The sequence below is a fragment of the Pleurodeles waltl genome, chromosome 1_1 (genome assembly GCF_031143425.1).
Source record: "Pleurodeles waltl isolate 20211129_DDA chromosome 1_1, aPleWal1.hap1.20221129, whole genome shotgun sequence".
Classification (NCBI taxonomy): domain Eukaryota; kingdom Metazoa; phylum Chordata; class Amphibia; order Caudata; family Salamandridae; genus Pleurodeles; species Pleurodeles waltl.
The window spans coordinates 877,726,613-878,014,970 of record NC_090436.1 but is presented as its reverse complement, the minus strand read 5'-3'; positions in this window follow the sequence as shown (position 1 = coordinate 878,014,970).

The following is a 288,358-nucleotide window of genomic DNA, read 5'->3' as shown; positions in this document are numbered from 1 at the left end:
AGCCTGTCCCAGCTGCCAGGAAGACCAAGGAGCCTGCACCAACAGGCTAGAAGGGAATGTTGCCCCCTCCAGAACCAGTGGTCTTGTAACATCAGCTGGCTGAGGTGCCCCCTGACCTCCGTCCCCTGAGGTGCCTGCCTATTTACCAACTGATGCCCCTGCGGTGTTCTCTCAGTGTTGAAGAAGGTGACATGTGTGGCATTGGACTTTGGCCTGTGGCCTTGTGGCCTACAAATGTTTTGGACTGGGCTGTGTCCCTTTATCTGTACATATATATATCTATTATCTTGCCTAACTTATTTTTCATACTGTGTTAATCTCATTACATTCACTTTTTCAAAATCGTTTTGTCCTTGCATTATTCAGCTGAGTGACGGCGTCAAATAGTTTTTATAATGCATCTGGTTGTGTGTGTGTGCGGGGTGTGTGTGATGCCTGTGTGTGTCACTCTCCTTTTCCTCCCCCCTCCCTTGTGTGTTAGGCAGATATACTCACCGTCGTCGTCTTCGCTGGTGTTGGTGTTCGTGGTGGACCAGAACGTAGAAGATCATCGGGAAGAAATGCAGTTCAGATTACATGGCGTTGTGGTTGTTCCCTGTGTCTCCAGTGGTGAGTCCTTTCCCTTCTGAGCTCTGTTTCCGCCAGGCTTTTGATGTTGTTGGTAACGCCCCGGAAAAGGTGGCAGATTGTGATCTTGTAATATGGTGTGCAGAACATTGACTTCCGCCTGGCTGTAGGTGGCTACCGCCGTGGTGGCTGTTGTTTCCGCCCTGGCGGTCGGTGTTGTACATTGGCTGTCTTTCAGAGATCTTTCCGCCATGACCCTAATTTGGCAGTAGTTACAGCCAACCTGTATTCGGTATTACCGCAACTTTATCTCCGACCACCAGGGCCGTAATGAGGGCCTATGTTGTTCTACGTTTTCAGAGAACTGTTGGTTGATGGCTCTCCCTAGGACTTTGGCGGAGAAAGGTAGCAATGGGATTGGGTGGTGCAGTCTGACACTCTACTTTGCAACACCACACTCTCCGCCACTGAATTCTATGCCACTCTCCATTGCACTACTCCACTCTATGCTACTCCACTCTATGCTACTGCACTGTACAGCATTATACTCTACTCTGCACCACTCTATGCTACTACACTGTATGCCACTCAACTCTACTCTGCACATTACTCCACTTCATTTTATGGCACTCTGCCCTACTCTGCACCACTGCCCTCTGCATCACTCAGCTCTATGCCACTCTACTCTGCACCACTCTATGCTGCTCTATTCTATGCCATTACTCTCTTTGCCACTGCACCCTCTGCCACTCTACTCTAATCTGCACCACTCTACTCTGCACCATTCTACTATGTGTCGGTCTACTCTGTGCCACTCAACTCTGCACCACTCCACTCTGTGCCACTCCACTCTGCACCACTGAACTTTGTACTACTGCACTCTACTATACACTACTCTAAGTCTACTCCGATAATGCATTGTACACCACTGAGTTCAATGCCACTGCACTCAATGTCACTGCACTCTGCACCACTATACTCTGAAATACTCTGGGCCAATGCACTCTACTTTATGGCTTTCCATTATATGTGTCTCTAAGTGACTCCACACCATGGCACTCCAATATACAATACTTTCTGCCACTCCACTCTATAACACTCTACTCCACTCTTCGCCATTCCACTATTCGACACTCCATGCCACTCTACTCTAGGCCACTAACATTTAACCATGCTGAAAAGCAGCCATGCTGGTGTATAACATCACTAAAGCACAGTGGTAAAGCCATTAGCTCTTGCATAGGAGAGACCTATTGGTTTTGCCAATGCTTGTTAATCAAGAGTCTCTGTTTTTGCAGTGGAAGTTCATAAGATATGTCCCTCCATGTCATTGCAGATCTTCTTCCACCACTGCATGATGATTCAGAAAGTTTGATGCACCAGGATGACAACTACCATATCCTTTCGGGCAGCAAAAACATGGATCAATATGCCTTTCTACATAAGATCTCAGTTTAACAAACTCAGGTTTAACAAAATCACAAACAAATTGGCTTATCACTGGTATCTCAGAGCGATACTCTAGATTCCTGAGGCCCTATGCAAGTTACCAGCCACTTCTTGGGCCTAGCTGTACTCATCTTTGCAACTTCCTATTGCTTTGAGGAGGAAAACACTGATAGCGCTGTATCATTGAATGGCATGCATATCAATGGACTGTCGAGCAAGGCATCATATTTGTCAAGATTCATTTACAAGTGGCCTGTGCTGCTGGTGCACCACTTCTTTTTGACGCCTGGGCGGTGCAGGCTGCAAGGCCATATCTATAGGGCTACGCAAAGCCACTTTGCATGGCTTTACATGGCCTTGGAGATACGTCCCCCTTTCAACACATTACTGTGTATGAAAGGGACTTTCCATGGGTGTCGCTGTGGGTGTCTCCACGCAACACCCATGGAATCCAACACATTCACAGATTTACATGTTTTTGTGATTCTGGGAATGCGTCAGTTTCCTATGCCACCCCAGGGGTGGCGTGAGGGTGGTGCAACACGGATAAATAACATATTTCTCCTTTTTTTTTTCTTTTTCTTTGTGTGCTGCATTTTGCAGCACATATAGAAGGAGGAAAATACCTATTGTGATTGTTTTTGTACATAATCATCCCCCCAATTCAAGCATCCTTGCACCATGGTGCAAGGTTGCCTGTGTTGGCGAATGGAAATAATTTGTGCACCAGCGCAGGGGACAAGGACAGGAATGCGTGATATCTTGTAGATACAGAGCATTCCTTCACTTTTGTTTGGACACAGGGCAGTGCAGCAAAAAGGATTGCGACGCTGCCATGTGCCAAACTTTGTAAATGATGCCCTCAGTTTCATATTTGATCATTTTGAAGGATGCTAAATGATTCACGGTTGTCTGCAATGTCACATTTCAGTGATGCCAATGCTATTGAACAATTGCAATTAAAAGTCATAGAAAGAAAGATACTAATTTCAAATGAACCGCATTATTAATTGCATTGATAAAACAATAAACATTGAAACAAATTCCTTTTTGAGATAGTTAGTTACAGATTTACTCTGTAGAAGCAAATTCAGAATCCTACCAGTGATAGCAGAGGAACAGGGAAATAATCATAAAACTGATTTCTGACTATCAGTCAACCACTCAAATAATAATTCTGCTTTTGCTTACACTTTCTAGCATCCTGAATCTTTTAGCATGGCACACCCACCAGGGAGATTTCTCCAGAACTGTTAAGCTGTTTATGGTAGCTCTAGTTAATGGTGTAAGATGCTACGTTCTGTGTAATGTAAATGACACAACAACAAATTAACCATGCAATACCAATACCACGCATGCACTTGGACAGTTTACCTTAAAGAAAAAAATGTATAAAGGTACAAGCAGAGAAAAGCGATGCACTGTTTATAAGTAGTTGTTGACAAATGTCAGATAGAAATCCACTTACATAGGATTATGCCTTGTTAAGATATTTTACAGTTCACAAAGCATGTGTACGTGGATCAAATTCTATCTCCTGCCCATCACCAAAACACATCAGATTCACATTCAGAATAATCTTTATTTGGTTAAAAATCATGATTGAGATCACATTTTACTAATACATTAGTGGCATAGAAGTTAGAATATGGTGACTTACAAACCTTCATTTAAAAGCTTAACAGAGAAATTATTGTGGAAATGTAAGTTGTGCATGTTTGAATTATGGTGGACAATGTGGCCTCTATTCGTATTTGTCATCACGTCTGAAGATGAAAGTTATTGTGCATTTATATTCAAGTAAGCTAATGACATCAATTAATGTTAAAAGTATTTTTATTAGATGAGTATTAGAATTGAAGTATTAAATGAACATGAATTAACTGTACTTATACTGATTAAAATGAATGTATAAACTTGAGTGACGTGTGCAGAAAAAAATGCACGTTTAAACTGTTTCTAATATGTCATAGATAATGTTTGCAATTAAATAATGTGCTTTGCTTATTTGAATTAAATTTTAAGGTGCGCAATAGGTTCTGTAAGTGTATTAATTGTATTAATGTGCATCTGGGCTTTCTTGGCTAGGTTATGTCTGAAGATTCATTTTTGCAGCAGTAGAGGAAAACTACTTGTTTATTCTGTTCCTTCTGACCAGAACTATTTTCTAGGTTACTGATGTGATGTTGAATGCCCTATTGTATTAAAGACTGAGAACATGGTTCGATATTGACAAAGTAGTAATATTTGATATAGCTGTCGAACAAGACAGAAAACTTTATTCATCTTCATTTGAGAATTGTTCAGCTCTTCTTGTGTACCGTGATAAAGGATCACAAAGTAACAATAAATTATAAAATGTAATATTTTGTCCGAACTGTGTGAATTCCTTGAGATGATTATGTATTTTATCTGAGAAAATCTACAACAGGAGCAAACCTGATGGTGTCGCAGGCCACCATTGGATGCTGATTCTTATGCACAAGATTAGCCCACCTGGAGGACCAATCAGAAAGGCTTGGATATTTCTAGTCGGTGAAGAGACTTTTGAAAATTTTAGTCAATGTGCCATAGTCTACTATTGTCTACCAGAGTCTGTTCATGTCTGGCGAAGGCTGCTGCTGTCATCTTCACCTCCTATCCCTCTCTAAAGCTTCTGCCATATTTGATTTTATGTTATCAGTGTCCTTAGTTCTATTTGTCCCACTTGCTTATGCTGTTCAGTACTAATGTGCTAAAATCATTTCAGAAATGCTGACTTGCCCTATGTGCAGCCCATTTCTGCACTGTCCAGATGCTGCTGTCTACTGATGTCACAAGAAGGTGAACACTCTACTCAATGAAACTGTACTTTCTGCTGTTCCATGAGGAGAGGTATGAACTAAATGTGGTTTCTTGTTTCCTTTTTCAGCTTAGATAATTACATCAATATATTCTTCTGGAAAGTAACCCTAGTTAGAGGATTTTTCCAAAGTATTTTTATCTTTCTTTTATTTTTGTGTTAGCCCCTTCCCACACATGCAAGTCCACACATGCAAGTTCAAAGTTATGTTAGTGCTAAGTATGGCCCAGCTCTGAAATCTGAATATTAGTTGATTTTTGATGATCTACTCACCATCATATGCTTTGAAACCTAAAATAAATGTGCAAATTGTAGTTTTGCTCATTTATGTTATTCTTTTGAAGTGTAAAATGGCATAAGTAGATAATCTTTTTAGATGTTTTGGTTAGTCTGTGGTTTTCATGTATGTTTATAACATAGTTTTGCGTACCATATACATTACATTGAGTTTGGGATTGTAATAAAGCTTTGAAACTTAATTCGATTTGGAGTCTGTTTAAGGTCAAATTGGTCATGGTGTTCGAAATGTTTATGCATTTCATGCTGTTGGTGTAAATTGAATGAATTCAGTTATCACACTCACTAGGTCCCAAGATTCAGTCGACTTTTAGTGGTGACAATAGTGATGGTGTCTCACCAGAGTGCTTATGGTTTCTGAACCCGAGGCAGGAAGAAAACCTCCATGGACACTCCAGCAGTTTTGGTAGCAGAGGAAGATTTTGGCCTATGAGGAGGGGATTTGGATTTTGCCTACATATTGAGTTGTTTTTGTTGAAGTGTAGGAGTTGTTGAAATTCCAGCATTTTGTTACAAATGTCCAGTATGAGTTTTTGAATAGGGTTTGAACTTGCAATGCTTTTGGCTAAATTGTGGTACTATGTAGTGTATGAAGTAGTAGGAGGTTTGTATACTCCAGTGTTGGAAATGGCCCTTCCCCAGACTTTTTGCCTTCTTCCTTCTCTTTTTCTGACCTATTTTTTGCTGGTTTTTAGACTATGTGCACTTTACCACTGCTAACCAGTGCTAAGGTGCATATGCTCTCTCCCTTTAAACATGGTAACATTGGATCATACCCAATTGGACTATTTGATTTACTTATAAGTCCCTAGTAGAATGCCCTATATGTGCTCAGGGCCTGTAGATTAAATGCTACTAGTAGGCCTGCAGCACTGGTTGTGCCACCCACTTTAGTAGCCCCTTTACCTGGTCTCAGGCCTGCCATTGCAAGGCCTGAGTGTGCGGTTTCACTGCCACTTCGACTTGGCATTTAAAAGTACTTGCCAAGCCTAAAACTCCCCTTTTTCTACATATAAGTCACCTCTAATGTGTGCCCTAGGTAACCCCTAGAGCAGGGTGCTGTGTGGGTAAAAGGCAGGACATGTACCTGTGTAGTTTACATGTCCTGGTAGTGTAAAACTCCTAAATTCGTTTTTACACTACTGTGAGGCCTGCTCCCTTCATAGGCTAACATTGGGGCTGCCCTCATACATTGTTGAAGTGGCAGCTGCTGATCTGAAAGGATTAGAAAGGTCATATTTAGTATGGCCAGAATGGTAATACAAAATCCTGCTGACTGGTGAAGTTGGATTTAATATTACTATTTTAGAAATGCCACCTTTAGAAAGGGAGCATTTCTCTGCACTTAAATCTGTCTGTGCCTTACAATCTACGTCTGGCTGGGTTTAGTTGATAGCTCCTTGTGCATTCACTCAGACACACCCGAAACACAGGGTACTCAGCCTCACTTGCATACATCTGCATTTTGAATGGGTCTTCCTGGGCTGGGAGGGTGGAGGGCCTGCCCTCACACAAAGGACTACCAAACCCCCTACTGGGACCCTGGCAGACAGGATTAAACTGAAAGGGGGCCTGGTGCACTTCTAAGCCACTCTTTGAAGTCTCCCCCACTTCAAAGGCACATTTGGGCATCAAACAGGGCCTCTGCCCTACCACCTCAGACACTTCCTGGAGAAGAAACCTGAACCAGAACCTGCACTCTGACAAGAAGAACTGCCTGGCTGCCTAAAGGACTCACCTGACTGCTTTCTACAGAGGACTGCTGCCTTGCTGTTTCCCTGCTGTCTTGCTGCTCTCTTGCTTTGCTGCAGAAGTGCTCTCCAAGGGCTTGGATAGAGCTTGCCTCCTGTTCCCTGAAGTCTCAGGACCAAAAAGACTTCTCTCTTGCAACTGGTCTCCTTGTGCGGTGAAAAATTTGACGCACAGCTTGTTCCGCAGTGAAAAATTAACCGTACGCCGAAACGACTTTGCGAGGAAAAGATCGACGCAGCGCCTGTGGTGCAACCGGAACTTCGACGCACGGCCCGCCTGGACAATGCCGCCCGACTTCCAGAGGGGAAATCGACGCAGCGCCTGCCGTGAGGAAGAATATTCCACGCATCGCTCACCGGAGCGACGCACAACCGGTCAACAAGCCCAGGATTCCATGCACAGACCCCGGGTCGTCTGAAAACCCCGCAACTCGAAGAGGAGACCCGTCCACGCGCCGGAAATCCACGCAACGTCTTCTCCGCGTGGAAAATAGCAGCGCAAGTCCGTGTGTGAAGGGGCAAAACCGACGCACACACCATTTGTCCACGCATCTCCTCCTCTGCGGCCCTTTGCGGAGATTTTTCACTCTATACAGGTACTTTGTGCTTGAAAGAGACTTTGTTTGCTTTTTAAAGACTTAAGACACTTTATATCACTTCCCAGTGATATCTTTACAATTTCTTATGGCATCTTTTATCGTTTTGACCTGCAAATATCCAGATAAATATTATATGTTTTTCTAAACACTGTGTGGTGTATTTTTGTGTTGCTATATTGTGTTATTGTATGGTTTATTGCACAAATACTTTACACATTGCCTTCTAAGTTAAGCCTGACTGCTCAGTGCCAAGCTACCAGAGGGTGGGCACAGGATCATTTGGATTGTGTGTGACTTACCCTGACTAGAGTGAGGGTCCTTGCTTGGACAGGGGGTAACCTGACTGCCAACCAAAGACCCCATTTCTAACATCCAGGTAATTCAATTGGGAGTTTGCATACTCCAAGTAAGAGAGTGGGGAGTTGGCGTACTCCAAGTGAACGCTGTGCTTTGTGCTAAAAATTGCCCATGTGGTTGCTGTTGTTTACAGGTTGTAGAAGGCTGGCCCTCTATGTCGTCTACAAAACTAGGTACACTGTGTAGGGGGTCCAGGCAACCACATGTTGGTTTGGCTATTTTTCTTCCATCCAAGATGGAGGAAAATGTCATAGAGGGTCCACCTCGCAGGCAGCACTTTATGGGTGGTGCATGGCAGGTGAGGCCGTTTCCCCTACCCTCTGTGTGGTTTCTGCCTTTATTCCTGGCAAAAGGGGGAGGCCATCCACTGCTAGTAGCAGACCTGGGGGTCAGGTTTCAAGGGTGGTAGCCCTTTGAAGCTCACAGCCAGGCCAGAGCACATTCCTGAGGGAGAGGGAGTTAGCTCCGCCACCCAGGAAGGGCATTGTTTTACAAACCAGAGGGTTCTCCCCAAGGTTTGTATATTGGCAGTCTGGAGGTGGCAGGCTGGCTGAAACCAGTCAGAAACCATGCCAGGTTAGTTATGTTTAGCAGGGGGCACCTCTAAGGTGACCCCTGAGTACATTTTATATTAAATCCAGTAGTGGTACCAGTTTGGATTTCTCATTCTGAATTGTTTGATACCAAACAACCCAGGGTTCAGAGTAGCTATCATTTACCTGGGAAACCCATGTTGACCAGTGTCCAGCACATATATTTAAATGGCTGCTCTGTTCACTCACTAGGTCCCAGGTTTTACAAGGACACCGTGGGGGCATATTGCTCATGCAGCTATGTCCTCACATAAAACATAGTGCACCCTGCCTTAGGTCTGAAGGGTCTGCCAGAGGGCTGACTTACCTATGTGGTATGCAGTGTATAGTTGACAGGGCACACAGGCAGTGTGCCATGTCGAGTTTGTATTTCAGGTTTACATCAGGACACTCAGCCTGCTATGGGAGTGCTGGGTGCATCTGGATGCATGGCCCTAGTGGGTGGCACAATTTGTGCTGCTGCCCTCAGGGGTCTACCTTAGTACCCCATTCCCTGGGTACCTAATTACCATTTACTAGAGACTTATAGTGGTAGTTAAAGGTGTTTCAAAATACCTTTGCAATTTTAAGGAAAGAACACTGGCACTGGGAGTCTGGTTAGCAGGATCCCAGTGCACTCCAGTCCAAGTTGCATTCAGAAACCAGGCAAAAAGTGTGGGAGGTACTGCAAAAAGGTGCCAGTTTCCCACAGGGGTCCTGTGAGGCCTAAGCCTCCGGAGTACCGCAGAAGTGCATTGAGACACTTGGTTAATTTATTGTCTGCAGCAAGGTATTGGTCCATTGAGAGCTATCGACAATACCAGTAGATTCCTTGAGAATGTGAGTTGTTGGTTGGTATTATGTGAATTCTGAGTTCACAAGAAGAATCTGTATTAACCGGAGTGAGATTTGCAGGTCAAATCTTGCTTGAGTTTGTGAGAAAGCCATAGTCGGAAGAGTAGCTGTTAATGCAAAAGGCCACAGTCAAAAGTTCTGAATAGCTTTCAAACCGTTTGAGTCCTGCCCGTAGTGAGCAGACAGGTTTGGTTTTTGCACTCACAATATTTGGATTTAGAGTGTAAGTGTGAGAGGTGTGAGATAGGTCTGAAATAACTTGCAGCTGCAGAGTGAAGAGAGTGTGATGTCATTTGGTCATGATGGGATAGGTCGGTTGGTGAGAAAAGCCACGCACAGATTGGTGAACAAGACTACGCTTTTATAGGTTGACAACAGTTTGTGAAGAGGATTGTGGGATTTAAATTACTTCTGGGTTTCATAGAAGTTGTGCTTGTGAATTAAATTTGTGTAAAAATTTAGTTTTTCAAACCTTTAAGGAGCGTGCTGAGAGGTGATGTTTTTATTCCAATTAGGGAGGGTGAGCCTACTTCACCTGAGGGTTCACCAGCATTTGACGTAATGGAGGAAAAAGGAATTTCGTCATGTCCTTCGGCAAATCAATGGTGTAAAATAACTGAGAAGGAAGGTAACTTAGCTTTTCTCTGTTACAGAACTTTTAATTTAAGAGTATTAGAGAACTTGAGGAGGGTGTTTTATGAATCAAAACCTCTTACTAGACATCCACAATTTGAAGCCCTTACATTATGGGAATTAGTCGCAAGGGAGAAAGATGCTCAGAAATTTGAAAGGAGAATGAGGAAAGCAGAAAATATGTTGGCAGAAGCTAGATGGGATGAGGAGCATAGAATGTGGAGAGCAGATACATTGCATGAAGTGAAGCTATTCCCAGCAATAACACAGGAAGGTGATGGAGGTGTTAAACCTAAATCCAAAAATAAATTTAAGGAAATCCAGAACAGAAGATGTTGGGTGAAAACAAAAGGGTAGCAGACAACAAAAGTGATTCAGAGGGTGAATTTATAATCCAGTTGTTACAGAATCATCCCTCACTGTATAATGCAGTTGAATCAGTAAATCAGAATATAGTCCTAAATATTGCCACAGCCCCAGTTGCACAAAGCCTGCTTCCGATAACTCCAAATGCACCTACAGCTAATGTTACAGAGGTGCCAGCGGTTTATCCAACAGTTCAGAATGTAATGGTTCCAGTTATGCCACAGCCAATTCAAAATTCAGGAATGACTCAGTTTTAGTCAACACCTAATATACATAAACCTGCACGGGATGTGAACCAGAGGATGATAATGCCTATGTATTCCCCAATAACAACACCACAGAATGTTGCCGCAAATCAGTCAAATCAGGCTCTTGGTACAGGATTAACTGGTCAGGGTAAAGGATTGATGTTGCCTCCAAGTCAAACTAATTTGTCAGGACCAGATGCATTGACAGCTCCTATGACAATAGACCCAGTTGTTCTGTGGTATGCTCAGGATGATAAAGAGAGTATTCCACAATTTCAAATCCTGTATCAGCAATTAATTCTCCTTTTGGAACTAATGCAGAAATGGAGAGATTGAGTACTACGGTGCCAGCCATAACCCCTATGAAATCTTTTGGTTTGAACCAGACACATGATAGAGTAGGTCTGTTGATTGAAATAACGTGTCCCCCATACTCAACTTGATCATCTGTGATGGCTCAAGAGCAAGCTATAAGAGCTCCACGTAATATTCCACAGGTTACACCCTGAGATAATAGTAATAATATTAGTCTACAAGGCTTGGCAGCTCAACAACTAACTGAATGGTTAGATAATCTAAGTGGAGCATCAATTTCAGGAAACACACATGAGGGAGAGAAGACATTGAACATGGCTAGACTATAGTTGGAACTAAATAAAATGATTGGGGGAATACTTGAATTGGACAGATTGGATTCTTACAAAGAAAAATAATTGTGCTTCATGGGCAAGGATGTTACCATTTGTGCAGGACAGATTTATGAGAAATGATCTAATGTAGCCATGAAATATGAAATTGAGATGGATACATCCAAACAGTGAAAGAAAAGTTACAGGTTAGAGTTCCATTTCGAGAGACCTTACGAACATGAGATCACCTGGAGTGAAAATTCATATTAAAGAATTGATTCAGACCATGAAAACATGGGGAGCATTAGATAAACAGGAAGGCAGATGGGCAAAGAAAAGAGAACAGAAGAAAAAGTAAACTGCATTTTCAAATGATGTACAGCAGACTGAGGGAGCTGTAAAAATGAGCCCAATGAGAGAAATTCCGGGAGGGAATTTTGTCCATGTTCCATGGAGCAAAAGTGACATACTGTTGTTTACAAATGATTAACCAAAGTTGAGGGAGAAGCCATTAGAATGGTACCAGCAAACAGAGAGGTTTGTTAATCTTGTGAAGTGTTTGTGAGAAGATATGAACACTTTATTTGAGAATGTAGTTTCAGCAGGCTTGTGGATTGAGTTTAAGTGGAACAGTACACATGCAAGTTCACCAACAACAATTACAATTTCCCCAACAGCAAATTCAAGTCCAACAGCAAATGAAGAATCCCCAACCACCTATGGCACAGCAACAGGTAATGGTTCCTCAGCAGGACGGGAACCAAAGAGCAAATGCAAATTTAAATCAGGTAATCACACAATTCCCATTGATATATTTCAGTAATGATAAAATGGGTGAAGAATATATGAGTGACGGTTCAGAAGAGGAAGAATGTGTGTTTGCTGCCTTATTGGAGGTAGATCATTGTGGTCCTTATGTGAATGCAACTGTCATGGGTCAAGATGTTTTATTTCTGGTTGACACAGGAGAAACTCGTTCCACTGTCAGATCTGCTGAAGACCCTAATGTGCCCCTTTTTGCAAGGACAGTTCAGGTTGTAGGAGTAGCAAACCAGTATTTGGTAAACTCCACTACAGAGTTAATTCCAGGTTAAAATAGGAACATTTGAGGACTTGCACCAATTTGTAGGCTATGATTCCAGTCCTGTGAGTCTGTTAGGAGGAGATTTACTATGCAAATTAAAATGCTCCATCACTTGTACTAATGAAGGAATAGCAATACAAACAAATAGTGATGATGAAACTTCCAGTCAGATTGATGAGATGTATTCTCTCATTTAATTGTTTCCTGCCATGACAGAGACTTGCCTGATAAATACACAGTGACGTTAAGATTTTGGGATCTCTCTGGAAAGGACATGGGACTCATAGGAAGTGCTAAGCCAGTCAAAGTAACCATAAAGTGAAATGCAATCTTTTCCAGAATGCCACAGTATAGCATGACTTCAGAAGTGATTGAGGGAATTACTCCAGGAATTGCAGACTTTGTTGAGCAGGGAGTTTTAAAAGAAGTGTTGGGTAGCCCGTGTAATTCTCCAATTATGGGATTGTGAAAACTGAGTGAGAAATACAGGATAGTTCAGGATTTGAGAAAGGTGAATGAAATTGTGGTATCTTGCTATCCTCTGGTACCGAACCGAGCAGTAATCTTATTTCATATACTGTGTGAAGCAGAATGGTTTTCTGTTATTGACTTGTCACAGGCATTCTTCTTGGTGCCTTTACACAAGGATAGTCAGTTCCTTTTCTCATTCAGATTCGGCAATGATGTGTATTCATGGTGCCATCCTCCACAGGAGTTTTCAGAATCACTTTTAATCAGATCTTGAAAAATAATTTAGAGTCCTTAAACATGCCATTTCAGTCTGTTTTAGAGCAAGAAACTGATGCTTTGATGGCTGCTTCTAATACACATGAAGCTTGCAGACAAGCTAAATAGAAAAGATGCAGCAGGCCCAGAGACAACGCATCAATCCCTATGAGTGCCCAATAGATCACAGTATAAAAAATGGTAGTAGTTAGTATTTGTGGTGTGCAACTCCACCAAGGCCCCTGACGCAAAAAGGAGCCTGAAGGGCAAATGAGTCCCCAACAGACAAGCTACTACAGTGTTGTTGAATCATTTGGGTGGAAAGAGACATAGGGTTTCCCCTACCAAATTACAGTATTGCCAGAGGAAGTATGTGGGTCACCAAATTGGGAAAGGTGCAAGGAAAGTATCATGAGAGAGAGTTGTGGCTATTATGCAGTCCCCCAGTTACACAGAGAGATGCCAGAATGTTTTTTGGCATGGTAAGCTACTGTCTCCAATAGATCCCAATTTTCAGTGGTTTCCAAACCACTGTAGAAGCTAATGCATAAAGCAGTTACAGATCCAGTACCCTTTGATGAGGAATGAATTAAAGCTTTCACTGAGTTGAGAGAGAGTTTGTGTAGAGGTCCAGCCTTGGGAATACCTGATGACATGAAACGTTTTTCACTGTTTTGTCATGAACATGATGGTTGTGCTCTATTTCTTTTGACACAGTTGCACGGAGGAACTAACAGACTTGTGGCATTATTTTTTTACCACAATGGATCCTCGTTACTGCTTTGCCCAGTCATTTAAAAGCTGTGGCTATGACTGGTGTAAGCATAGGTCAATGTGAAGTCATTGTGATGAAACATCATTTAACTGTTTATGTCCCACATTCAGCTGAAGTTCTTTTAACAAGAACTAAAGCCCAATATTTGACAAGTTCCCGTCTCACCTGTTATGAGTTATTGATCCTTAGTTCTGCAAATGTGACGATCAAGAGGTGTTCTTTGCTAAACCCAGCTACATTGTTACTTGTTAATGTTAATGATTCAAATGATTTCAATGAAATGGAGCATAACTGCCGAAACGGGTCCCAGGATGCTTGTTGTCCGTCACTTGTTGTTTTTGCATTTTTCGCCCTAAGTGGGAAGGGTATGCCCAGACGTGGGTCCCGTGCTTCCCATGCCACTGGATTCAAGCTAGCCTGGCTGATGAGGGGTGAAACCCCGAAACCGGTCCCAGGATGCTTGTTTCCAGTCCAGGGAAGACCTGGCCTAGCAGTTCGGGCTGGACTGTTCCCATGGGGAACAGGGTCAAGACTGATTTGCATATGGCTGGGTCCAAACTGGAATGGCATGGGCAGCAAAAAAACGATGGATTAAACCCAGATCTGTGACTGGGGGTGAATGTTTGACAATGTTCAGCATTCCGTCCGTCACTTGTTGTTTTTGCATAACTGCCTTGATGTCACTGAACTGTGCACCAAACCAAGACCTTTTATTCAGGATACTCCTTTAGATGAGAATGATCAAGTTGTATTTGTTAATGGCTCCTGTTTAAGAGCCAATGAAGTACTCTGAGAGATGGTTATGCAGATTGTACCCTCTCAGAAGTAGTCAAAGCTTCATGGCTTCAAGCAGCTGTTTTTTGCCCAAGTAGCTGAGTTGGTGGCTCCTACAAGGGCATGCTGGGTATCTGAGCAGGTCAAAGTGACAATATTGACAATCAATATGGATTGACTTTGGGTAGTTATGGCACCAGCAAGGTTTTATGACATCTTCAAGATCACCCATTCAGAATGGTGAAATGATTCATAATTTACTGAATGTATTGCAGTTACCTGAAAAGATTGCAGTTGTGAAGTGCACAGCCCATCAGAGATCAAATGAATATGGGGCTTATTTACAAGCCGCTTGGGCTGCTGGTGCATCACTTTTTATATGGGAAAAAGTGATGCCTGACAGGGCAAGGGGCTTGTAAACAAGACCCTATGTATCAGTGGGCAATGCATATGCTGACCCAATTGCCAGATATTGTGCACTCCATTGCGCCACTTTCAATGAAGAGTGGGGTGGTGGAAGTGACACCGGTGAGACAAATCAAAGTTTCCTAATGTCAGTGGTTTATACTCGGGATGACATTTAGTGATTGCAGGACGAGGCAACAGAGAAAGAACACAGAGGTTGGAGTCAAGTAGGTTGTGTTTGAAGAGAGGAAGATGATGTCTGGATTTCAAATGGAGGGAAAGCTATGCTGCCGGGTTGTTTGTTGACCTCTATGGCTAGATATTACAATGGCCACGTTCATCTCAGCAAAGATTTGCACATTCAAACAGACATGGTACAACCCCAGATTTAGTTTAATTGCAGAAGTGGTTTGTCACGGATCTGTTACATGTCAACAATTGAATGTATGGAAACGCACAGTGGTTAATATGAGCCAAATAGGCAGATCGGGAGGTCCATTTAACAGAATACATCTTGATTTTATTGAGATGCGCTTGAAGTAAAGACAGTCTTAGTGTAACTAAGCTGATGCTCAGGGTACTAATACCAATATTTGGCTTCCCAACTTCTTTGGAATCAGATTGAGGAACTCATTTTAATAATGAGATCATAAACTTGTGCGCTTGTAAACATTGAGCAAAAATTGCACTGTAGTGACAGACCAGAGTATCTGGATTGGTGGAACAAATGAATGGAACACTAAAAGCTTGATTGGCAAAGGTTTATGCCTCTACCACATTGAAATGGCCGGATGCATTATCACCTGAGCATGCGTAGTGCCCCTGCCGGAAAGACAGGACTGTCTCCACATGAAATCCTTATGGTGCGTGCAATGAGGTTACCAGTAGTAGCTGCAAATGTACTTGTGAACATAACAGATGACTTAGTGGTGGATTATTGCAAAGGTCTGGCTGTCATGCAACTCCAAATTTGTGTTAGTGCTAAGGATGGCCCAGCTCTGAAACCTGATGTTATTAATTGAGTTTTGATGATTTACTGATGCCACCATCATATGCTTTGAAACCTGAAATAAATGTGCATATTGTAGTTTTGCTAATTTATGTAATACCTTTGAAGTGTTTAACAGTATTGATGTTTAGTAGACTTAGGCCCTCATTATGACTTTGGCGTACTTTTTCTTAGACCGCCGAAGTCATAACCACAAGTGTTGGCGATCTTCAGACTGCCATATTATGGCTGCTGGCTGCTCTCTGCCACTACTTGGCAGGGAAGTTGCCAGCAGCCATACTGGCGGTCGGCGGTCTAGTGGAGCTTGCTCATTTGCCACTGCCACGTCACCACAACACCGCCAGTCGTATTACTACATTGTAGATGGTGTGGCAGTGTAATGTTGGCAGGGCACTGGTGGCGGAGCAAGCTCCATGGACCCTGTTCCCTTCCGGACGACCACCGCGACCACCAGGTAAGGTGATCCACCAACAGGGGAAGGGGGTGTTGAGTAATGTGTGCGTGAATGGGGGTGGGCATGTGTGAATGGTGGGGGCAGGGGGCGTTGTGTGTGTTTGTAGTCATGTATGTGCAAGTGTCTGTGTGCCTGAGTGACTGCGGGTATGCAGGGTTGGGGGGATTGTCATGGCCATGTGTGCATGTGTGTGTGAATGGCTGTGCATGTATGTATGTGTGGTTTGTGTGTGCATGTATACAAGTGTGGTGTGTGCGTGCGTGAATTGGGCAGAGGGTACAGAACAGGGATCGGGGTGGGACTTCTGATGGGGTCAGGGGTGTGGGGGAGCACCTTCATGGAAGGGGGGTTGTGAAGTCCTGTAGTGGTGACAGGAATAAGTATTCCTGTTGCCAGTATCCTTACCCAGGGATTTTGTGGTGGGGCTGCCTCCATGGAATCCCTGGCCGTAAGGATGCTCAAAACACCACGGGAAGTGTTAGGTGGACCGCTGGGTCGGAGGTGGTCAACCTTCGGCCAGGCAGTCCAAACCCCTGGCGGTATAGGTGGTGAACTAGCTGCAATGCAGCCAGTTCACGACCGTTGTCATAATTTGGTGGTCCTGCACAGCCATGCTATCAGAGGTCTGGCTACTACTGCGGTCTTGCACTGCCAGGCTCATAATGATGCCCATATCTTTTTAGACGTTTGGTCAGCCTATGGGTTTCATGTATGTTTATGACTTCGTTTTGCTCGCCATATATGTTACATTGATTTTGGGATTGTAATGAAGCTTTGAAACTTAATTCAGTTTGGAGTCTGTTTATGGTTAATTTGGTCATGGTGTATGAAATGTTTATGCATTTCATCTTGTTGGTGTAAATTGAATGAATCCAGTTACCACACTCCTCACTAGGTTCCAAGATCCAGTCGACTTCTAGTGGTGAGAATAATGATGGTGTCTCACCAGAGTGTTTCTGGTTTCTGAACCCGAGGCAGGAAGAAGACCTCCATGGGTGCTCCAGCAACCATAAAAGAGCTAAACATAAAATCATCATTACAATACACCACAGTAATTAATCTTTCTAAAAATAACATGTCCATATAGTATTTTAATCATAAAAACACCATATTTAATAAATAGGATCTAAAATACCCAGCGCATGCGAAAACAATGGGACTTCAAGTAGGCTCACCATTTCCTTTAGCTCGACTACCCCAACTCAATAATCAGACCACAAAAGTGTGTTGTGGAAATGTAATTCGTAGCATGATAGAAATGCTCGTATTCGTCACAATCTTAACCAAGCCATCCCATCACTATGATTAAAGTCACAAAATGCAAAATACAAATGCAAATATTTAGGGCCTCATTTACAAGGCCCTAATTGCACACTGCACTCCCGGACCGTCATTTTTTTTGACGCACTGGTGGTGAAGTGTGCCAGTCCATATTTACAAGGCCATGCAATGCCACCTTGCGTGGCATTTCATGGCCTTGTAAATATGGACCCCTTTCATGAATGACATTGCTTAAAGGGCATTGCATGGGTGTTACTGTGGATGTTCCCCCATAATACCCATGGAACCCAAAGGAATCTGATGCATTCACAGATTTACAAGTCTAGAAATGCGTCAGATTCCTATGCAGCATCAGGAGTGTCGTAAGAATGACACAATGGGGAGAAATATTTTTATTTCTGCCTGTGTTTTCCTCTTACAGTGTGTGCTGAATTCTGCTGCACACATAGAAAGAGGAAAATACCTCTTATGACTGTTTTTGTGCAGGAAGGTGTTCCTTCCTGCACAAAAACAATCATTCCATAATGCTGCACCTGTGTACCATAGTGCAAGGATGCCTGCATTGGTACTAGGCAGCAATTTGTGCACCAGTGCAGGGTTAGAGGACAGAAATGCTGTGTTTCCTGTCGATCTGGTGCATTTCTGCCCTTTCCTGGTGGTGCAGGGTGGCGCGGCAAGGCATTTGCTGTGCCGCCCTGTGCCACGGGCCTATAAATGAGGCCCTTAATCTAATAGATTTGCACACCAGGGTGTATCAGCATAGAAAGCTTGTTTTGCCACTAGGCTTCTCATTCTCACAGCTGCAGAACTAAATTTATAAATCATCATACAGGTATAGTCGGGTTGTAAAAGCGGTAGGGGCAAAAATCAATCATAGCAGGAGGGAAATCTCACCAGTGATAGGATGCAGATGGATATGGTAAAAAGGAAAAATTATTCATGCATACATTGCCCACAAAAATGGAAGAGAGATCCCAGTGTATGAGAGCATGTGAATTACAAACAGCAATTTAGAAAAAAAACATTTTATGAATTGTTTTTACCAAATGGTAAATTACATTTATTGTAAACATTTTGATCAAACACTTTGTATATTATGGGTTCCTGGAATTTACATTTAACCAATTTATCTATCTAGTAGTCCGTAACTGATATTCTGTGGTAGTCTGCAATCATGGTCCATGCTAGCCCAAAAGGCTTTTCAGTAAGCACATCTGAGTAGTTAAATTTTCAGGAATTTCCTGAAATACATGTGATAGGCTTAGATCTCAAAGATTCCAACTAATTGGAATTGGGGATGTAAGAGTTTGTTGAAGACTTTGGTAGGAAAGGAAGAAGTGAGATAAGCCAGTAGTTTGCTAATATAAATGTGTTGTGCTGAGGGCTTCTTCAAAAGAGGGAGAACATCGGTGCAGGGGCAGGTTAATCAAGGCAGCCAAGAGGGTGCAGAAAAGATGAGTATTGGAGGAGAAGATGAAATGGGGGCAAGAGTAATCAAAGGACCCTGTTTGAAAAGACTACATAGCTTTACTGATCTTTGTAGGATTTAAGACAGCAAATTTAGCCAAAATGCAGAGCTTGTTTGTAGTGGGCTTCTCATTAATGAATTTGTGGGGAGCAAGGGACAGGGAGAGAGGATTTCTTGATCATTTAAAACATTTCACATGATGAATGTTTATTTTCTTTTATGCATGTAATCAGATGTTTGTTTTGAGTTTGATGTATGTTTCTGTGGCAGATATGTGTGCCAATTCATAGGTGGATTCTAGTTCAGAGTGTCGCCATATGCGTTCTAAGTACTTGCATTTGCTCAGTTCAGGAGTGTACAATATAGCAGAGGCCATTCTCCTAACATTATTGTGTTGTTTTACAGGGGCAATTTTGTCTAATGTCTCTGTAATCATTTCATTAAAATGTCTGACAGCCTTTCTAATATCACTTGACTGTCCAGGTGGCAGCAGCTGGAGAGTATCAGACAGCTTTTCATTGTTAATTAATTTCCAGGATCTAGACTTGGTGCTGGAAGGTATCGAGGGGACTACAGAAGATCTGAAGCCAATGATAGTTGAAATTTGACTAAGCGGTCCGTCCAAGTCAATGGAAGTGGAGGAACTATTGAGATATTGTTTTTGCTAGTGAAAGTTAAGTCCAAGGTGTGTCTAGCTGGATGAGCAGAACTGGTGACCTTATGGAAGAATCCAAAGGCTTCAAGGTCATCTCAGAAAGTAGTGGTATCGACGTCTTTTACATCATAAAAATTAAAGTTGAATGGAAGTTAGCAAACTTGCCAGGGGCAATACAACTGTTAGCATGGAGTTGAAATATTTCTCTGATCTTGAGGTCTTTGCACTAATGCTCTACCAGTGTGGGCCAGCGTGCTGGAGGTTATCCATTAGAAAGATATTTCATGGCTATTAGTGATGATAGAATCAAGGATGTAGTTTTGAAGTTTTTGGTTAAAGGTAATGGAATTCCCCCTTCCATCTTGTAAGAGTAATCTGGTCTGATGACACCGAAGCTCTGGGGATGGCAATAGCTACATCAGGATTAATAATGAAACATACATCAGTTAAGAACCTCTGCATTAAATCCCATATTTCTATGATATGTTTTGGAAGGGATCTGGCATTAATAATGCAGCAATGGAGCTTCTGTTGAGTGGGGGATTCTGCTCCCTTCTTGGGAGTGGATTTGCCCATGAGGATAATGCTCAGTGTCCATAAGGTCAAATTTTTTCTATAGGGAGGGTATTGGTGAGAACACAAGATATCCTTCAGGAAAAAGGTCCTTTGGTGAAGGAGGTAGTGCATTTGCAACAGCTGGCTCACTGTTAGTGCCTGAGTTGAGGGAAAGGAGTTTCATTTGAGAGTAGATGATTCTCCCCTGCTTGTCATTTGGGAAAGCTTTAGTGGTTTTGTAGTCTGGCATTATCCAGGTGTGGATGAGCACAGACAGGCTTGCTTAGATGTGCCGTCAGTGCTGGTGGTGCCATTTTATTTCAGAAAGCAGGCTGGAAGTAGTCAGGAAGCAGAATTTGACCAAAGCCCAGGCCAGCTACTTATGGAGGGGGTCAGGTTCAAGAAAAGCAGCAAATCAAACAAACTGCCAACGTAAAAGAATCAACACAATAAAATAAGTTAAAATCATACAAAATGAGTCCAGACAACCCCAAGGGTTACAAGGAAAAGATGTAGTAAAAACACAAAACAATAAAATTCAAATAATAGCAACGGTCAAAAAGGGCCAGGTAACCCTTATCTGGAGGAATAGGTATGAGGAAATAAAATTGGCCAGTGACAGCAGCAATATCTACAAAAGCCTGGAAGTCTACAATACCAATAAATCTGTAGGGCATAGCTTATGAAAAAGCAACCACTGCCTAGCCTTAGCCAACCATCAAGTATTATTTACAGGACCAGGAAGTCCAATGAACAGGTTGGGGGGAGAGTGCGGCCCACTTACAATTTAGCAGTGCTTACACAACAGCCACCCCTAGGTGTGATATCTGGTGATGGTGGAAATATATTGCAGTACAATAGTTATGTGATTGGGGAGAAGATAGTTTGGGACTCAATTAATGGCTGGTGAATGGGGAAGTAGATTTAAGAAAAAGTTAAGGGAGGGAATATACAACATTCAGTCACTCTCATAGGTATAGAACATCTGTTGAGGAACGAAGAAGAGAGTTATGTTGGCACAATTCAGATAGTCCTTCACAACCCATTTAATGCCAAAGTAGTTACATGTTACAAAACAAAATCGAAGAGGAGTTCACAGAAAAAAGGAATCACAGTGATTGAGGATGATACTGCATAAAAATCGTGCAACTGCTTTCTGACACGGTGTGTCTTGAGAGCAGGCCCAAACCACAGAGCAGGAACTCCATGGAGTCTCACTGCTTATGAATAGGCCTATTGAAGGAGAAAAGAAGAACACAATATTTGAGAGTTGAGGTAAATGTGGTGTGTGAGGTCTGATTCAGAAGCATAAACTGCCACGGTAATTTTACCTATATGCCAATGTAGTGCCACTCCCAGACAAATAACTGATCATCTAACCAATAAAAAAGCAAAAAGGCAACTTTAGCCATGACCATGATGTGTGCCACATTAATTTCTTGGCATGTGCCACTCCAGTAACTAGCCTCAAAAGAACAAATATATGCTCCTGTGCAGTTAACTAAAGACTAATCAAGTAACACTCCCAGAGATACATCAAGCATACAACTAGATTGATCACCCAAGCATTCAAAATGCCAAGTTTCCCTAAGCCTCTCTCATCAGTCGCATTAATCATTTGGGGTTCATTAATTAATTCAAGCCATATGTCTCCAAACCAGTATGGTGTTAATTTATGTATGTCCTTTTCTTTTTTCAAGGAAACCACTCATCATCAGTGCTGCCCTGTCAATCTCCAGTAGTAGCCGAGAAGCAGCATGAAATTTTAGGAATGGAAGATACCTTGTTTGAAAAGGAAGATGAAGTGTACACTACAGAAATATATTCTGGCAGAGGGGGTTGATCTATCACAAATGTGACAGATATCCCATCCACATATTACAATCCCATTAAATCCTATGAGGATCACAATACAACAGACAGGATATTTGTCACATTTGTGACACAGTATTCCCTCTGCCAGGATCTAAATCAGCCCCAAAGCCTTTTGGTTGACCCTTAAGTTTAATTTATTGTTTTGTCACCACTTAGACAGCAACAGGACAAAATATCTGTGCCTTGCACACTTGTTCATTTTAGTTTATTTACATTTCTTGGCTTGTCAAATATAAAAATAGGAATTCGTTTTTTGTATTTGTTTTTACATCAGACTTTATGTTGTGTTATATATAAGGTTTAATTTGTAATCCAGAAGATAGCTAATCTTCAAATTGAGGAATGTTCTCTGGAGGGGGAACATTCACCACAACTGAGATGTCTGAGAAGTTACCATCATCGCAGTTGTGTTTTGTGGGGGCTGATGATTTTTGACATGACATGTTAATTCATTTGTTCATCATGATTCTCTCCACATTTTAAGTACAGACACTGGTCAGAAGGACAATTGCTCTAACTGCAATGAAACCCTGCTTAACAGATACACTGCATACAGAACATACCAAAGATTTATTGTCAACCTATTGAGTTCTGGTCACTGTTATGTTTTCCTATGCCTTTAGGTCAATGGGCCTTCATGTTCTGGAAAGTTGATTCTAGTACTCCATTGACATCCTCACTATTATGATAGTTACTGCTCATCAGTTTCCTTTGTCTGTGTGGTTGATATAAGTCTGGAAACTGTCAAGAACCAACTCAGTGAGGAGGATGGCTCTAGTTATGCTGCCTGCTGAGGTTGATTTAATAGCATAAAGTGTGACTTCTGACGATTGTGGTAGACCCTGCTGTAACAAGCAACATGGGCCTGTAACAAGTACAACACGGGGATAGCCGGGCTCATGATTCAATCTTTCTTGGTGACTTCAAGCATTAAAATCTCAAAGGGGGTGAGCATTTTGGTCAGAAACTTATCAAGTTGCCCTAACCTTGCCATCAAGATCCAAAAGGAGTAATGTGTGCTTCCACATTTCTCCGAAACACTGCCAACTGTATACTAATAAGGTTAGAAAGTTAGAAGTAGACCTTGGAAAAGGCAAATGACACAATAGTATAAAACAGACACAGAGAAGAGAGAGAATCCGAGCCACTGTATATCATCTCACTGCCTAGCTGCACAGCTTGCCCTGATCTGCACTGCAGAAGCATTGATATTTAAAGATAAGAGAAGACTTTTAGTATTCCTTTAGTTTTGGCTTTGGCACCGAACGTTCAATATTGCACATGGTATAACTGCTGTAAATTTCTATATTCCCATTTCTCTATAGTGGAATGAAACGCAACATTTTCCCACAGGTGAAATACACTTAGAGTTGATAATAATTGTGCACAACACAGTTAGTATACCTTGTCTGTTAAAACAAACAACCTCCAAGATTATGTGATAACATTCTACCGATCTCATTATGTTCAATACCATACATATGCTAATAAGTATATAAAGTCTGTTCAAGATGAAATTCCTATTACTCCCTTGGTAGATAAAATATAATATAAAATATACATAGTTTGTAATCCTAGTGGATGGCAGTTTGTGTAAATAAACAAGTGCGAAATAGAGTTAATAATTCTAATGAATGACTTATTGTGAAAAATAATGAAGTGCAAATAAGTGTAAGGGAGATCACAAGTCGTAATTAAAAAGTCTCCAATACTCAAGTGCAATGATTTTTAGTTTTATACTGTATAACTGCTGCATTTGGATGCTTCTCTGAATCCATTTATGTTTTTCATTTACTTCAAAGGAAGTCAGATTGTGAGCATTACAAACGTCTGAACAAGTTTTGGCTGCAACAATTATTTACCATGTGTGTCTTGCAGGGGTGATATGGAAAACCAGAAACGTATACTCTAAGCGGAAATGATGGCAGCCACCACTGACAACTATTGCAGATGTCCGGTGGCTCTATAGGGCATGTATTACTCCATGTCTTAATTCAGATGTTCACTGTAGCACATACATCTGAGACACAAAGCCTCTTTTTATAACCACTTTATTTTGTATTCCAAGGTACGCAGTCAAACATTTACATTCACATACATAAATCAAATAATAGTACATAAGAGATTTAACTTATCAAAATGTTCACTCACAATATTGAAAACAAAACTACTCAGCCAATGAGCAAATCAATTTCCTCATCCAAAGAGCTGCACATTACTTCAAGCGTCTGAGGCTGATATTTAGGATATCTGACCCATTCCAACCTTTGGAGGGTGTTGGGCATTCCTGTCAATTGTTCTCTAGATCATGTATCTCTCTTCATTTATATTATAGAGGGTGATCATAGTCTTTTAAATTTATACAAGTAATTGTGAATAAGTGCTGTCAATTTTTCATTTGCATAGTTAAAATGTTTGATCACCACACAGAGAGTTGGTGCAGTCTTTGTTTCCAAAAATGTGCCAACAATAATCTGCCCACTAATAGTGAATATGTGAGAGATTTGTCTAAAGGTGTTTTAAAGGGATGAACAGAATTCTCACCTGGAGTGCACAACACCAGTATCATCGGATCTAGGGGAAGGTGGGCCTCGTGATGTCTTGTATTTTTGTCGGAATCTCTTGTCAGAAATCATGTATCCTAGGACCAGACCACTACATGTGCATTATTCTATCTCATCCCCCACAGCCCTAAAGGTGCAGATCAGAACATCCATAAGTAGATCTATGGGAACAGGGATACAGTATCATCATAATAACATTTTATACACATTTTCTCTGTGTTAGATGTATATGCATGGCTTGGCTGCTCTTGTCCAAATTTTTGACTACGTTTCTGTGGGAACAATATATGTTTGTAGTTTATCTGTGTGAAGATGATTAATAAATGTGCATACTAGGGATGACCATTTTTGGTACTTTATTATCACAAAACAGCAACTGAAGAGGAAACTGTTCTCTGTTAGCTGTGGCCTGAACCTGGCATTTGCCCAAGAGGGTAACAACTGTGTCAATATAAAGTGTGAACCTCTTTCCAGGTGGCACCTATACTCTGTGCTCACTGCCATCCTCTTCTGCTCCTCAAGGCATGTATTTTCAGGAGATTTGGAGTAGCGCTTCTCCACTCAGAACCGACAGGTAAAGGTAAGCATGTCCTTTACATCTTGCTGATGTCTCTGTGGCTGGGCTCCTGGTTTATCATGATGATTGTTGTAGACTTCTCTTAGCAGAAGAAGCGGATTAGTATTGAAGGGCATTTCCAAAGATTGCTGCTCAAGGCTACTCCTGTCCAATTCATTAAGTACTGACATTGTCACATAACAATTTGTGCACTAGAAATCTCATGTCCTTTTTCAGTACTTGCCTAACTTGGAGCGATATTTTAAGCAAGACAAATTAAATTCTTGCAGCATATGCTTTCAAAAGGACACATGACACATGGGATGAATATTCATGGACTGAGGCAATTTTACGTATGTAGTAACAACATGATCAATCATAAATGAGCCAATAATGTTACGTTTTAACTTAGAAACTCTCTTCAAATGTAAATTCTTAGTGAGTAACCAGACCTTTTTACCCACTGTACATTTTAGGCACTGGAAATATTTTTCTATCGTCATATGGCTGTCATCTAGGCTTGGGCTTTTCTAATGATTCTGTGCTGACATTTGAATTTCAAAGAGTTTAGGTAAATGTTCTTGTAATGAGGGTACTGATACAGAAAAAGATAAATCCAGTGGCAATATGTTTGAACATACAAAGGACTCATGTGTCCCTCCAGGTTACATTTATTTGAAGGAGATTTGAGAAGGATGGAGTAGTGTGTTTTCCTTTTTTCTTTTCCTCTGAGAAAGAGATAGTAAAGACAATGACAATCAATTCAAATAGTTAATACTTAGTCAGACACTTATATCAGTTTAACAAAATGGTCAACAAGTACATGTATTGGCAAGGCAGAAAGCATGTAGAAGAAAGACAAAATGGCTGCCTCAAGGAACACACTGGGTTCACAAAATGATGGATGAGCAAATAGCTAGCGTGTCAGAAGCCATAGCAAGGAAAGAGGGGGCATGGAGGACAAAGAGAACATGGCGGCTAGCCCTTGCTGGAGTCCCTTTTTCCCACCCACAAACACATGCATCATGGAAGGGAAAGGTTGTACAAATATCCTGAGGCTCCGCACAGGCACACACACCTTCAGTAAAGATGCAAGAGGGATGTTAAAAACGGTTACAATAAAAATAATTAACAGTACAGCCAATTGGAAACTGACACAAACAATAGAAATACACTTTTAAAATGTCCCACAAACAACAACAGACATCCCTAGCCCAACCAAATTATTTTAAAAGTTGCAGAAAACACACTTAAATCATCTACCAAACACACACAAAATGGTGGACAAACCCATGGAGGAGAAAGTGGCTGAGAACAAAGGAAAATGACTGGCTTCATGGGCCTGGAGCCACTCTCAACAGGCACATGCACACAAGAAATTACTTAAATTTAGGTCCATATTTATACTTTTTTAGCGCCGCATTTGCGCCGCTTTTTAACGCAAAAACGGCGCAAACTTAAAAACTACAATTGTATTTTAGAAGTTTGCGCCGTTTTTGCGTAAAAAAGTGGCGCAAATGTGGCGCTAAAAAAGTATAAATATGGGCCATATGAATTCAAGGCCATCCAGAGGCTGGTAAAATATCTCCAGCAGCAGCAGTGAGAATGTGAGAAATTCATTAAAATGGGTGAAAACACATCTATAGCCTACAACAGACCGAGGCACAAAGAGTCAAACTCTACAGTAGAAACACGAGCTGGATAACAAAACAAGGAAAAGGATTAACTGCATCCCCAGACGTTCATCACCCCAAAATGCCCATTGCCCTTACACTCTTGTCGTTTAATTTCCATATGTGCCAGCTCTGCATCTTCAAGCCTAAACTCCCACCCGTACCGCAAAAATAAACAAAATCAAAACAATTTAAAAAAGGGAATAAGATGGCAGTGCCAGCTCTCCCTCAAACACCATTTACAATGCAAAAATTCCAAGGATGCATGATGCAACGTAGATTGAAGATAAGGGATGAGTGATGCTTTCCCTCCAAATTCCAAATCAAAAATGACTAGAATAGTTACTCTCACTACAAAATATCCACTGTAAAAAACGAAATAAATAAATCAAAAATGTTTCCTGCACAGTTAGCTCTTGTAAAATAATCAATTATAGGTTGATTATCAGTTCACATGTTAAAAATAACAGACACTAGCATTCAGTAAAGCTTTACTGTGTGTTTTTTTATTCTAGCAAAATCTAATTTATGAGACAAGACGTAATAGTTTAATATAGGGGAAAATATGTCACTTCCGTAACATGAAATACCAGAAATTATGCGAGGTTACACCAGCGCAAAATGAAAATTAAACAGGGTTTAACATCTACTCTTGAAACCAAAATTAAAACTTTTCACAAGGTGCTTGTTACTCATCCCAGTGTTGTATCACCTTTTAGTATTTGTTCTTTGTTTTATTCCAATGTAGTCGTTTCTGGGTCCACTTTCCTCCTATATGTTTCGTTTACTTAACCTTATTAGTCACACCATATTCAACCCAGTCATGAGCGTTGTCCTCTGTAACTTTAACGGCTGGAGTGATTTCCACCAATTGTTCCCAAGCCTCTTACCAGTGTAGAATTTACTAGGTTCCTGCAGCTGTTGACCTCTGCCACACACACTGCAGGTCACAATCTGGACCCATATTTTACCCTCTAAGATCGTAATATTTTGCAACATTCCTTTTTCATAGCTAGACTACTGGTTCCTTCATTTTTGGATCTCATTCCCTATTGACCCATGGCCACATCGGACACTTACTTCTTCAGCCATGCTTGGAGCAACTTGGACATCTCTACTCATATTTCTCCAAGATGCCTCCAAGCAACCAACTCCCAGTCGCTAAGAGACATTTGTTCATTGGTTCATAATATTTAGGACTAGAATTGCAATGATTTAGTATTGGGGTTGTGTCACTTTTGCAGCATTGCGCGACTAATATTTACTAAGCCATACAAAGCCACTTAGCATGATTACGTGGTTTAATAAATAAAAAGTAACACAAAGCAGCACATAGTGCTGTTTTCCATTACATAGCATCAAATGAGCATTACATAAGTGGAGCATGGGCGATTTACAAAGTCGTATAAACCTGGCTTTATGCCAAAGTGGTGCCCAACCCAACAGAGAAGTAATGAAGAGAAATATCTTTATTTCACCTTGTTACTTCCTCTTTCGATGTATGCTACATTCTGCAGCATATGAAAATAGGAATATATCTATTTGGATTGTTTTTGTATGGGAAGGTGTCCTTTCCTGCACAAAAACAATCATGCCCAAAACATAGGCACCTTACACTATGGTGCCAGGGTGCCTGTGTTGGAGCTTGGCAGCACACAGTGCACCATCACAAGGAAAGTACAGTAATGCTTCCTATTTGTGTAAATATGGAGCATTTCTACTCTCTCCCTTCCCTGCAATGTAGCACAGTAAGTTACCTTGCTGCATTGCATTGCGTGAACAAATATTGAATATGCCCCTTTGTATCTGTTAAAGGCCATATGCAATCACATCATTCTGATGAGGACAAAGAATACTTCTGCCCAAAAAATTGAATTCCTTTTTGTTCAAACGCCTCCTAGAAGAAAAGCTTAAAGCAGAGTAAAGTGAAGAAAATCAATGGTTTTGCTCCAATTGTTTAGAGGTTACCATGGCCTAGAATGTTCATTTCAATATTCAAAACAAGTCTTCATTTGGAAGACTAAGTAAATCCTGACATCTTAAACTGAACAGCCTTTAACTCCTCTCACAATCTACTTAAAATTAAGAACGTTTTCACACCTATTACCTTTACTTGTGCTCTATTTCCTTTTCAGGCCCTCTTTGACATTCTTAAAGCTGCTCAAATTGATAAAATCTCTTATATCCTGGCTAAATTTTCAAATCAGATTCCTTCATGCTGAATTCCCTGGAATTTACCATATTACCTAAAATAGGAGCGTAGGTGTGCTACAACCTGTGTTTTGGTACACCTTATTCCAAACAGTAGGTGCACAGCTGACCCCATGCCCTTCTTTGGAAACCCTCAATATCATGCAACACCTAATATAAGCGCAAGCATGATGTGACATATGTGCCTGTGGGATAATTGATGATTCAGATGCGTATGGTGACTCTTAGGGGGTTATTACAACTTTGGAGGAGGTGTTAATCCGTCCCAAAAGTGACGGTAAAGTGACGGATATACCACCAGCCGTATTACGAGTCTATTATATCCTATGGAACTCGTAATACGGCTGGTGGTATATCCGTCACATTTGGGACGGATTAACATCTCCTCCAAAGTTGTAATAACCCCCTTAGTATTTTATGTGTTGTACACTCTGAGGATTCATACGCCTTACTATTGCATGTTCTGATGCCATTATATATGTTGTTTTGGTGCCTGCACCGACTGGACAATGATACTATTTATGTCATTGCACAATATGAACAGTACTTATGACTTATGACGCTCTAAGGTTCTATGATATACAGATAATATAGAAATATTTTTATATAATCACTGGTGAAGTTGCATTGTAGTGCATAATTAATGTTTACATTGCCCCTGGAACCAAGGAAAAAAGGGGTAGGTTGTTGCGATTGATGCAGATTGTAGCCAATCTAGTTGGGGTTTACCCATGTGCTAGTTATCTTATAACCGGTGATTTTAACACAAACCTGTTTCAGGATACAATGGAGGCTCTTGAGGGTCCAGACTGTGTTAACCGCCAGTTAATTCCTGAACAATTAAGGCCCCAAGGTTGTCTGCACAGCCCTTTGGGAGAGTACTTAGTCATGCATCTTAATAGTATGGGCTTTAAAGTTTTCAATGGTCGCTTATGTGATGATGCCCCCCACGGTGGACAAGGTCCGATGGTCGAACTTGCTCCTATTTAGATTATACCATCTGTAATATTGAGCTGTTTCCTCTCATTGAAAAGTTTCAGATTTCCCCTCGGAGTGAGAGCGACCATTGTCCACAAATTGTATTTATTAAACCATGCTGGTTGTGGGTGGTGGCGTTTGTTCTAATCACTAAAGCGCATAAAATGGAATGCTTCTATTGGAGGCACCATATTGACTGAATGCATCAATTTTTTTTAACTCTGAGAGTTTGGGTTGTGTGTTCCTTATTGAGTCATGGGTTAAACTTTCTTGCCTCCTATTGTTAAAGTTTCACCAACCCATGCGCAATTGTGCTCCACCCCAGTCCTTTGTTGTCTCCAGGGAAACTAAGAATTTAAAGAGAGCATGGAATAGGCTAGCAAGGGCAATCAGGAAAAGTCCCAATTCGGAGTGTTTATTCATGGAATATAATCAATTAAGGAAAGATTATAGGAAGGCTGTTTATGAAGACCATCAGACCTATCTCTGTCAGTTTTGGGCTAAACTTCTAAGCGCAAGCAAAGATTCAAACTCGACGAAATTTTGGTCCCTTATTAACAATCTAACCAGTAATCAAAGGGGCACGGGCGTTGTTGACATTTCAGAAGGAGCATGGGCGTCTTATTTGACCAACCATTTTTCTGATAGTGGGCAGGATGGGGAACCATTGGATGAGGGGGTCCACAGATCTACTCCTGCTTTGTTTAAAACATGTTCTTCATCTATACGGTCTCTAATTACCATGCAGGGAGTAAGGAAGTCCTTCCAATCATGCCTTCCCCACATCATCTCGAGGGCTAAGCAATTTGGAGCCCCCGGACCCAGTGGTCTTCCACAGGCATTATTTAAACAGGATCCTCTCTTTTAGGCTAATCATTTCGCACATTTGTTTTAACACTGTTTCCTAACCTCAACAAAACCTGAGTCCTGGCGTGGTGCCATCCTCCACCCTTTATATAAAAACGGTTCAAGGTCTGATCCTGCTAATTTTATGATGATAGCCCTGCTGGACAATGAAGCTAAGTTTTATTCCAGCCCTTTGTTGCAGGATCTTCAAGCTTGGGCTGAATCAAAGTCCTTAATTCGCATAGTTCAAACGGGGTTCTCAACTGGCTCAGTTACCTCAACCAATTTATTAGCCCTTTCTATTTTGATTGATGGGGCAGTTTCATCAGGCTTGACGCTGAATTGCTGTTTTGTGGACTTCAAGGCAGCATTCGATCGGATCCCCCGGAGTGCTCTATGGGCCAAATTACAAAGCTGGAGCATCCCTCCAGTACTTTTGGGTGCTATTATAGAACTCCACACTAACACCTGGGTCCGTATTAAGCTTGGCGATGAGTGCTCCCTTTCTAGGAAAATTTTGACCACTCGTGGTGTCAAACAGGGCTGTGTACTCGCTCCTCTTCTTTTCAATTTGTTTATTGCTGATATGTCAACATCTCATGACGCCGTCAATTCTCATCCCCCTAAGATCGGTGGCCTTAGGCTTAGTCACTTGCTTTATGCGGACGATCTTGCTTTGTTCAGTTGTACTAAGATCGGCCTTCAACGGTTGCTTACTCAACTTGCAACGTATACTTCCGCTAACCTATTAGAAGTTAACTTGTGTAAAACAAAAGTGGTTCCCTTTGGGAGGAAAAAACATTTGGGCTTTAGCTGGTACTATAAGAACCGCAAACTTGTTTCCGACCAGTCCTACAAATATTTAGGGGTACATTTTGATTCGAGGGGCAGCTTTGTTAATCACAAGAAGGCAATTGAACTTAAAGCTGTGGCTTTGCAGGTGGCCTTTTTCCAAATTAGCAAAAGTGTTAAAGGGGCCGACCCTCATTCCTTTAATGAAAGTCATGAAAGCAAAGATCGCCCCCACGATGGTCTATGGTCAAGAAATTCTGTTGGGCAAAGGCTCCTGCCTATTAAATAGGTTGTTTAATAAAATCTATAAAATAGTTTTTCATGTTCCGCACCTGGCTTCACCGGCGCAGGTACGGTTGGAGTTTGGGCGTCCGGATCTGGTGGCAGTTGATGCTGGTGCTTTCCTGAAGTTGTGTGATAAACTGCGTCAGACCTCAGTTGCCCATCTGGAGGCAGTCCTGTGGCAAGAAATTAGTGAGCTGAAATCGAAGTGCACTTACTCCCAATTTTTGGTTGACAGTAAACGGCGATTGGATGCCAGCGATCTCTGGGAAAGGAATCCCCCCTATTCCTTGTTTATATCAGAGATTAAAAGGCTTATTCAATTGTACTCTTATCACTCAGACTGTTCTCTTCTTGGCCATCGGAAGCATGCCTGGGCAGTAATTGGCTGTTTTAAACCAGGTATGTCCTCACGTTTCTTCTCCAGCTCATATGGGTTCTGGTTGAAAAAGGCCTTTTTGGCCCTAAGGATGGGTGATTGGTTTTTTAAAAAACATTTGCCTCAATGGCAGCTATCCCCTGGGGACAGTGTGATATGCAGAGGCTGTAGCGATGCAGAGGAAACCATTGATCATGTGGTCTGCCTATGTCCAGCCTTTTCAAAGGAGCATAGACTTTTGCTCCGGAGTAAATGGAATGAATTAGGAATCCGCTGTTGCCGACAAGCAATTATTCAGTCTTTGGACCCAGGCAATCCAATGTTAAATGTGTTACTGACCAAATTTATTAAATTTGCACAATCTAAATTTAATGGCACTGCAAGCAATGAGCACGCCTAGTTGATATTTTTCCATGCTCTTGCCATTTTGTCAGCTATTGGTCAGGACGAGGAATTTTATCGGTATTTGATGATGTTCAGTGAAATTATTATTTTATGCACCATGCACTTTAGGGCTGTGCCTATGTGTATTAGCCTGTGTCTATTGGGGCTTTGGGTCAGGTGTCCGGTATTGTCATGTATTGTTTCATAATGTTTTTAATATGTTGCATGCGCAATTTCTGATGTGCTTTTAGTTTGAACTCAGTTCTTGAGGGCATTTGTTTTTGATTGCTTGTTTGATTTTTGTTTTTTGTTGTTTTGTTTTTTCCTTTTGTCTCGATTATTTGTATTGGATTTTATTATCTGTACAATAAATTATTACTTACTTAGTGCATTTATTGTGTCAGTGGTGTGAGTGTGTTGTGCAAGCGCTTTACACATTGAGGCCCTTATTAAGCAGCGGTCTGGCCTCCAAATTATGACTATGGCAGAGCTGCCACGGTCTGACTGCCTACACCGCCAGGTTGCCGGTGGTCGACAGCCTTGCGGTGCCAGCGGTTTTAATTCATGGGGAGTACGAGTCCCCTCTATGCAGGATTTTACACGGCAGTTCCACCGCCATGCAAAGGCTGGCAAAGGTGGGGTGACGGGGGCCCGGTGGGGGCCTCTGCACTGCCGTGCACTTGATATGGCCAGTTCAGGGGCCCCTATGGACAGCCTGTCACATTTTTCACTGCCTGTCAGTCAGTGAAAAGCGCATCGGGTGCCATCACCACAATAACACAACAATGCAGCTGGCTCTATTATGAGCTGGTGTCAATGTTGTGGACTGTTTCCTGCTGGGCCAGTGGGTGGAAACGCTGTTTTTGCCTGCTGGTCCAGTGGGAACCTCATAATAGGGCCAGCAGGCAAAAAAACGGAGTGGCATCTTCCACTGCCCGCCAAACTCATAATGCGGGCCTGAGTCTGGGGATAAGCCTGACTGCTCTGTGCCAAGCTACCATGGGATGAGCACAGGTTTTCTTTGGTGCGTAACTTACTTACCCTGACTGTTTGATGGGTTCTGTCTGGGTTAGGTGCAAACCCTTGCCAACCAGAAACCCCATTTCAGTGAATTCCTAAATGTGGCTGAGCGTGGGCCCCCTGCGAGGTCTCACCCCTCAAGGCTACAGCCCAGGAGCCAAGACCCCAAAGTACAGCTCACAGGGTGGGGGACATGGTCACACTTCCGGGGTTAAGCAAGGAGAACTCAGTGGATCCCCTGTGTCCAGAATCAACAAGAGCAGGGTTTGGTGCCACCGCCTGTGCTGTTCCTGAAACGCGATGCAGCTGCTGGTTGGATCTACCGCCTGCACCCTTCCTATAACGTGGTGTGGCTGGTGGTTGGGGCCACCACCTGTGCTCTTCCTTCATGTGGTGTGGCTGCCACTTGGACAGTACCTCTCTGGTGACAGAGTTAGCCACACAGTAGTCTTCCTTCCTCTCCTCAGCAGCTGTGGCACTGGGAACCAGCTGAGTCCTTTGGCATGAAGCAAGGATTCCTTATAGCAGCAGGGGTGGGTGCTCAGGGTTGCAAGACAATGGGGTCCTGACTCTGGGCTTCTCTCTGCACCACAGCATTTCCTTGTAGAGGGTGTCACGGGGGGAGAATCACAAAGCTCATGAACAGGGGTGTTGTTGGACCAGTGACAGAACTCTACACAAGCTGTTAAAACTCATATGAAGCATTCAACATATGCTGGGGGAAACTAAAGTGCTCACTATATGCTAGTGATAACATGAGGTGAAACTACAAAGTACTCACCATGCGCAAGGTGCAGAAGTAGGAAAATGAAACACTCTCCACGCACAGGTGGCTGAGAAGAAGCAAATTAAGCACTCTCCATGTGCTAGGTTGAAGAACCCAAGAAGCAGGAAACAGCGCTCCCCATGCACTGGGTTCCTTGGGAGACACATGAGCAGCTCAAAGGGGCAGACAGGCCAGCACAATATAGCACAACAAAGCAATAGGCTACATGGCGATTCCTACTGGCAGCCTAGAAGTGCCTAGTGAAGCCAAAGTCAGAGAGCAGCAGGCAACAAGCACCTTAAAGCCAACTAGCAAGTAGGAGGCAGCAGGACAGCAGCAGAAGAGCAGTTCAGATGAGTCCTTTAAGCAGCACAGCAGTCCTTCAGGATCAGTCCCAGTTCCAAAAGTGATCCTTCAAACATGGGGTCAGAGCCCCTGTACTTATACTCAGAAATGTATTTGACGTGAGGGGTGACTTCAAAGAAACCTTTTCACGTTGAACCCAAACCCCTTTTTAACCCAGCCCTGGCTCCAGACATCATTAGGAGGTACATCAGCCCCTTATTTGAGGGCAGGGCACAACCTATTGACATCAAAGGTATGAACTATCCCTCACTCTCCAAGCCCCCGAAGACTATCAATATGCAGATGAATGCAGATGTATCTCCTGTCACACCCAGCCCTTCCTGCGTTGTGGCTGTCTAGAAAGTATGCACAAAGTGAAGCTGTCACTCTGCCCTAGATGTGGATTGGAGTCAGGTTGCAAAGCACATAGAGTTGAAAGCACAGAGAAATGTCCTCTTTCTAAAAGTGGCAATTCTAACATAGTGATGCAAAATCTAACTACAACAGTAAACATATCTTCCACTTACCATTCCAAACATGCCAAACATGGCAACGCCACTCCTCTCACATCAGAAATTACTACTTAAAGGTGTTGTAGTTTGACTTTTGCTCTAGGCAAGACTGCTGGTTTAAGGATGACAATACTTTTGTTTGTAGGTGACTATGCCTGTCCTACAACAAATCGCAACTATTGTCCCAACCCTCTCGGATCACAAGAAGCACCTCACCAAAAACCCAAACAGTAAAAGGTGATTTGTGGCAGCCTTTACGCATGGCCTCAAGAGTATGACAACTCAGGGAGTGTCGTGGTTAAACGGAGATTACCCCTTTCTTACACGAACAATGTCTCAATCAAACATAGGCAATGAAAGAGATGCAGTAAAGTTTTCATTAGGTTTTATTTAACAAAACTGCAATCTACGATACGTTGCATGGGCTGCAATGATTAGGATAATGAACAGTGCAAGAAACAGAATGGTAAAGATGAGAGTCATTAATACAAAGACTCCATCTTGCAATGACATGAAGTGACATGAGATATAAAATATGTCCTAATACCCTAATAATGTGAAACTAATCTCTAACCTAGAAGAGAGCTAGGTGTGTTAAACCTAATCTGCCAATGCCATGTCCATGAGAAGAGACCCCCAACTCTTGTTACTTTGGAATGAGGTCTCTAGCTCAGACTTCGTAGGGACATGAAGACCTGGTCAGCGTCAAGGCGACGTGCAGCATCAATAGCAACAATGGCATCTGGTCTGAATCCCTCTGACTATCTGTCTAAGTGAGGTGCATTTAAACAGATCTGCTCGTCGGACCCCTGACATAGGTCTGTTCCCAAACAATAGATAACAAGACATGCTTGGGACGACAATTTATGTAACAAATTCCCTCGAAGGCATGACGAGGGAAAGTACCTAATGTGAACACCTACAGTTTGTTTATTTTTGTTGCTTGATAATGATGCCTTAGCCCGGTGACACTGATAACGTGAAACTAAAACAGTGGCCTAAGTAGAACAAGGCAGCCATTTTAAAAGATTTAATTAAATAAATGAGTAAAACAGAGCAAACTAAGTAGGGTAAAAGTCACTGGGTGACGGGGCATGAGTCTGCAAGCCAAAGGCTAAGCTAACTCCTGTGTCCCATTAAAACAAGATAGAATTCTCTACAAAGGTATATAAGGGATTTTCCAATGCCAACCTATGAGAGGAGCAGTCCCCACAGTTGTGAACATTTCACTTCCAGAACATGCAAAATAAAAGAATACATGTCCTACCTTTTACTGACACAGCACCCTGCCCATATGGCTACCAAGGGCCTACCTTAGGGGTGACTTAGATGTCATAAAAAGGGATGTTTAGGCCTTGACAAGTAGTTTGGAATGCAAAGTCAAGGTGGCAGCAAACTGTGCATGCAGGCACTCCAGTGGCAAGCCTGAGAGAGGTTTGAAAGGCTACCTCTGTGAGTGGCACAATCAGTGCTACAGGCCCACTAGTAGCATTTAATTGAAAGGCCCTGGGTATGTGGCATACCATTTTATAAGGGACTTACAGGTAAATTAAATAAGCCAAACAGGTGTAGGCCAGTCATATACTGTTTTAGGGAAGAGAGAGCACATGCACTTTAGCACTGATTAGCAGTGGTAAACTGCCAAGAGTCCCAAAGCCAAAAAAAAGATCAGAAAAATAGGAGGATGAAGGCAAAAGGTTTGGCGATAACCCTGCAGAAAGGGCCATTCCCAAAACTTTGCAATCACCATTTCTACTCTCATGAAAATGCAGAGCTCACCCTTCTCTTTGAACCAAATTGAACCCCTCAACTATAGGCTGCTACATTTATATGCTGATATAACCTATCTATGCACTGGTCAAAATTATGGAAAAAAATAGATTCTAATTCACTTAGGTCGTTTTATTAGTCCAGTTTCTTCAATCCTCAAGAACTAAATTTATCCCTCAGCCAGGAACTTAGGTAGATGCAGTTGCATAATTTGACGTTGTACCAAGTCCAGGACACTTACAAGGGGGCACAAAGCAAACACTTGCCTTTCTCACAATGGACAGACACTGATGCCTAAACTCAGCTAATGGACTGCAACAAGAGATGTAGATGGAGTACTAGGGTATGATCGCCAGGGAGTAGATCCCTATGTAGGGATGATGGCCTCAGTTACTTGTCAATTCAAAAAATTGTCAAATACCAACAGGAAGTAGTAAGACATCATTGCTATGCAAGATGGTGACCTAGAGGAGCACTTTCCCGGGAGAAAGTAGAAGGTACAAGATGTTGGAGCACAACATAACATATTGTTGACAGCTAAAGATGTACTGCCAACATATTGCCACAAAGAAACATTCATCCAAAAACACACACTGGCAACACCAGACTATGGATGCCTTGTCTAGTGCTTGAGCCAAAACAAGGAAGTATATAGTTTTGTACTCTTGCACTCCATGGTCTCTTTAGTACTTCTCTTAGGATCTAACACCATGTTTTATGTCTTGTGCAGCAGGATCTATACATTTGCAAGAGGGTTTTTGCAAATTCTGAAGTTTCAAAGTGAAGGAGAGCTTTACCATAGGCTCTCACTGTGGGTCTCAATTTCTCTTAAATTAACAATGTCTCAGGTATTGCTGTTTTGACCACAGTTTATAAGCTCAGTAAGTTCAATGAACAGGAAAAGTCCTACTTTAGACTTACAACAATACTCCACTACAACAATACTCCACTACACTGCCTTGTGAAAGCAAGTAAGAGTTCACTGCCTCTGGAGACCAACCTGCAAGTTTGGAAAACACCTTCTGAAATCTTCTGTTATGTAGCGAGGGTGTGACCTGGAAGCAGTCATTTTATTAGGCTGCTGCTAAGTTGTATGTCACATTCTTGTGAGACTGCTGAAATTGTGCTTGCTCTCAGAAAAAAACTTTGAACCATAGGTCTGTGAATATGGGACCTTGTGTCCTTGAATCCACAACTGATCCCAAACAGAAGAGCCCTCAGCCCAAATATTTTGTGCCAGGGTATTAAGAGTAAGGTCTTCGTCAAACATGAGCCTTAATGGTATAGGAGACTTTGGGGTATTTTCCCACAGTGGGTTTAAGGAAATTTGCCAATGGAATTGGTAGAATGCTCAAATTTCAGTGCCAAATGACCATCATCTTTGTATGAGAAGATCTTTAAACTACATTGAATGATGCTAGGGAAAGCACAAATCCAAGGCACACACCACAATTGAACTGTATGACTACACATCTGAATGGGGCAGTGCCACCAGGTGGGTTTGATTGTACAGAATGGCAACCACTACAGGGCTGGCCCAGTCAGTCCCACCATGACTCAACGGACAATCAGTATTACATGACTGACAATAACATACATATAACTTACATGGAATTCTATTCTTGGTATGTGTGCCACCAATAGAGGAATCTTTTGGAACACGTCATTGACTAAAGCACAAACAGCTTCACAGGTCAGACAGTTCTTTTTCATCAGAGAAGGAAATCATCAAGCACCACAATTTTAAGATCTGAACCATTAGTACATTTAAAAGTATACTGAAAATCCTACCACAACTTTCAGACTCATTTTGAGAAGTTAATTCTCATCAACGAGATCAGTCATCAAGTGCTAGGTGGCAATTGTATGTTATGGTAACACTGCTGCATCTCTCAATACTTTGTGTCTTCTTGGTAACAAATGTATTTTTCAATGGAAGTGGCAGAGAAGAGGTGACCTATGTCAGTTCGCTCACATACATGTTGATCACTAATACAGCCATCTTGCATTTAATTACCTTGTCTCCGTGTTTAGGGGAAGTAGCCATGAGTGATGCAAAACACTGAATATAAAGTAAGCAAGCAACTTGTTAGCATTGCCTGGAGAACTTCAGTAAGAAACATTAAAATAAAAAGATGGAGAAGTAAAGACAGAAGAAAGCCTAGCCAACCGGCACAGTGTGGGTGTACAAAGTTGATCAGAAAGTGCCATAATTCACAGAGCAACAGAGCCAATGACTGATGTGGATAGACACCTTACCACAGGAAGTACGCTGTGATGGATGGAAGCAGAGGGTAAATGACACTCAGACAGACCAGTGGTAAAACAGACTTGACCGAAATGACCTCTATGTATCTATATGAATTACTATTACAAGATCCTGAGAGCCAGCTAGGAGTTTCTAGCAAGACTTATTACAGTGCAAGATCATTCCTTTCAATGGTAGTCTGTGACATTTCATGTATCAAAATACCTATCTCTAGGATTTATTACAGAGAAATAGTCCACTCTGAAGTTCACTTTAACATATGCTTTTCAAAAGCAATATTCAAATCCCATAATGCTTATCATAATTTTTCAAAATAAACAGATCAGACCTAGGGCATTGGAAAAATTGTTTCTTAGTGAACCAAGCAGGCCTCTGGCTGTTATCATTGGCCTGCCACCATAACAAAATGAGGCATCCTGTACTGAGTATCATACACAGCAACCATCATACATACAGACATAAAATTACATAGTATACAAATTTACGGTTGGCAAAGCAAAATACTATTTCTCCTAATAGGACCTAACAGGAATTTTACCAGTGGAATTCGTCTGTACATACGGATTGTTGGAAGTGGTACCAAAACCAAAATACTTTAAAAGTAGTCTGTGATGTTCTATGCAACAAAACACCTATTTAATTGAAAGTTAATAAAATCATCCTTAAATGCCTATTGACATTAACATTTACTTTCACAATCAGTATGTCAAGCCTATTGATTTTACAGTAACTTTTCATAATAAGCATTCAGGCCTCTAGCACTTATCATTGGCTTTTCACCACAACTAACTCATGCCTACTATACTGAGCCTACGTTTTCTACAAGACAACGATCCGACATACATTCAAACAAGTAAAAGTTTACACAAATTACAGTTAGCAAAGCAAACTACTATCTCTCCTAAGAAAGCCTAACAAAGATTGTTGCAGTACATAAGGTTTGTTCAGGTGGACCACCAATACCAAAAGCGTTGTCTACTATTGAAAACTGTGAAATACCAAGCAGCCAAATACCTGTCTACAATCTTTAGCACAGAGTAATAACAATCCATCCTTAACAGCCTATTGTCTTTAACACATATTTTTCACACTAACAAGTTCAGCCTACAGGTTTTGCCATAATGTTTCAAAATAAGCAATCAAGTCTCTGAAATCTGGCATGACATTTCCCAATGAAGCAATGAAGCCTTTACACCTTCCCCAATACCGGCCTTCTCAATTGCACACAGACAGACAACCATCATGTATACAGTTATAAAATTACAAATATGTAGAAAGATGCAGCTTTCAAAACAATACCCAACTCCTCTCAATAAGTCCTAACAAGAATCATCATACATTTCTTCAGCTTGCAACATAAAATGATGATAACTGCTAAAGAATTAGGGCCTGATTTAGACATCAGCGGATGGTTACTCCATCACAAAGGTGACGGATAACCCGTTCACCAAAAATATCTGTCACTGTTGTGACAATTAACCTGCCCACCAATACCTAACTCAGGCCAATACTGTCTATTATAAATAATTTTGACAAGTAATTAGCTTTACCAACTGCCTGTCATGACCTGTGCATTATGCGCACTGTGTACACCCCATTCGTCACTTCATTCAATGTCAGAGTGTTCTTGCTGCCTGGCGACCACTCCTTCCAATGTGACATGCTGTACCCCCTGGACACTTCCCCTCTGCTCCCATTAAACTTAGATTGGATAGTAACTTGATCCCATAAATCACCAAAAAAGATTAAGACACCGGTGGTTTGGTTTGCTAAAAGGCCCCAAGGATGCTCAAATTGTACCCAGTAATAGGTCCCAACAATCCCATAGATCTATTTTACTCACGATCCCTCTCATTTGTCCTCTTGTCAACACCATTTTCACACATGAAAAGCAGGACTCAAGATCTTGTGAGATCTTGAGACTTCGCTGGTTTTGGAGTCCATTTTTGGGCGTCTTCTATAAATACTGCACCCTAAGTCTTAGGCCTTGCTTGGCTTTGTTGCTTACATGGGAGAAGGATTTCACATTGTTGTCTCTTGACTCAAGGCCTCCTTGGTGGCCAAAGAGAGTATTGCAGCATCTTCCCAGGGTCTTCTTTCCAGGGCATCATCCTCCTGAAACTGGACCTAGAAAGACAAAGAAAGAACTTAGAAAAAAAAACAACTGAGTGGTCTCCACAAACGTGCCCCGATAAGGTCAGTACACTGAAACCTTGACTTTAAACTAGTTTACCAAAATACAACCAAAGAGGCTTTGCTTGAAAGAGATGTAGGACTATGAACTGTTCATTCTATGCACAAAAGGAGGTGGCAAAGATCCTAATCCACCAGGGCAGCGCTGAAAGCACAGGGATTACAATGTTGTTCTCCACCAGCCTTTTCATGGCGGTAATATTGCCATGAAAAGGCTGGCGGAGAACAGGTGCAGGGGGCCTCAGCGGGGCCCCTGCACAGCCCATGTGCCCAGCACCATTGCAATGTTCACTGTCTGCTTTGAAGACTGCGATGGTGCTGGTGCACCCTTTGGACAATAGCATTGCCGCCAGCTTGATTACGAGCTGGTGACAATACCGTAGCCTGTTTCCTGCCAGGCTGGCGGGTGGAAACCTCGGATTTCAGCCACTAGTCTCCCAGGAAACTCAAAATGGGTCTGGCAAGGAGGTGGCCTGTGTGGTGGCAACCTCTCAGTCGAAAGTTCAGCAGACAGTGAAAACCATTGGCCGAACACGTAATGACCCCCACAATGTGAATTGCAAATGTCCCAAATATTATTCTAATGTACGCAATAGGAGGGCTACTGCAAATGATGATGCTGTAATTTATGTAAGAGAACACACCACCCCCAAATGTGAGAGAAATAGAAGTGAGGGAGGTATTGCAGAATATAACAGAGGCAGTCATTAGCTTCCAAGAACCCATACCCAAAATTCTAAAAGATATGGGGCCAGATGTATCAAAGAATTTTGCATTTGCAAACGGTGCCAATTGCAAAATTCGGCCATTTGCGAATGAAAAATCACCTTTCTGAATGTAAGAAAGGCATTCGCAGTGCAATTTTAAGGACTCGCTAAAATAGTGATTCCTTAAAATTGCGACCCCATTTAGAGAATCGCAATTTGCGATTCTCTAAATAAGAAATCACAAATAAGGAATCCTTTTTTGCGATTTCTTAAGCACATGTATGAAGCAATTTCTTAATGCGAATTGGGCATTAAGGAATCGCTATTACCACCAAGTTGAACTTGGGGGTAACCATGTGCAAATTTTAAAAATGCATTAAAATGCATTTTTAAAATTGAGATGTAAAGCACACATGCCCTTTTGGCATGTGTGCACCTTACATGTCTTCTAAAATTGTTTTGGGGTGCAGCAGAGGGGGCCTTAGGCCCCCAGCAACCTGGAGTTTGCATTTCCCAAATTGCGAATTCCAGTTAAGATTTCGCAATTTGGGAAATGCTAAAAATTCGCAAATATGGTCCGACAGGCCCATAGGTGCGAATGGGGGCTGTATCGCAATTTGCGATTCGGTAATAGCATTTGTGATTTTTAAGAAATCGCTATTACCGAATCACAAACAGGATACATAGCATTTTGCGACTCAGAAATAGCGATTTCTTAAAAATAGCTATTTCCGAATCGCAAAAGGCTTTTTTCATACATCTGGCCCATACTGCCTAAAGTCCCTAAGCACACCACAGGCCAACTAACATCTATACCCAATTTGAAACATCTAATTGCACAAACTAAAAAGCCACCGGGCATACTCCTCCTGCCTCTAGAAGATACCAAGGCATAGAAATACCTAAACAATTAACAATGACACATAATGAGAAACCATAGCTTTTATATGAGAACCTAAACAATGAGAAATTAACCCAAATGTTCTCTAAAGCAAAGAAATTACTAAAACTGAACCATTGTTGAACCTAGATGATGGATGGGACCTTCAAAATGTTTTCCAAACCATTCACTCAGATATACACCATGCATGGGTAATATCAAAACACAAATATCGCTTTTATATATGCCCTATTACCAAATTAACAAAGCAGCACTCATTATGAACTTTTAAACCACATTAAACATAAAACACACAACTACTATTCACAAAAAATAATCATAGACTTTGAACAAGCTAATATCGCTTTTATATATGCCCTATTACCAAATAAACAAAGCAGCACTTATTACGAACTTTTAAACCACATTAAACATAAAACACACAACTACTATTCACAAAAAATATTCATAGACTTTGAACAAGCTATGATTCAAACCATAAACAAATACCCCACACAGCCATACAAGACGTTTATGATAATTTCAATCAAAGCATATGGAGACACCTTCAACAATCTGCACTAAGGGGGTCATTACAACCCTGGCGGACGGTGTTAAATGTGCGGTAATACCGCAAACAGGCCGGCGGACAAAAAAAGGGAATCATGACCCTGGCGGAAACCGCCAACAAAGACAGCCACTTTAACACTCCGCCCGCCACGGTTGTACAGACAAGCAGCGCGGCGGTCACCGCCAACAGGCGGAAAACAATGTACCGCCCATAGTATCACAACCCGCCAATCCGCCACCTTTTCCGGGGCGGATTCACTGTGGATAAAAACACGGCGGAAACAGTACCAGCAATGGGAAAACGCTCACCTTAACACATCCCACGAGGAAGGAGGACAACATGAAGCCGGAATTACAAATCCTACCTGCCCTTGTATTCCTACTCATCTACGAAGACCAGCGCCGGCGAAGACAACGGTGAGTACTGCACCTACGACATAGGGGAGGGGAGAGGCAAAAGTTAGGGGGAAACACACGAAACACCGCCACCCCCACCCTCGCATATTACAACACACACACCAATGCATTTACAAACATCACAGTAACAACCCACAACCCCCCCCCGGAAGAATGCAAAGACAAAACGAAATCAGTTCAAACATTGTAATGTATCAATATACATGTGTTAAATATATACAGATATATATAAACTCATACAAAGGTATATACATTACGAGAAGCAGTGCAGATATGCACATCTCAATGTCCATGCACCACAAGTCCAAAAATGCATGGGCGAGGCCCACACAAGATACCTGTCCACAAACGGAGAGAACACTGCCGGGGCATCAGAGAGAAAAACAACAGGCACCTCAGGGGGAAGGGAAGGGTGGGCCACTCAGCCGGATTACAGCACCACGCCACATCCACGACGGGGCTCCATGCCCATTGATGTATCCTGGGGAGTGCAAAGCCACAGTCTCACAAGTCTTTACAGTGGGTGGTTGCCCACTGACCAATCCTGGGGAGTGCAAAGCCACAGTCTCACAAGTCTTTACAGTGGGTGGTTGCCCACTGACCAATCCTGGGGAGTGCAAAGCCACAGTCTCACAAGTCTTTACAGTGGGTGGGTTGCCCACTGACCAATCCTGGGGAGTGCAAAGCCACAGTCTCACAAGTCTTTACAGTGGGTGGGTTGCCCACTGACCAATCCTGGGGAGTGCAAAGCCACAGTCTCACAAGTAGATAACAGCCTCCACTGGTTCTGGAGGGGGACTGGTGCCCAGAGTGCTTCATCCTGTGAAGGACAGACGGAGTGGATGGATCTCTCCACTGGTTCTGGAGGAGGAATGGTGCCCAGACTGGATTAGTCTCCCCGTGACAGTTCCTGTCCCGTCACTGTCCCAGCTGCACATGGGATAACGATGCTTGATGTTGCGGTCTTTTCCTTCTTCAGCAGTGCTTGCCCTGTTCAGCGGTGCATGCCTTGTTCAGCGGTGCTTTGCCATTGCGGTTCCTGGACTGCTCAGCGCTGCTTTGCCATGGCGGTCTCTGGACTGTTCAGCAGTGCTTTGCCATGGCGGTCTCTGAACTGGGCATTGGTGTGTGGCATGACGGTCTCTGGACTGTTCACCGGTGCTTTGCCATGGCCGTCTCTGGACTGTTCAGCTGTGCTTTGCCATGGCGGTCTCTGGACTGGGCATTGGTGTGTGGCATGACGGTCTCTGGACTGTTCAGCGGTGCTTTGCCATGGAGGTCTCTGGACTGTTCAGCGGTGCTTTGCCATGGCAGTCTCTGGACTGTTCAGCGGTGCTTTGCCATGGCGGATCCTGGACTGTTCAGCGGTGCTTTGCCATGGCGGTCTCTGGACTGTTCAGCGGTGCTGTGCCATGGCGGTCTCTGGACTGGGTATTAGTGTGTGGCATGACGGTCCCTCATTGCCCAGCGGGGCTGTGGCTGCCGGGGCCCTCCTGGCCAATGCCAATGTCGGTGGTCTCCTGACCAGTGACAATACTTGTGCCCTCCTGGGCAATGACTCTGGCGGTGGTCTTCTGACCAGTGACGATACTTGTGCCCTCCTGGGCAATGTCAATGGCGGTGGTCTCCTGACCAGTGACGATACTTGGGCCCTCCTGGGCAATGACTCTGGCGGTGGTCTCCTGACCAGTGACGATACTTGGGCCCTCCTGGGCAATGACTCCGGCGGTGGTCTCCTGACCAGTGACGATACTTGGGCCCTCCTGGGCAATGACTTCGGCGGTGGTCTCCTGACCAGTGACGATACTTGGGCCCTCCTGGGCAATGACTCCGGCGGTGGTCTCCTGACCAGTGACGATACTTTGGCCCTCCTGGGCAATGACTCCGGCGGTGGTCTCCTGACCAGTGATGATACTTGGGCCCCCTGGGCAATGACTCCGGACGATACTTGGGCCCTCCTGGGCAATGACTCCGGCGGTGGTCTCCTGACCAGTGATGATACTTGGGCCCTCCTGGGCAATGACTCCGGCGGTGGTCTCCTGACCAGTGACGATACTTGGGCCCTCCTGGGCAATGCCAATGGCGGTGGTCTCCTGACCAGTGACGATACTTTGGCCCTCCTGGGCTGTGACTCCTGCAGTGGTCTCCTGACCAGTGACAATACTTGTGCCCTCATGGGCAACGCCAATGGCGGTGGTCTCCTGACCAGTGACGATACTTGGGCCCTCCTGGGCAACGACAATGGCGGTGGTCTCCTGACCAGTGACGATACTTGGGCCCTCCGGGGCAACGACAATGGCGGTGGTCTCCTGACCAGTGACGATACTTGGGGCCTCCTGGGCAATGACAATGGCGGTGGTCTCCTGACCAGGGACGACGGTGCTGGCGGTGGCGTCCCGGGCGCCGGGAAGGATGCCACCCTTCTCCGCCGTGATGCTAACACCAGGCTGTGCAGACTTCTTCTGGCCCTTCCCCACCTTTGGAGGAGTCACAGCTGACTCTGCAATCCCCCTGGGACCCCTGTGAGTTGTTTTGCCTCCAGGAGTCTTCAGCCAGTCCCGTCGGCCACTTTCCAACTTCAGAGCCTTTACAGGGGGTGGACTGCCAGTGCCTTGGCTCCGTGTCACACTGCCTGCCCTGGTGGCCGGTGCACTCCACACACCTTGAACATGCACCACTGGTACTGGAGGCTTTTTGGCTGAGGCGCTACGACAGGACTGATGAATTGGAGGGGTGGGGGCAAAATGGTCAACTTTGCAGAGGGTCAGTTTCTGACGGACACTGGGATGGGTAGCTGGAGGGGGTCTTGGAGTGGAGGAAGAGGAGGTGGTTGTAGGAGGTGTCACTTTAGGTGTTTTGGGTGCAGGTACAGGTACTGGAGGCTGTCGTGAGGTGGATGGATGTTGGGTGAGTGGGTGCCCGTGTTTGTGTACTTTGGGAGGGGGCATCACAGACACACTGGGAGAGGACACAGGGGATGTGTAAATGGGAGTGGAGGTGGTGAGTGCAGGTGAGCGGGGTGTGGTGCTGGGTGTTCTGGTGCGAGTCCTGGTGCCTGTAGATGTAGTGCATGCAGGTGAGAGTGTAGACGAGACTGGGAGGGAGGAGGGAGACGACGACGAGGGGGACACAGTGGAGGCAGTGGATGTTGCTGTGTCTGCATGTGGGTGATGCTTGTGTGTGTGCCTGTGGGTTGTGTGGTGCCTATGTTTGCCTGAGCTACTTTTGGGTGTTGAGGTGTATGCATGCTTGTCTGATGGTGTGCTTGAGACAGGCTGGGGAACAGGGGATTGGGTCTGGGTGAAGGAAGTTGGAGGGGGAGGCTAGAGACAGGGATAATGGCTGCCATCAGTGCTGAGGCCAGAGATTTCAGGGTTCGATGATGGGCAGCCTGACCAGAATGAATGCCCTCCAGGAATGCATTAGTGTGTTGCAACTGCCTTTCTACACCCTGGATGGCATTCACAATGGTAGACTGCCCAACAGTGAGTGACCTGAGGAGGTCAATGGCCTCCTCACTGAGGGCAGCAGGGGTGACTGGGGCAGGGCCTGAGGTGCCTGGGGCGAAGTTGATGCCCACCCTCCTGGGTGAGCGGGCACGGGGCGAACGCTGAGGGGCTGCTGGGAGGGAGGTGCTGGTAGGGGTGGTGGCGGCTGTACCTGTAGAAGTGGGGGGCACAGATGGTGCCGCCACCACAAGGGAGCTCCCATCGGCGGACGAGTCTGTGTCGCTGGTTGGTGATCCGGTGACCGACGTGTAGCTCCCCTCGCCCTCCGTCCCACTGGTGCATTCTGAGTCCGTGGTGTGGCCCTCCATGGCCATGTGGGATGCAGCTCCCTCGTGCCCCGGTGCCACTGTACCTCCGCCTGAAGATGCTGATGCACATAAGAACAGGGAGAGTAGAAAAAGGGTGTGGGGACGACAGAAGAAAGACAGGTTGAGTGCATGGCTTACCGCTACCGTTGGCGGACAATACAGACATAGCAGCCCCCTGCACTACGCCGTGCTTTTGGCCTCTACAGAAGCAAATCCTGCGATCTGCCCTACATGCCTATGGTGGACATCTGCACACATGGATGCCACAGGGGCATCTATACCTGTACTTGGGCCACTACTGAGGTGGGGTGGAGTGCCACATGCCCTACATTACGGTGGGGCCTAGCCTACGTATTTCTGCCTGGCCTAGGTACACCCACAGCCCTCCTCCCTCAGCCAGCCCCTCAACTGCATGCCAAGTACCCAGAAAGAGGCTGTACTCAACCCCTTGTGTCTACTGTGATGCCCTCAAGCCCCCATCCAACTCAGGGTAGGCCACCGCCAGGATCCGGAACATCAGGGGGGGTCATGGTGCGACGGGCACCCCTCCCACGTTGGGAGGCCATCCCCAGCTGAGCCTCCGCCGTCTTCTTGCTACAGCGGCGAATGTCCTCCCATCTCTTCCGGCAGTGGGTGCCCTGTCTCTGGTGGGCCCCCAGGGTCCGGACTTCCTTGGCTATGGCACACCAAATGTCCTTCTTCTGGTGGGCGCTGACCTACATGACATGCACAAGGAAAGAAGAGAAGTCATTACCAACTGCACCGTCGATGTAAGTGTCCCCCCTCCCTACCCTTGCCATGTGGCACATGCATTCACATGCATTCATGTTACCTGAACTCAGCCCCCTTCCCTCTTACAACCAGCCCTCTCCACCCAGGCCTAGCCCATACAACGTGCTCCCTGTGTACTTACCTGTTGGTCTGGAGGACCGTAGAGTAGCTTGTACTGGGGGAGGACCCCGTCTACTAGTTTCTCCAACTCCTGAGCAGTGAAGGCAGGGGCCCTTTCCCCAGACGCAGCAGTCATCGTCGCTTCCAGACCGAGGTCACAGCAGCTCTTGCAGTGTAGGTCCTCTCCTGTCGAAGATCAGGTATCAAGTGATTGAACAGATAGAAAATGGCGGTGACGTCCACGGCGGTGACGTCCGCGGCGGTGCGTATCATCACCGCCGGCGCACCTGTTCATTGGCTCCTGGGACCCATAGGGTCCAATGTTAACCAATGCAACATTGCGCCGCGGTCTACGACCGCCTACCGCGATGGTGTGCAACGCCAGCGCAGTTACCTCCCAATCCCATTGTCCCACTTTAGAGGTCAGGCATCTGCCATTTCAGGGGACCACATGGCTTCTTTTACTACTGCGCCTACACTCAACACACATATAGGAATGGTTCTGTGTTTGGTGTCGTGTTCTGTGTATCTGTGGGTACATACAAGGAACTGTGTTGACTCTGTGGTCGTTGTTGTCCTTCCTAGGCACCGTCAGCTGGGACAATTGGGAAGATGGCGGAATCCTCCGGTGTACCGACCGCTGGTGGACCTGTTGACAATGGAGGAGCGACATTTACTCGTCACCTACAGGTTTGACCGTGCCACAATCCAGGAACTATGTACCCAGTTGGAGCCAGACCAGATGTCACCAATCGGCCATCCCACTGGAATCCCCCCTGACGTGCAGGTGCTGTCAGTGCTCCATTTCCTTGCAAGTCGGTCTTTTCAGACGACAGTAGCCATGGCATCTGGGATGTCCCAGTCTATGTTTTCCAACGTGTTGTCCAGAGTGTTGGCTGCCCTGCTGAATCACGTAAGGAGATACATCATTTTCCCTGAGGTGGAGGATTTGGCTACAGTCAAAGGTGACTTCTATGCCCTTGGACATATCCCCAACATCATAGGTGCTATTGATGGGACCCATGTAGCTCTGGTCCCCCCACAGGAGTGAACAAGTGTACAGGAACTGGAAGAGTTATCATTCCATGAATGTACAGATGGTATGTTTGGCAGACCAGTACATCTCCCAGGTAAATGCTATGTTCCCTGGCTCAGTGCATGACGCCTACATCCTGCGGAATAGCAGCATCCCTTATATGAGGGGTCAACTACAGAGGCACCGGGTGTGGCTATTGGGGGACTCTGGTTACCCCAACCTGTCCTGGCTACTGACCCCAGTGAGGAATCCCAGGACCAGGGCAGAGGAACGCTACAATGAGGCCCATGGGCGGACTAGGAGGGTGATCGAACGCACTTTCGGCCTCCTGAAGGCCAGGTTCAGGTGCCTCCATATGACAGGTGCTACCCTATTCTACTCACCGAAGAAGGTGTGCCAGATCATCATCGCCTGCTCGATGCTTCACAATCTTGCTTTGCGATGACAGGTGCCATTTCTGCAGGAGGATGGTCCAGATGACGGTGTTGTGGTAGCTGTGGAGCCTGTGGGCAGTGATGAGGAGGAAGCTGAGGAAGAAGACAACGACAACAGGGAGTCAGTCATACAGCAATATTTCCAGTGACACACAGGTGAGAACATTTTCATTTTTACCATTACATTCACTGTCACACGTCTTCCTCTATCCTATGTGTAATTTCATAGCATTATTTGGTAACTGAGTTGTACCTTTCTATTACGGTTTCACAGGTGTGGTTACCAACGTGTGTTATCTGCTTGCATCCATCAAGGACTTGTGATGTGTGACATAGGTATGTTGGCTTTACAACTAGAAACGCATTTTGACACTGTCATTGATAATACATTTTACCAAATCACAGACTGACTCCAGATTTTTTTGTGGTTCAAGGGTGTTTATTGAAGTGCTCAAAAATGGAGGGGGGTTGTACTATGGTGATGGGGGACGGTGGAGGAATGTCCATGGCAGAGTCCAGTCCATTGGTCACACAGGTGCACTGCCCATATGGGCATAGGAAGTGGAGCTGGGGCAGTTAAAGTATGGACAGGGTAACAAAGTGGGACAGTGGGAGGACAATCAGAGTGGTCTCATTTCCTGGCGGGGGTCTTGCCATCTTGCTCTGTCCTGTTCCTGGATCTCAGGGACCGCTTGCATGGTGGTTGTCCGTCTGCAGGGGGTGGGGTGCTGGTGTGGTGGTCCTGTGGCGGGGCGTCCTGTCCTCTAGCGCCGGCGGAGGTGGTAGGCAGTTCATCGTCCATGCTAGTGTCAGGGGCCCCTTGGAGTGCCACGGTGTCCCTCAAGGTCTGCTGTATGTCCTTCAGCACCCCTACGATGGTGCCCAGGGCAGAGCTGATGGTCCTGAGCTCCTCCCTGAACCCCAAATACTGCTCGTCCTGCAGGCGCTGGGTCTCCTGAAACTTGGCCAGGACCGTTGCCATTGTCTCCTGGGAGTGGTGGTATGCTCCCATGATGGAGGATAGGGCCTCATGGAGAGTGGGTTCCCTTGGCCTGTATGCCCCCTGTCGCACAGCAGCCCTCCCAGTTCCCCTGTGTTCCTGTGCCTCAGTCCCCTGGACCGTGTGCCCACTACCACTGCCCCCAGGTCCCTATTGTTGTTGGGGTGGTGGGTTATCCTGGGTTCCCTGTAGTGGTGGACACACCGCTGATTGACGTGTCCTGGGTACGGAGGTATGGGCCCGCTGGGTGGGTGCTGTGCTGGTGTTACCAGAGGGGGGAAGGTCAGTGTTGGGCTGTGCCTGTGCAAGGGGAACCGACTGTCCCGAGGCCCACGATGGTCCGGGCTGGTCATCAGGATCCAGTAGGGCAGAGCTGCTATTGTCACTGTGGGCCTCTTCTGTGGGTGGAGTGGAGTTGTCTGGACCCTCCGGTGTGGTGACGGTCCTTCGTGATCCTGCAGGGGCATAAGTGCATGATTATTGCATGTGTGTGTGTCATGGTGTGCAATGGGTGGCTCACAGTGTACACCAGTGCAAGCATTCCTGCGTGTGTTGATGGTTGGGGGGTGTTCTGGGTATGTGCAGGGAGCATGCTTTGGTGAGGGGTGACCATGCTTAGTTGTGTCATTGAGGGCTTGGTGTTGGGATGTGTGGTTTGTGTTATTAGTACATTAGTGAGGAGTTGTACTGATAGGGGAGGGTATGAGGGTGGGGGGGGTGATAGCATGAAGGTAGGGTGGGGGATATGATAGTTAAGATTTGACTTACCAGTGTCCATTCCTCCACCGACTCCTCCGAGGCCCTCTGGATGCATGATGGTCAAGACTTGCTCCTCCCATGTTGTTAGTTGTGGGGGAGGAGGTGGGGGTCCGCCGCCAGTCCGCTGAACCGCGATTTTGTGCCTGGAGACCGATGAACGCACCTTCCCCCGTAGGTCGTTCCACCTCTTCCTGATGTCCTCCCTATTTCTTGGATGCTGTCCCACAGCGTTGACCCTGTCCACTATTCTGCGCCATAGCTCCATCTTCCTGGCTATGGATGTGTGCTGCACCTGTGAGCCAAATAGCTGTGGCTCTACCCGTAGGATTTCCTCCACCATAACCCTGAGCTCCTCCTCGGAAGACCGGGGGTGTCTTTGGCGTGACATGGGGTGGTGTAGGTGATGTGTGGGGTGGTGTATGTGTTGATGAGTGTGGTGATGTGTAGTGGTGTGTGGTGTTTTGTGCGTGGATGTTGTGTGGGTGATGGTGTTGTGTGCCTCTGTGTGGTGGGGTTGTCTATTCTGTGCTCTCTCTCTAGCCTTCGTCTCTAATTTTTGGTCGTAGGGGTTTGTGGGTGATGTGGGTGTGTGTTTTATATTGTGTTGGGTGTGTGGGAGTGGTGTTTGTATGTGTATCAGGTGTGTGAATTTGGAATTGTCCAATGTGGCGGTGTTTTGGAGATGTGTGTGTATTTTGAGCGCAGCGGTGTGTACCGCCAATGGAATACCGCGGTTGAAAGACCGCCGCGTGGATTCGTGGGTCGTAATAGCATGGGCGTGTTTCTGTTGGCGTGGAGGTGGAGGTTTTGTTTTCGCCAGTTTAACACTGACCTTTGTTGTGGCGGACTTGTGTGGGTGTCTGAATTTCAGCGGATTCCGAGATGTGGGTCATAATAGCTGTGGCGGGATTCGGTGGTCGCGGCGGTGTATTGGCGGTCTTCTGCACGGCGGTAAGCGCCTTTTACCGCCAATGTTGTAATGACCCCCTAAGTGTGTTACAAACAGCCAATTTGCCTTTGAAATAAAAATGATAGCACTAGTCTATATCCAATGACAGAGGTAGCTAACCGCTACAATTTACTAATAGAAACTCATTTCTAGCAACAAAGCAAAGACAATCTAAGCCACTTAATGGATTATTTTGAAGACACTTATGTTGGAAGACTGCATTGCTCCTCCAGACACAGACACCACCCAAAATTCCAAAAACCATGGTGAAATGTCTTTTACATCACCTTGGCACAGGAAGCCAAAACAAACAGAGCAGTGGAAGGATGGCACAATCTTCTCTAATCCACATAGGTTGTTGGGAGATGGTCTTTCATTGGTTGCTGGCTCCAGGGCTGGGGTTATGAACGGTGGATAGGGCTGGGAATCTGATTGGCTGTTGGTTCTAGGGCTATGCTTGGTGGATAGGGCTGAGATTATGATTGGCTGTTGGTTCTAGGGCTGTGATTGGTGGATAGGGCTGAGAATCTGATTGGTTGCTGTTTTTTTGGCTGGGGCTGTGATTGGTGGTCAGGAATAGGGCTATGATTGTTGATTAGGGCTGGGTCTCCCATTAGTTGGTTGAATCAGGGCTTGAAATTGGATTGGCTAGGGTTAGGACCAACTTCTTATTGGCCAGTAGGGCTATTAAAGGCTAGGACTCAGGGCGTCTCAGCCCGGGCGTCGAGGCAAAGGGTGGAGAGGACAAGGGCAGCTGCCTGTTTGGGCCTGTTCAGGACAGGTAGGTACTAGGGCCAGAAATGCTGCCCAATTCTCAGTGGACAAAGAATGGTTCCAGCCCCTACACATCCATCAACATGCAAACACATGTTCTACAAAGGCATCCAACTCATGCATCACAAACTGACCACAGACAGACAGATTGTATTGCCCCATCACCCAACACAATACCCTTTATACAACACATATACACATATCCCCCACAACTACTACAGTCAAACACCTGCCTTCTCGCAGCAAACACTACTCTGTCCACTCCCACTAACACAACCTGCCATCACCCACACAACGCAAAACTACAGTATACATGTCTCCCAGTCTCAGCCTTCCAGATACACACTCTCTGCTCATACTAACCAACAACACTATTCGCTGTTTGCTCCACACAGACCACCTGTCATCATGACAATGCCCAAACCCTGCCTTTAAACACACCATCTACAAACACTCTTCCCCTCTCTTCACCAATTACACACAACCATACAATCCCCACATTTCACTCCACCACACATATTACCTCTTCCAGTCATCGCAACTAACACTAACTCCCCTGACAAACATCCATCACCTCTTACACACCTCATACATTCATCTCTAAAACACATCAACACCCCATCTAACACTCAAATTCCACTCACCAGCACTAACTCACGTTAAAATCCCACACCAAAAACAACTACACCAATATCCCCTCTCACTAATCCACAAAAACAATACCGACCACAAACATCAGCACATCAAAGCAACACAAACTTACATTTCACTTATCGTCATACCCACTCCCACCCTCAGGACTACACAAAGAATACAAATTCCATCCTATCTCCACCCCTACTTTCTCACTCTTCACAAACACCTACCACAAGCACCCCAACCCAGCAACTTTCATTCACTCGCCTCTCCTCCATTGCACAATTTAGAGCCTTACATCATGATCCACATGCTCCTCCACCACCCCTAACCCATACTCCATCCACACTAAACAAACGCAAACAAAATAAAAAACATGCCACTCATAGCAACCTCGCATCCCCTTGTCAATTACATAATAAAACTACCCTACAAAAAACAGTACACTCCTCATGGCTCTCTCAGCCACCAAGTCCACCACCCACACACACAGACCCAACAAAATGCGTCCTTAACCTGCTGGAAGAGGAACACTATATTGAAAAGCAAGACTATTGTGAGCCTCAAACAGTTATCACAACTAGCAACACTCCTGCTTCAAGCTCACATTATACTACTTAACCTTCTCCTAAAAAAAAAACACTACCATTAACACACCTTTTCTAAACTGCCAGCTCATAAATGCTCGATCACTCTAAAAAAACAAGCACCACATCTACGACCTGCTCACAGATACACACCCTGACTTACTATTCATAACTGAATCCTGGTTGGGAGATGACATGGCCCCAGTGTTGCACAAAGCCGTTCCTCCAGGTTATCAAACCATCACACAACACCGTATAGGCAAGAGAGGAGGTGGACTAGCTATTATATTCAAACAGGCATTGAACCTCAGTAAAACAGACAACATCTCCATACAAGGTTGTGAAGCCCTCCTTACCAGATGCCACTCTGTTCCAACTTCCTCCTGTAACTTTCTCCTCCTTTACAGACCACCCAATAACTCCACATTCCCAGATGCATTTCTAGACACAGTATCTAACCTTATTACACTATACTCCAACCTATGCATTCTTGGGGATCTAAACATTTGGTTTGACAAACCCAATATGCCCCATCCAAAAGCTATCACCACTGGCCTAGTCGCATTGAACCGACATCAGATTGTACACAATCCCACACACATCGCTGGTCACATCCTAGATGACATTTCTTCTAAACATGAACTAGTTACTATTCATAGCATCACGCCAATCACTTGGTCAGACCACCATTTGATAACTTTCCGACATATAACTCCACAAATCAACATACCCCACAACTACTTACATACATACACCTATCGACCATGGAGCAAACTGAATTTGGATGACTTAGAAACACAACTAACAGCCAACACAGATCTAGATACAATTAATTATGTGCCAAAACTTTATGAGTGGCTCCAGGAAGCTTTTGATATCCTAATACCACTCAGAAAAACTAAACACAACAAAAGAAAACCAACACCTTGGAGAAACACAGAACTTAAAAAGATAAAGCAACAAATCAGAAAGTTGCAGCGGACCTGGTTCAAAACAAACAACAGTCAAGACAAACTGCAGCTACACAAACTTAACAGGATATACAAATCATCAATCAAAAAAGCTAAAAAAAAGGTACTACTCAGACAGAATTCAAAATGCTCAATCTATAACCAAGGAATTTTATAAAATTCTCAATGAATTTCAAAAACCTACATGCATGGAAGGAAGTCATCCCACTACTCAAGATTTCACAAACAAATTGGCAACTCACTACACAACCAAGGCAGACACATTGGACTCCTATTTAAAACAGAAGAAAAACATCAGCACCAACCCCTTTCCTAAAATACCCTCTAAGAATAAACCAACCCAACCTCTACAGTCCTTCAAACAAATATCCCAGGATGAATTTATGGATTTGGTCAAAGCAAGCAGACCTTCTGGTTTCCCTTCTGACCCTTGCCCACCACAAATCTTCAAGAACATTCTTCTATCTACTTCTGCTGCCACACCTGTAAGAAGAATCATCAACAACTCTTTAACTTCAGGAACTTTTCCTGTAGACCTGAAAAAGGCATACATACGACCTTTATTAAAGAAAACAAACCTTGACCCGCAAGACCCCAACAACTACAGACCAATCACAAATGGACCTTTCCTGTGCAAATTGATAGAAAGAGCATCATTCGCCCAGATGTCACAATTCATTGAAGACAATTCTATACTTTCAGACTTCCAAACTGGATTCCGCCCGGGAAGAAGCACTGAATTGGCACTCTAAGCAATCTGGGATGATCTTAAAAACACAGTCGACCGAAATGGAGTTGCTGCACTACTTCTCTTGGACCTCTCAGCTGCCTTTGATACGGTTGACCATGACACCCTAATTCAAAGACTCCACGAAGCCGGCATACAAGGGATTGCTCTTGACTAGATTACTTCCTATCTTCAAAAAAAGATTGAATACCATCCACTCGCCCCCCTTCTCTTCCGAACCTTACCTCACAAAAGCAGGGGTCCCCCAAGGGTCAATCATCTCACCTTTGCTTTTCAACATCTACATGATATCTTTACCAGAACTGATCTATGATTTCCATCTCACATGCTACAACTATGCAGATGACACACAAATACTACTTAAATTAGAATGCCCCAAAAACATTGAAAACTCACAAATTTTCAGTTGCCTCAGAGCCGTTGATCATTGGATGACCTGGAGCCATCTCTAACTAAATACCTCCAAAACAGAAATACTCATATGTGGTGACTGGAAAATTTATGACCCTCTGTGCGTCTGGCCTGACGATCTCGGACCACCTCCTCAATTATCCAAGGAAGTTAAAAACCTAGGAATCACCATGGATTCCAAGTTAACTATGAATGCCCAAGTGGACAAATTAGCACAAACAAGCTTCATCACCTTGAAGACTTTACGACGCATCTTCCCCCCCTCGGATTTCCACACAAGGTCCAAGCTACTATCTCACTTGTACTATCCAAACTAGATTATGCCAATGGCCTCTACCATGGATCATCTCTATCTGTTATGAAAAAAATTCAACGTATCCAGAATTCCGCAGCCAGGCTACTATTACATGTAAAGCCACAAGCCCATATCTCCCCTGCCTTGAGAGCACTATACTGGTTACCCGTTGCCAGAAGATGCACTTTCAAGCTGCTTTGTATCACCCACAAAGCTATACATGGAACAGGACTGCTTTTTATCAGAAACAAAATAACCAAATACATCAAACAAAGAAACCTCCACTCAAGATTGGCACCCCGCCTTAGAACACCACCATACAAGAAAAAGACTATAGGTGGTACATCCTTCTCCGTTCAAGCAGCCAAACTATGGAATTCATTACCCCCAACTATAAGAGCCACAGATAACTTTCTTGTCTTCAGAAAACTACTCAAGAGTTGGCTCTTTCCTTCATAACCACCATATTCAAACAACTATGAACTGCATATGCCTATGTTGATAAATATTTTTTTCAGATTATGTGTATATTTCTAGTTATGTATAGTTTCTTTAGAAAATATGTATTGCTACTATGTCATAACAATAAAATACAAACACACTCTTTAAACCTGTTTGACTAAGTATATTTTACCCATGGTTCTAATTATGTATTGTATCTGCATATGTGTGTGTATTCATGCGTGTGTGTATGTATGTATATATATATATATATATATATATATATATATATATATATATATATATATGTATGTGTATATGTTGTTTCTGTGCTTGGCATGCTCGTGGGTCATTGCATGGCTCCTGGGTGGGTTGTTATACTAGACATCTATGAATTCCTGCACTCATCTTATCACACTTATCTACCCATCATCATATGTCATGTCTCTATCAAACTATCCTCCATTCTCAAGCTGACTCATCCCAAATCCTTTCTACTACTTTCATCTCCTAAATAACTCTGCCTAAGCTCTTCCCTCCGCTTCCACATCTAACTCACCAAACCTCACTCTACTACTGTGACCTCCCACACAACCCTACTCAATTCTCCTGCATTTATCTCACCCTGCTACTATGCTCTCCCTAACCCTTCCACATACTCTTCCCTCCTCCATCCCCTCTACTCATCCCAAGCCTTTGGGTTGAGTAAATTAAGGATATACTCCCAATTAACACTTCTGGATTTCTTTCCTCCTCCACCCCTCCATTACTCCAGTCAATCTAACTAACAAACTCTCATATCCGCAGCTCAAATTAACTCATATTAATACTAAAACTGTACTAATTCTTGTTGGGTTCCAGAGTAGCGTGCTACTCACCGAAAAGCACTTTGACGCCTCATCAGGGGTAGTAAGCGCTATATAAATACGATTGCAATACAATACAATACACTAGACAGAACCCAACATACATTCTATAAGTTTATATAGCATTACAAAATTAAAAAAAGAGCAAAGTTATCAACAACTAGGAATGGAACAATCTGTTAGCCAAGTTGCACCTAAGCTTGGCAAATGAGCCAAAATAATTTACAACAATGCTCCAATATAAATCCAAATCTTCATAAACAACAAAGGGAAAGATTACTTAACAAAATAACTAAAATCTTATTATATACAACAGTAACCAACAAGAGTCCCCAAAAAAGTCACAAAATGTAAGCCAACATGACAAATATTTTTTATATGAATAATAAGCACAATATGTTATCACATCAGTCTAAACATTCAATAAAACTCCAATGGTAAATAAGAATGATATAATAAAGATATATATATATATATTTGCAAGACAAATGCAAAACCTCACCAAACAAAAAGCTCAAAAAACAAACTGAATCTATCACATAAAATAAAAACAATGCATAAACCATACATTTTCAAAGAACAATCATATAACATTTACACAAACAATAAAATATAACATTTACCACCCAAAAGAACTATAATAAATTCAATCTACTGTTCATTAGCTACAGATCTTCTTCATCTATGTAGGCACCTATAATGAGGCACAAAAAATGGGGAAAATATTTTCCAAAAAGCTAAAAAAATGAAAAAATGGAACATAACCAAAGGACATCCCTTGAAGCATCCCAAAGTTTCTAGGAATCACTAATAACCCAAAGAAGTGTTTTAAAAAAAAGACGTCAAGAAACCCGAAAAGAGAAAATCAAAGTAAAAACATATTGGTTCATGATAAACCAAAAGTGATTTTCTAAAAAAAAATCTACTTTTCAATGCCCATACGACACATTTGTTGACAAAAACCTGTAAAATAAACAAGAAAACCCATCCGCCAAATACATTACAATCCCCAAAAATAATCATCATAAAATATGCAACATAATATAATGTAACATAACATGATGATACAGTATTAAATCAGTGTATGAAAACCCCTAACTACACACTAGTAAAGAAACAATACTATTGATACAACTAAATGTACTAAAACCCCAACAAGCAGCATGTATAACTTGGATGTCATTGGCTCTGCAGTGTTTCACTTGACTCATGGCTGTGCTCAATGTTCTGTGACAACATTGAAACACTGAGGAGGCAGTGAAAGGAGAGCTGTTGTTCAAGGTGGAAGCTGTGCTAGTTTGCAGAGGAAATAAAGTTACTAAGGATCGTATTGGCTCCTGAACTGATCTTAACATTTGATAATGAGATTGCCTGGGAGGGGCAAACTTATCTACCAACTCTACTTAAGAATCCTGCTGAACATGGTGTGTTACCTCATTGGAAACACCATCTGGAAGTGGTTATTTTTTGTGTTTGAATCTTGGTGAATGGGAGCAGGTGGCTAGCTTCAATATAGTGGGACTTTGACATCACGTGTATTTGAAGAATCTCACATTGATAACTTTAATTTGTTGGGGCCTACCATTCAACGGTCTCTGTTGCGCTCTTTCCTAGTTGCGCTTCTCATTATTATTGAAGCGCGCTTCCTTGTGTTTGTTGGATTGCTCCATGAAGCTAGGAGACAGCCGTGTACTCAAGACCCTCAAGTTATTCACCAGCGGCATTCATGTTGTGCTAATTCTCTTCAGCGCAACCAGCCGCATTCCAGACCACATCAGAGTGACGCACGGCTGCACAGTGTTTGACTACTTCACCACTGACTCATTTCCTTGGATGTCTGCAGAGAGTTTTTCCATCCGACGGGTTTCCTTGAGAACAGCCCACAAAGGAAAAAAAAGAGAGAGTGATAAACTTGCTCAATTTTGTCTACTGGGGATTCACAGCACAGTTTCCTCTTTACAATGCTTATGCAGTTGAGGGGATTCAAGAGATTGTTATTATTTTAATATGTTGTGTTAATTTATTAATTTTGAGTTATTGTTCTAGTTTGTTTTATTGATCAATTTCTTTAGCTTGTTGTTTAGCATTGCTTTTATAGATATTTGGAAGAATGGCACATACCAGTATGTTGCAACCGCCGCAACTTGTTTGTTTGTTTGATTCTTACCTCATAGCCTTTGGTGGAGCGAAGTTTTCAGAGACAAGAAAACAAGGAATCCTGCTCCACAATTTGTCAATAAAGTGGTGAAATGTGTATGGAAGTTTGGGTGGGATAACCATTGGGGATGGTGAGGGAGAACCAAGAGACTTATGTGAAATGTCTGATTTGATGACGGAGAAGCATTTTGGCCCTTGTATGAACATTGTTATGGAGAGGCATACCGTTTTCATAACGACTCAAGCTAAGAGTGAAAAGGTTGGAAATTACACAGCCTTGTTAAAATTAAAAAAAAGTGGCCAACACTTGTAAATTTGGTGACCTAACTGATTCTCTCATAAGGGATCAATTAGTTTGATGCACCTATGACCCAATGGTGCAAGGACATCTTCTGGGGAAAAAATCATACTTCAAAGGAAGCAGTGGTATTGTCGAGAGCATGGAAAACACTTCTTGGTGGGTCAAGGAGATGTAGTCTCGGGTTCTACACACTGTGAAAAGAGTTTTCAATCCTACTGCAGGGTAGGATACATCAGAAAGTGGTCAAATTGTTAAGCAGAAAACTACTTATGAAGGGAACACCTAAGATTCATAATCAAGAGAGGGATCGTAAATCCAAATGTTTTAGATGTGGCAGTTCTGCTTATTTCTTGAATAAATCAAACTGCTATGCTCGAAGTTCTGTTTGACAGAGTTGTTGACAAAAGGAGCATTTTGCCCACATGTGCTTAAATGAAATTATGTATTCGGTGACAGAGTTATCTTAAATCTGCAAGAAAGCAGTACTGCAAGTAGTGCCTACCTCTGAGTGTGTTAAACAAGTAAATGGTGAGGTTGATGTGGGTCAGGTTCGTATGCCTGGATGTGAAATGTTGATTGGTGGCAAAGATATTATTGTTTTAGCAGATTCAGGTTCTCCATTTATACTGGTGTATGAGAATAAATTGGAGAAAATATTTGGAAGTGAAAACATCAAGTTACTGCCCCCAGACACACACACAGAAAGTTATGGAGGCATGATGATTGACGTAATTGTATACACAGTTATGAACATTAAGTTCAAAGGAAGAAAGACTGGGGGTGATATATATTTGGCGAAAAGGGGCAACTTTCTGCTTGGATGACATAATCAAAGGGATTTAGGTATTATTCTTGACCCTAATTCACCAGAGTAAATTCTTTTGGTTACCATTGTAGGTGCTAATCTGGATGTGGTACATGAATTTCAGTAAATGTTTAAGGAGGAACTTGGGGCCTGATTTATGAAAAGTTTGCGTCGCCTTAACGTCATTTTTTGACATAAAAGAGGTGCACATTTATAAAATATAATTGTATTTTGTAAATTTGTGCCTCTTTCACATCAAAAAATGATGTTAAAGCGGCACAAACTTATCATAAATCAGGCCCTTGGTATTTTAAAGGATTTTACACACAAGATAATATTAAAGAAAAATGCCAAACCTATGGTGCATAAACTTAGGAGGGTACCCAATCTGATGTTGAAGCCTTTAGAGGAAGAATTGGACACGTTTTTGAGGATGGGAGTGATCAAAGCGATAGGATCCTCGGAATGGTGGGGTCTCATAGTCTTGGTTCCTAAAGATAACGGTAACAAATTAAGAATTTGCATAAATATAAGGGATCTCAATCAATGTGGGTAGATGGCCAACCTTTGTCAAACATTTCTGAGGCTTATTTATTCTGAAAGGCCTGTCTGTTTTCAATGTGATGGACTTGTCCGCTGCATGTCATCAGGTGAAATTACATGAGGACTCGAAGGCACTCACATAATTAATCACACCACTGGGAGTGTTCAGATTTTTGCGACTACCCTTTGGGTTGGCCTGAGCAGCGTATTGTTTCCAGCAGCTTATGAAGGCTCTCCTTAAGGAAGTTGAGTCTGTCCTGTTTTTCCAATGTGACATTTTAGTATATAGTAAAGACAAATTAAGCAATGATATCACTCTAAGGCAAGTGTTAGTGAGACTCAGGGATAAAGTATTACCTGTAATAAAGAAGTACAAGTTTGGGTTGACTTCTGTTACTCATTTGGGACACACAATATCCGGCTATGGGGTGAGCCCCATGTGGGGTTTGTCCAACTCCATCATGGCAGCACCATATCCCAACAACAAAGGATAGATTAGGGGCCAGATGTATAAAGCTCCCGGTTTGCATTTCTTAAATAGCGAATTATAAGAAATCGCTATTTTAGAAATGCAAAATGGGATGTATCAAAATTGCGAGTCGGTAATAGCAATTTCTTAAAATTCGCAAATGCAATTTGCGAGTTGCACATATCGAATCCCAAAACAAATTCGCAAATCAGTATTTGAAAGTCGCAAATTGCGAAAATGGCAAACCGGAACAGGCTGATGACATCACAACCAGCAAGCTAGTGTACAGCCACAGCAACACAGAGGAACCACACAATCAACTCACAGTGAGACGATGTTAGTGCACAGTCACTAACATAATTTATTACATGCTGCACATTGTCGTTGTAGATGTCCCGGGCCCTGACGCAGCAGAAGGTGGAAATGTGGGGGATGGTGAAACACAGCCAGAGTCTGACTCAACCACTAGTGAGTCCTTCAGTATTGCACCAACTAGACGCAGGGCAAGGGTGTTACCTCTCCCAGATTATAACCAGGACTCAGATGAAATGCTGGAGGAAGTACTCACACTACCCCCAGAGGCTAGATTCACAGGAAGACATCAGTCCCTGCCCAGCATCAGTCAACTCCTCTCAGGAGGTGTCACGATTCAGGCAGACAGTGCACAGATGAAGGAGAGGGCCCATCAATCTTTGGCGGCCTTGAAGCTTCCAAGCTGAAAGGGCAGCGCCTGCAATGCATACACATGAGGTCAATGCCCAGGCAGTTGGTGTCTCACAATGACAATATGGGAGTACTGCACAAGCAGTTGGATACACTCAATGAAAACATGGGATCAATGCACAAGCAGTTGGGGTCTCTGAATAAGGGACTGCAAAAAGCAGCAGAAAACACAAAGGAGTTGACAAACACCATTAGGGAACTCAGCACTGTCATTCAGCAGGAGCGGGTCAGTCACCGTAGGCGCCATCACCAAATTATGGGAAGGTTTGATGGGTTCTGCAGATCGGTCAATCAGCTCTCTAGCTCAACTGCCTTGATGACACAATGTGCTGTGGGAATACAGGTGGAGATGGCACATTGCAGTCGGGACGTTGCACATGGATTGCTGCAGATAACCAATGTTCTTGATGCAATGCAGACAGTACGCAGTGCTACAAATAGCAAACTTCGTGGTGGGGATAGTGAGGAACTCTCTAGCCTCAGCAGCCTTACAGCCCCTGTGATGAATCATAGGCATCGCAGTACCAGACACAGTACTGTCTTGGAACCCGCTACAGGAGGTGCCATCGAGGCCACTGAACACTCAAGTGGGGTGCGTGGATATAGGAAGTAATGTTGAGGGCTACAGGGGACTACCTTATCATGTAACAATACAGTTATACTATGATGCTAATAGTGTGACACAGTTACTCGCACATGTTTGCCTATAGTGCATAGCTATTTCCTATTGACAGATATGTTACTTGAAGTCAAGGTAATAAAGGTACTAACTACAGAAATACATAAAATTGAAGTGGTGTTGTCATTACTTACATCAGAAATGGTTGCACATGATGTCAGCACGTCTTAGCCTGCCCTCTGCTGCACTACTCCTGTCTACTGGGTGAAGGGGTGGTAAGGGATCACCATCCTCATCTGAGTCCTGTTCCGTGGGTTCCACAGACATCCCCCTTGTCGTTGCATTGTTGTGCAACATAGCACATGTAGCCACAATTCTGCAAGTCGTCTCTGGGCTGCACTGTAGTGCACCTCCACTCTTATGGATGCACCTGAAGCAGCTCTTCAGCAGTCCAAAGGTCCTCTCCACCACAATGCAGGTTGTCCTGTGTGCAGAATTGTACCTCCTTTCGGCTGGTATTGCAGGGCTCAGGTAGGGCGTCAGTATATAGGTCGGCACTGCATAGGCACTGTCTCCTGTTATGAAAAGAGAGTAAAACGAGTACTTGTGCTAACTGACGTCACATTTACATCAATGCAACATTGTCAACTATCAAATTGCCTAGTAGATATCCTTCGCCATACTCCCCAGCTAGTAGTCTTGTGTGAATTCCATTGTGGCGAAAATGTACGAGTCATGTGTGCTACCTCGGTATCTGGCCACGAGATCGGTTATGATGTTGGAGGCTTTGCTGATCACATGTATGTTCATGGAATTATAGTTCTTACTCGATGGCCGATGGTGGACAGATAGCTACATGTGTCCCATCATTGGCACCTATGACATGTGGGCATTGGGCAATCTGGTAGAAATCAAATTTTGTCTGTAGTAATTCCTGTGGGGTGTTGGGAAATCTTATGTGCTGTTGAATTTTGTTCAGCATGGCATTGAGAAATGCATTGAAAAATCATGAGAGGGCACTCTGTGAGACCCCTCTTGCTGCTGCTATGACCCCTTGATAGCTCCCTGAGGCTAATAAGTGCAGTGAGCATCAGACCTGTACATGGGTGGGTATACTATTGGTCCTGTGTGTGGTGCACTGCAGTATGGGTTGTAGATCAGCAATCAGGTCAAGTATCATGGCTGAGCTTAACCTGTACTTCCCATATTACTCCTCCTCTGTCTGGTCAAAAAGGGTTATGCACACTCGGAAAATGCACTCCAGTCTCCTCCTCCCTCTTCTCAAACCTGCCAGGATCCTCATTCTCCTTGCCATCACATAGAGTACAGCCATTGTGGAAAAGAGGCTGAGACATTCAGGGCCTCTTCATATAGGTTGCACCTGGTTACCACCTGATTTCAATTTGTGGTAAATTGCATGTGCAAAAGGCCATTCTGCGAATATTCGCTATTTGCGAATTTTTGATGCATCGCATTGCGAAATGGAATTTGTGTGTCGCAATCTGTGTATCACAAATAGCGTCATGATTTTGCGAACCACTATCTGCGATTCGCAAATCTAGGTCCCAATTTGCATAACGCAGATAGCAATTTGCTAACTCATGTCGCTATTTGCGACACGCAGATTGCGACACGCAAAATCATGTCGCAGTTACAAAGAATCACTATTTTAGAGATTCCTTATTTTCGCACTGCGAATGTCTTTCATACATCATATTTGCCTTTTTTGCATTCGCCAACGGACGATTTTTGTGATTCCCACCGTTTGCAAATGTAAAAAAGTTTGATACATGTGGCCCTAGGTCTTTCCTGGAGCTGGCAGAGTTTTGCACCAAGGTTATATTCAACTTTGTCAGTGTGGTCCAACCTCAAGAAGAGTGTGTGTTTCAATTGGTCGAAGGAGTGTGAAGAGGCTTTTAGAATTTCTAAAGAAAGTATTGCCAAGCTGCATACCCAAGGACATTTTGATGTTTCCAGGATAACCATTCTTACCACTGATGCAAGTTTGAAAGGGTTAGGAGCATTTGTGTCCAAAATTATGGATTGTGAGGAGAAGGTAGTGGCCTTTCCAATGGCATTTGCCTCAAGCTCTCTTCATGTAGCTGAAGAGAGGTATTATGTTGCTGAACATGAAGCTTTGGCTTGCATGCGAGTGATACATCACTTCAAACTTTTCTTGTGGGATCTACTTTTGTGCCTAGGACAGACCACAAGCGTTTTGTCAGATTGCTTGGTTGCAGGAATATTGAGAATACCACATCATGCATCAAGAGATAGGTGGAGGGTTTCGACAAATATAATTATTGAGTGGAGTACCTGCCCAGTGTGAGAAATGCACCTGCAGACTGTTTGTCCCGAAAGCCTGTGGAAGAATCTTCCTGGTTCATGGATGATCATCACGTTATGTGGTTCAGAGTACCTACAATGCTTCAATCAGAATGGGAATCAGAAGATGGCAAAGATTAAGCCAGGAAACTGTTAATGGACTATATAGTGACTGATTGGCCTGATCTTTGTTGATTAGATGAAGGTGTCAAAGGTTTTTGGAACACTAGAGAGGAACTGAGCATTGTGAATGGTGAACTGTACTGTGGGAATAGAGTAGTTCCACCATATTATTGTTGAAAAAGATCATTAATCTTGCACATGATGGTCACTTGGGCAGAAATGTGACCAAGGCAAGAGTATGTGTATGCTATTTGTGGTCTGGTGTGGACAGGCAGGTTGAAGGTGTATTTAAGGATTATCGTCAGTGGGCAAGTAATTACAAGTCTAGATCTGTGAGGATGGTTCCCTGGTCTCCAGTTGAAATTCCAGAGGAGCCATGAAGCATGTTGGGCTTGGACATTGTTGGTCTTTTTGATTTATTATCACCTGAGAAGAGATTTGTGCTGGTTTTAGTGGCTTACAAATCCAAATGGGTTGCTGCCTATTGCATAAACTCTGTGACCACTCATTGTGCGTTGTAGTTTTTATGTGATGTATTTTCATGCAATTTGTTTCCAGTGAGATGATCATGCCATCCCACATCTCCGTACTGCACTGTATTCTTCGCAAGCCAATGGTCTTGTGCAAAGCATGAATCGCTTGGTGAGGGCAGGTGCCCAGACAGCAGTAGAGAGTAATGTACCTTTCAAAACAGTTCTCTGGGAAATACTCTGGCTACAAAATAATACCCCTAATTTTGTAACAAAGATTTTCCCTTTTCTGTGATTGAAAGGAAAATTGGCTGGCACCAAACTCAATCCGGCACTGTTACATTATAAGAAAAGTGCTAAATGCATGGCTTTTTGTGCAATCCAAGATTATCAAAGAAGATATAAGAAACAATTTGATGACAAGCATGGTGTCTGTCAACAGAAGTGGAATGTGGGGGACATGATGTTTGTGAAGAAACTAGTGTGGTCACGTAAGGAAAGGTCCAAATATGTAGGTCCAAAACATATCATTCAAGTGAAAAGGAATGTGGTTTTGTTGAGCTATGGTGATGTGTGGAGTATGTCATGGTTGACAAAGTGTGATGATATTTTTGAAATTTTACCCTCATGTTTGTTTAACCCATCACAGGATCTCGATGGTGATACCAAATGTGTGGGGATTGTTTCTGAGTCGAGCCATAAGATAATTTGTGTGGTAGTTCCAAATACAGGAGGAAGCCATCTTATCTGGATGCCTATGGATTAAAATGAGGGAACATTTTACCCCTGATAATTTTGAGCTTACCTGCAAAAATATCCTTATTGTTCCATTGTTTAAATTATAATTTCTTTGTATTCAATAATTATTTGTGTGTGGCTAATAATAAATATATGTACATACTCTTCTGACTATGATATAAAAACATGTTGTACGAAATAATTGAAAATTAAAAACTATAAATTAAATATTAGTATAAAATATGTACAAATATTTAATATAAACATAAAAACTTCTGTTAGAATGATGTTGAAAATATATCTATTAAAATTTTAAGAAAAGTTAAACAAAAGTAAATAATGTGCACATATACAACATGCAATACGATTTAATATGATTTACATTTTTATATAATAATAAAATGGATCAAACATATTTTTATTTATCTATGTTTAAAAGTGTATTTTTATTTTGAACTATTTATGCTTAAAAATGTTAAAAAATATACATTAAATAAACATAAATAAAACTAGAAAAATGTGTTAGCCATCTTTATTCTATTTAAATATGTAATTAATACTTTTATTTATTACAAACTTACAACTAACTAAGCTTGGATAGCAAAGCATGAACTGCAATAACCAGAACTACACAACACAGTAATATTAAAATAGTGGCGATGAGAGTGAAGCACAAGAATGAGGCTATCATAGTGCCGTTAGTATCAATGGATTATTCCCTCTCTAAATTATATTTCGAGCACAGCATGTTAAGCTCTTATCCTGCCTTTCAGGTTCCCCCGGGAGGACATCAACCCTCATACTTGAGCAAAGGCCTGTAATCTGCGTCAGCATCTGCAACGGGGCATTCAGCATACAGTTGTGGTTCCCTGGCTGGAATCTCCCTCTTGACGTGTACTAGGACTAGAAAGTGTTTTTATAACTAACACAGCAAATGTTCTAAGAAAATGTCCCTACGTAAGGATGTGTATTTTCTACGAATGTTGGAGACTAAGGCCCGTATTTATACTCCGTTTGCGCCGAATTTGCGTCGTTTTTTTCGACGCAAATTCGGCGCAAAACTAACGCCATATTTATACTTTGGCGTTAGACGCGTCTAGCGCCAAAGTATGAAGAAAGAGCGTCATTTTTTTGCGTGAACGCCTTCCTTGCGTTAATGAGATGCAAGGAAGGCGTTCCCGTCTAAAAAAATGACGGCGACGCAAATGCGTCGTATTTATACTCCCGGGCAAAAATCACGCCCGGGAGGTGGCGGGTCAAAAAAACCCGCATTTGCGCCTGAATTTAACGCCTGGGTCAGGGTAGGCGTTAAGGGACCTGTGGGCTCAGAATGAGCCCACAGGTGCCCTCCCCTGCCCCCAGGGACCCCCCCTGCCACCCCTGCCCACCCCAGGAGGACACCCAAGGATGGAGGGACCCATCCCAGTGAAGTACAGGTAAGTTCAGGTAAGTATAATTTTTTTTTTTTTTGTATTTTTTTTGTGGCATAGGGGGGCCTTATTTGTGCCCCCCTACATGCCACTATGCCCAATGACCATGCCCAGGGGACACAAGTCCCCTGGGCATGGCCAATGGGCAAAGGGGCATGACTCCTGTCTTTACTAAGACAGGAGTCATGAAATGGCGTCTGGGCGTCGAAAAAATGGCGCAAATCGGGTTAAGACGATTTTTTAGCGTCAACCTGACTTGCGCCATTTTAAGACGCCCTAACGTCATTTTTTCCCCACGCCGGCGCTGCCTGGTCTACGTGGTTTTTTTCCACGCACACCAGGCAGCGCCGGTCTGATTGCGCCGTCTAACGCCATTCCATAAATACGGCGCCCGCATGGCGCTTCAGAATGGCGTTAGACGGCGCTAAATTTTTTGACGCTAAACTGCGTTAGCGCAGTTTAGCGTCAAAAAGTATAAATATGGGCCTAAACTTCTACCACGTTCACCGGCAATGTACCAGACTGTGGCCTTGACTGAAGCACAGGGCAATCAAGAATGCATTGTTTGAGAACACAGTGCTGAACGAAGCTAAACAGTGTGATAGAAGAAATTAAAACAAGACCGTAAAAACTGGTTATTGAAAAATAACAGTACGAAGCTGAATAAAATATATCTAGGGCAAAGTGCACAGCGGCCTAGTATGTTAAACTAACCTGCATGGAGCTATACTTAAAATGGCTACACAACACCCTCCCCTTGTCGGTAGAAAGTGGTTCAAGCCAAAGCTAAAATACCCTAACCTAAAATATATATAGAACCCTACTTAATTTTGACAAGTTAAGAGTTCACAAAAGCATGTTTCCTGACAATTTATAAGTGAGCATGCTGCTTAGAGCTGAATTCTTAAGAAAAAATGTAAATTTAGAACTGTTCCGAATTAATCACAAGTCATGGAAAGCAAGAGATCTTCCACTTTGGCAGATGACAAAACCAGTGAATCCGCACTAAAAACGATTAAGGAGCAGGTGTGTTCCATAGCTCCAGTATCAACCAAGGTGGCATCCCGTGCAGTGCCCATGAACAAGTTGATGGTAACTTCCTCATGGAAGGGTAGCTTGTAATCAGCTTGTCTTAGCAAACGCATCCGTAGTGCACATGTCTGGTAATTAACCCTCAACGATAACATCAACAGATCAGCATCAATCACTGAGGGGCGTTGCTGTGAAAGACAAACTTCCAGCGCATGTTCAAAAGAGCACCAACGGCATTGAAACACGGGCTGCACACAATCCAAAACCGGTCTGAATGACAAAGACCAGTCACACCCCAAATGTTCCAGGAGTGTTGCTCCAAATTGCTGCATCATGCGTTCACGACACTCTGATCTCGTGCAGAGGTCTGATTGGCTGAAAACACTTCAGCAACAGAAGGTGTTGAAGTGTTTTCAGCCATCTTTGGACTCAGCTGAAACTGAGTCCTAAAAACAAAGTTAACAAAAAGGCAAAGGGGCCAGGGTAAGAACACCCTGACCCCTTAGCTCAGGTGGTGGGTCGCCAAAGGGACCTCCGCAGTGCTAAAAAGCATTTTTTTTATAATACAAGCAGAGATGCGGTGGATCCACGACTCAGCTGTAATATTTTAAAAATCGATGCGTGGCCTCCCATGCTTCGTTACTCTAAATCCCCTGGGTGGATCCCTGGGGACCACCACCTCCCCAGGATTGTGTTAATATGTGGACTGGGCCGCAAGGCCCCATCTACTGACCTGGGGACCACCACTTCCCTGGGGCATTTAGGTGATAATAAGCAAGGGGGCCTGTGGCCCACCCACAGCCCTGGGACCTCCACCACCCAGGGCAAAGTGCAATTTATTTGTGGGGGCCACGCCACTCCACGCTGCTTTGGGGACCACCACCTCCAGAGCTGCACTGTATTCAAGGAGCAGGGGCCGCACCACCCTCTGGGGCAAATCTTTAAAAAAAAAAAAAGGTTTCCTAATGGGACCACAACCCTGGGCTAATTAAATGTTGGAGGGGAGACATGCGGCCCTCCTCAAGGAGCCACTGATGGCCCTGGGCACCGCCTCCCCCCAGGGCCCACTCCTGCTATGTCCCTGGGTGCCAAACCCTGAGACAAAGCTGTTTTAGTGGCTTGGCTGCAGCTCTGTAGCTGCACCCACGCCACATCAAACACTTCAGGTTTTAACAGAGGGACCTTTAAAGCAGGCCCGCTGTCAAAATCTGAAGTTTCACACCCATTGACACCCTCATGCACCCACTCACAGACCTGCACACACACCCACTAAAGCACTTATGTATGCACTCTCACATCCAGACAGACAATCTGACAGCTACTCTAACCCCCAGATACACCCTTTCACACCTATTCTCATACCCAGAGAAGCTGCAACCCACTCCTGCTGGGCGCAGCCAAACAGCTGTGCACATCAAGAGTTTGGGTGGTTAGAGGGTGTTAGCCGCAGGGTCTGGCTGCAGGCCAGGTCTTGCGGGCAATTTCCCCTGCACACGGGTGAAGGACGTGCATGATGCAAGGTTGGTTGCTTATAGGGGGTTGACCTCAGGCCCTGAGGCCAACTGTTGATGTGCATGGGAAAAGGCCATGCGCAGCGGTGGTTGGATTAAAGTATTATAATTGAAATGACTATGGGGGTCATTATGACCCTGGCGGAAGGCAGAGAACCGGCGGTAAGACCGCCAACAGGCTGGCGGTCTTACTTTGTGGAATTATGACCATGGCGGTTACCACCATGGTCATCCGCCGGTTCTCCGTTCCGCCCGCTGGGCTGGAGACCAGGGTCTCCAGCCCGGCAGCCGTCACTAGTCCGCTGGCGGTATTTTGACCCGGCTTACTGCCGTGGATTTCCAGCGGTTTGAACCGCCATGAAATCCATGGCGGTAAGCACTATCAGTGCCAGGGAATTCCTACCCTGGCACTGATAGGGGTCTCAAGCCACCCTCCACCCCCACCCCGACTCCCTCCCCTACACCCCCCACCACCCCTGCCGCCCCCCAAAGGTGGCAGGACCCCCCTCCCCACCCCAAACCCCAACATCACAGCACTCACTCACACACGACACGCACGCAGGCACCACCTACACACTTACACGCACACACGCCAACATACATGCCTACATCCACACACACAGTCAGACACGCACACCCACATTCAAACATACACGCACACATCCATACAGACATACCCACAGACATAAATGCACTCATTCCCATACACACAACACCCCCGCAAGCATACACGCACTCACACACCCCCTCTACATACACACACGCATACCCCCATGCACGCACACAACACACAATACCCCCCTCCCCTCACGAACGATCGACTTACCTGGTCCGACGATCCTCCAGGAGGGGACGGGAGCCATGGGGGCAGCTCCGCCGACACCACACCGCCAACAGAACACCACCACGGCGAATCACAGGTCGTGATTCACTGGGTGGTGTTCTGTTGGCGTGGTGGTGGAGGTGGAGCAACCTCCACTTCCCTGCCTCCCGCCAGTATGGCTGTTGGCAGCTCTCCATCCGTAAAAGGACGGAGAGCTGCCAACGGTCATAATAGGCCGAGCAGCAAACCGCCACCACTGGTGGTCTTCCGCACGGCGGTCCCTCGGCGGTCTTTAAAAAAGACCGCCGAGGTCAAAATGACCCCCTATATGTTAAAAAAACATAGAAATTCACTGAAAAAAACAAAGGTTACAGAAACATTATAGTTAGGAAATATATATTTTTTTTAAACCCATAGAAACTCATTTCAGAAACCAAAGGTTACAGGGACGTTGTAGTTAGGCTCACATTTTTAACATACCAAACCATAGAAATACGCCAGTTATAAGTAAAGTTACATCAAGTAACCATAACTCGTCGGGCAGAATTGCTCTCCTTAAAATGATAGTGCTGCCTAGATTGCTATACTATTTTTCAACTATCCCACTCATAATCCCAAAATCAACATTCAAAGAAATAGAGACCATGTCAACAAACTTCATATGGGGCCAGAGCAGACATAGAATAGCAATACGAACTCTCCAAAGACCTACAGCCGAGGGAGGCTTAGCAGCCCCGGACATGGAAATCTACTACTGGGCAGGCCAACTACAATGGATTGCAAAACTACTATGCAACCCCCCAAATACTACCGAACTGCGCCTCGCCCTAAACTGCCCTATAGACAAAATAACGGGAATTCTATTGAACCCCTGGAAATCCAAAGATAGTCTTCCGATGAAATGGGAGTCATCCAGATATTGCTGGTCCCAATACCTAAAACACTCACACATCAAAACTCCATATACACCGGAAGTCCCGCTGTCCTGCCTGACTAATATTTCAGGGAAACAAGCCATCCCAGGTCTCAACAAACTGATATCTTATTACATTACTAAATTGGGAGACCTATACAATAGAGGGAAAATGTTCACCTACGCTGAACTACAAAACCAATACAACCTCCCCCCCGGTTTATTTATCACCCACAATCATCAAAATCGCCCACAAAGCTTGGAGAACAGGGACCCTCGAACCCCCCACCCATAACAGTTGCAAAATCATTTGCTCAATAGGGGACCAAAAAGGAGTATTATCAGGAATATATAAAACACTACAAGCTAGCACACGCCTGCCATTAGTAAAACTTAAATCCAAGTGGCAAACAGAACTAGGCACCACCTGGGATGAAACACAATGGGACCAGATCATATCACGTATTTATCCAGTATCCAGAAATGCCAGGTTCAAATTAATAAATCTGTGCATCTTCCACAGAGCTTATCTAACCCCACAAATGATCTTTAAAATCTATGGTACAAATAACGCAAAATGCCCTAGATGCGCAGAACCTACAGCAGGCTTTCTACACATGCTCTGGAACTACCCTCACCTCAACGCATTCTGGGAGGGGATCTTTGCAAAAATATCAGCCAGCACTGAAAGATCACTGAATAACTCTCCAACAGCGGCCCTGTTGGGGGATTTCCCAAGACCGTCAGCCCTTAAAATATCCAACAAGTTCATAGACCTAGCCCTAATCCTGGCATGACGTGAAATCACCTCAAACTGGAAGTCCCCAGCAGGCCCACAATTGACCAGATGGCAAAACACAGTCGAGAAATGGGCGGACACAGAAGGATCAGTTATAATGCGCGAAGCACTTCGAGAGCAAAGACCCAGAGACGACGACGCGCAGTGGGACTCAATTCTGGAAAAACTAAAATCCCCAAAAACATCTACCATAGAAGCAAATGTAACTACCTCGGACACTGACACAGACTCAAACACGACACTTGAACAATAAAGCTCTGCGAAAGAAGGAAAAAAAACACAATAGCTAAACCTATTGAGACTCACCAACAGAGAACTATGGGGGTCATTCTGACCCTGGCGGTAATTACCGCCATGGCGGAGGTCGGCGGTAGCACCGCCAACAGGCTGGCGGTGCACCGCTGGGCATTCTGACCACGGCGGTTCAGCCTCGGCCAGAAACGGAAAGTCGGCGATGTACCGCCGACTTCCCGCTGCACTTGAGAATCCTCCATGGCGGCAGAGCGCGCTCCGCCGCCATGGGGATTCTGACACCCCCTACCGCCATCCTGTTCCTGGCGGGTCTCCCGCCAGGAACAGGATGGCGGTAGGGGGTGCCACGGGCCCCTGGGGGCCCCTGCAGTGCCCATGCCAATGGCATGGGCACTGCAGGGGCCCCCGTAAGAGGGCCCCACGAAGAATTTCAGTGTCTGCTTTGCAGACACTGAAATTCGCGACGGGTGCAACTGCACCCGTCGCACCTTCCCACTCCGCCGGCTCCATTCTGAGCCGGCATCCTCGTGGGAAGGGTGTTTCCCGCTGGGCTGGCAGGCGGACTTTCGGCGGTCGCCCGCCAGCCCAGTGGGAAACCCAGAATGACCGCCGCGGTCTTTTGACCGCGGTACGGTCTTCTGGCGGTTCCCGCTTGGCGGGCGGCTACCGCCGCCCGCCAAGCTTAGAATCACCCCCTATATCACATAATCAGAGTTGCATGAGGGGAGGGAGGGGGGTTCAGTTATATAAGTAGAGTAATTACTATATCAACGTTATTGTTATGTTACAAAACTTCAATAAACTCTTATTTAAAAAAAAAAAAAGTAACCATAACTCGTACCCTAAGGTAACTATAACTCACGCACTCGCCATGCACAGTAAATATTACATTGACATATCAACGATGTTATGAAAGGTGGCATGATTGCCCTAATTTGTGGGGTAATTATCAGTGCATTGTGAATCCCAGAAAAAAGTAAAAACAAACCAAAAAGAGACACCCTGACCCCTTAGCATGGCTACATTTCTTTTTGCTGCAAAATCATGATATTCGCAAATTTGCAGCAGAAAAATTAAAAAAACAAGCATAGGCTCTTGCATTGTCTTTTTTATAGGCCCCCGGGTGGGCCAGGTCCCAGGGTCATTAAAAATGTTTGGCTGTGGGTGGGCCTCCTGGCCCCCCACTGCGGTAGGGACCTCCACCTCCTGAGGGCTTTCATTATTATGTATGCGGGGGCCGGTGGTCCCCCTGCTGCCCTGGGAACTGCCATAATTATTAAATAAATAAATCACTTGAGTGCTCTCTCGCGGTCCCAGACAGTCCATAAAGAGGTAAAAAAATCACCATAGCTCAGTGTGAAGGTCACAGACCTTTACACTGAGCTTTGGGGGTTTGAGTCCAGCTAGACTCATTTCAATAATTTATTTTTAATAAAAAATATATTATATTTAAAAGAAAAATGCACTTTCTTTTTTAAATTGGAGACAAATAACTCATTCTAAGTATATCAGACATCAAAGCCTAAAGAACTCTCTCTCCCTCTCGCTTTCCTTCGCTCTCGCTGTCTCTATTTCAATCAATCCTCCCACTCACACACCCACCCAGACACTTATGCACCCACTCACAGACCCACCCACTCACAGACCCACTCAAACACTCATACACCCACTCACAGACTCACTCTGACCCTCATGCCCTCATGCGCCAAACCAAATGTTATGTGGGGGGGAATGCTCCCAAATCAACCCGGGGACCGCCACCTTCCAGGGTTCTAATAAAATGTAATGTGGGGGGGTCCCCTGGCTCCCGTGCTGCCCTGGGAACAACCACCTCCCCAGGGCTTGAATAAAATGTAATGTGGGGGGCCACGTGGCCCCCCCATAGCCCTGGGGACCAGCACCTCCTCGGAGGTTTAATCAAATAGAGGGTTGGGCGCTGACCAGTCCCTCCCCACCCTCGAGGACTGCCACTTCCCCAGTGCTTTAATCAAATCTACTGTGGGGCCACACTGCCCTTGCAAAGGTGGGGACCACCACCTCTGTTGGGCTAAATTTAAAGTATGAAGGTGGTCGTTTGTGGACCCCCAACCCCGGGGACCACCACTTCCCCAGATCTATTTTATGTTGGAGGGGGGCCACACAGTTTGGTACAAATGTTATTGTTTTGTTTGGATGCAGAGCACAACATAGCTACTTCTGACTTAACGTCAAGGTGTTGTGTTGTCACTCAGAAGGCTGAAGGTTCAAATCCTAATGAAGGAGCTTTTGGCACTCCACGCTTGGAGCATGGAGTTTGGTCAAAAGCTCTGTTAGCCCTGGAGCAGAGCTGACCGCACTAATTGTTATGGGCCACAAAGCGCAAGTGCAGATTGACTGCGATTATGATGTGTAGCCCATAACTAGTCTGCAGCCCAGTTATGGGCCACACTGCGCAAGCTAGGACAATCGTCTCTTGTGCTATGTGACTCGTAACTGCGCTGCATGTCTATATTCTACCGATCAACATGGAGCTGCTACTGAGGGGCTGCACCAGCTCCGTTCCAGACCTCCCTCCTTTCACTGTCCTCAGCAGCTGGGAGGGATGGGAGGGAGTATTCTGTCGGTCAGGGTGGAGCTGCTGCTGAAGGGCTGCACCGGCACCAGCTCTGGATCCAGGCCTCCCTCCTTTCTCTGCCCTCAGCAGCCCAGAGCCATAGGGAGGAAGAGAGCCAGGCCACTGGCATTGGGGCCCCTGCCTGGACCCAGCAGGTAAAACCCTTGTTTCACTTCCTCTTCTATGTGCACATGGGGTCCAGCACTGGGCATGGCAAGATTTGAACATAGGAGGGTCTGTGCTTGGAAAAAAGGAAACATGCTGTCAGAGTTCCCCTTGACGAGAACCTATCTCCCAAGCATCCCTGGGAAAGGAAGTGGTGTTATCTGGTACGGTGCTGGGGCCAGTGAGGGGAGCATCAGCTGCTGAGTAGTAGTACGGCAGCCCCCGCCAGAAAGAGATGTGTGTGGCATGAAAGAGTGCCTTAGAGCGCAGTGGCAGGCAAGGCTAGGTGCTTTGTGAAAATACCAGGCTGCTAGTGGTGAGCTGGTTTGCTGCTGCTAGTCCTGGGCCCTAAAGAAAGGGTGATCTGAGGCTGTGTGTAAGTGCAGAGGAAGTGATTGCAAGGATGGTGCAAGGCAGGGGGGGTGCTTGTCCCTTGGTAGCAAGTTTGTAAAGGAGGGCAGTTGGTTAAAGGAAGTGTGAAGACTTACACCAATCTCGGAAGCGCTAAGCAGGGTTGGGCTGCCCGACCCTGCTTAGCGCTTAGATCGGGCACATAAGCCAGAGTGGTAGCTAGCTAGCCTCTACATTGCGACACTCCACCGCACTCAGAACTCAGAGAAATTCCACTGAGTTTTTAACCAACTCTGTGGAATTCTGAGGAGTAGAACTCCGTGTGCTCGGCCTGGGCCTAATAAATATTTAAGTTACATACTGAAAGGTGATCTCACTCTTTTAAGTTGACAAAACCATTTTTCTTTTCAATTTGTCCAGAAATGTCTCATTCTAAGTACATCATTCATCAAAGCCTTAATCGCCCTCAATCTCTCACTTTCTCTCTCTCTCTGTCTCATTACTGGATGGTTATGGGGGGTTGGCACCAGGAACTGGCCGCAAGCCAGGTCCTGTGGCCAAATCCACAGCACATGGCCATAGGCCATGTGTGGAGCAAGGTCGGATGGTTATAGGGGGCTGGCCACAGGGCCAGACCACAGGCGGTTGTTGGATTAATGAATAGTAATGAAAATTACTTGTTGTTAAAAAAAACAAATAAATTCACTGAAAACAACAAATGTTACACGAGTGGTATAGTTAAGAAATAGAATTGAAAATACATAGAAAATCACATAAAAACTGAAGGGTTACAGGGACCTTATATTTAGGTTCGTGCCCTAAGGTAACTATAACTTGTGCACTCGCCATGTACTGTAATTTACCCCAGATATCACAGTACTTATGACATCTTTTATAACATTGATAATATAGCTGTAACTATAACTTGTAATAACTATAGCTATAGTTTGTGAATTTATATGGTTTCGTGCGAGTAAATTCAGAACCTAACTATCACTTGTGACTTGCCTATAACTTTGGCACCATTTGACGAACCTGCATGAAATTTTTCAAAAGAAGTGTAACTGAGACTCGCGTTTTGAATTGGACGTTTTGGGGTGATCCGTCAAGCAGGGGCTGGGGAAAAAGGGGGGGTCAAAAAAGTGCTTTTCAAATTATAATTCCCATAGGGATTTTGAATAAAAATACAGCCCGGGCTGCTTTACGGAATTACTCCAAATATGGCATAAAGGTAGCTTTTAGCCCAGAAAAGCATCTTTTTGTTATTTGGATTAAATCTTTATATCTGGAGAGCAAAGGCTTTGTGAATACTCCCAATCTCATGCAGAGATCTGATTGGCTGCCAAAACTCAACCAGTAAGTGTTGGCAGCCATTTTGAGACTCGGCTTCAGCAGAGTCTCAGAAAAAAAGGAAAACAACAACAGAAAACGATGCTGTTATCCTACCCACCTCACATTGGTGCAGGGACCTCCCCCAAGGCTTAAAATTATTTTCTTTAAATTACAACACAAATTGCAGCAAATCCATGAATTTGCGGTGATTTAAAAAAAAGCAAGCCCGCTCTCCTGCACCTGCTTTGAATATTGCCCCGGGGGGCCCGGTCCTGGGATCATTGTGGAAAAAGAGGAGGGGGTGCATGGGGCCCCCCTCTTAGGACAAATCCCTAAGACCACCACCTCCCTAGGCTACTGCATATTATCTATTCAGGGGTGCAAGTGCAGCACCCCTGTGCCCCGGGGACTGCCACCTCCTAGAGCCACCGCAAATTATTATTGCGAGTGGGCTGGCAGGGCCCACCCACACCCGAGACCCCCACCTCCCTGGGGCAAAAGTTGTGAAATTGATGTGGTGGCCAGCACGGCCTACTGCAACCCCACAGACCACAACCTCCACAGGGCACTGCATATAACTTATGTGGGTAGGCCAGCTGGGTGCACCTGTACCCCTGGGGACTATCACCTCCCTGGGGCACTGGAACTAATTAATGCTGGAGGGCCTGCTGGGCCCCCCACTGCCCCAGGGTCTGCCACCACCCCATGCAAATCACTTGAATACATAGGGGGGTGCAGGGAGGTAGCAATCCCTGGGGCAAATCAAACAATTTATGGTGGGGGCCACATGGCCCCACCAGGGACCACCCCCCCCCCCAGGGCTTAAACAAAAAAGATGAAGGGATGCTGTGGAAACCCAGCCCAGGGGACCACCACCTCCATAGGTCTAAATTCTAAAGGGGCCACACAGCACCCCTCGTGGAATCATGGATGGCCCTGGGGACCGCCACCCCCAGGCTGGCTCCTGCTCCTTCCTGAGGTGCCCACCATTGGCAGGTAGCTGTGTGCTTTTGCTTGGTGGGAGCTGACAGCTACCACCAATCAAAAGGAAACATAACTCTGCTTTCTGCAAGCGGAAGCTGTCAACCAGCTTGCTTGCAGAAAGCAGAGTTTTCATCTATTTCCCTGCATGCAATTATGTGTTCAGGTAAACAGACAAAAACATTTCTCCCATGAGCAGGGAGCTGCTATTTGAATCAGCTCCCTGCTTGCAGGAGCAATGCCGGCTCTAGCAGGACCAGAGAGCTGGCTAGGACCACAGGGGCCAAAGGCCCCTGTGGTCCTCTCCTTGTACCCAGCATCTTCATTGTGTACTGTTTTGAAGTCATTCTATGGAGAAAGCATTGCAATGACAATAACCTCTCCATAGAATGACTTCAGAGGAGCAAACAAGTAAGATCTTTGGTTCAAAATGTATAGTTAGGTATTGATGGATAGCAGACCAGACTCACATCTGGCCTACTGGTCTGTCACTCAGTAGGTTGAAGGGTCAAATTCTGATATCTCATGGCAGTGTGTCCCTTTATTTACTAATGTTTTGACTGTTAAACATTCCTAGTGATGGAACATTTACATTTTTTTGCCATCAGAATCTTTGGGTTGAACATCATATCCATGTCTGGGAAGTGCATAGCAAAGAGTCACCTGTGGCCTAGAGGTTAAAGTCTCAGGCCCTCACCTTGAAGGCTGAGGGTTCCAGTCTAGGTGTGTCAGTAGTCACATTCCTCCTTTAATTACTTTTCACATTGAAATATTTAAGGTTTATACCGAAATGCAATTGCACTCTTTTCACTTGACAAACAATTATTTCTTTTCTTTTCTTTTCAATGTGCGCTAAAATATCTAATTCTAAGTATATAAGTCAACAATGAAGGCCGAAGGCTATGTGTGGCACGGGGTTAGGTGGTTATACAAGGTTGGCTGCAGGGCCTGGCCACAGGCAAGGCCCTGAGGCCATACCCGACCAAGCATGGCCAATGGTCGTGAGTGGTGATGGGTTGGGTAATTATAGGGGGTTGGCTGCAGGGCCTGGTCGCAGGCCAGGCCCTGCAGCCAGCCTCGACTGCACACAGCCAAAGGCCATGTGTGGCGTGGGGTTGGATGGTTATGGGGGGTTGGCTGCAGCTGAAGGTCGTGCATGGGGTTGGTTGAATTAACATATAGTAATCCCATCCTGCCAGCGATGGCCCATGCATTCACACCTAAGCTTCCCATTGTGCATAGCAGCCTAAGAGGAATACTCAAATCCTAACTGTCAACTATGTACAGTCATGTGACCCAGAGACAGGCTGCAGGCACCAAATAGCTAAGGAAAGAGAATGCCAACTTTCTAAAAGTGTCATTTTCAAAAGTGTAATTTAAAATCCAACTTCATCATGAGCTAGGAGCGTTCATTACAATTCCAGAGACACCAAACATGAACTGATTACCTGTTCCCATTTAGAAATTACACTTCATTAAATATAATAAGTTAACTCCGATATTATCCTATGTGAAACTATTTTCACTACCAGGATATATAAAACTTAAAACTACATGTCCTACGTTTTAACTATGTTGCACCCACCCCTTAGAGTTTTCCATGGTCTACCCTAAGGGTGACTTGTATGTAATAAAAAGAAAGTTTGGGCTTGGCGAAAGGTTGACTTTGCCTGGTCAAAATGGCAATTTAAACTGCACACACACAGGCTGCAGTGGCAGGCCTGAGATATGTTTGTATGGCTACTTAAGTGGGTGGCACAATTAGTGCTTAGGGCCCACTAATAGTATTTAATTTACAGGCCCTGGGCACATCCAGTGCCACTTTCATAGGGGCTTACAAGTAAATTAAATATCCCAATTGGGTATACACCAATCTTACTACGTGTTCAGAAGAGATCACAAGCACATTAGCACTGGTTAGCAGTAGAGTCCGAACTCCAGCAAAAATGTAGTCAGCAAAGCAGTAGGTCTAAAGGCAAAAAGTTAGGAGAAAACCACACAAAGGATGCCAGGTCTAACATTAGGTTTTGTGGACCATACCAAAACTGAACATTGTTCTTAAATCATGCCCATTACATACCACCTCTCTTGTGTTTGCTTCTTATTTGATGGCTTTCCTTTCTTCTTGTGTTTGTCTCACTCCTGGAGCATATCTTCCTTATAATACTTTTGAATGGAACACGTCCATTGCTCACATTCACTACTTTTGTATATTCCTTTAAGCACTCAAGGTGAGTACATGTGATTTCTTGCTGTCTCCGTAGTATGTTGCTTCCCCCTTCAAATATTCACCTCTCACCTGTTCTGTGTTGCTTCCTCCTCCTCTCATCTATAGTTTGTCAGTTATTTCCCCCAACCAGGCTTTTTCCCCCCTCTTAATCCCACTCAAATGAAGCTTCTCTCCAAACCACTTTCATTTACTCCCAACCCCTATTGTTCTCCCACTGTTAATCCCCCCATCATCTTCTCCATTGCTTCTCCATTGCTTCTCCAACATGCCTGTCCCAGTGCATGTTTTCAAGTTTTTTTTCTCTTACATTTTTGGGGGGCTAGCAGTTGCCATTTAATGCCAGGTTACTCTGTTTTCTAAAAAAAAAGTGTTTTCACACAAGTAAAATGTAATGGTTTGATTTATCGCATCAAGTGCTATCCATCATCTTGGAACGGTAAAGGAAACACTGAGTAAAAAAGCCTGTACACCAATCCATGAATGGCTCATATGCACACATATAGAATGACACAAATGCTAGAAGCGGCATGACAGATATTCATGTGTGCACATGTAGGTGTAATCATTTTTTTTTACTGAGACTGCACCACAGAATCCCATTGAAACATAATTGCCAAACACTGAGGGGTTTATTTATTTATGGGGAATTGGCATAGGGCAGCACCACAAGTGTTCTTACTGCGCTGCCCTATGCCAATGTGAAAGTGCAGGAATGCACTGCATATAAACAATATGGTGCATTCCTTTCCTTTCCCCCTGTGCTGACTCACAATTGGCTGCCTAGCGCCAATGCAGGCATCCTTGCACAATGGTACAAAGGTGCCTGTATTGCATTAGTATTGTTTTTGTGCAGGAAGGGGCACCTTCCTATACAGAATCAATCCAGAGAGGAATTTTCCTTTTTTTACTTGTGCTGCAAAATCAGCACAGATGGAAAGAGGGAAAAACAAGGAGAAATAAAAATATTTCTCCTTGTTACGTCTCACCTCGGGATATGTAAGGTTTTGGCACTTCCCTGGGTTTACGTGACTAAGTAAATCTGGGGCTGCATCAAATTCCCAAAATCCATGGGTGTTGTGGGGGGAAAACCCACTGCAATGACCATGGAATGCTTCGCTAGTGCAGTGTGAGGCAATGCAGCGACTTGTGCTGCATTGCCTTCTCTTCATGTATCAGGCCATTCAAAGCTACACAAAGTGGCTCTGCGGGCCTCATAGATATGGTTGGGTGGTATGCGCCACCGGAGCAGCACAAAAAGTGATGCTCTGGCAACGCAAGCCTCTCATAAATAAGCCCCAGAGTTTATAGACTAGCAGAGCCTGTGTGATCTCATAGAGGAAGCTATCCTAGCAGATGTTGCCAGGTATGCACTCTTTGCCCAAGTTGAATTGAGACTATTCTCTGCGAGATGAGCGAGCACACCAATGGAAGTGAAGATTAAAATCAAGCAAGAAGAGACCTAGAACAGAACTTCGCATTTAATTTGATCTTCACACATCAAAAGTCTACCTCTGATAAAAAAAAAACGTATTGTATAAACTCGACCATCCATCAATAAAATAAAAACCATGCGCTCCACAATTAAAAAGGAAAACGGCAGAAAAATGTGTGAAGAAAAGTATGAACATGCAAACGCCAGGAGAAGGGAGGGAGATCAATAAAAAAGGTTCATGCAATTTGTGACACAAATTATCATACACCACGACAATGCCATTCACGACTGCTTAAAGAGATTTAGATTCACCAGAGACTAAGCCTCATCAAATCACCCGGAAAAATGCGGACTGTCTGCCTTTGGTTAAAAATCGTACATCAGCCTCACACAAGGCTGTTTGATCTGTGGGAAGATAAGTATTTCATATTTATTGGGGTTGGGCATCTTGTCAGATGACACCTGTCTGGTTCTCCTGGCCTATATGTGTGCATTCACCTGGTGATTTATGCTTGTTGAACCGGTGTTATTCATGATGTCGACTACCTGTCGCATTCTTGAGGCCGATCTACCAAGTATTCGTGAGATTGCAAATCCTTTAGAGCCAGTGGGTATTGTTGTGGTTGTCTTTTACAGCTACCAGCTGAATGGATCATTGTTGGAACAGGACCGTAGTGGTTTCTAAAGGCATTTGTCCTACAAAGAGTAACTTTGACAAGTGTCCAGACCACATGATATAATACCACCGTGGCTTCCTGGTATGCTGTATTTGGAAGTAGCTCTAAGTGCCCTTCCTGGTGGCATGATCCCCATGCAGACTTCCATCCCTACATTTTCAGTCTGCTCTCTCCCTGTCACGCAACACAGCAATTTTTCCCGCTGCGTTAAGTTGTGTGACTTGTTAGTAAATCTGCCCCTGAGTATCTGGACAAATTTATTTTGAAAGGGAGAAAGGGAGAAGCTCTGCACATATCAGCAGAGGTGCTCACTATTCATGGGGATATGTAGGCATTTGTCATAAGCAAACAAGCACAAGAATAGAGGCTTCCAATTCAAGCGCCGACAAACAGCAATGTAGAGTACACCTTGGTCTGCACCGTAACACTACTCACTACAAAATGTGTCAATAACGCCAAGAAGGCACAAGGGTAAGAGGAAAGCAAACCAAAAGAGCCATTCTAAAAATCAACTTCTATGCTAGAAGTTGACAAGACGAAAAAAACACTTTCAACTGGTCTATAAAAAAAGTTGTCTCACATCTCTGATCTGGCCAAACAGAAGTGTAATCATGATGCATTCACAAACAAAGTGGTCCATGGTTCAGTACAAACCAAACATGAGCAGACACATTCTTAAACCCATCCGTCATGGTGCTAACAAAGTCTGTTGATCCGTTGTACAAATATATGTTGAAAGATTAGAGGGGAGTCGACTGCCATTCAGTGAGATAAATGGAAAGCAGGCTCATTTTCTGCCTGACTTATTGCTAAAGGAATTATACCAAGGGAAACAGCAATTGGTTACACAGATCTTCAGAATGAGATTACCTTTACACGGACCTCACACAGAGAATGCTACCAGTTTTGCCATCGGTGATCAAATGCATTCTCATACATTTCTCTGTAATTGTAAATCGAATAAAAGTTAGTTTTCTACCATGAAATTATCACATGGCACAGAGAGACGAACACTGCCTTTGGCTGGTGATAAATAAAATGTATAGACAAGAAAAACTAGGAGACCTTATTTTAAAAGTAGGAAGTCAGAAAATGAAACGATAAAAACCTGTAATTGTAACAATAGGGGCAGCTGATGTTTTCTCATACACAGATTGAGAAATCAGACAAGTCTACAAGCAATCATTAACCGGGACCACTTTGAACAGGTCATCCCCAAACAAACACAAAGATTAGCACTGCCCAAACCCCGATCCAAATGGGTTACAAGAACGTACATAAGTATATCACAGGACTCATAAAGTTCAAAAACAAATGAAGCGCCGAGAAGTCATAAAATTTACTATTACACTATTGATACCACTAACAGAACAAGCATTGGTAAATTCAATAGACCTGTTTTTACCCATTCTCTCAGGTATATTTGTGTGCACTGAAGAACAGTGAATGGGTGCGTGAATCCGAATTTCCTCTCATATCATTTGTATATTGGGGATATCAGCTTTTCAAGTAACCAGGCTCTCAATTACAACAGGTCTGGAACAAACACTATCGTTCAAGCTTTCCTAGTGGACCTCACATGCACATCGATAACGGAGGAAGCACGTATTTAGAAAAATGTGGACAGCAGGCCATGTAAATAATGCTACTGGGTATTTATAAAAGTGTTTAATGAAGCAAGCAAAACTTTACAAAGCATCATGTGCATGTGTGTGTGTGTATGTATAAATCTGTGTATATATATATATATACATATATATATATATATATATATATATATATATATATATATATATATATATATAGGGTGAGAGAGCGAGAGAGAGAAAGAGAGGGATATATATATATATATATATATATATATATATATATATATATATATATATATATATATATATAAATATATATATATATATATATATATATATATATTACCTGCTAGAGGTCACCAGTAGGTAGTTATAGTTAGGACCATGTTTCCATTAAAAAAAAACTTTTTTGTCTTGCCCATTCACTTGATTTTCCCCAAAAAATTGTTCCAGAGAATCTTGTACATGGGAAGTTTCGGGGTGATCCGTCAGGATGGGGGCTGAGAAAAAGAGGGGGTAAAAAAAGTTGCATTTCCCATGTTGATTCGCAGAGGGATTTTGAACACAGTTACAGCCCAAACTGTTGAACAGAATTACAACAAATTTGGCAGAAAATTAGCTTTTGGTCCAGAAAGAAGCCTTTTTCTTGTTTGGTGTAAATCAGCTGATTAGCTTTTGAGATATTGAAAAAAAGAAATATAGATATCTAGAGGTAAGACAAGGGGCCAGGGTAGGGATACCCCACACTCTTAGCTCTGGTGTGGGATTCCCCCAGGGAAATAAAACACTTTTTGAAAAACATTTTTGCAGCGAATTCTCAAGGTCTCCCCTGCTTGTTAATCCCCTGGGTGGGCAACTCCTGGGGGCATTGCCATTTTTAATGGTGGGGGGAGACATTCACCCATTTCCTGCCCTCCTAGCAGCCACCAGAACCACCACCTCCCTGGGGCTGTATACAAAATAGATGAGGGGGACCACCTAGCCCCCTGTAATCCCAAGGACCACCACCTCCCCAGAGCCAAAATCTAATGAAAATGCAGGGGCCAAGCAACTCCCCCCCCACCACGCAGCCCTAGGGGCCACCTCCTCCCAGGGCACAACTTAAACTAATGCTGGGTTATAATTACCTCAGGGATAACTATAACAGGTGAATTTTTATGGTTTTGTACTTTTACAAAGTGAGCCTAACTATAACATCCCAGTAACCTTTGGTTTCTTAATTGAATATATGTGTGTGTGTGTGTGTGTGTGTGTATAGTATAAATATTTATATTTTGCTATAAAAAATCCCTTTGGTTCTTCCTGTCCCTCCTACCTCTGACTCATCCCAAAACTTTCTGACTACTATGAACTCCCAAACATCCTTTTCAAACTTTCACCCTTCGTTTTAAGTCATGTCATACAAGCAAGCACACATGACCACAACTCACAAACACAACTTATTACTTCTCCTTTTCAAATTCATTCCTATCATTCTATCCCTACTATAAACCTTCCATTTTATATGCGTTCTTAGCTTTCTAGTCCTACTCCAAACTCTTCTAAACACAAAAGAAATAAAGGTACAATCCGAACACAACTAATGCACAAGAAAAATAAATAGTAGTAACATACCTAGCATGCTAGTTACCGAAAAGCACTTCAATGTCCCTATATAAATACTTTTACATTTACAATCACAAACACTGGTAATAACTGGGAAGTAGAAGTACAGCTGGTCCAAGTATGCAATGCAGCATTCAGAATGTTTTCATCAATGCAGACATGAGAAAGCAGTGAAGAACGCAATGACAAAGCCTTTAAATGGTGAGTGTCAAAATCATGATTTTCAAATGCATGTGGGCATTGGCAATCCTGCCCCCATTTTTTTTGACATTTTCTACATATCATTCTAGCATGGATGTCAGTCACGTTCGTAAAATAAACAAAATGCCAAAATAGCTACTTGTACTTCATGATTCAGGCACACACAAAGCAGAGATCTTACAGTGTTTTTTTTTGTGAAAAGGCATTCCAAGTTGGCTGCTTTGTGTGCACATGCTGCTATAAAGAACAATAGCCCTATTGGTACAAGACAGTTGATTAGTATGTTTGGGGGATAAATCCTGAAAGAACATTTATAGAGATACATATGAAGCAGCTTTACAGCAAGAACACACAAGGGCTGGATAAGTTATATTTTTTCTTCTATTTAGAACTTTTTTTTTCAAAGCAAAAGATATTAAATGAAACATAAAAGGGTTCTCTAAAAGTACAAAATGCGGGCGCAGTGTGTTAAATGAATACGGTGTGTCTTAAAAAACAATATTCATATTCAGCACAAAAATGTTCTCTAAAATCCTGTGGTGTTCCTGTGTTTTATCGAATACAAACAAAGAAGGGCTAATGTGTCGGGAGTGTTTAGAGAAAAGTTGGTCCTGTGTACGGTACTCCCATCATAATACCAAAAAAAAAAAAAATGCAGTTCCAGCCAATAGACTAGTACAAATGTATATAGTAGGTAACAGAGTCTATGAGTCTGCTCTTATTAGAACAAGAGCCCTCACTCACCAAAGGTTGACATGCTTCATCATCGGGCTTTTGCTCCTCCTCAGGCCAGCACTGCAATGCCTGACGGGCCCCTCGTGGGGGCTCTTTGCCAGAGATCTTTTGAGTGTAAAGAATGCCGGTAGCTGAGTGCTAGTATGTGGGATTGGTATTGGGAATGTGAAAATAAAAATGGCTAGAGGTCTGGAAATATCATATTTAATCAACCCGGACCCCTGTCATGATTAAAAACAGAGTGTGGGTAAGGATTAGAAGTAATGTCTAGTCCACCCTCAGAAACAAAAAAACTGTCAGTCCCTGAATTGGGGGAATGTGGAGAGTTAGAGTACAGAACTAACTATTCTTCTATCATCGGGGTCAACATGTTTCTCGAAAAAAATGTCTGTTAGGATCAGTGCAATTCATCAGGACCAAAAAACGTACCTAATCCACATGTTATAACCCAATACGGGATTTCTTCGTACCACAAAAACCCTCCTTGTATTAAATGATGGGCCCCATCGGGATAGCTATAAGCATCAGTGGTCCAGGCTTGTATAGTCAACCCGCTCGTGTGGCCACCGGGTGGATAACCTACCCCTGCTCCGCGTCCCAGAATTGGGTTACAACATGTGGATTAGGTACGTTTTTAGGTCCAGAGGAATGTCCATCATACAGCCGGCAGGGTTCTGGCGGAGCTGGCGGTCTATTGAAAGACCGCCAGCATGAACACAGCAGTTTAAACTGCCATTTTCATAATGAGGGCCAAAGTCTGGTCAGGACTATGGATCCAGAAAACATGTACACTGCCATCACTGCTCTGCATGCTAAATCCGCAACCAGGATAGTAGCCTACTGTCATTAAAATTAGGGCACTGTTGGTGCTAGAACTGGTTTGGGATCTCTCTTATGTCAAAGGACAGGCCTAGGCCTTTACACACACACTAGATAAGTGTGTGGATAGCGCCAAAACATAAAAGAATACAGTTAAGCACAGTTGGGCACTTAGGGAAGGGAAACGTATCTGTACACAATGCAGGGGAAATTCCCATCCCAACAGCGAGGTATAGCACAGGAACCTGCTCTGTAAGTTTGGCTACTCATAAAACAGGCACATGTCAGGAGAGACAATGACTCTTTTTCTGAATCAGAAACTGCTTTGCCTGTAAAATAGCCCTGTGAAGTTCTTCTTTGATTTGGCACTGTAGCATGGCTGAAAGGTTTTAAAAAGTGCTCATACATGGCCCCTGCTGGCCACATCTAAGTACTTTTTTATTGCTGGTGGATGGTCTGAGAGGGAGGCATCTATACCCTCCTTGTTGCATGCCCTCTCCACCTTTGAGATGCTCTCCCACCAGTAATTTTATACAAGTGCTATAACACAGCTAGCACTGTCATGTCAAATTGCTTTTTTTTTAAACGTTCAGCCATGCTGCTGCAAAACATGGCTGAAACAACGACAAAGGCAAAAGCTCACACAGGTAAGACCTATTGACTTTGCCAATGTTTCTATTGCTATTGGTCAGGTCTTGAGTCTTCCACAAAGCATCATACTGTGTAAAAACATGATTCTCAAGCTCTTTGTCAATTAAAGGAGCCAACTCCTCCCTTGTGACTTGTAGAGCACACCAATTCAATGTTTAATCTGTTTTAGTTTATATTTATTCTGGGGCATATGGCAGTCAACCAGGGGCTAATTTAAAAGTGGCTTGTGCTGCCGGTGCACCACTTTTTGTGATACACCGGCGGTGCAGGCTTTACTTGGCCTTGTAGATATGGAGTAAGGCAACGCAGTGCAACTTGCAGAGTTTCCTTACTTTGCATCAGGGAGGTGTTTTATGGGTGTTGCAGTGGATGTTCCCATGCAATACCCATGGATTTTGATGCAGTTCCAGATTTACAAGGTTTTCTAAATCTGAGAATGTGTCAAAAGCATGCGCCTCCCCAGGGGTGGCATAAGGATGGCGCAACAGGGAAAAATAACACTATTTTTCCCCATTTTTCCTCCTTCTATGTGTGCTTCATTTTGCAGCACCCATAAAAGGAAGACAACCTCTCTCTTGATTGTTTTTGTGCAGGAAAGTGTTCTTTCCTGCACAAAAACAATCATCCCTGCAAAGCAGGCATCCTTGCACCATGGACAAGGACAGGAATGTGCCATATCTTGTAGATGCAGCACATTCCTGCCCTTTTCATTTGACGCAAGGCAGCACAGCAAAGAAGGCTTGCGGTGCTGCTCTGAGCCAAAAGCTTGTAATTGAGGGCCTCAGTGCCAACAATGTATAATGCTAATTTCACATCTATTAATAGCAATGGGAGGTGACAATGCATTCTATGGGCACCCTTTTGGTTTTCAAAAGAATTGCATCCTGGGCTATTTTTTGTACAAAATCTATGCCACTCAACTGACTGTCCTAAGGTACAAAAGAGTACGCTTAGAGCTGGAAGCTGTCACTGCTCCCAAAAACTTTACTTATGCAAAGGTGATGAAAGCTCTAAAGAGATCACAGCTGTGCCACTGATCTCAGCACAATGTGCAGTTGTAACAACTGGACTTTTTGAGCTCTCACTGCCCTTCTCCCCTTTCATATATGTGACTGTAATAGGGCACTGTAACAGCTCATACCTCTTTTTTTTGCTGTTGATTGCTGTTTGATTGCTTTTGTATAAATTGTGGTGTTGCAGTGCAGAAGTTGTGAGGGCCCGTGCAGAACTTGCAGAGTTTTGCTTGATGGAATTATGCAGACTTACAAAATAACTCATAGAGATTCAGCGAAACCCCGCTAACAAGCGGGAAAATACTCATCTGGTTTTTTGTGCTATTTATTTCACACCGGTAGTGCATTTCACACTGACAATCAGTGCAAACAGCACCATGTGGTGTGATTGGGCTTGTCTTCATGGTGCTGGGCCTCTTTTTCTATCCCTCCCAATCCTCCCCCATCTGATCATTAAGACAACCACACACCCCTCATTTACTTCTTCTTTATCACTGTATTTATTTTTGTGTGTGTAGTTTACATTTCCGTCTGTCATTTTTTTAAATGTTTATGTGACTTTTTGAACTTGTGTTCCCCCCTTTCCTTGTGTGACAGTCCTTCTCCTGTCCCACTTCCTTTCTTTGTGCTTGTATCTAATTCTTCCCTAATCCCCAATGGCAGAAACAGGTAGCAGCGGTTGCAGCAGTGGCACCCGTGCCATGTGCTCACCCTGTGGGTGCCAGCATCATTCAGAGGTGCAGCCCCACCCCATCAATCCGAGGCAGAGGTGAAAACAGTGTTTTTTTGGGGCTCAGCACCACCTTTCCTCTATGCTGGCTTGAGAAAGTGTACACCCTGTTGGAGTGTTGGCAACTGTGAGGGAGAGTGTGTCAGTACGTGCAACGCAACACAGAGGTGCAGTGCATCACAAAGGAGCTGACACACCGCTGGGTGGATATTCTTGACCAGGGAAAGGACGTCTTCAACCTGCTAGGAGCCAAGGTTGCAGAGCTCAGTGATTGATAATTATATTTTGTTTCCTAAAGCTTATAATTTTCTTTCAAATAGTATGCTGCTTACATTCAGAGGTAAGTAAAGTTTCTATTACAAAAGTGCCCCAGCTTGAACTAGCCAAATGCTTGGCACTCGCCTGGGCTGATTATTTAAGAAGTGATGCTGAATCCTTTGTCCTGTCACTCTTAAGCTATTAAAAATTGAGTTAATATATCCTGGTGTTAGCTTTCCCTGTACCTTTCTTTATGTAGTTCAGACAGTCCCAATCTCGCTGATGTGTAGTATGCTCTAGAAAGGGAGACTAGTGATTTGGCCATTCAAGGGGGGCAGAGAAGCAAAGGTAATTTGTTGCAATGCATTAGTAGTTCAAAATATAGTTTAAGAAATTAGCAATAAGTCAATAGGCTATCTGATTTACAAAGTACAATGCTACTGCGTGTGCCTGTCAAAATATTTTTTTAGAGCGTGACTGTATCACTAATCTTTTTTTAATTCTTCTTTATCTCTTTCAAGAGCACCAAAGGGTAAAAGGGCATCAGAGAAGGGCGAGGGCGAAGGAACTGCCACCACCAATGCCGAGGTGCGTGGAACCAACAGTGCTGCAGCCACGGCAGATGGTTTTTCTGGGCCAGTAAGTCCTGTTTATTGCTGTTTCACTACCTTTTATCTCTTCCCAATAGTGAAATAATTTGACATTGTGCTTTTTTTTACTGTCCACTTTTTTTAACTCCTCTATTTAATGTTTGATATCCCTGCATTTTCCCTTTTTCTATATTTCCTGTTTCTGTAGCTGACTTTCTCTTGTCTGTAGCTTTCTTCTACTTTTAACAATCTTTCCATCTCCAATCTCTTATATGTCTTGTGGCGTCTTAAGACGAAGAGAACGGATTTTGTTACTGTGAAGAAGATTGCAGGCCCAACTAAGCTATAAGTACCCGACCATGTTTGTTGAGAAAGGTTCTTGCTCAAACAGTCAAAAAGAGAGAGTAGCCAGGGTCATCGATGGACCCCCCCAATTTTGTATGATCACTTGTACAGTGTATGAACAGCTTCCATGACAGTGCAGTGTGGCAGGAAAGAAATGAAATCACATTGCATTTGTCAACCAAGACCACATGTCCTTCATTGAATATTCTACCCCTTCATTGCGCTTCAATCTCATCATTGCTCTGTCCCTCCATTAGGTGAAAAATGATTTTGGTTGACTTGACTACCTCGCTTTTCTAACATGTTGTCAACCAACAAACCTCCCAAAGTGATAGTTTTGATAGAAGTTACCTCTGACCGAACTGTAGTGAGCTAAGTACTTGGGGAGAGAATCTGGTATCTAAAATGGGTATTTTATTTCCAGCCAGCCATACAGGCCACCAGTGCTGGAGCCAGTATCAGCCACGAGGCAGCAGGGAAAGTGACGGAGGAGGTCCATGTGGTTGGAGGGGGAGGAGTCCAAGTGGTGGTAAAGATGAGTGGTAAGTCACATTGCCTACTTTAGGCATACTGTATTTGTTAAGTAAGGCAGATATTCCACCCATCATCATCACCTTGCCTCCCTGCCCATGGCATTTCACGGCCTTTGTGACCTAACTGCACCATGGTTCAATTCCACAGTGCAGTGTTGGTTGTGTAATGTGCATCTGCTTCAGCTAATGTGGGATTACAAAGCTTACAATACATTACATATCAAAAACAATTTGTGTTTCTTAGTGCCCACCAAGTCACTGTACTAGTATTTCACTCCATCATTCTGTCCTTCTGTCCCAACCTACCAAAAATTTGAAAATTCCATTCTTTACATGGGCCACATTTTTCTGCGCAAGTGACTTATATGGCTTCCATGAAGGATTTACGCATGTTTAAAGTTTTCCCTTTCGGCATTCGTCAACTACAGTGACTGACTAACCAAAAGTATAGCACTTGATGATCAGTGACACCCCACTATTCCATAGCTAAACCTCTAACTAGCCTAATCCATCAAACTTACCTTGCAGTAGAGTAACATTTCCTACTGCCAGGTGAAGGTACTTGTCAAAAATAAGTTGTGGTGGAGGGTGAGGCTAGGGTGTAAAGTGGGACTTAGTAACTGATTTAGAGTTTGGTGGATGGGAAACCCTGTGACGAACATGCCAAATAAAATATATCCCGTTCCCTTCCCTATACTGCTGGGCATCATAATTTCCATTGTTTACTTACAGCAGACAGGATATCCATTTTAAGTAACGTGTGTGACATATTGTGATTATTATTATTATTATTCATCTGCATCTTCTAAGTTTGCACTTGCACAGCGTCAGAGTAGAATGGAAAAGGCAGCCAGAGAACAGGAGGGCCATTGAAACTAAATTAAGCTAATAAATTATCCATTAGCTGTCCCAAAACCATGCTGTAGACTGAAGAGAGCAGCAGACCCCATGCTAGCATGCTTCCAATAATGTTGCAGATCAGGCACACTACTATTAATTGTGCTGCATATACACCTTACTGATTAATGAGAAGTAATTTTTACACACAAAGGGGGTCATTATGACCCCGGTGGTGAGTGTTAATGTGGCAACAGTACCGCCAATAGGCTGGCGATACATACGGTCACATTATAAGAATGGCAGGTTGGCTGCACTTCTCCATTCATACCGCCATGGCGGTATCAGCTGCCGGGCCAGAGATGTCAATCTCCAGCCCGGCGGCCGGCACAGTACGCAGGCATTATGAGCCTGACTGCCACCATGGTTTTCGTGGTGTTAGCAATGCCATGAAAACCATGGTGGTAGGCCCTAGCGATGACAGGGAATTCCTTTCCTGTCACTGGTAGGAGGATCCCCCACTCCCCAACACACAGCTGACTCCCACCACCTTCCCTTCATACAAAGCCCCCCACCCCATACACACACTAACCCCCACCCCCTGACATTCAAATGCACCCCATGCCCTGATCCAAACACACACACCCCTACCCCCTCATCCAAACACACACACACCCCACCCCCTGATCCAAACACACATATCCCCACGCCCTCCAATCCTCTCACTTGCTCCCCACCACCATACACGCAGACACCCACAGACATGTACCACGCATACACCCAATCCCTCACACTGGCATACACGCATACTTCCGGTCATGCTTGCACATATTCTTACACACAATCACACTGACATGCAGGCACGCTCTCACTATATCATTTTACATGCATACACTCACACGCATACAACCACGCAGACTCATTCACATACACACTCAGACATTCATGCACACACTCAAACACAACACCCCCCACCCTCCCACCCCCTCCCCTGTTGGAAGCCCGACTTACCTTTGTCAAGGAGTTCTTCTGGCAGGGAGCAGGAATGGGCACTGCTACTGCCAGCAGCCCCCCACCAGCAGAACACTGCCAGGCTGTATTACCAGTCATAATATGGCTGGTGCCCTTCTACTGGTGTGGTGGTGCTGGTGGTAGCATCGCCAGCTTACCACCGTCCGCCAGTATGATCACTGCCAGAATTCTGCCCTTATTGTGGCGAATGTCTGGCTGTGCTCATAATATGGTGGATGGATGGTATCCGCAGTGGCATTATTTTGGTGGCTGTCACCGTGACGGTGGGCGGTTTTTACCACCAATATCAAAATGACCACCAAAGTGTCTGCTTAGTTTTACTAAAAAAAAATTTATACAAAATAATATTTTTTATTCTGGTGGTATTCTGGCTTCATGTGATGCAAATCTTGTCCCTGTGGCTAATCACATCAAATATTCCAATGGTCCTAGTGGACCAGCAATGTTCTGCCACTTTGTAACTATAAACAAGGTTTGGACTAAACATTACAATTTGTGTTTTTCATTTATTTGCTTTCTTGATATAGCTACTGCTGCTGCTGTAGCTCTACCAGCCCTGAAGGAGCTAGCCACCCAGCTGTGGCACCACAGGTTGTGATGACAGCAGCCAGAATCCACCACCGCTGCCACCCAGCGTCACATCAATCACATCAATCTCCCTCCTCAACATCAACAGATCGCCTTCTGCATTGCACCCTTCCTGAGCTTACACTGATTTGCATGGTCCAGCAGAACCTGGTATAAGAGGTGGCAGGCCTTTGCCTAGATGCCCTATGAAGCCCTTTTTTTATAGACATTTTTGGTAGGAGGGCATTTTATTGTAAATAAAAAGGGTGGGAAATGGGAAAGGCAGCTGTGGAAAGGTTTTAGACTTACTTTGGACATTGATAGGACATTGGGGTGATTTCTTTGTTTGGGGAGAGGGCTGGGCTTGTTGTGGGTGGAGAAGGTATGTTTTCTTTGTAAAAATAAATAAATGGATAGTTTATTTCTTCCTTCATATTACTTGCAATCTGCCTTTTGTCTTTGCACTGTCACTTTTGCAGCACCTTTCTGCTTACCAAAATATATGCCACTTACTTATGCCATTCTCCTACTACTCTCTGTAATTATATTGACCACTAAGTGGGTATGCCTATGCCTATTACATACAACATACATAAAATATCTTACTCTTGAGTCAAAGTTATTAACTAAACTAGTTCAATTCATGTCTTAGTTCTCCTACCTTAATAGATGAAGTGATGGCTGCTACCTTTCTCAATCATTTAAAACCTTATTGCAGGTTTTCCTTAAGTGCCTTCTCAATGGTGTGGTAGTAGTAATGGGCTAGCACACTACCAGTGGAAACATCACAAATGAGGTTCCACTCCCACCTAGGTGAACTCCAGCTGTAGGATTATTTGGAAGGATTATCCATCGCAGCCAACTAGATTGCAAGAAAACACAAAGTTTGTCAGTTATTTATTATCAATTTATTTATTATCATAACCTATCAAAGACTGATACCTGACCACCACCATGACACAAAGACCTGATATTAAAAAAAACTAGCAGTAGTAAATTCTGACCAATGGGAAGAAAGTATGTAATTTATTAAAACAATTAAAACTAAACTTATGAAGTCTTTGAGTCAGCAGTGGACTCAGGAGAAGGTTAAGCGTTTAAGCAATGCAAGGCCTAAATAGTGATGTTGGTGCATGATGAATGATGTTATTTCTATCCCTTGGGTTGGTAAGGGGACTGGCATGTTCTATTGCTCATGTAAGAAGATCCCACAGTGAGTTGCTGTCACTTTCACAACATCCACCCCACAAAGTGTGTGATCCATTTATGGTGTAAATTTATGTCACACCTTAAAATATCACACAGCCTTAGGGAAGAGGGTCAGAGGTTTGATGAATGAATGGGAACAGGGAGTTGAGGAAAGATGTAACAAAGACAAAAATACAAACACTGCACAACAACAATATTCATCAGGTCGATGAGCAACACATCATCACCATCAATTCTATTATGGAAGGAAATTAAGGAATGACAAAGTTCAATTAAATGCATTGCAAACAGTCCTTCAGTCCCAGAGACCTAAGTTCTTATTAAATATCTAAATGTTTTGTCATATACATTTGAAAAATACAAATTATGGAGGAGTGAACCCACACAGTTCTAAAAATTATGAATGTTAAAATAAAATGATACTGGATAAATGCCAAATTGGGTAGTGCATCTGCATTCTTCTTGGAATGTCCATCTTGGGTGCCTGTCTGACCTGGTCCGGTAAAGGTAAGCACGAGTGTTATGGAGCTTTTGCCTTTCGTGGAGAGGAAATGTTGATACTGTAGAGTCAAGAAGAACGAAAGCTTCATGAGGAGTTGCCAAAGAGGGAGAGCAAAAGCATAGGCTGTTGGAGTGCAATTCCATGATGACTCATGTATGTGTGACTAACTGAGAAATGATAACAACTTCACAAGCAATCCCACACAAGTAGCTGCTTGTTCCTGACTGATCAATCTCACAACAGTTATAACATTTAGCCAAGTATATCCATTGTGTAACATGTCTGTCTCCAGTTATACCCCACTCCATACCACAACCACTTCATTGGAGGAGTTTGACATTTGAGAACACTACTCACCATTTCTTAAATCAACACACCTCTCTCCAGTGAAGTCCACAGGGCTGAGTAGACCTCTTTGAGTCATGTCGGTTTGCCTTTGAACTTGAAGTAGATAATTTCCTTTATTTGGCTGTTGAGGTAATCCCAGCCTCAGTCTGTCTGACTTCGAGTCCTGACTCTGCCTGACTCCAAAATCCTGATTCCCAGTCTTCCTCACCCAAATAAGATTGAGAGAGATAGACCTGCAGTGCACTGCTGTAGATTCACAAGAAGAGCAAAAGAATGTGATAATTGTTTTGTAAATTGTTTATGTTAACTAAACCAACTGGTTTCTAAACAACCTGAACAAAGTACAGCAAAGAGTGGACCATGCAAGTAAATTTAGCTAATTTTGAAAGAGAGGGCCAATAATCATTTTCGGGCAGAATCGCCCATGAGCCCCCAAGCATTTCAAATCATTAAAATCAAGCTCACAAATATTAATTGAACAGCACCCTCACTGTCCGCCACCACAATCAGTCATCATCACCACTCACACTCACTCAATTATATCAGTCAGTGTTGCAACAGTTACCTGTTCTAATCCAAGCATGGTAGCACACAAGTGTCTATTGTTGTATCATCACCTTTTCCCATGGAAGCAACACAATGGCAGTCTTGTAAATTAATGTTTATTAGAGCGGCAGCCCAGCTAGGGAATGAAAAATAGGACTAGGGATGTGACAGAGGTGGCAGAGTCTTTATGTCCTTTAAGTGAATAGGGAGGCTTCTTCTGTGCACACTGGTGCAACTCCAATCCAGCCACACGTGAATTAATGGTGAAGGCTTCATAAATCTGATACCAAATATATAATGTTCCTATAGATATATCAATTTTTTTCTTTGGCTAAGACGTTCAACAATATTCTGAAATAGATTTATGGCCTGCTCAGTCAGGGAAGTGGAGTTCATCCTCAAATGCAGGGTGTTCACCCAGAAGTTGGTCAGCTTACAAACTTGAGTCTGGCCAACTGCTCTCATCCTCCTTTTGTTCAGTTTCAGGAACAGTGTAATCTTGAGATATAAAGTGTTGGTTCATTTTAATCATGTTCAATCTCTCCATATTTTGAGGTGGAAGACTGGTCCTTCCGACTGTGACAACTATGCCAGCTGCACTGAACACATGCTCAGCCAACACACCGGCTAACAGACAAGCCAGATATTTTATTGCAAGCCTGGTGAGCACTGGCCATTGGTGCATCTTCCCATACCAATAGACTTATGGGTTTTGATCCAGATAGACCTGACCTATTTTGGATCATCCAGATAGCCTTGGATCATCCTCTGAATGGTCACTGGTGTTGCTGCTTGCTCAACGTCTTTTGCCTTCATTTCTGCACTTAACTTAAGCCCTGTCACTTAAGGCCATTGCAGAGGTTGGGTCTGAATCTTCTGTTGCTGGTGTTGGTGTTGCAAGAGTTATTTTTGCTGGCGCTGGCTGCTGTGATACAACAGCACTGCTCTCTTTAGAGGTTAAAGGTTGCATGCCAGGACTCCTTCGCTGGGCTCTAACTTCCAGCTGTTCTTTTTCCAGGTCTCTAGCTTGCTCAATAATTCATGTCTTGTACAGTGAAACATCCGATTCTGAAAAAAGATTGAAAGTGGCCAGTATTTTATTGTACCGTGGATCAAGTATTGTCACACAGATGTACACTTTAGAGGACATAATATTTCTCTGCAGCCTTGAATTAATAGCCAAGTGAAGGATAAGCTGCCAACCAAATCATGCCCTTTTCCATTCACACTGGGGAACGTTTGTGACACTTTTTTTAACTGGTCCTGTAACAGAGGCAACAAGGGGATAGCTTGGCTTACCGTCCTCCTCCTTGCTGAATTTTTGTGTAAAAATCTCAAAAAGAAGTAGCATGTGTGTCAGACATTTGACCAGGTTCCATTTGCCCATGGTCATGCATTTCAGAGTTGTATCCCTTTAATCAGGCTGATGCAGTGCGCCATTCACAGGACCCTGAAATAGCCACTATCTGCCAATTGCCTTGACTATATTACCACCATTGTCCCTGGCAACAAATCAAATTCTAAGCCCTCTGAGTTTCAGCCATTCAACCACCTTGCTGTTAATGTCTTCCAAAATGTTTCTCCATTGAGAATTCACTAGTGTTGCATGCCACTGAACGCCATTAACATTTTTTTCAGTGCTGAGACCTGCAGATAGCTGTTGCCCATCCCTCATAAAATAGATCCAGTGTGCAGTGATACACATGCAATCGGTTGCTTGACAACTGGTCCACGTCTGTGAAAAGTGTGAACAGCACTCTGCTGCAATGCTTGTCCAACCAATTGCAGCACAACGTGATGGAGCGCTGGACCAGCAACTCTGGCAACGTAGGTCCAGCTGGGAACCTTCCATTTCTGGCTGATGGCCACCACAAATTCAAAAAATCATGCTCTTTCCACAAAAGAAAAAGGGAGGAGGTCCAGCACTAATATTTTAGCCAGCTTCCCATTGCACAAACATGCCATTTGGTGGTTGCATTTGTAGGGCCCCCCAGGCCTAAGCATGCCCATCATAGTAACTTGGATTTTATTCTTTTGTGGTGCTTCTGTTGCAAGCGACTTCCAGATTACCAAGAGGTAGTAGACTCAATGTGCTTCTTGGGGTAGTTACTGTATGCAGTGGTGTTTCCATCTGAATCTAGTGTCATTTCGAGGTTGCTGATGTGGGTGATGCTGGTGCATTGGTGGGGGCAGGGCTGCTTGTATAAAGCTGTTACCCTCTTATTCCTCCTCACCTCCCAATATGATCAGAGCTGATTCCCCTCTATTATCACCACCACCACCTGCAGCATTCTTCTAAGGTGGTCCTCCCACCAGATTGCGTGATGTTTTTTCCTATGAGTCGTTTGGCCTTCAGTATCATAGTGTGACCCAGGTTTACCTCGAGGAAAACTCATGTTGCAAATGGAGCTTATTGCAATCTTATCCTCCAGCTTTCTAATCATAAAGAAGTCCCAAGCTGGGGAGGAGAACTTTTTTAGTGTACCACTTTCATCACTGCCAATGTCTGAAGAACTGGAGGTAGGTGGGTGTGTTGATGGTTGCCTCTCTGCAGTGTGTACTTCGACTGAGGAAGTTGTGGATGCAGGTCTTAATGTGGGGATTACAAATATGGAAATTGGCTGTGGTGGTGGTGAAACAAGTGATACATCCCTTTGAACAGGTTGAATTGGGAGGGTAATGTCTGTGTCCTGTGAGTCAGCTTCCATCACAATGACTGACATTCCATAATTTTAAAGGCTTTCAGGAACATTCTTTTTCCCTTGTATATCGTGGCGACTTTTGGACTTAGCCGTGGTTCACTTGAAATCCAGATAATCAGAAGGGGGGTTTGAAGAAGATTGTGCAGTATCTTTTCTATTTCTTGCTCAAAATCAGGAAGCCAGTAGTTCAAAAAGAGGTACATCTTGCTCAGCAGGAAGTTAAACCTCTAAGTTCATGAAGAACTATTGCTGGGTGCAGGTCCTGTTGTCAGATTTGCTCAATTTCCTGCAATGATTCGGCACTGATTAACAGCTGAGACAACTCCCATTCAGACTCACCGCTTGCCACCATGATTGCAGTGGCCTCCTCACTGAGAAACATGGGCTTGGCCACAAGTTGGTTTGGTGCCATCGTTAATGCAGGAGTGGTTCTTCCAGCTTGTTGCCTGGAGGACGGTGCAGCAGGATCACAAAGTTGTCTTAAAAAGGAGGAGGGTGGCAAGTCAGTGGTGGCAATCTGCTTCATCTTCTCCTCCTCACTGGTCACTTTCTTGGAAGCACCTTTCTTCGGGGTTATATTTAAGCTCTGTCAGCTCGTGGGAGAGTCGAGTCACCTGTTGTGGTTACATCAGTTTCTCCTGGCCTTCTTTTTGCCAGTACTGTAGGTAATGCCTCTTGTGCACCTAAGAGCTAACAAACAAGAAAAACATTCAGTGAAATGTTGCATTTTGGAAGTTTGAGATTATCCCAAATAATTAACAATAGCGTATTGATTCCAATCCATACCATAACATATCATTTCAATGAGTATAACAACATACATAACTGTTTGCTTTATGTGCAACTATGGGGTGTGCACCTATGGGAGGCAGGGGTGTGGGGAAAATGGAATAATCCTTAAAAAAATTAAAGTTTGTATGTGCCTATGGCAGGCAGGGTGTGTGTGCAAAATGTAATGGTCCTTAAAATGGAATGCTGGTGTGCATCTCTGGCAGGCAGAGGATGCAGAGCAAATAGAATAATCTTTAAAAAATGAATGCTGGTGTGTACCTATTGAAGGCAGGTGGTGCAGGGAAAATGGAATAATCCTTAAATGTGAATTCTGGTGTATCCCTATGGCAGGCAGCTGATGCAGGGAAAAAGTAAGAATCCTTCAAACATGAATGCTTGTGTGCACTAATTGCAGGCAGCAGGTGTGGGGAAAATGGAATAATCTTTAATAAATGAATGCTGGTGTGCACATATGACACGTAAGTGGTGCGGGGGAAATGACATAATCCTTACAAAATGAATGCTAGTGTGTGCCTATGGCAGGAAGGGGGTGTGGGAAAAAGTGCATTAACCTTACCAAATGAATGCTAATGTGTATCTATGCCCTAAGAGAAGGAGACCTATGGCAGCCAGAGGAATGAGGGAAAATGTTAAAAAAATAATACTAATAACTGCTGGTGTATCACTAGGGACAGTGGGGAATCCATTGGGAGGCAAGGAGGTGCCAGGAAAATGAAAATAAATGCATTTAATATTATAAGTAGGGTTCATACACGTAGTAAAATGATCCTCAAGCACATTAAACTGATATCAGGGAAAATGTTTAAAAATTAATAAAAGATGTCATAGACCTCTTCTATCAATGTCCCCCAAAAATGACTTTGAAAACTGGAAAAAAGGATTAATATACTAGGGCCCAGATTTATACTTTTTGATGCTTACACAAAATGGCTGCTGGGCACATGGTCAAACAACAACAGCAAGCAAGGAGGCAGCGCAAAAAAGAACACATCCATTCCTTTGACAAGAGCACACTGACTGGCTGCACAAATGGCTGTCAGTCACATGGTCAAAAAATAACAGCAGGCAAGCAGGGATAGAGAACAATAAACACATGCAGGCCTATAGTAAAAGCACATTGACTGACTACACAAAATGACCACCAGCTACATGGTCAAACAACAACAACATGCATGGGGGAATGGAGAACAAAGAACACTTGCAGGCCTATGACAAACGTACACTGACTACTTACACACAACAACCTCAAACAAGGAGGCATGGAGAACAAAGAGCACATGCAGGTCTGTGGCAAAAGCACACTGACGGCCTGCACAAAATAGCCGCCGGCCACATGATCAAACAACAACAGCAAGCAAGGAGGCATAGGCAACAAGAACATGGGCAGGCAACAGCACACTGACTGGCTGCACAAAATGGCCATATGGTCAAACAACAACAACAGGCAACAAGACATGGACAACAAGAATACATGCAAGTCTATGGATGGCCACTGACCTCACAAAATGGCCACTGGCCACATGGCATCAAAAACAAAGACACAATGATGGCCTATGGCAAATACATACAGATACACACTAGCCAGCAAAATGAGTCATGGAAAAAAATGAAGAAAACACTGCCAGTAATTCAGCAATCCCAAAAATGAAAATTAAAACAACCACTTTCCGCGGGGAAAAGTGAATTACAGAATAAAACATATTTCATTTGATCCAGTCCCACTCTGGCCTACATCATAGATGTTTTAAAACAACATATACCACATAAACAGTTATTTCAACTACCCAATGATTACTGCTGGCTGGGTGACCCATGGGCAGACTAGGCCACATGGTAAAATAAATGAATAGTGCATACTTAGTAATCACTAAGAAAATGTACTTAACTGTGCAACCTTTTTCACTTATAAAACATAAAAAGTTAAATGCAAAATAAATACTATCCTCCTATTGGAACTCCAGGCCACCCACCACAACCATAATCAAATTGAAAAATTTTAAAAAGTACAAATAAAAAACTGGTGCATACCCCTCTTTCAAAAAACACCCTTTTACAAACATTGTTGAACTTATTTGTGGTGAAGTCACAAAACAAAAGTCCTTAAAATACCATAGTATATATGCAGCAGGAACTGGAGAAGAAGAAAGTGTTCCTTTCACCTAGCAATCCAAATGAAAAGTGACCAAGAGAGGGACAAAGCACTTGGAAGAACCTTCTAGACAGGAAGAGGAAGTTGGAGTCTCTGGGGCACCTCCTTAATATAAAAAAGAAAAAGAAAAAAATGTTCCTTGGACTAAAAAAACAACCTGAACTGTCCGCTCAAGTAGAATACTGTATTTTTTAGATGATTTAGCTGCTTCTTGAGTAGCAACTCTACTTGAAAGCAGCTGCTCATGATTTCCGGCATCACAAAATGGTGCTGGAAGGCTCTGTGGTGACCGGATATCATGCTGGCAGGTGGCAAATCTTGTGTACGAAAGCACCATCTTTCTTGGCACGTTGCCCCCAATTTCTGCCCGTTTCTCAGTATGTTTTGCCTGTCTCACTGGGATCCTTCTGTCCAGGACCCCAGTGCTCATAGTTTGTGGCCTAATGTGTGTATTGTTAGTAGTGCTTAACGTGTCACGGAAGTTCTGCTAACCAGACCTCCAGTGCTTATGCTCTTCCTGCTTCCAAATTAGTCACTCTAGTTTAGTGACTTCATATTCAAATTCCAATTGGCACACTGTCCCCCACTTATAAGTACCTAGCATATGGTAACTAGGTACCCAGGGAATTGGGGTCCAGGAGATCCTTATGGGCTGCAGAATTTCTTTTGCCAGCTATAAGGAGCTCAGACAAACCTTTCTTCAGGACTGCCATTGCAGCCTGAGTAAAATAGTGCACACACTATTTCACAGCCATTTTCACTGCACTTAAGTAACTTATAACTCACCTATATGTCTAACCTTCATATACTGAAGGCTAGGTGCAAAGTTACTAAGTGTGAGGGCACCCTTGCACTAGCAAAGGTGCCCCCATGCTGTCCAGGGCCAATTCCCCAGACTTCGTGAGTGCGGGGTTAACATTACACATGTGCACTACATATAGGTCAATTCCTATATGTGGCTTCACAATGGTAACTTTGAATATGGCCAAGTGAGGTTTCTAAGATCATAGAATTGACCCCCATTCCAAATCTGGTATTGGGGCCAATCCCATGCATCCTGGGGGCCCCACCATGGACCCCCAGTACAGATGGTGCCCTCCTTGCATAAGCCAGTCTGCACCGATTCAGGGACCCTAGTCCCTGCTCTGGTGCAAAACTGGACAAAGGAACGGGGAGTTACCACTCCCCTGTCATCACCAGCCCAGGGGTGGTGCCCAGAGCTCCTTCAGTGTGTCTCTGGTGTTAGTTATCTTGTTTTCCAAGGTGTGGGGACACTCTGGAGATCTCTGAGTATCCAGTGCCAGAAGGTGACGTCAGAGACCCCTCCTGATAGGTGCATACCTGGGTAGGTTGCCAATTCCCCTCTCAGGGCTATTTAGGGTCTCTCCTGTGGGTGTCTTTTCAGATTCAGCTTGCAAAACTCCACCAGGAATCATCAGTATCCTCTGCAGACTGCTCCAGGAACCACTGTAACTGCAACAAAGTATCCAGGATGACTCCTGTGACCTGCAACTTCAGCTTCAGCCAGCTTTTGCAACAGTTTCCAAGATGTGCACACTCTGAGGACTCCCTGTCTTCACCCTGCACCAGAAGAACCGAAGGAATCTCCTGTAGAGTGTCGGAGTCACTTCCCTGCTCCTGCAGGCACCTTCTAAGATGACAACTGGTTCTCAGGGACTCCTCTCTTGGCAACGAGTGTGCTCCCTGGAGCACAGGTGGTGGACCCACACAACCCAGACTGTCCTAAAGTCCAGCTGTCCAAGTTTGGTGGAGGTAAGAGCTTGTCTTCCTGGTTTGCAATAGTACCCCATGTGCACCGCATCATCTCCAGCTCTTTGGGCTTCTGTGCACTTCTTCCAAGAATCCTTCGGACACAGTGTAGCCCAGGTCCCCAGCACTCCATCCTGCAACGCACAACTTGCTGAGTTTTTCTCCGGCGGCATGGGACCTTCTTTTGATGTGCTGCACCAACCGCAATTTGCATCTTCTTTGTCCCCATGTCCTGGGACTCCCATGGGTGCTGCCTGGTCATCTGTGGGCTCTCTTCAGTGTTGGGAGCCCCCTCTGCCTCATCAGTCCAAGTTGAGGCCCTCAGGTCCTTCCTGGGTCCATGCAGCACCATTTTGACACAAACTGCGACCTTGCTTGAACCGAGGCTTATTGGATGAATTCTGTGATGCAAACAGCCTGCATCCAACATCTCGACGTGGGACATCTCCTGCACCACGCAGGAACTCGCAGCCATCTTCTTTGGTGCTCCTCTGCAGACTTTTTCTAACCGGAGAATCCTCTTTTGCACCATCTTCTAGATGGGCAGGGTCTCCTGTCCTTCCTGGAATCTTCTGCGACTTCTGGACTTTATCTTCTCTCTTCATAGGTCTTCAGGTCCAGTAATCCACCATTTGTTGCTTGCAGTCTTGCTTGGTTCTTGGCAATAACTCTTATCACAACTTTATCTTTGGTAACACTGAGTATTGGGCCAGATGTATCAAAGATCTGGTTTGCATTTCTTAAATAGCGAATTTTAACAAATCGCTATTTAAGAAATGCAAAATGGGATGTATGAATTTTGCAATTCAGTAATAGAGATTTCTTAAAATTCGCAAACACTATTACCGAGTCACAAATAGAGAATGCGACTCCATTCAACCCAATGGGCCTTTAGGCCCATAGGTGCGAATGTTTATGCATTTTCCAATTTGCGAATTCCAGTTAGGAATTCGCAAATTAGGTAATGCAAACCCCAGGGTGCTGGGTGCCTAAGGCCCCTCTGATGCACCCCAAAAGAATATTTGCGGAAATGTGAATCACACACATGCCTCAGGGGCATGTGTGTGCTACATGTCAATTTTAAAAATTCCTTTATAATGCATGTTTATAATTTGCACATGCTTACCACCAAACTTGAATTTGTGGTAATTGCATTTCCTAAATGCCCTATTCACATTTAGGAAAAGCTTGATACATGTGCTTTGGAAATCGCAAATAGGAATTCTCTATTTGCGATTTCCTATTTAGAGAATCGCAATTTGCGGTTCTCTAAATGGGTTGCAATTTTAAGGAATGGCTATGTTTGTGATTCCTTAAAATTGCACTGCGAATGCCTTTCACACATTGTGAAAGGCATTTTTGCATTCGCAAATGGACGAATTTTGTGATTCGCACCGTTTGCGAATGCAAAACCATTTGCTACATCTGTCCATTATCTTTTATTGTGTATTAGTACTGTGTAACTACAGTGGTATTGCAGGAGCTTTGCATGACTCCTAGTTCAGCCTAAGCTGCTCTGCTACAGCTACCTCAAGACCGCCTAAGCTGCTAGAACACTGCCTACATTTCACTCATAAGGGATAATTGGACCTGGTATAAGGTGTAAGTACCCAAGGTACCCACTAAAAAGCAGGCCAGCCTCCTACATCTTGTTCACGCTCTCAAGTGAGTATTTAGAGATCCTCACATGTGCCAATGGGAATTTAATTCCTCCACTCGCCAGATGGTGGAATTTGACAGGAACTTTGCATTACACTGGTAACACAGAATTACCCGCATTCTGCCAATTCCACAAGTGGAATTATATTTCAGTATCCTGCTGTGGTTCTTTGACACTTAATACACTGCATCAGTGACGTGGAGTGTAATCAGTGTGTCCTTCATCCAGTGTATTCTCATCTACAGTGTGAGAAACCTCTGTGTTATTTTGTACCTCAGTAAGCCCACATATTGCTTGGTGATGTTGCCTTAATAGTAGGAGACAGATACTTCACTTCAACCAACACATAGATTTCTTACTCAAGACTTGCTGGCTCATGTCCTAAGGTATAGATAACAGATTTATCTAGAAATATTACTTGACTATTAATATTCCATAGTTATTACTCCATTTTATATATTTGTGGCAGACACAATGTTGAATGTTGTTTAGTTGTTGAGTACATTCCTGGCAGTGTTTTGTTGTGCACCTATCTCCAGAGAATCTCACATTTGAAGCCACTTTTGTGACAGTAAACTCACTTGTTGTTTACTTGTTTCATGGCGATTAGATGAGGTCATTGTGTACAGCCTATGGTTTGTCCCGCTCTCTATGGTAGATTTCTCCATAGACTCTCTTGCCTTTTTCATCGTAATGCAGGCTACAAAATGAATCTTATTGTCAGTGTGTACTGAGGTCATATTCTTGGATAAACTTTGTATACCTTTTGCAAAATCATTCTAATGGTTACGGACCGATGACTTGAAATGGATCACTCTGATAAAATAAGAGGCCGCAACAGTAGCATAATTTCACAGGTTTGTTTCTACCTTTTCCTTCTCCTTCTTACCCCATATCACCAGTTGCAGTTTGCTCACATAAACTGTTGCATCCTGCTTTTTTGTGGGGCATGAGAGCATTGACTCTGTACTGGCTGACAATCTTCAGGCATATGGCATCTTTGTTATCAAAATTCTATGAGAGCTGTCACTCAGGTTAACATTGATTCACATAGGCTATGGGAAATCTTGGTGAAAGTGGGCCTGCAGATTCTTTCAAGACTTGGTACTGAGGAATATGCCTTGCAAAGTGAATAAAGAAGTTGGCTGGCAATGAAGTCAGTTGGTACTGAAAGCAGGATGTGGTAAGTCTCATCTGTGCTGCAGAATCATGCTTTGTGTCTGCGGGCCATCCAACCATCCATGGACACAGCTGACACTGGCAGCATTTGTCTACTAGCACTCACAAGCGTCTTTAAATCTCCTACCTTTTTCATTTGGCAAGACATGTCACTTCAGTACCAAACTTTGAAATGGTTCTACACACATGTGCCTCACAGGACGGAATACATGTTGGATTTCTGCCTTGCTCTTTACATGTGAATATACTGAGGGGCATATTTACAAGAAAGTTGCGTATCAGCTCTAATGCTCCACTTTTCTTGCACTGCCCTGCGCCCCCCTGTCACCATGGTAGCGCTGTATTTACTATAAAGCACACCATGGCACGTTAGCACAATACTGTCACAATTTATGATGCTGTTGTGGCATTATTGTTGGATTAGCACCATAAATTATGGTGTTAGTCCAGCAAAGCACAGTGAGGCCATAGGTTATTATGGGAGCATCAGTTTAACACCTGCGATGGTGCAGTGAAATCTTGTAAATGTCACTGCGCCATTTTTTTGGGCCTCCCTGCGTGGGAACGCCCCCCTTGCATACATTATACCTGACATAGTTATAATGTGGCGCAAGGGGATACAAAACGCCGCAACACGTGCATTGCACCACTTTGTAAAGATGGCGCACAGTGGGGGTCTCCTTAATGCCTCCTTAGCATAATAAAAAATTACACATGGACAACGCAAGGAGGCACAAGGTGCTTGTAAATATACCCCTAAGAGCGATGTATATACAAGATAAAAAAATGTGACTAATAAATAATGCGTCCTTCTGAAATGGATCAGCTTGAATGTGTTATGCACCAAATACAGTATCAGTCTGTGTATATGCTGATAAAATAATAAATATGTGATAATTGGTGCTAAGCCCTTAATCTGTTAAACATATTCCATCACCTGTACTGACAAGGATTATTTCAGCTGTGAGAAGTTAGGCATACTCAAATACCCTTCATTAAATTCATAGCCTAGTTACCTTTACGGAGCAATAGAGACAATATCAAACACTTCTTCCTTTTTATTTGGTTCTCCACTTGCTGGAGGACTAAGACTCAAAGTCACTATTCAATTTAGGCAGGTTACAAGGTGTTTGAATATATTTCTTTCTTCAGGAAACACAATGAATAGTTCTTATAATAGTCATCAATCAAATTGTTTTCATGTGCATGTGAAATTGAGGCACTTGTTGATGTCCTGTGCGAGTGAACCATTCAATTTCTTTCATAAGATGTGATTTAATTGCTTCCAATAGACAGTCTAATTTAGTATTGCCCTGAGTATATAGAATGCACAATGGGATAGTCCGGTAAGAGGCTGTTCACCCTGACGTGACCTATGATGTAAACATGTATATCAAATTAATACTAGAAAAGCTCTTGTCATGTCCACTGTGACTATAAAGAGGGGAACTATCAGACCAAGGGAAACCTGTGGTCATCACCTCCCAAACCAGAGACCGGAAGTAAGTGGGATAAGGAAAGGAAGTGACAACTAGGGGGGAAGGAGGTAGAAGGGACAGCAAGATGACACATGTGTGCTGTGCCACTTACCTGTTGTCAGTAAAATAAAGTTACCTTCATCCTTCATCAGGCCTCTCTGCCTTACTTTGTGGGACACGGCACACTGTCAACTGGCGACAAAGGTGCCTGAGAAATCACCAAACAAAGTATCTGTGAGCATTGAGTACATACCCATAAGCACCAATCATGCATCAGTCAACATCCATGGGAAAATACCTTAACCCTAGATACTATTTCAGTCCACCAGCAGCGCGACATGGATCAGCATGAAGGAAATCGCCAGATATTGCCTGGAGTGAGTGCGCCGCCTATAGAAACAAGTTAAAACATGAGATCTCGCAAGAAGCATAAGCTGAAAGAGAACAGAAACAAACAAAGGATCAAATGGAAGATGACCATTTTGAAATCAGATGACAACCTCCAAGCGCTGGAACGGCCATAAGAAACTACTCACAAAAGCTCAAACTTGGACTAATAGTGCAGGAAGAACACCAAAGTAAAAACATACAATAAATAAACAAACATATGAATGAATAACTAAATTAACCAGTTATATGGATAAATCAGAAATTACATATCAAGACACTTAAAAAGATGAAACCACATGTGTTGCACACCAAGGCAACAAGCATGTTTACTGATGCCAAACCAAGGAAAGGGTATCCACTGCGTCTTTTCACTCCAGAACCACAAGCCTCTCCTGTGTCTTTGACAATTCAGAACAACACTAGCATACAAGGGCAGAAGACGGGAAACAGACATACATGTTATGGATGGCTCAGTTCTCGCAGAGTGTCTGCTCAGCTTTCGTACAGCAGGACAATTGAAACTATTTGCCAACCTATACACCATCCAGCATGATGTGCCGCTGGTTGAACAGCACCCAAAGGTCTATAAGGGGCAGAGATAAATGAAAACTATGAAGTAATACTATATATCAGTGAAAACATTAGACCTGTCAGTCAACATCACTGCAACATACATTTTTATCTTCAGCAAGCCACCGAGAATGAACTTCTGGATCTACTCAAAGCTGACATCATTGAGGAATTTAAGGTGGTTGTCCACACCTGTGATAGAACTCAAGCAGAACTCATAAGGCAAAGTAAGAAAATGTGTAGACATTACACTGCAATTGAGAGAGAACAGCATCATGATACACACGTCAGATGATCACATTACTCAGTGAGGCCAAGATCATCCCAAAGCTGGATCTTAACAAGGAGTCTCGCCAACTGGAATTCCAGAATGACCCCTGATACATCACCACCTCCAACACTCATCTTGGATTGTTCAGGTACAAGAGACTCAGATATGGAGTGTCGTCAGTTGAAGAATTAATTCAGGAAGCCACCAGAAGGGTTGTTAGGCATGTCATAAACGCCCCCAATTACATTTCAGTGATGGCATTCTGGCCATCAGACAGACATGATGAAGCACTTAAGCATGTCTTTCAAGCTGTACTGGAGGCCAACCTAGCACTCACAGCTGACAAGTGTGAATTTCACAAGGAGCACCAGAAATTCTATGGACCCATCTTTTCTGTCAAAAGAATAAGACCTGATCCAGACAAGGTCAAAGAACTGAGAAGCACACTATCTTCTCGAGATGCCAGCAAACTTCAATCCTTCCAAGGAATGGCCACATGTAGTGCATGAAATGCCAAGGACTATGGCACTATCAGCATGCCACTGTGAGACCTTACAAAACAAGTAAGAGTTTCCAAATAGACAATTGAATATGAAGAAGCATATTAGATAATCAAGAGAAGAATCAGTGATGTTGACAATGTGGCATACTTCAATCCAAGCCTGTGCATGGAACTCACAGTGGAAGCCAGTCCTTTAGAGCTGGACGCCACCCTGGCTCAACATGAAGCGAATGATAGTCTCTTATGTCAGTCATAGCTTGAAAAACATAGAAAAAATATACAATCAGAATAGCAGTTGTGAGCATTAGCATCTTTTCATCTATGACAATCAGTCCACAATTGTAACAAATCACCAAGCCCTTCTGATGATAGGAGGGAACCCCAAGTCAAAGATACCACTGCAAACTGAGTGATGGCGATTCAGCCGCAGGAATACACATATTTCATAAACCAGAAATCAGGGGAAAATCAGAAACCTCAGACTATGTCTCGCCATGCAGTAATGCCGGCAAAGGTGAAAAGAAACCCTCCCTCACTGAAGAGTTGCCCAACTTCACAATGGAGTAAGCTCCACCCCCATCTGTCCCACTTGATACCATCAGAGACATGAAACAACCCCACCCTACGTGAAATGACATGGAGAGTGCAACAACACCAATGGTAACAAAGAGAAAGCTACTGCGGAGAGGATGTTGGCATGGATACAAACTAAGTAGCCACTTATCAACATGTGAATAAAGAAGTGGACTTGTTAAAATATGGTATAGCCACCTAACTATAATTCCATACATATCACGTATGGTTTCGAAGGCAAGCTACTGTCTTAAACGCAAGATTTGAGACGTGGTCATTTACTGTTGTGACTGCAGGATTGTGAAAAACAGGTGTTGAATCTGATGTTTGGGTAGGTGCTGAGATCAGAGGGAGACAGTGGAATGAGAGTTGATGGACAGCTGTCCTTGTCTCTTTGCATAAAGGGGATGTGGGTGGCACTCAGTTTGAGGTTGAGTTTGTTAAGTGTGCGAATGCCCTTGGGCGTCTCGGCACTAGCAACATACTGCGTTTTACAGCAGCCAGAAAATTATTTCATAAAGATTCTGTGAATAACCATCTTTTCAACTGCTTACGAAAGGAGCCTAGATTTTCTTGGCATTTAAGTGTCAAAGGCAATCTATTCCAGAGTTTGTAGGAGGCTGGCCCTTTGTGTAGTGTGCAACACTAGGCACACTGTGCAGCACGTCTAGGCAACCACACACTGGTTTACGGAGGTAAAATCTAGATCACCTAAAGCTCTCATTTTTATGGTAATTGGTCAAGTAGTTAGGCTAATTTTAGAGACGTGTAAAGCATTTGTTGTAGTCACAGTATGAATTAATGAGATCACAATTTACTAAAATTACTTCAGATCTTTATAAATATTTTACGATCAAGATCATCAAAATCAGGTAAGTACTTTTAAGTTATGAATTTTTGAAACTTTAATTAATTAGTCTTTTTGTGTGTAATTCCGCACCTGGGAATCAATGGAGAAAATATATTGCAAATGCATATAAAATCAGGCAATGCCACTACCAATGTCGTCTTTTGCAGGCATATCAAGGTTGTCGGTGGGCACTATCGACTAGCTGGAGAAGTTCGGGCGGCTCCCGGTTTGGGCAGGAGCAGCTGCGGAAATTCATTGGAGCTGATGCGAGACCACTGCAGGGTAACACTTGGAAAAGCACTGCACAGGTGGACTGAAAGGTAAGTCCTGTGGATCCCCTTGGAGTGTAGAGGTCATAAGGAGTGGGGGGACCCTTACAGCACAGCTGAATCTTCAGTGCAGGGCACAGGGCGACCGGGTGCAGAGTGAATCTGTGAGCCAAGAGCTGAGCGCAAAGGTGCCCTTGGATGCAGGAGGAAGGTGACTTTGAGGGTTGCTTCCAGGTCAACTGAGGCACTCTGGTGGGAGGTCATGGTGGTTTCTGAAGTGCCTCAACTGGGGCTTCCTCCTGGTCCTTTTACAGTCTGGTAGAGACTGTCCTTCTTTGTGTCCGATGTGAGGTAACCAGTACGTAAGGCTATTGCATGATCTGGCCAATAGCGAGTGCATTGCCACCAAACTTGGCAAACTTGCAGGATTTATCCCAGTGGTCCATTAGGTGGAGTTTTGTTTGGCTGTGGCATCTGGGAACTTGGTCAGGAGCCGGTCAGTGAAGTGACCTTCACTGGGTCTTTGGTCTTGGGTTGCAGGAGAGTGAAGCCTTCTCTCTGGAGGGAGATCTTTGGTGATTTCTGAACAGTGGAGGTCCTCTGGGTTTTGTAGAGTCTGTCCAGTATCCAAGCACCCCCTCAGCGGTGATTGTCAAGTCCTAATTGCAGCAGGCAGGGTTTGGACCATTTCCTTTGTGCAGAAGGGCTTCAGTTCTCGGGCCTGGGGTCTTCTTTGTTGCTGGCTCTTCTTTTGTCCTTGGAATCTAATTTCTTGGTCTATGGATGCCCACTAAATACTGTATCTTGTGGGCATTTTGGGGGGTACATATTAGAGACCAAATGGTCATCTACCTTAGGATGGCATCACCCACAATGTGACCACTTCCTGTGGACACTCACTGAGTGACCACTTTCTGTGGGAAGAGGTCACTTCCTTACACCTGATTGGCTATTTTCCTTCTATGCAAGATCAAAGAAAATGAAATGGAGAGGTCACCTCACATGTAACACATTAGGGTGGTGCAAGCTGGGGATAACCACTCCTCCTGTCCTTTGTGTGGTTTCCCGCCATTGCTCCCACCAAAAGTGGAGGTTTGCAATAGGATGGCCACCTGTTAGCAGCAGCAGGCTTGAGTGTTGACTTTCAAGGGTGGTAAGCCCTTTGAAGCTCGCTAGCAGGGCAGTTCACATTCCTGGGGGAGGGGGTGTTTGCACCTCCACCCAGGAAGGGCTTTGTTCTGGGACCCAGAGAGCAGGATCTCTCGCCCCAGGGTTCCAGATTCTTGTCTGGTGGTGGCAGGCTGGTTGAGACTGGCCAACACCCATACCAGGGTAGTTAGCTTTTGCAGAGGACACCTCTAAGTGGACCCCTGGGTACCTTTTGTAATAAATCCAATACTGGTACAAGTTTGGATTTCTCATTCTGAGTTGTTTTGTACCAAACAGCCCAGGGTTCAGAGTAGCCATCATGTAGCTGTGAAACTCTTACTGACCAGTGTCAAGCACATGTATTAGAATGGCTGCCCTGTTCACTTACTATATCCCAGGTTTGTCAAGGACACAGTAGGGGTATATTGCCCATACATCTAAGCCCACAAATATAGGATAGTGCACCCTGCCTTAGGGCTGGAAGCCCTGCCAGAGGGGTGACTTACCTATAGTGCATGCAATGTGTAGTGAACAGGGCACACAGGCTGTGTGCCATATCGAATTTGTCTTTTAGGAGTGCATCAGAATACTCAGCCTGCAATTGCAGTGCTGGATGCTTCTGGATGCCTAGCCCTAGAGGGTGGCACAATCTGTGCTTCCGCCTACAGGGGCCTGCCCTTAGTACCCCATGCCCGGGGTACCTAAGTACCATTTACTAGAGACTTATAATGGCGGCTAAAGGTGTTGAAATTGTGCCAATTCATCACAACAGTTTTAGGGAAAGAGATCTGGCCCAGGGAAAATGGTTAGCAGGGGCCCTCCCTGGGCACTAACAACTTTAAGACTACATCACATACCAAGCAAAAAGTGGGGGTTAACCATGACAAAAGAGGCCTATTCTCACAGAGAAGACCGGTAATGTAAACAAAACAATGCCCTCCCCAGCTCCTTTTCTTAATTATAGGAATCTGAGCTGTTGTGGCTGTGGCAAATTGAAGCGGTTTTGATGGCACATACCAGATAAATTTCTTTTTAAGGTACTCCAGACAATTTTCATAGCGTGCTTAATATGCCAAACATAATGCCTTGAACACAATTCACTTTCTGAGTATAAGCCAGTGAAGATACACCAACACTGCCCTAACAGATTGGTGCTTTGGCAGTTTCTTAATCAGGCGGCAGGCAGAGTTTTCCCAGCAGTTGAAGCTTATTTAGTTGTCGCTGATTAATGCCCAAATAAAAGGAGTGTGATCTAACCTAGATGAAACTAGGAATATAACCACCAATTTTTGTAACTCCAAAGTAATAAACGGTGAAAGGTTCCTCTACATTTTCAGAACAAAGAAACAAGATAATGACATTTTATTGATCCGATCCACAAATGAAAATTCTGCATCAAAGATAATTCCTAGGTTCCTGACTTTCGGGGCTGGCACAGGGGGGTCACCCAAAGATTGGGGCCACCTAGATTTATTCCATAAAGTACAATCTTTACCAAACACAAGGACTTTGTTTTTGTGAATTTAGTTTTAAAGAATGACTTTTCATCCATATTTCAATGGCCTGCATACAGTTATTAAACCGGTGTGCCAGTTCTTTGTTGTTCCAGAGATTGAAATCACAATATGGGTATCATCAGCATGTGCTATAGTAGTGAAGCCAGACAAGTGAATACATTTGGCTAAAGGAGCCATGTACAAATTAGCAGTGGGCTAAGGGAAGAACCCTAGGGGGCCCCACAAGAGAGAGTAAAAGCTCAGGAAATAAAGTCCCTAAATGTCGCCTTCTGCTCAAGATCTTCTAAGAAAGAAGAGAGCAGATCAGCAGCAGAGCCGGTGATCCCAATCTCAGCAAACCACTTATCTAGAACCACTATATTAAAAGCCGCTGAAAGTTCTAACAGGACCAATGAAGCCTTCCACTCGTTGTCCATGATCAGTGTGATTTCTTCTGCCACTGCAATTAAAGCAGTTGCAGTGCTATGGACAAATCTAACACCTCAGAATTTTATTTTTACTCCAATAAATCTGACAAACGTTTATTGCTGTATTTTTTGTGACCACAGCAGGGAATGGAAGATGGGGTATTGGACGATAGTTTTGCTCCATGACTAGATCAAGGGAGGGTTTTTTTTAACAATGGTAAAGCTGAAGTTTTTTTTCACTCCAAAAGAAAAACATCCTTTTTCCAGCAAATTGTTAAATACATTTGTAATAACAGGTGCTATCTTGTGAACCATCTTGTGTATTTCTTTAGGTGGTAACGGGTCTGAAGGAGCACCAGACTTAGTATGCAAAATTAGTTCGGCCGCCTGGTTTTTCTATCAAAAAGGGGAAACTGTGAAATTCAACCAACCTTGGCGAAGGAGATCCAACTTCCTCTGTCTGGCCATGAGAGGATCTAATAAGATTGAATTAATCATAGCCTGAAACAACTTTATCTTAAAACAGGTTGCAAGTTTGTCACAAAGGGATTGTCTGGGGGAACAGACCCATCGAAGAGCTAGGCTTAGCCACAAACTCTGTCACCAGTTCCCTGTGGCTGCCAGGGGAACTCAAGTCGATCTCAAAAAGGGTTCTTACAGAACTGCTGACGCTGAATGCAGAGCACTGGCTCTCTGCTCTCTCACCGAGAATGGACAGCACAAAATTCTGATTTGAGGCGGTAGAGAATGTCCAGAGGGTGGTAAGGAAGGATATCAGGATGACATGTAATGATTTTTTCAAAATTTCCAGGCGGGATAGGGAAAGTGTTTCCAAGGTAATATGGGATAGGGGCAGGGAATGGTCTTAAGAAATCAGGGGGCAGATTTGACAACATTTCACTCAACACAGCACAGCAAGACACCTTGCTGAGCTGTGCTGTGTGAAAGGGAGAGGGAGAGGGCAGGAATTCAACATATTTAACTTTATATGCTGCATTCCTGTCCTTTCCTTGCGCTTGCACACAATGTACTGACTTGCGCCAATGCATGTACCCTTACACCATGGTACGAGGGTGACTGTGTTGCAGGCACGATTGATTTTGTGCAGGAAGGGACACTTTCCTTCACAAAAACAATCCTCTGAGGCTTTTTCCTCTTTCTACGTGTGCTGCAGAATTCAGCACACATAGAAAGAGTTAAAAACTGATCAGGATATCAGGTACCTTCCATTTAAAGTAGTGGTGGGCTGACAGAAGCTAAGGAGAGCAGGAAAAAGTAGATCGGGCGTGATTCCAACAGAGGTCCCTTCCTTCTGCCGGCGGTTGATGCGCTATGGGTAAAGTGATGTCATGCACAACCTACAATGGAAGACATGAAGTGGGCAATTTAGTGGAGTTTTGCTCTTTGGATTCCGAGTGACATCACGGACTATTCTAGCTTTCCTTTCATATTCCGTGATGTGACTTTCAATTGTTTAGTGAAAAACTCCTTTGTTGTTGACAGCTACTTATCCACAGTTCTATAAAATGTGTTTTAAGTGCTGAATACAAGAGATGTTACTATTAGCAAATGTAAAGGCACTAGGATCATCTGGCTCATCTGTGACATACAACATATATATATATATATATATATATATATATATATATATATATATAAGTATTGTTCTTTTATATTGTGCATGATTGCACTTGGAACTACTCCATAAAATGAATAATAAAAGAGGCATTGTTATAATGTTCCATGTCGACATTTCCTAGAATACATCACTAAACTTCTCGTACAATGACATTATTCATCCAGTTGTAAATGATTAGCGCGTCACAGCTTGATAACAATCTAAGGTTTTATTGCACGTATTCGATCTCGATCCACAAAGTATATTGATATGTTTGTGGATTAATTGATGCAATTAGTATATCATCGTATGCGGCTCGCTGCCGCTAAAATTCATCTTGTGAAAATGGGGCGCTTCATTGATATACATGTGACCCTGTCGCGTGATTCACAAATCACCTTCTGCGTTCGATTTAGCATCACTTTGCAGTCAGTCAGCCGTGATATGTGGCTCCATTCAGATTTCATCCTCAAGTTGAATGACATCATCAGGGACGAGGCTGGTTCCCTGGAGAGATGTATTCACTGAATAATTTTCTTTCAAAGAATGCTTGGATGCTAAAAGTGATATATTCACCAGAGAAGGACTGATGCTTGACATGGGCAGTTCAAAGGTATAAACCTTAAAATTGCAACACACATACACATTTCATACACCTTATTTTTTCAGGGGCATCCACCCGCATTTTTATTTATGTTCATTATTTTATGTCAAATACGGTTAAGTATTGTGAAAACATGTTTCCCTTGTGAAGATTTACACCTAAATATGTTACATTTGTTTAAATAAATCCCTGTGAAAAAGTCGTTTGAATCGTATGGGTGTCGAGGACTGTCAAAAGTCTTCCGAACGTGTAAACCTAGGATCCTCGATCAAATATATTTTGCGCCGGGATCGCAACTGTAGGTGGTGTGATGTGTTTTATGACACCAACTAATTAATTATCATTGGTAAATGCCTACATGAAGAATAGCAAGCTCTCCCACAGGAAAGTCGGAGTATTGATCAATGCAAGTGAGGGGGAGGCTTTGTGGGTTTGGGCCAACTTGTGCAGTGCCTTTCCCACACGTTTTACACTTATAAACTTGCAATTGTATATAATCCCGATGTGATGCAAAAATTGTGGGAAAAAGCACCTCTGTTTTATGGTGGTGTACTAAGCGGTGACATGATAATGATAAAGTTGTCCCATTAGAAGAACAAATTACATAAAAGGATATTTTAAAAACTAGAAAATGTACACTATTCTACACGTGTGATTTCTCCACAAATGGGACTCTCTATGCATGTAAATTAAAGGGAAAACATAAAATTATAAACAAAGAAGCTCTGAAAATACACATTATAGGGCATATTTACAAGAAAGTGGTGCATCATAAATGGTGCGCCACTTTTCTTGCACCCCATTGCGTCCCAATAACAACACCATGTATGTGCTGTATTTACAATACGGCGCACCATCGCACACGTTAGGCCAATAGCATCAAAAATGTTGATCCTATTGTGGGGTTTGGTGGATTAGAGCTAGAAAATTATGGCACTAATCCACCAAAGTCAAGGAAGGCCCATTGAATACAATGGGAGCATCACTTTAATGCCTGCCTAAGGCAGGACTTAAAAATTATGCTAAAAATGGAGCAGACATTTTTTTGGGCCTCCCTGCATTAGAACAACCCACTTGCATACATTAGGCCTGGCGCAGGCGTAATATGGCTTGAGGGTTTATAAAGTGACATCATTAATGCATTGCGCCACCTTGTAAATATGACGTGACGAAAATGCCTTCTTAATGCCACACTAGCATAAAAAATTAGGCTAATGTGGCACAAGTAGCGCAAGGGGCTTGTAAATATCCCCCTATGTTGGGTAATGTATAAAGACATGCTTTCCAATACAATATTTTCTGCACAATAAAAGGACTGCAGTGGAAGAGCAGGCCACCAAGGTACACACTGTGGTCGAGTCAACATATAGATGTAAACTGCTACCAAATCTCAGACGCTACACGAGAGAGCATGCAAAAATTACAAGCTATGAGACTGGCATCAATGCACAAAATCAAAATGGAAGTGTCAGCATCAATATGAAAACAGCAGGTGACAGTTACACTCAGTCACGGTCGCCAGTAGGCCAGGTTAAAGATGATAATTGTCCTGTCTCAATGCACCAAAGATAATACAATGTAGCTCACAATTCCATTCTTTTTTTATCCTCTCAAAGTTCATCACTACTGTCAAAATAATGCCGTCTTTCATCTCATTCCCAATTCCTAGCTCTCTCTCTCTCGCTGCATCCTGTCTTCACCCATTACTTGCTAAACATGGATACTAAGGGCCTGATTACAAGGCTGTAAATTCCTACCGCATATTAGAATTGTAAATTGTCCAATAACTACCACACCATTGCAGTTTTCCTTGACATATTTCGCCAGGAAATACTTGGCAAATAAATTAGGGAAAAATGCCTAGTAAACAGACAAAATACACATTTTAGTGTGATAAGGATTGCGTCTGCATACTATGCCTCATTCCCAGGGAACAACTCAGAATAGGAGGTCGTTCTCACACTTGCTAAATACAGATCCTAGGGTAATGATGTTTCCCATATGTGGTAAAAATCCCCACAAGCTTCATCCAACTTAAAATTAAGCCATAACTCTTGCTCAATATTTACAAGATCATTGTTCTTAATGACACCTTCAGGCTAAATACAAATCACTGTGCAAACATGCATTTTGCACAAGGATCAGAATTACAAATTGTGTGATGAGGATTAGGCCTGGGCAAAATTGTAATAATGCCGAAGTAATCAGAATAATTTCAGTAATTACACATTACTTTTGTGATGCAAAATTATGCACTTATGCCAGCTTGAATAATTAAAAGTAATTTTTGCGGGAAAATCCTACACAGGAGCACAGGAACAATGAACTAAGAGAGTGTGCGTGGCTGCTGGCTACAGCAGTTCATGTCATGTGGCATTTAGTGCTATTTCATAGCACAAAATGCATCCTTGGGTGCATTTTGGATACAAGGGTGCATATATATACAAAATAATGCTAAATGCTTGATTATGCGTCTCACATAATTACACATATTTATGAGTAACTTTGTAACAATAACAAGTGATTATGCTGTAGAAACTTACGCCAGTTACATCCACCGCTAATACATATCACACTGTCACAATTGCCTTTTATAGATTCGAAGGTCAAACCTGCCACAAATTATGAGGGGAATAGGCCCACAATAAAGGTAAAACATGTGGAATTTGGTTTATTAAAGATTCAGCTTGTCAAACCTTATTGCTCGTTCAAAACATAAATGCAAAGCATTTCCCACACTTGGTTAATACCTCACACTACAGAGTGTGGTAAATATCCCACCTTATTCCATGAAGCTTGTAATCAGGGCAAGTGTCTAAATCTTACTTATTGGAAATTGGGTCTCCAGATGGCAGCGATATGGCCCCTATCCAATTAGGGACCACAATTCTAGGCAGGGTAAGTCACAACACAACCTAAATTATCCTGTGCTTACCCTAGAGTAGCTTGGCACAGAGCAGGCAGGCTTAACTTAGAAGGTATGTAAAGAATATGTACCGGGGCACACCCAAGAAGTCCAAAATGTTCTATGCTTGCAAGTCAGTGCATGATACGAGTATATGGTACATCACAAGGATTTTATTGATCCTCTGGCAAGAAATTCAAACCAAGGCAACAGTGAGTTCAATGGGAACAACAGCCAAACAGCTGACACGTGTTTCGTCTAACAGACTTTTTCAAGGCATTAATGAAAGGCATGAACTAATACTGTAAATATTGAATCAAGTATCCTGTGTCCTGGAATTGCCACCAAGTCCAATGTATGGTAAGTGTACAAAAAGCGAAGAATGCGCTTCGTAACAAGTATCGTACTGCGACCCTGATAAGTCGTAAAATCGTGACCCGTCCACAATACACGAGCGACGGCCAAGTCATATTCTTTACATGTTGTCTACTGGTATTCTCACCAACTAATTTTGCACTTTTAGTGGCTGGGCGCTAGTACTGATGTGCACCGTTGGCCTGAACAAGCTCATTATATAAAGACTACATCAATGCGTACACATAAGGAAAATCCAATGTGTAGAAGTCAAGAAATTATTGCAATATAGTGCTGAAAAGCAAATAGCTCACTTAGGAGTTACTTTAGGTCATGATGGACCAATGCAAAGTCAAAGTTCGAGCTGACTACAATAGAGTGCAGGCTGGCTTCAGGACCTATGCAGGCCCCGTGGAACAAAGTGCCTTTCCTGGTTGCAGCAGTGATATGCGTGGTGAGATGCATTGGCCGGGTCCTGACAGGGATGGCGATGTGTCAATCTGTCCCACAAAGTGATTGCGATGCATCGGTTCCATAGACAAGTGTTGCAGCCAAAATGTGTTGCTTCTGAAGTGCGATGTGCCGGGTTTCTCCACGCAGTCAAGGGATGTGTTGATCTCCATATACTGTTGCGGCCGCAAAGCACAGTTCAGATGCATCAAGCTCTCAAGTCAAAGCATTGGTTCCTAGGGCGATGCTAGGATTCTGCTCCCGCAATTTTGTCAATGCTCTGGCTCTGCTATACACAGACAGGAGGTACATCGATTTCTGTGATGCATGCATCTGATCCACTTCCAGTGAACCAGGCATAGGAGCAGGGATAGAGACTTTGATATCACTGAGTCTCAAGCAACAGAAGGCAAGCTAACAAGTCCTTGGAGATCACTTGGGGTTCAAGGCAGAGTCCAACTCTCCCTCAGCAGGGTCAGAGAGCAGCAGGGCAGTTCAGCAGAAAAGCAGTCCTTCCAGGTCAGCAGTCCAGCAGATGGGGAACCCTTCTCCTCATCTGTGGACCCCATCGGTGAAGCACCTGACTTTAATCTGCTCACAGATGCATCCCAGAAGACAGGCAATAGTAGTAGAAATACTTTATTTGGTTATCAACAACCATCAAAGTAAATGATCAAATAACATTTAATTAACTACAAAATTGCAAATAGAAAAAAATAAATACTGTATAAAATCATAACAATCATTAAAAATCTAAAGTTAATGAAAGTTGTAAACTAGACCAAGTAGTCAACGAGAATCTGATAACTTTATAAACAATTAGTTCCATCATTGCACTTTTCATGAATCTCATAGTTTTAGAGTGTCTGAAATACCCTGACTGCCTAAAATGTAAACGTATTCTGTTGTCAACAGCCATCAAAACAAATTACCACAGATCAACTCAATAAATATGAAGCTATACAACTAAATAGAATATTTAAATACTTTATATATCATTGGCCATGGATATCAGATCTCTTAAGGAGTCCCTGCAATGGCTCAGTTCATTGGTGGACCACAGACAGACCCAATACATCAAAGATTTTAAGGCAGCCAGATCGGTTACTCTTCGAAAGTAAAGATCTAAATAAAGAGGGATCAATAGAGTGCTCGCAGGCACTAATAGCAGCTTTCTTACAAAAGTATTTTCTGCAACAGCTAAAAAACTAGTACTACAATGGCCCCAAATCGCTGTGCCAAATAAAGCAGCACTTTGTGCTTTGGCCCAATATACTGCTAAAGCTGGTGTAACAGAGCAACAGTTAGTATTCTTGTATAGCCTAATGATGGCATTGAATCTCTGCTCCACAGTTAGATAGGACCTAGTTAACTGAGGCTGCCGTTTAAGGTTGCTAGTTAATTTGACCCTTAGGTAATCGAAACAGTTAACCCTTTACAGTACTTCACTGCCTGCACAAATTGGCATACTCCTAACTACCCTCTGACGGAAAACCATATCCTTGGTCTTCCCTGAATTCAGCTCCAGTTCTCTGGACATACAGAAATTCACAAATCAATCAATGAGAACCTTCAGCTGCGTTGGTGTTTTAGACATAACTAATGAGTCATCTGCGAAAAGTAAGAAGGGGATTTTTACATTATTAACAATTGGAGAGTCATTCTTGCAGTCAAGCAAGACCTTCACCACATCATTCATATAAAGTGTGAATAATGTGTGTTCAAGCATGCACCCTTGTTGCACACCGTGTCTAATAGTAATCCGGTCTGTTAATTCTCCCTCACCAACCTAGTGTACCAGGGCATAATTCTTCAAATACAGCTTGATGATTAAACCAAGCAGATTTGAAGGTACCCCCATGCTTGCCAGTATGCGCAACAAGATGTTACATGGGATGAGTTCAAATACAGCTTTAAGATCAACAAATGCTACATTAAGCTTTTTTTGCCAGTAAAACATATTAACCTAAAAACTTAGTCAGAACTATAGGTCTTAGGACAGAAGCCCGCCAGGAGGGGGGACATTTTTTTTCTTCTTCTGCCCCAGGACAGTAATTTTTTCAGGACTTGGTTAGCAAAAAAATTCTGGAGGTTATCAATAAGACTTATAGGTCTATAATTGGATGGAGTGGTAGCATCACCCTTTTCATAAATCGGGATTATCTCCACCCCCCTACAGGTCTCCGGTATGTCCCCTCCCTTTGAGATAGCATTACATAGTTAGTTCCTGCAATCCTTTAAGTAACTGATTATGTGCATCTAGAATAGGGATACCTGAAGGTGAATTACCAGTGAACCTAAACAAAAAAGATGCAAAGAGGCTGTAGATCTCAGAATACAGTTTTGGGTTGGACATTACTGCCGGCTATGAGAGATAACGCCCATTATTGGCCACAATAGATTTCAGAACCAATGTCTCACAGGTGCTATTATTTTCCTCCCTCAATATTCCCCAGATAAAACTAAAATCAGAGGATTATGGTTGCTGTCCAAATGATTTTTCACTTTCATATCCCCCAGGAGAGCCCACAATCTCACATCGAGCAAGATATTATCAATAACACTAGAATACCTTCCCCTCTTGAAAGTGAATCACCTCTTGGAATCAGATAGTGTGCGACTGTTACAAGCTCTTAAACCCCTTTTAACTAACAGAGACACTATTTTAAGGACCGTAGCTCTGTGATTCCAACAAGGTTTTCCCACTACAGAAGGAATGTTCCACAACTCATCCTCTAAGTCAGTGGCCTCACTCAAAAGTGGGGAGGGTTCAAATGTGCTGATGAAATCATCTGCTATAGTAATTTGGACATCAGGGTGAGCAATATCTAATGCCTCCTCCAGAAAAGATAAAGTTGAGGAATCTCTACTTGCCACAACCTGTCATACATATACATTAATGAAAGCAATATTCACTCCAGAGGGGAATGTTATAATAATGCCCAACACATCAGGTGAGTCCTTTAGCATAATCTTGCGAGGACTAGGTAGATCATTCCTCAATAACAGCCCAGCACTGGCCCGCTCAAGTTTCTCTGGTGGCTTGGCCTCTATGTTATATGAAGTGTAACCATTTAAAAAATATTTTCTCTGTGGCTCATGTCTCCTGAAGCATACAGATGTCACAACACTAGATGTAAGCCACCCATTCAGCATCGGACAATTTTTGCTTGATTCCAGCCAGGTTTCATGAAATCAGAATAAGACAGCCACTAGGATCCACATTTCCCCTCACATTTCCAAGATTTGGGATGCACCCTGGAATGGAGCCCCTATAGTCCCTCCAATATTTGAAGGTGTAACAATAGTACTACGGGGGTCACTCCCTGTAGCTCTAGTAATGGACCCACAAAAACCTTACCACAATTATCATTCACTTGATATAAAGAATCCTCCTGTGTAATAGCTGAATCACCATTGTTAATGCCTAAAAAATCAGGAGAGGATATATAAATATTAACCAGGGACACAGCTTTGTCTCCACAATTGTTAAACAGCAGCTTTTCTCAAGACAGACAAATATTAATGCCAGTATTATCCACAGAAGTCAGTTAATCCACTTTATCAATATTAGACAACTCATTCAAATGTACAGTTAGCACATGAGCTTCTGTTGTTTATTCACCAGAGCATCCCCTGTGCATCTCTCACATGGACCAGCTCCTGGGGGGATCATTTCAATCTGATTGCAGACGATTGTCACTCACTGTAATGACAAGTGTGCAATTCAAAGTTATTAAAATAAATAACCATTGCGCTGGAGCTCATCTGTCCTGAGATATAGTAATTTGCTGACAAGTTGGTTGTATATCGTTTTGCATGAATAATGTCAGACCTAACTATTGAGAGGCAACTACATTTCACCCTAATCCAGTAGGTAACTTTATTAATCATTGCTTCTGTATCTTCATAGGAACCCTCCTTCAGTTTCACTAGCTAAGTAAGATATATCAGTTCCATAGGATCTGCGGTGCCATTCCTGGGCTGAAAGTAGAACCTCTCGTTTAGAGCACAATCATCTCTTGAAGAGCCATATCTTGAGCTAGAGCCCATATTCTGGCCAAGGTGCAATAGGGGAGGTCCGGTTTTGCGCTGCGATGGGCCCATAAATTGTAGTTCCTTTGGTGACTATTGAAACACTTTAAAACAGACGAGTCGCCAAATAAATCTGGAACCGGGAAGAGCCCTGCCATCAAGGCAAATCAACGGCTTCAGTACAAATGAGTCATTAGTTGGCACAGGGCCCATCCCAAATGTGCAAGGATTACCTTTAATGGAGACCGCCAATTTTTGTTTCTGTGTAAGGGACCAACCCTCCATCTGAGCCGACTCATTACTGACAAATCCTGCCCTCGATACTGATGTTTTATCATTCCCCTTACAGCCACCGAGCACACCCATCTGTGCTCTTCAAGCTTTGCCACAAGATTATCCATTTTGCTACCCAAAGCAATGCTTAGCATTTTAAGTTCATCTAATTTGGAATAATAGTCCTGATGGAATGCCCCACTTCATTTCTGAACACCCAGAGAGTACCGCCAGGGCCAACCAAGTGATGTGGACTATTCCGCCCCTTGGGTCTGACTTCTGTCCTGAAACCAAGGAAAACTCTGTCCACAAGGGCAGCAACCAACAGAGGCCACTGACAATGGTCAGTATCCAGAGCCAGGCCCCAGAACAACCACTGGCTTCTCAGAGTGGGGGGCAGTAGCCTGAGGTACATTGCATCATTTCACCATTCCACCTCCCACATGCTCATGGGTGGTATACTGAGACTGGTTCCCCAGCCCAGGGTCTGTACCCTTAGGCAGGAAAAGGGTCAGGGGTGAGCACTTCCTCCCCCTGCCTCTCCACCTTGGGTTCTGTACCCTCTTTTTGGGAGTGGCACTCCCAGAATCCAGAACTGACAGGGCGCTTGTGTCAACCATCCTTCTCAGCTCTCCACCAGTTCAGTGGTTCCACCCTGCAACTAGTCTCCCAAAAAAGGGTCTGTACCCTTGGGTTGAACAGAGGTCAGGGGTGAGTCCTTCCTCCCCCACCTCTTCCTGGGTTTCCACACCCTCCTTATATGGGGTGGTACCCCCAGAAGACAAAACAGTAGGGAGGCTTGTAGGAGCCACTAGTTCCCCTGGGTCAGGGGTGATACCCTGAAATTGGTTCTACAACCCAGGGTCTGTACCCTTGGGCTGAACAGGGGTCAGGGGAAAGTCCTTTCTCCCTCTACCCTTCCATCTGGGTGCCGACACCTACCTTTGCAGAGAGTGGTACTGCCAGACACCAGAACTGTTTGAATGCTTCTATCAGTCACCCCCAAGTTCTCCTGACACTATGGAATCCCCGTTTTACACAGTAAGAGAGATAGGGGAGGTTCTAGTCCTCATACTACATCCCTAAATCAAGAGCCATAAACACAAAGAGTATAGGGAATTAAGTGAACAAACCAGTCAGGCCTTTTAAACTGGCCATCAGATCACTATTTTTGTGATCTAATTAAAGGTGGGGTAACCGTGTTTTTGGAAATCTATTGGGGTGTTCTTCCCTACGGAATAGGTGGTCTCACACACATGATTGTGTCATGCTTCATCATTTGACCACCTATCCCCACCCATGTAGGATAATACCCTGGGCGGACTAGACCTTGTTGTTAAAAGAACTCTGAGGGAGTGCTGAAATGATATCTTTCTAGATAAAGTGGTGATCCAGTTGAGTAAGAAGTAAAATTAAATTACCTAGCAGATCACCAGTATGTCTTACACCTTTAATAGTAGTGACTGTTGGTAAGGTTAAAAACACAGTTGGGACACTATTGGGTATAATGACTCATAGTGTCACCTTAATCCTACTGGCCAACATGTTTCTGCCCCCTCATCTAGCTAAACTGGTCTGGGACATTCAACAGGGCCTTGGATCACTCCTAAAAGGTGAAAGGCTCTCCTAAACTAAAGGTGAAAGGATCTTATATAATACATACTGGGCCTACCCGAGAATTAGCTCAGATGAGGGAGGCCTATGGGAAAAATGAAGGAGGAAGAAATAAAGTTAAAACACGACATGCACAAATCACGCACACATGTAAAAACTATTCTCCACGGGGACGTACTGACTGAATACCTAGGTAATAACTTAGCACCAAAAGGACTCATTGTTACAAATGAACCCAGCATCTTTTTAAAAGACCTTGAATTCAGAAAAGATTGGTCTATGATAGCATGAAAATGCACATGTAATTGGCTAGTCTTGATTGTAAAAACAGCAACAAGGTTGTCTGAGGCCCTGTTGATCCAGATAAAGACCAGTGAAAACAATCTAAAAACCGGACTAACCACACTTTCTTTTTAAAAAAAATTAGAAGAAACTAGAAGAAGCTTTATTCGGTATGAAAAAAAAATTCATCCATTACAACACATAGGGCCTCATTATGACCCTGGCGGGCGGCGGAGGCCGCCCGCCAGGATCGCGCCCTCCAAATTACCGCGCTGCGGTCAAAAGACCGCGGCGGGTATTACGAGTTTTCCCCTGGGCTGGCGGGCGGTTCCAGTTAAACCGCCCGCCAGCCCAGGGGAAAACGACCTTCCCACGAGGATGCCGGCTCGTAATCGAGCCGGCGGAGTGGGAAGGTGCGACGGGTGCTACTGCACCCGTCGCGTATTTCACTGTCTGCAAGGCAGACAGTGAAATACATTTTGGGGCCCTCTTACGGGGGCCCCTGCCGTGCCCATGCCATTGGCATGGGCACGGCAGGGGCCCCCAGGGGCCCCGCGACCCCCCCTACCGCCATCCTGTTCATGGCGGCTTTCCCGCCATGAACTGGATGGCGGTAGGGGGGGTCAGAATCCTCATGGCTGCGGAGCGCGCTCCGCAGCCATGGAGGATTCCAATGAGCAGCGGAAAGTCAGCGGGAGACCGCTGACTTTCCGCTTCTGACCGCGGCTGAACCGCCGCGGTCAGAATGCTCATTGGAGCACCGCCAGCCTGTCGGCGGTGCTCCCGTGGTCGGTGGCCCTGGCGGCCACCGGCCGCCAGGGTCAGAATGACCCTCATAATCACCAAAACATTGTATAAATACCAACAAAAACCATGTATAATAAAAGTACCCATCATAAAAACATGGACTTATAATTATAAATATATATATATATATATATATCTATATATAAAAATACAAAACAGAAGAAGATAAAAACCTCATTCATAAAAACTGAGAGAGAAAAAAAAAAAAAAAAAAAAGAATGTAAAATCATTCTAAAAATTCTACATTTTTGCGCCAAGTATTAGCTCCCTTCAGGAATGATCCCAGGCCCTTCCATACCAGTACATCTGAGGCCATTTGCAGCCACATGAAAGCAGGACGGTATTGCACAAAACCCTTGGGCCTAAGGAGAGGTAGAAGAAATCGGGTTCTAAATGGAGCATAAAAGACACAAAACAGTGTAAAATGGATCAAGGTCTGAAGGGACACCCCATCACAGGGGCAGGGTCTAATACATGTCTCCCCATACTGACCTAGGGGGAAGCACAAATTACTTCTAATGATCCCCAAGCGAAATCAGGTTATGAGAGACCTTTCCCTCACATTCTTGATTTCTGAGAGATATCGCTCAGTACCCACCCACATCTTTAGCATAGTAAATTCCCTGATCGATTTTTTCCTTAGAGCCTCCCCCTCCCTCTTGGTCTCCTGGATTCTCTGAAAGTTATCCTTAACCCATTTCTTATCATAGCTAGTCAGGTCCTCGGGATGATCAAACAATTCAGGCCGCCCCAGATCATGTGCCATCTTCCTTATGTGCGACAGCCAGGGAATATGCTTTACATTGTCGCAGGCCAAACAATCCCTTAGGACATCCCTATTAAGAGAGGCATGTTCGTTACTCCAAACTGAAATCCATAACAAAAGGGGAGCCAGCTGGGTAGTGTCCTGTACATACTCAAGGTCCAGTTCCAGGTGAAGGCAAAATCCAGGAATATTTTGTCCAACACCCAGACGCCTTCTACAGAAACGATTTTCTTCCACCATAAGGGCTCGGGTATCCCTAAACCCCCAAAGTGCTGAGCCATACAGAAGGACAGGTAGGCATTTCCGCCTATAGATTTCAAGCAGGGGTTTGATAGGTTTGCTACCTACCCTAGCCGCAAAATCAAAGGTTGCACCAACTGTTGCATGAAAAAGCGCAATCCTTCTGGCAATACAGGGTTTCCAATATCCTTTATCATCAAAAATGACCCCTAAGTATGGGAACTCATTGACTCTACTAATGAATTGATCCTCCACCCGTAGCTCCCCCACCCTACTCATAGGTTTACCACAAACCATAAAGTGCGACTTCTTAAAATTGACCTCCAGTCCCAAAGCTGACATAAAGACAACATAAACTCTAACTAATTCTCGGAGACCATTCATCGTGCGGGCCATAAGGACCGCATCATCCGCATACGTCAGCACAGGGATATCCATACCCTTCACCTTCGGGACATCCCTGCAGTGTTCGATCAGAAAATCTGACAGTCCATTTGTGTATAGAAGGAACAAGGTAGGGACCAAGACACACCCCTGGCGCACACCCCTTGAAAGCTTAAAAGCCTCCGAGCATTCCCCATTTGGGTCCACCCTCACGTTTGCCACTGTCCCTGAATGGAGATATCGGAGAAGCTCTACAATATTAGGGTCCAACCCTGACTGAGTTAGCCTCTCCCATAATAAAGACTGATTCACTTTATCAAAAGCACAGCTAAGGTCCATAAAAGCAAGATAAAGGGTACCCTTTCTGGCCTGCGTGTATTTGTTGATTATCATCAGTAAATTGAGACACTGTTCTTGCGTGCCTAGGCCTTCCCTGAAGCCATACTGTTCCCAACTTAAAATATCATTTCCTATCATCCAGGCCTCCAGATGGCCTAGGATAATCCGTCCCAGAATCTTCACAGAGGAATCCAGCAGTGAAATAGGGCGATAAGACTTAGGATCATTTCGATCCCCCTTATTAAACACTGGGACTATGCATGCCGATCTCCAAGAGGCAGGAATGTCCACAGTGACGGCTGCATTGAGAACATTTAGGAGAATGGGTGCCCATAACTGAGGGTTAGCTTTATACAGGTCCATCGGGATTGAGTCCGGGCCCGGCGCTTTATTATGCGCACAGCTCTGTATCGCATCAATAACCTCCTGTAGTGAGAATCTGATTGCTAGGTTAGGAGCCACATCATACACATTCTCCCGCATATTACTTAGGGGGGTACCCTCAAATATACTACAGAAATGAGTTACCCAGGCCTCCGGGGCTATATTACATCCAAGGCCCTCAGAGGTTTCTGTTTCAAAGGCACCTCTATTCACCACCTTCCAAAACAGGCTGGGGTCTTTCAAAGCTGTAGCACGCTCTAACTCTTCCCAGGCTTTATCTTTATATGTTAGCTTACTTTCCCTCAGGGTCCTTTTATACCTTATTCTGGCTTCTTTTACGAGAACCCAATCTCTAGGGTGAGTCTTGGTAGCCATCTTTAAATTTGCCCTTGCATCATAGCAGGCTTTGTCGTACCAACCACATTTGCGCTTATTAGGGTGGTTGCCTACTAAAAAGAAACAGTCTCTGACTGCTGCATATACTACTGTTATCGCATCTATAACAGTCGTGGGATTTGGCGCTTCTGTCAGGAGTATTTCCATAAATAGATGTAGATTATCCCCCACAACCCTTCCCACAACTTTTTGGGAGTCTACTTGCTTCCACCCAAGCCGCCTACCCTGGTCCTTTATCACCACCTTTACAGGCCTGCCTCGTCCTAGTGAGCGTACGGCCCCAGGGAGTTTAAAGGACAATATAAGGGGATTATGATCGCTAGAGCACTCGCCTAACACTTTACCCCCAATCACCAAGTCTCTCATAGGAGGGGACACAAAAATATAGTCGATGGTGGATCCAGACCCTCTTCCGACATAGGTTGGAAGTTGGTGAGTGCCTACTGCTTCAATATCATAGAAATTCAAGAGGCCCATCTCCCCGAGTTCCTTTAGTAGATCTCTGCCTCTAGAGTCATGCGGAACCTGCGCTGAATAGACCTCACAGTCACGGATGAAGGGATTAACCACAGTACTGGACCGGCCCAACTTGGCATTAAAGTCCCCGGAGATGATGGCACGAAATTCCAATCCCACCTTCTCCATTCTATATTTCATAATCTTAAGAATGGAGAACAGGGCCCCAATTTGGCACCCCATACCCCACACAGCATTATAAAAGTTGACCAATAATACATTAAAATGATTGGAGAAGAGTACCCATACCAGCAATATACCTTGATGGTTACAGTTAATTTGGAAAGCACCCACTATCTTAGAGAGGCGAATTAGAGTGACCAGGCCACCTTTCAAGCGACCACCAAGAGACTGTACAGCTGGAATTGCATATCTGTCATACCCATCCCACACAGCCAGTCCTGCCGACCAAGTTTCCTGAAGCATAATAACATCATAATTAGCCACACACCCAACTCATGCTTGATCAGATAGCTTAGCGTCATAGCCCGCAATATTCCATGAGATAAGATTACACTGTGGGGGCACCTCTTCTTGTATAGCCAATGCCTTGGCACATTGTCAATCCACCCCTTCCAGGGATAGGTTGCTATTGTTTCTTCTGCTATATGCCTGCAGGCTGAATTGACCCAGGGGGAGTTTCCTACCAGATCCAGAAGAGACCCCAGTACACACTCGCATGTGATCATAAAAATAGCCCAAGGGAACCATACCCATAGAACCTGCACTAGGGACAGGAGAGCGATGGCTAGAGAGGAGCCTTTTAGTCAGGGCGGGATATCTGACATTTATAATAACACAGTCGTCCTTCCCCATCTTATTTTTAGGACCGACCCACCCAATTCTTCTGGCAAACAGGATATCCTTGAAGTCCTTACATGAAAAATCAAAATTTTTGCTCAGCCAATGGCCAACCTTATTTATGAGTTGGTTTGTAGACTCAGTTGCCCCATAAACAAGAGCAGGCACATTCGTCAGCACTACCACATAAGGGGCACACGCGGGGGGAGATCCAAACAGGTCGGGGACGGCCTGGCCGTTGGCTGGTTCAGATTGTCATTGCCAGACAGCAGTTGGCCACCCCCTCCAGCTGCCACAGAATCCGTATCAGGCTGCCTACTGCAGCTAACCATATTGACTGAACTCTCTATCCTCAATGAAGAGTTTGGTGCAGTCGGAGCAGTTTCAGCACAGGCACCCTGACCCTCAGTATTTACAGGATTCACCAAAAGGTAAGATGATTTTTCCATGGGCCCCAGGGGTCCTGCTGCTACCTCTGGGAAGGACAACTTCTTACTGGCGCAGGGATGCCTTGTTGAAGCCACACTTCTACCTACAATCTGGCTCGCTTGCCCTCCTTGCGCACAAATCAGGGATACTGTTTTTTCTATGGCAGATAGTTTCGCCACCACGGGAGACAAAAGCTCCTGAATAATCTCCCAAAAATTTAGATAGTAGAAGAAACTAATAAAACCATGAATGAATTAAAGGATTATTTAACACAACAAAAAATCGCTAAGTTTCAAAAAAATTTACATAAATTCTCACATGAGAAAACTTACCCTTATACAAAAGAAGATTATGTTCCAAAGTCCAATAACTCCTCCGATGTATCATCGGGAAGAAATACCAATTCCGACTCTGACAGTGATTCTTTCGAGGTCCCTCGACAGAGACGAGGACGGCGTGGTTCCCAATGGAGTAGATGTAACCAACCACCAATGATGGCCCTGTTTCCCTCAATGAATAACCAACACTGGGGGTGGACCCCACACTTTGGACCACCCCGCCCACTTCCATACACCGATCTACCTGTGACCGGGTGGTTCAATGAGGACACAAAGTCAGCAGATTGCTGGTTCAGGTGAGTTTTATTTTATTTTGTTCTTGGTGTGCAAGTTGAGTATTTTATGATATCAAGTCCTGTTCTGGTAACTGCTACACTTCAGTTCCCCTTTCCGTCTCTCTTCTTCCAGAGCCCCCGGGAGGCGCATGGGAGGAAACACAAGATAAAGCACTGGTAAGTTGCTTATCCTATTTATCTAGTTTCTCCCTCTTTCTGTCTTCTTTTGTCCCTTTTGGTCTATCTTCCTCTTTTCCCTTACTTTTCCTGTCCCTGCTTTCTTGGGGTTTTATATTGGTCTCCTTCCCCCCTTCTTTCCCCTGTTTCCTTTCTTCTTTTCTTGTTGCCTGTTTTCCGATTACTCCTCTGTAACCTCTCTCACTCTTTTCCAACCTTCCTGTGCTTCCGTTTTGTCTTTTTCTGTATTGCCTTGGGTAATCTTCGTAGTTACATTTCTCTGGTCCCTCTTATCCTCTCTGTCAGCCTTCTTTTTAGTGGCCTCTACCTGTCGTTTTGGTTTGTTTGTTTATCTTGCTCTGGGTAATACATCATCTGTGGCTTGGGTGTACCGTGTTTCTCCCTTCCTTCTTCCCCCCTCCTCCTCCCTCTATTCCTCCCCCTAGTCCTGCCCCGCACCCTCCTCCCAACCACCCTTGCCTTTCCCTACCCAGCAAAGAGGACGCACCTGGAATGGGCACGCTTTTCCTGAAGCGTGGCTGGGACGTTGGCAGGGCGCCTCCTGCGCCGCTGGCACCACCTGGGACTCCTCCAGCCCACCTTTCGATTGCTCCTCAACTCCACTTGTCTCCTGATCACTCTGTTGTTGTTGTTGTTGCGCTCTCCATTGCTTTAATGTCTGGAAAACGCGCCATCTCTGCCGCTGCTCATTTGGCCCCGGAAGTCAAAGGGGATTGGTTACTGATTCATCCCCTTCTGGGTTAGAAGTGGCAGCGGCAGCACGGGCTGCCATATCGGACGGGTCTGTTGCAAACAGCCCATCATAGTACCCCCGCACCCTGCGCCCTGGTCATATATTAACATCCCTTTTTTAGAAAGAGGCCATGGAAGGGGAAGAGGGGGTTAACTGTAAATTAGGAGAAGAGACCACAGAAACTGAGCTACTGAAAAAGAGTGCTCCCAGCACCAGCAAGATATGACTGGCAAAGACAGCACTGTTATAAACCTGAGTGACAGGAGCCTAGACGAAATAGAAACAAGAGCGCTAGACAAGGGACAAGGTTTTGTCCCAACCCCTAAAATAGACATCTTCAAACTAAGAACTGAACTTCCTGAGTTCTTTCACATAGTTTAACTAAGGACCTTCTTCTGGGCACATCCCATCCTAACACGGAAATAGACAGGAACACAGGCTTATGCCCAAAATCAAAATTCTTTTGCCCAACTAGCCAAATGCAGCCTGAAGTCTTGGCTTTTGAAAAATCAGTTAGTCGCAAGATTGACAATTTGCAACAGATACCGACTCATATATTTCACAACACTAGCACCCAAGAACTAGTAGCCTTACAATGCCTCACATCAGACACAACTATAGTAATTAAACCAGCAGACAAGGGAGGAGCCATTGTGATAATGCCACACATTATGTACAAAGATAAGTGTCTTTACCTATGGGGGAACACACAAAACTTCAAAAAATGATCCAAAGACCCCACCCCCGAGATCCAAGAAGAGATAGACTTCTTGGTTTCCAAAGGATTGGACAATGAGTGGCTTACCAAACATGAGGCATCATTCTTGATTCAAGACGATCCCTAAATACCATACTTTTACATTCTTCCTAAAATACACAAAAAGAAAAATCCGCCCCTGGCTGACTTATTGCCTCTGGGATAGGGTCAGTTCTAGAACCTCTATCACAATTCTGTGACACTTTTCTACACCCCCTCGTCAAGAAAATACCAACGTATATACAGACCAAAGATTTCCTGAACCTGCTCAAAGGGATGCACTTTGATAAAAATACCACAATTTTAGTCACACTGGATGTAGAATCATTGTACACCAACATACCCCAGGAAGCAACCCTAGAGGTGATCGGGGAACTACTTAACAACACCAAAGGGGAATCTATAAACCCCCCTGAGTTCATATTAAACTTAGCCCATTTAGAACTAATGAGGAACTATTTTGAATTTGAAAATACATATTACCCGCAAGTGCATGGGACACCAATGGGCAGTACATTTGCCCGAAGTCTAGCTTGTCTCTACGTTGATATTTTTGAACGACAACACGTGTTTGATCATTATAACCCATTTCACAAACAGATTAGATTATGGAAATTTTGCATGGAGGACGTCCTTCTGATCTGGACACGGAGAGCTAAGGAAGCCTTAAAATGTGCAGGCTGGCTTAATGCCTTGAGTTCCTACTTAGGATTTACCATAACTATAGGAGGCATAGAGCTACCCTACCTCGACCTTCTGATCTACGAGAAAAATGGTTTTCTGGTGACAGACGTATATTACAAGCCCACTGACCAGAATAATCTCCTCCAGTTCCAGAGCTTTCATCCACGTGCCTTGAGAGAGTAGGTCAATTTCCTTTGATTGAGACGGAATTGTTCCGGCATTACTGATTACACAAAACACACCAAAAGACTTACCAAGAAACTTCTTGAAAAAGATTACCCAGCCCATCTCAATCAGGAGAGCTGACAAGAGGGCATCCAACAACCACAGGGACCAGTTGTTAGAACCATCCCAAAGTAGTAAGGATGTAGATAAATTAATCTATGTGACTACTTTCAATCCCCAATCCAAAAAGGTACAAAAAATAATAAGGGACGACTGGAAAATTGTGACATCAGGAGGATTTCCTTTCAATCAACCACTATATGCCTTTAAGAGAGCCAAAAGTACACACAATATGATAGTCCACAAACAACCTCGGGCCTACCAATGGACAAACAAATGACACTGTGGCATCTGCCTCCACCATCAGGTCACCGCCCTTGCGGCAAGTGCAGTGTATGTTAGTTCACAAAAAAAGACAAATAGTTTGGACCTAGGCCTTCAAACCCCTTGGGAGTTAAAAAATATTTTCAAATTGCAACAGCAAGAACGTTGTCTACATGATCAAATGCCCGTGCCAACTCAAGTATATTGGAATGACAAAAAGAAGAGCTGTCACACGCATTTGTGAACATAGAAGCACTAGTCGCTGTAAACGCAATGCAACCCATCTCACAAGCCATTACATCAGGAAAAACCACTCACCTGATGATATGGAGTGGATTGACAAATTTAACCAAACCACAACCAATATAAACCAACAGCTCCTGCAACATGAGCAGAGATGGGTCTGGAGACTACAAACAGACACCACTGAGCTCAACAACAAAAAACAGTGGTCAATATTAAACAATTAAAGTGATCTCTGGTGATGACTGCACCATAATTAGTACCTGATCCAACACCCCAGGGCTATGGCCAATCCATTTCAGGTGTTTGTCCTCCCCCTCCCTTTGTTTTGTTTCACCCTTTCATTCCACCAAGCCCCCCTGCTTTTTTCTCTTTGCACCTGCTTTTGTTTCTGTTTTACTGATTTATCCATTAGATTACCCCGTAGCATTAAATAGCGTTACTACAGTCTCCTTATCATCATTTACAACAGCCCTTTTCCCACCTTTTTTGTTCTTCCCTCTCCCTCTATCTCTCCGCTTTTCTCTCTGTTTTACTTATTTACTCAGTAGATTACCCCCGTAGAATTAATTAGCTTTGCTATAGTCTCCTTATCATCATTTGCTTTCTTTCCCATCCCTTTTGTTTTTTCCCCGTCTCTCTCTATCTCTCTCCCCATCCCATCTCCTCTGCTCCCCCTTTCTTTCCCTCCCTCCCTATCATCTTTGGAACCAAACCCCTTCCCCCCTTTTTTCAGTCTTGTTCATGGTCTGTTTTTCCTTTCATCCAACTTCCCCACCTCAACCCCTTCTTCTCCTCCCTCTATCCTCCCAGTCCATTTTACTGTTGGTCCAACCTTTTTTGCCCTACGTTCTACTTGACACCAGGTTATAGACTGATGGGGCTACAATTCCCATGAGCCTTCACGTTTAGGAGACATGGAGATGACGAGTCTCCCCTGCGCGGAAAACATGGTGGATGACACACCTCGGTGCGTCCATATGCTAGCCGATCATCTTGAGACCAGCTATTTCAACGAGCATGCCTTTAGGACCCTCGATCGTAAGTGACTGGGGCGTGGACCGAATTAGGTGTTCACGCAGAGTGCTTCCTTTGACGAAGTAAGCCCTCTCCTGTTTTTCCCCACGGGGGCCGCAACAAGCAGATGCTTTGGAGCCAATGAGCACCACTCCTCCCATGTTTCACCACAGATAAGATGAGAGTTTTTATGTATTTCGTTAGTCCTCCACTTTTATTTAATTTAAATGTATTATTCCCTTTTTTGTTTGTTTCAATGTTATTTCAGTTGATTCATGTTGCAAATAAGCCAGCAATGGCTCCAAGGGGGTCTCTCTGACAAAAACATATTGGTTGCTGTCATTTGCATACCATACTAATTGTAACTTTATGACTAATTCAAGGACCTTTTCTTTGGCGACTGGAGGGTTACTAGCATCCCAGTGTGGCACACAGCAAGTTTACCTCTTTATTTTGAGGTTAACTCTTTGCTCTCAGCGGAGAGTACATGGCATTTATTATTACTGCCATGACCCTCCGCCCAAGTATTCCCACATTCAGCCCCAGGGGATACTCACATTTTCCTGTGACCTGTCCTACTATATATTACTGTTCCTAGGAACTTGACCCAATTGCCTTTTGATTCCTCTTGATTCAGCTCATTTGTTCCCTCACAGTGTGTGACTATCAGGGGCATCTCTCCTTTCCCCTGACCAGGGGCTTCCTGCCCTTATCTTAGAGGGTAAGAGATCGTGTACCTTTGTTTTTTTATATGCAAAACATTTAATTATTAGTTTTGTTTAGCACCCCTTTCCAGAGCAATTGCATGGTTGTGTGATCACCTACAGCATGGATTTTTACACCCTGTGTGCAGTGGTTTGCAGTGATTACTTTCACATAGTCATAGCCTCTGTGCATGTTGTGTTTTAACTTTAATTCTTCCCCCTTTGGTTTTACCATAGGCCTCCCCTATCTGAGCTAATGACCCAATATGTATTATATAAGAGCCTTTCACCTTTGTTTAGGAGAGGCACCCACATCACAATAAATTTAGGAGGGATCCTAGACCCTGACGAATGCCCTAGACCAGTTTGGCTAGATGAGCGGGCAGAAACATGTTGGCCAGTAAGATTAAGGTGACACAATGAGCCATTATACCCAATAGTGTCCCAATTGTGTTTTTAACCTTACCAACAGTCACCACTATTAAAGTTGTAAGACACACTGGTGATCTGTTAAGTAATTTTATTTTACTTCTCACTCAACTGGATCCCCACTTTATCTAGAAAGATATCATTTCAGCACTCCCTCAGAGTTCTTTTAACAACAAAGTTGAGTCCGCCCAGGGGGTACCATCCTACCTGGTTGGGGATAGGTGGTCAAATGATGAAGCATGACACTATAATGTGTGTGAGACCAACTATTTTGTAAGGAGGAATCCCCCAGTAGATTTCCAAAAAAACGGTTATCACAACCATATCCCACCTTTAATTAGATAAAACAATAGTGATCTGATGACCAATTGAACAGGCCTGACTGGTTTGTTCACTAAATTCCCCATATGCTTTGTCTTTATGACTATGGGATGCAGGGGTCCCCTCGGGGTACTCCCCATTGACTGGGGATGGGCAAAGGACACCCTGGGACTTCGCCCAGCCCTATCTCCCTTCCTACTCAGAGAAGGGACATGGGACCCTTCACCCATCACACTACAATGGGACCTGTCTGGGCTACTGTCACCCTTACGCACGTTGGTTGGGGGAACCTGAGCTACTCTATTAAGAATTACTCCCAGACTCTCTGTTACTCACCCAGAGGTCTTCCTCCTTTGCAAGTTCCCCAGGGTCAGAGAACTTACACTCCCACAGGTGTTGGTGTAGTACTAGAAACCAATAACAAAAACATGTGCTCTCTGACACTCAGACTGTACAGCTCTTCAAAATTGTATACTGTCCTACCCTTCACTCATCCATCTAGTGCGTTGCAAAAACCCTCCACAAATTCCTCACAAGACTGGTGAGACAGTTTCCTACTGCCCTTGAACCTCAACCTATACTCTTCAGGGGTGAATCCATACTTTGCAATCAGGGCTTCCTTCATGGGGTTGTACTTGTGCCTGTCACTCCCTTCCAGGACCAGTTCGCCAATCCTCCCCAGGGATCTTGCACACTGCCAGAGCTCTCTCATACTCCTGCAACCACTGTCATATGTCATCTCCCTTGTTGAAGCTAGGCACCAAACAGGTGGGTATGTGGGTGTTATTTCTGACACTAGACTCCACCGCTGGACAATACTTGTAGCACTGACAAGTCCAGAATTCTAAAACTATCCTCATTGGCCAATTTCCTTTCCTCAAGAGAAAGTTTCTCCCTGGTGAAGGCACTTTCAGCCTCTTCCATCTTCTCATCAGCTAAAGCTCTTTCAGCCTCTGCACTTCTTTCCTCTACAGCCAGATGCGCCAGCTCCATCTTTAGATCCCTCTCAGCCTGTCTATCCTTGAGCTCCTCAGGGGACAGGGTATGGAAGGTGACACTTCTCCTGGCACTAGACCCAGCAAGAGACTCTCTATTTATGGGGTCCTCGCTCTCTGCTGGCATCCCTCCTCAGTCATTTTCTCCCTCCTCAAATTCCTCAGGTTCACCCCCCTCTTAGAATGTGGATTGGGAACTCTCCCACCCAGAGTCCTCACCACCCTCTGAGTTCTCCTCAGGGTCTTCTTACAAACCACCATCCTCTTGGTCCTCTTTCACAGTTGTACTGCCACGGTCCCTCTCAAAATAATACAGGGCTTTCTGAGGGTTCCACTTGTCAGATCCCTCACTCACAGTTAGGTCCCTCTCCCTGCAGAACCCTTTAACTCCCCTTCAGTGTAATACATCAGGTTATCGAGGTCAAAGGCAGTTACCATTTTGGCAAAGTGCAGAACATAAGTGAAACAACAAGAGGTGCAAGTGCAAGAAGATGATGCAGAAGTACACAGTAAAAATGTTCTATGTGAGAGAACAGGAGAAAACAAAACATATAGGGGCATATTTATACTTTTTGGTGCAAAACTGCACTAACGCAGTTTTCCACCAAAAAGTTAAGCACCGGCTTGTGCCATTCCTGAGCACCAGCCGGGCACCATATTTATGGAATGGAGCAAGCCGGTGCACAGGGTGGGCTAGCGTAAAAAAAACCTGACATTAGCGTGGTGTGGCTGGCAGTATGGGAGAAGGGGGTTTTGAATAAAAAAATGATGTTAGGCTAGTTAGAATAAAAAAAAGATGTCTCTAACCAGCCTAGCGTCATTTTTTGGTGCACAACCATTCATACCACATGACTCCTGTCTTAGAAAAGACAGGAGCATTGCCCACCACCCTAATGGCCAGAACAGGGGACCAGTGTCCCCTGGGCATGGCCATTGCACCCTGTGCCATGCAGGGGGCCCGCCAGTTGGGCCCCAGATTGCACTTTAATTAAAAAAACAATTACTTACCTATACTTACCCTACTTACATGGGATGGGGTCACTCATCCTCTGGTGTCCTTTTGGTGTGGGTGAGGGTGTTCCTGGGGCTTGAGGAGGGCACCTGTGGACCCATTCCATAGTGTTTCGCCATGGAAATGGGTCCACAGGATCCTAAATGCCTAGTCTGACCCAGGCGTTAAATAATGGTTCAAAGCAAGCTTTGCACCATTATTTAGCCCCTCCTCTCATCCGTGAGTCATTTTAGCACGGGGGATAAATATGGGACTATGCAGGTAGCACCATTATTTAGACGGTAATGCCTAACTTGCATCTCATTGACGCAAGGTAGGTTCATGCATCTGAAAAATAGTGCAAACTTCAATATTTTGACATTAGACTGGTCTAACATCAAAATGTATCTATGGAGTTCGTTTTGCGGCCAATTTGCGCTAAAAAATATGATGCAAATTTGCCACAAATGAGGTATAAATATGCCCCATAATGCTTTCAGTGCAGACTTGTAGTGGAACTATTAGTTACTGGGTATCACGAAAATGCAGGTTCTAGCAGACCGCTGCCACCAATGTTAGAAATGGAGTTGCTGGTTGGTTAGCGTATGCAGCTAAGCCAGGTAGAGCCCACCACTCCGGGCAAGTAAGTTACTCACCAAAGATAACTTTTGCTCAACCCCTGGGAGCTTGGCGCAGAGCTGGTAGAAGCAATGTGAAAATCATTTGCTCAACACACTCACACCAGTAACTCAATGAATACACCACAGAATACATTCCACTCAGGATTATACAAAAATATGCTTCCATATGATATACAATGCAAGTATCAAAACGGTATACATCATACTATCGGTGCATGAAATGCAGCAGTTGGGTTAGAAACCTAAACACATAAATCACCAGGTATCACTGTGAATACATGAATTACCAAATAGCACCATGATCATGTCAGTAACAATAAACCCACATAAGCACAGGAACCCCTGCACACTTATTAGCAGGGTCACAACAATTTTTGAGAGTCTGGTTGAAAAAGATGGGATTTAGAACTCAGCTATAGGGCACCGGTAGGCCTGTGCTCCTTTTAGATGTTTTATGGTAATTTTTCCAATGGTGGCAAGGTCCTCGTAGGGGGGTCTCTGTTGCGGTCTCACCCCACAAAACAGCCAGCCAGCAAGTACCAGTGCCCCCAGGTACAGTCCAGGAGTGGGGAGCACCCATACTCTGCAGAGTTCAGTGGGGAGACCTCACTAGGTACTCCATGGGTGGAATATTCAGATTGCAGCTACTCATGAATGTTACAGAGCAGCTGTAGTTGCTCTGTACCTGTTTCATTTCAGTAGGAGCCCGTCTCACTCTTGCTGGAAGATAGTGTGGTGACAGACTCCTCCGGTTGATCAAGGAGGTGGATGCTGTAGTACGCTTCTCCTCTGAGGAACGGAGGCAGGTGCCTTCCCTATAGAGTGGCCCCTTGTTGGAGTTGCCATGGTCAGTGTTGACACTGGGGAGACCCTTGTCATCTGGAACGTGTGCCCAAACGTGGGCTTAGGGACTCTGTGAGCATCACACAGGAAGCCTTCCTAGTCAGGGTAACACGCAGAGCCTGAGAAGAGCGAGTTGAGCAAAGGACAACTGCAGGGTCCCCAGGAAGTGCTCCCTCCATCACAAGTAGTGCCTGAAATGTCAGCACACTCACACTCTGCCTGGGGTCCCACTTCCAGGCATAAACTCTATGCCACAGCATTGGTGCTCAGGCAGCACAAGAGGACTATTTCCAGGCAGGGTGCAGCATTAATTACAAACAGAATGACGCATTGGTATCTGTCAGGCTTAGCTGCCAGAGGAAGTCAGCTAAGGCTGACAGGAATCTTTGATGGCCCTGATATTCCTGAAACAGAGGGGCAAGCAAACAATCAATTGGAGAACTCTGGGACACAACTAGGGAGCAGGCAGGCCAGTTCATAAGCCAAACTTGCAAGGTGGCAGTCCCTTCTGCAGCTCATCAGTCAGTAAGCAACAGACCAGCACAACAAAACAGGTAATTCAAATGACGGTTTCTATTGACAGCACAGGAGTCCACTGGCAATATGTAGAATGTAGATCCAGCAGCGTCTGGTTACAATTCCCAGGCAGTGTCTAAACCTATGGGGTCAGAGCCCGTGTACTTATACTGAAAATTATCTTTGATGAAGGGGTAACTTCAAAGGGACCCTTTCAAGTGCACAACAAATCCTTTCAACCCAGCCCTGGCTCTAGACTATCAGTAGGGGGGTAAATCAGCCCTTTGAGTGAGGGCAGGGCACAACCTACACAACTGTACAGAGTGAACGACCTCTCCCAAACTAGGAAGACTATCAATATGAAGATGAATGCAGATGTATCCCCGTCACACCCAGGCCTTCCTGTGTTGTGGCTGTCTAAAAAGTATGCACCAAGTGTAGCTGTCACCCATCTGTGGATGAGGTTTGGAGACAGGCTGCAAAGCACAAGGAGTCATAAGCACAGAGAAATTCCCACTTTGTAAAAGTAAAAAGAACAGATGATGAACAGAATGCTGAACAATGCATTAATTTCCAGTCACAAAGATCTGGGTTTAACCCATTGTTTTTTTGATTGCCACGCCACCCCAGTTTGGACCCAGTCATATGCAAATCAGTCTTGACCCAGTTTCCCTTGGGAACAGTCCAACCTGAACTGCCAAGCCAAGTCCTCCTTGGACGGGAAACAAGCATCCTTTGACCGGTTTCAGGGTATCACCCTTCCTCTGCCAGGCTAGCGTGAATAAAGTGGCACGGTAAGCACGGGGCCCATGCCTGGGCAAACCTTTCCCACTTGGGGTGACAAAAAAGAACAGATGATGGACAGAGTGCTGAACAATGCAAGCATTCACTCCCAGTCCCAAAGATCTGGGTTTAATCCATCGTTTTTTTGCTCACCACACCACCTCAGTTTGGACCCAGCCATATGCAAATCAGTCTTGACCCTGTTCCCCATGGGAACAGTCAAGCCCGAATTGCCAAGCCAGGTCTTCCTTGGACAGGGAACAAGCATCCTAGGACTGGTTTCAGGGTATCACCCTTCATTCAGCCAGGCTAGCTTGAATCCAGTGGCACAGTGAGCACAGGACCCACGTCTAGGCATACCCTTCCCACTAGGGCTGAGAAATGCAAAAAGAACAGATGATGGATGGAATGCTGAACAACCCAGTTTGGACCCAGCCATATGCAAATCAGTCTTTACCCTGTTCCCCATGGAAACAGTCCAGCCCAAACTTCCAAACCAGGTCCTCCCTGGACCAGAAACACGCATCTTAGGACCAGTTTCAAGGTATCACCCTTCATCAGCCTATTGCACTGTAAAATATACTTGATGAGTAGACATAACTACGACATAGAACTCAGACTATCCCATGCGACAGTAGAATGTTTTTAACTGCAAAGCAATAGCATTTATACCTAGCTGTTGAACAAGCTGTTGAACCAGCAAGAAAACAAAAGCCCTGTTTTGTTTTGCAAGTAAGAGCTATGACTGAGCAATCAACATATTTTATATATTTATGTGTTGTCTATATCTAAATTTCTACCTCACAACACCGTCATGACTACGCCTTAACTGCTCACCTTCACTATTCCAAGTAAAAATCTTCACAACAGTTTCTGTACATTTAAGAAAACTTTCACTATTACATTATTCCTGAGGCTCCAGGGACAGCTGGCAATACTTAGAACAATTGTTGCTTGGCTCTCCCTGATTTTCCAGGGCCCCAGCAAACTAGCCTGTCACTAGTGGCAAGTACTGAAAGATCAATAATCCAGAATAAAGTCATGTGCATTCAATGTTAGTGCTTTACACACTCGAAGATCACCTGTGTTTTTAGGAAACTAATTGAGAAGCTAGGAACTCGGATGATTTGACCGGGACCCGAAGAGGGTGGAAAAGGTAGGAAGATTAGTTATTGAGCTTATTCAAGAGACCGTGAGTAGTCCCCAGGAATGCAGGGCACTCTAACATGTCTTCCAAGCCTCTTTTTCCTGCAGCTCATCAGTTAGCCATGTCCCCTGATGAAGACGTTGCTTGCCTTCTGTAACAATTTATCCGGTAGAGACATATCCTAGTTGCAGATTCCTTATGTTAGAATTTCCCCCAGGCGTCAGTGTGGATCCGGAGACTTTTCTTCGAGCAATAGCCTTGCGCACTGTTAGGTGGTGTCGGTCGACTCCGCATCCAGTGATGGCATAGTTGTCATCGGATATGGCGCATTGGTCGTATATAAGCACCACCCTGGTGCACTGATGTCAGGTAAAATGAGCACGCAAGCCCTCCAGAAGTAGCACATTTTAATGCAGAGAACCACCCATCTAGAGATGCTTCTCTTCTGAACTGCCCAACCTTTCTTTGCACCCACAGAGCTCACAAAGATCGGAACTTTTTTGTACAATCAAGATAGAATGCCAATGCTCTTTTTGGGTCCAGATGGTGGAATCTCTCCTCTTCCTGACTGAAATTCCTAAATGAAAAGGCGTGACCACTTTAGGCAGAAAGGAAGCCCTAGTATGCAGCACCACCTTGTCAGGGTGGATGGAGATGAAAGGTGTCTTCAAATAAAGAGTCTGCAGCTCACTCACTCTGTGACCTGAGAGATTACTACAAGGAAGACTGTTTTTCAGAGTTTGCTGGTTAAGAGGGCAGTTGTGAAGTGGCTCAAAAGGAGTGCACATCAAACAGATAAGAACAAAATTCGAATCCCGTTGGGGCATTATAAACGGGGAAGGAGAAAAGAGATGGGTAAGATCCTTAAGAAATCTTTCCACAATAGGAGATTTAAATAAAGAGGGTTGGGTTGATCAGGCAATTAGAGAAAAGCAGAGATGGCAGACAAATAACCCCTGAAGGCACCGACAGCAGAACCCTGCTGGGCCAGAGAAAGGACGTGCAAACTAACCTCAGAAAGAGGAGTGGATAGGGGGTGAACCGTACTTGTCTGAACACCATGCCACAAATGTGTTCCATCTGCAGGCATATACCGTTTTGGTGATAGGACGTCTGGCTGCCAAGATAACATCACAGACTTCGAGTGAAAGGTCAAAAGCTTTCAACTGCAGCTGTTCAATCTCCAAGCAAGGCTGGGCCCGGTCATTCTTGATCACCTTCAGAACTCTGGACAGAAGTGGTATTGGTGGAAAGGCATAAAGAAGGCCTGAGTTCCACTTGAGATGAAAAGTATCACTGATACTGTGCTGCCTTGGAAATGCCAACGTGCAAAACAGCTGTCATTCTGAGTTCTCTGCGGAAGTGAACAGATCTAACCAAGGCTCTGTCCACTGCTAAAAGAGACCTTGCGCCACCTCCGGATGGAGACGCCATTTGTGATCGACCAGACATTGACGGCTGAGTTTGTCTGCTCTGACGTTTAGAGAGCCCGCCAGGTGTTGAACCAAAGGGGTTATGCCCTTAAGTTCCAGCCAAGTCCAGAAGTGGAGAGCCCCTGACAAAGGGTCCATGACCCCACCCCACCATGTTTGTAGTAGTAAAATATGGCAGTGGTGTTGTCAGTGAACACATACAACACTTTTCCTTTGAGAGAGAGAAGGAATGCTTTCAGTGCTAGTCTGATTGCCCTGAGCTCCAAAAGGCTGATATGGAGCTCGTACCTCACTGGAGATCAGACACCTGTGATCTCTGCCTCTTCCATGTGGCCACCCCGATCCCAGAAGTGACGCATCTGTCACTACTGATGCATCTGGTAGGGTAAGGAAGAGGGATCTGCCTCTGGCCCAATCGTGGTTCAAAAGCCACGACTGCAGATCTTGCGCAGTCCCCTTCGAGATCTGGACCACGTCGGAACTTCAGGTCCCATTGCTAAGACCACATATGCCATTTGCCATGCATCACCAGGAGGATACAAGAGGCCATGAGGCACAGCAGCCTCAGAGTCACTCTCACCGAAATCCATGATAGAGGCCGAAACATCAGTATGAAAACCTGAATATCCTGGACTCGTCACTCAGGTTGAAGCTGCACTGTCCAGAACAGCTCAAATGAAAGGGAGCATCTAAGAGGGAGTCAGGTGGGACTTTGGCACATCTATAGTGAACCCCAGCAAATGCAGGAGGTCCTCTGTAGTCTGGAGGTGGGAGACAACAGCCTGGGGCAAACTCACCTTCAACAGCCAGTCATCAAGGTAGGGGCAGACTGAAAGCCCTAACCTGCACAGATGATCTGCGATTACCACCATCACTTTAGTGAACACCCGAAGGGCACTGGGAAGGCCAAAGCGGAACACAGTGTATTAAAAAAGCTTGTGGCCTACCACGAACTGCAGGTAATGTCTGTGGGCAGAAGGGCAGGAATATGGAAATAAGTTTCCTGCAAGTCCAACGCTACCTTCCAGTCTCCAGGGCAGATAGGGCCTGAGCCAGAGTCAGCATTTTGAACTTCTCCTTCCTGAGGAAGAGATTGAGGGACTGGAGATCGATGATAGGGCTGAGTCCCTTGTCCTTTTTTGGCACCAAAAAGTAGTGTGAATTACAACCTACTTCTGGCACAGAGACTCTCTCTATGGCTCCCTTGGGTAGGAGAGCCCCAACCTCCTTATGGAGAAGTGTCATGTGATCCTGCATCACTCAACATAGGATGGGGGCATGGCAGGATGGATAGTCTTGAAGGAGAGAGAGTAGCCTGTTCGGACTTCTTGCAAAACCCACATGTCTGATGTGAGGGCGTTCCAGCAGGGCAGGTGATGGCGAATCATGCCACTGGCTGGTCCCTGGCGGAGAAACACCAACTCAGGAAGGTTTGGAGGCTGCAGAAGAGGGGTGGTGGTCATTTGACTGGCTAGATCACTGACTCCTGGATCCACACAAACGCTGGATCTCACACCCCCGCCACGCAGAGGCTTAGAAGAATGCATGGCACGGTGGCTGGCAGGGAACAGACGTGGTTGGGCACCCCTTTCACAGCCATGAAAGGGGTAAAAAGCAGACTGAGAGGGGAGAGTGGCAGCAGCGAGGCCAAGGGACTGGACTGTAGCCCAGGACTCCTTAAAGTGCTTGAACGCTGAGTCTGCTTTGTCCCAAAGAGACAGGTGCTATCATAGGGCATGTTGATCAGAGTAGATTGAGTCGGTCGTATCCAGCCCACATCTGATTGTAAACTTGGATGCATCTCTCCCATCAGCAAAAGCGTGGGAGAGAATGGACTGGGCCTCCTCCGGGACCTGTGGCATCACTTGCACGACTGTGTCCCATAAGTGATGGGTGTAATGGCCCAAAAGGCTCTGGCTGCGTGTCAGAGTCAGTGATGAGTATGGGATCAGTACCACCCACTGGCTCAGGTGACATCAGGAGGTTTGATGCCGGAACCGTTGTCAGGGAAGGTCGCAAGGGTACGATTTATCCAGTCTGGATCTGGAAGCGGATCCTTGGATGTCCCTATGAGCCAAGGCTAAAGCTGCCAGCATGTAACCCAAAGGGGCCCCTTCCAAGCCTGCAGGGTCCGAAGGCTTCTCAACAGGGCGGGCCTGCCCAAAGATGAGGTGCATGGCCACGTAAAATTCTTTTGACTGGGCAGGAGTGGCTCTGGCTCCTGGAAACTTGGGGAGGCGTGGAGCCAACCGAGAGTAGTCTCCGAAGACTGAGGCCAAGACGCTCTGTTTCCTGCATTGCATCATCCGACTGACAGGGTGAAGTTGAAGAATGCTCATGCCTTTTCGACTTCTCCTTGTGCTTACCTGAGTGACCTGACAATTTGAAGTGGGACAAGGTGGAGTGTTGATGCTAAATGAATGATCTAGGGACCTTCCTCTTGACCGAGACTGGGAGCAATGCAAACCCGGATGCTGGGCCATGAGCAGCTTTAAGAACCACTCCCTCAAAGCCTTCAGATTCACGGCCCAGCAGTCGGAGTCATGGTTGCGCTCTAAGCACCACAAACACACCAGGTGCAGATCTGTCACCGACGTCATGCACTGACAGGAGCCACAGGGCTTGAAACCGGTCTTACAATACATCATCTTGACACACCAGGAGTCAAAAACCTTTAACAAAATGTAAAAAGGCCAGACAAAAAAGTGAGTTTAAGGGAAGATGTCTCCAGATCTGCGCATAGGCTGGCATAGAAAGAAAATAACTGGCGTTAGTGCACCAGGGTGGCACCTATATACGACCTGTGATGTCATATCCGGCGACCATGATGCCAACGAGGGACGCCGAGTCAACCAATGCCACCTAATGGCACGTAAGGGTATTGCTAATAATATAATCTCCGGATCAAAATTGATGCCTGGTGGAAATTCTAAGGTAAGGAATCTGCAACTACTTGTCTCCATCAGGTTAGCTTTTTTGCAAAATACGAACAAGTTTCAGATCTCCTAGACCTCCAGGCCAATCACAGACTCAGAGCCATCATAGCACCCTGAGATCAGAACCTGGTGGATTCAAACCCACAAACCACCTGCGCTTTACTTGAGGTTGGGGCACTCTGGGCAAAGATCAGTCCTGTGAGACTACACAAATATTGTTTGGGCGTTCCAAAACTCCTTTCACCATGGATAGACACGCAAAGGAACCAACAATATACATTTTTAATACTTAATTAAAATCAACATCCTCACCTATTGCAGATAATATACATAGGTAAACTATAAAAACAAAAAAAACATAATGGCAATGAAATAAGTTAGCAAGCAAAATATTAAAAAATAATTGTAACATTGTGAAGGTGTTTAAGTTTCAGAAACTAATTCCATTTAATAATGGAATCACACTTTGTTAACCAAGATCTCCCTTGGAGCCCAGCTAAGCTGCCTTAGGATCAAAAGTGGCCAACTGCATTTTTGAAGTGGCCTCTAGTTTTCATAGCTTAGTTTGAACAGCAAGGTTTTTCAGTTTTTTTAAAGGTTGCTCTCTGTCTCTGCTTTTTAGTTGTGCCATTCATGAGTGAGTCAACAAGGCCATGCTGGCTTCAATCAGATGATGGCCTTTGCCAGGGAGGCTTGCAGCTCAGCTCACACAACCTAATCTCTAAAAAAGAAAGCTAATGATTCCTCTCTGTGTAATACATGCCTGAACTGCCCTTATACACTTTTGCCGGATCATTTTGAAACCGCTAGGGTCATGATGAATGTTGCAAAATGCACATATTTACAAACAGCCAGTGGACCAACTCTCTCAACACCTCCTGCCCTGACATGACAACCAACCTAGAACAGGCTGTCAAGAACTTCTCCACCTGGATCACCGAATGCACCAACAGAGTCGCCTCATTAAGCGCACCAAACTCAAGAGACCCACCAAAACAGGCCAGTTGGTACACCACGGAACTGAGAACCACAAAACACAACTACAAGCAACTAGAAAGGAATAGGTGCATTAGCAAGGAGCCGACAGACTGAGTCACTTTCAAGATGTCCCTCAACCAATACAACCAGCTACTGAAAGACGAAGTGGAGTGCCCTGGGCGACGACATCAAAACCAACTCTAACCACAATAAAGAACTCTTCAATATCGTCAGAGAGTTCTCCAACCACTGAAAACATCATCACCCCTTGAGATCTCCACCATCTACAAAAACTTTGAACCCCAACCCATTGCCGCTGACAGCCTCGTCAATTCCATGGATGCAAACCCCAAAGTTATATCCCACCTCCTGCTCCCTGCCTGGGAGCAGCTCACTACAGAAACCACCACAGCCATCATGAACTTCATCCACCTAGGAGCACCCGTGGATGCCTGTCCCCACCACATTTTTAATCTCGAGAGCAAGATGATCAACAGCAAACTCACCGTCATCTTCAACTCATCCATACACACGGCCTCCTTCTCCGAAGTGTGGAAACAGGCAGAAGTCAAAGCTCTTCTCAAGAAACCTTCCACCGACCCAGCGAGCTTAAGAACTACCATCATATTTATATGCTCCCCTGTTGTAAGGTTATTCTAGCACTTATGTAAGCACATTTATTTTAACTTGGCTCTGAGCTCTAAGCCCTCTCACCTTGTCACTTGTAATTTTATTCCTCTTATTATTTTATCAAGGCTTCATTTTAGAGGCAATGTTTTACAGTTTTATATCAGTTGCCCTTCCACGCAGAATGATATTAATTTCTCTGCACGACATTTCATCCTGTGCTCACTCCAAGGTTATACACAGAAGCTTACTGGGCACTACCACTCCAAAGAAAACAATTTTTACCCCACACAGAATAATAAGCATTGTCACGTCAGGGCAGTCCTCAGAACAGCACAATGTTTTATTATAAAACAACATGCTGCCCCCACCAATTTAGAGGGGATATTGCAGTCTTTGTTGAAATCTCATTCCTCCTCTTTGTCTATGTGGTAGGACTTCCAGCAGACTAACAGACATCTTTGTTACCTCTAACACAGGTATGGGATTGGGCTTCCTTCCCAGGACTAGAAGGGCAGATTAAGGCTACCACTGCTTTTTGCTCTGATGTAGAACTTAGTAGTGGCCAATATGGTGGGACACTTCCTGTGTTTCACTTTTCTGGTCACTGCTGTAATAGTGTTGTGTTTCATTATCTTCATAATTGAAATCATTCCTTTTTATGTAGAACACAGTTGCTTCAATAAAACCTATTGAACCACGATTTTGCTTCTGTTTGTCTTTGCATTTATGAAAATTGTATTACTGAAAGATCTGTTTTACCATGACTTCCCTTAGGAGTCTGAGTGCCATGCGGTAAGCTGCCACAAACCACCTTTATCTTTGGTACTGGTGAGGTGCTGCTAGCTAGCCGAAAGGGTTATGCCAACAGCTGTCATACTCAGTCTGCCATACTCGGTGGTGCTGCTGCCCAAAATCCAGCAGTCTTGTTACTTTAACTGGAGTCTACAACACCCCTTTCCTGCCAAAGTCCTCAAAAAGGCCATCAACCAGCAACTCACAAAACACCTGAAGATCAGCAATCATCTGAACACCCCCCAATCCAGGTTCTGCAGTGCAGCACCAAAACCACCCTGATCACTACCACTGGCGATATCAAAACCCTCCTTGATCTCTCAGCAGCATTTGACACTGTATCCCACCATACCCTTAGCAAGAAGCTTCTTCACTTTGGAATCTAAGGAGAAGCCCTCAAATGGAACGCGTACTTCCTCACCAGAAGAACCCAGAGAATCCATCTCTCACCTCGGAACCCAAGAACATCAGCTGCAGCATCTCTCAAGGCTCATCCCTCAGCTCTACCCTGTTCAACATTTACATAACCCCCTTGGCCAACATCATTAGAAGCCACAGAATGAACATCATATCCTATGCAGACGACACCCAGCTCATCCTCTAACTATCAAAAGGCCCCTCCACCATGAAGGACAATTTCTGCAGGTGCAATGTGGGCATTGCTGACTGGGTGAATAACAACTGCCTAGCACTGAACAAAGACAAAACGGAAGTGCTGATCTTCCGGAACAACTCCCCATGGAATGGCTCCAGGTGGCCTACCATACTAGGACCAGCACCCACTCTAACAGACCACACTTGCAACATAGGCATCATCCGAGATAGCAAGTTCACCTTGAAAAAAACGGGTAAACACAGTCTTTTCTGCCTGCTTCCTCACTGTTCACATGCTCTGTAAAATCTTCAAATAGCTCCCCAACAACACCAGACGAACCATCACTCTAGCCCTAGTCACCAGCCTGCTGGACTATGGCAACGCACTCTACGTAGGAATCACCACGCACCTCCTGAAGAGACTAGATACCATACAGAAGTCAGTGGCCAGACTCACCGTCGATCTCCTCAAGCAGACCCATATCAACCCCTCACCTCAAGAAGCTCCACTGGCTCCCCATTCAGAATAGATGTCAATTTAAGATGCTGATCCACACTTACAAGGCCCTTCACAATCAAGGCCCAGCATACATCAACCATGGCCTGCAATTCAACCAACCCTCCAGACACCTGCACTCCACTTCCCTCATACACACACTCTGCACAGTTGAAGCAACAGTGGAAGATGCTCCTTCTCCTACTTCATAGTGAAATACTGGAATGACCCCTCCCTTCACCTACGGACCCTATCCTATCTTCTGGAATTCAGGAAATGACTCAAGACCTAGCTGTTTAACTGAACCTCTCAGCAGCTTTGTTCTCAGTGCCTGGATACCCTCACTGGTGATTAACCACACTCTATAAATTCTGTTTGATTGCTTCATTGATTTTGATCTTGTTGCACATTTTCTATATTCTGTCCCACATTATAAATCACATTTATATGTACATATGAATAATTGATGCACGATCAAGCAGAAATAAAAACAAATGTTACACATGCAATCACCAAATGCAGCTTGAATTTATGAATGAAAATGTGCACTGAGATGCATGGATACATGAAATGCAATGGGGGTAGATAAGCAAAAAACGCAACCATTAGGTCACCCTGATAATTTAGCATTCTCTTCACTCAAGAATAGTAACACCCTTTCACAAAGGAAGCTTTAGCTGGAGATGGGATTTCAGAGAGATGGCGAGGAGAAAGTTTTGAGTGGAGAAACATGTGCTAGAACAACAGGTCCTTTATTGCAGGAGTAACAAGAAAGAACAATAAATGAGGAAGAAGAAAAAAGCCACTTACTAACAATCTAAATCTGAAGAAGACTAAGCTTAAGGTTGCTAAGGTAGCACTTCTTACAGTGGAGCATGCAGCTTCTCAGAATTACACTCCCAAGAATTCCCAAAGGATGTTTATGCAAACTTCACATTTTTTACTAATGTATTGTAATTAGTTACTGCATAACATGTGACATGCAGATATTGAGCGCGTATGAGAAATAACAGCTATATTGAGCAAACAGCTTTTGGAATCTAGTCTATTGTAGAGGTGTGAGATACCATCAGAAAGAGGTATATTTAGTATAAATATATGAGTGATTCTACAGTGATATGAGCGGTATGTGTTCTATCAACATTTTTATAGAGACTGCTAAGACCATGTTCACTGTGAATTGGAAGATATTTATGCATGGTAGTCATACCATGGTGGATTTGTTAATGAGAAGATGACAAAATCCTTAGAAGAGTTGATTAATATGCTGTTGTTAGAGAAGCATTGGGAGTTTGCCAAATAGAGATGCATCAGAAGTAGACCGATTCACAGGTATCTGACTCTAAACCACTTCTGACCCTTCAGCAACTACTGATACATTGCAAGCAACATGGTTACCCACAAAAAGAAAGGCAGCCAACCATTACCATGCTATGGTGACAACAGTGTCCAATAGCATGCTCAGGCCATTAGAAATAAACACAGCGGTTTTGAGATTATCCCTTTTGAGAAAAATCTGAAAAGGAATGGAACCTTTAATGAGGGTCATGAGGAAAGGGAGGGTTGAGGTTCCTGAGAGGTATCTCAGACCAAACCAGTGTTGGATACCTATATGAAGTTTAACTGACCAGGAAAAAAATAAGACAGTCCAATCTTTTTACATGCAGAGACTCTGCAGTCATAAATATATTATTAGTAAAATACCTTTCTGAAACGCAAACAATCATAAACTCACACAGAAGTGTACATTTACCTCTGTGAATCAGGCCCCCTACAAACGAGTTAGTTACTTTTCTACACCCTCAGAGTACAGCAATTGGCTTACGCTTATGCCTGTGTGGGTGGGTAACATCCCTCCCTAAACCCCTCCTTGATCCTCTCTAAACCCCTCTTATTTCTTCCTAATCCCATCTCGTTCAGTAGTAAGTGTCCTTCTTTCCCTAAACACTCCGCTGTGCCACTCCCATTTTTACCTCTAACTTCGATACTTACGTGTGCAGAGTTTCTGCATTCAAGGTGGAGATCTCTGTACACATAAGTATACACAAAACTTACATTTTGTAGTACAAAATATATCACGAATTGCAGTTTGAGACTCAGGTCCAAAGTTTTCATATGGTATTACTAATCACTCAATTTATTGAGTAGTGTTTGTATGTTGCCTGTATCTATGTTTCTACCCTACTCCATTCTCTAAGATTAATCCATGATTACTCCTCATACTTGGGGCCTGATTCTCAAAGTTTACACTTCTGAGTAAGTTTACACTTTTTCAGTATTCACAGACTCTCAGTGTAAGTTACTACCCCGGTATTTGCTATGAGAGGTGTTGGAAATGGCCCTTTCTGCAGGGTCATCCCAAGGCTATTTAACTTCTTCCTCCCCTTTTTTTGCTGAATTCGTTTTTGTTGGCCTTAGGACTATGCACTTTACCACTGCTAGTGAGTGCTAAAATGGTTGTGCTCTCTGCTTCAAACATGGTAGCATTGGCTTGTATCCAATTGGAATATTTAATTTACCTATAAGTTCCCAGTAAAGGGCACTAAATGTGCCCTGGGCCTGTAAATTGAATGCTAGTAGTGGGCCACAGCACTGATTTTGCCACTCACTTATGTAGCTCATTAAACATGTCTCAGACCTACTACTGCAGAACCTGTATTTACAGTTTTAAACTGCTATATCGACCTGGCAAAGTCTACCATTTGACAGGCCAAAACCTTCCTTTTTAATGCACATAAGTCACCCCAAAGTAGGTCCCAGACAGCCCCAAGGGCAGGATGCAGTGTATTTAAAAAGTTAGCTATGCACTTTTAAGTAGAATAACCTTACGGTTGCTTTATAACCTTTTATAAGTATAACTTCCAGTTCTGAAGAGATATATTATTGGGTTTGTGTCTCTGGAATCACATTTTAAAATCACACTTTATGGTGAAGTCAGATTGTAAGTTGCAGTTCTGAATTTGCTACTTTTAGAACGCTGCCATTTTCTTGCTTTAGCCATTTGATGCCTGCAGCATGTTTCCGGTCATATGACTTGGTGTAGTTGGCAGTTGGGCTTTGTGTATTGCTCCCAGACAGTCACACAAGAGTGGGATTAGATGTGTCTCAATAGGCAATTAACTTGATGGGGGCATTGCAGAGCTGAACACAGCCCCACTTGCACCTGAATAATCTGTCCTGGCCACACACAAAGGGTTTAACAACTATGTATTGCCATTCCAGCCAGCTAGGAGCCAGGGTTTGGGAGGAAGGGAATTCCTTGCACTTCAAAGTCACTGTCCAGATGCTTCTCCCAACTTCCTGAACCAGGGCACCAAACTATAAACACTGGACCTCAGACATCACCACTTCAGTACACTTCTTTACCTGTGGATACTCTGTCAGGAAAAGGAACTGCTGTGCTGTTGAAGGCCTGCCACTCTGCTGGACTGCTGTTTGCTGGACTCCTGCTTTGATGTGCTGACATGTACCTTCTCCCCTCTTGCCTGGGAGTGAGAAGAACTGGACCTGAATCTCTCTGACGCAGAACCCTGAGTGACTCCAAGGGGTAGTTGGCTGGTCTCCTGATCTGAAGTCTCAGGGACATAACAGACTTCCAACACCATGCTACTGCACCTGGACTCTGCCATTTGTGAGTCTGTTCTGCCAATTGGTGCCACCTTAGTCGTGGACTCTTGCAAATGGGCCTAAGGTGTTTGCTCTAGCGAAACCAATGCATCCTGTGCTGCGGGAGCAGAAACGACATATCGCTGGTGGTGCATGGAGAATATCGATGTATCACCTCTACTGCTTGGGTCAGAACCAGTGCAACCAGCATATCATCACCACTGTACCTCGCATCTCGACACTAGCTCATTGCCCTCAGAAACAGTACTGCAGCACTTTTCTCAGCGCAAGGCCTTTGCATCCCTGTCGATGGCAGATTTGACAGTGACGCTAAAACTCTGCATCGTAGCCTTTATGCTCATCAGAAGTAACGCATTGCTTCAACTACACATCAGGACCTTGCACCACTGCTTCACCGCCTCTCAGAACTGACACATTTTGCTGTTGCGTGAGAAAAGGCAACACTGCATAGTTTGAACTGATACATCACTCGCAACCCAGATTTTTGGTACTTTTGATCAGCGGACCCAGGCGGGTTCCTGTAGTTGGCCCGCATTCCATCGCAGTTGTCATGAACTTTTGACTTTGTCCTGGTCCGGTGCAACCAGCTATCATTTTAGCTTCTAAGTGCTATTTTACAGTTTATTCTTTAAAAATTCATAACTCAAGTTCTACTTATGGGATTTTTGTAGTTATGATCTTGTTTTATTTATTTAATTAAGTTCTATTTTTTCCAACCTGATGTGGGATCATTTCTATGTGGTGTTTTGCTGTTTTGCCGTTTTAAGTGTTGCACAAATACTTTACACATTGCCTTCAGGTTAAGGCTGAATGCCCTGTGTCAAGCTACCAGAGGGTGAGCACAGTACAGGTTAATATGGGGTTTGCTTGTGCCTTATCCTGAAAAGAATTGTGGTTGCTGCTTTATCAGGGCTCACACTCCAGGTAACCAACAACCCAATTTCTCACAGGAAGCTGTAACAGTAAAAGTGTTTGACCATGTGTACGGCTGAACTTATTATAAAAGTGCAAGTTACCATAAACGTTTGATTTACTACAAAAGTGCTGCTTGTGAATACTGAAAAGTTGTAAATTTACTCAAAAATGTAAACTTACTCAAAAGTGCGGTTTGTGAATCAGGTCTGGAGTTTGGGTATACTGAGAAGTAGTAAATTTACTCAAAAATGTAAACTTACTTGTGTAAGCCACCTTTGAGAATCATGCCCTATGAGTTAAACCGAAAGAGGAAATTATTGCTCTTTCCTTGAGCTTCACATTAGTATTTGGTGCCATAAGGTTTACGGAAAGGTGATAGCACTAGTTACAAGGATTTCATAGCTTTTTTGCTTCCTCTAAGTCTCAAAGTACTGGTCTAGAAAGCCTGATTCGTTATAGAACCAACTGTTGTCTTGATCCCTTTTGTGTAAATATGTTGTTAGAAATTACCATCAATTGTTAATTTTGTTGTAAACTAGACTGATTTTCAGAAGCACCAGGGCATGCAAAGTTCAAAATTATGGACAAAGTTCGGTCCATTAGTACGTGATGTGACGTTGTTGCAATGAGAGAAAAATGACCTTTGAAAAGCCATATCACATGGCATTTTGAAAACATCATAGTTATATATTTCAATGTCTAAGATTTAAGTTTCTACTTTGGCTTGAGAATAAAAGAAGCAGAGGATACCAGAAACAAAATCATTTCGACTGTATTAATGTTGCACTGTTAACCATAAATTTCAAAACCATCCGTATCTTGGTTTGGATGCATGCTCATGCCTAGATTAACCATCTTCATGAACGTTTACCAACCAACCACAATTCCTTATTTGTTCTTCCTAGAGTTCCATTGTCTTTCACAAAACACTCATACTCTCAAAGAACAGGGGGCGCATTTCCTTCCAAGATTATTGTTCAAAAAATCCTGCAAACCAACTCCCAGTTATAGGAGACCAAGTTTGTTCTGAATGAACAGCGATTGAGACTAACAATTCAAAAGCATGGGCCTTTATGCTTAATCATTATATTCAGCCTCTGTTTTAAATGTTCTACCCTTGAATGAAACCACCCTTTTCTGGACTCACTTTTACATGTATTAGGCCAGAAACATATAACAAAATTCGCACATACCCAACTTTATAGACACTGAGGCCTGCATTTTACAGCTATTTGCTTATATTAATCAATTCTGCATGCACAAACAATCAATCAATCAATCAATCACATTTATAAAGCGCGCTACTCACCCATAAGGGTCTCAAGGCGCTGGGGGGGAGGGGGTCAGTGCTCGAAGAGCCAGGTCTTGAGCTGCCTTCTGAAGGGGAGGTGTTCGGGTATGGCGCGAAGGTGACTGGGCAGGGAGTTCCAGGTCTTCGCTGCCAGAAAAGAGAAGGATTTTCCTCCGGCGGTGGTTTTGCGGATGCGGGGAACGGCTGCCAAGGCCTGACCGGTGGAGCGCAGAGAGCGCGGAGGGGTGTAGAAGGAGACGCGGGAGTTGATGAGTTTGGGTCCGAGGTTGTAGAGGGCTTTGTGTGCGTGGGTGAGGAGTCTGAAGGTGATCCTCTTGTTGACCGGGAGCCAGTGGAGTTTTCTCAGGTGTCCGGAGATGTGGTGGTGGCGAGGTATGTCCAGGATGAGTCGTGCTGCGGCGTTCTGGATCCGCTGAAGTTTCCTCTGCAGCTTGGTGGTGATGCCGGCGTACAGAGTGTTCCCGTAGTCCAGGCGGCTGGTGACGAGGGCGTGGTTGACGGTCTTCCTGGTGTCGATGGGGATCCAGCGGAAGATCTTGCGGAGCATGCGGAGGGTGTTGAAGCACGCTGAGGTCACCGAGTTGACCTGCTGTCTGGTCATCGAGAGGGAGGAGTCCAGGATGAAGCCGAGGTTGCGTGCGTGGTTGGTCGGTTGGGGAGTGCTGCCTAGGGCGGGGGGCCACCAGGAGTCGTCCCATGCGGAGGGGGTAGGGCCGAGGATGAGGACCTCCGTTTTATCTGTGTTCAGTTTCAGTCGGCTGTCTGTCATCCAGGTCGCTACTTCCTTCATGCCGTCGTGCAGTCTGGTCCTTGCTGATGTGGGGTTGTTGGTGAGGGATAAGATGAGCTGGGTGTCGTCGGCGTAGGATATGATGTCGAGTCCGTGTTTGCGGGCGATGTTTGCCAGGGGGGTCATGTAGACGTTGAATAGGGTGGGGCTGAGGGAGGATCCTTGGGGTACGCCGCAGATGATCTCCGTGGCTGCGGATCTGAAGGGGGGGAGGCGGACTCTCTGGGTCCTTCCGGAGAGGAAGGAGATGACCCATTCCAGGGCCTTGCCTCTGATGCCGGCGCTGCAGAGGCGGTCTATCAGGGTGCGGTGGCAGACCGTATCGAAGGCTGCAGAGAGATCCAGGAGAATGAGGGCCACGGTTTCACCCTTGTCGGTCAGGGCTCGGATGTCGTCCGTGGCTGCGATGAGGGCGGTTTCGGTGCTGTGGTTGGCCCTGAATCCGAACTGAGTGGAGTCGAGGGAGTCGGAGGTTTCCAGGGCGGCGGTGAGTTGAGCGTTGACGATTTTCTCAATCACTTTGGCGGGGAACGGTAGGAGGGAGATAGGCCGGAAGTTTTTGAGTTCGGTGGGGTCTGCTGTAGGTTTCTTCAGGAGGGCGTTGAGTTCTGCGTGTTTCCAGCTTTCAGGGAAGGTAGCAGTGGTGAGGGAGGCGTTGATGACGTCTCGGAGGTGGGGTGCGATGATGTTGTCGGCCTTGTTGTAAATGTGGTGAGGACAGGGGTCGGAGGGTGATCCCGAGTGGATCGAGTTCATGACGCGGGTGGTTTCCTCGGTGGTGGTAGGGTTCCAGGCGAGGATGGTGGAGATGTCGTTTGCGGCTTCCGGGGGCGGGTTCATGTTGGTGGTCGTGAAGCTGTTGTAGATGTCGGCAATCTTACGGTGGAAGAAGGTCGCGAGGGAGTCGCAGAGGTCCTGTGAGGGAGGGATGGGGTTGGTTTCTGCGTCCGGGTTGGAGAGCTCTTTGACGATGCCAAAAAGTTCCTTGCTGTTGTGGGCGTTGTTGTCAAGTCTGTTCTGGTAGGCTGTTTTTCGTGCGGTGCAGAGGCGTTGGTGGTGTTGGCGGGTGGTGTCCTTGAGAGCTGTCAGGTTTTCCTCTGTCGGGTTGAGGCGCCATGTCTTCTCGCGGAGGCGGCATTCTTTCTTGGAGTTTTTGAGTTCGGTGGTGAACCAGGAGTTTTTCTTGTGGTTGTTGGTGTTGGTTTGGGTCTTCAGAGGGGCCAGGAGGTTGGCGCAGTCGGAGATCCAGTTGGTGAGGTTGTTGGCGGCCTCGTTGGGGTTGCTGGTGCTGGTGGGTTGGTTCAGGGAGAGCGTTGCTGCGAGTTGTTCTGTGGTGATTCGGTTCCAGTATCTTTTTGGTGGTTGCCGGGTGTGGTGATGCACGGTGGTTTTCTTGAAGCTGAAGTGGACGCAGCTGTGGTCCGACCATGTGAGTTCGGTGGTGTGGCTGAAGGTGATGTGTTTGCTTGAGGAGAAGATGGGGTCGAGCGTGTGTCCGGCGTAGTGGGTGGGGGTGTTGACCAGTTGTTTCAGTCCCAGGTTGGCGAGGTTGTCTAGAACGGCGGTGGTGTTGTTGTCGGTGTGGTTCTCCAGGTGAAAGTTGAGGTCTCCTAGGAGGATGTAGTCGGTGGATGAGAGTGCGTGGGGGTTGACGAAGTCTGCGATGTCTTCGCTGAACTTGGTGCGGGGTCCTGGTGGTCTGTACATGAGGGTGCCTCTTAGGGTTGTCTTGGGGTCGATGTGGATCGCGAAGTGGAGGTGTTCGGCGTCGGGAAGTGAGTTGTCGGTGTGGGTCGAGATGCTGATGGAGCTTTTGTGTGCGATGGCGATGCCTCCTCCGGTGCGGTTGAAGCGGTCTCTCCGGATGATTTTGTAGCCGTCGAGGATGGCTATGGCGATGTCGGGTGCCGAGGAGGGGTTCATCCAGGTCTCGGTGAGGAAGGCGATGTCTGGGTTCGTTGAGTTGATGAGGTTCCATAGTTCGATGGCGTGCCTGTGGACGGAGCGGGTGTTGACCAGGATGCATTCGAGGTTGCTTCCGGGGGCGTCGTTCTTGGTGGTGGCGGTGTGGGTCCGTAGGCAGGTGAAGCGGCAGTTGCTGCAGGTGAAGGGTCCGTGGGTACGTTTGGGGGTGGCGCGGTAGCAGCCCGGCGCGCGGCCGGGGTTGAGGTTGGCGAGGGTGGCGGAGTCATAGGTCAAGCGGGGGGTGCGGGGGCCAGGGGTTCGGGCACTAGGCGCGGTCCAGGCGCGGACGGGCGCAGACGGGCTTGCCTTAGGCGCGCCTTCGGCGCGCCAGCGGCACGCCCGCTGCGCGCGTCTGCTGCGCGGCCTCGCAGCGGCCGCCATTTAAGGGGTAGGTGGGGAGGCGGGGTCAGCTGGGAGGCGGGAGGTGGGCGGGCAGGGGAACTGGAAGCGGCAAAAAAAGAGCGGCAAAAAAGAGCGGCAAAAAACGGCGGGAAAAGCGCGGTAGGAGCGGCGAGAAAAGCGGCAAGACGGCGAAAGGGGAACAAGAGCCTACTAAAACTACTAAAAAAGGAGGGGCTGAGAGGGGAGGACGGCGCACGGCACTCGGGGGCACACGCACAGGATACAAGGAGAGAAAAGGGGAATTTCAGTCACTCGGGGGCACACGCATGGGATACAAGGAGAAAAAAGGGATTTCAGTCAGCACCAGCACAAGCTCAAGCACTCGGGGTACACGGGCAAGAAGGGGGGGAGCACACTCACAGGAGAGGAAGGCAGTCAGGGACTGGAGGCGCTGCGTGAGAAGGGGAGCGACCTACCCGAGGGTCAGTGGTCGCTACCTCTGCCTCGCAGCGGCCGCCATTTAAGGGGTAGGTGGGGAGGCGGGGTCAGCTGGGAGGCGGGAGGTGGGCGGGCAGGGGAACTGGAAGCGGCAAAAAAAGAGCGGCAAAAAAGAGCGGCAAAAAAGAGCGGCAAAAAACGGCGGGAAAAGCGCGGTAGGAGCGGCGGGAAAAGCGGCAAGACGGCGAAAGGGGAACAAGAGCCTACTAAAACTACTAAAAAAGGAGGGGCTGAGAGGGGAGGACGGCGCACGGCACTCGGGGGCACACGCACGGGATACAAGGAGAGAAAAGGGGAATTTCAGTCACTCGGGGGCACACGCATGGGATACAAGGAGAAAAAAGGGATTTCAGTCAGCACCAGCACAAGCTCAAGCACTCGGGGTACACGGGCAAGAAGGGGGGGAGCACACTCACAGGAGAGGAAGGCAGTCAGGGACTGGAGGCGCTGCGTGAGCAGGGGAGCGACCTACCCGAGGGTCAGTGGTCAGCCTTCATTACTGGTGTAAAATCACATTTCTAGGTCAGAAACATTTGGGGAATTGATAAAAAGGTTTACTAACACAAAGAGTTTAGGGCCAGATGTAGGTAGCCGTTTGCAAAATATTTTCTCAGAGTAGGCAGTGGTTCTATGGACCACTGCCTACTCTGAAAAAACGAAACCAAATGGTTTAAGGAAAACGGGCTGCAAAATGAAAAAAAAAACAACTGCTTTATTTAAAAAGCAGTCACAGACATGGAGGTCTGCTGACTTCAGCAGGCCACCATCCCTGTGAGTGTAGGGACTCGCTATGGGGTCGTAAAGACCCACCTCATCAATATTAATGAGGTGGGTCGCATTTAGCGAGTCACAGACGGTGTCTGAGACACCGTTCTGCATCCGAGATTGCGACTCGGAAATTGCGAGTCGGACAGACTCGCAATTTCCGAGTCGCAATCTCGGACCTACCTTCATCTGGCCCTTAATGTGAACAAATCTATTAATAGAGTTGGTGAACTGGTGGGGTGAGGGCACAACAGGATTTAAATATCTTGTGAGAACCCTCACAAACATTTATTTGCGATTTTCACAAATTAATCTTGACTTTTTCTCCATCCTTGATATGATTGCTGATAAGCATCTGTCAAGGGCAGGAGTATCTTAATTTCCATTGTGGATATAAAAAGAGGAAGGGAGTAGGTAGAAACAGAGGAAGGTGTTTTTCTAAGAGGAAACATGGTTTCCCTATGGAGTATAAATAATTAGCAAGTGCATTTTCTCTTACATTTCACATTATAGTATTCCAAACATCGAAAATGTACAAACATGTGGATGAAAATATATATATATATATATATATATATATATATATATATATATATATATATATATATATATATATATATATTTGTAGGACAACATGGAATTCACAAAGCTCTTCCAGGAGTAAGTCTGGAAACCTGCAACATTTGTGGGCTTCTGACATAGCTGCAAAACAATTACAAAAATCCAAGAATCGGTCCTTAAATAACAGAGATCATGAAATAAATAAGTAATAGCAATTAGGTATTCAATGGTATTAAATACTTAAAACCTATCTTTACTAAGGGAAAATGAAGTTAATGTTTGGTGAAAAATCCGTTGTCACCTCAGAGAATTGATTCGAATTTTAAATACACGTGAGAAAAATCTTTGGATCCATTTTGCATAGCATTGCCCATGTATCCAATGAAGTCCGAGCCTACATATATATGTTTAATATTCTGCACAGATTATAACAAACATTTAAGGACAACCTAAGACAGATATTACAGTCCCTCAAAGTCACTCAAAACAGTAAACAGAGCGAGGATCCATCTCCTGCTTTGGTAAACTTGTTCAGTTATCCAAACATATTGATGATAAGAGGTGGCAAGCAGGGTGCAAGACGTGGAGGAACACACATTCCTCTTCAACCTGAAATTCTAGAAATGGATCATGTAAAAAAAGTGATGTTAATTGTTGTTCATTCCCTATGATGCAAAGTCTTCTAATAGTGGCTTGCTGAAGGATCCCATAACCCTACCCTGCAAAGAAGGACTACATTCAGTAGAGCACATAGACTCAATGGAAACACTAACATACACAAAGATATCTCATTTGAACTCATTTGGGGAGCTTTCTTCTTGGGTTGTCAGCATTATTCGGAGAGGCATGATCATCCAGGACTTAAAGATAAATATTCATGTATGTCCACTCACACAATTAGGAAATATTTCAACATAAAATCTAATATGTTGCTGATCCACAACAACCTTGATGTGCATCTGAAACCTGTTTTCTATGAACTACATGCTCTTATGTCACAATGATTTCTGGGTTGCAGACCTACACAGCCATCCAAATGCCAGGTTAAGGGTATTGATATAATTATCTTGCTCGTCGGCAATGGATAGTCTTTCTCATGGATATTACTGGACAATTTGACTCCTTCACCCACTACATTCTTTCCTCTCAGCCAATCATTTGTTTTCATTTAACTAAAGCAACAACACACTGCTCGTTTCTTGACATGAAATATTCTACATGATGCACATTTAAAAAATGTATTAAAAGCACAATTTTCCTATGATGAGTTGTCTTCATTGGCTTTCTCTCGCAGCCAGAATCAGCTTCAAAATGACATGCATAATGCATAAAGCTCTGCATCTCGGTCTTCCAAGGTACATGAAAAACAAGCTCCAAATGACAGGAGGGACACTAAAGGCAAAGTCAACCTTCTACTGTAAAATCCAGAAAGCCAAATTCACAAGTACCCTAAGTCAGAGCTTCTCCTGCCAAGCTCCCATAATATGTGACATCTACCCTGAAAATGTTAGCTCTACTGCCAAAACTTCCAGAAGGAGCATTAGTCTGAGAACCACACTTACTAAATACAAATCATTCATGGGAAGATGCATCTCTTCTCTGAGATTTGTAATTTGTGTTGGTTCCAGAAACCAGGTTGGACTGTTTAGGTCAATAATGTTGTGTGATACTGCACATCCCAGTCCTGCTCTATGTATGGGGTAAAATGGTGTAAATACATGAGTTTCTGTAGACTTTCCTTCAAATAAGTGTTTCACCCTCCCCAGCTGTGAGAAATACAGTCTTGATATGTTGTATAGGAGATACAGAGCAAAGGTCTTGTGAAGTATGGCTAAACACATTTGCAATGAAGGTCATCCTTAATACTATCTAATATAGCCATTTCTACAAAGGAACACTGTCCTGTGACTATGATATTATTGAAGAGAGGTAAAACCCAGTTTTAGTGCTGATTAGTAAAGCACACAGGCACATATATTGCATGTTTGAAGAAAGGATTTGTCAGAAAGTTTCAGTGGATAAAAAATATGTGTGTTTATAGAAAAAAACAATCTAAAGTCTAAAATGTCTTGAGTAGTGAATACCACAAATTATAATCCTTGGTCAAACTCTGTCCTGCTACTGCCACATTAAAGAACTCCAAATTTTGGGATGTACCCTGGGATAACACAACACAAATAATTTGATGTATCAGAACAAAACTCCCACTACCACGTGAAGGAGATTTTAGATGTCCAAAACATAATCAATCCTGTTCATAAACTAAAGCAAACTTACCTCTCGATTAAGCCGGTGGACTGAGGCGATTCTTACAATGTCATTGTGACACTCTTTTTAGTCTTAAAATATAGTTACCCGTAGGACTCTGGTGTATATGATCATAAACCTTGTGCAATATCATAGAAGGCTCAACATGTTTGGTGAGCATACACTTTGATTAAAGGAGTGAAATGTCACAGATAATAATACTACAAGCATAAGTAATGCTATATTTCTGGTGTCAAGACATACCCTGACCTCAACTCACTCAGCAGCGCAAATAAGTTTTCAAATTACTGAGGTGGTACATAGACACCATTAAGGGGGTGATCAAAAGATGTGACTGGACCAACCTGGCACCTTAAGGATATACCATCTTGATTGCCCCCAGGGCCTTAGGAATTAGCTCAGCTAACCATGTAACACCAAAGATCACCAATGGTAAAAGGAAGGATACAACATTATGGACCCTAATGGCTGCATAAAAGTGAGATACCATTCGTTCATGAAGAATTCTAATTGCCTCCATAAAAAGATTGTGGTGTAAAAAGTTTTACATATGACTGCTGACCATCCAGTTTTTCTTACACGTGGTTGAACTGTGTATATATTTTCCTGATCTTCTGCTGATGATGAAAAAATATTTGAAGAGACAATTGTAATAGATATCACAGGGATACTTTTTCTGGAAGAAAAATCTTTTTTAACACTAGCGTTTTGAAAACTCTTCCTCGTACTTGCTTTTGAGTTTATTACCATATTGCTGTGTGGCTGAGATTTGCATTCCGACATATGCACACGGAAACCCTGTCATGCTTGAGATGTAACTTTGCTTTAGTTACAAAATACATATATTTACATCCGGATATGTTTCCAACTCGTGCTAGTGAAGGGAGCCTTTTACTCAGGGGCACCTAACCACCCAGTAGCAATACGTCAGGTAGAGTATGGATTACTATTAACTGAAATCCTTTAGTAATACAATTTTTAAACTTTGATTTGTTTTTACGATTAATTCACTGCATTACTTGCTGAAGCTTTTTGATGGCTACTTCCTGTTGCGATATGTCGGATGCCACGTCTATGAGACATCTTCCTTCCAACTGACTATTCTAATTTTTCCTGGGCAGAGCTCTCCCTTTGCCACAAAACTGGTACATGCCAATAATAATGTTGATGGGAAGAACGCTTATATATACCTGTTAAGGGCTAAGAAATCTTCCACCCTTCCATGAAAATACGCAGAACTCACTGGAGATGCTGGGGTCACAAATTGTGTGAGAAACTCAAACAACCGACCTAAACTTTGACAACTGCAAGACCAAAGGAGCAAACACGTTACACGATAGAGGCAGAAAGTAGAGGCTAAAAGAAAAGGAAGGCCATTCTAAGATCCTGAGTACATTAGAGTAAATGTGCCTTGAATGTAGACACCATTAAATGAAAGAAGGCTAAAGCATGTATTCCCAGAGAGACGGCTGGTGGAGAAAGTAGTTGACATTTCAATAAGAAATGATGATACACTTACCTAAGATAAGGAAACATCCTTGAAATGTCAGACCAACTGCAAGCCATTCATGAACCCTCTCAAAATTGACACTTTCAGACTTAGGGGGTCATTACGACCCTGGCGGTCGGTGGTAAAGCAGCGGAAAGACCGCAAACAGGCTGGTGGAAAAAAAATGGAATTATGACCGCAGCGGTTACCGCCGCGGTCATCCACCACTTCACCATTCCGACCGCCATGGCAGTGAAGACCGCTGGGCTGTCGATTGCGGTCTCCAGCCCGGCGGTCGTCACTAGACCGCTGACGGTATCAGGACCCTGCATACCTCCATGGATCTCGGGTGGTTGGAAACCGCCATGAGATCCATGGCGGTAGGCACTATCAGTGCCAGGGAATTCCTTCCCTGGCACTGATAGGGGTCTCCCCCATCCCGCTCCCCCCACGAATCCTCCCCCCACACCCCCCACCCCCCTGCTACCCCCCAAAGGTGGCACAACCCCCTTCCCCACCCCGACCCCGAACATGCACATATACACACCCCTACACGCACACATACACCCCGACAACACATACCCGCACACATTTCCCATACACACAACACCCCCCCGCACGCATACACTCATTCACTCACCCCCTCTACACTCTCACACGCACCCCCCCTTGCACACACACAACACCTCCCCAACCCCTTCCCTAACGGATGATGAACTTACCTTGTCCGTTGATCCTCTGGGAGGGGACGGGATCCATAGGGGCTGCTCCGCCACCAGAACACCGTCACCAGAACACTGCCACACCGACTCATGGGACGTGATTCAGTGGGCGGTGTTCTGTTGACATGGCGGTGGAGGTTGAGCAACCTGCAATTTCCCGTCATCTGCCAGTATGGCTGCTGGCGGCTTTCCGTATGAAAAAGGACGGCGGGCTGTCAGCGGTCATAATACGCGGCGCGGAAGGCCGCCACCACTGGCGGTCTTCAGCACGGCGGTACTCCTGCGGTCTTGCGAAAAGACTGCCGAGGTCGTAATGACCCCCTTACTCTCTAATTAAGCTCTGCAGAGTGCAGTAGCGGTGATAGGAAAACACCAGATCCAGGTATTCACCCATTTAACTTCTTCTTTCAACAAACTGACCCTTTGTTACAAAGTAAGATAACTCTACGGTAACACGTCGCATTTTATAAAATTCACAAACAAATGACTGTAGTAGTATATAATTGATGGTCTGGCGTATCCTACCTCTAAAGTGGCAAGGCATGACAATGTTAAGATGTGAGACAGAAGGACTGATCTTTAACAGAAAACTGTGTTCACTGAGGATGTGGTTGGTAAATAATCAAAAACAAGTAGAGGGGTTGGTTGATATGACAGAAATAACCTGTGCATGTGGACCTATCAAAGGGCATGTGGGGCAAGACTTTCTGGCTTCTCGTAGTACTTTCTTCCAATTTTGTTGATACACAGGAGTGAAACAAATGATATGGGCAGGTGGGTCACTTGAAACTCTCACCCAGAGACAGCCAACACATGCTCATTCCAGGGTCTTAATAATCGAATGGTCATGGAACAGAACATTAATGCTCTGCCACCAGCCATTAGGCGTTTTCTAATGTTTCATATAAGTTCAGAAATACATTCTCAGAAAGGCAGTATTTCAGACTTTGGTACATGGAGATTGGTGAAGAGATATTTAACTCATTAACTTTGCTGGTACCCAGACACAAACAACAGCAGGAATCTGAATATTACTGACCAATGAAAGCCTGTGTAGCTTTGTAAATGAGTGCTGGATCCCTCTTTTTGCTAGTGAAATTCAGGTATTTATATGGATCTAATATAGGTAAAAGCACAACACCTAGGATACCTTGAGAGTGCCTGGAAATTATGGCTTGTTCAATAAAGGCCTAATCCCTTTGTTTGGTAATATAAGGACCAAAGCCTGCATGCCTTTACATTTACATTTTGGCTGATGGTTACCCTGAGAAGAGAAAGTTATGTAGAGTGAGGCCATCTGGAGCCCCATCTCTGTCTGCATTGATCGATGGGGGAGTGTTAGACCTCGTAGCCTTATGGTGGTCTTCCCCCAGACAGTTTGCCTTTTACCTCTTGTATTTGTTGTATCTTTGTGTTGCCCTTAGGACTCTGAGCACTTTACAACTGCTGACCAGTCCTAAAGTGCACGTGCTTCTCCCCTAAACATGGTAACATTGGCTTAACCCCAATTGACATATTCAATTTACTTGTACGACCCTTGTAAGGTATCATACTATATACCCTCGCCCCTAAACATGGTAACATTGGTTCCTACCTAAGTGGCATATTTAATTTTCCTGTAAGACCCTAGTAAAGTGCATTACCTGTGACCAGGGCCTGAACATTAAATTATGTAGTGGGCCTGCAGCACTGATTGTGCCACCCACACAAGTAGCCTTTCAACCCTGTCTCAGGTCTGCCATTGTAAGGGTTCGGTGTTCAGTTTCCCTGTCACTTCGATTTGTCTTGTCATTTAAAACCTCTTGCTATGCCTTAAACTCCCTTTTCACTACATATAAGTCAACCCTAAGTTAGGCCCTAAGTAGCCCAAAGGACAGGGTGCTACATAAGTGTAAGGCAAGACATGTGCTTTTAAGTTTTACATGTCCTGGTAGTGAAAAACTTCCAAAGCCGTTTTCAATACTGAGACCTACTCCTCTCATAGGCCAGCATTGGGAATTCTTTAATATTCTTTTTAAGCTGGAATTCCTGATCAAAATGGAGTAGCTACATCATGTTTTGTATCATTGGAACTGTATTGATAACCCCTCTTTACTTGCAAAGTTGGATTTAACATTATTATTTTAGAAATGCCACTTTTAGAAAGTGGCTCTTTCTCTGCTTTTACTGCTTTATGTGCCTTGCAGCCCGTCGCTAATATGTGTCTGGGTTAGGAGACAGCTACACTTTGTGCATTCCCACTAGACAGCCACAAACACAAGATTGTGGGTGTAACAAAGAACTTCTCTGTATTTATCTGCATTCCGATGGGTTGTCCTGGGATGGAAGGGTGGAGGGAAACTTACACTTATACTTTAATAGTGAAGTGCCTGCCCCACTCAAAGAGCTAATTACTCCCTACTGGTAGTCTAGTGCCAGGAGTTGGTATAAGGGACCTCTGTGCACTTCGAGGACTACTTTGACTATATAAGAGAGAGCATGGCCTCTTCAGTGAAGCCATCCTCACTGCTTCTGCTGCGCAGCTCTTGTTTTCCCTCTCAAAGAATTTACAGCTGTACTCGATCGTATTAGGGGAAAAACATTTTTTTTTTTACTAGACATATATCTTATAACCAGACACATCTGTAAAATAACAAAGTAAAGACTAAGAAGTGCCTTTACCTAAAAGTCAGCTTTAAATCACTAAGGAACTCCTGGGAAAATGCATCCTCTAAGACTAATGGTGCACTAATTAAATCCAGCATGGACAAACAAACAAAACTATAGTGCTGCAATGAAATGCTTTTAGCTGCTATCACCATACATGCTTCCTTCTGCATTAACAGCACAAACTACTGCTCCTCCAGTTCATATCTCCTCAGACATTGTAGCCATTCTACTAAAATCACCATAGACCTAGCTGCTGGGTAGACTAAGATAACAAAGAAAATTAAATGTAATCCTCTCAATAAATTATTTCTGATTGGCCAATAACCCACAAAGTCAAGCAATTAAGTTGAAAGAAAAACTGACGGCTCACAACCTCGAACAATGAAGCTTCATATCTAATATAAAATGGAGTAGCATTCCAGCATCTAAAGATGGCTCATGGCATCATTGTTGATATTTAGTGGGCACTTTCCAGACTTAATGAGATGGGATGTTTTTTAAAGTAATCTAACAGGCACATTGTTCCCACCTACTGCAAGTCTAAACCTTCTACCCCATCATCTACCTACTTTGGGGATATTCTGTTGCAACAGCAGGAAGTTTGCACTAGTGTTCAACATATACAACAATGTTTTACAATGGCTTGACAATATTGTGTCCATGGACATCCATTAGAATAGCCAGAGCTAACAGCTGCTGCCACTGGCTTCTCCTTTATTGCTCCTAACACATTGTATTGCTGATAATCTCAGTGCTCATGTAACCTATTTAGTATCTATTAGCTTCTGTAGATTACACTGCTTGCCCTTCCACTAGTTCTCCAGTCACAGATAGGAGACTAGGTGGGGCTGATGGGGGTCCATTTATGTGATAACATGACAGAAAACAAGCAATGGCAAAACTAATAGGTCTGGGTTTAATACATGACTGCAAGCAGGAATAGCACAATAGAGGAGAGACATATGAGAGGGTGTCAGCAAAAGCAGACAGACAGGGTAACAGTGGAAAAGTAGTACCTCATGCACTTCATTCAATCATTCAAATGGAGTCAGGAGGATACACTCAAACAGCCAATAACATTCGGTGAGAGAGGGGAGAAATCCACATAGCTGAGCCAAAACATGATTGACTTAGTCTCAAGCTGATGGTTAAAAGAGGCTGGTAGAACAAAGCCAGTGCTGGAAAGGGGTGGATCCAAAGCCCACTCTGTGTATATTGTTACCAATATATCCGCTTGGCAGGTCTGCTGTCAAAACCCAGACCTAATAATGTTATGTTATGTTACCATTGCTATTATGGTAAATTTACATATATGCATTTCTATGCCCGAAATCTGTGTTCTGTTATGCTATGTTAAGTGATTTGTATAGCAGTGGTGTAGCCTGCAATTACCACTACTATGGCATTGTAACAGTCTGACTTTCAAGAACAATTACAGGGAGACCTGCTTCTTTGGATGCAGAGGAGTGTGGTTTATGAACTTTGTGTGAAGAGCTGTATGGGAGTAAAAGGTTGCACCTTATTATTCAGGTGCCTGATTAAAGAAAAGTTGCTTGATAGGTATTTTTGTACCTCTTTGACCTGAGGGACTACATTACCACAGCTGTATATGCTTGAAGCAAGTGGTCATCAACCAGTAATCCTCTGAGGGAATATTTGTTAGATAATAGAGGATGGTAGAAAGGGCTTATGAAAAGTTCAAGAAAGGGACAGGGGGTGGTACAAGACTGGGGTTCAGGCTCAAGACCCTCTACAGCACTAACAGGCTGAAATGGGGAAGATAGCAAAGGAAGATGCCCAGAAGAAACAGTTCTCTATGATTCGCAGGATCATGGATCAACTGCTACTGATTGTCTACAAGATCTCGCCAAGCTCAATATTGTCTTCATTGCAAAAAACATATTTCTGCTTTAATGTTATGAAGCAGATACTCTGATACTTTAAATCACACTGCAGAAGTCTAAGGTGCAGCAATTCCAGAAAGGGAACTCTTTGTCAAATAAAAGCAAATTGAGAATGTGGTCTTATTCTTAGGATATTGTGTTCAGAATGTATGCTATTTGCATCCATCTTCTGAAATTTTGTTACATTTTTGAGTGACTACATGTTAAGTGAATACTATATTTTTTTTATCACCTTATCAGCTAAACATTATTCTCAATAAACTATTGCTCTGCTCACTTTTATTTTAGAATCTATTAGGAAGGAGCATCCAAAGACAAAAGTTGAACACTGGTAAGTCATAACTCTATACATTCATCATCGTTAGGGGACGTTTTTGGTTGGGGCTTATTGAGAGTCTGAGCTGGTATGAGGGCAGTGAAAATAAAAAAGGGAATCCAAACCACAACTTGTTTATTGACTAAGCTTGGAGATAAATTTCCCCCCCTACTTTACATGCTTGTAAAATTGTTTTGGGGTTTATATTTTGTGCTCAATGAATGACAGTTAATATGCCTTTTTTCCATAATTTTCCATAAATTGACAGGATTAACATAATTACAATTGTAACGAAAATCCTATGATGTGTAGAAATGTGTTTATAAATGTGTTTTAGTTATGCCACTATTTCGATACAAAACACCATTTTGGACAAGATGGATGCCATCTCTGTCACTCACTCCTTCTTCCACCCGCAACCCATGTACATTCTTTACCCAGAGAGCTTAGACAAGCTGATGTGCAGTAGTGTATTTCCACTGTTATGATTACATTGCTTTAAATACAATTTTCCCTATTCCCTATGACTTGTAACATTTGTCAATGTCCTTCAACTGTGATCACTAGTTTATTCATTTGCTGAAAGTTTGTACTGGTGAATGCGTCATATTTATTTGAATATCTTCAGATGACATTAGGATAGCAGGTGTAACAGTAGTTGTTTTATAAAAATTGTGAGAGTGCATGTATGTTATGTTAATATGTATTAGTCTTGTGTTCTGATTTTCTAAAGAATTAATACTCTTGCTCACACAACATTTTTGTTGTTCTGCTCATTTTCTATGTAAGAACTGTGTACAGAAGCCCCTTGAATTTGTGGGTGAGCCTGAAGACTTTTCTATTCTTCGGGGGATGCTGACCAACTATTTCCTGATTATGCACTCATATGGGGCTTTTCATATTTCTGATTTTACATACTCTGTATAACTGCTCCTGGGACCCTTCCTGGCATTTACCCTGCACCGCTTAAATTTCGAATCTTATAACATAACCTATTAACGTTTCATTGATATAGAGCTCAATTGGATGAGCACCATCATGTTTATGACGGTTTTACTCTGCTAATATGATGTTTGAAGAGGAGCCTTGGTGCAGAAACTAAAATTGTGGCGTGAAGCAAATGAGGTAAACTTTGGGATGTCTAAATTTTGGGGGGACGGTTTTGCTCCCACAAATATGGTAGCAAATGATGGTTTCACATTAAAGAGCACAGCATTGTAACCCTTTCTAGGTCTCCTTGTACCCCTATGTACCAGTCCTTTTAGATAGTGAATTTTGTGGTTGAGTTCCCGGTGTCAAGCTGAGAAGTCTGACTTCCAGTGCTGTTTTTGAATGATTTGTAGTATAAGTATGAATAAGGCAGAATGATTATGTGAGATGTGAGTTTTTGAGGTGTTTGTGGTGTACTGCTGAAATTACGGATTTGTGAGCTGGACTGATATGCTGTATGTGAGGTGTTTGGTTATTCAATGCTGATGTTCGGTTCCATTGGTGATGTATCATACATATTTCTGAATAGTATTTTATAAAGAATTTGTTTTGATTTATGTTGATTTGGTTCTCAGATTCATAGAAATCCAAGATCCTGAGATATTGTGGTTTACTTGTTTGCATAAGGTAGTGTGGAATATGAATTCATGCACAAAGATAGGGGTCTCTGAAATAATACGTTTTCCTTTCCACAGTTGCATGTTTAATGGGATTTGATGTGCTTTGATCCTAAGTGCACAGGAGTAGATCCATTAGTAATGGTTGATTGCCACTGGATGAAGGTCTACTAGGTGTGAACTGTGGTTTCAGCTAGAACTACAAAGGGTGCTGTTCCCGAGGCTTATGTGTATATTGATTGTGTGATTTTTAGTACTTTAACAAACTGTTTTCTTTCATATTTGGGTTGGGCAGACAAGCTTTATTTTGTTTTATTTAGTAGATTTCTTGGGAAAGGCTTTGCAGTTTTTTTTCTCATTTACAGAAGTCATGCTGTGATTAGTTAGCCATTCAGGGAGCTGTGCTGGGATTGACAAGGCATCACCACAAACCTGTGTTGTCATTAGTTGGTTGCTGACAGAGCCACAGAGTGATAGGTTGACTCTTGACAGAATCACACTTGGATTAGTTGTTGATCCCTAGTTTTTTTTTTGTCAGATGTTTAAGATAATTTTGAGAAAAAATAAACAACGCTGTGCTGGAAAAGCCTAAGGCTTCTGTTGTACCTTCTCCTGAGGGTCAGAATTTACTTGCAGAGGGAATACCTGCATATGAAATGATGATAGACATTTGAATCTATGGACAGATATATGAAAAAGTTGCACAGCACAGCATAGCAAGTCACCTTGCTGCACTGTGTGACAGGGAAAGGGCAGGAATGCACAATACATAACACTGTACAGCACTTTCTTGGCTTGTCCCTGCACTGGTGTATAGGGTGCTGCCTAGCATCAATGCAGACACCCTTGCACCTTGGTGCAAGGGTGCCTGCATTGTAAGAAGGCTTATTTTTGTGCATGAAATGGCACTTCCTGCACAACAACAATCCCCTGAGGCATTTTCCTCTTTCTTGCAGAATTCAGCACACATAGAAAGAGGAAATAAAAAGGAGAAATAAACATATTTCTCTTTGTTACGCCTCACCTGGGAGGTGTAGCAGTTTTGACGCGCTCCCAGGTGTACCACTTATAGTAAATTTGGGAATGCGTCAAAATCCATGAGTGTTGCGTGGGAACACCCATGCCCCACCCAAAGAACACTCCCTGGGGTATACGCTGCATTGCTTTACTCTGGATTTATCAAGCCTTGCAGGGCCATGCAAAGTGGCCTTCTGTGGCTTGATAACTCAAACCTAAGGGTGGTCTCAATTTTGCACCCTGTTGTGTGATGTGAAAATGACACATCCCTTTGGTGAATCTACCCCTGTATGTGGATTTCTGAATGGCAGTATTATATGACTTTTGATAAGAACTTACGGCTTCCTTTATAAGATACCTATAACATTAGAAAGTTAGATGTCCTGAGACAAACCATTAATGAAAGAAAGCTGTTGCCTAGACCTATGCAGATTGAGGTATTGAACAAATAGTACCAAGTGGCATGTAGAAGAAAAGAAAGAAAATGTCAAAGCAAGCTAAAAATGTCATGCAGCGTGCCGCTCCGCGAGCCGAATGTTTGGTTCGAGACGTGCCGCACCTGAGCCTTTCATATATTTGTCGAGGCCCCAAATTGGGCATGGGGCCTCGGTTTTTCTTTGGTGCAGCGCCTCCCCATTAGATCCTGCGCCCCCCACTCACCTCTCTTATTCTTTTTTCTTCTTTTCTGTCGTTCTTGTTTCTTCTACTGTTATACTTACTTTTTTTTACCCATGTTTCTTTCTCTTTTCCCAGCATGCTTTCCTTTTCCCTGCATGCACTGGTTCCCTATTCACTATGGTGTTTTCTCTATAGCATTCTAAGACTTGATCCCAATTCAAGATGGCACCTTTTACTTCCTGTCAGTCACTTCCTGTTCCTGGGGTATTTAAGGTGTGTGTTTCTTTTTCTCTTTGAGCTGCAACACTTCCTGTTTGGTGGTGGTCTTCGCTCCTGTTCCTCTGCGTCAGATTTTGATACTCTGATTTTGTTCCAGCTTTTTCCTGGTCATTTTTTCCTTTTTGTTTTGATTTTCTTTAGTTTTTGTTTCAGGAGTTCCCTTTTGTTGAGGTTTTTTTCCCCTCGGGGACTCCTTCTGGAGGGCACAGACTGCCTTTGGCGTTTCCTCCGTCAGCAGCACTGTGGCTACCAGAAAGGGTCGCCCCTATATGGGCCAAGGCAGAACTTACAAGAACAAGAATCTCGCCACACTTCCTGTGGGCCACAGACACAGACTGCGAGTGAGGTGTGACAAAAAATTCCTTTAGACAGAGTTAGAAAACAAATGTGACCGACAAGAGAAATGTTGGGGAGAGGATATGATAGAGGGTGTGAGAGTTTTCCCTGAAATAATTAAAGAAACAAAAAACAGAAATTAAACCAGTGAGGGAGAAAAACAGAACTATGATACACACGAGGACGATAATTTTATTAATGATCTTTTGGATTCCAGACCTCCTCCATATGCTGACAGAGCACACAAATCCGGTACTGGTGATGGTGGAGTACCACATATGGGTGCAGGAAGAGACAGTACATAATTACAGATATAGACCCCGTCTCCAGCTGTGATCATGATAGTGAGTGGCCCCACTTGAAATTGGAATGACAGCATTGCCGAGTACCACCAGAGATACTCCGGTTGTTTCTCAAATTCAAACCGATTCATCTGTTGCTGCAGTTGTGGTTGAAGAAATTCCTAAAGAGAGAACTATTAATGTTGGCCTTTTGAAAATTGGATTTAGAGAAATGTTACAGGATGCAATTGATCTAAATAGACTATTGTCATACAGTTGTGATGGAATAAGATACTTGATTAGAGTTGCAGCCAGATGTGTGGATACAGCACATGATAAGTTAGAGAAATTCGCTGATGAATGTGAGGTTAATGTCAGTAAAATGAATGTGAGAAAAAGTATACGGCTGGTTTGCCTCATGATGAAATAAAGGAATTGTGAATGATGACTTTAAGAGCTCACATTAAAGATTTAATTGAGAAACAAGGAAATTGAGTGACTTGAAGAAATACAGAGAGCGATGGAAGAAATGAACAGCAAGTGAAAAGAAAGCCAAAGAATCCTGAGACTAAGGAAAAGGGATCAGCTAGTGATTCAAAAGTAGGTTCAGGAACAATTTCGGAGTTTCCATTAAGAGGCGTACAGGGGAACAATTCAGTGCATATGTTGTGGATACTAGCAGATCTAAATGCTATTACTATGAATATTTCAAAACTGTGAGAGGAGGCTGAAAGGTGGTACAAGGAAGTTAATGGGTTGACAACAATTTCATAGATTCTGTGGTATGATTCTAATTCATTATTTGAAATTGTAAAACCTAGTGATTTGTGGTCTAAATGTAAGATTGATATCACTTGACCAACTGAAGAACCAGCTAGAGTTGCACCTAATAATGCTCCTTCTGTTCTGAGGAGGTAGCTAATAGATATTGGCAAGTCACCGAACATTTGAAAGAGAAGGTGCCGGAAAAGGATATCAATTAGCAAAGATTCTGAGAACCTCACAGAAACTGAAAGAATCAGTGTATGCTTCTTGTGAGCGGTCCATGCAGATTTTCATAATGTACAGTGAAGTCGATGAGCTCAAGAAAGATGGTGTCAGTGGTTACATTTCTGCCTTTGTTATGGGTTTGCATCCAGAATTGAGTAGTCACATACCGCAAAGTGAAATGTGTTGGCAGACAAAGAGTGTAGACAAATCTTTAAGCTGGCCAAATACTTTAGTGAATGGTTTGATGTGAAGCAGAAAAGAGCAAAAGAGAAGCTGATGGGTGCCCAGTCAAAATAATAAGAGAAAAGTGCCCAGACTTATTGCTATGCCCATGATCACCTCATGGGGTGATAAACCAGTCTTTTTGTCTGGGGTAGATCTGATGCTCATCAAAACAAGAGGAAAAATATCCAGCATCTTTGAGACAGTAGAAGTCTTGTAAATGGGTCTTCTGATTTGCCAATGTGATTCATCACAGTAAATGTACTCTTTCCCTGACTACTTCTTTGGCACCCCACATATCTGAAACATAAACTTTCAGCAACATTTCTAAAATAAATGTTTCAGCCATTCAGCTGTGTTAGTTTCAATAACTTAATGACATTGTGCTAGATTACTGCAAAGATCCTGCTGTGATAATGAAATCTGCTTCTCATCAGGTGACTGTGGCAACACGAGCAACGAAGATGAGTCTATGTCATGAAATGAACCCATTAGGCAGGATAGTGGTTCAAAAACACATCAGGAAGCACTGCCTAGTGGAGCGCTGCTGTGGACCCTTTCAGGGGATCTTAGGAACAAACACTATGGAAAAGTGTGTTGGAAACCCCTCAGTGGATTCCTGCCACTCACATAAAAAGAGTGAAGCTGGCAGACGAAGAAGTGATGAGAACAACCACTGATTCTCAAGACCAGGCTGAGGTTTGCAGTATGGATTCAGAGGGTGGTGAAAATATTGAACCTAGTGAAAAAAGTGATGTCATAAAAGTCCACATCAGCGAAAGTTAAATTTCTCATGAAGAGCCTGGTACCTTTACCAGTGGTGCTATTGAGCAGTTTCAAAGTGGGGATCAGAGAAAAAAGCTGTTGCAATGGCCAAGTCAAAGGCATGAGTGGCAGAATGTAGCCTCTGATCCAAGCAAATAAATACAGTAGGTAAAACTTTGACTTACAATTACTCCCAGAAGAAAAAAGCAGTCCACTGTGAATTACGCAGTTGAGCAGGGTTCAAGTTCATCAGTTAGTGAAGAAGCAGGTTATAAAAAAGAGCACAGAAGAAATGTGTCATTGAAAATAACCTGCAAAAGAAAGTATTGCCATACAGAGAAACAAGAGAGAATATAGCCAATCATTGAATGTTCTGAAGTAATTCAACTAGATGCAGAGAATAATGAAAGCAAATAATCACCTGTTGATAAAAGGTCAGAATGAGAACACTAAATCTAAATTATGCATCCCTTGAATATGTATATCTTGCTTCAGTGTCAGAGGAAGAAAAATAAGAGTCAGACATCTGCAGCCCAATAAATCATTTCCCATAAAGATTTGAAAGTGAGCTCGGACGTCAATCAGGAAAGGAAAAAGACCCACAATGAAAGGTTTAAAAGACTGTAAAGATTAAACTTTCAAGTTGAACCACAAGGAGAGAACATTAACAGAGAACATGAACTGAAAGAACGTTTGAAAAAAAGGTGATTTTGAATTTTTGTTTCTATTATTTTTTTGAAAGCAGAAAGAAGAAACATAATATTGTTTTGAAGACAATTTTAGTGAACTTTTCAATTTTGAACTTCACAATCTTTTTTATTTTGTCTCAATAGAGAATGGAGTACAGCGGGCACTATAAACCTTTTGGCTCTATTAACAATAGTATCAGTCTCAATTAGCCTCTTGTTGTTCTTGCTATTTCCGGTGGGATAAACTTTCACAAGAATTGAATTAGCTACAGTACATAATGAAGTAAAATGTAACACATTGAAATATAAGGAAAGTTCATTTAGTGGATCTGAAGATATTTTAGAGAATCTAATAAAGGTATTAGATTATATTATATTTACACAGCACCTGATTACTCCACCTGGAGTGTCCCAGAGCTAAGGCTCATCTTACCATTTACAGGATTCCTACTTAGTCTATAGAAGCCTAAAACAGCCACGTTTTGAGTTTTTTCTGAAATATAGGCTCCTTGTCTTCAAATCTAAGCTCTAGTGGCAGGGAGTTCCATAACTTTGGGGCTAGATGTCTAAAGGAGCAGCCACCCATCTGTGCTTTTTTAACTCTTTGAATTGTTGCCAAAGCTGTGGTGGAAGATAGCAGGGTTTAAGGTGGGCAGTACAATGTTAACGTGGGACACAGATATCAGGGGCTATTGCCCTGCAGTATTTCATGGCAGAAACATAGCACATTGAAGACCACTCTCTTCTTTATTGGGAGCCAATGGGGGAACTGAGGGCCTGATCCATAGAAGAGAATTTTGGTAAGCTAAGTAGCAGCTGTGCTGTGGCTTTCTGCACTCTTTGGATTTTGAGGATTCTACCCCTGAGCTCTGAGGTAAATCACATTACAGTATACTAGCCTTGACGTGATTAAGGCCTGCACCACTGGTTTCCGGCATCACTTGGTAATAGAACTATGATTTTCTGAAGCATCTTTAGGATGGCAAAGCAAGTGCTTACCAAACTAGAAACTTCGTTTTCAAAACTCAATAGGGATCAAACTACATGCCGAGATTTTTTAAAGCTGCCTTAGGGGACGGCACTGTGCCCTTGGCATTCGTCCAACATGTTGAGGACCAAATTGAGGGTTGCTTGCCAATTACAATCACCTCAGTTTTTCCGGCATTCAGTTTGAGGCAGCCTCATTACATCTAGCTATCAAGACTAGCTAGCCATGCTCTAAAACGTTCGGCAGAGGAATCCTGATTCTGAGTGAGGATGATAATCAGGTGGGTATCATCTGCATAGGACACTATTTTAACATCAAAACTTTCAAACACTCCTGCTAGAGGGTGCATGTATGAATTAAAGAGCGTAGGACTCAAGGTCGTGCCTTGAGGCATGCCTTGTTTTAACGGAAATATCTTCGTGGTACAACCCTTCTGCACAACCTGAAAGGAACTGTGGGATAGAAAGGAAGCAATCCACCTTAGTGCTGGTCTATATATACCCACGGACCATACCCATTCAAGAAATATGCCATGGACACGGTGTCAAACGCCACACTTAGATCTAACGTTCTTAGTGTGGTGGTGCCCCCTTCATCTACAGTGTGCTTAAGTGAATCAGAAGCTAATAGCAGAGCGCACTTGGTATTATGAAGTAGACGGATGCCCGACTGGCTGTCATGTAACACATTACTGGTTTGCATGAATTGCATAAGCTGCTGATTCAAGCACTTCTCTGCTACATTTGCAACAAATGGCAGCAACAAGATAGACCTCAAATGTTCTGGCTTGTTGGGATCAAGCAAGGGCTTTTTCAGGAGAAGAACCACCATGGCGTGTTTTCATTCAGGGGGGACCTGAACTGACTTCATGCAAAGGCTCCCCTGCTCATAAAGACCAGGGGTAATCTCCTTCATGGCTCTCTCCAGTATCCTCAGCGTAGCTGGGTCAAGCAGTGATCCAGATTTATTCTTAGCAATCACTTGATGGACCTTAGTCAATGGTGCCACTTCTAGCTTTCACAGACCTCCTTTCACCTCACTAGAGGTAAAACATGAATCATTACAAGTTGCTTCCCTGAATTCTCATGGGAAGGAAAAGTAGATATTATCAATTTTGTCATTAGAAATGTGGCTATTTCTTAAGAATTCTAAGCTCTTCGTTGAGGGTGTGGAACGGGCAGAGGAGTGTCTCCCTGTTGGTGCTATATAGCTCTAGGCATTATTAAACCAGTTAGTGAAACTTGAATGGGCTAAACTGATGCAGTCCCCAAAAATGGAGGCAGATGTCTAAAGTGCTGCTGTGAAGGATTTGGTAGTAACTTTAGCCCATATCCGTGCCAAATATTGGTGACCTTCAGAAGCACAGGGGCCAGCAGGAGTACCCTAAATTTGAAAAGGGATCACACAATGTTCTGACCAGACCACTGGTATTGGGGATGAAATACTTATTATAGATGAATTAGTAAAAATGGGGTCTAAAGTATGACCCAACTTATGAGTGGGGGCCTGTACCAGTTGCATCAAATGGCATGCAGGTAGATCGTCCATTAATGTTGCTGCATAATGACAAAATAGATCCTCAAAACGCAGATTGAGGTTAGTCAGAATGGCAAGTTGACATATCTTAAGGCCAATGGAGGGTTAATAGCCAAAGAAGCTGTAAACTCAGCTCCTGGACCAGGCGGGTGATAGATTAGTAAACCTGCTAAGGTGCATTTACTTGAGATTGTAATTGGGAAAATTTCTCTAAATGTTTAGGAGAAGGGTGGTTCGAAAATCAGTACCAGCCCTCCCTCTCTTCAATACTGCCTCTCTAGACACACTAAGGCACCCCCAGATGGAATAGCCTCAAGAAAGTCAGGGACTGATGTGTCTGTGAGCAAAGTTTCTGCAAGGAACAGCACACAAGGGCAAAGTTCTAAGTATAGTAAATATTTGGAACTAATTACACAAATTCAACATGAAACTAAAACTACTAATGTATGTGTGTGGTTTAACTGAAGAAGAACATGAATGCATTAAAGAAAAATGTGAAAGGAAAGTAAATATTGTGAGAGGTTGTAGAGGTAAAAAGGTAATAAGAGAAAAAACTAAAGAAGAAGACAAATTTAAATTGCATATGGTTCTTGGACCTGGTCCTATTTGCAGGGTTACCAGAAACATTTTGCTTTCCTCCTCCTCTTTTTCTAACCTCATTTTAGCTGAATTTAATACTCTGTGCACTTTACCACTGGTAACCAGTGCTAAAGTACTTGTTATCTCTCCTTAAAACATGGTAATATTGGCTCATACCAAATTGGCATATTTAATTTACTTATAAATCCCTAAGAAAGTGCACTACATGTCCTGTAAATGAAATGCTACTGGTGGGCCTCCAGCACTGATTGTGTCACACACGTACGTAACTCCTTAACCATGACTTAGGCCTGCCATTGCAGGACCTGTGTATGCAGTTTACTGCCACTTCGAATTGGCATTTCTTTCTACACATAAGTCACCTCTAAGATAGCCCCTAGGGTAACCCATAGGGTAGCCCATAAGGCAGCCCATAGGGCAGAGTGCAGTGTATTTAGTTGCTCAGCATATATGTTTAGGTTTTCCATGTCCTGTTAGTAAAAAACTCCCAAAGGCATTTTTCACTAATGTGAGACCTATTCTTCTCATAGGCTGGCATTGGGAATTCCTTAATATACTTTTAAGGTATAATTCCTGATCAGAAAGGAGTACTTACATCATGTTTGATTTCTTTAGAATGGTAATGATAAATCCTCTTTATTGGTAAACTCAGATTTAACAATATTATTTTAGAAATACCACTTTTGGAAAGTAGGCATTTCTCTGCTGTTACTGCTCTATGTGCCTTACAGCCTGTCTCCAATCATGTCTAGTCTGTGCTAGCTGACAGCTCCCCTTGTGTATTCCATCCAGGCAGCCATAAACACAGGACACTCAACTGCATCTCCATTCATCTGCATATTGCTGGGTCTTCCTTGACAGAAAGGGTGGAGGGGCTTACACTTACAATTTAAAGGGTATTGGCCTGTCCCACACAAAGAACTGATAACCTCTCACAAATAGTCTAGCAGATAGGACTGGGCTGAAAGGGAACTATTGCATTTCAAAATCACTCTTTGAAATCTCCCCAAGGCAAACTTGGGTATAAGTACTGACCCTATCAAATCAGATACTTCTGGACCTAAACTGGACCCTGTCAGAAGGACTGCTGTGCTGCTCAAATGGCTCAACTGGACTGTTTTTCTGGAAGGACTATGTTTCTGCTTGCTGCCTGCTGCTTCCTGACTCTGTTGAATGACTCTGCCTTCCCACCACAAGTGATCTCTAAGGGCTTGTTAGCTTGCCTCTTGTTCCCAAGTCTCAGGGACATCAAAGACTTGAACCACCTGCACCTGGACTCTACAAGTGATGATTATGCCCTGACTTGGAAGAGGACCTAAGATGCTCTATGCTCTGTTGTGTTTACCAAACTGCCGCACAGCAAAGTGAAGCCCAGCTAAGCCTCTCAGCGCAGCTGCCAGCCATCAGAACCGATGCAAAGCGACACCAAGCCCTGCAAAGCCTCGCTGCACAGCACCCCAGGATCAATGCGAAGTGATCCCAAGCCTTGCAAAGCTTCACCACACAAATCCTCGGGATCAACACAAAGCAACGGTAAGCGCCACAAAGCCCTGCAGCTTGTCAGAACGACCCCGCATGCCATGAAGCCTTGCAAAACAACTGCACACAAGTCGAACACCAGCATCTAAGGGACTGTGTTCAGCAGGCCCAAGTAGGTCCCTGTAGCCAGCCCATGCTCCATCGCGGTTGTCCTGAACTTGTGACTTTGTCCCAGTCCAGCACGGCAAGATAACCATGTTTGGTGCTTTGCACTTCTATGTGCTATTTTCACCTATATCTTTACAATTGCATATCTCAAGATCTACCTGTTGGATTTGTGTTGTTTTGGTCTTGTTTTTCTTTATAAGACCACAGCCTATTTTCCTAACCTGGTGTGGAGTCTTTTTGTGGAGTTTTCAGTGTGTGACCATATGAGTTATTGCACAAATACTTTACACCTTGCCTTCTAAGTTAATTTAGGGTGTTTTTCTGACTTACCCTGACTAGATTGTGGTCCCTACTCGAACAAGGTGCGTACCTATGCCAACTAGAGGCCCAATTTCTAACAATGGTGCATTGTGAACCTTGTAAAGCTGGCAAGGCTGAATGTAAAGAAGCTATATTGTGAGTGATGATTGTTTGATTGGTGGAGAGCCGATTCTGAAAGGAATTGATTATGTGTGTGGTAAGACTGCTTATTTCAATTTGTCATGAAATTGTGTTGGATCTTTTCATCTTGCTTTAGTGCTTCCTAGGGTTTATCATATGAGTGGAACAGATAATGCAGTTCATTTGTGGGGAGCGAAACTTGGTTTTGGACAAGTAGTTTTAGCTATATTAGGTGCTATTATCTCTCTTATGAGTGAGGCAATCAAGGGTGTGAAAATTAGACGTTCATCTACATTGGAGAATAGACTTGCTTTAAGTAAGGCTGGGGCATTAACTCAAATGAATTTAGAACAAATCGCTATTAGAGCTATGGTGATGCAGAACAGCTTAGAATTAGAATCTTGTGAAGGAAGGTGGTGTTTGCAGAGTATTAAATGGTAAGAGATGCAGTACATTTATTTTCATAATAGTTCAATTATTAACTCTCATATCACCTACATAGGAACACCCCTCATGAACTTCAATCTTTTGAAAAGCATGGATTACAGGAAGCCATGGGTTCCTTGGTTAGTTAGATAGAGAAGGGTTTTAGTAAGGTTAGTGAATGGAATGTTAATATGGGTGAGGAAACTTCACCCTTCATACTAACCCCAGTAATTTGTAAAAGGATTTGTGAAATTGTTTTGCTTCTACTACTTAAATTCTGTGGGTGATTGATTACAAATTATGGGTATACAAATAAAAAAGACCATTAAAGAAAAATTGCTGGAAGAGTATGAGTTTGAGGATAAGAAGGTTTGTGTCTACAACCAGTTAGAGGTGGAGGGGATTTCTAGTAAGAAATAGAAAGTGACCCAGAAGCAATGAATTATTGATTATTAGAGTGTATTAATTGTTTAGTGATTATAAAATAATCAGAAGAGGCAACTGTGAAATTGTTTTTGGGGTTCAGATTTTGTCCATTAATAATGATGATTAATATGCCTTTTCATGCATTATTTTACATGTGTAGACTGAATTAACAAGTACAATTTAAACAAAATGTCCATGATCTTTAGAAATGTGGTTATTAATATGTTTTAGTTATGCCACATTTTTTGTAGAGAATGCAATTTTTACAAAATCAATGTCATCTCTGTCACTCACTCCTGCTCCCCCACCACCACTCACATTCTCTCTGGACAGGCTCCTCATAACTCAGTCAAGCTGATGTGTAGTAGTTTATCTCCACTGCTATGATTACATTGCTTTCAATTATTTTTTGCCTGTTCCCTTTGACTAGTACCATTCATCAAGGCCAATCCACTGTGACCACTAGTCTATTCATTAGCTGAAAGGTTTTATTTTTTTAATGTGTCAAATTTGTATGAGTATCTCCAGATGACATTACCATAAGGGGTGTTGAGAATTTTTACTTAACAATTGAGATGGTGCTAATGTGTTAAGGGAATAATGTGCATTATTCTTGGGTTATGATTTTCCAAAGCATTGATACTTTTGCTTACACAACGTTTTTGTGGTTTTACTAATTTTCTATGCAAGAATTGTGTAGATGAACTTCTTAATTTTGGGGGTGAACCAGAAGACTTTCCTGTTCTATTACTACTAAGTATGCTGTCCAATTATTTCCTGATTTTGCTGCCCATTTGGGACTTAGAATAATTCTGATTTTGCACACACTGTATAATGTTGCGCCTGAGATCCTTCATGGCATTTGAGTTTTCAATTTTGTAAAAAAAATCCTTTAACTTTTCATTTATCTAGGACTCAATTATTTTAAGTTGGCCCCATTACTTTTATAACTGTTTTACTCTGCTAATGTGATGTTCGAACGAGGAAAACTTTAGATGCCTAAATTTCGGGTTGTGGTTTTCCTCCCACATACTCCAGTCACATATTTTATCAAGAAGATCAAACACATTATGTGCAAAGCATACTAAGGGGTAAATCAAAATGAAAAAAATAATAATGAAAAAAGAAAAAGCCAAAAAGAAGACAAACTATATGATAATGCAGCACTCGCCATGCTTGCAACTGCGCCAACAGACCACTAATCCATTACTAAGATCTTTAGGAATGGGAGCAATGAATACATGCAATTGTAAACGACAATCTTTATACCCACCATAAGTTCTGTAAACATGGTGTTTCAGTTTCCTGTAAGCAATTCTGTATCGTATTGTCATATGCCCTGATTCTCTATGCAGTGATGTCCTCGCTCTAAGAATACTCTAAATAGAATGACTTTAACAGAAAGGCTTCCTTTTAAGGCTTATCTACAACAAGTCAAGAGTAGATGACTGTTTATGGTACTAACATCACGGGTAGAAGTGGGGCTGTTAATTAAAGCAGACAATGTTGCCCTAGTAATGGATGGTCATGAGGTCTTGAATTTTGGCATTAAAAATGGCTACTTTTAAAGAGGCATGACTTTTTTTGTGAGCTAAACTATGGTTTTATTTGATTGTTATGTATTTCATGTGCGGTATGCTGTTTTGTACCCCACGTGCAAAGATTTCTGAATAATTCAACTGTCCTTGCATCTCTGAACGGAGGCTGTATTTTATAATGCATAGATGTTTGTTTTCAAGCAAGCTGCAATGCAGTATTGGGTGCACGGTAAATGTAACACCCGATAGTTACCCTCATTGTCAATAGACCTGGTGTGGTAATGAACTAATGGATGTACACCTAGAATCTCTGTTTGATCTCATAGCCGCAGGCTCAAATCCCAGCATGTACACTTAGATGTTCTTCCTTCCGAGATAGATAAAATGTGCGTTGCCAAGATGCCCCAGTAGGAGAATCTGTGCTTTGCAAATACAGGTGCTGTACTACTTTACATTTGCTGGTAGTCTGAGAGGTCTGTAAAACAAAGTATGTAAAAAATATAATTTCCCTGTCCGCTATTTCTTCATAGACATCATTTAGGGGTCACCAGGTGTCGCAGCAATGACTCCCTGGTGTGCTTGCTTTCAAGTCCTCGCCTCAGAGAAAATTAGTAAACTTGTGAACAATTTTTTATTTGAGTGGGCACCACTAAAAATGTGTCTTTGGGGCATATTTATATTCCGTTTGTGCCGAATGTGCGTCAAAAATTTTGACGCACATTCGACGCAAATCTTGCCCCATAGTTATACTATGATGCCCGACCCCGTAGACGTAAAAAAAACTCAGTGTTTGTCATTTTTTTGATGCGGGAAACCGCCTTGCGTTAATGACATGCAAGGTAGGCATTCCCGTCCAAAAAATGACTTTAAGGCCTGTGCGCCCTATTTATACTCTTTATCTTTTATACTATTTTGATGCACAGGAGGGGGCGGGCCTTAAAACAGTGCACAGCCTGATGTGCGCAGTTTTTTAACGCTTGGTTGAGGGCAGGCGTTAAGGGACCTATGGGCTCACTTCCATGGTCTCTGACCATGGAAGCAGTCCAGAGGTGCCCTTCCCTGCCCCCAGGGACACCCCCTGCCACCCTCGCCCACCCCTGGAGGACACCCATGGATGAGAGGACCCATCCCAGGTATGTACAGGTAAGTTGAGATAAGTATAATTTTTTTATTTTTAAGGTGGCATAGGGGGACCTAATTTGGGGCCCCCTACATGCCACTGTACCCAATGGCCATGCCCAGGGGACAGAAGTCCCCTGGGCATGACCATTGGGCAAGGTGGCATGACTCCTGTCTTTGCTAAGACAGGAGTCATTTCAATGGGGGTTGTGCATCAAAAAATGGCACAGGTCCGGTTTGCGCCATGATTTTTTACCCAAACCTGACTTGCACCATTTTTTGATAAACAACCCCCATTTTCCCCTACGCCGGCTAATGTCAATCCTTAAATAAGGCGCCCGCATGGTGCGTGGGAATGGCGTTAGCCGGCAGTAAATTTTTTGACGCAAACCAGCGCCGGCGCTGGTTTGCGTCAAAAAGTATAAATATGGGCCTTTGTGTCTCCTGTTGCCCTTGAGCATTTGAAGGGAGCAAGAAAGACAGGAGACAGCAGTGGCAGCCAATGACCCTCAACAGGGGAGGGTTGTCGAGCTGCAGACCAGTGACAGGCAACGTAAAAAAAAACCACAATGCCTTTAGCTTAAATTCCAAAGCTCTTAGTCATGGCCTGTTATTATAATGGGACATGACTAAGAGCTCTGAAAGTAAAGCTGAAGGCAATGTGAGTTTCTCACAGTGCCTGTCAGTTGGCCAAAAAAAAGAAAAAATGTGTTACTAACTCTCCTGCTCCTCGTCTTCGTCTGGCACTTCTTGGAGCCTCAGGCACTTCCCCTCTCCAAATCCCGATGTTGCTTTCATGCTACAGATTAGCTGCATGAGAGCAGCACCAGGATTGGCTGGAGCGGGTTGCCTCAGTGCTCCCGCAGGCACAGGGGGCCTGTGCCTGCTCTCCACCCAGCTGTCTCAGGCAGCTGAGTGGAGAGATTTACACTGCACATGTGAGGCTGGCTGGCTCAAGACAGCCAATCAAACTGCCAAGCACAGTGTAAACTGAGGGAGTATGTGCCACTCCCCTGCTGCCTGTCACCAGCAATGCCCCTGCTCCCAAACACCTCTCAGGCTGGGAACAGTGATGGTAATTCATTGAATTACCATTATATTTTTCATGCTTGCTGCACTGGCAACAGGGGGATGGTGCTCATCTGCCCCAATGGGGGGGCCAGCTCTGGGAGACAGGAGGGCATAGCGAGAGAGAGTGGGAGGTAGATTACGATTTTAAGGTAAAAGGAGGGAAGAACAAAGGAGGAGATTTACTTAGCTTTATTAAGCCATTAACTTGGATTTATTGTGTGACTCTGCATGACTTAGTAAATTCAAAGTAACCCAAGGCAGAACATTTTCCTGCCTTGCGTTACCTTGCAGCAGGGAAGTGTTCTATAGGTGGAGTATTTGTGTTCCAATGCATCCACACATGAATACTGGTGCATTCCCTGATTTACAAAGAGTTGTAAACCTGGCAATGTGTCAAAATGTTACCTCTTCAAGACCCAGGTGTAACAAGGAGAAATATCCTTTCTTTCTCCCCATTACTTCCTTTTTCTATGTGTGATGCATTGCAACAGACATAGAAAATGAAATAAGCCTTTAAGGATTGTTTTTGTGCAGGAAGGTATCCCTTTCTACACAGAAACAATCCTGTCTGTAACGTAGGCAGCCTTGCAACAAGGTCCAAGGGTGCCTACGTTGGAGCTAGGCAGCACACAGTGAGCTAACGCAAGGAGGCAGCGGAAATGCACCATATCTTTATAAATATGGTGCATTACAGATGTTGCCCTTTCATGCAATGCAGCACAGTAAGTTGACTTGCTGCGCTACATTCCTTGAGATGTTAGTAAATATGCTTAAAAATGAAGAGCTGCAAGAGGAAGTACAAAGAGACGAGTCAGATCGAGGGACAAAAACAGGTGTGTGTGTGTGTGTGTGTGTGAGAGAGAGGGGGTCTAAAAATGCACCAAAGAGAGATGTCAAGTGTGGGACAGACAACCAAGTGTGAGAAAGTAGCCTCTTTCTAGCATGGTGAACCTCACTTTTGGTCTGTTTGTGAGTGTGTGACAGGACCCCAGTGCTCATAGATAAAAACCTACGTGTCAGTATGTTTTGCCTGTCTCACTGGGATCCTGCTAGCCAGGACCCCAGTGTTCATAGTTTGTGGCCTAACGTGTCTGCCTGTGTAGTGCCTAACTATGTCACTAAGGCTCTGCTATTCAGAACCTCAGTGCTTATGCTCTCTCTGCTTTTAAGTTTGTCACTGTAGGCCAGTGACTTCATTTACCAATTTCAATTGGCATACTGGACCCCCCTTATAAGTCCCTAGTATATGGCACCCAGGGCATTGGGGTGCCAGGAGATACATATTGGCTGCAGCATTTCTTTTGTCACCCATATGGAGCAAAGACAACCCTTACACAGGACTGCCACTGCAGCCAGCGTGAAATAGTGCACACACTATTTCACAGCCATTTTCACTGCACTTAACTAACTTATAAGTCACCTATATGTCTAACCTTCACTTGCTGAAGGTTAGGTGCAAAGATACTAAGTGTGAGGGCACCCTTGCACTAGCAAAGGTGCCCCCACATAGTTCAGGGCCATTTCCCCAGACTTTGTGAGTGCGGGGACGCCATTACACATGTGCAGTACACATAGTTCAATACCTATATGTAGTTTCACAATGGTAACTCCGAATATGGCCATGTAACATGTCTAAGATCATGGAAGTCTCCCCCCCATTCCAAATATGGTATTGGGGAGCCAATTTAATGCATCCTGGGGGCTCCACCATGGACCCCCGTTACTGCCAATCCAGCTCTCTGAGGCTTGCACTGCAGCTACAGCTGCTGTCACCTCACAGTCAGGGTTCAGCCCTCCTGGGGTCTGGGCAGCTCAGTCCCAGAAAGGCAGAACAAAGCATTTCCTCTGAGAGCAGGGTGTTACACCCTCCCTCTTTGGAAATAGGTGTTACAGGCTGGGGAGGGGTATCCTCCCCCAGCCTCTGGAAATGCTTTCAAGGGCACAAATGGTGCCCTCCTTGCAGAAACCAGTCTACACAAGTTCAGGGACCCCTTCGCCCCTGCTCTGGTGGGAAACTGGACAAAGGAAAGGGGGTGAACACTGCCCTGTCCGTCACCACCCCAGGGGTGGTGCCCAGAGCTCCTCGAGTGTGTCCCAGACTTCAGCCACCTTGCTTTGCAAGGTGTGGGGGCACTCTGGAGGCCTCTGAGTGGCCAGTTCCCGCAGGTCACATCAGAGACCGGTCCTGATAGGTCCTTAGCTGATAAGGTAGCCAATCCCCCTCTCAGGGCTATTTAGGGTCTCTCCTGTGGGTTCTCTTCAGATTCTGCTTGCAAGTTTCCTTCAGGAATCATCTGCCACAACTTCAGACTCTTCTGACCTCGGATCAACCGCAGCCTGCTCCAAGAAACGCTGCAACTGCTACAAAGTGTCCACAAGAGACACTTTTCTTCAGCAACCTCAGCTCCAAGTCAGCAACTGCAACAGTTTCCATGGTGTGCATGCTGTGGGGACTCCTTGTCTTCATCCTGTACTAGCAAGACCAAAGAAATATCCCATGGAGTGACAGAGTCACTCCACTTGTCCAAGCAGGCACCTTCCCAGACGACTTGTACCCTGGGACTCCTCTCACAGCAACGAGCGTGCTCCTAAGGACACAGAGGGTGGACATCATCAACATACACTGTCCTGAGGTCCTGCTGATGCAATTTGGAGGAGGTAAGACCTTGCCTTCCCCGAGAACAATGGTACCCCAATGTACTGTGTCTTCTTTGCCTCCTGAGGCCTCTGTGCACTCTCTGCAAAATTCCTTCATGCACACCCTGGCCCAGGTCCCCAGCACTCCATCCTGCAACACTCAATTCGCTGAGTTGTTCTCCGGCGGCGTGAGACCTTCTTTTGTTGTGCTGCATCAACCGCATTTTGCACCTCCTTTGAACCCGGGTCCTGCGGCTCCTGTGGGTGCTAGCTGGCATCCTGAGGGCTCTCTAAAGTGCTGAGAGCCTCCTCTTCCACCTCACATAGAGTTGAAACCCCCATATCCCTCCTGGATCCATCTAGCGCCATATTGATGTAAAATGCACTTTTGTCGTAGCCAAGGCTTGTTGGTGCCTTCTAACACAAAATCTCATCTGAAATGATCTTCACACCATGGGACATAATTTGCATCATGCAGGAACCCGCTGGCATCTTCCTAGGGTGCTTTCCTGCAGTCGTCGGCTAACGGGGACTCTTCTTTTGCACCCTCTTCTGGGTTGGGAGGGGCTCCTGTCATTCCTGGAACTTCTTTTGACTTCTGGACTTGTCCCCTTCCTTTGCAGGTCTTCAGATCCAATAATCCAGCAGTTGTTCTTTGCAGACTTGGTTGGCTGCTGCAACATCCCAAAAACGAGGTGTAGTATGTCCTAAGGAAACTTGCAGTACTTTCCTCCTGCTTTTCTGGGCTCTGGGGTGAGGTAATTTACTTATCTTTACTGTATTCTTACTCTCCCAGCGATTCTGCACACACTACACTTGTCTAGGGGGGGGATTTGTGATTCGCATTCCATTTATTTAGTATATGGTATGTGTTGCCCCTAGACCCATTTTCTCCCATTGCATTCTATAGGATTTCCTACTGTTTACATTGTTCTATGACTATTTGTCTAATTTTGGTGTCTAATGTATATATTGTGTATAATACTTACCTCCAGAAGGATTATTGTCTCTAAGATATTTTTGGTACTGTGTCACCCAAATAAATACCTTTATTCTTGGTAACACTGAGTATTGTCTTTACTTGTGCATAAGTACTGTGTAACTATAAGTGTTATTTGTCAGGGAGACCGGATCCTCAGGTTTTGCGCCTGTTCCCAATATGTCCACCTCCTGGCAGCTCCAAACTTTATTAGCTATTATAGCACAGAGTTAAAGAATGCCCAAGAGGGGGATGGGGTTTTAGCTTGGGAACAGCGGGGAAGGAGACCTGTGGGAGCATGAGTTAAGAACACAACATCAATATTAAGCACATTGACTTTCATAAACTTTGTTCCTAATATTTATATACTGATAACATGAATGATCAAAAGCTTCTCTAAAACATGACCTATTATCTCTGGGTACCTGGAAAATAAAGAAGGATTATGCAAACTTTCATAAGAGCTTTTTTTAGAATAACATCTTATGCTCTGAACATTGAATAACACACTGTTGAATCTGGGTTTCAAGAATACTATGAACATTGAATAACACTCTGTTGAATCTGGGTTTCAAGAATACTATGAACATTGAATAACAGTGTTGAATCTGGGTTTCAAGAATACTATGAACATTGAATAACACTCTGTTGAGTCTGGGTTTCAAATATACTCTGAACATTGATTAACACTCTGTTTGATCTTGGTTTCAAAAATACTCTGAACATGGAATAACACTCTGTTCGGTCTGAGTTTCAAGAATACTCTGAACGTTGAATATCACTCGTTTTGGTTTTTAGGTTTCAAGAGTCAATTGTCTAGAAACATTTGCACATCTTATTGTTAGATTGTGTAGCGAGACGAAAAACCCTGAAATGATCATGCACTCTGCCGATCAGTACTGCAAGGGTTAAATGTCATGAAATGATCATGCACTCTGCCGATCTGAACTGCAAGAGTTAAATGCCAGGAATGAATCGCACACACTGCTGCCGATTCGAACATCAAGGTTTCAATGCCAAGATTACGATCGTGTGTTCTGCCGATCTGATCTGCCTGAGTTAAATGCCAGGAATGAATCGCGCACACTGCTACCGATTTGAACATCAAAGTTTAAATGCCATGATTACGATCGCGTGTTCTGCCGATCTGTACTGCAAGAGTTAAATGCCAGGAATGAATCGCGCACACTGCTGCTGATTCGAACATCAAGGTTTCAATGCCAAGATTACGATCGCGCACGCGATCAACCCAAAAGGCCCAAAACTCAAATATGCCTGATAACGGAGTCGGGGGCCTAACCCGACCTCCGTCTTACCGCCCTGCTGGAGAATCACCAAGATAATGAAGACAGGGCCTGGAAAAGCCTAGGTAGGCCTTTGGCACAGGAGCTCAGGAAAATGCTGCTGCTCTGCACCGGGACCTCTGAATAGTGAGCATGTGGAGCTGGGCTGGGTCCCTTAAATAGACCCAAGCCCCACCCATGTGCCACACCCAACCAGGCTGCAGGAAGGGATTCTAAAAGGGCTCAGAATAAGGACCACACCCTGTAATCCTGCAGCAAAGCCTTGAAAATGAGCAATACATTGCAAACAGTATGAATGACGTTTCAGATAAATCTCTGCAATGCAAAAGGTTAACATACTGCAGACACACACAATGCATGAATTATTACATTTCATAAGGATTGGCTTTTTGTATTACGTCGCCCGTAGACCGTGCACTGTCCTGATGTTGACAGTATTGCATGAGCTTTGCATGTCTCCTGGTTCAGCCTAAGCTGCTCTGCTATAGCTACCTCTATCAGACTAATTGCTAGAACACTACTACATTTCACTAATAAGTGATACCTGGACTTGGTATAAGGTGTAAGTACCCAAGGTACCCACTACAAACCAGGCCAGCCTCCTGCACCAAGTGTGAAAGAGAGTGAGACAGGTGAGAATGGTAGGTGATAGACACACACGTGAAAATGAGGTAGCTGAGAGGCAGGCATAGGGGAGGATCAGAGAGAGGGAATGTCAGTGTAAGAGATGTGATATGAATACAGATGACAAAGAGATGGCTAAGAAAGACCGAGTGGAAAAGACAGTTGTGAGAAAAATGAGATATGAACAGCTGGTGATACACAACTGAAAGGTAGATGGAGTTTTGAGAGACTTGTATGAAAGGTAGAGCTCAGAGATGGACAGGTAAGATAAGTAATAAAGAGGAAGCTGAGAATGGGGAGACAGGTGAGAGACTTCTTATAAAGAGTCTGTTCAGAGCAATGAGAGGGAGAGAGTGGGGGAGACATTTGAGAGAGGTAATAGGGGCAATGATGAGAGAAACAGCTCAGAGATAAGTGAAGACGTGTGTGACAGAGAGGAGCGATAAAGACACAGGTTAGAAAGACAACTAAGAGAAGTAAAGAGTAGGGAAGGTGAAAAAGTGACAGCTGAGAGAAGAGAGACAATTGAGAGAGTTCTGATAAAGTACCAGAGGTGAATGAAAGACACAGCAGCTATATAGTTTAGAAAGTGACACAGTCAAAGGTTTGAAAAAACGGCTGAGGGAGAGGCAGGGGAGGAATAGTGAGAGATAGAAATATGAAGGCGATATTAAAACAAAGAGAGATGAGAAAGAGACAAACAAGCAAGATAGGCAGAAGAAAGTCAAAAGAGATAAAAACGAGACTGAAAGACAAGAAAGTCAGAGATGGGCTATTATAAGGAGATCAATGAGGAAGACGCAAAGGAAGACAGGAGGGTTAAGAACGATAAAGCAAAAGGTGAGAATGTAGGGCCCGTGGAGAGCAGATGCAATGTAGTCTCCCCAAGGGAGCATTCGGGCTGGAAAGAGACGGCCAAGATTAGGATAGGTCAGGGTTAAAGGGGGGAGGGTATAGGGGAGAGGTATATAGGGAGAACCTGAGGGGTGGGATCAGCCTCTTTTGCGTCAGCCTGTTGCTCTGCGCTGAGGTTGGCGATCCTGTTCAGGAGGGAGTAGTGGAGTTCAGGTGAGGTCAGGAGTAGGTGACATTTGCACCGGTGGCCGCGGACGTGGTGCGGGCCGCCCTTCGCGTTCTAGGCGCAGCCGGCCACAGTGACCTCCTCAGGCCTGGTGTGGTACACGGTGTAGTGGCGGCGGTTGCCGTCTACCGCTCGCCATCAAGGAGAGCATGAAGGAAGCCTGAGGGGTCAGAGACACAGCACATCAACCCCCCGTTGCACAGCGTGAAGAAGGAGGTGTGGGGGAAGCCTGAAAGGGGCGTAGTGCAGGGGGAGGCGGAGCCCAAAGGGGAGGAACAGGTTGGCTGTAATAAAGGTTCCCTTGTGCAGCGCCTGCTAGCCGGGCTGGGAGAGCAGCAGGTGGGACCTGGGGGACTGGAGCCACCCCAGGACCTCTCTGTGGCAGGGAAAAAAGCCACTGTAAAGGGAAAAGGCAAGGCCCATGGGCAGGGTTGGAGCCAAGGGAAGGTGAAAAAGGCACAGGCACTAGCAGGGGGGACCCTTGGTGGGCAACATGTTGGAAGTGTGGGGGCAGAAAAGGGGTCAGCTGGGGAGCAGTCAGAGACATGGGTCCAGGGGCAGGGTGGGAGGGAGAACAAGCAGCAGCCCACCACTGACTGGTCTGCAGTGGATATTGAAGCCATGATTCAAGAGTAGTGGCTGTTGGTGGCTGAGAAAGAGGAAAGTTGGGCCCTGTTATGCAAGGAGAGGGGGAGGCAGAAGAGAGATCCAGACAAGTGAAACAGACATCAGCGGGGACTAGTGTGGAGCACAAGGAGGGGCGTAGTTTTGGGTCAGGCAGTTGGGTGTGGGTTTCTTATGAGGAGAAGGGAGAGGATGAGGAGGCTGGTGCGACTGGTGGGCCAGGCAGCACGATGGGTGCAGAGGGCACACACGGGCAGGTGCGGCATGGTGAGTCAAAGCCAGTGTCAGTGTTGGCAGAAAGGTGGCGAAACCAACGAGGTGCAACACGGTCCCAGGGCGTTTGTCAGAAGCACTAGAGGGGTCTTCGGCGGCCTTCTCTACACCGTGAGAGCGCACGAAGCACGCGCATGGCGTATGCCATGGGGGCCACAGAAGGGAGGAAGAGCATGAAGTTGTGGATGCAGAGGGTGCTGATAATGAGTGGGTTATGGACAAAGAGTATGTGGTAAAGCTGGATTATGAGGAAAACTTGGAGGAATGGGACGATGGGGAGATTCGCAAGAAAGAGGTGAGTGGGTAGCAGGGGAGGGGGAAGGGGTTCAAGAGCGGTGCAACCCCTTCTTCTCTTAATGTTTTGAAGACATTGAAGATTTATGCACAAAGGGTCACGCAAGGAAGGTTGCAGACACAAGTCGCTGTTGGAAGCGGGAACACACGTCCAAGTTGTCCAAGGTAAGGGGGACTGGTGGTCCCCATGGGATGATCGGAAGGGCAAGGCCGGTATGGCTAAATATAAATCTATTGGAGTGGGGGAGGACTCGATACACAGCATGCCCGGTACAGGTGTGGTACAAGCAGGCAGCAAGGACCAGCTGAGGGACAAACAGCTGATGACCCAGAGTGGGGAAGGGGTGACAGAGGCAAGTGAGGACACGGAGGGTGATGCCAAGGAGGGGGACTGACATAAGAAGCGACTCCTATACCTGGGATTAGCAATGCCATTGGGTTCTCATGTAGCAGACAAGACAAAAGCGGGGATTTGGAGATGAGTACATTGACACATTTAAGCTCCTTCATAGAGATATTCAGGCGAAGGAAGGCTCTAAAGAGGAGGAGTGGTAACTGGCACATAGGACTAGAGTTCCAATAACCATGGATAGTTGGATCTCAGCATTATGATTTATGCAAGCATTTACTGCAGAAAAATACTCAGACAGGGCCATTGCCATGTTTAAGTATATAGATATAATACACAAGGCCCAAATGCACTTTGGAGGTTTTCCATGGCTGAGCTACAAAGAGGAGTTTAAGGCCAGAGTGAGCATTAATTCTCAAGAGTCATGAGGTGACGTGGACCCAGAGTTATCAATGCAGTGGATGGTCTCTTCGCATTCTGCAGCATCCACCCACACAGCTAGTGGTCTCCCGGTGGTCTATAAGCCTTTTTAGCTGTGTCCCACTCAAGGAGGGGCTGTATAGCACAACGGGCCCCAGTGCCTAGTTCAGGAGCATGTGGGAATTTTAACAAGGGGTTTCTCTCCAGACACATCTGCAAATTTAAACATGAGTCTTTCAAATGTGGGGGGAGACACCCAGTTTTGCAATTTTTTTAACTTGCCAGTCCGGCGGAACAGTGGAGCTCTACCAGGGGCAGAGGGGGGAAGGGCGCTCCTGGGCTCAAAGGCACATACTCCAATTAAGTTGATTAGGATACTGCCCAGTTTGTGCATGTACCCGGATACGGACATGGCACACAAATTGGAATGGGGTTTCAAAGAGAGGTTTCAGGTAGGATACCAAAGGCTGCACGCAAGAAGATGGGCTGACAATTTGCAGTCAGCAAAAGCCATGTCTGATGTGGTAGTGGCTAAATTGAGTAAGAAAGTGGGAGATGGCAAAATTGCAGGCCCCTTTTACGAGTGGCCTATGGACGACCTGATGATTTCACCTTTTGGTGTTGTCACTAAAAAGAGCAAAGAGGAGTTCTGACTGATACAAGATTTGTCATGGCCGGAACGGGCATCGGTGAATGACTTCATCGCGCCAGAGAATACACGGCTAGTGTACGCCTCAGTGGACGATGCCCTTCAGCTCATACGGGGGTGGGGTAGGAGTGCAGAGTTGGCTAAGTGACATCAAGGCAGCTTTTTGGCTGTTACAGTACTTTCCTGCAGTAGGTTTTTGTTCAGGTGAGTGGACATCGGACGGTGTCACACTATTTGGACAATTTCCTTTTTGTGGGTAAGCCACACTCTGAGTCGTGCTGTAGGGCTTTGCAGTGTTTTGAGAGGGTGGGGCAGGGTTTAGGGGTGCCCCTGGCTCCAGAGAATACAGAAGGCCCCAGATGTGTGCTGACTTTTTTGGGCATTGAGGACAAGGTGGCCTTCATGGCGTGTCTGGTGGATGAGAAGTTTGAGGAAATTTTACAATTTTTGCGGCAGATCAGGTTGAGACCAAAGATCAAACTGCACGTGGCACAACAACTTCTCGATTTTGCATGTCGGGTGGTCCGGGGAGGTAGGACTTTCTGCAGCTGCATGGGTCTGGCGTTGTCAGGTGCATCCCTTCCTCATCACAGGATTCGGCTGACAGTAGGTTTGAGAGGACATCAAAGTATGGGAACTTTTCTTGACACATTTCAATGGATTATCCATGTCTTTTCGGGAGGAAGACACTGTCTGGCAGGTGCATATTTTTTCGGACGCAGCGGGAGCCTCTGGTTTTGGTCTTTTTTGGGATGGGTGGTGGTGCACGGAGGTGTGGTCTGGACAATGGTTGAATCAGGGCAGGGGCATTGCGTTCCTGGAATTCATTCCATTGCTGGTGGCTTTGTCAGTGTGGGGGGACGTACCGGCCAACAGAACAGTAATGTTCCATGTATATAATTTGACAGTGGTTGACATGGTAAACAAACAGAGGGCAAGGGATCTCAGGGTACTAGGGCTGTTAAGGAAGTTTATGCTTTGTTGCTTGACTTTGAATATAATATTTAAGGCTGCGCATATTCCTAGGGTCAACAATTCTATTGCAGACTCCCTGTCTCATTCGCAGTGGCAGCTTTTCCGCAACTTGGCACCAGGCGCAGAAGAGTACAAGACAGCGGTCCAGGCAGACATTTGGGGCTAGGGAGTGATAATCATGAGACTTGTGGAGATGTCAAAGCGGAATCCACACTAAAGAGTTATCGCCTAGCATGGTTGCAAGTTCATGAATTTTAGGCTTTTGTAGGACGGTTCCGGAGGCAAGAGCAGGGAGTGTTTGAGGCTTGAATGTTGCAATTTGTACTATTCCTGATTCAGAAGGGCTTATCGCCAGCCACGATTGGGGGCAAGATGGCAGGAGTGTCCTTCTAGGGGAAGTTGTTCTTTGGCTGGGATCCGGCGAAGGACGATATTTTGGGTAAAATGCTGAAAGGTTGGGGGAAGGAAAGATCGGGGTCAGGTAGTGTAGTGCGCGAAGCCACTAAATTTGATTTGCTCTTGGAAATTTTGCATGTACTGCCAGTTTGGTGTGTGGATGCACATGAGGTGGCTCTTTTTCACTTGTGTATGATATTTATGTTTGTTTGGGGCTTTTCAGGATCTGAACTGTTGGATGTGGGGAAAGCTTGTGGAGTGAAAGAGGGGGATGTGCGCCGGCATGGTAAGCACCTGGGTATCTGGCTGCGGCGGTCCAAAAAGTATCAACTGGGTTGGGGCAAATGGATATGGTTGGACTGAGGGGGTGAGGTGGAAGCATGTCCATTGTTGGAATGGGACAGTTTCAGGGAGCATAGGGTTAGTAAGGGAGAGTGTTTTTTTGGCACAGGAACAGTAAGAATCTTACAGCCTTTCAATTGTTGTCAGTTTTGAGAATGGATTTGAGACGAATTAAACAGCAGGTGGGTAATTTTGGAACTCATTCCTTCAGGACTGGTGCAGCCCGGGTGGCGGCCTGGTTGGGTTGGGACTTGGACCAAATCAGGCTTATTGGGAGGTGGCGGTCTAAATGTTGCAAGCAGGTTGTGAGGGCCTGCGTTTGAAGTCTTTCCAGGGGTACAGGGTAGGTGCGCCAAATGGGATTGGTCTTTTGCAGATGTTGGGACTGGAAAGGGGGGAGGATATTGTCGCACACTGAAATTTGTTTCTTCCTACAGGTTGTATGAGGGGCCCGGAGAAAGTGAAAGCGGTCACATGGCTGGACGGACATTCGTTCATTCACTGGGTGGCAAAATAAGCAGAAAAGCAAGATTATGGACGTTCTCCAGGACTCCCAAGTAGCAGGCACGAGGTGTTGTGGTGGGGAAAGAGCAGAATGAGGTGGGGCAATTTGCTTCCTTTTATAACATCGATCATACCGACATGGAGATATCCTGATGTATTGGTATTGCACCTTGAGGAAAATGATCTGGTCCGCCTATCTGGGCTCACCCTACTGCAATACATGCAGCGATATCTGGCATTGCTGAGGCAAAACATGCTTGGTACCTGTTTCGCATAGATGGAATTTGTGCCACAGAGGAAATGGAGAGGAGCAATGAAACATGGGGCTATTGAAAGGGCTAGGAGAAAGCTCAATCGGCTATGAGGGTTTTTTGCTGGGCGTATGACATTAAGGTGCCGACACATGAAGGAATTACAGAGGAAGAACAGGTGCTCTTCAGGGATGACGGAGTGCATCGGTCGGAAATGGGGAATGTACATTACATGTTGGAACTGTGTTTCTTGTTGACTAATTTGTGGGGAGAGAAGCTATGGTGGTGTGAGCCTGTTTAAAGGCTATGAGGTGTTGCAGTGGGTTAACTGGTGGGGCAGCAAAACGCCCATCGGGTTTGTGCTGGGTGGCAGTAGATGGGGAGGGTGGAGAGTCAGATGCGGGCCTGGCCACCCTTCCTGGGGGGGGGAAGAAGCAGGTGAAGGAATGACAGAGTGGTGGTTGCCCAATTCAAAGAGAATACGAAAGAAAAAGGGGGATGTGTGGGAGAATGGAAGTGGAGGCTGGGTGAACGGAGGCAAAAGTGGGGGAATTAAGTGAGAATGGAAGACGGGGGAGTTCCAAAGGGAAAATATGAAAAGTTGTTCATTTAAAGTTCCAGTTTATGATGATGTTATATTATGATGAGGAATCCTGTCCTGATAAATGGCCTATTACACTAGTCAAATAGGTGTTGAAGTCTATGTCCCAATTTAGGGCCCAGGCGCAGTCTAGTATCTCCACGGGAGCATTCGGGTCAGAAAGAGACGGCCAAGATTAGGATAGGTCAGGGCTAAAGGGGGAAGAGTCTAGGGGGTGGGGTACATGGGGAGGAGCTGTGGGGGTGGGATCAGCCTCTTCTGCGCCAGCCTGTCGGGCTGTGCTGAGGTTGGCCACCCGCCCGCCCTACATGAGGAAGAGAGAGGTGCATTTGATTAATGGAGTATGTGAACAGGGGTAATGTGGAGGGATAGAATTCCAGTCTTAGGGTAGGTTGCTTCTTGCGCGCAGTAGATGGGAGAGGGTGGAGAGTCAGATGCGGGCCTGGCCACCCTTCCAGGGGGGAAAAGAAGCAGCTGATGGATGCCCGATTCAGAAAGGAGAAATCTATGTCCCGAAGACAGGCGAGTGAAAGGTAATAGAAAAGACAGCCGAGGGGAGAGTGATGGCAGGTCAAAAAGCCATATGACATAATTTCCTGTGATGTTATTGGGAGTCACAGGGTCACAGGGCATATGATGTCACTTTTGCTAAGCCTGACAACATGGCGAATTGGCGTTTGTGCATTTCGTATTTTTTTAACTGTCAGTTTAAAAAGTGCCGGTGCATGTTGCCTTCTCAAGAGCTCAGGATGACAAACATTAACCAGTAATGTTTTGCTCATGAATAGCTTGCTGTGGGCATGTCTTTCAGGCTGTTGACCATAGCAGAGGAAGTTGCTCTGACTAAATGCTCAGCGGTGCTGAGAAGTTCCTACTCGTGTTTTAGTGACAGAAGATTGCAAATCTTTGCATGCCTGCAGGGTTTAATTAAAAAAAACATGTTATACATAATTTACAATACAGTACGGGAGGTAAGAATTAGGAAGGCATAGAGCGCTGTCTCAAAGCCGTTCAGTCATTTTGTGTTTTAATAAAGGGATATCAAGTGCTACGCAAAAGCAATCAGAGCATCATGAGATAAACCATCAGTTGCCCTGGAGGGGGTGCGAAATGAAGTTAATTTGATATGAATGCTAACATGCTAGTGCGCTCCAGGGCTTTTGCAATTCAGCTGTCAAGACTTCAAAATGCAGCTGAAGATTTATGTTGGTCGTCGGAGGGAATCGGTAGCACAAGCATCCATTTCTCATTCTCCTCTAAGGATGTCCCGGATATGCGTTTTTCACGAATTACCTAGTCACCAATTAATGCCCCTTCCATGTGCAATTTAGATGACCTAGCTAATAGGTTTGTTTTGTCGGCAGGATCACTCATGCAGAAACACGTGACCTCCTTTGTCTAAAGGGTTTGTAAGAAGTTGTTGACGAACACAATGAGCATCGCAGACCTGTCACTGTATACTATGCTAGGTCATTGTATATACCTTGGCAAAGACTTAATAACACTTTGAGCCACATTTGCATCACCAAAGGTACACAAACCACACACAGCGATGAATCGGGATTCACTGCCAGAGTGAAACTTGTTTTGTTCTGGAAAGTAGCCCTAACAAAATGAAAAGTAGAGCTAGTGCCACTTTCCACTACTTTGCTTCAAAGGGGGGGGGGCGGTACCAGGGGTCTTACAATGATATTCCCATAGATTTAGTGTAAAATAAGTATATTTGGATCTTGGTGAATAACTAAGCAACGAGAGAATGCTGCAGGTTAGAGGCTGGTTTCAAATGTTTCCTTTGTTATACCTTAAGCCGAGTAAAGTGAGAGACAGGGGCCTGCCTGCATTCCACCTTGCCCCTCAGTGCAGGAGCAGACTTCACTGTACGGGCATTGAGGGTTCGTCCCTGGGTAGTAAACCAACTGCATTTCTATCCTCTTCAAAGGGACAGTAATCAAATAATGTACACTAATCCTCGTGTCCTTTATGAGCATTAATATACAGACACCGCAGTGTACACTCTCCTGTGTGCACCGCACCTTCTTTAGTGCATATCAATAACCAGGTCATTGGTTGGTGAGAGGGAATGCAGAAGAATGATCCACCCTTTTCTGAGTGAGAAATGTTCTTATTCCTGCAACAACCACATCACATTCATAGACATGCCCTTACGGAAATCAGAAATCAATGTTGTGGGATTCCCCAGTATTCTTCACCCCCATTCAACAGGTCACACCGAAACCACTCCAGGAACGAGCTGAGGTTAACCTTTTTTCCAGAACATTTTTTGGGGATTCTTCAAATAGCCCAAAGTTATTAGCAAAACAATAAAAACTGTTTCTATATGAACGTTTGGCCAAACCAAAACTATACAGTGCCCATTATCACCGTGTTTCATTGAAAAAAATCAAAATGTTTATTATAGTTAAGCATGAAAATAAGTCTGAGTTTGAGTTAAAAAAATGTAGAAACTTACTGAAAACACCGAAGATTAAAGGGGTGTTATGTTTAAGTGACAATTTCAGTGACACAATAAGGATTTAACCTCAAACACCACAGAAATTCAACAGTTATAGTCATCACTGCTGACTATGGCTTGTGCCCCCACCATGCTCTGCTTATGACCTCATATGTCACATTACATCACTCATGGCATTTCTATGAAATCATTGATAACATCACTCATGGCATCTCAAATGACATAATTGACAACTTTATTGATGACATCATCAAAACAAATTTATTACACATTACTCTATAAAGGAGTATGTCATTAGAGGCATAAAACTAGGTATCAAATAGCTCAGAATGACATAGAGCACCATTACAACAGCAAACCTACAACCCACTTTGGTGAATGTTTTACCTGACCCTTTCTGCAGAGTTAACTTCAAACTTTTTGCCATCTTCCTTCTGTTTTTTCTGACCTGTTTTTTTGGCTTTAGGTCTCTGGGCACTTTACCACTGCTAACCAGTAGTAAGGTGCATATGCTATCTGTCTAAACTGTTTTGGTGATTGTTTTCTACATGATGAGCATATTTGATTTACTAGTAAGTCCTCTAGTATAGTCCATCAGGTGTGCCCAGAGCCTGTAAATCACAGGGCACTAGAGGGCCTGCAGCACTGAGTGCGCCACCCACTTGAGTAGTCCTGCTAACATGTCTCAGGCCCGCCATTTCAGTGCCTATGTGTGCAGTTTTAAACTGCCATGTAGACCTGGCAAGTGCACCCAGTTGCCAGGCGCTATCCTTCCCTTTTACTACATGTAAGTCACCATTAAAGTATGCTCAAGGCAGCCCCATGGGCAGGGTGCAGTGTAGTAAAAATGTAGGACATGTACTGGTATGTTTTACACGTTCTAATAGTGAGATGCTGCCAAATTCGTTTTTCACTATTGCAAAACCTATCACACCCATAGGTCAACATGGGGTTTGCCTTAAAATATCCTTTAAGTGTAATTTCCCATTGGGAACAGAGGGAGATATGGAGTTTGGGGTCTCTGAACTCACAATTTGAAAATACATGTTTTGGTGAAGTTAGTTTTTGAACTGTGAGGTTGAAAATTCCACTTTTAGAAAGTGGGCATTTTCTTGCTTAACCATCCTGTGCCTCTGCCTTTCTTCTGAAAACACATCTGGGTCAGGATGACAGTTGGGCTGTTTGTGCATTCACTCTAGACAGTCACACAAAAGGAGCTGAGATGTGCGCTGCATATCCTGATGGCCCATCACCAGGCTGATGGGTCTTCCTGAGCTAAAGTGGTGGGGGAGCTGACACTTGCAACTGAATAGGGCTGTGCCTGTCCTCACACAAAGCAGTCCCCAACCCCATGGAGTGTGTGTGGTGGCAGGGCAGGGAAAGACAGGGTCTTGTGCACTTCATAGACATCTCTTTGAAGTTTGCCTACTTCAAAGACAGAAATGGGTATAAGTACTGGACCTCTGACACCACTTAGTGAGAAACTTTCTGGTCTGAAGACATTAGCCAGGAAGAAGAACTGGATGCTCCAGGAGGGACTACCGCTCTGCCTGTTGCTTTGCTGTGCTGGCCTGTTGCTTCTGTCCTGGAAGTGAAAGGACTGGCATTTCTCTTCCACATCCTGCTTCCAAAAGTTCTCCCAGGGCTTGGACTGAGCTTGCTTCATGTTAAGATGTCTCAGGGACTTCAGAGACTTCTCCTGCCTGTGCCTGGACTCTCTTGCTGTGAGTCCTGACTTGCCAAGTGGTGCCAAAGCCAGTTCCTGGGCCCTTGAGAGTGAGTTCTGTTGCCACAAGGAAGAAACTAGTGCATCAACATCCAGATCGACTTCAGGACCGGCACCACTCTCTGACTCCATGCCACTGCCTGCACTGGAGCCGCGTTCCCCTCTGACTGCAGTGACTGCAATCTCAACTGCAGAGCCTCTGGAGTCCCACCACAGCATGAGTCCAGAGCGCCATGTTACTGACATCTGTTGCACCCCTCTCTTACTCCGTCTCAGCACCTGTGGGCCCGTGATGTGATTGCAACACCACAAAGTCAGCTCCTCATGTCTTGACCTGCTGGATCCAACAACCCCACTTTGTCATAAGGAACTGATGCCTCGCCACCAACGCCACATCACCTCCCCTGTAACTGTAAGGAACCAATGCCTCACCTCTCCTGCCTAGCAGTAAGGAACCAATGCCTTGCCTCCCCGGTGGCAGTAAGGAACCGACCCCGCACTGGCTTAAGCCACGGTTCACCTCCCTGACTCCGTGTAACGTCTTTGTTCCTTATCATTTTCCAAGGTAGTGTAACTGGGTCTGTTTTACTCCATGGCCGGCCAGCACACGCTCGTGAGTGGTGTTGGACTGGTGGAGACGACTCCGTTAAGATGCAGTGACAGTCTCAGTTGGAGCTATTGTGTTTCTAAGCGCTATACTACATTTAGGCCCTCATTACAACCCTGGTGGTCGGTGATAAAGTGGTGGTAATACCGCCAACAGGCTGGCGGTAATAACTTTGAAATTATGACCACAACGGAAACCGCTCAGACAGACAGCCACTTTAACACACCGACCGACAGGGTGAAATCAACAGGCACCACGGCGGTAACTGCCTACAGCCAGGCGGAAGACAATGTTCCACCCACTGTATTATGAGACACTAATCCGCCACCTTTTCTGGGGCGGTACAAACAGCATCAAAAGCCTGGCAGAAACACTGCACAGAAGGGAACCGACTCACCTCTGGAGACTCAAGGAAGAACCACACCGCCATGGAGCCCGAGTTGCATTTGTTCCCCATGCTCTTCTACGTGCCGCTCCACTAAGAACACCAATGCCAACGAAGAAGACCACAGTGAGTACTGCCGCCTAGCACACAGGGGAGGGGGGGAGGAAAAAGAGAGTGACACACACACGCAACATGCAACACCCCCACCCCCAACACCATACACACAAGCAGATGCAGTAACATAACATATACACTCCGTACCCCTCAGGAATAATGCAAGGACAACCACAACAGAGTAAAAAGAGCATAATAAAATAAATTTAGTAGTAATACGTGCATCCAAATAAAAAAGTATATACATATTCACAAATCAAGGGACACTGCTCAGTCCTCAATGTTTGTGGGCCACAGGGCCACATCATAAAGTCCAAGGACCCACCTCACTCCTGCAACAACACGGCGACAACACTGCAGGGACATCAGGTCAAAAATAGCCAGGCACCTCAGGGGGACAGGGAATGGGGGGGCACCTTAGCCGGAAGATGATACAACGCCACTGGTCCTTGAGGGGGCAACATGCCCTGTGCTTGGTCCTGGGGAGTGCAAGGCCACAGTCTCTCAAGTGGGTGACTTGCCCACTTACTCTGGAGGGGGCATGAGTGTAACAAGCAGGACGGTCGGACTAATACCTTTCCCTGTGTCTATTTCCCTGCAGGTCAGCGCCCATCAAAAGATGGTTATATGGCTTGCCATCGTCAAGGATTTACGGACCCAGGTGGTCTACAGCAGGCGGAGCACCCACTGTCGGAAAGGGTGGGAGGACCTGAGACGCAGGACACGGAAGATGGCGGAGGCCCAGCTGGGGATAGCCTCCCAACAAGGAAGGGGTGCCTGTCGAACCCTGACCACCCTGATGGCCCGCATACTGGCGGTGGCCTATCCAGAGCTAGATGGGCGCTTGGAGGCATCACAGCAGCCACAAGGGGGTGAGCACAGTGCCTTAATTTACAACTTACGCTTGGTGGGGTGGTGTCCGGGTGGAGGGTGTCGGCCCTGTGGGTGCCCCTAGGCCAGGCCTGGCATTGCAGAGTAGGTCCCATGTTGGGCAGGATTCTGATGTGAAAGTTCTCCAACCAAGCTAGAAGCCATCCACTACTGTGGAGGGGTCTGTGGGTCTCAGGTATGCTGCAATTTGCATTAGGTGTCCCTATCCATGGGCTGGTTACTAGCATTGTGACTGGTAGTGCATTACCTAATGCGTAGGGCTGTTCCCTGTGTGTGAGTGTGTTGTGTACGCCAACGGTGGTGTTGTTGCCGCCACTGACCAAGTGTATCCTTTATCTCTCACCCCCCTTTTTTGTTTTGTCACCCTGTCCTTATGTGAATTGGCATTATCTGGCGGAGGTGCAGAGGCACCGGCGACGGAGAGATCTGCATCCCACAGGACCCAGGAGGCCGAATCCACCGTCAGTGAGGGCACCAGTGGGACGGAGGGCGAAGGGAGCACCATGGTGGAGACTGGAGGGGACAGTTAGGACACAGATACCCCTCCGATGGAAGCTCCCTGGTGGTGGCAGACACCTCTATGACCATCTCAGCTACTGGTACAGCCACCACCCCGTACCAGCACCACCCTCCCAGCAGCCCCTCAGCGAGTTTCCCAAGCCCACTCACCCAGGAGGGTGGGCATCTCCTTCGCCCCAGGTACCTCAGGCCCTGCCCCAGTCAGCCCTACTGCCCTAAGTGAGGAGACTATTGACCTCCTGCGATCCATCTCTGTTGGGCAGTCAACCATTGTGTATGCCATCCAGGGTCTGGCAGCCCAAATGCAACAGTCTAATCCATTTCTGGAGGGCATTCACACTGGCTTGGCGGCCCAACAGAGATCAATCCAAGCTCTGGCCTCCACTCTAATGGCAGCCATTGTACCTGTTTCCACCCTCCCCCCTCCAAATTCCTCTCCCCAATCCCATTCCCCTCAACCCAAACCTATCCCAAGCACACAGTCAGACAAGCAGGCACCCAGGACAACACACAAGACTGGACATGGCAAAAACAAGCACCACACTTCATCCCACAAGCACTCACACAAACATCATCCAGATTCAAACATACCAATATCCACTGCCTCCACTGTGTCCCCCTCCTCCGCACCCTCCACCTCCCTCCCAGTTGCATCTACACTCACACCTGCATGCACTACATCCTCATCCATTACTACCATCACCAGCACACCTATCAGTACACACCCCTCACTGGCAGTCACCACTCCCACATCTATGCACAAGTCCCCTGTGTCCTCTCCCACTGTGCCTGTGCCCCCTCCTCCCAAAGTACACAAACGCAAGCACTCAGACACCCAACAGCCATCCACCTTACAACAGCATCCAGCCCATGCACCTGCACCCAAACACAGCAGACTGACACCGCCTACCACCACTCCCTCTTCCTCCAGTCCCAAACCATCTCCCTCTTCCCACCCCAATGGCCCTAAGAAGCTTTTCCCCACCACCATTGACCTCTTCCCTAGTCCTCCCCCTGTCCCTCACGTCAGGCCTGGGTTGTCAAAACCCAGGCAAGCACCCCAGCCACCCAGTCCACGGGCACAGTAGTGTTCCCAGCTACTCCAGGTGGGAAAGGATCCTGGCTACCAGCCAGCCAGACGGAAAGGGTGCCTGCCCCAAGTGCTTCAAGGAAGGGCAAGGAGTCAGCCTTAGCTGCAGGAAGGAAGGGCAAGGAGGCAGCCCCAGCTGCAGGAAGAAAGGGCAAGGAGCCAGCCCCAGCTGATGGAAGGAAAGGCAAGGGGCCTGCAACAGCAGGCAGTAGAGACAAGAGGCCTGGTGCTGGGACTCAGTCAGAGACCCCAACACCAACCATGGTAGTGTGTGCTGTATGTTGCACAACCTTGCCTTGTGTCACCAGGTGCCTTTTCTGCAGAAGGAGGAGGCTGGAGATGGCTGTGTGGCAGCAGTGGATCCTGTGGACAGTGAAGATGAGGAGCCAGAGGATGAGGATGAGGACAACAGAAGTGCAATTATTCATCAATACTTCCAGTGAGACACAGTAAGACAGTGTTAATACACATATAATTGACAGTTTGATGTGTGACATTGTCAGGGCAGGCTGTGTATTCCTACGTCTATGCCCACTCACTGTACCCTTTGGCGTCTCTTTTTGCAGATGTTGGTGCCCCACTATTGCTCCTGGTGTGTTCAGTGGAGCCAGCTACAGGCCTTTCCTATGTAAACATTACTGTACAGTTGAATTGCAATGTTTGAACCTGGTTAAACTAATACAGTTTGAACGGTTTGACATACACCATAATTGTATTTTATCAAAGTGTGTTTATTGCAGTGCTCTGAAGAAGAGGGGGTAGTGCAATGGGCTGGGGTGATGATGGAGGAAAGTCCAGGTTAGAGTCCAGTCTATTTGTATTACAGGTGCATTGTCCAAGGGGGCTTATGAAGGGGAGCAATGACAGTTCAAGGTGGACAGGGTGACAGAGTGGGACATAAGGGTGACAATCAGGAGAGTCTTATTTGATGGCGGGGGTCTTGGCAATAGTCTCTAGCTTCTGCCTGGATCGCAGGGAATGTTTGCATGGTGGTTCTCCTGCTGCAGGGGGAGCGGTGCTGGTGGCCTGTTGGTCCTGTGTCTGGGCCCCCTGTCCACTAGCGGCAGTAGTGGTGGAGGGCTGTTCAGTGGTTTGGCTAGTGTCAGGGGCCCGGTGGTGTGCCACTGCCTCCCTCATGCTGTTGGCCATGTCTGCCAGCACCCCTGCAATGGAGACCAGGGTGGTGTTGATGGCCTTCAAGTCCTCCCTGATCCCCAGGTACTGTCCCTTCTGCAGCCGCATGTTCTCCTGTAACTTGTCCATGATCTGGCCCTGCGTATCCTGGGAGTGTTGGTATGCTCCCAGGATCACAGTGAGTGCCTCCTGCAGGGTCGGTTCCCTTGGTCTGTCCTCCCCCTGTCACACAGCTGTCCTCCCAGCTTCCCTGTTGTCCTGTGCCTCTGTCTCCTGAACGCGTGCCCACTGCCACTGACCCCAGGTCTCTGATTGTCCTGTGTTTGTGTGGTGGCCTGGGGTCCCTCTAGTGGTGGACACACTGCTGATTGACGTGTCCTGGGGACAGAGGTATGGGCCCACTAGGTGGGTGCAATGGTGGTGTTTCTTGAGGCGGGAGGCTCTGTGGTGGTGTGAGGGTGTGCCTGGGTAACCGACTGTCCGGAGGTCCCTGATGGGCCAGGTTGGTCATCCAGATCCAGGGGACCGGAGCTGCTGTCATCACTGTGGGCCTCTTCTGTGGGGAGACTGGATGTTGCTGGCACCTCTTCGCCGGTGACATTGGCTGGATTACCTGTGGGGATGTACATGCAGTGTTATTGTTCCGGCGTGTGACATATTGTGCATGGGTGTGTTGCCCTCTATGGTTGTTATTGTCCTGGCAGCTTTGCCTTGTGTGAGTTGTTATTTGGTGGGATAGGTGATTCTCTCTAGTGTGCATGCTGTGGTAACAGGTGTCCATGCAGGTTTGTGAGGGGTGTCCATGCATTGGTGTTGCATGCAGGGCTTGGCATTGGGATGAGTCGGTTGTGATGGTGGGGTGTGTGGGAGGTGGTGGAGTGATGGGAGTGAGGGTGAGGTGGATGTGATGGCATGCAGGTAGGTGAGTGATAGTAATAGAGAATTGACTTACCAGAGTCCAGTCCTCCTACTACTCCTGCCAGGCCCTCAGGATGCATTATTGCCAAGACTTGCTCCTCCCATGTTGTTAGTTGTGGGAGAGGAGGTGGGGGTCCACCGCCAGTCCTCTGTACTGCAAGTTGGTGTCTTGCAGCAATGGAACGCACCTTCCCCGTAGGTCATTTCACCTCTTCCTGAGGTCATCCCTTCTTCTGGGGTGCTGTCCCATGGCGTTGACCCTGTCCACGATTCTCCGCCATAGCTCCATCTTCCTAGCAATAGATATCTGCTGCACCGTTACCCAAATAGCTGTGGCTCTACTCGGATGATTTCCTCCACCATGACCCTTAGCTCATCCTCAGAGATCCTGGGGTGTCGTTGTGGTGCCATGATTGTGGTGTGAGTGGTGTGTAGGGTGATGTGTTGGGGTGTGTGTTGTGAGGTGCGTGGGTGGTGTATAGGTGATGGTGGTATGTGGCTCTGGTTATGTGAGTGCTCTTGCTGTCTCTCTCTCTGGTGGCAATTTGTTGTTGTAAAGGGTTGTGGGTAGTGTTGGTGTGTGTTTTATAGGGGTGTGGGTGTGTGGGTGTGGTGTGTGTATGTGTGTCAGGTGTGTGTAGTTTGAATTGACCAATGTAGTGTAGTTTTGTTAGGTTGTGTATGTGCCACCAATGGTTTACCGCCATTGAATGTCTGCTGCGGTGATTTGTGGGTAATAATGTTGTGGGCGATGTTCTGTTGACGTAACAGTGTTGGTTTTGCTACCGCCAATTTATCACTGACCTTTGGGTTGGCGGACTTGTGTGTGTGGCTGTATAGTGACAGATTGGTATGTGTGTGTCACAATATGGTTGCGGATATCCTCTGCGACAGCGGTATGTTGGTGGCAGTCGGCATGGCTGTAAGTGGGATTTACCGCCAATGTCATAATGAGGGCCTTAATCTTTAAAAAAATGTGTCTTTCCATGTGAATTTTGGATTTTTGTCACTTTGGTTTTCTTTTACTTAATGAGGGCCTTAATCTTTAAAAAAATGTGTCTTTCCATGTGAATTTTGGATTTTTATCACTTTGGTTTTCTTTTACTTTATATTGGCTATTTTTCTAAAGCAGCGTGGATTACTTTTGTGGTGTTTTCATTGTGTTACTGTGTGTTTGTGTGTGTGCAAATACTTTACACATTTCGTCTGAGATAAGCCTGACTGCTTGAGCCAACCTGCCAAGGGAGTGAGCAGGGGTTATCGTAGCTGTGTGGCCCCCTTACCCTGACTAAAGTGAGGGTCCCTAATTGGACAGGGTGCAAACCACTGCCAACTAGAGACCCCATTTGGATAACCATTACTGCCCACAGTTTTCAATCTGTATACAACTGTTCTCAGAAAACCAACTTTATCCAGTCACTTAAGCCCTGTTCATTAAGTAATACCCTACCAGGGGCAACTTTTAGCCTGTATCAAACTGTTTACAATTAGCAAGTTTCTCATGAGATATGAAGAGTCAAAAGGTGGGAATTGTAAATAGTGTTTACCTAATTTAAAGACTTTACCATATACCACACTACTTGGAGACACCAACCTCTTATGAGGAATACATTACAGATGACTGAAAAAGAATCTACTGAGAACATTATTCACTTTATGCAAAACCTGTTCAAAGAGAGACTACTCACTGTAAATACCCAAGGCCTGAAGGTGCTAAAGGTCATACTACCCACAGCCTTCATACTGTGCTGAAAATGTTATAGATAGATCATTGTGGTTAATCAAGAACATGGGTAAGTATCTGGTGCACAGTCCCTCAAAATAGTCAAGGATACTTAGCATCTACTACATAGAATCTTTGCCTAGTTGGAAACATTTTAGCAAACCGAAACTACTAGTGTTCAACCTACTGGACACACGTCAATAACTATCAACTGCACACAGTGTTAATCCTGTGCACAATCTTTTACAAGGAGGTCAACTCCTCTACATTCCTGACCCATGCAGACCACAGGCATTCTGCTAACACAACCATTAGCAGGATAGAGACTAAGGGAAAAGAGGTTGAAAGTAGGATGATACTCATTTGCTACTATGCCAATTATAAAAGAAACAAACCAACACACTGATTGGATGATGTCATCACTGATGTGATCAGTGATACTATCAATGTCATACGAGAGATCAACAGTGATGTCATCAATGATGTCACACAACATATCATGAATGACGTAATATCTGAGTCATAAGCAGTGATTGGCAAGGGTGCAAGTTCTGTTTAGCACTCATAATTATACGTGCTCAATTTCAGTGGTTTATTTGAGGTGAAATGTTTATGTTGTCACAGGAATATTCCTGGGAACCCCATACCCAGGGCCAAAAATATATCAGAGCAGGGGCCAAACAGCCCTCCTCCATGAGCCCAAATGGGCCCTGGGGATGCCGTTCCCTGAGGCCATAGATTTATTGTAGAGGAGGGGGCATACAACCACAAGAAGCCCTGTAGACCCCATCCTCCAGGGCAAAAGCATTTATATTAGGGGAGAGGGTGTTCAGTCCCTCTCACTGAGCCCTAATGGGCCCCCAGGTCCTATCCTGGAGGGCCATAGATTACTTATACAGGAGGGAGTGCGCGACCGCCTCCCAAAGGCTAAAGAGGCCCTACGGAGCCTCTCCCCTCCCCATAAACATCACTATTTGGAGAGCAGGAGTACACAGCTCCACTTTCCATGCCCCAAATGGGCCCCAGGCACCATTCCGCAGGACCATAAAGTAAATATAGGAGAGAGGGGTGCCTTAAAATGCCCCAGGGATTTTTCTCCAGCCCAGCAGCTGCTACCACCATGGCAGTCGGAGTGGTACATTGGCCAATGTCATACTGTGGTGGTATGTACCGCCAGCCTGTTGGCGGTGCCAATGCCACATTACCACCGACCCCGGGGGTCAAAATGACCCCCTAAGTCTGAAGGTAAACTTCTGACCGAGGCCTCTCACTTCCTGTACCTGAGCAGGGCTCTATTGCGGTCAGCCTTAAACTTTGACTTTGCCCCAGTTGAGGTGCGATCAGATTGGTGCTATTCATTTCTATGCGCTAAAAAAACACAAATTCTTAGAAAATTCATACCTCTGGTTCCCCTTATCTGATTTTATTCACTTTTGGTGTCATTTTAAAGATAAAAATATAATCTATTTTTATAAATTGGTGTTTGCTTTTTATTGTGTTTTGGTGTTTTCCTTATTTACTGTTTTGTGATTTTTATATGCTTTACACATATGTCGCTTAAGTTAAGCCTTGTCACTCATTGCCAAGCTACCAAAGTTTGAGCTGGGTATAATTTATTGAGACCTAACTGGACCTAATTGGAGGTTGGTGGACTATTGCTAGGTGTAGGTACGTAACTGCCCTTACCAATAATCCACTTTCTAACACCACTGCCACGACATAGTGGTTTCTCTGCCCGCACTGGTGTTGGCAGGAAATCTTGTGTTTGCTCTCACTTGTCGGGAGCTATTGGCCCACATTGAGACACTGGCCGTATAAGGTGCCTACTGCTGCAGTGACTGCCACCAAAAGACCGTCACCGCGGCTACCATCCGTTCGCCAGATTATGACCACAGCTGGACTTCTGCCACAAGAAGGGCAAAAATCTGGCCGTGGCCATACTGGTGGATAGTGGTAAGGTGGTGCTGCTACCACCAGCACCGCCACACCAGTAGATTGCCGCCAGCCGTATCATGCTTGTTTACATAAAGCCACTGGGTGAGCCAGGTCCTGGGCGCATATGAAAAATAAAGGAGGGGGCACCCGGGGTCTCCCTCCTGGGTTTAAATATGTCCCGGGGACCACCACCTTCCCAGAGCCAAATCTTTTAATTATAGTAGGTGGGTGTCCTGTATACCCTCCAGACCCTGGGGACTGACACCTCCTGGCAGCATAGCATTGTATTTTATGCAGGGGTGTGTAGCCCTCCTACAGCCCCTGGGACCACCACCTCCATAGGGCTGAAATGAAGTAGGATATAGGTCCGTCGCAGACCCCTGGCCCTGGAGACCACTACCTACCAGGGGTTAACTTAAATGTTGGAGAGGGCCATGCGGCCCCCCTTGTGGAGTCAATAATGGCCCAGGACACCCACCCCCCAGGGCTACCTCCTCTGATATACCGGGGTGCCCACCCCAGGACATAGCTGTTTGCTCTGACTTGCCCAGTCAGAGCATACACTCTGCGTCCAGTGGGCGGGAGGTTTCAAAGTGCTCTCTCCCTCTAGAAGCAGAGATTTCCAAAGGTTACAGGGACATTATGGCTAGGAAATAGAAATGTAAAAAACATAAAAATTCATTTAAAAGAACAAAGGGTTACAGGCATGTTATAGTTAGCCTCATATTGTAAATATACCAAACCATAAAAATTCACCTATTATAGTTAGAGTTTTCTCAAGTACCTATAACTCGTGCCCTAAGGTAACTATAACTAGCATCTTCGCCATTCACTGCTAATTACCCCACAAATTACGGCACTCATGACATCTCATGACATCTTTAATAACATCACTGATAATATCAATGTAATATTGCAGTAACGTTTTTGATGAAAAAACTGTGCAAGGTGGTAGTGTGAGTTACAGGTACCTTAGGGCACTAGTAGTAGTGATTTTAGATACAACCACAGCCTGACCTGCTGGACGGCATTACACTAAATTTGGCAGAAAGCTAGCTCTTAGTCCAGAAAGATAGTTCTTAGTCCAGGAAGAGCTCTTTTTGTAATTTGGTGTACGCCCTTTCATTAGATTTGGGGTTACTTAAGAAAAAATATATCTGGGCAGAGTCTAAGCACAGATCTCATGGTGAAATCAGATTGGCTGCCAATAGTTCAACCAATGAGAGTTGGCAGTCATTTTAGGACCCGGACTCAGCTGAGTTTGAAGAAAAAAGTTTTAAAAAAAATGTGGGGTGGTGTAGGAATACCTTGACCTCCTAGGCCCCACGGGAACCACTCCTGGGTTCAAAAACCTTTTTTAAAATTTTACTGCGAGGAAAGACAATGAAGATCATTATATGTTTGTCAAACTCCAAATCTGTAACATTTTTCTAATAGTGGAATCAATAAATGCCCCTACAGATTCTAAGCTTACCTTTACATCCCAATTTAGCAGATTACTAGCAGTATTCGGAAATAGACGCCTATTAATTGGAGATGTCTGGAAAATCACTATTGATCCATTCATTGATAGATCTGGTAAACCAGATACACAACACACTGGGGACAGGTTACGTTAAAAGACTTCATTAAAACTATTCCCTGCAGGAACTATGGAGATTATTACATCCAGCTGAGAGAGATTATACTTTTACCTCTTGTTCCCACTCCAAATGCATAAAAATTGGTTATTAGTAACTAGCATTAGTATTGATTTAGGACTTTCAAAACCCCCAAACTCATTCTGGAGACTACACAGAAGAAAAAGTATTATGTTCACTTATACAACAGTTTTTGAAGGAAAATGAACACACATACTTTGGGGTGCTGGGAAGGCTGTATTAAGAGGGATGAGAATGAGGGATAGCGCACTTGCTAATAAATGTACAAATGCTACCAGAATTGCATTGGAAAATGAAATCTCACACCTTACCTCGATCTACTATCAAACTCTAAATACCTCTTATGTAGAAAAATATTTGTTCCATATTAGTCAACGTCATTACAAATGTAGGGAAAAATCTACAAAACTACTAGTCTATCAATTATGAAAACGTGAAAGTTCTAAAACAATCCCCCAACAGAAATTCTGATGTTATTCTACTTACACTCCCATCAGAGATTATTTCTAGATTTCAGACATTTTATGAGACCTTATATACTATTATTCAGATTATTCAGAAGAAATTGTCTTTTTCTCTCATCTTAATCTCCTGAAATTGACACTAGAACAGAAACAAAAATTGCAGTGGGAGGTAACCAGTGATGAAGTACTGAGGGTGATCGACTCCATGGCCACTGGTAAATTACCATGAGAGGACAAACTCCTTATTGAATTTTATAAAATTACTGGAAGCATACCGTCCCACTATTGGTATCTGTTTTTAATGAAGCTCTGCACTTAGGGCACCTACCTCCTGATTTCCCAAGATCCCGAATTACGGTAACTCCTAAATCAGGTAAAGACCCCTTAGAATGTTCCAGTTATAGACCTATCTCGTTCATTAATTCAGATGTCAAAATTTCAGCTAAGGTACTAGTGCTCCGCTTGGGCTCAGTAATCACCTCTTTAATACATCCATCTCAAGTTGGATTTTCGCCTGGATGGTCCTCTACTAATTACTTTCATACTATTTGCACTTGTTGTGGCAATTGCGGAATGGCAAAGAGGAGAATGCTCTTTGTTCACTAGATGCTGAAAAAGCCTTTAACAGAGTAGAATAGAGATATGTATTTCATGTGTTGGAAAGGATGGGTTTTGGCAAAGACTTTCGCACACTAACAAGTGGTATGTTTCATTTACCTACCGCATCTGTCTCATGTGGTGAGTTCACATCATTATATTTCAATATTGACTGTGGCAATAAAAAAGGTTGTCCTCTCTCTCCACTATTTTTTTTTATTGGCTTTGGAACCTTTAGCTGTAGCCATAAGATCTAATGCTTATATCAAAAGTATCAACATCACAGCTGGGGAAACCAGAGCCTCTTACTATGCGGATGACATACTTTTGACCCTCTCACACCTAACATCATCTGCAAGCGCTCTAATTTCTCAATTAAATATATTTTCAACATTTTTCAGTAGTAAAATGAATTGGTCTAAATGCAAAGCCCTACCTTTAACCCCAGTTACTAATATATCCACTATTGACAGGCTCCTCTTTAAGTGACTACATTCCAAATCAAAATATTTGGGGAGCCTCCTTAATAGAGGCCTCAAAGACATGATTATGCGTAATTTAAAAGCCAAAATTGACAAACTAAAAGAGATTTCCAATCATGGACACTCTTAAACTTAACCTTATGGGATAGAATACAGATTATAAAAATGAATACAACTCCCAAATTTAATTAAGTTTTTGGAATTATTCCACTAACCATTACGAGATCTATTGTTAAATCACTAACATCCATAACTGTCCATTTTGTATGGGGTGGTGACAGGCCTCATTTAAGCAGCTCCCAATTGCATTCCTCATCAAAGAATGGAGGCCTGCATCTTCCTCGTTTGGAATTTTATTAGATTGCATAAAGACTAGCTCACTCTATTTACATGCTATCCACTCTTAGGAATACACTGTTATGGGTCTCGATGGATCAATCCATCCTTCGATCTGATCTGGATTTAGCAACCATTTACACTAAAAGATTGAAATTTACATATTCCATTAACCGTATTATTCACTCTTTTCACCTAGCTCGGCAGAAAGCACATAAACTTACGAATGCTCACTCTCGTCTTCATTATAAAGCTTCATTATGGGATAATGCTGACATTCTATATAAGGAACCTGAACTCAATCGGTCTCTCTCGATTAAACATAAAATACATTGGATATCAGATTTATTTATACCATCTCATTCTATCATGTATTTTCCCAGTTTACAACAGGAATTTGATTTACCTTCATCCCTTCTCCACAGATACATTCAACTTATCTCAGCCCTTACTTTAAGTATGACAAAAAACTCTGATATAACATCCCCCAATTGCACATTATATCCATACTTGGAAGCATTTTTAAGGGTGTTGTTTCCGGTCTTTATGCCATTCATACTGATTCTTCACTTCCCACTGAAACTTCCCATTATTTAAAAGTATGGTGGTCTGCATGTTTGAATGTGGATTTTGAAGATGAGAAATGGAATACTATTCTAGAGAGCTGTAATTAACTAAGTCATTCTCACCTTAAATCCAACTACTTTAAGATACTACATCATTGGCATTTGTCCCAGCCTAAGTTATATTCAGCTAAACTAAGTCCTGACACTCTTTGCTGGAGACATGGGACTTCAGGGTGAGATATTGTTCATATATTATGGGAATGCCCCAATATTTGTACGTTTTGGATTCAAATTGAAAATTATTTGAAAATACACTCTTGTATTAATATCTCTTCAAACCATTTATCCTTTTACATGATATCTCTGTAACGCCAACCATGCTCATTCACTCCTTCAAGTGGCTCTCAACTGGTCTTAGTTTAGAAGAAATTAACATTCTACATTTCTGGAGATACAAGAATATTCCAACTCTTCATTCATGGCTTGAAGACTTGATCGATGTTGCTAAATTTGAGAAAATGATTTATAAATTTAACGTTAATTTGAGTCAATTTAATCATGTATGCAGTCCTTTTATAGATTCACGCTAATTTTGTGTAGGTTTTACACTTATGATGCCCATGGGTTTACAAGAGAGATTTTAGTTATGAATGTATATCTTTATTTATTTATTATGAATATACATTTCCTACTCTTGTCATATTATTTACTTTATCAATGTCTGAAACAGTGATTATGGTACTAAAACTTGTTTTATTTCTCTCTTTTTTGATTGTCTTTTTTCCTTTCTCTATCTTCTTTACTTTTTAATCTCATTGCATATGTTATCCATGAACATAGCGCTTTTTCTGTTTTTCCAGTGATCTGTAAAAGTTATTCTACGTTTATATACTTTTCAAAAATTCTAATTAAGATTTGCGACAAAGAAAGAAGTTAACGGTTTTGAGCAACTGTTGTAGGGAAAGTATTTCAAGGCAGGTGACCGAAGTCTAAGAGAAACGTTTTACTTGAAGGATGTAGAGAAAATGCTAAAGCAGCTGACTCTGAAGCTAGGGAACCAGGTTTAGTCTTGCTAGGAGGCTCAACATCCTGTGATTCTGGACAAATCACTTCATTTCTCCATGCCAACATGTACGTCTGTAATGCAAGTGGTCCTCATATAAAGTGCTTCAATTGACACCTTCGGGTCAAGGGTAAAACTACAAAAAACAAATCGAAGGCAAATTGAAATATGTACATGTATTGGATGAGAATAACTTTGCTTTCTGATGCTCGAGGGTCTACTGCTGTTGCTAGAACTGCCATTAAAGCTCAATTAAAAAGGGATTTGTCAATTACTTGCTCCTCATGTGCAGCGGTTTGTGTACTTTTGAGCTTATAGTTCCGTATCCACATACGCTTGAAGGTATTTGCTTTTTTTTAAGCCTGGTGGTGGCACCTAACTCAATGACTGACTGTAGACATTTTATAGCACCTTTATGATAGTGTATTGTGCATTGCTCTGGATCTCCAAAACAGACACATTTATCTTTGGGTTTCTGTTTGAGAAAGATTATTACTTATTGTTTTCAGCCCAGACTCCCATACTCTGTTTAAATAAATTATTGGAACTATAATGCTGCATGCAATGGGGGTGGGGTCAGTGAGCAAGGGGGCTGGGTCAAAGGTGTGGCTAAAATGAAAATATTCTCTACTTTTTTTGGTCCTTCACCTTCAGGTAGCTACATATAGAATAGTACATAGCTTAAATGAGAAGTAAATAAAAAAAGTTAAGTTAACCAGTGGCAAGTGCACTATAGTACATTATGAAACCTCTCTTAGTTAATGCACTGCAGAGGTCTGGGTGTAACCAGAGAGACACAGACTTAAATCTTGGTTGGTGCAGATTAGTGACTTTTGTATTTTTAGTCCTACGAGGTCACATACTGAGAGAGAAAACACTGTGACTATGTAAGTCATTATTGTAAACTTGCATTACACAAACTGTAAGACAGACTGCTACACAATGCTCAAAAAGATACAATGGTGCTTCCAAAATATTGTTTTAGAAGTGCCCAGACTGCACATGATGTATTTGTTTATGGAGCTGTTCCTTTAAAGCAAGCATTTCACAGCTCAGCGGGTGACTCCCTTGCACTACCACTCAAAAAGAGTACAATTTTGTCACCCCAAAGCTTCAAGTGATTCCATCCATTAAAGCCAGTACTGACTCTATAGCACCAGTTATACATGCCAATTAATCAGTTGCATAGATTTGTGTTTCCTTCAGGCAAGCAGGCACCCTGGCAAAGTTTGTTTAATGTTAAGCTGTCTGCCTGCCTTTGATTTCGCAAAACCAGAGACTCCCCAAATGACACTTCAGCAGAAACATGGAAATTAACTATCCCGGGTAGGCTGTCTTTTAAAAAAAGTAGGGGAATGGTTTTTCATGAATTAAAAACGTTGGGGCAGGACATGCCCCTCCGATTCCGCCCACTTCGGCCACTGTTTAAGGGAGATGTTTGTCTAAAGTTTACATTGCATCTGAAAGACTATGGTGGTCATTACAACCCTGGCGGATGGTGTTAAAGCGGCGGTAAGACCGGCAACAGGCCGGCAGTAAATAAATTGCAATTACGACCGTGGCGGAAACCGCCAACAAAGACAGCCACTTTAACACTCCGACCGCCACGGCGGTACAAACAAACAGCGCGGTGGTGGGAAAAAAAGGTGGTGAGTTCTCACTTAAAGAATCATTGATAAAAAGCACAATGCCACAATGATAATTTATTTGCATCGAGAAAAATGAAAAAGAAAATCAGTTCCATGAAATTATAATTCCTGTTATTATATAACAGTCTTTTCCCTTGCTCAGATTATTATTCGTATTAATGACAATAGCTGCCAGAAGCTTTCTCATAATGATTTGAACTGGGTATGTTATCAATTTATGTGAGTCAGCATTTTTGGTGATGTAAAGTTCTTCTCACAGGGTGTCTTTATTAGCACCTGCCCGCATGCATCCCTGCTGACTTCATGTTTGCACTAATATCACGTGTGTGCCAGCATGCGCTTTATTTACTCATCACTTTCGACTGGCTAATAATATTTTCACTTTTTTTCTTCAGTCCTTGAATTTACCCAAGAGTGGCAAAATGTTTCTTGCTAATTTCACTTATGGCTTTACCACATTTTGATACCATTTATGATTTCAGCACTTGGCCTAAATCAGGAGTTTACCATGGACCACACCCCCTTAACTACAGGTTTCACCAAGAAGGAGCAAATTTTGCTCAGCATGACTTGCATGGAAAGCAATCCTATAATTTGTTATTATCACTACTTACTTTGTGACTTATATTGTACATACATATTTCTTTCACAGCCTTGAAAAAGCCCCCGCTTACCCGCTTAAGGGGCGAAACACGTGTTGGCTGTTCCGTCACCGAACTGTGCCTTCTGATCTTTTTCTTACCTGGCTGCTTCGCTATTACAAAATCTTTTGTTCACATGATACTTTTTCAACCTTGGTACTGGTTGATTGGACTATCGAACTGTTGATCTCGGGATTATATTTTCAGTCTAAAGACTGTTATATAATAATTGGAATTATAATTTCATGGAACTGATTTTCTTTTTCATTTTTCTCGATGCAAATAAATTATCATTGTGGCATTGTGCTTTTTATCAATGATTCTTTAAGTGAGAACTCACCACCTTTTTTTCCCAGTATTTCAAGTTTTGGGAGGCTTAGGGTCCAGGCCTCCTGGTCTGAAGTTCTCACAACCCTTCCATTAATTCGGCATTTAAAGGAAGTCAAGCTGGCTGGACTCCTCTTCTTGTTAAACAGCGCGGTGGTCACCGCCAACAGACAGGCAGGAGACAATGTACCGCCCACACTATTATGACAGGACAATCCGCCACCTTTTCTGGGGCAGATTCACCGCGGATAAAAACACGGCAGAAACAGGAATTTCTAAGGGAAAACGCTCACCTCAACACACCCCACGAGGAACGAGGACACCATGGAACCAGAACTCCAAATTCTACCTGCGATAGTCTTCCTGCTCCTCTACCAGGAGCACGAACCCCGGCGGCGAAGACCACGGTGAGTACTGCACCTACGACACAGGGGAGGGGGGAGGGAAAAACCAGGGACACACACACGCAACACCCCCACCCCCACCCTCACCCACTACAACACACACACTAATACATGTTGATACATTACAGTTACACCCCCAAGTCCCCCGGAAGAATGCAAAGACAAAAGGAAATGATTGTAACGATTGTAATCTATTAAAATCCAGTACTTCAAAATATATATACACTATAAACAAATATACACACCAATAATACAAGTGCAGGTATTGCACCATTTATAGTCCGTGGACCACTGGGCCCAAAATGCATGGGCGAGGCCCACACTCGATACCCGATCAAAACAGAGAGAACACTGCAGGGGCATCAGATAGAAATACAACAGGCACCTCAGGGGGAAGGGAAGGGGGGGCACCTCAGCCGGATGAGTGCACGACGCCACATCCACGAGGGAGCTCAATGCCCACTGATGTATCCTGGGGAGTGCAAAGCCACAGTCTCTCAAGTCTCTACAGTGGGTGGTTTGCCCACTGTTCAATCCTGGGGAGTGCAAAGCCACAGTCTCTCAAGTCTCTACAGTGGGTGGTTTGCCCACTGTTCAATCCTTGGGAGTACAAAGCCACAGTCTCTACAGTGGGTGGGTTGCCCACTGTTCAATCCTGGGGAGTGCAAAACCACAGTCTCTCAAGTCTCTACAGTGGGTGGTGTGCCCACTGTTCAATCCTAGGGAGTGCAAAGCCACAGTCTCTCAAGTCTCTACAGTGGGTGGTTTGCCCACTGTTCAATCTTGGGGCGTGCAAAGCCACAGTCTCTCAAGTCTCTACAGTGGGTGGGTTGCCCACTGTAACATCCTGGGGAGTGCAAAGCCACAGTCTCTCAAGTAGATAAGAGTCTCCACTGGTTCTGGAGGGGGACCGGTGCCCAGAGGGCTTCATCCTGTGAAGGACAGAGGTAGTGGATGGATCTCTCCACTGGTTCTGGAGGGGGACTGGTGCCCAGAGTGCTTCATCCTGTGAAGGACAGAGGTAGTGGATGGATCTCTCCACTGATTCTGGAGGGGGACTGGTGCCCAGAGTGCATCACTCACCCCGTGACGGACCCAGTTGTGTCAGTGCCCCTGCCGCTCATGGGCTAGCGGTGCTTGAGACGGCAGTGCCCTGTTCAGCGGTGCTTGAGTTGGCAGTGCCATGTTCAGCGGTGCTTGAGTTGGCGGTGCCCTGTTCAGCGGTGCTTGAGTTGGCGGTGCCCTGTTCAGCCGTGCTTGAGTTGGCGGTGCCCTGTTCAGCGATGCTTGAGATGGCGGTGCCCTGTTCAGCGGTGCTTCAGTTGGCTGTGCCCTGTTCAGCGGTGCTTAAGTTGGCGGTGCCCTGTTCAGCGGTGCTTGAGTTGGCAGTGCCATGTTCAGCGGTGCTTGAGTTGGCGGTGCCCTGTTCAGCGGTGCTTGAGTTGGCGGTGCCCTGTTCAGCGGTGCTTGTGCTGGCAGTCCTTCATGGCCCAGCGGGGCTTGTGCTGGCGGTTCTTCATGGACCAGCGGTGCTTGTGCTGCCGGTCCTTCATGGCCCAGCGGGGCTTGTGCTGGCGGTCCTTCATGGCCCAGCGGGGCTTGTGCTGGCGGTCCTTCATGGCCCAGCGGGGCTGGAGGTCCTTCAGGGGTCAGCGGGGCCGGGGCTGGCGGTCCTTCAAGGATCAGCGGGGCTGGGGCTTGCGGTGCCCTCCTGGGCAGCAGGGCTGGGGTTTGCGGTGCCCTCCTGGGCAGCTGGGCTGGGGCTTGCGGTGCCCTCCTGGGCAGCTGGGCTGCGGCTGGTGGTGCCCTCCTGGGCAGATGGGGTGGGGCTGGCGGTGCCCTCCTGGGCAGCTGGTCTGGGGCTGTCAGTGCCTTCCTGGGCAGCTGGGCTGGGGCTGGCGGTGCCCTCCTGGGCAGCTGGGCTGGGGCTGGCCTCCTGGGCAGATGTGCTGGGGCTGGCAGTGCCCTCCTGGGCAGCTGGGCTGGGGCTGACGGTGGCCTCCTGGACAGCGGGATGATGGCGGTCTTCTCCGCCGTGCAGCTCTTCCCAGACTTGCCGGGTTTCTTATGGCCCTTCCCCACCTTAGGAGGTGTCACAGCTGACTCCACACTCCCACCGGGACCCCTGGGAGCGGCTTTGGTAGCTGGAGTCTTCCCCCTCTCCCGCCGGGCACTGGCCAACTTCTGATGCTTCACAGGTGGGGGACTGGCTGTGATGTGGCTCCGTGCCACACTGGCTGTCCTGGTGGCCTGTGCACTCCACATACCGGTGACTACAGGCACCACTGGTCCCGGAGATGTTGTGGCTGAGGTGATACTTCGGGACCTATGAGATGGACGGGGTGGGGGAGGTGTGGGAAAAAGGTCAAGGCTGGACATTAAATATTTCTTGGACACACTGGGACGGGTAGCTGGTGGGGATTTGGGAGTGGAGGAAGAGGTGGTGGTAGTAGGAGGTGTACGTTTGGTGACTTTGGGTGCAGGTGCATGCGCTGGAGGCTGTCGTGAGGTGGATGGCTGTTGGGTGGGTGTGTGGCTGTGTTTGTGTATCTTGGGAGGGGGCGTCACAGACACACTGGGAGAGGACACAGGGGACGTGTGAATGGTAGTGGGGGTGCTGGCTGCACGTGAGTGGGGTGTGCTGGTGGGTGTGCTGGTGAGGGACGTAGTGGTTGTAGAGGTAGTGCATGCAGGTGTGAGTGTAGACGAGACTGGGAGGGAGGAGGGAGATGACGAGGAGGGGGACACAGTGGAGGCAGTGGATGTTGGCGTGTCTGCATGTGTGTGTTGCTTGCGTGAGTGCCTGTGGGATGTGTGGTGCTTATGTTTGCCAGAACTTCCCTTGTGTGTTGACGTGTGTGCATGCTGGTCTGATGGTGTGCTTGGGATAGGCAGAGGTACAGGGGATTGGGTCTGGGTGGAGGAAGTTGGAGGGGGGGAGGCTAGAGACGGGGACAATGGCTGCCATCAGGGCTGAGGCCAGAGTTTGAAAAGCTCGGTGAAGGGCCGCCTGACCAGAATGAATGCCCTCCAGGAATGCATTAGTTTGTTGCAACTGCCTTTCTACACCCTGGATGGCATTCAAAATGGTAGACTGCCCAACAGTGAAGGACCTGAGGAGGTCAATGGCCTCCTCACTGAGGGCAGCAGGGGTGACAGGGGCAGGGCCTGAGGTGCCTGGGGCGAAGGTGATGCCCACCCTCCTGGGTGAGCGGGCACAGGGCGAAGGCAGAGGGGCTGCTGGGAGGGCGGTGCTGGTAGGGGGGGTGGCGGCTGTACCTGTAGATGCGGGGGGCACAGATGTTGCCGCCACCACAAGGGAGCTCCCATCAGAGGACGTGTCCGTGTCGCTGGTGTCATCTCCTGTCCCCGCCGTGAAGCTCCCCTCGCTCTCCGTCCCACTGGTGAATTCCGAGTCCGTAGTCTTGCCCTCCAGGGCCATGTGGGATGCAGCTCCCTCGTGCTCCGGTGCCTCTGCTCCTCCGCCTGATGATGCTAATGCACACAAGAACAGGGAGACCACAAAAAGGGGGGGGTGCGACAGAAGAAAGACATGTTGAGTGCATGGATTACCGCTACCGTTGGCGGACAAGACAGACACAGAAGCCCCCTACACTATGCCGCGCTCTTGGGCTCCACTGTTCAATTCCTGGGAAATGGCCTACAAGGCTATGGACGACATCTGCACACATAGATGACACAGGGGCATGAATCGCTGTACTTGGCATTCTACAGAGGTGGGGTGGGGTGCCACCTGGCCTGCCTTACGGAGGGGCCTTGCCTACGGAACTCGCCCTGGCGTAGGGAAACCTACAGCCCTCCTCCCCCACCCAGACAACTCCACTGCGCGCAAAGTCAGCAGAATGAGAGTGTACTCACCCCCTTGTGTCTGCTGTGATGCCCTCAAGCGCCCATCCAACTCCGGGTAGGCCACCGCCAGGATCCTGAACATCAGTGGGGTCATGGTGCGACAGGCACCCCTCCCACGTTGGGAGGCCATCCCCAGCTGAGCCTCCGCCATCTTCTTGCTCCAGCGGCGAATGTCCTCCCATCTTTTCCGGCAGTGGGTGCTCCGCCTGTAGTAGACCCCCAGGGTCCGGACGTCCTTGGCGATGACAATCCAAATATCTTTCTTCTGGTGGGCGCAAACCTACATGAAATGTACAGGGGAAGAAGAGAAGTAATTACCAACTGCACCGTCAAAGTGATTGGCCCCCATCCCTACCCTTGCCATGTGGCACATGCAATCACTGTCTTTCATGCACGCAGCACTCTGCCCCCTTCATTCTGACATCCAGCCCTCTCCACACAGGCATAGCCCATACAACATGCTCCCTGTGTACTTACCTGTTTGTCTGGAGGACCGTAGAGTAGCGTGTACTGGGGGAGGAACCCATCCACGAGCTTCTCCAACTCCTCTAATGTGAAGGCAGGGGCCCTTTCCCCAGACGCTCGAGCCATTGTCTCTTCCAGACCGAAGTCACAGCAGCACTTGCAGTGTAGGTCCTCTCCTGTCGAAGATCAGGTATCGAGTGATTGAACAGATAGAAAATGGCGGTAAAGTCCGCGGCGGTGCGTACCGTCACCGCCGGCGTACATCGTCATTGGCTCCTGGGACCCATATGGTCCAATGTTAACCAATGCAGCATTGGGCCGCGGTCTCCGACCGCCTACCGCGACGGTGTACAACGCCAGCGCAGTTACCTCACATCCCATTGTCCCACTTTAGAGGTCAGGCAGCCGCCATTTCAGGGGCCCACATGGCTTCATTTTCAACTGCGTCACACATACATAGGCCTAGTCACAACACACATACAGGCCACCTTTTGTGTATGATTGGTGTTCTGTGGACACTGTGGGTACGTACCTCTGAGTTGTTTGACTCTGTGCTTGCTGTTGTCCTTCATAGGCACCGTCCGCTAGGACATGTGAGGAGATGGCGGCATCCCCCGGTGTTCCGACCATTGGTGGACCTTTCGACAATGGAGGAGCGACATTTGATAATCACCTACAGGCTTGACCGTGCCACAATCCAGGAACTGTGTACCCAGGGTGGTTCTCCGTCTGCAGGGGGTGGGGTGCTGGTGTGGTGGTCCTGTGGCGGGGCGTCCTGTCCACTAGCGCCGGCGGAGGTGGTGGGCAGTTCATCGTCCATGCTAGTGTCAGGGGCCCCTTGTAGTGCCACAGTGTCCCTCCTGGTGTTGAGTACTTCCTTCAGCACCCCTACGATGGTGCCCAGGGTGGAGCTGATGGTTCTGAGTTCCTCCCTGAAGCCCATATACTGTTTCTCCTGCATGCGCTGGGTCTCCTGAAACTTGGCCAGTACCGTTGCCATCGTCTCCTCGGAGTGGTGGTATGCTCCCATGATGGAGGAGAGGGCCTCGTGGAGAGTGGGTTCCCTTGGCCTGTCCGCCCCCTGTCGCACGGCAGTCCTCCCAGTTCCCCTGTGTTCCAGTGCCTCCGTCCCCTGGACTGTGTGCCCACTGCCACTGCCCCCAGGTCCCTGTTGTTGTTGGGGTGGTGGGTTATCCTGGGTTCCCTGTAGTGGTGGACATACAGCTGATTGACGTGTCCTGGGGACGGAGGTATGGGCCCACTGGGTGGGTGCTGTGCTGGTGTTTCCAGAGGGGGGAAGGTCTGTGGTGGATGGGCCTGTGTAAGGGGAACCAACTGTCCTGAGGTCCCCGATGGTCCGGGCTGGTCATCTAGATCCAGTTGGACAGAGGTGCTGTCATCACTGTGGGCCTCTTCTGTTGGTGGTGTGGACATGTGTGGACCCTCCTGTCCAGTGACATTGGGTAGGGGTCCTGCAGGGGTATAAAAGGATGTTTGTTAAATCTGTGTGTGTAATGGTGTGCAATGGGTGGGTGACCGTGTACCCCAGTGCTAGCATTCCTGTGTGGGAGCTTCTGTGATGGTGGTTTATGGGGGTGTATGGGTATGTGCAGTGGCCATGCTTTGTTGATGGGTGTCCATGCTTTGTAGTTGCATGCAGGGCTTGGTGTTGGGATGTGTGGTTTGTGATGTTGGGACATTTGTGAGGAGTTGGGGTGCTGGGGGTGAGGGTGGCGGTATGTGATAGCATGCAGGTAGGGTGGGGGATGTAATAGTAAAGATTTGACTTACCAGAGTCCATTCCTCCAGCTACTCCTGCGAGGCCCTCAGGATGCAGAATCACCAAGACCTGCTCCTCCCATGTTCTTAGTTGTGGGGGAGGAGGTGAGGGTCCGCGGCCAGTCCGCTGAACCGCAAGGTGGTGTCTTGAGACCACAGAACGCACCTTCCCCCGTAGGTCGTTCCACCTCTTCCTGATGTCCTCCCGATTTCTTGGGTGTTGTTCCACTGCGTTGACCCTGTCCACTAGTCTGTGCCATAGCTCCATCTTCCTAGCTATGGAGGTGTGCTGCACCTGTGCTCCGAATAGCTGTGGCTCTACCTGGACGATTTCCTCCACCATGACCCTGAGCTCCTCCTCCGAGAACCTGGGGTGTCTTTGCCGTGCCATGGGGTGGTGTAGGTGATGTGTGGGGTGGAGTGTGTGGTGATAAGTGTGGTGATATGTAGTGGTGTGTTGTGTGAGGTGCGTGGAAGTTGTGTGGGTGATGGTGTTGTGTGCCTGTGGATGCTGGTGGTGTCTCTCTGGCCTTCTTTCTGAATTTTTTGTCGTGGGGGTTTGTGGGTGATGTGGGTGTGTGTTTTATATTGTAATGGGTGTGTGGGAGTGGTGTGTTTATGTGTCTCAGGTGTGTGTATTTTGAATTGTCCAATGTGGGGATGTTTTGTAGATGTGTGTGTATTTTGAGCGCGGCGGTGTGTACCGCGAATGGAATACCGCGGATGAAAGACCGCTGCCTGGATTCGTGTGTCGTGATAGTGTGGGCGTATTTCTGTTGGCGTGACGGTGGAGGATTTATTTTCGCCAGTTTATCACTGACCTTTGGTGTGGTGGACTTGTGTGGGTGTCTGAATTTTGGCGGATTCCGAGATGTGGGTCATAATAGCTGTGGCGGAATTCCGCGGCGGTGTGTTGGCGGTCTTCTGCACGGCAGTAAGCGGCTTTTACCGCCAATGTTGTAATGACCGCCTATGTTTACAACATGACTTCAGGGCAACTGTGGCACAAAAAGTTAATAACTAAGCAAGTCAGGCATAATCATTTCTGTAAACATGTTGTGATTGGGGATAATTTCACCCATTTCCAGCAGATTTGTGGACCACTCGCCCCCAGACCAACTCCGCAACTCTGGGGTAACTTGAGGTGGGGGGGCAGACTGTGAACAGCGCACCTTATTCTTGCCCTCAATTAGCTGTTCTTCTGCTGGAATAAATTACGATACATGTAATTGGTTGTGGGCACCCGCACCCAGAGGCAGTTTGGATTGTCCAGAGCGTTATAAGTATTTACACACCATCACATTGGTGCAGCATCCATTTCATTCTCAGTCTCATAGCGGTAGGTCTGGAACTGGATGGGTATGTTCGAGTGTTGCACCTTCTGGGGCTGGCTTGTGAGTGTGCTTTTGCAGTCCTTGCTTTCAAGTGTTTTTTTCCTTCCCTCCTCCCACCGATCTCCTTTGCATTAAGTTCTAAAAGTGCTCCAAAGAGACTGAAAAGTAGAATTTTGGTGCTATGCCAACATCTCTAAATATAACAATGATGTTTCTAATGGGAGGGTGTTAGACCCCTGCTCCTTCTTTGCACAATAGTCACAATAAATGTGAGAGGTGCCCAGGAGGACAGACTCTCCTCTGGGGGGGTGGATGAGGTTTCTGCAGCTGGTGCATCTCAAAGGACAATAGGGATAGGTTAGGGTCAGTCACAGTCCATGGTCTCTCTGGCTTAGTCACGGAGGGGTGGGGGTGAAGGCATTCTGGACAAGAAAAGGACATCACAGAAGATCTGTAGTACTTTGGATTTGGCCATAACTGTAGACTGGCTGGCAGTGTATGACTGGGACAGAAATAACCGGGGCACCAAAATAAAAGATGCACCATTAGTCAGCCCAACAGCTAAAAAGAGGCCCATAATTAGCATATAAGAGAGGTTTGAGCTTGTAAAGCCTCACTGTATGGGTTATTTTCCACGATTTGGTTGACTGCATGTGCTTGCTGCAGGCAATGTGCTTGTGGTAATCTCAGGGAAGCAAAAGTAAGAACCAGCCCAAAAGTCCATAAACATGTTCACAAACAGCTAAAAAACAGCCCACACACTGACGCGTCAGAGCACTGGCACTACCTGATTGCCCTATAGGATAGTCCGACCCTGCTGGCTGATGCCTCTGAAAGGTTGGAAGGCTAAGGTGCATAACAGGCCTGTAGGGCATGGGAAGAGTCAATTTTATGGCAAGCCGTAGAAGGCCATTCTTCCAGGGAGTCTGCAACTTTTGAGGTGGTGTCAGTCACATGTAAGGCTGCAGGCATACTAGCTTTCAAAAGCACACGCCTGGGCTGATGAGAAATAAAACCAGCCTGTCTCTGCTATGCAGAGCTTGAAATGTTCTCAGAGAGTGACAGAATCGACCCTTAGAGGCCCTAAGGGTGTAATCCACCCCAAGTTTGTTCTATGTCCTCTGGAATATCTAAAAGTGTTAACCAATCATGCTGAACTAAGAAGTGTGGCCTTAAACAGAGGTTCAACACTGGTATCTGCCGATAGGTGAACTTTGAAGGCGTGGCTGGCCCACTAGTGTTAGGTGCCACCTTGAAGCAAAGACCCATTCGGAGTTCCTTTTTTTAAAATAAATATATTTAATTCCTTTAGTGATGCAGTGAATATGACAACACCTTCCAAAGGGTTCATGTGATCTAATTATCTGAAAGGAATGCATACCCTGAATGTGAACACATGTCCCTGGAGAATCTTAGGGACTGACTTATGAAAAGTGGTGCTGCATATAGTGCAGTGCCACTTCTCTAGCGCCCCTTAGCAGCCCCCTAATGCCACCATGTGTGCGCCATATTTATTATTCTATATATAACTAGAGTAAGAATTTTTTACGTTAGATTGGCGCCTTCTAGGATTATCATCAAAAATTCTGATGCTAATCCTACAAAGCACACAGAGGCCCATTGAAAACAATGGTGTGCCTCATTTTAAAGCCTTCTCTGAGCTGGCATTAAAATTACAGAAAAAAATGACTGAAAGAAATCTCTTAGATCGCTTTGTGCCATTTTTTGGACCCCTTACAGGTGAACGCCCCCTTTGCATACATTATGCCTGGTGCATGTATTGCCTCACTTTGTAAAACTGGTGCGGGGATTTTGGCCTTGTTGGGCTACATTAACGTTAAAAAAATGATGCTAATGTGGCGCAAGGAGGGGCTAGGCGGTCTTAAATCTACCCCTTAGTGTTACAACAGCAGAAACACGTCTTGAATGCTGGTCAGGTACTTCACTGCGCTGCTTAGAGCATCAGCTAAGACTTTCTGCAGACGCCAAGGGCAAGAGAGTGAAATGGTGACAGCAGAGGGCTGTGTAATAACTACTTTAGTACAAATAACTCAGGTAATTGTTCGTGATTTGAAAGTGACATTTGCCACGTTTCCAAAGACAGATACAAACTTGTGTTTTGTTTTATGTGTGCTTTGATATATATCATTTCAATAGAGAGTATTATTGTTATTTCTACGAATAGGGAGATGCTATAACATGTTTTTGTAGAGCCTAACTTGTCTTTTGGCCACAGTCTGTTGATACAATAGTGCAGTTCAGACTCCTATACACACTGTGTTCTTTTTTACAGCGTCAAGTGCAGAAAGATACATCACTAAATCTAAATTAACATAGTTTTCAAGCTGAACTCCACCTTTTATGTAAAGAAAGGTAGCTGCATAGAACTGGTTTGGGGTGGCTTCCTGTTTTTTCCAAGTGCCTCTCTATGCTTTTCTGCAGTCACAGCCCTTGTGTGGGGTGATGCTCCTCACATCAGGGAATTCTCCAGTCTGGAGCACCCACAACAGAGGCCAAAAGAGGTGTGAACTATGTGCACCTGGCCTATGAACAGCAATAAGACTGTGATCCAGAAAGAGACAAAGGCTGGCCTCACCTAAAGGACCATTCAGATTGAACAATAGAGACTGCAGTCCCTCCACCTCCTTCACCAAATGGCAGTGCTGCAAGCGGGCTAATCAGCAACTCCTCACAGCAAAATGACCTAACGGAATTTGTTCCTACTGAAGTATCTAGGCCTCCTCCCTCCTGAAACACTTCCACTGTCTGTCAACCCTATCTTATACCACAAACAGAGCAGGGACTTTCAAAATGGAACCCACAAACCTCCATTACTTTGCTTAACCTATGCATACAATGCATATCCTACAAGGGCTACAAAGACAAACACACACAGCATACACTTGGGAAGTGAGCTGTGGCACTATGGGGGTCATTCTGACCCTGGCGGTCTCCGACCGCCAGGGCCACGAACGACTGAAGCACCGCCAACAGGCTGGCGGTGCTTCATTGCCCATTCCGACCGCGGCTTTCGGAAAACCGGGTCCGGCGGTTTCCCGCCGGATTAGCCCCGGCTGGGCGAATCCTCCATGGCGGCGTGGGATTCCGACCCCCTTCCCGCCAGCCTGTTTCTGGCGGTTTTCACCGCCAGAAACAGGATGGCGGGAACGGGTGTCCTGGGGGCCCTGGGGGCCTAGTATGCTTTTCACTGTCTGCTTAGCAGACAGTGAAAAGCGCAACGGGTGCAACTGCACCCGTCGCACACCATTCGGAGCCGGCTTCAGTGTTGTAGGCCCTTTCCCGCTGGGCCGGCAGGCGCCCGCCGGCCCAGCGGGAAAGTCAGAATGGCCCCCGCGGTCTTCTGACCGCGGAGCGGCCAATTGGCGGTTCCCGCTTGGTGGGCGGCAACCGCCGCCCGCCAAACTCGGAATGACCCCTTATGTTACTTATCAACGGTTGCTCTGCTATACCCTAGAAACAACCTAGAATGGGACTAGGTAACAAAAAGATTAGGTACAATTCTAACTGCACATCAGCAAGTCGCTTAGCCAGTGTCAAATAACTCATTTATAGTAAGTGAAATAAGTTAATGCAGAATATTGAGGAAATATCTTTAAATGAGACCTTTTCTTTTGCTCTACTCACTGAAAAATCCAAAGGTTACAGAGACGTTATAGTTAGGAAATACAATTTTAAAAACCTTAGAAATTCACTGAAAAAAAACAAAGGATACAGGGACATTATAGTTAGGAAATAGATTTGAAAAAATGTAGAAATTCACAAAAAAACAGTTTACATGGGCATTACAGGCTCAGATTTTACAAACAGGAAACCATAGAAATTCAGCAATAATAGTTACCTAAGCTAACTATAACTTATGTCTCTGCAATGCACTGCTTATGGCCTCTCATATTACATCACTCATGAAATGGACAGTGACATCACTGATGGCATCACTGATGACATCTCAAATGACATCACTGATGGCATCTTCCAGTGAGTGAAAGTGTTCTGTAAACGTTTCAGAGACTTAAAGATATATACTAAGCTATTGCAAAATTTAAAATACTATTCTTTCTCTACTACTAATGAGTGATACTATTTCTAAGATATTTTATCTGATCCAGTTTTTTAAAGCGGGTGTACTAGTTACTAGTAAACTAGCCTCTAAACTGACACATGTCCCTGCTGATGTATATATATATATGATATTGCTTTATGACAGTGCAAATTGTTGTTTGCCACTTTGCAGTGATGGCGGAGTATGGTTTTATTCTATGACATACTGACCAGTTTCTTTAGACCTCTCTCCTTTGTGATGAAAGTAGTAGTAGATTGCAATAAAATAATCTGTTAGCTAAGGCCTTTCTCTACAGTGATGGCTCAATATAGTAGACATTTACAACAGACTCACCTTTGTGCTCACTCCTTTCTCCAGGATGATGAAAAATTGTACTAGTAATTTGGCACACAGTGACATGTATGCTAAAACCTCTCTAGTGACTGTATGTTTTTGTGGTTTGTGTAAATCTGACATCTGCACTAAAACCTCTTTCCAGGTTCACGAATAGTATTGGTGTAGTTTGCAATGGACAAGCAATGGACCAGCCTATACGGTAAACTTTTTACTTTGATCATCAGTGTTTAGAGTAGTGGTTTAGAAGAGACAGGACTATCCACTGAGAACTGTTTCTTAGGTGATGAGTTAGTCAGATAATACTTTTATTCAGCTAACTTTTTAGCCATAAGAAGACATGATAGAAACAACAAACATAATCATATGACATAAAATACAAATACATTTCAATGCATTAAAGTAAAGTTGTGTAACCTAAAAATTCTTAGACCCCTGGGATCCTTCTTATTTTGATATATTTCTCTAGAGTAATCACTTCCCAGTTCTGAGGGATTTCTTTCTTGAGTAGTCATTCCATTTGTATAAACAATTGTTTTATGTTCAGATCTGTTGTGTCCGTCTTAGCTTTCCCATTTATGCTATTTTTTGGTACTCGCATGTCCATGTTGAAAAGCATTTCCGCTCATTGTAACCGTTTTGCAGCTCTAGCCTCAATGTTTCCGAAGACCAGACCAGAGATTACATACAGGCAAGCACCCTCATTGAAAAATCATCTGGTCAACAGCCACTTTGAGCCAACCAAATTGTCCAACTGGCTGCAAGAAAAGTCTAAAGGATTTGTATGCTGCAATAAATGTAAGTCATGCAGCATAGGGATGAATGTCCGGGAAATTAGAGATTTCAAAGGCAACAAGGTCCCAATTAAGGAGAGGATAACGTGTGAGAATCCTTATGTGGTGTATATTGTTGAATGTCTCTGTAGACTGAGATATGTAGGGATCACAACATACCCACTGAAGAAATGGATATTGGAACATGTGAGAGCAGTAAAAAATAAAGATATGAACTACACCATGACCAAACATCTCCAGACACATGTGCGAGCAGACCGGTTGCATGTGAGATACTATGATACAGCTGATGTGAGTGAGAATGAGAGGGGCTGCAACAGGCTTTTAAGACTGAGACATTTGGAGTCAAGATTTATTCTCGAAACAAAAGTACCACATGGATTGAATGTGGATGAGGAACTATAGAGTCACCTCTAAGATATGATATGGATCAATAACAACTTGGGTAGACAGCAATGTGATGTGCAGATGATCTGTAGTTGGTAATCATATGAGGTGTAATAAAAAGTTGTATATGCATAACATGTGGTCAAGCTGAAGGGGTGTGGCTGGGTGGCTACTTGGTCATATACAAGTACAGATTGGAGGACATTGGAAATGCATGAATAAACAAGGATTAATGAATGGATTACACATGAGGCGGTGCACCATGAGCAATAGAGAGGTGGAGTACGAACCAGACACATACTGCATTACTGCGAGAAGGGATAACAAAGATACACATTGAAAGACTGTTGCTCACATCTTTTTAGCATAAGGGTGTGGGCATGTAGAGATAAGATACCCTTGAACATGGGATGAACAAGATACAGAGAGTCTGATTACAACTTTGATGGAGGGAGTTAATCCATCCCAAATGTGACAGATATCCCGCCCGCTGTATTACGAGTCCATTATATCCTATGGAACTTGTAATATGGTGGGCAGGATATCCATTACATTTGGGATGGATTAACCCACTCCACCAACGTTGTAATCAGCCCCAGATTCTCTCTAGAATGCATCACACCATGTAGTAACAAGTACTGCAGACTGGGACACAGAGGGCATACTCTATAAGCCCAAAACGTTAACAAAGGTACAGATATTTGGGGTGGAGTCATATACAATTAGGATGGATACTGGTACTATACCCTGAACAACAACTACATACACAGGTTACCTAATCAAGCAATACAGGATTTTCTGGGTGCATTACCATTTAATTCATGCCTGACATGAGAGGAGCAGGGACAGCATACCCACAATGACCCTTTCACAATGTCTAAATAAGATATATGGTTGGCATGTCCGGGCATGATACCATTGAATGTGTGTCCGGCATAAGAGCAGACAGTTAAGTTTACCCACTAGGACCCTTACATAATGTGTAAATAAGACACATGGTCAAATGGGGCAATCAGCACTTACACCGCATCAGGTTACCAGTTGAGAAATGGCATCAATGTAGTATGGTCTTTATGAAGTCAAATACAAACAATTCCCATAATGCTGCGGTTTACTCATAGAGAGGGTTATATTCATTACATTGAAAAATCTTACAAACCTTGCTTGAGATATGTGTTGAGCTAGGAGATTGATGAAATGCATGACAAAGTTTGAATTCATTTAATTATAAGGTAGTGGTCAAACAATGAGTGAAATGAGCTACCTTTAATAAAATCTTTGTGAGGATTTGCTCACACCGATTGACTATATAACAGTCACACCACTCGAATGATGATAAAAAAGACAACAGATGTATGTACCAACAGTTCTTCAATTCTTCCAATGTAGAAGATGTATAATTATATGCAAGTGTATATTTTGTGTTTGTTATAATTGTAAGTGTTTTTGACTACATGTCCCAGGTTGCCCCTTAAAGGCCTTATATGGGACAGTACATAAAGTTAAAATAAAAGATGCACTCACTTACTGTGATCAAGACTTTTTAGTCGAAATGCATTGGTGGTGGTCTTTGATATCTGTGTGACCATTAATTATTGTTACCCAATCTGCTGGAGTGCAGCGTTGTTACTTTGGTGTATATATATATATATATATATATATATATATATATATATAAATAAATATATGTAAACATGTACCACTGTGAGGGTCCCACTTGGTAGTTATAGTCAGGCCTGCTGTTCCATAAGAAAAGCATTTTTGTGTTTGACAAATCTCCAACTAACTTTCCAAAACAGGTGACTAGTTTGTGCATTCAAAGATTTGGGGTGATCTGTCAAACTGGGTCTGAGAAAAAGAGGGACCTCAAAATGCAAAATCCTCATGCATTTTCCATAGACTTCTTTAAGACAGGCTACAGCAAAACCTAATGAATGGATTTACACCAAATTTGGTAGGAAGTTAGATCTTGATCCGCAGATTGTGCTTTTTGTGATTCGGTGTAAATCTGCTTAGTTGTTTTTGAGAAATTATGGTTGAAAAATAATTGTATATCTGGATATTCGGGTCTGCGAGAGTCTCAAGAGACTCTCACTGGAGCGGGAATCATGGGAGCGGGAATTGAAAAATAGAACATTCTGTTTTGCCCAGGGAGAGTTATTCCTTTAGGGCCATCTCCTTACCAGGAGAATCAGACTCCCCCAGGAGCTTGTGCTCTGAATGGCTACGAGCAACATGAGAAAAATGTATCTGTTAAGCCACATGACTATCCGTGCAAGCTTCAGGACCTCATCCCCCAGGGCTGTTTGTTATTCAATTAAAGGGGAGAGGGGTTCACATGCCCCCCGCAAGGAGCTTTGTTAGGACTCTGGGACCCCAAGGCTACCAGGGGCATTTCTAAAAATAAAGGGGAGCAGGCCACATGCTCCCCCAACCCCTAGCCATTATCTATCCTGGGATTCCTATCCCCTGCAACCACTTATTTAAATAAAGGGGAGAAGGGCAGTGTAGCTGTAGTATTGTGTTTATTTCTAGAACAATATTGTAGGTAGAGTTTTGTTGTAGTATTTCAACGTAGGGTTGTATTCTATGTTTTAGGGGTATTTGTATTATGTATGATCTATTTGGTATCTCCCAGCTCCACCTGCGGGATTTAGTATCTTCCTCAGCTGGACAGCATTCTGTGCTGGACAGTTGATGGTGCTGGAGGTTTTAGTGGAGACTGGAGTTCCTGTTTTTTCACCTGTGAAATATAACTGAATAAAAGGCTTATGTCAACATCACCTGCGTGGACCTACACTCATCTTAAACATTGATACCACATTTTGGCAACAAGCTGGGGAACATCATCCCTCTGGCAATTTATTGGGCTATTAAGAAATTTAGGCAATTTCTTTGGGGAATTTCTTTTGAGGTACGATCCGATCATAAACCTTTGCAAGAGATTTTTGGGAAGAAAGGTTTAGACAATGTATCTTCCCGCATCTGTAAATGGATAGTTGGGCTCCAAGATTACCAATTTATAGTGAAATATGTTCCGGGATGTGACAACAAGACAGCTGATTGTTTGTCTAGGTTAGTTTTGGATGATGTGACTGATGAGTGTGATAGCATGTCGTGGTGGACAGATGAAGAAGTACAAGTTTGTACCATAAAGGATGGGTGTGTTTCAGAAGGTGAATGGCGTGAAGAGTTAAGTAAAGATGAAGATCTTTCTAAAGTGATACATTTTTTGGAGTCGGGGAAATTGAAAGATTACCGTGATATTTCAATTTCTCCTTACAAGAAGGTGTGGGATGAGTTGTTGTTACATGAGGGTTTGTTGCTAAGAGGTAACAAACTCGTCCCTCCGTTATCTCTACGTGACCGGCTTCTTGCTCTCTCACATTCTGGTCATCCTGGTATTAGCAAAACTAAGGAAAGAACGAGGGTATCATATTGGTGGCCAGTAATGGATATTGCTTTAGAAAGGAGAGTACGCGATTGCTATGAATGCTGTTTGGCAGACAAGACGCTTAAAGTGAGGACTCAACCGTTAGTACTTAAAGAAATTCCTAATGAAGTTTGGGAAGAAGTTGCTATTGACATTATGGGCCCTGTGTCATCAGGGTCTAGTTCTAAGTATATCATTGTGTTAATGGATATGCTTTCTCGTTGGCCGGAAGTTTTCATAGTTTCTGAGATCACTTCGAAGGTTGTTGTGGATTTCCTTTCCAAAGTTTTCAGCAGGGAGGGGAATCCTGGTGCGATTCTGTCAGACAATGGTGTTCAATTTACCTCGAAATGTATGAGAGATTTTCTTTCGTCTAGGGGAATTGTTCACAAAAAATGTGCACTTTATCATCCAGAAACCAATGGCATGGTGGAACGTTTCAATAGAACATTGAAAGAAACTATACAGTTAGCTAAAGTAAATGGAGTTAGTTGGGAGGTTTGGGTGGAGACAAAAGTTGAAAAGTACAGATTCACACCACATTCCAGCACGGGCCAGACCCCTTTCTTATTGTTTAGGAAGCGCGTGCCACATATTAAAATCGATCCTCCTTGGCTTAAGAAACATCTTTCTTGTGTTGTGGATAAAGAGACTATCGAAAGTAATGCTAAAGATAAAGATGAATATCTCCGACTAAAAAGAAAGGAAATCTATGATGTTCGTAAATCCGTGAAAAAATGTGTTGTATGTACTGGTGACAAAGTTAATGTTAAATTGCCTGGAACCAACAGGTCTAGCACATCTAGATTCAGTCCTATACATAAAGTTGTTAAAGTGTATAAAGGGGCTGTCAAACTTGATGATGGGCGGATCTGGAATTTGAATAGGATTGTTGTGATATAAGTTATATGGGGAGGGGGGTGGTGTAGTATTGTGTTTATTTCTAGAACAATATTGTAGGTAGAGTTTTGTTGTAGTATTTCAACGTAGGGTTGTATTCTATGTTTTAGGGGTATTTGTATTATGTATGATCTATTTGGTATCTCCCAGCTCCACCTGCGGGATTTAGTATCTTCCTCAGCTGGACAGCATTCTGTGCTGGACAGTTGATGGTGCTGGAGGTTTTAGTGGAGACTGGAGTTCCTGTTTTTTCATCTGTGAAATATAACTGAAGAAAAGGCTTATGTCAACATCACCTGCGTGGACCTACACTCATCTTAAACATTGATACCACAGTAGCTTCCCTCCACACGCCTCTTTAGGCCCTGGGGACCCCATCCCCCAGGGCTGCATATATATGTAAAACAGGGGAAGGGGACACACCGACCCCCTCCACAAGCCTCTTTAGACCCTCAGGAGCCCCCTCCACAGCCCCTACCCACTTTTTGTTTTTACAAATGGCTCAGGGGAATGGGGTCCCCTGGGCCTAATAAGGCTCAGGAAGTGGGGCCGCATGGCCTCCTCACCTTTAATGGTCCATGGGAAAGGGAACCCCAGACCCATAACAGCTTAATTTTATTTAGAAATGGCACTGGAGGATAAGGTCCCCAAGGCCTTACAAAGCTTGAGGAGTGTGGCAGCATGGCCCCTTCCCTTTTAACACAAATATACAACCCTGGGGGATAGGGTCCTCAAGGCCTAAAGAGGCCCAGAAAGGGGTTTCATGTGGTCCCCTCCCCTTTTGACGTATATTACAGCTGTGGGAAAAGGGTCCCCAGGGCCTACGAAGGCTCAGGGAGGGGGGCCATGCGGACACCCTCCCCTTGAAAAAAAGGCTCTGGAGGATGGGGCCTTCAGGGTCTGGCCCTGTGGCTAATCCCCTGCTATGCATGGCTGAAGGCTGTGTGGGGTGTGAGGCTGGCTCCCTTTGGAGGGTTGACCACAGGGCCTGGCTACAGGCCAGGCCTTGTGGGCAAACCCTACCACACAGAGCCAAAGGCCATGCGCAGCGTACGGTTGGCTGCATGCAGGGGGTTGGCTGCTGGCCAGGCCCTGTGGCCAATCCCCCTCCTTGTACAACTGAAGACTCTGTCCAGTGTGGGGTTGTCTGCCTTTACTGGGGGCTGAAGGCCATGCACAGCTTGAGGATGGCTGAATGTGGGGGTTTTGCAGCCAACCGAATACAGCTCACGTCCTTCTTGCAATTAAATATTAGTTCATGTTAAAAAAAAAATACTAGATTTTAACTGAAAAAAACAAAGGTTAAAGTACATTATAGTTAGATGTGATAAGAAGGTTTCATAGTTGAAGCAAGCTTGTGTTCTTTGCTACATTTCATGGGCAGCTGAGTTCATGTTGACTATGACCCATAGATGAAAGGGTTACATGTCCTACTCATGGTGTTCAGTCTGTATACAAGTGTTCAGGAAAAAACAAGTTCCTCCAGATACTCGAACCCTGGTACATACCTTAAGTACTACAACTGACATTCTTTACCTATATCAAACCACTGACAGTCACTGATACTACACTGAGACATTAAGTGGATATGACTAGAAAAGTTGGTACTGTTACCAGTGTTTACTTTATGGAGAGAGTTTACACTGTATAACACTGTTTGCAAACCATGAAAGTCTCATGAGAAATACACCACAGGGTATTAAAAAGTATCTACTAAGTAGTACTAAGTACAGAGTACAAAACTGATCCAAAGAGTGACTATTCCCTCAAAATAACCAAGGTCTTAAGTGCTAAAGTTCATACTCCCTGCAGCCTTCATAGTGTGATGAAAACGTTATAGAAAGCCCATCTTCTGAATCAAAACAAGCATATGTACATAGGTTAGAACCTGGTGCACACAGTCTTCTATGTTAAGTAGAAATCGTCATGTGGAGATGATTCTAAGAACTCAAGGCTAATACAATACTTAGGGGCTTATTTATAGAGATTTGGCGTACAGCAGCACCGCAAGTCTTCTGCACTGCCCTTCACCAATGAGGAAGGGGAGGAATGCACCATATGGGACACAATCCTGCACAAAAATGTTAGGTATTTTCCTCTTTTTATGTGTGCTGCAGAATGCAGCACACATAGAAAAAAGAAAAAATGAGGGGAAATAAAGGTGTTTCTTCTTGTCCACAAGTCCTTGTAAATTTGGGAATGCGTCAAAATCCATGGGTGTTGCATGGGAACACCCACCCCAGCACCCATGGAACACCTCTTTGAAGCAGAGTATGGCAACACAGCGACTTGCCCAGCATTGCCTTACCTCATATCTACAAGGCCATGTAAAGCAATGCAAAGTGGCTTTGCGTGGCCTTTTAGATATCGGCCTGCTGCCTGCTCTATCGGTGCATCAAAAAAGTGACGAACCTGCAGTGCAAGCCACTTGTAAATATGGCCCCATAGTTTCTAAATTCACACAAGAGCGTGCAGCATACATGCAGTTTAATAGTTGCCAAGAAACATGGGAAACATGGAAAATGCATAGTATGTTTCTGAATAGTACCATTTGCATTTTAATACTTTGACCACTACTCTAATATTGCTAAAGAAATGTCCACACACAAAAATCTAATTCATCTTTACCAATGTGGAATTTCCACATCCTTTATGGAGGTTTCGCTGTCATCAATAAATAATTGTTATTGCTCTTATTGGAATCTTTTCTCTTTAAAATAGCCAGTTTGAGAATTGAAGCCACACACCCAGATTGTTCCATGACATTGAGAAATTGCGATTGTTTAAGAATCCAGAGCCTGAGTTGTTAAAGGCAAAAACGTATTACAATCTTTAATCGAAATGTCTATGGTCCCCTGAGCAAAACACATTTTAAGGGGAAAGCATAGACTGGTTGGGTCATGCCCAAATATATATAATTTTGATTGCAAATGTATATGAAATGCCAACATGTGAAGAATTGTGTTGAATATTGGGTGGGAACCTGTTAACCACTTTGCACCCTAATCGTAGTGTGCAGGATCTGATTCACGTCAGATGCATCAGCTTGGAATATGTGTGTGTTGTATATATCATATTGCACTTCTTCCATAAAAAGTGATTTTCAATACAAAGCAATTTCAAATACTATTTGCTAAAAGATAGTTGCATTCATTATTTTGAGTAAGTTCTTGCAGCGATGCAATATTCTGATTTCTTAATACTGTTGGTGCTTGATGCTTTCCATAGTTCATCCACTTCTTCAAGAATAAAGTGTTCATTATTGCTTTTTTTGCCAGATTTATGTTCTTTCTGCTCAAAACTTATCCTGTTCTGATTATGACTCAGTAAATTGTAAGGGTCGAAACATCTTAGATGCATCATTGACAAATTGGGGAAGAAGCATTGGCTGTGATAGGTTCCATTTTGTTTTGAGCATTTAATTGATTTCAACCCCACGGCTTTGTTTATGTTTAGGTTTACAGAGTGTATTGTTTGTATGTGATTGTTTAGTGTAATATGCTGAGTATAAATTGTTTGCATATTGTATTGTGATATAATTATTGACAAATAGTTTTAATAAGTTCAATTTGTTTGTGTGGGCACTGTTTTTCTACTGTATATTGTGGGACAGACGAATGTTGTCTCTTGAAACCTCTGTGGCTTCTACACGGTTTGACTGCCCCTGGTTCTAGGTCAGTAGGGTTGGCCCTGATGCTTCAAAACTGTCAATTCGATGATGCCATTTATCCAGCTTCAAATAAATGTAATAATCTTTTAATGTTGTCATATGTGTGGCAGTGCCACTTGTAATTAATACCTCACACTGTATCACTTCTTGGATTACTTTCTGGAAGGGTAAGGGGAAAGGGTGTTGGGTGGGAGTCACTCATTCTGTTGTCATCAGATCCCTCTTTCATCCAAACCTCACAACGTTGGTACAGCTCGGATATTTCTGCTCGCCAGTTCTATAGTGTTGGCAGTGAGGACATGCAATTGCATTTCAGCATTGCAGCCATCTTAGGTGAGAGGAAAAGCCTCTCAATCAGTAGAATTAGGACAAGGCACAGTTTTTTCCCATCTCCACACCATGTCATTAGTTTTGACCATGTCAGCCATAAGGTGAAGGGAAATTCTCCTCAAACCAAAAGGAGTATAATGGAAAGCACTTTCGAAGGAAAGGCACAACTTCTGCTCAATTAAATGTTGTACTCAGGTGACCCAACATGTGGGCAAGGGCCAAAGTCTTTTGCCAAGCAGTGCTTCTTAAAGTTCTTAATATCTGTTACATAAAGCTTGGTGACAGCATTGCTGACAGGCCAGATCTACAAACTGCATCGACCAGCAAAATTAATTCACTGAGGTGCATAGAGTTGTTCATCATTGAACTGTTACATATAAACAGAATAAACAACTTGATGTATATTCTCACCATTAACTCTGTCTGTCCTAATGACCATCTCATAGGTTTTCAGAATAAAATTTCTTTAAGCACCTATTAGAACATTGGAATGTTGGTAGCTCCATTGAAAACAATGGAGTGCTGCGGGCTTTTACTGGCCGGTAAAAGCCCGCAGCGCCAACATTCCAATGTTCGCTTTGTTCACAGCAACAGTTTTGAACAAAGCCTCACGGAGCCGGAGGGGATTTTAATCCCCTCGGGCTCCGTGAACATTTTTTTTTTTTAATAGAACATTCTGCCCTGAGTGGCAGAATGTTCTAATAGCCTTAGAACCCGCCGTAGCGTGCTCTACCGGCTATTAAAGTCCCTCTCCCTTGTTAAATGCCCTCGCCTTCGGCTCGGGCATTTAACGCGGGGAGCGGGACTTTAATAGCCGGTAGAGCCCGCTACGGCGGCTTCTAAGGCTATAATATTTTATGTTGTCAATACTGATTTATATTCTGGTAAAATAAGTTGAATGTATGACCAACATATGTATTACTCATACTGTGCATTTCAGTCCATACATACAGAAAAAGGGCAGTGCAGCAGATCATTTTTCAATGGTAAAAACATATGACTATATCCCTGTCTGTCACTGACCGAAAACTCTTTGGAAGTTGGAAAACACAGGTGATTTGTGATTTTAAAGTTCACCTCACCTCTCCTTTTGAACAACCACTTTGAATACTGCATAGCAAGGGGAGTTGAACTGCTTGTATGATTCACAATATCCTTTATTATATTTTGTATTTGCAGTTAAATAATGAAAAACATATTCTTGACTAGGTTGACTCCAAGATCATTATACAAAGTTTAAAACGTCCTTGTACCTTATTTATAAGCACCATACATTTCATTTTGGTGCATATTCTATTGGACCGAAGCAGATCAATCAAGCAATCCAGTTCTACTTTACCGCTCCTATATTTCCATTCTTTCGTTATTTTATCTATTATTTCCTTTTAACAAATACCTCCTGTGTGTGTGTGTGTGTGTGTGTGTGTGTGTTTGTGTGTGCGTGTGTGCGTGCATGTGTGTGTGTGTATGTGTGTGTGTGTGTGTCAACAAATTTCAGCCTTCTAAATTATTTTTTAAAGGACTCCTCATGACAGATACATGAAGGATTTATTTTTTCCATATGGTTAAAATGAAAGAAAGGCCCGAATTGTGTGACTTTGGATGGTTTCATAAATACAAAGTAATGAAACACAGCACAAAGCGCTGCCTTGCATTACTTTGAATCAGGAAGGCATTACGTGGGTGGAGCATGGGCATTCCCATCCAGGCACACATGTATTTTGACACAGCCCTAGGTTTATAAACAAATGATGATCCTACCTGACAGAGACGTTGAAAGAGAAATTTCTTTATTTTTCCTTGTTACTTCCTCTTTCCATATGGGCTGCATTCTGCAGCACACAGAGAAAAAGGAAACTGTCTCTTAGGATTTTTTGTGCAGGAAGGCATACCTTCCTGCACAAAACAATCCTGCTTGTAACACAGACACCCTGGCAGCATGACGCAAGGGGGTCCTCATTGGCGCTAGGCAGCCGCAAATGTGCCAGGTTCATGGGGTTTTGGACAAAGATAGAAGCTGTTATATGTACTCTATTAATATCAGTATTGCAAAATTAGTAAGCAATAGATAAAGCAGAATTTATTTGTGAAAAACGACTTGTAATGTCAACAAAATCACACGCATTGTCCAAGAGACATTCAGTGAGCTAGCATAGCAGCAGAGCCATCCATTATTAACTGTTGCATCCAGAAGAACTTATGAGAAAGTGAACAAAGCTGTGCATTTTAAAGTTAAAACTTTCAAATACACCTGTGAAAATGTCACCCATTTTAGACATATATCCAAGCAAATATTTTTTTCTGGGATTACTTGCCTGTATAAGGTGGTGCTAGCATATTATAAATCTGGGCCCGAGCTAATATTCTGGGTGTACTGTTCTGATGCAGTTTTTCTGCAGGACCTTGGATGCGACCGGCGGATACTTTTGTTCTGTGGCATATGTTCTAATCCTACTCAGCCCAAACGGCTCATTTGGTAGTTTTCTCAAGGCCCCTGCCATATGCCTGTTAAAAGACATATCATATATAGTAGCTCATACGGAACTCATTCGAAATAATCATCAAAAGTAAAGCTCAATAACTGTAACCACCAAATGTAATAAAATATTTATTTGCAGAGAAAGGTCATTGTGACAAGAAAGAATATATAGTATGTGGTTCTTTACATTACCAATATACCCTGTATTGCTCATGCACTGTCTCTCTTCTTTTGTTTGGTTATGGTTTTCACTTACTTGGGGGTCACTAGGTACTTATAAGGATCAAATTATGACTTACAAAGTGAAATAACCTCTCTTGTTTACATGACTGAAACTCTGCAGGCATATATCTTTTGTACATTTGCTTTGGCTGAAAAATGTTTCTATAGAGTTCCATATGAGCTACTGTATATGTTTTGTTCGAATACCAAAGTTGGCATAGACATTTGGGTGCAGGGGTGGCTTCTCCATAAGGGCGTAGGAGCGTCGCCCCCACACCAGCAGCAACTGCTGCAAATCCTTTCACAAAGAGGGGATAATAAACAGTGTTTATTATCCCTTCCTTGTGAAAGGGGTGGGGCTTTGGTGGTGACGAGCAGAGGAAGTGTACAGTGCACTCCCCTCAAAGCGCAGGTGTGTTTCGCCAGCCGTCTCGGGCTGGCCAAACACACATGCGCTGTAGGCTCTCTCTAGCCGGGCAACTGTGTTGCCGGACCAGAGAGAGCCTGCACAGGCTCCCAGTCTGCCTGGGAGTGCCTTGGCTGGGTGCTCCCAGCCAATCCTGATGCTGCTCTGTGCAGCGTCATGATTGGCCATAGGGCCGGCTGGAAGCCTGTGCCCTGCAGAGGAGCGAGGAGCAGCGCGGCACAGGAGCCAAGGTAAGTTTTTTTGTTATTTTAGTTTCTAAAAATGTTTATTATGCGACCCTTGACCTGCCCCCTCCCATGCACCGCCCCGCCCCCAGGAATCTCACGAGCCATGACTGTTTGGGTGGCTCTTGTTTTACCACGATAATAAAAGAAGCAGGATTTATTTGCACAGTAGCGGTCACAAACTATTGCTAGGCAGCACTGAAATTCGGAATAGAGGGGAGACGTTCTTTCATGGCTCCTTTTCCTTGTGAATTGCAAGGAGTTGCAGTGTTAACAGTGTGATTCACTAGCCCAATCGCAATTGTCTATATCGCTGTAGAACTTTGTGATTGAGGGTTTGCACTCGCAAAGCCTCCTATTTTTTAGGCTGCGACCTTTACAATTGCAAAATCTGTTATATTCGTCCTTTATGTGTGCATTTACATTTTTAATTTTGACCAATGTTTAGTGTTTTGAACAAAGTTGCAAAGTAACACTTTGGTAGGATTGTTGCCAATATGATAAGAAGAGGCAGCGTGTGATTAAAGGACAATGGGTGGGATCCAGTTTGGTAGTCTGAAAGTATGGAGTTCTCTTCAATGAATTGTGACATCTGAGAAATGCTGCTCTTGCTATCATTTTGCCCATGGAAGGTCCATTCGTAATTGGACTGTAGTTGTTGGAGGCCATGCTGGTCCAGGTTTGTTTTCCTTAGTAATGGGTGTATGTATGCCTTTTTCAGGTCTTCAGGAAAGATTCCCATAGTTTAAGAATTATTGATGATTCTTCTTACTGCTGTGGCAGCAGAGATAGATACAAGAATGTTCTTGAAAATGTGTGGTGCACAAGGGTCAGAAGGGTAGCCACAAGACCTACTTGCTTTGACCAGATCCATAAATTCACTTTGAAATATTTTTTTGAAGGAATGCAGAGGCTGGTTTGGCTTACTCTTGGAGGGGATTTCTGGAAATGGGTTGGTGTTGGTGGTTTGCCTTTATTTTAAATAGGAGTCCAATGAGTCTGCCTTGGGTGTGTAAAGATTTGTCAAGTTGTCTATGAGTTCTTGAGTAAAGGGATGAGTTCCTTCTATGCATTTCGATTTTCACATGTTTAAAACAGGTCTAAAATATATGTTCAAGAATATGGTTGTGCAAAATGAGATTGAATATTTGCCCTCTAGGGCTATGGAGAGTAAATGGTGAATTTGGAAAATGATAGCTATAAGAAATATGAAATGATGAAATATAGAATTTGGATTTGAAGTGAAACAATGAATGTGATGTTTAAATAGTACATTAGAAAATTGTGTTTAATAGAATAATGAAGAGATAGGAAATAATAATTTATCGAATATATATTAATATTCAATGTATTTATAAACATTAAGAATATATGGAAAGTATTTTAAATAATAATCTAAAAAACAATTTAAAAAATAATTAAAAAAATTATTTAAAAATAATTTTGAACATATAACAATTCGTATTGATCGAAAATGAATACAAACATATAATGAATATAATTAGATGCAGGCTATATGAAAGAATTAGTGATTAGGAAAGATTATATTAAGTTTAGTAATATGACTGCTCAAGAGTGAAAGATGTGTTTAAGATGGCCGCTGTAGAAATAGGAGATTTCTTTGTCCGTTATCACTGGTAATGATTTGGTGAAGGGAATACATAGAAATAGAAAGATGGACTTAAGTTACTCGTGAACAAGGGAGCTGTGACTCCCGAAACGCGTTGGGTGATTCATTGTGTTTGCTGATTCAAAAATTTTGAACAGGAGACAGCGAGTGACTGGGATTTCTTTCTGTACGAGAGAAACATTTGGATTTTATGTATACATATATATAGATATATATATATATATATACCAAGCACTCAACCCACTTAATACTTACCTGTACTTACCTATAAAACCTTTACCATGCATACATCTTTACCATTCACGCCTTTACAACGAAATTTGTTGTAAAGGCATGCGTGGTAAAGGTATATTTGAGGAAAGGCATGCGAGATAAAGCCATGAATGGCAAATGCATATGGTGGTAAAGGCATTGTGTTAAATGCATTGTGTTGCATTTGCCACGTTTTAAGTTATGTTTCCCCACATGACACATTCCTGATCTCTCCCTGCACTGGCACACTGTGTGCAGCCTAGTGCTAATGCAGGCACCCTTGCGCCATGGTCACAGGAAAGATTCTTTTTATGAAGAAGGATCAACTGCAGAAAGCAGCCCTCAAAGAAAAAGAAAAAAAAAACAGGGTTATGCCTCACCTGGGAAGGAGTAGCATTTTTACTCATTCCCAGTTTTGCTAGTGTTGGTAAATCAGAGACTGCAAAAAACCATGAATGGATGCATGGGAACACCCACACTCCATCCATGGAATGCCTTCCCAGGGAGAGTAATGCGAGACAGTGACTTGTGCTGCCTTGCGTTACTCCAAATTTACTAAGCCATGCAGGGCCGCACAAGGTGGCTTTGTGTGGCTTAGTAAATCTCACTGAAACCCTTGCATTGCCCAGCGCTGCTTGCATGACACAACGGCAACACAAGGGTTTCGTAAATCTGGTCCTGAGTGTAAAGAGAGATTAGTAGCAAAGGACATCTGTGACTGATCTGCGTTTGCACGTGGTCCTGCAATTCTTCTGTCACTTTCCACAGACAATATTCATATGTTAGAGCAATGCAAAAGAAGAATTAATGCTTCTAATTTTGACACAGTTTCATAACAAAAATGCCCATATTCTAAGTCCACTAAAAGCAAAAATCCTCTAAAGAAAAAGCGTGCCAAAAGCAGAAAGTTGCATTGCATCATCCTATTTGTGAGAAAATATATATTTTTTCATTTATATGCCCATAATTATTTAGCTGTTTGGAGAAAGCAATATACAGTTTACAATTAATCAATTCAAGTGAACATTGTAAATACGAAAGCTGGTAAATGCCAGCGTAAAAAGTGGACAAAACAGGGATATAAAAGGCCCCATTACAAATCCTTATATCTCCCAGTTAAGTTTGGCAAATACACACCCATCCCCACCCCCAGAGATAGCAATACTGGAGACTAGGGGCCAGATGTAGCAAAAATTTGCGAGTCGCAAATGGCCCAAATCACAATTTGCGACCCCGCAAAATTGGAAATGGGATGCAGAAATTCCATTTCCGAAGTGCAAATTGCGATGCGAGCCATTACCAACTCACAAAAATAGCGACCCCATTGTGCGACCCCAAAATAGGTAGATGCAATTTGCGAGTCGCAAACCATATGCAAAAGCCAGTCGCAAATTGCGACTAGTCGCAAAAAGCCCATTTTGCACACCCAAATTACCACTAAGTCAGAGCAGGTGGTAACCATAACCAGAGTATAAAAGGAGACCCAGAAGGCATCTGGGTTACTCAAAATGGCTGAAATATATGTGATAGCAAGGAGGAGGAGAGTCCACGCCGCACAGCAGAGGAGCAGGAGGAGCCAGAGACAGGAGAGGATATACAGAACCAGGCAGACACTTTTCCAACAAACTGAGGAGGAGATATATGACAAATACAGACTCAACAGTGCAGCAATATTAGAATTAATTGATCTACTCAATCTGCAGCTTCAACAACAGACTGTGCTGGGCAGCGCCATCCCCACACATGTGCAAGTGCTATGCTCACTGCACCTCTTTGCCTCGGGTAGCTATTAGGGGGTTACTGCAGTGGCAGGTGGGGTATCCCAAAGTGCACTCTCACGGTTCTTCAGATGTTTCCTAGATGCCATACTCACACACATGTCCAGATACATATACCTACCCAGGAATGAGGCAGAAATCAACAGCACCAAGTTGGAATTCTACAGAATTGCCAGCTTCCCATATGTAATAGGGTGTGTAGACAGGACAGATATACAAATATGCCCTCCTGCAAATCTGGAATATCTGTTCCGCAATAGGAAGTGTACACACTCACTGAACATCCAGGTGGTATGTGACGTCCATTATGTCATCACTGACATGGTAGCCAAATTTCCAGGGAGTACACATGACTCTCACATTTTCAGGCACAGTGGGATACACCAACGCCTAGAACGTGGGGAGTTTGGAGACGGATATCTATTAGGTATTGCTGCAGACACCCTGAAGCCATACACACAGGTCACTGTAGAAACCATCCATGCCCTGCTAACATTGTTAATGTTTGCCACACAGGTGACAGTGCATATGCGCTACGACCATGAATACTTACCCCGTACCTAACACCCAGCAATGAGAATGAGAGGCGATATAACAGTGCACATAGGCAGACCAGAAATGTCATAGAGAGGACCTTTGGACTGTTAAAGGCAAGATTCCGATGCCTCCACAGAAGTGGAGGTGCGCTCCAGTATGCCCCAATAACAGCTTTCAAGATAGTTGGCGCATGCGCTATACTGCACAACATTGCCACCAGATGTGGGCTACATCTCATCCCTGAAGACCCATATTCGGAGGATGACGAGCAAGAGCTACCACATCGCCAGCCTGGGGATAGAAGCATTGCAAATCAAGGCAGACAGAGACGGGACCACATTGCAAACCAATACTTTGGAAGGTACATGGTAACTGTCACCACACACACTAATGTCACACACAAGGAACCCAGTTGTGAAGTGGATCAAACAAAACATTTTAATAAGTGAACCTAATAATGAAATAACTGAACTGTTGGTAAGGGGCTGCACATGTCCACCCTCAATGAGGACACATTAACTCCATGTGCCTCATGAGTCCTGCAGTGTTTGGGCCTAACACCTCCTCCTGGTATGCCCAGCATGGCTCGTGCTAGGTGGGTCAGCAGACCCCTGACGTGCACTGCCACTCCGCAAGACACGTGTGTCTGTGGCAGATGCGCTGCTGATGGTGGACCCCTCCTCACTGTCCTGAGGTGTCTCAGCCGTGCCCCTTGCCACCTGCCTGGCCTCCAGCATGTCCACAGCGTGGCTAATGCAGCCCACTCCCCGCGCCACATCCCCTGCAAAGTGGCCCAGGTCCATCTGCAGGCTCACAGTACGTCGTGACAGGCCTGTGGTGTTCACTGCAAGACGGACAATGGATGCTGCCATGCAGTCTAATCTCTGCACTAGTTGGCGCTCATGGCGCCTTGCACATTGTCTCTCTGCCACCAGTTCCGTCACCAGTTGTCGTATTGATAGTTCTAGGTCACTGACATTGTCATTCAGTCTTGTGAACTGTGTGTTCACTTCTGCCAGGCCATGAGTAAAATTGTGCTCCATCCTTTGCATTGCCCCAGAAATAATCCTCAATTGCCTTGTTTGCAGGCGCTGACCAGATAGGAGGATGCCTCAACTGCAGACATGGATGCGTCCCCTATATCCTCCTGGGACAATGCCTGGACCTGGAGTCTGCGTCTGCGACGCGGTGGTGCTTCTGGGTCTTGCTGTCTCACACTCTGGCTGGGACCAGGTGTTGTGTCTCTTTCCTCCATGTCCACTTCTTCATCTGGAGGGAACTGTGGTGGTGTGGTGCTGGGCCCTGTAGTGGCTGCTGCAGCCTCCTGCCCTGCCTGTGGCCTGCTTTCTTCACCCTGGATGGTGTGGCTGGTGGGGGTGTCTTGTGGGAGACCTGTGGGACATAGGTAACACACTGTCAGTATCTAACATCTGTTATTTGCCTCCTAATAAACAATTGCCTATATGCTGCCTACTGTACTACATTGCCCATAATGCACCATTCTGGTGATTGCTAGACTGGAATGGAGCTAGTCTGGTTGTGCATGCTGCTGTGTACTGAGTGAGTGCGGGTATGCATTTATAGGTGTACATGCATGTTTCATGGTACTCACTTTTTGATGTCCCTTGCGCTGACGTGTCCATTGCTCCCATTCCTGACACTGCCTCAGGCTCCAGGGTCTGCTCCACCAATTTCTCCATGGCTGTGGGTGATGGGATGGTGGATGGGCCTCCTCCTGTGCCCCTCATCTCCCCGAGGCACTCTGCCACCCTCTCCTTTGTCCTGGAGCACAGGTCATACCACCATTTTTTTATTTCTTCGATGCTTCTGTGGCTCACCCCTATGGCATTGATCCTCTCCTGGATGTCCTGCCAGATCCTCCTCTTTTCAGTGTCTGGGACACTCAGGGATGCCTTTCCAAAAAGATGGTCATGGTGCTGGCAGCATTCCTCTGTCAGCACCTCAAGTTCCTTTTCAGAGAATTTCAATTTCCTCTTCCTTCTTGCACTGCCTGTGTCTTCCATTGTTGCAGCTGTTCCTCCAGGTAGTTGCTCAGCAGTTTGAAAAGGGTGTGGTACTCCCTCTTCCCAGGTGTATTTGATGTCTTCCTGGCTCTGATGTCATCAGCAGGAGCCAGGAAGTGTTTTTCCAACTGTTTTGCTGCACCTGCATGCAATTTGCGGCACAGTCGCAATTTGCGATACCCGACTCGCAAATTGCGAGTTAGTTTTTAGCGAGGTCGCAAAGAGCGACCTCGCTAACAGCGGACTCGCAATCTGCGGTGCGACATCATTTGCGAGTCACAAATTGATGTCGCTTTTTTTTGTTGGATCCCATTTTGCGAGTCGGAAATTGCGAGTTGCAATGACTCGCAATTTCCGACTTGCAAATTGTTTCCTTCCTACATCTGGCTCTAAGAAACCAGTAGGTCTGGGAGATGGAGTTAATAGGGATTACAGATGGAAACCAAATATCTTTATTCTGAGAAACGAAACAATGTCTTATTGAAGGAATCAAAACGACTGAGACAGATTGCCCTGGAAAGCCCTAATTTTCCTGGGGAGTTTCACCTGGATACAGGCTGCTTTCAGCGCAAATCACCAGACATTCTAGTTCTCATGGGGCCAGTGTTAGGAGATACTTTCCCCTTAGTATTTAACTCATAATTGAGCATTAGTTATTGGTTTTTAAGACAAATATCACTTTTTCACTGATACTCATAACCACAGATTAGTGGAAAATTGGATATGACGCAGTGCCTAGAGGAGGTGAACAGTGGTACAGAGCAAGAGAGATTTCTACCCAATTGGCTAAGAGCACTGCGGGCCATTCACAGGATGTGCATAAATAGCTTAACAGAAGAGAAACTCAGAAAAACTCAGAAAAATTAAGAATATAAGTTTAAAAAATCGGCAGCTACTTTCTTTATAGATATGTATGGGGCACAATTGGTCTTGCTACGTATAAAAATGAATGGAAAAGTAATACTGTTGCAGTATTTTTTTTTTGAATACACAAAAGTCTTGCTGGCCTGAAAACACATAAAAAAATCTGCCGTATAGCTGCAATGACCATGGCACCTGAGCAGCAAAACTACAGTCCCTTCAGCGGAGCTGCCATAGCTGTGGCTTCTCTGAAGGCACACTGATCTTCCACATTGAGGTTAAGATCTCTAAATGTGGGATTCTGTAGTCTGCCAGGGAAGGGGACTACATCTATCTACTGTTATGACAGAGCGGAGTACAACCCGATATGGTCCAAAAAAGTACATGGTACTTTTTGTATTTCGCCTGAATCCAGAATATCAGTCGAAATAGGAAGTGATCCAACTTATTACAGATAAAGTGCAAGTCAAATTCCTTCTATCAATATTGTCAGCAAATATCAAGACATGGAAAGAACCCCTACCACAGAGAATTGTAGAAATTATGGATCTGTTTGAATAGCCTTAGTAGACAAACAAGTGAGCATCCTTGACGAGTGCCCTTCATGACATTGATCGACTTTTTCCAGGTTTAATTAAGAAATATTGTGCCTCATTTACAAGAAACTGGTGCATCATGATTGATGTGACTGTTTTCTTGCACTGCCCTTGACCTCCCTAAAGACCCCATGGGAGTGCTGTTTTTACAGTACAGTGCTCCATTGCGCACAGTTTCCACGGCTGCATTAGAAATTCTGACGTAGCTGAGGTGCTAAATCGTGGCTTGCTGGACTAGCATCAAAATGTTGGTGCTAGTCCAGTAATGCTAGGGGGGACCCTTTGAAAACAGCACATCGTCACTTTAATGCTTGCCCAGACCAGGCGTTAAAAAAAACATTATGCTCTGATGGCCCAGAATGAGGCAGTGAAATCTTGCAGATTTCACTGTGCAGTTTCTGCAGCCCTTTTTGGACGGAAAGCCTGCCTTGCATACATTACCTGGCACTGGTATAAGGTGGTGCAGAGCTTTGAAAACTGGCACAATGGCACCATTGTGCCAGTTTGTAAATGCAGCGCTGTGTGGGGGGAACTGTTTGCGTCACATAGAATTAAAATAAATTATGTTACGGCAGCGCAAGGGGCTTGTAAATTACCCCTATTGTTTCTTTTGGATTGGTGTACTATACCATGGTTTTGTTTATGTATTCCTAGGGGACTCCAAATTTCCACATTAGTGCACACAGGAACTCACATTTACCATAGTTCAAAGTTTTTTTTCACTTTCCAGTACAAAATTGCAATTGCAAAACCGTAAGGTTCCTTCACCACTAAATATACCAGGAAAGGTGTTTATCCTTCTGCTAAAATTTCCACTGACAGCTGTCAGTATTCAACAAGGAAATTAGTCTGTAATAAGCAAAGACTCAGGCCCATATTTATACTTTTTGACGCAAATCAGAGCTAGGGCAGATTTGCGTCAAAAAGTTCACCGCCGGCCAATGCCATTCTAACGCGCCAGCCGGGCATCTTATTTATGGAATGACGTTAGCCGGCGCTGCGGCCTGGTTAGCGGAAAAATAAATGACGGTAACCGGGCAGCGGAGGCAAAGGGAAGACTGGGGGTTGGGCGCCAAAGAATGGTGCAAGTCAGGTTAGAGTCAAAAATATTGGCTCTAACCTGACTTGCGCCATTTTTTGATGCACAACCCCCATGGAAATTACTCCTGTCTTAGCAAAGACAGGAGTCATGCCCCCCTGCCCAATGGCCAAGCACAGGGGACTTATGTCCCCTGTGCATGGCCATTGGGCACAATAGCATGTATGGGGCCCAAGTTAGGCCCCCCTATGACACTTAAAAAAAAGAATTATACTTACCTGCACTCACCATGGATGGGTCCCCCCATCCATGGGTGTCCTCCAGGGGTGGACGAGGGTGGCATGGGGTTTCCCTGGGTGCAGGGAAGGGCACCTGTGGACTGCTTCCATGGTCTCCTACCATGGAAATGACCCCACAGGTCCCTTAACGCCTGCCTGACCCAGGTGTTAAAAAACGGCGCAAATCCGGCTGGGCTCCATGTTTTAAGGCCCGCCTCCTCCTGTGCATCATTTTGACGCCAGAGGATAAATAAGGCGTACATGCATTAGAGGCATTTTCTGCACAGGAATGCCTACCTTGCATATTATTAGCGCAAGGTAGGTTTTCACGTACAAAAAATGACTCAAACTCCATAACTTTGGCGCTAGACGGGTCTAGCACCAAAGTATAAATATGGAGTTAAGTTAGCTCCGATTTTACGTTAAAAAAAAAAAAACGCAAATCCGGCGCAAACAGAGTATAAATATGGGCCTCAGTGTTTCTGCCTTTCCTTTTTAAAACCGCTGTATTTCCCTGATGCCAAAAAGAAGAGGCTCTGAATTGGGTTAGGCTATTCTGAAGCATAAGAAAGAAGAGGAAAGCCAGCCCAGAAAAACATGCATAGAACTCGATTGAAAAATGCCACCCTGCCACTGCTTTGTTATTCAGGTTTGCCTTAGCACCCACCTATCTTTTGAGCGTAATAAAGCAAAATATGAGGTTGAGCACCCTGGTCCATCATCAGTTCTTTTAGATTAAACTCAGACAGCATATCACTCTCCCTGAGCACTCCCTCTGATTCTTCATTACAGTGAGCAATGAGAAATCGAGTAAAGAAATGAATTATATGTTTTTCTCAGTTTTTATATGATCTGAATTCCCATCAGTTTACAGTTAGTTTGGCTTCCTTAGCAAGGAGGGACATAGCCCAAGATATGTGTGCAGACTGGTATTGGCTTTATTTTCGTGATGCTTTCACCACATTTGTTAATAAGCATCACTTATGCCTTACAATGCTAAGACTGAAATTCCCCTGCTTAACCCCCACTTGCTCCCTTGTGCAGTAAAAGAAGAATGGTGCATTAGTTGATCCATAAGCTTTGCATTTAAATTCGAATCATGTAGTTTAACGGCGCAGTCAGTTCTAATACTAGAGTTGTTACACATTTCTCTCACCATCTCCTTCAAAGCATCCCAGATCAAGATAACATCTGCTCCCTTCGCCCAAACTGATTTGACGAAAGTACAGTGACATGGTTTACGGATTATGTCAAAGGATAACATTGTGAGTGAAATCACTGTATTATGAGAAATAATAAAGCTAGTTGGAGTATTGTATGTCAAAATTGAACAAGTGATTGAGACGTCGAGCTTCCCTAATATCAGAGATAGTCACCGTCTTGCACATTTCAAGCCTCATCCATATATGTGTGTGGCGTTTATTGTGAAGAATCAATCTTATTCTAGGATCCAGTGCCACATTAAAATCGATGCCACATACGATTAGCAGAGAAAAGCTCCCCGATTCTTCAGTCAAATTAGTGCCCACAGTAGAATCTTCACTGTTAGCCATAAATGATGCAGGAGTTCAATGCAATCCAAGGAAGATGCACTGAAGGATTAGCCACTTAATTTTATTATCTGAGGTCATTCAACACATGTATAGTACTACATTAAATAACAGCAATGCAATACCTCAGCGCCTGAAGATTTGTGAAGACACCAAGAACGCCCTGCGTCATTTGAACTGTTTCCAGAATGATAAGTGAGTCTTGCTGAAACAGAAACTTTCATTGACAAGTATGTAACATTACATTTGTGCACACCAACTGCTATTTCTTTCAGTTGTCTAGACCATTAACTTCCCATTGGATGCATTTGGCACCTATTAAATGCCGAAATATTATGACACTAAAAAAATAAAGCAGTTAGTAGTATACAAAAATTGTACCTCATAAACATTCCTATTTGCAGGTCTTAACTGAAAATGTCCATCCCCAAACAGAGAAGCTCTTTAGTTTGCATCAGAATTCCCGTCTACACCCTGACCTTTCTCCCACCTGCCCAAGCTAACCTCAACCCATTCCCCAGTCTGTGTCAAAGTCTATCTTTCCTTTGCTTCTGAGTGTATAGTAGCTGGCAGCCCACCAGGCTCACCCTCCTTCCCCCAACTGCCTAAGCAACAGCTAGTATTATAATGGCTCTTTTTGCATATTCACCCTCCACATTTTTGGACTGATGCTGCTGGTTTTGTGACTCTGAGAGTGCACTGAAGCCTGCTAACCAGACTTCAGTGCCAGTGTCCTAACTCTGTACAAATTACATGTGAAATTGGATTCATCCAAATGGCAAGGCCTGACTTACTTATATTTCCCTAGCATATGTTACCCAATATACCCAGGGCATGTAAGATAGTGTGTCCACTCAGTGCTGTATCACTGTTTGTTCCACCCTTCTTGTGACAAGGTACAAAATGACTCCCAGCCTTCCACTGCAGACTGGAAGGACAGTGTTTTCACTATCAGTTTGACTTCATCATTTAAACCAATGGCAAAGCCACCCTATCCCTTAAAATGACATATGTCTCCCCAAGAAAGGTTTGGGATATGTATTATTGGTACATGTTTTATAGTTAGTGGTAAATCCATCTCCCCCTGTTATTGTTAATAGTTGTTCCATATTGATTCTTTGGAATGTATTCTTTAAAATGAGAAGAGAGTTGATGATGGAGAGGAATGGATTGAACAGTGGCTGGAGTTTCTCCATATATTAATAAAAGCTCATCTTTTCTTCACCACCTTGTTTGGATTATTGGCTTTGGCGCATACAATGAAAGGCCTATGGAGCTCTATGACAAGGAGCTGTATTTAGTTAAGTAAGACATATGTTTTGTGATGTGTATTAACAGCAACACTTCCATATTGACATTTTTCTGTTGGTAAAGTTAGTAGCCCCATTGTTTAACACAGAGTTACAGTCAACCCGGCTACCCTTTTAATGGGACTACTTAAATGGGTCATGAAGGTATCAAATTAATCATGGGATTATATGAGACCTGATGGCCAAGTCGAAACTAATGCCACTATTAAGGGTAGGCAACTTTTAGAAAGTTGCTATTCTGTGCTCTGTTTGTCCAGTAGAATCATAAAGGCACACACACACAAACAGCTTTCTGACACGTGGGGAGACATGTGAACGACTCCTAGGCTCAGGAACAAAAGCAGTGCAGCAGCAGCGAGGTGACACCTCCTCTGCCAGGATGGACACTCGAGGTTAGTCTGGAGGTAAGCTACAAAGGGAAGCCACAGTCGATGAGCCACATGGCCCAATACCCCTGAGCAGAATGCCATTTGTTGCACAATTAGGGTGGGCTACAGAGCGCCTGACAACAGAGCAAGGGTGGTGCCATCTTGAAAGGGGCAAGAATGTGGCCTTCTGGGATAGCCAGAAGACACACATCACAGGAGCGTCATTACTAGGTGGGGGGTGAGACCCAGTAGCCCATTGGTTAGTGCCCATGTGGTCACTCCGAGCTCTTTCCTGAGAGAAGTATCCTCAGATCATGCTGGAATCAGAGAGAGGACTGAAAAAGAACTGCCTAGCTTCCCTTGGACCCACACAAAGAGAGGCTGAATGCTTGGAAGGACAGCACCTGCTGCACTTTGAGCTAGCAAAGTTTGGACTATGCCTATGCCTCCTGGCTCAGAGAAAAGCTGATTCTCGACCTCCAACAAAAGGAGTGACTCCAAGGATCAGTCAACTGATCTTCTGGAACCAGCTCCAGGGACACAAGAGCTGAAAGAGCGCAAACCAACAAGTTGGTAGCCACTGCAGACATTTTGCCACTACCAGTCACTGCGCACCCAAGAGGACAAATCTGAGATAGACAAAACCTGCACCCTTCTCTGCTGAACCCAGGAATGCTATCCAGGACCAGTTTTGTCATACCCAAGGGACACTAGTCTCATCAATGCATTTTGCCCCAACCACAGTGCAGACTGACCAGTAGCCCAGCATCGACTGGCTGGCAACTGCAATGCAGAAGACTTGAGGGACCCTGACCTCTGTGGTGAAATTCCCCCACTTCACATGTGGAACAAGAAACACCCACAAAGACTCCCATGTTGACGGCACCACAACTTGAGCACCCTTTGAGCATCTTTTTGCCTACATCCCTCGGCATCAGGACCACTTCATTAATGTCTATGGCAGTCGTCCTGTAAAGGTTGGATCTGGCCTTAAAAACATTCTGGTGGCCAGGTGACTGTCCAAAGTATGCTTTCTTCCCCCTTAGCCCTTTGTTCGGCTGGACTTGTTCATTTAACTTGAGCCAGAGTTGCCAAACTAACTTTTGCTAACTTTTCAAAATTTTCCAAATGTTTTTGTTGGCCAATGCTTGTTTGGGAATGAGAGAAAAGTTATGCAATGCTTTTAAATGTTGCATCTCCGGAATCTTCAGGAGGATTTTGATGCTTTACATCTCTAAACATTTTTAAAAAACAGAATTATTTTTTAAAAAGTGGTGTCTTGATTACTTCTTGCTGTGTAACTTTCTTGTTTCATTGTTTGGTGCTGTTAAATGCTCAACAAATTGTGCCTTTGCTAAGCATTACTGCTTGAAGCCACAGCTACCCAGGGTTGAGCTTAAGATTAAGTAAACATTCTTGACTGGACCCAAGACAGTATTTGTGAGTGTACTGCACCATAAGGCCTCCGAGCCATATCATGAAGTACATCAAAATCCTGGCAGTGTCTAGGGGATATCTGAGACTACCTGAATGACATCCAGTGCAGCATTTTGGGGCCTTCAATATAACAAAGCAGAAGCTGAAGAGCTGATGTGATGGATATTTTACAAATGAAGGCTTTGGCCTACACTTGAATAAAGCAAAATTTTGCTGTATTTTTTATAGATTACACTTAGGGGCTTGTTGACAAGCCCCTGTGGTGCAGGGAGGTGCAGCAAGTTTCTTACTGCGCCACCCTGCACCATGGGGAAAGAGCAGAAATGCACTGTATCTACAAGATATAGTGCATTTCTGTCCTCTCCCCCTGCACTGGGGCTTCAATCAGCTGCCTAGCACCAATACAGCCACCCTTGCACTGTAGTGCAAGGGTGCCTGTGTTACAGAGAATAATTGTTCATGTGCCGGATGGTGACCTTTCCTACACATGAATAATCATTAATGATGATTTGTTACTTCTATCTGTGCTGCAGAATGCAGCACACATAGAAAAAGCAAAAACGAGGACAAGTAAAAGTATTTCACCTCATTGTGCCACTTTTACGCCTCCCCTGGGATGGCATTAGTTTTTGGCTCTGCCTCAGGTTTGCAATTTCTCGTAAATCTGGGACAGTGTCAGAAGCAAAGGGTGTTGCAGGGAAACACCAACAGCAACACCCATTGCACACCCCTCTGCCCCAGAAAACCACATTTGGTTAGGTATATTTATAAGGCAGCTTTCAGCCACGCAAAGTGGCTTAGCGCGCCTTGTAAATGTGGAAATGGGCACAACGCCACTGAGGTGTCGGTGAAAGTGACAGTCCGGTGGCTCTAGGGGCCTATAAATCAGCCCCTTAGTATCACATGGCACTGCTTATTTAATAGATAATGTGTATTTTAGCCCATATCTATTTTCTGAATTTTCTTTATTAATGTCTGGAAAAGATAGACATTCTATCAACATCTAATGGCTTATTAGTGCTATTGGCAAAAAGAGGCTGCTCCCGAAGAAGGAAGTTACTTGAGTAGAATTTCATGTGCTCACTGAATCTAGCGGGGAAAATTCAACATCTGTAGTTTGAGAAAAAAGTTACATCAATTTTGCCATGTATTCATCAGTGAGATTTACCTTCACAGCTTTCAGGTATCCAAAAACGTTTAATGTTGAAGCTTTGCCTTACCTTCTGAATCATGCGTCTTCTACCATTGGAACCTAAAACACAGTGCGTCTTTGTGTAGGCATTGAAGTTACATATAGTAAATTCTTCTTACATACCCTGTCTTTCTTACACCTCATTTGCTTTTATTCAAAAAGGTAGAAAACTGAATAAAAAGGTCAGTTAGCTGTGAGCTTACATATTCAAAATGGTTTGGTAGTTAGTTTAAGTTAAATATTTTGTCTCGAATGGTATGACTACCATCCTGAGGGAGAGTTAAAAGTTTGGAAACATTTTTTTAAAAATCAGTGTTGGGATCCAGTGAATGTGAGCCTTGCACAGACTAGAAGCCAAACCTGAAGATAGATCCAGAGTGAGCCCACTTTCATATACCCGCTTGAAGAAGAACCAGCAGTACCCTGCTTTGTCTGTTAAACTCTTTCATATCTTGGAAGAGACCAGTTTATATTTCAGCACCGCACTCTTCTTCTGCTGATATAAAAGTAACTGCCACAGTCTTCTGTCTCATATGGCATTCTTTGCTGCTTTGGCTAAAGAAATACCATTTTATCTTCCGCAGAAGTGTGTGATCTTGTGCTGAGCTGAGGAAGGGAGATGTGTTAAGCGCAGTGTGAGCAGCAAGGGTGGGCAGGCGTTCATTGGATAAAGGAGCAGTCGGCCCACCCCCTTCCTGACTGATTGGTAAGGCCACGCAACATGCCACAAATAAGAAGAGACAGGGTGTGGGTGGGAGCCTAGTGAGCATGGGATTGAGTTTGGGCATGTGGGCTCAAAGATGAAAAAGGCCCTGGGTAGGTCTGCAGTCACAATGCCTATGTCTTTTGGAGTTTTATAAAAGCTCATGGGCAAGAAGCTCACCCTAGTCACACACAAAAGGAACACTCTTCAGCAACAGCATGCTGAGCACCATAAAAGTGATGTAGCATACCAACGGAACAACCTGAGAGGATTTTGAGAGAAGAGAGCAACACATGAGCTTTAGCAGGACCAGGGCACAAAAGAAACAATTGATAACACATGGCTTTGATGGCCGGTGCCAGGTTATGGGGCAACAAACAGAGCAAAAAGGATGATGACATGGCTCATGAGGCCAGCATATCATGGAGAGCAGGGAATGCAAAAACATTACAGGACAGCAGAATGAGCATGTGAATATGGTAGAGTGCATACAGGAACGGGGGCAATGTTTTGTGGGGAACCACCGCAGAGGTATGGGTGGTAATGCTTTGTGGGGAACCTCAGGGTAGACATGGGGTGGTAATGTATTGACCTGTATTAACAACTTTAAAACCCAAATTGTCATGGTAAATTGTGCACAGCAGGCAACCTTGCAATGAAGTGGGACAGGACAGCCAGTGACATAGGTAGGCTCAACTTTACACAATGTGTATCAGCAACAGCAGGCACAGCTGAGCATGGGGCACTGGGGTGTGTTAACCAGTAGCACACACAGCTACTTCACATCCAGGTGTTGCAGGAGGGAGGTCAGGCGGATCCACTACGTAGGACACAGCAGCCACTTCAGGCACAAAAGCAAGGAGGGCACGTCATCTAACCCACCATGTAGGCCCCGGACTTAAGAGCATCCTTGAGCAACTATGCTGCAAAGCCCATAGCAGCAAGTTACACACTCAGCAGACCACATAGGACAGTCAAAATTAGGGGCAGGACTGCCAGCAACTATTAAATACCCCCATATCCAGGGGGCAATTCCAATAGGGCCAAAGTGCTTATACCCAATAAAAGCCAGGCTACAATCAATGGCCTATGGTATTGCCATAACAGGGAGTCTCCCTTCAGTAAATGGGGTATTCAAGCCCAGGTGGCACTCACGCTACAGACCTTGAATCATAATTGGGCTACTGACATGGCTAACACATACACAACACAGCTACGGCAGGGATAGCCCATCCAGAGGCATAACACAATGCTACATGGCTAGCTCTTGGCAGGGACAAACATTAAGGAAACCAGTAGCCAGGCAGAGTGTCATCTTTACCTGGGGGAAACAGAGCAGGGGCATTGGGAGCACAGAGCTGCACACTTCAAGGAAATAGCTAGCAGCACATGGAAACCTGGTCATTGCCGGGGGAAAGGCCAGCACATACATTAGGGCAGCACCAGGGGATCCACTAATGATGTTGAAGACCATGGGGCTAGCTAACCTGATCCCTTTGTTCCTCAAAGTGAGGATATAGGGCAAGAAGTACATTGATATCTTCTTCTTGTTTGAAGTGCAATAAGCAGAGTCAGGTCTGCTGCAACAGGATGCAAAGTAGGAAAAGAAAGGAGAGAGGCACAGGGTTAGGAAATAAACCAGAGAGAACTGGTTAGACACATTTAGAATAATGGCATGCATCTCAATAGTAACACTCCCACACAGCATCATAAATTCTGTATACACAAAGCACAAATGATGTTCCAATGGGATGTCTTACTACAATATAATCAAGACAGAGGAAAGAGGAAGGATGCTCTAGAAAGCAATGATAGGGGAGACAGACTTACTCAGTTAATGCAGAACAGTTTTCCTCTTGCTTTAAGAACACCCCGACCGATGTAATCTACTGGACTTCCAGTTTGGCAATCAACTTTATTATGGCAAATCCCTGACAATGGGATATTATTTATCATGTGCCTGCTTTTAGCACATTCTTAGAATGGGCAGTGCACAGAAGTCAACGAGGTAAGGGAAAGCTCCTCTATTTGGATGTTTTCTTCTTTGTGGGCAGCCCTGGTGGTAATCAATGTGAGTCTCCGCTGGGGACCTTTCTTGAGTTGAGCAAAATCTTGTGGGTACTGTCAGCGCAGGACAAGACGTGGGTCCAAAGATGAGGCTGAACTTCTTGGGCATAGAAAAATACTCTGCACATGAAGTGTGCAGACTACCACAAGAGAAACTGGAGGACCTGTGGAACATGATAAAAAAAGGTGAAGAAGTTCAAGGTCATCTTGCAAGAGGTACAGAAGATGCGGGGCACACTAAATTTCAGGGTGGGTTATTCCAATAGGTACGGCAATTGAACCGCACCTATGTAAAACTCACAGCTTGGGTTTCCAAGAAAAATCATCACTCAAGAGTAACAGCAGGAGTTTGGTATGACTTGCAAATGCGAGATACATTCCTGGTAGAGTTCAAAGGCACGTTGATCCGAATGCAGCAGGCAGAGATGGTTTTGAGATGATATTAGGCACAACATTGTAATTGTAATTGTATTTATATTTCAGTTAATATCTCTGATGAGACATTGAAGGGCTTTTCGGTGAGTAGCTCACTACTCTGGAACCCAAGAGGATTAGTGGTGGATTAGTATAGGAAATATGAGGATAGTATTAGTATAGGGAAATATGAGTTCATTTGATAGGAGGACATGTGGAGTTTGTTAGATGGATTGAGTAGAAAAATGAAGGGACAGAAGAGGGGAGAATATAGAAATTTTAATTGGAAGAACATAGTAGTAAGATGAGGCTTAGGATGAGTAAAGAGGAGATGGGGAGGGAAGAGTTTGAAGAAAGGGATTAGGGAGGTCATAGTAGTAAAATGAGGTTTGGGATGAGTCAAAGGAGAGATACAGGAGGAATAATTTAGTAGTGTTGCTTGGGAGATCATAGTAGTAAACTGGGGTTTGGAGTGAGCCAGGAGAGATGGAGGAAGGAAAAGTCTAGGAAGAGTTATTTTGGAGACAGTGGTAGAATAAGGTTTGGGATGAGCCAGAGAGTGGAGATAGAGAATAGATTGAGAGAGGTATCGGGTGAGACAAAGTAGTGCATTAGAGAGAGTTTTTTCTCTTGTACAGTATGACTAAAGTAATAAACACATAGATATATGATTGCATAGAAAGGGAATGTATGCATTAGGAAGATAATATATTGAGATTTAAAGTTGTATTGTATAAACATGGACTTTCAAGTGTTGCAGTATTTGAAGGTAGTTTGTGCATTTTTTATAATGTATTTTTGTTATCTTTTCTGCAATACTTCAATAGTGAAATACTTGTAGATAGTTAGGATGGCATTAACCTATTGTGATAGATAAATAAAACAGAGACACAATCATCTGATCAAACAACTTATACAGAAACTATGCAATGACCTATAAACATGTTAAGCATAATGTGTTTTGTAGAACAGTGTATGTGGTGTGGAAGAGGGGATGGACAAGACTTAAGAGTGTCTGTGTTAGATTTGATCACTGAAGAGGAAATATGTATGGTGGAGTGGAGAGTAAGGATTGTTTGGTTGTGTGTTTTTGGTAAAAAGAGGTGGAGGGCTTTGGTGGATGATATGATGGAAGGCTGAGTATAGATTTTGTCATGATAAAAAGCGGTCTTTTAGGAGAAAGCAGAGGATAGAGCTGTTGTTTTTGTATGAACAGATAGGTTACGTCTTGATGCATTCAAATTATGTATAATGTGGCTTTGTGTTGTGTTGGTTATATGTAGATTTATTAGTGGTATAGGGCAGCATTGTGTTTTGTATGAGAAGGAAGGTGTCATAGTTTTGAAGTTGGGGTTGAAGGGTGTATAGGTGTGGTTTGTGGGGTTTAGTAGTGGTTGTTGATACATTAAAATCTGTAAGAGGTTTGATTGTGGTACATGAGTAGAATGCATTTGCTGATATTGGGCCTGATTACAACTTTGGAGGAGGTGTTAATCCGTCCCAAAAGTGATGGATATACCACCAGCCGTATTACGAGTTCCATAGGATATAATGGACTCGTAATACGGCTGGTGGTATATCCGTCACTTTACCGTCACTTTTGGGACGGATTAACACCTCCTCCAAAGTTGTAATCAGGCCCATTGTGTTTGGATGTTTGTGGATATTGATGGCTTAAGGCGGTTGCTGGTAAATGAAAAAATTGGCATTATCTCTGGCCCTAGGCCCAACCAGGCCCCAACAGGCCCAAGCAGGCAACTGTCCTTGTCCTCTCCACCCCTAGCCCCGACACCTAGGCTCAGATGCTCTAAGCACTAGGCATAAATAGCCCAGTTGGGCTGTAGAACCCTAGCCTTAACCCTAACCAATCAGAACCCTAACCCTAGAGCCAATGGGAGACCTAGCCCTTTTAACCAATCACAGCCCTAGTCCTATTTCCCAAACAAAACCCAAACCTAAGCCCCAAGTCGAATAGGAACCCTAGCCCTAGGAGCCAATCAGAACATTAGGTCTAACAGCCAATCACAATTCAAACCCTAAACCCTTAGGGCCTGTTGTAGAACTTCGCAGAAGGAATACTCCATCATAAATGTGATGGATATTCCATTTGCCATATTACGGCGGATGGGATATAAGTCACATTTGTGACGGAATATTCCATCTGCCAAGTTCTAAATAAGGCCCTTAGTCCAGTAGAAACCGTAGCCCTAGTAACCAATCAAAAACCTAACTCTAACAGCCAATCAAAACTCAAACCCTAAGCCCTTGGTCAATTAGAAATCCGAGCCCTCACAACTAAGATGCAATAACCAGCAAAAACTCTACAGGTAATGCCCAATTCTGAAGCCACTAAAATACTGCTTTTTTGCACACTTAAACTAAACACTTTTTCAAGCCAAAAATGAGGGCTACATACACTTTCTAAACACAGTTTGAAACATAAAGCAGATTAAGCATCCTCTTAAACACACTCTATTTAGCCACGGAGGTGTATGTTGCCCTTTTACCTTGTAGGGAAGGGTGTAGAGGGTGCTTAGTACAGTACAGGGGAAAACTGGTAGAGAAATGTAAATATTAACAGGTAGAACAAAACAGCAGTTTTTAAGTATCAAAATCACACACACCTAGAGGTAAATTTAAACAGTCACTGGTAGGAAAAAAACACTTTTAAAATTTCAGGAAAACACTACACAGAGTCTGTGTTCCTACCATTTATGTTTGTCTCTTGCTCACTGGGCTGTTTAGGTACAAAAATCGCACAAGCCAAGAGGTAAATTTAAAGAGGCATGGGTAGGGAGAAAGCACTTTTAAAAATTCAAGAGAAAATTCAAGAAAACACAACACTGAGTCTGTGTTTTTACCATCTTTCTTTGTCTCTTGCTCACTGGCCTGTTTAGGGCACAGGGAAGCTTGGGGTCACAAAATGGAGGCGACTGTCTTGAGGTTCCCTCCACAAACCTAAAATGTGGTGTGTATTAAGCTAGAAAGTCAGAGGCCTTACAAAGAACATGACACTTTTGCTGATTTTTTTCTCTAGTGGCGTTATTGCACTTATAGAAAGCTATGTAATAAAATAAAATAAAACTGTGGTCTGACAACCATGAAGTGTTCCAGGGCATTAATAAAAACTCGACTGACTGATACGAATAATTGATGTACTCTGCTGACTGACAGAGTAACAGCCCAGGGCAAATGTTGAAATTTGGCAATACATGTACAGTATAAGAGTGTGTTAACTGAATTGCAGATGTTGTCTCTTGCTTTGAGCTGGAGAAACTCAGGAAGCTGTCCATAGATTCTTACCACCAGATGATGCAGTTTCTGCTGAAATTGTAGGTATGGTAGACCAGATCTGAGCACACTGATTGACAATGCACCGTCCGCAAAGATATTTTTGCATTTGGCATTTTGGTGCAAGATAGGCCCAGAGCATTAATGGAATGGTGAGCAGGCAAGGCTAATGATAAGAAGCAATGCATAGCCACAAGTACTTTTGGGTGCAATTGTTCATTTTGTCAAATTAAAGAGGGCCACGGACCTGACACACAATCATTACTGCAGAGTAGTAATGAGAGGACGGGGCGCAGAAAGCTTTCCCATGAGGATAGGAAAATACGTATTGACTTTAAAAGACTGTTCAGGCTAATGGGGGCCTCGCAGAGCAATGCAGTCCCCCATTTGAAATGGCCATGTTTAATACACCCTTTGAATTTGCAATCTTTGGGGCTATGAGGGTGAGTAAATTGACCTCTTCTAGAACAGTAACAGCACATTCTTCCACCTGAAATGCATAGAAACATCAAATTCTGCTCAGTGAGTCTGGTGAAGGCTTAGATAGCGATAAGACAAATTGCGGGCTTCGATTTCTTTACACACAGGGATGGCACCTTCACTAATCAGGACAGGCTTATCAGCCACGTACTTTCAGATGCATTAATTTACGACAGGTGCAGTGACTACAGCAGCATGGCATGGCTTGCATATGTAACACATTATGAGAATGATCAAATGTTAATTGAATGCTTAACAAAGTTTTGCAGAACTATGTACTACTGACGGATAACCTTACATTCACTAGGAGAATTGATTTAGCAGATAACAGTGTGGCTGACAGGGCACTCATGCATATCACACATTCACAATATGGTGGAGAGAAGGCAGAAGTACCAACGCATATGGTTCTCAAACACTCAGACCTGGGTTTAGGCCTGGTTGAAATCTAAATTACACTGGAGTAATCAAAGGTAATTTTGGTAATTAATATTACTCTTTGAGGCTTAGTTACTTGCAATTATGCCTGCTTGAGTAATTAAGAGTAATTTGGAGGACACAAATCCCACAGTAAGAGCACATTTAGCAAGCTCCAGCAGCTGCTCATACTGCTGTTTATGTTTGGTTGCATTTATCGCTATTTTCTTATCCCAAAATGCATCCTAGTGACTCCTGTGCTTGCTGTACCACTGGAACTTAGCTACACCCGACTGACAGGTCCCACTCAGGGTGCAACCAATCTTGGGTTGCTTGTGTTCTGATACAAGGAGGACCTGGCCTGGCAGTTGTGGCTGAACTGGTCCTACTAGAGCAGGGTAAAGAATGATGTGCCTATTGCTGGTTCCCAACTGAGGTTGTGTGTTGAATAACGGTGTACTGGCATGTGGCCCGAGTACCTACCAGTGGCTGAAAACAATTCAAGCATTCAATCCATTACTTTTTTGTATACTTCTTTGTGACACCCTAAGTATGATGGGAATGCTCAGACGAGTGTCATGGGCTCACTGTGCTGCTGGAACCAAGCTATACTGACTGATGAACCCCCCAGTCAACAGTCTTGCTTTGCTTGTCTTCCATTTCAGTGAAGACCTGGCTTGTCAGTTTGGGCTGGACAGTTGCTATTGGACAGAGTCTAGACTGGTTTGCATAGGGCTTGTTCCAAACTGAGGTGGCATGGTGTCAAAAGCAATGATGGACTGGAATACGGCCATAGTAATTACCATAGCTGAGGTTAATTGAAGCATTTAATCCATCACTCTTTTGTATATTTCAGTGAAACACCCTAAGTGCAACAAGTGTGCCCAGATTTGGGCCCATGCACTTTGTGCCAATAGAACCAAACTACACCTGACTGAGGAGCCAGGGTGAAACAGGCCTTAGTTGCTTGTGCTCTAGTTCAGGAAGGTTCTGGATTGGCAGTTTGGGCTAGAATGTTCCTATTGGATCAGAGTCAAGACTGATTTGAATGTGGCTGGGTCTGAACTGAGGCGGCCAGATGTGCTAAGTAATGATGGACTGTGATGCAGACTGAGTAATTACCAGTGGCTGAGATTAATCCAAGCATTCCATCATTTTCCATCATGTGTAGATTTTGGTTGTGCTTCATTGTGTTTATGGGTTGTGTACTGTTTTTTTGTGTTGACTTTGAACATGTATAAACCATCTATAAACTGTGCCCGACAAGACTGGTCATGGTGATGCTACTGTAAAAAATGGTGAGACCTTATACTCTTCTGAACCGCAACAGGCAGCCAGAAGAATTGCCATTGTGTCTGGTGTCTCTGATGATTGTGGCAACCTGCTGTGCTTCTATTGTCATAGGTGCAATGGCAGTGTCTGGTCTGATTAAATTTCTTCTGTAGTGGCTTTGACATTACCAGCACAGTTGTTGTTCGTCAGTTTGCCACTATCTCATCTGCTGCACTAAAATCCTTAATAGTTTTCAGATATCCCTTAATCTCATTTCACATCACCCATGCATGTTCTGATTCCCTGGCAACAGGAAATTATTATCTAAAGACCAAAAATACAGTGGCTATTGAAAATGAGCAATCAGCTGGTGTCCCAAAACTAACCCCAGATTAAGGATAACAATGATCCAAAGTGAGAAACTAAGGCCCATATTTATACTTTTTTAGCACCGCATTGGCGTCAAAAAGAGGTGCAAATGCAGCGCTAAATAAGTATAAACATGGGCCTAAGAGTATATAAACACAGATCAAAAATACCACCCATACAGATTCTTTTGGGTTATTCAGGCCGCCAGTGACATTGCAGAGGATGGGGGCCAGGGACCTCTGATTTTTATTTTCAGAACTTTAGATATTTACTCACCCAGTGATGAAAATCAACAGTGGGTGACAGTAGCAGTAAAGGAGTTGTGAGGAGTGGGGGTGAGGGAGGGTGGTAGGCTTAACCTACAATCTTGATTGGGTAGCATTCAGCTGTGAAAAGAGTCTGGAGCTCAGAAATTGACTTAACCCTGTGGCTATCTTTTTCACTACATCCTCAATAACTTTACTACTGATTGTGATGTACTACTTTATGTGCCATTGAGTAAGCCCCATCTTAGGGGCACAAGAAAAATCTCAAGCTCTGTATTTAGGATTTCCTAATAATACAGTGCACCATCTTCAACTTGTTAAAAATGCCACAGCAAGTCTCAGCCTAAAGTTAGCAAGAACTTCTCCTTTCTTTAAACATTTGCAAAAGCTTCACTGATTGTTTGTAAATGTGTAATTTTTAAAGGGCCCCATATATGTTTCAAAACACCTCAAAGAAAGAGCCTTTACTTCATAGTCAGCTTTTTACACAGTGTATTGATTTTCTTGCCCTCCACCCCTCAGCAGCTCACCTTTTTGTGGTTCTGAGGGTAAAAAGACAATGTTAGGGTGGTCATGCCATTGCTTATCAAGTACCTAAGCTTTGGAATTATTTGCCTTCTTATCTTTGTGCAGCCAAGGACTATGGAACAGATTTATCAGTATTTGACTGTGCATCACAGCAAGACAACTTGCTGCTCTGAGTCCAACAAAAGGGGAAGGAATGCACCATTTTCCCTAAGATACAGTGCATTCCTGCTCTCTCACTGCACTTGGTGCACTATGTCCTGCCTAGCTCCAACGTGGGCACCCTTGTGCCATGGTGCAGGGGTGCCTGCGTTGCAGGCTGGGTTGTTTTTGTGTAGGAAGAGACACCTTGTAGCACAAAAAAAATCCTTAGACGTTTTTTTCCTCTTTTCAAGTCAGCTGCAGAATGCAGCACATATACAAGGAGGAAACAGTGAGAGAAAAAAAGATATATCTGTTTGTTGCCCCTCTATCAGGAAGGTCTAAGTTTTTGACACATTCACTGATTGCCTTGCATTACTCCAGATATGCCAAGCCACTTAGGGCCATACAAGGTGGCTTTGTGTGTCTTTGTAGATCTGACTTAACAGTTGTCTTGCCCTTGCATCACCTTGCTTGACACAAGGACAATGCAATCCTTTGATAAATCTGGCCTAAATGGGTTTTTTTAAAGTTAAAGACTTGATAATTTTCACTTTAGCTCGATTTGACGCACTTGCATTTTGAGCTCTGGTTTAAGTGGCAGGACACCTTCATGAGCTATTGTGAGCGTTAGAAATATTAAACATAAATAAATACATACATGACTAGTAAATTAATGAATTAGGAGGGTTGAAAGACAGCAGGGTCCTTTCTCATGTAGGTGGCCTTAGCAATTCCGAGACTTACTAAATGTGATACAGCTTAGGTACCAGAACATCGTTTTCAAATATGCACATTCAAGATTTGCTGCCACAGAGAAATAATGCTCCTGTATCTGGTGCTGTAATATTGACATATTTAGTGGGTTTCCTCCATTACTGTTTATGTATCAATTTCAGTAGACATACCTGTGTAATAATGTTCTATACAAAATAGTTTGGTGATGTTTTTAAACCATTTCTAGGGAAAGATTTTCTTAAACTCACATGAATTAAGTTGAGTTCAGTCCCTATGCGTGGTCACTTGGGTCAGTAAGGAGAATACAACACAACAAATTAAATAAATCATATCATATCCATTCACTGTCCAAATGTCCCAAAAGTTGGCAGTCATGTAGCTCCTAGCAGCACTTCTCGCCATGGTATGCCACACACATTCATCTAACAGAACGTACTTCATAGAACTCCTAACATACAAATAACTAAACCGTGATGCATCTTATGACTGGCCATCCAACAGCACTCACCTCCAAGTACGTGCCGCAAAAACATCTGCGTATGCTGTGCTTTGAGAATGTCCACTGACCTAGAAGATGCATACTCAGTTAGTAAAAACGTCACTGGTTATAAACAGCTCAAAGACCTCGACCAGAGCCCAAAAGCCTGCCTGCGAGTGTATGACCTTTGCATGGCTTTGTAAATCCCATTTAAGGTCTTGCGTTGCCTTGCGATGCATCGCGTCACGCAAGGAGAACGAAAGACCGTAGTAAATATGCGCCTAGGTGTTCCTTTGGCCCATAGATCAACAGAGTAACCCGCTTCACAAGAACGCCTTGTGCTTCAAACACGTAGCCAGATTGCTGACAGCCCAGCGGAAATTCAAAAGGATTATTAACTCCCTTCTGTTAGGCTGGATGACAGGGGATTATCTGAACAAATACGAAGCATTGTGCATGGTAAATAAAATATCAAAAAAACACCTGGCCACACAAATCATATACGTGCTAACAAAAGGTTTCCAAACATCCATAACTATGCATTGCATTATATACTGGAAACAAAGTGTTTTCATTGGAAGGCCCTGGAAATATTTGGCCAGAGAATTAGGTAAATTATCAGCTCTCTCATGTTTAAGATATTCACTGAAGAAGCTCTTCTGTCAACAACTAGGTTTAGTCCATTGGTTTTCCTTTGTTGTGGCAATCGAAGTGCATGGATTTTGTGTCATCTGTTGTTTTCTTTTCTTTATCGACAGTGACAGTTTGGTCTGGACATGTTGCCATAAATCCTAGTGCAGTAGTTCATGTCATGCCTGACTTAATTGGGCAAACACCGAAGCAATGAATCACATAACATATCTGGGCAGTTTAAAACAGCACCTTACCACACCTTAACACACATGCAATGTTTACAGTGTAGTACAATCATTGTCTTCCTGCTCTTTCACTCTGATAAAAACAACATTCAGCATTAAGAGAAGAGATGTTATATTATGTTCGAGTGAAAGCAATAGAAACTGTCATAGTGTAATGTGTGTGTATTGCAGAAAGCATTATGAGGCTACATGCCAAATTAAGGGGCATATTTACAAGAAAATTAGGCATCAGTCTTGAGGCGCCACTTTTTTTGCACCCCCTGGACTTCCTAACGACACCATGATTACACTGTATTTAAAATACGGCGCACTATGGCGGCCCTTACCACAACAGCATCGACATTTTTGGCACTTTGCTGCACTAGCGCCAAAAATTTTAACATCTGTTTTGAGCACGCAATAAAAATGATGGAAAAATGGCGTAGTGAGATCTTGTAAATTTCACTGCACCATTTTTTCGAGCCTCCACCTGGGGGAACACCCACTCACATACATTATGCCTGGTGCAAGCATAATGTGGCACAAGGGATTGCAAAGTGGTGCAATGCCACTTTGTAAATACATAGCTCAGAAAAAGCCATCTTAGTTCTGCCTTAGCGTAAAAAAAATGGCACAGGCATAAGGTATAAGGTGGTGCAAGGGGTTCCAAAATGGCACAAATCATGCATTGCGCAACTTTGTAAATATGGTGCAGGGGAATGGCCTCCTTAATGCCGCCTTAGCGTCAAAAAATGACGCTGGGGTGGTGGAAGGCGGCGTAATAAAAAACACTAAAAATTAATAAAAAGAAGATAAATTAAATTAAAAGATGAACAGATTAAAAGATGTTCGTGCTTGCGTACGTACAAATGCGCACACAGAGATCGTTATCCTTGAATTGTTTTGAAGCCCATACAACGTTAGGCACCATGTTCGTTATCCCCGGATACTGATAGCAGTATCCAGGGAGAAGCCAGGCCCTAGTAATTTAAAAAATAATTAAAAAATAATTAAAAAAAATTAAAGAGACACATTGGGCCACAAGCATATAGCACTAAAGGAGGCAATTTTCAATGCGGATGGCAACATTGTACTTGGACAGAATCCTGTCACACACGCAGAAGAGAACAATTGGCATCACCAAGTGTTTACAAGGCGCGTGATAACAGGCTTTCTTGCAGTGGCCACTGGCTTCCTGCACTGTGAGTTATGGCATTTTTCTTACCACGTAGGCAGTTATGCTAAAAAGGAGCGCACTTCAGGGCCCGGAGTGGTGTGCTAACATTTCACTTTGCCAATGATTTTTTCTATCCAATTTTTATGGTTTATTTAAAGTTATCTTTGTCTGTTAAAATTGTGTCTTCAGACTAAATAATTCCAACAAATAGTACATTCAATTGAACAAATAAGAATAATACTTTCAAATGATGCAAATTAAAACTGGAAAGGATTGTACATATCTGTTCTAAGTACTCCACACCCTCATACTGTTCTATTAAAAGTTTCGGAAATGTAATTTATTTTTATTTTTAAATGTAACATTTTAGTCTTTGCCACTTTTAAGTGCTCATCGTGGTCCAATGAGAGTCAGCGCGGCACCTAAAAAAATAATTAAAAACAGGAAGAATGCATAGTGAGGCTACGTGGGCGGTGGGCTTCTCAAATGGACATGACCACCAGCTGGTTTGAATGCACAATCAGGCTCTTCAACCAACACCCAATCTTGCACAGCCTAAGACCATGAAAGGCGGGGGAATTTGGCTCCAGACGTATCTTAAGAAAATATTACATTAAAAAACATAGAAATTCTCTGATGAAAAAAAGGTTCAAGTGGAGCTAAATGTAATTAAGGTAGTAAGATTTTAGTTTATGTTAAAAAAATAGAAGAAATTCACTGAAAAACACAAATGTTAAAGTGGAGATATACGTATGTCTTCTAATAATTAAAACAAATACAGTTTTAAAAACCAAAAAACACTGAAATTCACCAGCTATACCAAAATGAACCAAGTATAACTTGCATCGCTATGATGCACTGCTGATTACCGCACCTATGACATCAATGATGACATATGAAATCTACAGTGGTACAAGTTATACTAAGGTCAATGTCATATAACTAGTGAATTTCAGTGGGTTTGGGGTATAGATAGATAGATAGATAGATAGATTATCCCATGGGTGGTTACCACTGGCTAGTTATAGTTAGGATCATGCTTCCATAGGTAAAGCATTTTTGGTTTGCTTATAACATTGGCTTTGTTTGAAGAATCTTCACAAAACTTACAAAAAGAAAAAGTTTCAGCTCCTTCCTGGAAAGTTTCAGGGTGATCTATTAAGCGGAGTCCCAAAGCAAGATTTCCCCATCTAATTATCTGAGAGGTATAGTTACCATAAGGCAGAAGTTATGGTTACTTGAGCTACTTGAGCTAACTTGACCATTGCTTGCTTTTTCAGTGAATATATATATATATATATATATATATATATATAGATAGATAGATAGATAGATAGATAGATAGATAGATAGATAGATAGATAGATAGATAGATAGATAGATAGATAGATACTATGAGACACAAAGAAATGAAACATCCAAGAATCCAAGAAACAAGTGACTCAAACAAATGGGCTCACCAAAGAACAAAGATATATTTTGTATACAACGTCTTGGCCTCCACATCAGGCAGTACAAGATTGTTTGCTCAGGTACTGCTCAACTGACACAGCTGGATTTTCAAAAAGCATCAGAAGTGAACATTCCATTTGGAATGTGGAATCAATGCAGTGGTGAAGTCTCGAGATAGCAGTAATCGGGTGGATTTAAGTCCCCCTGGGCAGGGCCATTGGGCACAGTGCCATGTAGGGGGGCCCATGTTGCCCCCCCTTTGGCACTTTGCAAAAACAATAAAAATACTTACCTTGACTTACCTAGGATGGGTCCCCCCATCTTTAGGTGTCCTCCAGGTGTGGGTGCGGGTGGGTAGGGGTGTCTCTGGGGGCAGGGAAGGGCACCTGTGGGCTGTTTCCATGATCTCTGAGCATGGAAAAATGCCCACAGGTCCCCTAATGCCTGCTTGGCCCAGGTGTTAAATAATGGTGCTAAGGAGGCTTAGCACCATTATTAAAGGCCCTCCTCCTCCTGTGTGTGATTTTTGCACAGGAGGATAAATAAGGCGCTAGGCCTTTGAGTCATTTGTTGCCCGAGAACACCTACCTTGCATCTCATTGACGCAAGGTAGTTTTCCGCAGACAAAAAATTACTTTAACTCCAATATTTTGGCGCTAGGCATGTCTACCGTCAAAATATAAATATGGAGTTAAGTTTGCACTCGATTTGCGTTAAAAAAAAAAAGATGCAAATCCAGTGCAAACAGAGTATAAATATGCCCCGTAGTGTCTTAGGACTGTCAGCACTAGGACCTGGACTTGACTGAACTAAGACTAGGTCCTTTGTGGACTCAATGAAAGAATTGCGCAATAATTTGGTCGGTGTTAAGGTGTGGTTATTTAGAGGTTATGCGCTAATGAGTTTCATTTGAATATTGTATGCTGATGAATAAAGATGCTGGTTGTAAGCTCCATGGGTGTCATGTTCTTGTGCATGTTCCCAGGCTGGGGAAGATGTGACAGCACTCTATTTTACATTCAAACTCTTGATTTCGTGTTAGAGTCTGTTAGCGACTGAGGAGTCTGAATTAAGATGACATGTCCAACTATCTTTACAGTCTTGGCATGGACGTAGCAGTGTAATTCTGGTATTGTACTGATAACACGTCCCAATCTAGTTAATTTATTCACTTTGGGACTCGTTTTAGGCCAATGGATCTTTTGACCCTGATTGAAGAAACCTTAGGAAGAGATAACTGATCAACATGTCTATCAATAAGTCAATAATGTTATCAATAAGATTCGGAAACCACCATGACCTTCCAGTCATGAATAACCACACCAGTTTAGTACAATTTTGTGATGTTTATTCCCTATTGATTACAATTCTACTAGCGAGTTTATTAGTCTCAAAACCATGAAACACATCAGCATTGTCATAATATGGCAACTCGAATAAGATTTAATCAAAGCAAAGATCACGAACATTAGAACATAACACAACGTCAACGTAGGTTAACCTTAGCAGAGTATCATTAGCGCATTATTCAACACAGCATTGATCCAATCATTTGTCTATTTGCGTCCGCTTCAGTGAACCCCTTAACTAACCCCGAATTAGCATTGGCATGTTGGACTTCATGTAAAACAATTTAGTAACACGAATTTGGAAAAACATCTATCTATGGTCTCTGTCAAAAGCAGCAGTTGGTACCTAGAAAGGAAAGGCAAACAGACAATTACAATTTCATCATCATATAGTTACCCTCCATAATGGGTCAGCATACAGAGTCAGTCTTCGTCCTCAGGACATCAGTTGATTCGCCATCAGCCAGGGAATTCAGCAAGATGGGGTTAGTAGGGGCACTTCCCTCATAAGGAGGAGAAGTATAGAATGGGCAAGATAAGGGCGAGGATGGTTTGAAGAACCAAACAGCAAAGTCTCTAGGCAGAGTGACAAAGTGTCTGGGTCATAGCAAAAGTTCGCAAAGGCATCTCCCAATGACTCCTTGTGTCAAAGGTTTTTATCCCTTTTCTGTTGTACAGTCCCCTAATTTCTAATTGGGTAGGGTTGGCACTCCACTATCTCCATCCAATGGGTTTCCAGTGGTACTATCAAAATTGTCACCCCATAACAGTTCTTACGTAGTTCATTGGTTCTTGTGATTGACGTCTCCAGCGGGTAGAATGTCCGGTATGATTTCATACTCTTGTGGTCCTCTTGCATCCTCAGTCAGTAGTTCCATTGTCTGTACCGGTTTAGGCGACCTTGTACCTGTAACGAGTCTACACTGTTGCATTCAGCAAAAATGTTTCCTTGAGCAAGTCGAATTTCATGAGAACAGATCTACTATGGTTACACTTATCTTTTAGCTTTGGAAAAGTACGAGTACATGTCCTTCAGCAAGTCAGCACACTGCACGTTAGAAAAACACATTTAATATGAAACCGGGCAGCTAGGCCTCGGCTCATGCTAACTAAGGCCTAATGATTTATTAGCAAAACTTTAACATATAATTCTTAATAATAGTGTAAAACCATACATTAACGTATCATTATTTCATTATTAGTCAGCTTCATTAATCATTGTATACATTGGCGGCCACTCCCCGTGGGCACTTTTCAAGCGCATGTTTAGCAATAATACATTAATACATTTTCTATGCGGCATTATTATGCATCAGTTCATAAACATGTCATGTTAATTTTGAGCATAAGAGCTACGCTACCTCAGTCCCTCCTCTGATGACACTTGTCATCACACAAAACCTTTCCCTTCACAACCTTTCACTTCTTAGTTCGCGCATTTCATATTCTTCTCCCCTTCTTGATTTTTCCCAAATTTCTTTGAACATTTTCTTCTTTTTCTTTTCCTCTTTCCTTTTTATTGTGTTTTGCCAATTTTCTTTTAATTCTTTTACTTATTTTGCATGATAACCATAGTCCGAATGAACAAGCTAGAACAATAAATATACCCCCTATTATTTTTGCAAGTATCCCATTCCAAATACTACTAAACCAATTCCCCACTTTAGCAATTCTCTTTCCAACTTTTTCCCAAACTCCAGGTTCCTTAAGCTCCTTCAAATCTGTACTGTCTCTTGTTAGGTTAGTAAGCATACCCCTAATCTTATTACTATTATCTGGAATGAATGCACAACAGTGGCGCTCATTAAGCATCTTACAGACTCCGCCACTCTTTGCTAAAAGAATGTCTAAAGCAAGCCGGTTTTGAAGAGTCACAGCCTTCTCTGCAGCAAGTTCAGTATCCATCAGGAGTATAGCCCCTGTGAAGTTTGTCAGCATGTTATCCACAATAGTAGACAACTTTCAAATCTTTATGGAGTTTAAGATAACCCCCACTGAAGGAATTATGGCTCCAAATATGTCACCTACGACAGCAGCCGCTGTCTCTCTCGTTTGTCTAGTATGATGTAATTCAGACATTTTATTAAGTTGCTTTAAGTCATCAATTTGGTAGATCTTTGGGAAAACTATTCCCAAATAACATGTCCCATACCATCCCTTTGGAAGACGGTAATAAGCATTAAGTCCACATATATCATAGATCCCAGGGATCGCTGGATCCTGTCCATTTAACATGAACGTCCATTTACTCTGCAACAAAAACACATGCCTGCACTCACTCGTTCCCACAAATAAAGTGCCATGCTCAGATTTTGGCCTATATATACAAAGCTTTCCTACGTGTAATGCATATATAGCTAATTTGCCCTGTGTCTTTATTGCACTATAAGCATAATCATTTGCAAACGTTCGTTTTTGTATTCCCTTTTCTAGCCTTTCCTTTAATGCTTTTCTTCTATCATCAGTGTGATCTAAGGAGCTCTTCTCTACAGGCGTTAGTAAGCAGGTTAGATTATTGCGCTGCGCATAAGCTGTCCCAAATGTCAGTGTCAGCTCAAAGAAACCCCTAACTATTTTTATGTTATGTTCCTTAGCTAATTTATTTAGAAACTCAATTACAGGCACAAAGGAAAACACTACATCTAGATTAGAATAGAAGTATTGGACATGTTCTTGATCATAGAATCTTGTTAATAGCAAGCTACAGCTTATTCTGTAGGTAAGTGGCAAACTATGGTAAGTAACCCCTTCTTGTACTGACGAAGGAATCTTTGTACACACATAGCAATTTTTCGCATCCATTGTGTCAACATACTCCTTCAACAAGCGATAGAAGACATTAGTAGATAGTTCCCTTTTCAAATTAGTTCCCTCATGCAAGTACTCCGTATCCTGCTCAAACCTCTCCCATGGTGTTAGTGTAGCAGTCTCAGGAGTTGGAGCATTGTTAGTGGCATTCTTATCCACCAATGGCATTCCCAGAATCACACCTATAATTATTATTGCACATACAATACCCAAAATAACACTCAACCAACCACACATCCTACCCTTACTATTATTTATAGTGTTACTCATGATCTGTAAAGAATCAGAGAGCAGAATAAGATAAAGCAAACAATCAACTGAAGAAGATTTAAAAGCTTTTTTTTTTCTCTTTTTTTTTTTTCTTGTGTAAAGTCTCTCTCTTTTAGCAAGTATTTACAGCGTTTCACTCACTCCCAGGACCCTTTGACAAATCACGTTAGCAGCTTGTCATAATCGTTTTTTCAGAGTCAATTCAGGTTAACAGTGTCACATACGGTAATTTATCAGTCTCTTTTCTCAGGTTCTTTTCTCTATTTATTTAATTTCAGCTTTAACACAGTCTCTTTCCATGATTGAATTCAGGTACCGTAGTATTGACCTGGAATTTCTCGATCAAAACAGAATGCTAAGAATTCTTGTTGCCATTCAGCTGATGTTGCATATGCCCATTCAGGACCTGCGTACCTCCTGTTTGCAACTCTCTTTCTTTTCAGTTTGCGATCACCCTGTAACTCTCCTTCACTGAGATCTTCTTTCCTGGTTGTGTCGACTTCTTCCTCTATTGTTTCGTTAGGGATCACTTTCTCCCTTGCAGCTTGTGGCTCTGGCCAGTTATCTCCTTTAAGTGTTTTCTTTCCGCTCGGCCTTTCAGGATGTTGAACAGTGCCCTCCTCTTGTGCCATGGTGTTTTCTCTTGATGGATCTACAATCGGCTCAGGAGAAGTCAGAACACTTTGACCTTCTTCCACCTCACCTCCTTCGCCTTCAGGGTCTGTTAAGGGCTCAACTTCGAACCCGTATCCGTCTGCTTCTGGGAGAATCTCTCTTTGCGTCGGTTCCCCTGATGCCTCAGCTGAGATAGGCTCACTGTCACCCCTCTGGATCTCGTTTGCTGTTTGAGTGACTAAGCCGTCCTCAACGGGCTCTCCTTCAGTCTCAGTTCCCCTTTGATTACTCTCCGGCCCTGAGACTTCCTTCGCTGCAGCTGTTGTTTTTGACAATTCAAGTTCCTCCTCAGTTGGACATGTCACCTTCTTTGTGTGACTGGCATGGATCCAGTTTGGAAGTCCTGCACATTTCACAGCAGTAGTAGTTGTCAGTATTACTTGATACGGCCCCTTCCAACGTGGCTCCAAACACGACTTCCTCACGTGTTTCTTGACAACAGCCCAGTCACCGGCTTTCAGGGTGTGACCTGGATCACTTATCGGTGGCAATATGGTAGCTTCCACCTGGTGAGAAAAAGAGCGGACCACGTCAGCCAGACCCTTGCAGTAGTCCAACACCATATCATCCATGATATTCACAAGAACATTTGCAGGCACTGCGGGCAATCTCATAGCTCGACCCATAAGAATCTCATGAGCAGACAGTCCTGTTTTCTTGTCGGGTGTGTTTCTCATTGACATCAGCACTAAGGGCAATGCATCTGGCCATTTTAAATTGCTAACTGCGCACATTTTTGCCATTCTCGACTTCAAGGTACCATTCATCTGCTCCACTAGTCCTGATGCTTCAGGGCGATAGCTACAGTGCAACTTCTGTTCAATGTTCAATGCAGCACACAAGAGCTTAATCACCTCATTGTTGAAGTGTCTTCCCCTATCTGATTCTAAAGAGATCGGAAACCTGAAACGTGGTATTAACTCCCTAAGCAGAAGCTTCGCTACTATGAGAATGTCATTTCTAGTGTAGCGTGAGCTTCAATCCAGTGACTGAAAATGCACACAATCACCAACACGTACCTCAGACCTCCACACACAGGCATCCCAATAAAATCCATCTGCATTCTGCTAAATGGACCTCCGGCTCTCCCACTGTGGCTCAAATTCACCACGTCCCTTTCCCCGCATTCATCTGCTGACAGATGATGCACCTATGACAGATAACTTCTGCAGCTTGTCTGAATTTTGGATTGAACCAGTCGACTTTGAATAACCTGATCATTGCGTCTCTCCCAACATGTGCTTGACCATGGTAAAACCTCGCAAACTGTGACAAAAGGCTGTTTGGCAAAACCATTTTTCCCTCCTCTGAAACCCATAAGTCATCAGATCTTTTTACGCATTGCATTTTGAGCCAAGAGCGTTTCTCCTCTTTGCTGGCACGTCCCTGCAATGATTTTAACTCATCTAGTGTGCCAACCACCCTTAATGCATACCCTGAGCATGTTTCATTTTTAGTTTCAGGTAACAATTCCCATTGGTCTTGAAACGATATACAGTTCAATGCACAGAACCTTGCGACTTGATCTGCATATCCATTTCCCATTGACACAAAGTCTTGTGATTTAACATGGGCACTGCATTTCACCATGGCAATTTCAAGAGGTAACTAATCGCATGTAACAAATCCTTCATTTTCTCGCCATTTTTCACTGGTGAACCAGAAGAGGTCAGGAAACCCCTCTGTGACCACAGTTGGCCAAAATCATGTACAATTCCAAATCCGTATCTGCTGTCAGTGTAGATAGTGACTTTCAAGTTCTCAGTTGCGTGGCATGCACTAGTAAGAGCAATTAATTCAGCCACTTGAGCAGAGTATACTCTTTCGAGCCAGGATGCTTCTAGGATACCAGTGATTGTACATACAGCATATCCAGCACTCAGTACTCCTACAGAGTCTCTCAGGCATGAACCATCAACAAAGATAATATTATCATTTTCTTCCAATTGGGTATCTTTAATGTCGGGTCTCGATTTGGTGCGCAGATCTGTTACCTCAAGACAATCATGTTCTACCTCCTCAGCATCATCAATGTTTGCATTTTCAATAGGAAGCAAAGTTGCCGGGTTCAACATAGTACACCTTTTTAAGGATACGTTCGGTGACCCCAGTATAATTGTTTCATACTTAGTTAGGCGTGCATTCGTCATATGCTGCGTCTTTGTTCGGCTCAACAGGATTTCAACTGAATGTGGGACCATTACTGTTAGAGGATGTCCATCACTATACCTCACACTGAGTGAGGCTTTTACCAACTGCTGCAACTGCACGCAAACAACCCGGTAATGCTGCTGCGACTGGGTCCAAAGTAGCTGAAAAATATGCTACTGGGCGGTTTGCACCTCCATGGACCTGTGTCAGGACAGACAAAGAACAAGCATCACGTTCATGACAAAACAGTACAAAAGGCTTTGTGTAATCAGGCATACCTAAAGCTGGTGCCCTGCACATGCTTTCCCTCAGTTCCATGAATGCCTTCATCTCTTTCTCGGACATGGTTATGGCACCCGGGCCATCCTGAATTTCCTTGACAGTCAATCTCACCAAAGGTTTAGAGAATATTGAGAAGTTGGGAATCCCCTGACGACAGTAGCCCACCATTCCCAAAAACATCCTAACGTCTCTCTTGGTTGTCGGGGGATTCATCTCCAATATGGCTGTCACCCTTTCTTTGGATATTTTCCTCAACCCTTTTTCAATCAGGTGACCTAAGTACTTCACCTCTTTCTGACAGTATTGCAGCTTCCTTGGGGACACTTTGGGGGTCATTCTGACCCTGGCGGTCCATGACCGCCATGGCGGAGGGCGCCGGAAGCACCGCCAACAGGCTGGCAGTGCTTCCTGGGCTATTCTGACCGCGGCGGTAAAGCCGCGGTCAGAAAAGGGGAACCAGCGGTTTCCCGCCGGTTTTCCCCTGGCCCAGGGAATCCGCCATGGCGGCGCTGCTTGCAGCACCGCCATGGGGATTCCGACCCCCTTCCCGCCAGCCTGTTTCTGGCGGTGTCCACCGCCAGAACCAGGATGGCGGGAAGGGGTGCCGTGGGGCCCCCTAACAGGGCCCCACAAAGATTTTCACTGTCTGCTTTGCAGACAGTGAAAATCACGACGGGTGCCACTGCACCCGTCGCACCCCTGCAACTCCGCCGGCTCCATTCGGAGCCGGCTTCCTCGTTGCAGGGGCTTTCCCGCTGGGCCGGCGGACGGCCTTTTGGCGGTCGCCCGCCGGCCCAACGGGAAAGTTGGAATGACCGCCGCGGTCTTTTGACCGCGGTGCGGTCATTCGGCGGTAACCGCATGGCGGGCGGCAACTGCCGCCCGCCACGGTCAGAATGACCGCCTTTATGTCCATTCTTCCCCAAGTGATTCAGTAAGGCAATGGTATTGTACCTGCAGTTATCTTTTGTTTTGGACGCAATCAACAAATCATCAATGTACTGTACTAGAGTCGAACTAAAAGGCAATTCTAAAGATTCCAAGTCCTTCTTCAGTATCTGATTGAAGATGGAAGGTGATTCGGAAAACCCTTGAGGGATTCAACATCAACTGTAAACCTTGTCCAGAAATTTGAAACTGAAAAGAAATTGGCTATCCTCATGAAGAGGCACCGAAAAGAATGCTTGAGACAGGTCCACGACTGTGAACCACTCTGCATCACATGGAACCTGAAACATAATCACGGCTGGATTAGGCACTATGGGTCAACATTTTACCACAATCTCATTAATTTTTCTCAAGTCTTGAACAATTCGAACTTTCCCACAATGCTTTTTCAGACCCATTATTGATGAATTACACGGGCTGCTCACTACTTCTTTTAGAACCCCTTGCTTTACAAAATCTGCAATTATCTGCGTCACCTGTATAAGGACATCTTGTGCCATGTGGTACTGCGGCACCTGGGGAAACACTGCATTCGGCTTTACCTCTACTTTGACCGGTTCTACTCCTTTTATTAGTCCTACTTCTTTTCCTGTCAGGTCCCACACCTTTTCTGT